The sequence below is a fragment of the Macaca nemestrina genome, chromosome 10 (assembly GCF_043159975.1).
Source record: "Macaca nemestrina isolate mMacNem1 chromosome 10, mMacNem.hap1, whole genome shotgun sequence".
Lineage (NCBI taxonomy): Eukaryota > Metazoa > Chordata > Mammalia > Primates > Cercopithecidae > Macaca > Macaca nemestrina.
The window spans coordinates 138,551,498-138,801,081 of record NC_092134.1 but is presented as its reverse complement, the minus strand read 5'-3'; the positions used below and the strand labels follow the sequence as shown (position 1 = coordinate 138,801,081).

General features: G+C 39.8%; 5 protein-coding genes and 2 pseudogenes across 35 annotated transcripts; 3 read left to right on the top strand and 4 right to left on the bottom strand.

The window, feature by feature from the left end:
• Positions 1-33,525: 33,525 nt before the first annotated feature.
• Positions 33,526-84,986, bottom strand: FERRY3 (FERRY endosomal RAB5 effector complex subunit 3). 4 transcript variants are annotated; one of them, XM_011745493.3, is made up of 14 exons: positions 84,733-84,908; positions 82,024-82,226; positions 80,171-80,316; positions 75,562-75,743; positions 70,554-70,653; positions 70,314-70,435; positions 64,031-64,137; positions 63,318-63,515; positions 62,349-62,456; positions 56,715-56,789; positions 51,521-51,723; positions 42,288-42,345; positions 41,637-41,704; positions 33,527-41,018 (listed from the first exon to the last, which is right to left on the bottom strand). In XM_011745493.3, the coding sequence occupies exons 2-14, from the start codon at positions 82,199-82,201 to the stop codon at positions 40,926-40,928; spliced, it is 1,638 nt and encodes a 545-aa protein (XP_011743795.1). In that variant the 5' UTR covers positions 82,202-82,226; positions 84,733-84,908; the 3' UTR covers positions 33,527-40,925. The 4 variants fall into 4 exon arrangements, with proteins under 4 accessions (XP_070928449.1, XP_011743795.1, XP_011743794.2 ...); XM_011745492.3 differs by having other exon boundaries at positions 33,528-41,018; positions 62,328-62,456; positions 84,733-84,886; XM_071072348.1 differs by lacking the exons at positions 82,024-82,226; positions 84,733-84,908 and having other exon boundaries at positions 33,526-41,018; positions 62,328-62,456; positions 80,224-80,316.
• Positions 84,987-85,122: 136 nt separating this feature from the next.
• Positions 85,123-107,557, top strand: LOC105484156 (RAD51 associated protein 1). 5 transcript variants are annotated; one of them, XM_071072350.1, is made up of 10 exons: positions 85,123-85,280; positions 88,238-88,287; positions 90,134-90,275; positions 92,424-92,474; positions 92,929-93,038; positions 95,211-95,297; positions 95,800-95,949; positions 100,081-100,187; positions 103,563-103,712; positions 106,069-107,556. In XM_071072350.1, the coding sequence occupies exons 1-10, from the start codon at positions 85,264-85,266 to the stop codon at positions 106,111-106,113; spliced, it is 909 nt and encodes a 302-aa protein (XP_070928451.1). In that variant the 5' UTR covers positions 85,123-85,263; the 3' UTR covers positions 106,114-107,556. The 5 variants fall into 5 exon arrangements, with proteins under 5 accessions (XP_070928451.1, XP_011743809.2, XP_011743810.2 ...); XM_011745507.3 differs by having other exon boundaries at positions 100,081-100,245; positions 106,069-107,555; XM_011745508.3 differs by lacking the exon at positions 92,424-92,474 and having other exon boundaries at positions 100,081-100,245; positions 106,069-107,554.
• Positions 107,558-109,441: 1,884 nt separating this feature from the next.
• LOC105484155 (dual specificity tyrosine phosphorylation regulated kinase 4) lies at positions 109,442-162,763 on the top strand. 20 transcript variants are annotated; one of them, XM_071072338.1, is made up of 17 exons: positions 109,442-109,551; positions 112,004-112,121; positions 115,572-115,665; positions 122,217-122,243; positions 137,070-137,150; positions 138,410-138,535; positions 139,238-139,376; positions 141,350-141,525; positions 144,499-144,635; positions 144,944-145,084; positions 147,401-147,539; positions 148,075-148,156; positions 153,552-153,724; positions 156,317-156,377; positions 159,124-159,253; positions 161,518-161,693; positions 162,399-162,763. In XM_071072338.1, exons 3-17 carry the CDS (start codon positions 115,579-115,581, stop codon positions 162,638-162,640), a joined length of 1,917 nt encoding a protein of 638 aa, XP_070928439.1. In that variant the 5' UTR covers positions 109,442-109,551; positions 112,004-112,121; positions 115,572-115,578; the 3' UTR covers positions 162,641-162,763. The 20 variants fall into 20 exon arrangements, with proteins under 20 accessions (XP_070928439.1, XP_070928445.1, XP_070928435.1 ...); XM_071072339.1 differs by lacking the exon at positions 109,442-109,551 and adding an exon at positions 110,676-110,795; XM_071072344.1 differs by lacking the exon at positions 122,217-122,243.
• On the bottom strand, positions 150,231-151,767 carry LOC105484154 (coiled-coil domain-containing protein 181 pseudogene; annotated as a pseudogene).
• Positions 162,764-164,403: 1,640 nt separating the features above from the next.
• Positions 164,404-205,044, bottom strand: LOC105484159 (A-kinase anchoring protein 3). Of its 4 annotated transcripts, XM_011745518.3 has the most exons (6): positions 204,826-205,044; positions 201,195-201,326; positions 198,022-198,125; positions 188,137-188,232; positions 176,005-178,326; positions 164,404-164,780 (listed from the first exon to the last, which is right to left on the bottom strand). In XM_011745518.3, the coding sequence occupies exons 4-6, from the start codon at positions 188,230-188,232 to the stop codon at positions 164,625-164,627; spliced, it is 2,574 nt and encodes an 857-aa protein (XP_011743820.2). In that variant the 5' UTR covers positions 198,022-198,125; positions 201,195-201,326; positions 204,826-205,044; the 3' UTR covers positions 164,404-164,624. The 4 variants fall into 4 exon arrangements, with proteins under 4 accessions (XP_011743820.2, XP_011743819.2, XP_011743825.2 ...); XM_011745517.3 differs by lacking the exon at positions 201,195-201,326; XM_011745523.3 differs by lacking the exon at positions 201,195-201,326 and having other exon boundaries at positions 204,894-205,044.
• LOC105484158 (ras-related protein Rab-5A pseudogene) lies at positions 184,381-186,425 on the bottom strand (annotated as a pseudogene).
• Positions 205,045-205,172: 128 nt separating the features above from the next.
• Positions 205,173-244,051, top strand: LOC105484157 (NADH:ubiquinone oxidoreductase subunit A9). Of its 2 annotated transcripts, XM_071072349.1 has the most exons (12): positions 205,291-205,506; positions 206,618-206,650; positions 210,433-210,603; positions 210,965-211,062; positions 213,870-213,961; positions 215,132-215,273; positions 218,626-218,728; positions 224,553-224,620; positions 225,831-225,907; positions 239,061-239,156; positions 242,092-242,158; positions 243,755-244,051. In XM_071072349.1, the coding sequence occupies exons 1-12, from the start codon at positions 205,470-205,472 to the stop codon at positions 243,923-243,925; spliced, it is 1,155 nt and encodes a 384-aa protein (XP_070928450.1). In that variant the 5' UTR covers positions 205,291-205,469; the 3' UTR covers positions 243,926-244,051. The 2 variants fall into 2 exon arrangements, with proteins under 2 accessions (XP_011743815.2, XP_070928450.1); XM_011745513.2 differs by lacking the exons at positions 205,291-205,506; positions 206,618-206,650 and adding an exon at positions 205,173-205,284.
• The last annotated feature ends 5,533 nt before the right edge of the window (positions 244,052-249,584 follow it).

The following is a 249,584-nucleotide window of genomic DNA, read 5'->3' as shown; positions in this document are numbered from 1 at the left end:
GCTTCATTATTTTGTCGTCTGCAAAATGAGATCATTGCTTCCTAAGGTTGTTACAATGACTAGCAATAATACATGCAACTGGCCCAGTGCAGAGCACGGTAGAGCTATTTCTCAGAAATTTTCCTGAAACACATCGAAAATCTCACCCAATTAAAGAGGACAAACCAAAGTGAGAAAGACCATCTCTTATCTCAGGGGGTGGGAGAGACACGTGGGCTTCCAGCTCTTCATTGCCATCCGCCGGAGCATATGTTGTGATGGCTGCTAACATATGCAGAAGCAGGCAGCCCAGATTCCTCAAATGTTCTGAAAACCAGTGAGTGCCTTGGTGTCGTCCCCTGTTAAATTTAAAACTTAAGTAATTCATGCTATTAAAAAGCCTGGGTCTTATTTTTATCGGGTGATGCGATGAGGCCCTGTTCTAAATGCACCTCCTCTGCCTGTCTCTATAGCAACTTTACTGTGCTTATATAGCCATATATTTTTCCTGAAGGCTAATTAAGTTGACAACTGCTAGGTCTTCTTGGCTTACCAGATTTGCACTTGACCCTTGTCTTGGGGCTTAGGGACCCCTGTGGATGTGAAGTGATAGAGAAAAGAGTAACAGGTGGAAGAGGCTTCCCTCCATGGACCCCTCTTGCAAATAGATGGCCAACAGCCTTTGGGGATTGTCAATCACTCTCGCTGGATGAGCCAAGGTCCAGTGGAGGTGAGTAGGAAAATATGTTCATGTCTGTCTCCTTCTACAACAGGGTCCTTGTTCCCAAGGGGGATGCCACAAAATACAGGTTTGTCAGATTTGGCAGTGCTTAGCCACACCAACCTTCTGCATCATCTGCATGGCAGAACGCCCTCCGTCACACCAGGTGGTTGCTCTTTGTGACTCCTGTGTGTTACATAATCAAGATCAAATGCCTGAGGGGTGACCAAAAGGAAAGCACGTAAAACCCAGATGCGCCTCATCCATGTAGATTGTGAAAAGCTGAGCTTACTTGTACTTTTTACATTCGGTTTTGAAAAACTAGCATTTGCCTCTTTCTATAGATAATTTGGAAAATATGGAAAACGATAAGGTGGAAAACAAAATAGCTGTTTGTGCTTAGCGTCTTTGTCTCTTTTGTCTCAAGGTCTGTCTTTGTGCGAGCTTGGCACGGCGGCCTGGAACCCTCCCTATATCTCCTCCCCATCTTGCTCAGACAGGCACCTCCCTGCTTTTTTTAGTGGTAGAGGTTGCTCACTGGATTTAATCCGCATGAGAAGGACACTTGTAGAGATGAGGATCTAGGAAGGATTCCTGCCCTAGGCCTGAGCAAACAGGGACATTTGCAGCTCATAAACTTGCTACAAGAGGGAGAATTGAAGAGAAACAATTTCAACTGATCAACGGTGTCCAGGTAGAACTTCTGCAAGGATGAGCCAGCTATTAGCTTGCTAGCGATTCCCTAGGGAAACCTAAACTTTGTACCTTCCTAGTGGAACTCAACTTTTCCCAGGCCTCATTAATAGTCATAATCCACATTTCCCTCGTTCTTCCTTCTTCCAACTCATGTGGAACTTCACCCCACTACAAATCACCCCCGAGAGATTTCTGCAGTTCCAGAGCGTGTCTCACACATGGCCACGAGCACAGTGTTCCTGGGCACACTGCCAGGCACCTGTGTGGCTCACGCTGTTCTCCAGCCCTTCCACCTCCTGCTGGGCAGCCCGGGCGTGTTCCCTTTCTCACTACAGCTCAGCACCTGAAGCCCTCAAGGAGCCAGAGCGGCTTTATGTTCTGTTTCAAAGCCAGGAAGAGTACCTTAGCCCCTGTCTTCATGTTATACCTGTGAAAGAAATACCTGGCCAGTACTACTCATGCCCTGGCGATCTGCTCATTTGAAGTTTTTTCAGACTCCCTGCCCTGCAAAGGACTCAGTCTTGTTATGGGTTGAGCTGATCAGGTGGTATTCCCATTTCCTTCCATGTGGATTATTTTTCTGGAGGCCCCTCAACCCCTCAGACAAATAGACTTCTGCTGGGGCCGGCCCATCTGCATTGTCCATATGTGTCTGAATCCTGGCTTGAGTTTAGACTGGAGACCCTGCCCCACTCCCAGAGACTCCTACGATGGGGAGGGAGGGAGCCCCTGAACGCGTGGCTTTGTGGTCTGGTTGGTCACCGAGTATTTGCAGAGTTTTCTGGGAGAAAGCATATGATTCTCCTCTTGACACCAGAAATCATCTTCTTGCGTTAAAGTGTTTCTTGATCTATCCCTTCAATCTGAGCCCCACTGTGGCTGTGTCTCTCAGCGTGACTTCCTGTCCCCTAGTGCTGTCTTTCTTCTCTGTCTCACTCACGCTCTCCCCTTCTCCCTCCTTACTATGCTCCAGCCATAGATGCAAGTCTAGAGGCTCAGCCAATTGCCGAGAAAGCAGCGCCTCAGGGCTGGCTGACCACCACTGCCACACATCTCAGCTGAATTTGCAAAGGGGCAGAGGAGTCGGATAACTTTCTGGAACCTTGGAACCTAAGGGATTTTGGCTCCGCTCAGAGTTTTGCGGTTTCTCAGATTTATCTCTCATGATCATCATCTAATAATACCTGCTGCGTGCTGAGGCGGGCATGCACCCTGCCAGCCACCATGCAAAGTTATGTAAAAGACTCAGCCCTTAGTGGCAGGCTCCCCAGTGTGACACAGAAGGCCCTCCCTGTCGTGACCTCTCCCGGCCTCTCCAGCTCCATCCCCTGCCTCTCCCTCTCTGGGAATTTTTGCTTCAGCAACCTCAAATGGCCTGTTGTTCCCAGGCATACTGTGTGCTGTTTCTGCCTCATGTTTTTGCTCAAACTGTCCTCTCTTTGCGTGGTGAGTTGCTTTCCTCTTTAAAGAGTCAGCTTAAGTGTCACCTCCAGAAGTAATCCTTGACAACCTTCCACCTGTCTCTAAACTGGATTCAGCAGCCTGTTCCCCTCCCCGCTTTCCCTGCCTCATTGGTATTTCGCACGATTATCTCTGTCACTGCCCTTACTGGGTTTTAACACTCTGACAAGGTGCTGACTTTGAGAGTGAAATCCTTAAGGCACCAGTGGCGTCTTACTGTCTCTGGATCTTCAGAACCGAGCACCGTGCCCGCCATGCGATACGGTTTATGAAATGTTTGAATAAATGTGGTTGAATTAAAGGCTTTACATCCATGGATTTCACTAGACGAGCTATTCTCCAACAAGGGCCAGCCCTCTGTAGAGGAGTGATCAGAATTTTGGTAGGAGTGGGATATTCATTTAAAAAAGCACTTTCAATATAATGCTTTGCATGTTGTCATTTAAAACACTTACATTGAAGACTTCTGCTTTCACTGTGATGGAGAAACCTATACTTGACTTGCGCTCCCATAATAAACAACGAGAAAACTGGGCAAATGAAACAGCAGTTTTTAAACATTGGATAACAGAAAGCGCAGGACTATGATCCCTGAAAAAAAGGAAACAAGTAAGATGGATCCCACGATCCCCTCTTCTTTCTGCCTGGAGGCACTCTCCAGACGTCAGTGCAGGAAAGGAGAACCCACGCAGAGTGCAGGGGTGACGGTGAGTGGAGGGTTCGGAGACTGAAGTTTGGTGAGGCTAAGGCAGTCACAATTTGCAGGACAGAAGCCAAAGCAGAGGAAGCGGCTTTAGAGAAAGAGCTGCAGAAACCGGTAGAGGTTTGCTCTTGTGTTTGTTGCTGAAAGCAAAGCCACATAAGCATGGATGAAACTCCGTGAAACTAGGAAAAGCGCTGCCAGAAAGCAGTACGGTGAGCCATCCTGAGCGCTCACACGGGGAAGCTTTGTTCAGACCAGCCAGGTGGAGAGAACTAGGTGTTCTCAGTGGAGAATATTCAGTAGAGACCCCAGAAGGGTCACGTCTTGGTAACAGGGATAAATAGGCTCTGCAGGGACTGGATTTATTCTCTTGCCGCAGATAACAAAAACATTGGAAAAATACATCAAAGAACAGTTTTCAAGACATTAGACATCAGGCAGCAAAGAACAGTGATTCTTGAGAAACGAGGAGCTGAGATGACTCCTACACGTCTACCAGCTTACTGATTTAATAGAGATTTCAGGCATGGCGCAGGGAGGAGAAACCTTGTTGGATCCTGGAAGACACCTTGAATTGAGGAGATGAAGCGAACTGAGAAAGACTAAGGCAAAGAGGGCTTTCAGGGAAGAGAACCAGAGAAGAGAGAGCTGCACAAAAAAAGAACGTAGAGATGCATTGAGGGACCCCCTCAAGTGGTCACAGAGTCCTGATTAGCACGTGTGTACAGTACCTGTGGCTGGAGAAGGAACTAGGGGAAAAGATTAGAGGGAGCAGTATCTGGAGCTCATACAAGACTGGAAACAGTACCTGTTCCCACCAGCCAGACTGGAAAATATCCTCATTCCTGGGGTGCTGGGTTGAGTCTTGCCTCACTAGTGGGGAATGATTATCCTCAGACCAAATGCTGCTCTGATCCCCCCTAACAAATATTACAAGCAAACACAAAAAGGATCAATCTCTTTCCAAGTACATTAAATGCACTCTAGGACAAATTTCAAGAATATTTATAGAACATCAGGCCACGTGTGGTGGCTCAGGCCTGTAATCCCAGCACTTTGGGAGGCTCAAGGCAGGCAGATCACGAGACCAGCCTGACCAACATGGTAAAACCCCGTCTCTACTAAAAATACAAAAATTAGTTGGGCGTGGTGGCGTGTGCCATAATCCCAGCTACTCAGGAGGCTGAGGCAGGAGAATCGCTTAAACCTAGGAGGTGGAGGTTGCAGTGATCTGAGATCGCGCCACTGCACTCCAGCCTGGGTGACAGAGCGAGACTCTATCTCAAGAAAAAAAGAAAAAGAAATAAAATACATCCAGCCCTGAACAGGGCAAAATTTGTATATTAAATCAACATATAGTAAAAAAGGCCAGTCATGCAGAGAGGTAGGATAATATGAGTCATAATGAGGAGAATAATAATAAAGTTGAAACCAACCTGGAATTAACACAGATGTTAGAATTAGCAGACAGAGGCATTAAAACAGTTATCATAACTGTATTTAATATGTTCCAAAAGTTAAAGAGAAGATTAAAAAACGTTAAGTAGAGACATGGAAGACGTAAAAAAAGATCTAAATCAAACTTCTGAAGATAAAAAGTACAATGCTTGAGATGAAAAATGCACTGGATGGGGTTAATGACAGGTTGGACATTACAGTAGAAAGCATTAGTGAAAGTGAAAACGTAACCATAGAAACTTTCAACATGAATCACAGAGAAAAAAATCTAAAACATGAACAGAACAGACGTCTGGGTTATGGTCTGGTATATAAGTAGCTTGAAAGTTGTCATTCCATCCTAACAACAAGGAAAAACCCAAACACACTAAAAAACAATCAACACTTTTTCTCAGATTTGTGAGAGAGATGGTGTCACAGGGCAAGCTGTTGCTTGAAAAACTAGAGAGACAGGCGCACACAAAGAATCACAACTTGCTAGAGCTGAAACCTCCGTGGAAACCAGAGCTGGAGCAGGGAAACGAGACCTGTAACTGATCGATTGTTGGAGGCTCAGTGAATAAGACGGAGTGATAAAAACTCCAGTGGAGGGTGGTGGGGGGTGGTACACTTTTGTGACTTTTGCCTCCAGAAGCTCTACCAGGTTCTCATGGTGAATATCGGAGAAATCTAGATCAAAAACACTGCAACAGAAATGAAGAATGCCTTTGATGGGCTCATTCGTAGACTGGACATGGCTGAGGAAAGAAGCTCTGAACTTGAGGATATGACAATTGCAACTTAAAAGCGAAGAGAAAAATGAAAAAAACAGAACAGAATATCCAAGAACTCAGGCGCTACAGACGATGTAACTAATATATGCACAATGGGATATCAGAAGGAGAAGGAAAAGAAAGAAATAGAACCAATATTTGCAGCAATAATGACTGAGAATTTCCCCAAATTAATGTCAGAAGTCAAACCACAGATACAAAAAGTTCAGAGAACACCAAACCAAATAAATGCCAGAAACTGCCTGTAGGAAATTATATTCAAATTTCAGAAAATTGAAGATTAAAAACAAATTCTTGAAAGGAGCCAGAGGAACAAACACCTGACTTACAGAGCAGTATTGGGGCACACCCTGAAGTATGGTGCCTTGGCATGCTGATTACTTGGAACTGAAGATTGGAAAGGTCTCAGAAGCAAGGTCTGTCTGACCTCCTTCTGCCTTCCTACCTCCTGCCCCTCCACAAAGTGAGTCATAGAAACCGAAAGAATCCAGCTGGGCAGGGTGGCTCATGCCTGTAATCCCAGCACTTCGGGAGGCCAAGGCAGGCAGATCAGCTGAGGTTGGGAGTTCAAGACCAGCCTGACCAATAAGGTGAAACGCTGTCTCTACTAAAAATACAAAAATTAGCCGGGCTGTGGTGGCGCACGCCTGTAATCCTGGCTACTCAGAAGGCTGAGACAGGAGGATCGCTTGAACCTGGGAGGTGGAGGTTGCAGCCGAGATCGTGCCCCTGCACTCCAGCCTGGGTGACAAAGGGAGACCCTATCCCGCCCGCTCCCACCCCCACCAGAAAAACGATTCCTGCTTCCCCAGGGTGAGTCATAGAAACTAGAACCCCTCTCCCCCAAAGCAAGCCATAAAAACAAGGAGGGTCACTCTCTCCCTTTTCCCTTCTCCCTTGAAGACCCTCATTCAGAGAGGTCCTGCTCCATTCCCAGGAAGAAGGAAGGCTACACAGAGAGGCCAAGAAAAATCTGAACAGACAGGCATTGCTGGGTTTCCCCTTTTCACTCTATTACCATTAGATCATACCTTTTAGTCCAATTCCATTTCTACATGGCTGTCCATTAAAGCACAAAAACAGAAAGTTTCCCCTGGGTCCTTGTGTCTTCATTTCTGAAGTCTCAATTTTTCTTTCATTTTTAAAGGATGATTTCACAGGGTACAGAATTCTAGTTTGGTGGATTTTTCTCTCAACACTTTAAATATTTCACTCCACTCTCATTTGCATGGTTTTTGAGGATGTCAGATATAATTCTTATCTTGGCTCCTGTGGGAATGAATAGATGTGATACTTTTCCTCACAAATCACAAGGTTCATGGCCAACGAGAAAAAAATGATAATAGCAATAAGGTATTCAATTATGTATGTTTATGTATGTATAATATAATTATGTATGCTTATGTAGAAATGAAATATACTATTATTACAATAAATGGGAGGGAAAATTAGAAATGTTTTATTATAAGGTACTTGCACTATCTGTGAAGTTGTATTGTGCTACTTAAAAGTGAACTTGGCCTGGCGTGGTGGCTCATGCCTGTAATCCCAGCACTTTGAGAGGCTGAGGTGGGCAGATCACTTAAGGTCAGGAGTTTGAGACCAGCCTGGCCAACGTGGTGAAACCCTGTCTCTACTAAAAATAACAAAAATTAGCCAGGTGTGGTGGTACATGCCTGAAATCCCAGCTACTCAGGAGGCTGAGGCAGGAGAATCGCTTGAACCTGGGAGTCAGAGGTTGCAGTGAGCTGAGATCGTGCCACTGCACTCCAGCATGGGTGACACAGTGAGATGCCGTCTCAAAACAAACAAACAAACAAACAAAAAGTGAACCTGAGGATAGGCATGATGACTCACACCTGTAATTCTAGCACTTTGGGAGGCTGAGGTAAGAGGATAGTTTGAGTCCAGGAGTTTGAAACCAGCCTGGTCAACATAGTGAAACCTCATCTCTATTAAAAAAAAAAAAGTTAAATAAACAAAAGCAAAAAGTAAAAGTGGGCTTGAATTTATTGTCAATGTATGTTGTAAACACTAGTGCAACCACTGGAAAAAAAGAAAAAATATATATAGTTGATATGGGAAGAAATGAGAGAAAAGAGAATTATATAAAATGTTCAACTAAAACTAAAAAAGGCATAAAAAGAGCAGGCAACAAAAATAGGAACAAATACCAAGGGCAATGAATAGAAATAAAGTAACAAATATGAAAGATATTAATTTGATGATACCAATAATCACTGTAAACACCAATAGTCTAAATAGACTAATTAAAAGACAGAGACTGTCAGCGTGCATCCAAAAACAAGACCCAACTCTCTGTTGTCTACAAGAAATCCACTTTAAATACAAAAACATATATAGATGAAAAGTTCAGGAGTGGAGAAAGAAATACTATGTTAACACTAATCAAAATAAAGTGGGAGTAGCTGTATTAATTTCAGACTGTGCAGACTTCAGAGCAAGAAAACTTATCAGGGATAAAGCAGGACATTATAAAATGATGAAGCTGTCAATACTCGAGGAAGACATAGCAATTCTTAATAAATGAATCCACTATTATAGGTAGAGACTTTAGCACCCCTCTATCAGAAATAGACAGTTCTAGCAGGCAGAAAATCAGTTACGGCATAGTTGAACTCAACAGCAACATCAATCATCTGAATATAATTTACATCTATAGACGACTCCATCTAACAACAGCAAATTTAACATTATTCTCAAACATGTATGGGATATTCAGGCCATAAAACACACCTGAAAAAATGTGAAAGCACGGAAATAACATAATGTCTGCTCTCAGACTGTAATGGAATTAAACTAGAAATCAATAACAGAAGTACAGATGGAAAATCCCCAAATACTTGGAGACTAAACAGTGTGCTTCTAAATAACACATGGGTCAAAGAAAAAATTTCAAGATAAATGTAAAAATACTTTTAACTAAATAAAAATGAAAATACAACTTACTGAAAATTGTGGGATTCAGTGAAAGCAGTGCTTTAGGGAAATTTACAGAATTGAATTCATGTATTTGAAAGGAAGAAATATCTAAAAATCAATAATCTAGCTTTCACCTTAGGAAACTAGAAAAAGAATAGAAAATAAAATCCAAATTAAGTGAAAAAAAAATTATAGTAGAAATTAATGAAATTGAAAAGAGAAAATCAATAGAGAAAATCAACAAAACCAAAAGCTGATTTTTGGAATGGATTGATAAAATATATAAGCCTTTTGCCAAGCTAACTAAGAAAAAAAAGAGAAAAGACACAAATTGCTAATATAAGAAATGAAAGAGGGCACATCACTACAAGTTCCAAGGACATTAAAAGGATAATAAAGGAAAATGATGAACAACTCTATGCTCACAAATTTGACAACTTAGGTAAAATTATTCAAGTCCTTAGAAGACACAATCTGCTAAAACAAAAACAAACCAACAAACAAAAATAGACAACCTAAATAGGCCTATCTTCACTAAAATAAATTGAATTAATAACTAATAATCTTCTAAAACAGAAAGCACTAGGCCCTTACAGATTTATCTGGTGAATTCTCCCAAACACTTAAGAAAGAAATTATACCAATTCACTGCAAACTCTTCCAGAAGATAAAAAGAGGGAATATTTTTTAATTCATTCTGTGAGGCCCACATTACTCTAAACCAAATCTAGGCAAGGACATTCAAGAAAAGAAAATCACATACTAACATCTCTCATGAAAGTCGATGCAAAAATTCTCAGTGAAATATTAGCAAATTGAATCCATTAATTTATAAAAAGAATTTTATACCAGAACCAAATGCAATTTACCTGAGGTATGCAAGTCTGTTTCAACATTCAAAAATCAATTAGTGTAATCAATCACATTAATAGGCTAACAAAGAAAAATCACATAATTATGTCATAAAATGCAGAAAAAGCATTTGACAAAATCCAACATCTACGCATAATAAAGAAAACTCTTAGTATACTAGGAATGGAGGAGAACTTTCTCAACTTAATAAAGAACATTTACAAATGCCCAAGAGTTAACATCATACTTAATGGTGAGAAACTAGATGCTTTCCCATTACCGTCAGAAATAAGGAAAGGACGTCTCCTCTAACCACTGCTTTTCAACTCATACTGGAAGTTCTAGCTCATGCGATGAAACAAGAAAGAAAAGGTATACAGATTGGGTAGGAAGAAAGAAAATCGTCTTCGTTTGCAGATAATATTATTGTCTATGGAGAAAAACTTTTAAAAAATCAACAAAGAACTCTCCTAGAACTAACAAGCAATAATAACAGGTTGCAGGATACAAGGTTAATGTACAAAAGTTCATCACTTTCCTATATGTCAGCAATGAACAAGCGGAATTTGAAATTAAAAACACATTATTGACTAGTGCAGTGGCTCACGCCTGTAATCCCAGCACTTTGGGAAGCCGAGGGGGGAGGATCATGAGGTCAGGAGTCCGAGACCAGTCTGGCCATCATGGCGAAACCCCGTCTCTACTAAAAATACAAAAAACTTAGCCAGGCATGGTGGCAGGCGCCTGTGATCCCAGCTACTTGGGATGCTGAGGTGGGAGAATCGCTTGAACCCAGGAGGCGGACGTTGCAGTGAGCCAAGGTTGCGCCATTGCACTCCATCCTGGGCAACAGAATGAGACTCTGTCTTGAAAAGAAAAAAAAATTTAAATTGGCACCCATAAAATGGAAATACTTAGGTATAAACATAACAAAGTATGTATAAGAGCTTTATAAGGAAAACTACAAAACTCTAATGAAAGATATCAAAAAATAACAAACGGAGAGACATTTTATGTTCATGGATAGGAAGACTCAATATTATCAAAATGTCCATTCTTCCCAACCTAATCTGTAGATTGAATGCAATATCGATTAAAATCCCAGTAAATTGTTTTATAGATATCAGCAAACTTATTCTAAAGTTTATATGGAAAAGCAAAAGACCCAGAATAGCCGACAAAATATTGAAGGAGAACTAAGTTGGAGAATAGACAGGACATCAAGACTCACTATAAAGCTATACTAATTGAGACGGTGCAGTATTGGTGAAAGAAGAGACAAAGAGATCAATGGAATAGAATAGAGAGCTCAAAAATAGACTGACATAAATATAGTCAGTTGCTTTTGACAAAGGAGCAAAGGCAATATAATGGAGAAAAGACAATTCTTTCAACAAATGGTGCTGGAATACTTGGACATCCATGTGGAGAAAAATGAATCTAAGCAAACCTTATACTTTTCACAAAAATTTACTCAAGATGGATCATAGATCTAAATGTAAAATGCAAAACTATGAAACTCCTAGAATATAACATAGGAGAAAGCCAATATGATTTTGGATATGGCAGTGACTGTTTAGATACAACAGGAAAGGCACAATCCATGAAAGAAAGAATTGACAGGCTAGACCTCATTAAATTAAAAACTTCAGCTCTGTGAAAGACAATGTCAAGAGAATGAGAAGACAAGCCACCGGCTGAAAATACTTGCAAAAGACACATCTAATAAAGGACCGTTATCCAAAGTACACAAAGAAATCTTAAAACCTAACAGTAAGAAAAGGAACAACCTGAATGAAAAATGTGCCAAAGACCTTAACAGATACCCCACCAAAGAAGATACACAGATGGCAAGTTAGTATATGAACGATGTTCAACATCACATGTCATTAGGGAATGTAAATTAAAGCAATGAGGTATCCCTACATATCCAATCACATATCTATTGGATATTAACATATCTATTGGATATGTAGGGATATCTATTAGATATTAACATATCTATTGGATATGTAGGGATATCTATTAGATATTAACATATCTATTGGATATGTAGGGATATCTATTAGAAGGGCATATCTATTAGAAGGGCAAAAATCCAAAATACCACACCAAGTGCCGGTGAATATGTGGAATAATAGCAACACTCATCCATTGCTGGTAGAAATGCAAAATGGTATAGCTACTTTGGAATATTGTTTGTAAGTTTATAAAAAGAACAAAACATAACTCTCATCAGCAATCACACTCCTTGGTATTAACCCAAATGAACTGAAAACTTAATGTCCCCACAAAACTTGCATACAAAAGTCCATACCAGCTTCATTCATAATTGTTAAGACTTGGAAGCAATCCATATGTTCTTTAATAGGTAAATAGGGCTGGGCGTGGTGGCTCACATGTGTAATCCCAGCACTTTGGGAGGCCGAGGTCGGGAGATCACGAGGTCAGGAGTTCAAGACCAGCCTGGCCAATACGGTGAAACCCCGTCTACACTAAAAATACAAAAATTAGCTGGGCTTGGTGGTGCGTGCCTGTAATCCCAGCTGCTCGGGACGCCGAGGCAGGAGAATTGCTTGAACTTGGGAGGTGGAGGTTGCAGTGAGCCGAGATCACTCCACTGCATTCCAGCCTGCGTGACAAAGCAAGACTCCATCTCAAAAAAACAAACAAACAAAAAAAAACAAAAACAAAAAAGAAAAAAAAGTAGATAAATAGACTATAGTACATCCAGACAATGGGATGTTAACTAAAACGAAAAGAAGAGAAAAAAGAAGAGCTATCAATCTATGAAAAGACACAGAGGAACCTTAAATGCGTATCACTGAGTGTAAAGGGCCCAATCTGAAAAGGACGCCCACTGTATGATTCCAACTCTATGACATTCTGGAAAAGGCCAAACTAGAAAGACAGTAAAAAGATTAGTAGTCACTAGGGGTTGTGGGGTGGGAAGGATGAATACGTAGAGAACACCGGAATTTTAGGGTGGTGAAACGATTTGGTATGATATGAAAATGGTGAGGCCGGGCGCGGTGGCTCACGCCTGTAATCCCAGCACTTTGGGAGGCCGAGGCGGATGGATCACGAGGTCAGGAGATCGAGACCATCCTGGCTAACATGGTGAAACCCCGTCTCTACTAAAAATACAAAAAACTAGCCGGGCGAGGTGGCAGGCGCCTGTAGTCTCAGCTACTTGGGAGGCTGAGGCGGGAGAATGGCGTGAACCCGGGAGGCGGAGCTTGCAGTGAGCCGAGATCAGGCCACTGCACTCCAGCCTGGGAGGCACAGCGAGATTCCGTCTCAAAAAAAAAAAAAAAAAAAAAAAAAAAAAGAAAATGGTGGATACGTGTCATTACACATTTTTCAAAACCCATAGAGCGTACACTACCGGGAGTGAACTCCTACGTAAGTTATGGACTTTGGATGATAATGACATGTAAGAGGAGGTTCCTCAATTGTAATAAAAGTACAGCTGTGGTGCAGGATGATGATAGGAGGGCTGTATGTGTGTGGGAGCAGGTGATATATGGGAACTGTACTTTCCGGTCAATTTTGCTGTGACCCTAAAACTGCTCTGAAAACAACTAACATTTCTGATGAACAGAGCATCATTTAAGCAACCTAATACATGTGTAATGGTAGTCTCGAATAGAGGGGAAGGGATGGAAAAAATATTTGAAGAAATAATGGCTCAAATTTTCCAAATCTGAGGAAAACTATAAAGTCACAGATCTAAGAAGCTCAAGTAGAAGAAGCATGAAGACATTTGTGAGGTGTGGGCCGTGTGCGGTGGCTCATGCCTGTGATCCCAGCACTTTGGGAGGCCGCGGTGGGCAGATCACGAGGTCAGGAGATCGAGACCATCCTGGCTAACACGGTGAAACCCCGTCTCTACTAAAAATACAAAAAACTAGCCGGGCGTGGTGGCGGCGCCTATGGTCCCAGCTACTCGGGAGGCTGAGGCAGGAGAATGGTGTGAACCCAGGAGGAGGAGCTTGCAGTGAGCCGGGATCGCACCATCGCACTGCAGCCTGGGCGACAGAGTGAGAGTCCACCTTAGAAAAAAAAAAAAGAAAAAAAGAAAACTATGAGGTGTGACATAATCAAATTGCTGAAAAACAGGGATAAAAATTCTTCTAAAAATTTCACTTTTCTGTATTTATTTTTACTTTGTCTATAATTGATACATAATAATTATATATGTTTATGGGGTACAATGTGGTGTTTCAGTAGACATATACATTGCATAATGATCAAGGCAGGTAGTTAGCATGTCTGTGGCCTCAAAGCTTTATCATTTCATTGTGGTGATAACTTTCAAGATCCTCTTTTCTAGCTATTTTGAAATTTAACTACATTGTTATTGGCTATATTACCACGCTATGTAATTGAACGTCCCAACTTGTTTTTCCTAGCTGTAGCTTTATACCCATTGACCAGCCTTTCCTTGTTTGCACTCTTTCTCCTAACCTCTAATAGCCACTATTCTATTCTGTACTTCTATGAGACCAACTCTTAGATTTCACATGTGAGTGAGATCATACTGCATTTGTCTTTCTGTGTCTGGCTTATTTCACTTGGTATGATGTCATCAGGTTCATCCATGTTGCTTCAAATGACAGGATTTCATTATTTTATATAGCTGAATAGTGTTCTATTGTATATATGTACAACATTTTCTTACAAAAAAATCTTAAAGCATTTGGGAGGCCAAGGCAGGCAGATCATGAGGTCAAGAGATCCAGACCATCCTGGCCAACATGGCGAAACCCTGTCTCTACTAAAAATACAAAAATTAGCTGGGCATGGTGGCACTTGCCTATAGTCCCAGCTACTTGGGAGGCTGAGGCAGAAGAATCACTTGAACCTGGGAGGTAGACATTGCAGTGAGCCGAGATGGTGCCACTGCACTCCAGCCTGGCGACAGAGCAAGACTCCATCTCAAAAAAAAAAAAAAAAAAAAAAAAAATCTTAAAGCAACCAAAGGAAAAAACAAAGTTGAGGATGACCATACATTTTTGTAGGATATATTGAAAGCAAGAAGACAGTGGACCAACATATTTAAAATACTGCAAGAAAACAGTCAATCTAGAATTCTATGCCTAACAAAATATATTTTAAAAAGGCAAAATGATGACTTTTTGGCCACTAAGAGTTAAATATTAAAGTAAGTCCTTTAGGGGGAAGAAAAATGATGCCAGATAGAAATGTGGACTACATAAAGGAATGAAAAGCACCCAGAATGGTAAATATGTTGGCAAATATATAATACGTTTTTTTAAAAAGTCATTTAAATATATTTAATAGATAATTGGTTAAACACAACAATGTAGCATAGAGTTTATAATATATGTAGAAATAGAATTTATGATAATAGCAGAAAGTTCAGGAAGAGACAAATGTTATAAAGTTCTTATGTTACACAGGAAATAAGATAATGACACTTGAAGGTAGAGTGTGATAAGTTAAAAATGTACTATAAATGATAAAGCAACTACTAAAAGAATAACAGACTTCCAGTTAATAAGTCAACAAAAATGGGATGTTTAAAAGTACTCAGTTAACTCAAAAGCAGACAAAGAAGAAAAAGGGAACAGAGATGAGACAAACAGAAAAATAGCAATGTTAGATTTAAACTCAGTCATACCAATAATCACATTAAATACAAAAAGTATAAATATGTCAATTAACAGCTGAGATTGGCATATTAGATAAAACAGAATGATGATGTATGCTGCCTAGAACAAAGACATTGTAAATATAAAGATACAAATATCTCGAAAATAAATCAAGAGAAAGCTTGAGTGTCTAAAAGCTGCAGTGCCAAAATAGATTTCAAAGCAAAGAATACTACAAACAACAAAGAAGGTGATTTCATAATGGAAAAGGAGTCAAATAATAGAAGTGAGCATACAATCATAACTATTTATGTACCTGATAGTAGAATTTTAGAAAACATGATGCAAAACTGATATAATTACAGAAAGAAATAGACAAATCCACAACTACAGTCAGAGATTTCAATACTGTGTCTCAGTAAGTCATAGAACACATAGACTGAAAATTAGTAGGGATAGAGGTTATCAACAAATCTTACCTAATATAAATTTCAAGAACTCTCCATCCAACAATAGCAGAATACTCATTATTTTGAAGGGCACATGGTACGTTTACCCAAGTAGATCATGGCTTCACTGGTAAATTTTACCAAACATTTAAGGAAGAAATAATATCTGTTCTACAAACTCTTCTATAGTGTTGATTAAACCAGCATATAATATTGATTAAACCAGCATTTTTACCATACCCAGATAAAAACGTTAGAATTAAAATAATAACATACTCAGATAAAAATGTTAGAATTAAAATAATAATAACAACAATTATAGACCGATATCCTTCATGAACATAGATGCAAACATTCTTCTTCCTTTTTTTTCTTCTTTCTTCTTCTTCTTTTTTTTTTTTTTTTTTTTTTTTTGAGACAGAGTCTTGCTCTGTTGCCAGGTTGGAGTGCAGTGGCGCGATCTCGGCTCACTGCAAGCTCCCGCCTCCCGGGTTCACGCCATTCTCCTGCCTCAGCTTCCCGAGTAGCTGGGACTACAGGTGCCCACCACCACCACGCCCAGCTAATTTTTTGTATTTTTAGTAGAGACGGGGTTTCACTGTTAGCCAGAATGGTCTCGATCTCCTGACCTTGTGATCTGCCCGCCTTGGCCTCCCAAAGTGCTAGGGTTACAGGCATGAGCCACCACGTCTGGCCAGATGCAAACATTCTTAATACAATTTTAGCAAATCAATTACAGCAATATATAAAAGGATAACATATCATAACTTCATGGGATTTTTCCCAAAAATGCAATCTTAGTTTAACAGTCAAAAATCAATCAATGTAATTCACCATTTAACAAACAAAAAAAAATTATAATAATCTCAATGTACACAGAAAGAGCATGTAACAGAATTAATATCCACTCCTAATGAAAACTCTCAGAAAATTAAGAAAAAACTGGAAATTCCTAAGCTTGGTAACGGGTATCTGTGAAAAACCTATGCTAACATTAAACTTAATGGTTTAAGATTAAGCACTTTCACCCTGATATTTGAAACAAGTCAAACATATTTGCTGTCATTACTTCTATTCGACATTATACTAAAGGTTCTAGCCAGTGCAGGTAGGCAAGAAAAAGAAGTAAAAGTCATCTCTATTGGAGAGAAAGAAGAAAAACTGTATTTGCAGAGAATATGATTCTTTAGAGAGAAAGTCCCAAGGAGTTAACAACAACAACAAAAATGTTGGTAGTATAATGAACAACCCACAAGTGAAATTAAGAAAATAATTCTATTCACAATAGCAGCAAAAAGAAGATAATACTCAGGAATAAATTTAGCCAAAGACATTCCAAACGTACACACTGAAAACCACAAAGGGTTACTGAGAGAAATGTTAAAAGATCTAAATAAATGCATAGTCATTTGTGATGGTGAATTTTATGTCAACTTTGTTGGGTTACGGTGCGCAGATATTAGGTCCAACATTATTCTGGCTGTTCCTGGGAGGCTGTTTTTAGATACGTTTAACATTGAAATGGGTCAACTTTGAATAAAGCATGTTCTCCTCCATAATGTGAAAGAGTCTCACCCGATCAGTGGAAGGCCAGAGTAGAACAAAAGGGCTGACCTCCCCTGAGCAAGAAGGGATTCTGCAGCAGGTCGTCTTTAGCTTAAACCTCTACCTCTACGTACACAAAACCAACGACGTATACAAGACCATATACAAAAATCAACTCAAAATGGATTAAAGACTTAAAACATAAAACCCAAAACTATGAAACTACTGTAAGAAAACATAGGGGAAGTACTTGACAACATTGGGTTGGATAAGGAGTTTTTAAATAAGACCTCAAAAGCACAGGTAACAAAAGCAAAAATGGAAAAATGAGATTATATCAAACTAAAAAGGTTTCCAAGGCAAAAACAAAAATAAAAAACAACAGAGTTAAGAGACAACCTACAGAATGAGAGAAGATATTTGCAAACTCTACATCTGTTGAAGGATTAATATCCAGAATAGATAAAGAATTCAAAGAACTCAACAGCAAAAAAACAAAACAAAAAACAAAACAAAGCAAAACAAACAAATGAACAAACAAACAAAAATGCCTGATTTAAAATGGGCAAAAGACCTTAACAGACATTTCTTAAAATAAGACACAGAAATGGCCAACAGGCATATGAAGAAATGCTCAACATCACTAATCATCAGCGAAATGCAAATCAAAACTACAATGAACCACTATCTCACTCCAGTTAGAATGGCTATGATAAAAAAGATGAAAGAAGGCAAGTGTTAGTGAGGATGTGGAGAAAAGGGAATACTTACACATTGTTGGTGGAATTGTAAACTAGTACAGCCATTATGAAAAACAGTATGGAGTTTCCTAAAAATATTAAAAATAGAACTACCATATTACCCAGCAATCCTACTACAAAGTGTAAGTCCAAAGGAAATGAAATCAGTATGCCAAAGAGATATCTGCTCTTTCATGTTTATTGCACCACTATTTACAATAGCCAAGATATGGAATCAACTTAAGTGTCCATCAACAGATAAATGGAGAAAGAAAATGTGTGTGTGTGTGTGTATACACATTTCATCATATATATATGATGAAATACTATTCAGCTATAAAAAGGATGCAATCCTGTCATTCACGACAATATGGATGGACGTGGAAGACACCATGTTAAGTGAAATAAGCCAGACATAGACAAATACTGCATTATCTCACTCATATATGGAATCTAAAAAAATAACAGTTGATATTATAGAAGCAGAGAGTAGAACAGTGGTTACCAGAGACAGGGAAGGGGAAGGGGAAGAAGCGGATGGGGAGGGCTTGATCAATGGGAGCAAAGTCACCATTGATGGGAAGAGTAAGTTCTGGTGTTCTATTGTATGGTAGGGTGATTATGGCTAATAGTAAAATACTGTATATTACAAAATGGCTAGAAGAGAGGCTTTTGAATGTTCTCACCACAAAGAAATGATAAATGCATGAGGTAATAGATGAGGTGTCATTAGAGAAATACAAATTAAAACTACAGTGAGATATCCTTTCACACCCACTAGAAAGGCTCTATAATAAAAAACACAGACAATAACGAGGGTTTGTGAGATTGTGGAAAAGGAAAAACTGAAACCCCCATGTACTGCTAGAGAGAAGGTAAAATGACACACCCTTGAAGAATAGCTTAGTGGCTCCTCAGAAAGCTAACTGTAAATTTACAGTATGATCCAGCATTTCCACTCCTAGATATCTTCCCAAAAGACATAAAAACATGTATCCACACAACGACTTATATAGGAATGGTCACAGCACCATTATTCATGGTAACCCCAAAAGTGGTAACAATAAAATGCCTGCTTAATGAAGGAACAAAATGTGGTCTATCCTTACGGGGAATACTATTTGGCAATAAATGGTACAAAATACGAATACATGCTATACAATGGAAAAACTTTAAAAGCTTTATGCTGAATTAAAGAAGCTGGGCCCCCAAAATCACATATTGTATGATTCTATTATATAAAATATCGCTAAAAGGCAAATCTATAGAGACAGAAAGTAAATTAGTGGTTGCCAGAGACTACAAGTGAAGAAGGGTGGTTACTCCAGATGAACATGAGGGATCTTTTGGAGTTGAAGAAATGTTTTAAAATTGAATTTTGGTGATGGTTGCACAAGTGCAAATTTACTGAAACTCTTGGAACTTTATATTTGAAACAAGTAAATTTTATAATATGCAAATTATACTTCAATAAAGCTGTCTAAAAACACAGGAGAACTTCTTATAGAAATTGACAATTTGACTCTAAAATGTATAGGAAGTGGCAATGTCCAAACATAGTAAAAACAATTCCGAAAAGGAAGAACAAAGTCGGACAACTTATGTGAAGATTTCTCTAAAGCTGCAGAAATCAAGAGGGTGTGATACTGTTGCAAGACAGATGTATAGATCAGTGCAGCTAAATAGAATCCAGGCAGATTCACATATGCATAGACAACTGCTTTCAGCAAAAACAAAAAGGTATTTCAATAAATGATGCTGGAACAATCCACAGGTGGGGTAGACAGAATGATGCTCAGCTATCCCCGCCCCAAGATGTCCATGTTCTAATCCCTAGACCATGAGGATGTTACCTTATACGGAAAAATAGGATGTCGCATGTGTGATCAAATGAAGGACTTTCAGATGGGGAGATTATCCTGGATTATTCAGGTGAGCCCAGCGTAAGTACGAGAGTCCTTAAACATGGAAGAAACAGGGAGGAAAGAGAGGAAGATGTGACTACAAGAGGAAGGCATAGAGTAACGCAGTGTTTCTGCCTCTGAAGATGGAGAGAAGAGGTCATGAGCAAAGGAGTAGAATATGGGTGGCATCTAGAAGCTGGAAAGGCAAAGAAATGGAGATTATCTTGTAGGGTATCCAGAAAAGAACATTTATGACTTTGGTTAGGAGGTAGTTTCTTAGGTACTATACTAAAAGCAGGATCTATAAAAGAAAATAATTTTAAATTAGATGTGTCTTTTGAAGACCAGAAGTTTTTTTTAAATTAATTAATTAATTATTTTTGGAGACAGAGTCTCACTCTGTTGCCCAGGCTGGAGTGCAGTGGCACCATCTCAGCTCACTGCAGCCTTCACCTCCCAGGTTCAAGCGATTCTCACGCCTCAGCCACCCCTGTAGCTGGGACTACAGGTGCGTGCCATCATGCCTAGCTAATTTTTTGTATTTTAGGTAGAGATGGAGTTTCACCATTTTGGCCAGGCTGGCCTTGAACTTATGGCCTCAAGTGATCCACCTACCTCAGCCTCCCAAAAGTAGTGGGATTACAGGCAGGAGCCACCATGCCCGGCCAGAAGTTTTTAATTTTGATAAAATTAATGTTGTTAAGAAAATAAAAAAACAAGCCACAACCCCAAGAAAATATTTGCAATATTTGCAAAATATCTCACATATATGTGAGAAAGGACTGATGTTCAGAATACATAAAGAAATCCTGCAGCTCAATAATATGATACAACTCAATTGGGCAAAAGGTTTGAGCAGACCCTCCATAAAAGAAATATACAAATGGTCAATTAGCACATGAAAAGAGGCTGAACATCATTTTTGCCTGGAAAAGGCAAATCGATACCCCAATAAGAGGCTATTTCATACCCACTAGGATAGCTAAAATTAAATGGTATGAGAATGCCACGTATGGATGAGGATGAGGAACAACTTGGAGCTCTCAAACACTGCTGGTGGGAATGTCAATGGTACAACCTCTTGGCAGTTCTTATAAAGCTTAAAGTGTACTTACTATACAGCTCAACAATTTCATGCTAGGCCTTTGCCCAAGAGACATTCATTTCATGCAAAAACTGTAAACTTGTACATGAAAATTAATAGCAGATATGTACATAATTGCTCTGAACTGGAAACAACTCACATGTACGTCAACCAGAGAATGATTGACAAAATGTGGTACATCCATACAATGGACAACTGCTGCACAATGACACTGTTAAACGCAGTAACATGTATGAATCTCAAAACCATTTGCTGAGCCCAAGCTACACAAGAGAGTTCAGACTTCATGATTCAATTTCTTAAGAAATAAAATACTAGAATAGGAAAAAACCCCCAAAACCCCAATACTGACAGAAGGCAGCTCAGTGGTGCGCTGAGCCAGGAGTGGTGGGAACTGAATGCAAAGGGGCATGTGGGAACATTTTGGGGTGATGGAAATAATCTGTGTCTTGACTGTTGTGATGCATGCACATTTTTCAAAATGTATTAAAATAGTATACTTAAATGACTATATTTTATTCTATGTATATTATATTTTTAAAACATTGATTCAAATATGATTTTGAAATTCCAAATAACAAAGGAAGGTCAGACAGTATTTATTCTATATAATTAGAAGCACTGACTGAAAATGTTTGAGAAATACAGGGGCACATAATCTCTAAGGTGACCTCGGCTCTGATACTCCATGACTTCATGAAAGAGGTTGAAAGCCTAGGAAAACAGGGTTAGGCTTGACATGAGGAAGAAATCCCAGCAATAAATATAGAATAATTGATTTTGGAGGAAGGTGCTTCGTGGTTATATTACGCAAACTTTTTATCCTATATAGGGATCCCTGTTACAGACTCTTTTATCAGGTTACCATAGATGATGGCGGAAGTGATGATGTGTGACTTCCGAAGCTTGTTGATTAAGGACATTGAAGCTTCTACTTGTTCTCTTGAATTGCTTCCCTGTGGGAAGCTAGCCACCATGTTGAGAGGATACTCAAGCAGCCTGTGGAGAGGCCCATGTGGAGAAGAACTGAGGCCTCTCACCATAGCCAGTCCCAGCTTGTCAGGCACATGAAGGAGGCCCTGCAGCTCAGCCAAGCCTGTAGATGACTGCAATCTGGCTGACCTCTGACTCTGCCTTATGAGAAACCATGAGCCAGGCCACCTGGCCAAGCCATTCTGAAATTCCTGACCCATAGAAACTATTAGAGATTATAAATATTTATTTTTAAGTCACCAATTTTGAGTAAAATTGTTACATAGAAATAGATTAATACAGGTAGCAAGTTCTTTTATCTTAGGACCCAACGTTTTATTCCTCAGTTCTTAGTCACAACTGCTTTCCTTACAATTACTCAAAGCCCTACTGAGGCTTTGCTAAATTTATCCAAAAAATTACTCACACTAGGATTTTTATCCTTTGTGTACCCAGGCCATAGATCCAGATGCGTCAGGTCGTCCCTGTTCTTAAAACAGCTATAGTATTCACCGCCTCTTCCTCTTCTTCCTTTCTGTCTCCATCCTTTCTGATTCTGCAGTTACTCTAACAGTTGCAAGATTTTTCAGAACTAGGTCCTTACAATCACTCAGAGCAGGAGTCAGAAAACTATGGTCCGTCAGCCAGGTTGGACCTTCTACCTGTTTTGGTAAATAAAGTTTTGTTGCACCATAGCCATGTTTCTTTGTTTACATATCGTCTATGTCTGCTTTTGCAGTACAATGGCAAAGTTGAGTGGTGGTAACAGAAATCATATGGCTCACAACACTTAAGTTTGCACCACCAGAGTTAGGTTTCTAATATTTCATATTGTGTACCAGCCTACCTGGGGCTTCTGCTGCAAAACTCCTGGGCAGAACTGGGCACAACATATCTTCGTGTGGCAGCATTCACCCTCACAATCTGGGGAGTCTGTCATTCCAGGGTCTCATTTTCCAGCCCGCAATAACCATTGGTATATCACAACTCACCCCACTTCAGTTTCCTGCTTTGTTCACGCTAGAGTTCTCACTCCACATGTGAAGCTGTGGGATGGGGGCATGGTTCTTTCTGTTCTCCCTTATTTCCTTTCTTTCCTCTCTCTTCCTTCCTTCTCCCCACAAAGGATGGGCAAGATGGCAGAATCATTTGAATTCATTACTTACGAATTGAGAAACAGTGCAAGGAGATGGGAAAATTTTGGCTGTGGGACACACACATGCACACACACACACACACACACACAAACACACACAAAACCAGAGCTGGGCGAGTTTGGCATGGAGATGCCATCCCCTGACACATAATCACAGAGCACTTCTCAGCTCTGACCCTTCAAAGAGGAAGAGGAACAAGGGTAATTCCAGCTATTACAGGTTCTTGGGCACCAAATGAAACACTCTGTTGTAAATTGCATATAATCAGAGAGGAAGACTTTTATTTCTCTGTGGTTATGAATGGGACTTTTCCTTCCTCTTGTCTAGGAGGAAAGGAACTGGTTTAGATCAGTCTGGGGGAGTTTCCTTTGACGGAGATGACCAGAACTCCCTCTGGATCCTAACAGGGTTCCTGTCCTATATTCAGAACATGTGTCATGGAAATTCTTATGTCTCTTTTATTATACCAAAATCTCCCTTCCCCTTGCCACACAATTTCTGTCCTTAGGACCAAGTACAAAAACTACAGGATGGTGGAAACTTTCAGATGGTTGGAAGTGATGGATACAGAATATGAGCTCCTGCTCATTCTATAATGTTTTCGCAACTCTACGCACATAGTCCGTGTCCTCTGGGAGCTTGCCGTTTTGTAGGGGAGACGAATTATTTGTAGGAAAATACAGAGTTCCAGAGGTCTGACCCTTAAGAAGCACAGAGGGAAATATATTTCAGATACTGCATATATGTTTTTTTTTCTGTGCCAAGGCAGGCTGGACAAGTTTCTGCTATTTTATGCTTTTAGAGAGGACCCTTCCAGGAGTGACTGGTGATGTTCTCCAGGTGATGACAGTGGGTATTTGGAGACTGTTGTGCCCCTACTCGTCCAACTTCTATACCAGGGCTGTCTCGCAACACATTTTCTCTTAGCCTCACACTGAGTAGGATACTAAGAGTGGAGTGGGAGATCCACTCTCACTGGGAACACAGTCTTCTGGAATAAAGACAAAGAATTGCATACACAAAACCATTAGACAACCAGACAGAAAAAAACAGATTTCTGAACCGTTCAGAACAGAGTGTTCCTAACTGAAGGAAGAGGACAACATGGTCTAGAAGTTGGAGAAGACAGAGCTGAGTTAGTGGGGGTGGGGTGGGCAGAGAGGAAGGGGCAGGGCTAGGACAGCAGTCTCCTCCATCCCACAGACTGAAGCCACTTAATCCCCCTGACCTAGTTCTTACCTCCACGCTCCATTTTGCCTTCCCATTATGACTTATTTCCATTTAGCATTTAACACTATTTTTTATATACCACTCTGAGCATGTCGTTTATCTACATTAGTTGATCTTTCAGTTTCATCAGCTTGTTTTTGCCACTATTTTCTATTTCTATTATATTTTCATTGTGTGATATATTTACTTCTCAATCTTGTTATTTCATATCTATTTTCCTATCTATTGTCTGTCAAATAATGTATTTCTCTACCCCTATTTATTATCATCTGTTTTTACTTTCCTGCCCTTTCTCTTTTATGTCTAAATGGTTATCCGCCTTACGTCTTTCATTCTAAGAAATTAAACTGTTTCCATTTGCAGATGACACAATCTCATATATAGAAAACCCTAAAAACTCCACCAAAAAGCTCAGGACTAACAAATGATTTAGTAAAGTTGTGGGACACAAAATCAAGATAAAAAAGCATAGCATTTTCTACACACTAATATACAAAAAGGGAATCAAGAAAACAATTTTATTTACAATAATATCAAAATATGTATAATGTAAAAAAAGGCATAAATTTAAACAGGTGAAAGATCTGTACACTGAAAACTATAAAATATTGACAAAAGAAATTTAAGAAGACATAAATAAATGAAAAGATATCCTGTGTTCATGGACTGGAAGAATTAATATTGTTAAAATGTTCATACTATCCATAGTGATCTGAGACTCAATGCAATCCCTATGAAAATTCCAGTGGCTTTCCCCATAGAAATGGCAAAAAAGAGTTCTAAAACTTATGGAAGCACAAAAGACCCTGAATAACCAAAGCAATTTTGTTTGAGCACAAGGAACAAAGATGGAGGCATCACACTACTTGATCTCAAAATAGACTATGAAGCCATAGTAATGAAAAATCCATGGTATTGCTACAAAGATAGACATTATAGACCCATGGAACAGAACAGAGAGCCCAGAAATAAATCCATGGATTTACAATGAGCAAATCTTCCACAAAGGTGCCAAGAACATACAACCCAGAAAGGACAGTCTATTCACAAAATGCTGTGGGGAAAACTAACATCCACATGCAAAAGAATGAAATTTAACCCCTGTCTCACACCATATATAAAAATCAACTTGAAATGGATTGAATGCTTAAATGTAAGACCCGAAAAGCTTCTTGATGTTGGTCTAGCAAAGATTTGATGGATATGACCCCAAAAGCACAGGCAACAGAAACAAAAATAGACAAGCGGGCTTTCATCAAACTAAAAGCTTATATGGCAGCATAGGAAACAATCAACAGAATAAAGAAAAAATCTACAGAATGGAAGAAAATATTTGGGGATCATATACCTGCTAGGGAGTATGCAAAATATGCAGTGAACTCAAACAACTAGAGAACAAGAACACAAGTAACCTCATTTAAAAAGGACTTGAGTAGCTTTTTCTAAAAGAAAAAAAAAAGACTTAAGACATATAAATGGCCGAGTATATGAAAAAAATGCTCAATATCAGTAATTATCAGGGAAATGCAAATTGAAATGACAATGAGATGACACCCGACACCTGTTAGGATGTCTATTATCTATCAAAAAGATAGGATAACAAATGTTGGTGAAGACGTGGAGAAAAGAGAATCCTTGCACACAATAAAATGCAAGGAATATAGGAATATATATTCCCATATTCACAATGGAATACTATTCAGCCTTAACATAGAATTGTGAGGAATATAGGAATATGTATTCCTGTATTCACCATGGAATACTATTTAGCCTTTAAAAAGACAGCAGTCCTTCTATTTGCAACAACATAGATGAAACTTGAAGACATTATGCTGAGTGAAATAAGCAAAGCACTGAAAGGCAAATACTGCATGATATCATTCATATGTGGAATCTTAACAGGTTGAACTCATAGAAGCGGAGAGTAGAATGGTGGTTACCAAGGGCTGGGTGAGGGGCAAGAATTAGGAAGATGTTGAAGAAATTAGGGGGAGAATTAGGCAGATGTTCAGTTAGACAGAAGAAATAAGTTCAGGAAGTCTACTGTACAACAGGGTGGCTACAGTTAATAAAAATATATTGCATACTTGACAATAGCTAACAGAGTCAATTTTAAATGTTCTTAAGACAAAAAAGTATATGAGGTAATGAATATGTTAATTAGCTTGATTGAGCATTTCCACCGTGTATACATCTATCAAAACATTTGCATACCATAAATAGTATAATTTTTGTCAATAAAAATTTTTAAAAGTCTTGCATCCTTAATATTCCCTCTATTTTTCAGGTTTTTCTTCTTCATTACTCATAAATCTTTTCCTACCCTTGTTTCCACCCAATAGTCCTCACAGGACAACACTCCACCACCCTGTGCCAATGATTTATTTTTCTCTCATTTATTAATAGTAACAAGCAAAGCCTTATATAGCTTTCCTTATCTGACAGGCAGTGTTATAAGTATTTCACATATGTGCATTAGTTTAGTCCTCAGAACAAGATCATTGATTCTCATTATCCCCATTTCAAGGAAACCCAGATAGAAGTTCAGTGACATGCCCAAGGTCAAGGCTCATTTCCAGGTGGTCAAGCACCAGAATCTGTTCTGTTAACCACTGTGACATACAACCAGCTTCGGGGAATCTCTGCTCTCTCAGCTTCAGCTTCCACTGCTCCCAAATAGTCCCCTTTCTCCCCTCCCCAAATGTAATCCTAACACTTAGTTCAGAATTCCTAAAACAGAAGTCAGGAAAGGATTTTAGCTTAGCTTCCAGTACTGCTTAGGCTAGGGAACACAAACGTCTGGCCATGCTCTTGGCATGAGGGAGGAAAAATACAAGGAGAAAAAAATACGGATTATTATTCCAGCGAATTATCCCACTATCATGGATGAGGTGAGAATATCATAGAAAGGAGGTGGCACTGTGACCTTTTCTGACTCGGGTTCCCAAGCCTCTGAGCCTGTTAGCTTCCTTCCATGTCCAATTCTATATCACACATAATCATTCCTGCTCTTGTAGCTAGGGTAATCTGCTTGAAAAACAATTTTATCCATGAACTCTCTGTTCAGAAATATTCAGAAAGATGTTATCTGTTCTGGAATTAGATCATGGTGATGGTTACATAACTTTGTGGCTATACTAAAAACCACTGAATTTTACACTTTAAAAGGATGGGTTTGATGGTGTGAATTAAAGCCTAATTTTGAAAAAGAGGAAAGGTATTTTATCATCTCCCCCTTTGGAGTTAAATTCTAGATCTTCAAGATCTTCCACAATATGATCCTTCATTATCTCTCCGGTCTAATTTCATCTCCCACTATTCAGCTGTCCTTTCCACTCTCCATACCCAGTCCTCCTCCACATCTCTGGTCATGTTATTTCTCTTAATTAAAATCCTTTTCTCCTTCCGTTCGTCTCTATCCCATAGTTTCCTCAAGCTCAGTTCAAGCCCTACATTTCTGAAAACTAGTCTTTGTTAATTTCTTTGGACTCTAAACCCTCTTTGATTTTATAGTATTCCTACTTTGGCATACATTTTAGTATGACAGCTCCTTGAATGGAGAGACCCTTCTTTTTCATCTCTGTAACTCAGCATCCTGCACAGAGCCTGGCACTGAGTATACACTTTGAAAAGTGAATGTATAAACTGCATTTTTACTAATTTCTAAATGGTTCATATGTGCTTGTCTTGATTCTTCAACTTGACTGTAAGGTCTTGCAGAAAGGGTCTACATCTGTATTGGAGATTTAGCACAAGTTCAGAACAGGACATCTGGTTGACCCCTGAGTGAGTTAGACCCTTCAGCTGCTTAATTACCTGATGGCTTGGCAGAGAGAGTTATGCCTTTGGCATTTTATTGGTGGTGCACTGACAAGGGAGGACACTGAACAGGCAGAGAGAGTCCCCAGGATGCCTGGCTGAATGGTGGTTGCTCCACCCTTAACCACAAATGGTTCATTGTCCACCACTTTTGGCATTTGCAACAGTATTTGGAAAGAGATGTAGCAATTTCCCCCTCAGGGCTTATTTTTAAAGTCAGTGGCTGAGAGTGCTTGTCGGAAGTGGGGTCAGACAGAGCTGAGGGCTCTGAGCTGCCTGGTGGATGGGACGGGTGCTGCCCAAGAAGAGATATAGTGGTTGGTCCTTAATTTTGGACCTACTGCCCTGGGAGAAAAGTCCAGGCCAAAGGAAAGGGATGACTTGCCCAAAACAGATCACAGCTTCCGTGGAGATACAACTACATAGTCAGGCAGTGTTTTGCCAACCCTAAAGTTTTAGGACTAGAGCTGGGTCAGCCAGAGGGCTAGTCGGCTTCTACTCACTCAATGGGAAATGTAAGCTTTATTGAGGGTTACATGTGCCTGGTAATAGTATTCTGCTAGGCACTAGAGATTAAAGTGTAGACATGGCAGTTTCTGCCCTTGAAAAGATTATAGACAAATAGGGAAAGCCAGACAAATGAACAGATAAATATATTAGCGTGGTAAGTGCAACAATGGTGGTAGAGGGATAAAGACTCTTTAGTTCCTTAAAGAAGTGGCATCCAAATTGAGGCCTGGTGGTGAATTGAAGGTAACCAGATCAAGGAGGGAGATATTGCAGATTGTGCAGTACTCAAGACATGAAAGAAAATGTCATCTACACAGATCTGTAGGTAGTTCAGTTGTCTAAAGCAGGTATCATCATGTAATAGCCCATAAGCCTAATCCAGCAAGCCATCTGTTTTTGTAATTAAAGTTTTATTTAAACACAGTCCCACTCATCCATTTGCATATTAGCTATGGCTGCTGTTGCACTACAACTACAGAGCTGAGTAACTGCAATGGACAACACATGGTCCTCTAATTCTAAAATAGTTACTATGCTGGTCTAGAGAATATTGTTTGGGGAAAGGAGTTGGAGAGTATCCAGAAATGAGGCTGGAGAGGTAAGCAGGAGACAGACCAACAAGTGCACTTTTTATTTTAAAAGCAACATAGGAGCAACTGACACGTTTGAAGCAGGAACACGGCATGATAATATTTGAATTTTAGATAATTATGGTGAGATTAAGAAAGAAGAAGAGGCAAAACTGGAGTTGGAAAAACCAGTTTGAAAGATGGCAGATAGGCAAGAAATAATGGCCTTAATTATGAAGGCAGCAATGGGATGGGAATAAATGAACAGATTTGAAAGATGAGGATTTGGTGATCAACTATGGGATTGTGTGAGAGGGATGGTACATCAGGCAAACTTTCCATTTGGAATTTTTCTAAGATGAGGAAGAAGCAGTAATGGCCCAATAGCTCATTGATACTATTAGACTTCTCTCATTTACATGAATGTTCCAGTCTTTCTTGTCTCACAATATTGTTTTTATTTCCCCCCAGTCTACTTAGACTCAATATTACCACTTCAGTGGAATGTAGAAACCTTGTCACCATATAGGTTTCCATTTATGTTCTAGTTGTTCTTTGCATAAATATGTTGAAAACCTCATTAGATAATGTTACAATTTTTGCTTTCAATAATCAAACATATTTTAAAGAACTCAAGAGGAAAATATTGTATTTACCCAGGCATTTACCATTTCTATTCCTCTTCCCTCATTCCTTATGTTCCAATTTTTATCCTGAAAATCATTTTCCTTTTATCTGAAGAACTTCTAGCAATACTTCCTTTAGCAGGTCTGCTGGCAACAAATTCTCTTAGTTTTTCTTTCTTGGAGAATGTCTTCATTTTCCCTTCATTCCTGAAGGATGTTTGTACTGGATATAGAATTCTGGATTGACAGTCTTTTAGCACTTTAAAATTCTTCCACCACCTTCTGGCTTCCACAAGTTTGGATGAGAAATCTGCAGTCATTCAAATTGGTGTTTCCTTATGAGTAAAGCATTGGGTTTCTCTGACTGCTTTCAAGATTATTTTATTTGTCTTTAGTTTTCAGTATTTTGATCATTCACTAAATTTGGAGAAATTTTGGTCAATATTTCTTCAAATATATGTTTTCTCAGCAATACATCTTTTCTCTTCTTTTGGGACTCCAATGTCATGAATTTAGAACTTTTTGTTTTTCCCATACAGCCCATGAGGCTCAGATCATTTTTTCATTTTTTTCCTCTGTGTATTCAACATGGAAGTTTTCTGTTGATCGATTTCCGAGTTCACTGGCCATTGACTCTTCTCTTTGTCGTCTTGATTGTGCTTCTGATCCTATCCAGTGAGTTTTTTTTTTTAATTTTGTAGATTGTATTTTTTATCTCTAAAATTTCCATTTGGCTCTTCTTTAGATCTATTTCTTTGCTAAGAGTTTCTATTGTTTTACACATTTCAAATAAGTTTTAAAAGGCCTTTTATAATGGCTGTTTTAAAGTCTTTGTGTTGTGATCCCAACATCTGCCATCTCAGAATTACTGTCTATTGATTGTGTTTTGAGAGTTGAGATTTTTTTCTGATTCTTTGTAAGGCAAGTAATTTTAGATTGTATCTGGGTCATTTTTACCATTGTTATGAGACTCTGGGTTTTCAATCCTATGGAGAATGTTGATATTTTTCTCTTAACAGACAATCAACCAGTCTGTTTCAGGCCACACATTCAGACTGACCTCTTGTGGGTTATGGTTTCAATGTCATTCCCATTTTCAAAGACTTTGCAGTGTTATTTGAATTTGTCTTGCATGTGTGTCACTCAGTGGACATCTAAAATCTGGGTGTAGTCTAAGCTCTCAGAAGCTTTGGTATGAAGTTTAGAATTAGTCATGCTGGCACATCTCTAGTGTAAGCCCAGGAGTTCATAAACAACCTTATAGGTTGGCTTACAAACTCTCCCTTTCTATAATTTTCCTTGTATTTACCTTGGGTCTCCCATTTTCCGCTTTCAAGACAGAAATCCAGGGCTTTAGTTTCCCACACTCATTTGTGTACATCCTGTAACTCCTGCTTTTTGGTTTCGTTTGTTTGTTGTTTTGTTTCCTCAGCCTGGGAAAGCATTTTCCTCTACTTTTTATCTGGCTAATTGCTACCGATTTTTCAGGTCTTAGTTTAAATATAATTTCCTCCTAAAAGCTTTGTCTTATTTGCATATCAATTATATTCCCCTTGTTACTTTCTCACAGGACCCATAATAATCTATAATTACATATATATTTGTTCATTGATTTTAATGTCTCTTCTACTAGACAGAGGATGAGATTATCTGTCTTATTCACTATTACACAATGCTTCCAGTATCTAAAACAAGGCATGGTACACAAAAGATGCTCAATAAATATTCATTTAATGCACAATTATATTCTTCCTTTCATCCATGCATCCATCTGTCCATGCTCTGCTTCATCCCAAAAAACCTATGAAGATTGTCACATTCAAATATGAACCTACTCTCAAGGATCAAAGTAAACTATATCTTTTTGTAACTTTATAATTTGTAAAGCGTTCCTTTTTTTTCCTGTGTGGTTTTATGAATTAGAGAGAGGAAAACATATTAATCATACTTTAGAGACAAATTAACTGAGATTCGAAGAGATAAAACAATTTGTCCGAGGTCACAGCTAGTAATGAAAGTGATGGGTAGGGCTTAAATGACAGATTAGTTGGTTATAAATTTTTTAATTGGCAGTTATTTTCTCTTAATGCTTATCATTTTCTGGTGCTTATTGTTGCTGTTGAAAATTTGTAGTCTTTAAAATTGTCATGCAAATCTCTATTTGATTCTTAAAAAGTCTTTTAGAGACTTTTAAGATTTACCTTTGTTTTAGGTGTTCTGCAATTTTACCACAAACAGTCTAGCTGTATATTTATTTTTCTTTTTCTGCTTAGATGTCAACCTGCTTCCTGAATCTGAAGATTCATGTTCATCAATTTTGGGAGATTTTTAGTCATGTTTCATTATTGTCTTCTCCCTATTTCTCTCTACACCCCTAATAAAATTGGATGCTTACCTCACAATATTCAAAAGATGGATTAAAGGTCCAAATAAGAAAAAGCAAAATGTTAAAACTCATAGGAGAAAACATATGAGTATTTAGCTATGATACTGGGGGTAAGAAACAATATCTCAAGTGAGATATAAGAAGTTTAAACTGTAAAGGAAAAGATTGATATGTCACAGCAAAATTTAAGACCTCTGTGAAAATAAAACATAATAAAAAGTAAAACAACAAACCATAGCCTGGGAAAAAAGAGGTTTTCAAGAATACCTAATAAAAGTTTAATATTTGGGGCCGGGCACGGTGGCTCACACCTGTAATCCTAGCACTTTGGGAGGCAGAGGCGGGTGGATCATGAGGTCAGGAGTTCAAGACCAGCCTGGCCAACATGGTGAACACCTGTATCTACTAAAAATACAAAAAATAGCTGGGTGTGGTGGTGGGTGCTCCCAGCTACTCAGGAGGCTGAGGCAGAGGAATCATTTGAAACCGGGAGGGGGAGGTTGCAGTGAGCCGAGATTGCACCATTGCTCTCCAGCCTGGGTAACAGGGCGAGATTCCATCTCAAAAAAAAAAAAAAAAAAAAAAAAAAGGGTTTAATATTTGGAATATAGAAAGAATGTCTGCAAATTCCATATGAAAAGGGAAAACAACTGAAGAGAAAAAAATGCACAAAGGATTCAAACAGATAACTCATGAAAAGGGAAATCCATTTGGGGAACAGTGGCTCACACCTGTAATCCCAGCACTTTCGGAGGCGAGGAGGGCAGATTACCTGAGGTCAGGAGTTCGAGACCAGCCTGGTCAACATGGTGAAACCCCATCTCTACTAAAAATACAAAAATTAGCTGGGCATGGTGTTGCACACCTGCAATCCCAGCTACTCGGGGGGCTGAGGCACGAGAATCACTTGAACCTAGGAGGCGGAGGTTGCAGCAAGCCAAGATTGTGCCATGACACTCCAGCCTGGGTGACAGAGCAAGACTCCATCAAAAAAAAAAAAAAAAAAAAAAAAAAAAAGAAGGAAGGAAGGAAGGAGAAAGAAAGGAACGAAGGAAGGAAGGAAGGAAGGAAGGAAGGGAAATCCAAATGGCCAACAAACGTGTCATGTTGCTCAACATCACCACTAACCAGAGAAATGCAAAATAAAACAGTAACGAGATACTATTTCATACTTATCAGAATGGTAAGAATTAAAATTTCCAAAAATTTCTGCCCAGTCTGTATGAAGGTATGGAGAAAAAGGAGTGTTCATACACTGCCATTAGAAGGAAAATTTGGTACAACTATGGAGTTAAATTTGGAATTTATTAAGTTTTAAGATGTCAATACTATAAAATCCAGAAACTCTTTTCAGAGATATAAACCATGGAAAAACTGTAACATATGTACACAGTGATACATGTACAAGAATGTGGTTGCTGTGGCACAGTATGAAATGACACAAAAGTGAAAGCAACCTCACTGTCTAAATAGGAGAATGAATAAACACATAAATTGGACTATAGGCATATAATTCAGAGTCTTCAAGTATACTGCAGCCAAAATTAATAAAGTAGCTATATGTATATTAGCATGATTAAATCCCAAAAGCATGATATCGGATTCTTAAAAACACAAATGTTGAATGATATGTAGCAGATAAAGCTTTCAGTACAATACTATATACATCTTATGGCTACACTCTATAGATATGCATTACAACTATAAATTAACCTATAAGAATGAATAACAACAAAGTCAAGATAGTGGTTACTGCCAAGGAGAGCGTATGACACATTGAAGACAAAAATACTCCCAATTCTTCCCCTCATCCTGTGTCCATGCTCTTTGCAATGTGACTTTTTAGCACTTCTCATCGAAATGAGGCGCCTATTACTCCCGCTCTTGAGTCTGGGAGGGCAGTGTGGCCAGATTTAATCAACAACAGAATGTGATGGAAGTGATGGTGTGTCAATTCTCTTTTCCAACTCTACTACCACTATGTAAACACGTCTGGGCTAGCCTCATGGAGGATGACTCGCGGTGAAGAGAAGTCCAGTTGTCCCAGCAGAGGTCATCTATTCCAGCCTACAGCCAGCCAACCCCCAAACATGTGAGAAAGCCTGGCCCAGATAATCAGAGTGGCCTACTCGACCAACCACTGACCAAAGACTCAAAAATGAGCCCAGGCGAGACCAGAACTGCTGAGGTGACCACCCGTAGAATCATAAAGAATAAATGCTTATTGTTTCAGTGACTAAGTTTTGGACTGGTTTGTTCCTCAGAAATGGCTGATACAAGGAGAGACTAGAGCTACAGGAGCAAAAGAGAACCTGCATCTGTGATCTTTATGTGATAAAAAAGAGAGCCCTAAAGCAAATGTGGCAAAATTTTAAGCTGGAACAAATGTAAGTAGTAGGCACATGGTTATTTGTTATAATTTCTCTAATTTCTTTTTTATTTTTGAAGTATTTCACGATAAAAGGAAATTCAGATAGCTGAGTCAATGTGCCGCACTAGCCAAGACAGCCAAGATGATTTTTTTAAAAAAAGTATTTATCCTAGTGCCCTTCCCCCATCCCCATCACCACACACATAAAATATACTAAATAGATTGGTGATTTCTGAGTTCTGATCGTCTTCTCTCATCCCAGGACATCTCCTCTATACCTTCCTAGCATCTAATCCTCTTGCCTTAGTTGCTCATCTGCAAGACAGCAAACATATGATCAAATTGCTGACAAGAGAGTCATAAGAGTTGAACCAGGAAAGGATTACAGGGCCAAGTTGTTCATTCAGCTGCTATGTGGGTAGGAGACTTTAAATTCCGTAAGTACTTCATACTATTGTTATTTCTAAAATCTAGATTCACTTCATATAAAAATATGATAGTCCTTCCTGCTCTACTCAAATACAGGGTTAGTCACCTACCCTGTGACTTCCTCCTGACATTCTAACTCGCCCTGTCCTTTGTATCTGAACTTGTTGCCATTGCTGGCACAGGTGGCATTCTGCCCATCTGCCAGGAGGATTTGTGCTTCACCTGTTGAGAATAATGAGGGTTCAGAGGATACTCACTCAGTGCCAGAGAAAGGCAGGGATAAGCAGTCCGCTCTCAAGGGGCTCAACATCTCTCTTGGCCCAATGTATTGCTAATGTTTCTATTTTGACTTCCATAGCACTCTGTGCATGCTTTTTTCTGCACTGACTGTATACCTCTAGCATATGCTGGCTGGTACTGTGGTTACTGTGTGTTCTCTTACCAACTCAATTGGGTTGTAAGCTTCTTGAGGACACGGTGTTTTAAGTGACTTAGCATCCCTTCTATCTAGTGAAAGGAAGAAAGGGAAGAAGGAGAAAGGCCAGACAGGAAGGAAGAAAGGAAGGAGGGGGAGACAGGAAGGAATGAAGGAAGGAAGGATAATAGCAGCAAATATTTATAGAATGACTATATGCCAGGTAATGTGCACTTCTTATGCAATCCTTCCAAACCACTCAATGAGGTAGATACTATTATTAATTTCCCTAGCTTACAGATGAGGAAACATGCTTAACGGGATTAGGTAATATGCCCAATGTAATAAGCCACAGCAAATAAACTGAAGAGTCAGCATTTGAATCAGGTTTAACTTTAGAGACTATGCTCCTGATCTCTGATGTTGCTCAGAGTAGAGACTTTTGAGCACAGATGAGCTGATGATAGGAAATGAGAATTTATTATAAAGAAAAGGAGAGAAGGCTAGAAAGTAGGGGAGAAAGAGAGATGCATCAATACATTCTCCTCCTGCAGATGTCACACCTAACGTATGGCAGACAGTACAGTTTCTGCTTAATTCCTGAACGTCTCCGGAAAGGATCTGTTTGCTTCTTCGGTAATGTGTTCCAGGTTTCATTCTCTGTGAACCAAAGATATCTACGAATAGCTCTTACACTCTCTTGCCAGTGACAGAAGACACATTCACTCGACTCTCACAGTTCACAGTAGTTATGTTCGACAAAGTTGCTGTGAACCCTGACTTAGTGAATACTAAATCATTGCTCCCAAGGGAGGTAGAGAGTTAAATTCCTGCAAGGCTCTGACCACAACCTTCTCATCAGCCCATCAAGATATCATCTTGTTTTATGTGTGCTACTGTTGAAAGACACCTTATTTAATACACATCACTGACTCATTATCATTGAACTTTCGACGAACAGCACTACATTGCATACCTGGACAGAGCTTATCTAGACATGTGCTGTCTTCATCAGGGACATCACAACCTTCTTGCACTTGGGAACACCAGATAGCACTTGACCACTATGCTTGGACCATTTTGAACAACAAAATGACCAACACAAGGCAATGGGAAAAAAACCCAAAAAACAACATGGTGCTTCTAAAGTATAGAAGAAACTCAGTAAACACTGACCCAAAAAACGAAAGGGACATTTATTTGCACTATGAAAGCTAAAATAAGGCGGCAGAGCATCACCTGCTGCATGTACGCTGGGAACATATGTGTTGCGCGACTCAAACATTTTGGTGCTCTGAACATGTCCACAGATAACCTGAAAGTGCTGCCACAGGCCCTGCTTTTTATTCTGTTGGCCAGTTACAACATCCACGTGACTTTGATGGGATGAATCTATTGTCTTTGTAAATGACTGGATGCTTTTGTAAATGTCTAACAATTTTGGAGTTACAAATAAATTTTAGTGAATAGGTGATTTCACAAATATGGTATCTTCAACTAATGAGGATTGACTGTATATAGTATGAAGTTCAGCCAGCCTTAGAATCGGATATATGAGAAAGCCTGATACGTCTTCCATTTGGACATATCCAGAACCGTTTTCCTGTAGGAACACAGGAAATGAACCACAAGACAGATCTGAAGTGTATGGTAATTTTATCCGTGTATCTTTAAATAGGACATTATAAGCACATATCGGTCCTGCAGGCAACCTCAGGAGGTTACTCCTCCTTTCCCCTGCTTTAGCTGAAATTTTATCTTAGTTATTAGAGATCATCAGCATCACAGATCACAGAAAAGCCTGCCAAGTCGTCTGTCTTTACAAGTCCCATTGCCTTTGTATAACCTAGAGGCTGAATCTTGCTTGCACTATGCCTTTGTGTATAGAAGAAACTCAGTAAACACTGGCTGTTTACTGAACGAGAGTCTCAGGGTCAATCTGCTATTTATGTTTTCTTGATCTCTGCTTTCCCTTTGTAACATACTCTCATGTAAATATTTCTGTCCAAGGTTGTGGTTCCCAGCTTGGGGTTCCTGGAATTAGTGATCCTTTAAGATGTTACTGAGCTATTTAAAGAATCTCTCAAAAAATAAATTTCACTTGGATTGATGTCCCACAGGTGAAGTCAAACACCAAGGCTTTGTTTTTGCAAGTTTGCGTGGGATCGCACAATGATAATTCTTGCATTTTATGTGGTAATACTACGCATGAGAATACACGATGATCACTGTAGGTGACAATACTATGTACCATTTGCTAATCAGAAGCTTCTCTCCAGACATCCTGTCTTTGATACAATAAAAAATATTGCTCAAATAATTCCAATTGTTTATGTTCTCAAAACATTTCGGGCAAAGATGGGATGGATAATGAAAGGTTCTTGAATAGTTAAAGGATAGAAAACCACTCATTTAAAAGGTTCTGACAACATGGTACTTTTTCCAAATAGGTGTTGTATTCTTTTTGTTTCACATTATTTTATACTTCTATTACTCCTACTGAGCAAATCAGTCCAACTTCATATAAATGGAAAAACTTAAGTCACAGAAAAGCAGCCATTTTCACCTAGAAACTGAAAAATAGAAAACAAAATAAAAGAAACTGGAAAATAGGCCTCAGGCTCCAGTCTCTAACTTTGGTGGGTCCTTTCTACAATTCTGTGAATTTTCCCTTAGAGCTTTTAGAAATGTTTCTGTGATTTATCTTTCTTTTGCGAAACATGTTTTCTTCTTGTGAGAATTAGCCAGGATCCAACGGAAGTGACACAAATGATGGTGTGTACTGTGCCAGTAAGAGATCTGCCAACTCCCAGGCAAGCTCAGTCTCTTCCCGCTGACATTCTTTCTCATGCATTTCTTCCATTCTGGTCCCAGTCATGCTGAGAAACAGCTGGCGCCACACTTCTAGATCAATGGCTTTGCTTGTGTGGTGCTTTGAGAGCAGAAATGGGGGAAGGGAGGGAAACAGCAGCACAGAATGGAGACCTCAGGTTCAGTGTCTCTGCCTGATTCCCAAAGCACACTCTTCAGGCCTTGAGGGCCATTTAGGAATATGTAACTGTTTATACAAATAGAAAACTTCTAACTCACAATCCTCACCAATGTCAATGTTTGTGCTCATCTCCCCATCCTCAAAGACTCTTGTGGTCAGCTCCTCTCAACTTATTGGCCATTCACCACGGCCTCCATTCTGTTTCTGCTCTTATCTGCGCCTTACTCAGTTGTCCGTTGGTATCCGCAGGAGACTGGTTCCAGACCCCCTGCCAATATCGACATCCCTGGATGCTCCAGTCTCTTATATAAAATGGTGTAGGAATTGCATATAACCTATACACAGCCTCCCATATACTTCATCTATACATTACTTATACCAAACATAAGGTAAATGCCACATAAACAGATGTTATATTGTATTTTTAAAATTTTTATTGTTGTATTATTGTCATTTTTCAGAATATTTTCCATCCACAGTTGGTTGAACAGAGAGCCACCTATACCTAGAATGCTGTCTCAGCCTAAGGTACCTTCTTCATATCATTCATGAAGTGCTTGAAACCACTCCCGTCCAAGAAGCCCTTTAGAACACTCAGAAAAAGATCCTTATCTCATAATTCTTGGTCCAAATACAGAACTCCAGACTCCTCAATTACTGCATCACTAAAATTCCCACCATTTAAGTGCATATAATTAGCTTTTAAAATTATATATTTATTATTAGCTTGGTGTTTGTGTGTTTCCATCAGTGGCAACACCATAAACATGATTTTTCCAATTTTAATACTTCTATAACACAGTTGCCTGTGAAAAACGGACATTGGATAAATTTATCCTGATTTCATATGCCAGATAGTACCTTTACACAGCCCTCAGTTAAAGCCACCAGTTTGTAAGTAACTTAGTAGAACAGCCTACCAGTGACAAAGGAAGAGTTGGGCAGCAGCATCCAACAAACATCCGTGAATGAAACTTCGCTCCTCCATTCTGATACCTCGGCTGCACTGATCTACCACTCTCCTGGTTTCTGCCTCTGTCTTCCCTGCTTTGCATCAGAATCAGTCTCAGTGGTAACAGTGGTGCCTGAAAGACAATTTCTCCAAGAGAACTGTATAGGCTCGAAGGGCGAAACACCTGCCTTCTTGGCAGAACCGCCAGGCTCCCTGACAAATAATCTGGAGAATTTCAGTGTCTAAGGGACATACTGCTGGAGTGGCTGTTCTCCTCAGGGTTGTCTTTAGTGTTGTTTCTTGGACACACCTTTCCCTTGGGTGGAAAATTAAGACACATTCTGTTACAGGAAAGCACTCTGCTCGCCAACAGTGTTTCTAGAATAGTTATTACATTGAGGCATATTAACGAAGGACGTTTTGTGTCTTGTCATCAAGACATGCCATCTTATGACACCAAATGCCCTCCATTTCATTCTTGTGGCCAGTTACAATATCCACACAACTTGGAATTGATGAAACTATTGCTTTTCTAAACACCCGTGTGCTTTTGTAAATGCCTTTGTTTAATGGAGTTGCCACTCATAGAAAATATGTTATAGATGGGACAAATATATGACATGCAACACCTGAGAAAGTCGTGCTATAAGGAAAAACAATGGAAAAGGAGGGGAAATAGAGAAGAGGCAGAAATGGGGATACATTTATCCGCAAAGAAATGCAAGAGGTAGAAGAGTGGTTAAGCAAGCTGAGAACACAGGGAGGACAGAAATATAAAAATGATCTTCCTTGTCTCTTTGTCACAATGTTGATGAGCACTAAAATACTGCCAGGGGCTGGTTTAATCTTGACACCAAGCTTGCAAAAAAGAACACTATTTCTCAGTCCATGAAATGTTATCAACATGCAAATGCAAGGTCACAGAGGGAGGATGAGAGAGACGGAAAAAATCCGAAACGTCTTCTGACTCTAACTTGTACATCCTTAGAAGGAGTAGATTAAAAGGAAGGTTCTGAAACAGGAGAGTTTAAAAGAATAAGCACATTTGTCTCATACATTTGTGTTTCTATAAAAAGATTTTCACAGGAAATTTGTACTTGCAATGTATATTTCAGTGCTTTTAAATTTTGTTTTGGCAAATAAAGTAAAAGGAAGATTTTATCTGCATGTTTAATTAAGGCTTGCACCTGATATGAGTCAAGCCTTCTGAAAAAGTCAAATGCCTCCATGTAAATATAATCAAGCTTCCTTTTGCAAGTATCCATGTGTGATAAATACAAAGTTTTAGATTACTAATATTCACAGGTAACATGGAGAAGAAAAAAAAAGAGAAATTCATAAAGAAACTTTAAGTGTTTAAGTTAGGGGTTGATCACTAGTTTGTGCAGTATATAAATTTTTGGAATGGTTTCACAGACATGTATCTTGATTTGTGGATTCAGTTGCAGGTTCTCTTTCTGGGCATCTTTTGCTTGACAGATTCCCAGCACAGCACAAGTTCCTGGAGAGTTGAACAATCATCTCCTGCCAGCATGTCAATCTATAAGGGTTTAGTGCTTGGATGTCAGAGTGAGTGTTGATGATACTCGGAAAATCTGGGGAAGCATGTTACTAAGTTGATAAAACATTTCTTCAGAAATACTCTGTAAGAGGAAAAAATAATAATTGCACTTGTCAAATCATTGATTTTTAAAATAATTTTAGAAGTATTTTAAAATATGGATCTAGTTCTACAAGGAATATGTGAGTGCAGTATGTGAAAATTATCTTTCATGACTGATATAACTGCATGGCTATGGACAAGGGCTGGTTTTCTGGCTCCATCTTCTGAGAACTTATGTCCTTTCTGTCAAATAGTAAGTTTGAGTAATAGAAAAACCTCTCTGTAACACTAGTGTAATCAGTAATATAAAACCACTGATTTTGCTAAGTTCTTCACAGAATACAGAATCATTATCGCTAATGTCCTTATTTAAGAACCCTTTATAATCTATATAATACGAATGTGGAGAAAAACAAAGGAATGATGAGTCAAGTTTTGTTTAGGGGTTAAACAACAAATCCCTTGAGTGGTAGATGCTGATATCTTTGACAATACACTAAGTGCCTTTATCACATCCAAATACTTCTCTCCTTAAAAAACAGAAAGTGACTCGTATTTTATGTTATATTTAGGATTTTAGGGCAGGGTGCCTAGCTCTATCTGTGAGAAATCTAATAAAAGAGATTAAATTGGGGTGAGATCTATTCAGATAACATACCTGTGGTACTAGAAACTGCACTGTCCTAGAAATTCCTCCATCCCATGAAGCCATTTCCATCATGAAACCTAAAATAGAAAAACAGATGTTGCTGCACTACAAGTTCCGGCCGTCAAACCTACCCGTCGCTTACTGAAATTAACTGAATTTTCACTGTGGGGCTTCATGGCTTGACTTTTTAGGGAGCCATTTGCCTGTAGGATAGGCTACGCCTAAAGGACAAACAAATGTTTGCAATCCCTAATTCTTTGTGCCAGAGAGGTTTAACAGTTTTGTCAACATGCTCTTATTTATGATTTCCCAAATCCAATTTAGTCTCCATACAATGAAGCCAAGACAGCTTATTAAAAGTTAATAAATATGTGGCTCTAGTTTTTTCTTTTTAAGAGAATAAAGGTAATAGCAAGCTAGCAGCAGAACAAAATCTAATTAATGTCCAAATAGCCTTGTATTTCAAAGGGGCTGGAGACTTATTTTGTGACTAGAAAAATAAAACTAAAAAAGCCTATTATGAAATATTTACTTGCTAAACTATCTAACGGAAGCAATAGATGACAGGGGTATCTTTCACTTCTTTCTTCTGGGTTGCTCAACTTTCCATATTTGGGAGGAAATACAGGTGGTGGCTGTCAGAGATAAGATCATGCTCACCTTTGACACACTTGAACACTAGTTCTGCTCTCCTTAAGCACCAGGGTATAGTCATTTCCTAAAAACAGAAATAAAACATAAGATATGTTTTTAATAGACCTTTGTATAAAAAATAAAGTCAGATCTTTATTTATCTATAATGTTGATCATCCACGTTGTGAACAGATTTAGGCAACTGTTTGCTAATCCCAACTGGATTTCCTCTAGTTTTTAGGCATGCAGCTTCTTCCGGCTGTAAGACTATACTTGTGGAATACAAACTAATTTAGTTAGCCCCATAAATACAATTAAAAAAAATCCTTAATTTTTCTGGATAATTCTAAAGACAAATATAAATGACATAGGAACTCTACCTACTAACCTCAATGTTAGCATGAATAATTATATTACATTGTATATTTGCATAAGCAATAAAATATTTTTACTGTATAATACATTATTGTAAATGAGTGGAAATAAACAAATGCCCCACCCCAGCCACCTAACAAAACAAATGCATTCATTTTTCTACGTTCCTTTCTAATCTTCAGTCAAATATGGATGTAAGTGTCACTGCCAGTCTATAACCAAAACATTGGTAATTTTCCATAGTATGATTAGCATGTATACCATTTAAAAATCTATTCCTCTTCACAAACACCAGAATTGTTTTTCCCTGTCTTCATAATTACAACTATAAAACATGTAGATTATTTCATTATTGTGATTATCAAACTTTGTGGGTCTCAGGATCTTTTGCGCTCTTAAATATTAGCCTGATGCAACGGTGCACATTTGAAGTCCCAGCCACTTGGGAGGTTGAAGCAGGAGGATTGCTTGAGCCCAAGGGTTCAAGTCCACCTGGGCAACATAGTGAGAACCCCGCTCTAAAATGATTTTTTTTTAAATTACTGAGGACACCAAAGAGTTTTTCTTTATGTACATTATATCTCTTGACATTTATTGCATTAGGAATTAAAACTAAGAAAACATGAATTTAAAAACAATAAACCCATTCATGTTAATATAAATAACATTTTAATGAAAAATAACTATTTTCCAAAACAAAAAATAAAATTTAGTAAGTGTAATAATGTTTTAAATTTCTGCAAATCTCATTAAAGCCTAGCCTATCAGAAGACATCTGAATTCTTATATCTGTCTCTGCATTCAATCTGTTATATTATCACACAGCAGGTAGCTTCTGAAAAACTCACTGGACACACGTGCAAGAATAAGAATAAAAAAGGCAAATGATGTCTTCCTTACCAACTACTCAGTCTTTCATCTTTTGTAAGCAGGCTTCCACCCCATCACTCAACTGGAAATTCTTTTTTTTTTTTTTTTTTTTTTGAGGCGGAGTCTCGCTGTGTCTCCCAGGCTGGAGTGCGGTGGCGCGATCTCGGCTCACTGCAAGCTCCGCCTCCCGGGTTCACACCATTCTCCTGCCTCAGCCTCCCGAGTAGCTGGGACTACAGGCGCCCGCCACCGCGCCCGGCTAATTTTTTTTTTATACTTTTAGTAGAGTCGGGGTTTCACCGTGTTAGCCAGGATTGTCTCGATCTCCTGACCTTGTGATCCGCCCGCCTTGGCCTCCCAAAGTGCTGGGATTACAGGCGTGAGCCACCGCGCCGGCTGGAAATTCTTTATGTTAGATCATCAATGATTATTAATTACCAAACCTTTTCTCAGTCTTCTTCTAATTGCTGTTTACTTATTGCTGTAATTCAAATACCTTGTGACCACTCCTTTTCTTCATGACATTTTCCCCCTCCTCTGCCCTGGGGCTGATGATCAAATTATTCCAGTTCTTCACCGATCTCTCAAGGTCTTTGTGACCTCATGGCTACTTACCGCTATGGCTTCCTATCTAGTGTCCTGAATTCTAGGGTTTCCCCTCTAAACCACTAATTTTGGCTATTTGAAGTACATTTCTGATCATATTATACTCCTGTTTTAAGAACTTACAATTGCTTCCTACTGTCTCACACATAATATGTAAGCCTTTCTTTTACTATTTAAGGCTACATACTTTAAAGCCAAAGCTACTTTAAGCTTCTGTGACTTTTAAATTTTTAAAAATGAAGGTTGCATTCAAGTATATCTGCTCACATTTGCCTAAACATGGTCTGCAGTGCCTGTCACCCACCTCCCTCCATTCTTCCTCAATCTGTTTCTTCTACCCACAATGCCCTTCTCAGTAATTCCATCTACTGAACCTGATCTTCATTCTTCAATGTTCAGCTTAATTGCCATCTCCTCCATACAGTATCTTATTTTCCCAGCTACAAATATGTCTCCGTTTCCTGAACTCCCAAAGTACTTTACTGTTCTTTTATCTCAATGCTCAAATTTTTATCCTGTCGTTTTTGGGGAGAAGGGCAGAAGGATGGGATTTATTCTTTCTCTTCTTTATTAAGTTGTGTGCTCTCTGAAGGTAGCAGCCACTTTTTATTCACCTTTATTACCCTTACAATGCCTTCTATAATAATGAGCAATACACATGCTCAAAAACATAGGTAGAGTGAATTAGCTTTTATCCACGGACATTTAAAAAGAATGTGACTTTCTCTGAGGCCAGAAATAGGGTTTAATAGGAAGCTACTTTTAAATTTGTGTCCAAGACACTTGGTTTTAAGATTGATTAACAAAAGAGGTGTAGTTTTTTGGTTGGCTAAAAAGTAAAGAATCCTCTTGGGTTAGGTCCTGGAAGCTTCTAAAAATTCACTAGAATTTTCTGATATTCAAGTTTAAGTTATAACACTTTGGCTTCAAAGTTCACAGAAAGAAGAGTATTTCCTTGTAACTGCAAAGGCTGCTGCAAAAGAGCTGCAGTGGTCTTATGGAGTACACACATGCATAGGGGGACAAGTGTTTGGTTTTTTTGTCTTACTTCCTCCTGGTGAAAAGATGACGTACAGAGAGAACAAGGTCACAGTGTCTACAGTTGGCTGGGCGCAGTGGCTCACACCTGTAATCCCAGCACTTTGGGAGGCCAAGGCAGGTGGATCATCTGAGGTTAGGAGTTCGAGACCAGCCTGGCCAACATGGTGAGACCCTGTCTTTACTAAAAATACAAAAATTAGCTGGGCGTGGTGGCACATGCCTGTAATGTCAGCTACTTGGGAGGCTGAGGCAGAAGAATTGCTTGAACCTGTAAGGCGGAGGTTGCAGTGAGCCGAGATCACGCCACTGTACTCCAGCCTGGGTGACAGAGTAAGACTCCATCTTAAATAAATAAATAAATAAATGTATGTATGTATGTCTGCAGCTACAGAGCAATGCTGATGGCTCTGAAAACTATAATAATAATGTCTTATGTTTACATGAAACTTTACAATATACATAATCTCACAAAAATAACCTTCATAAATTAAAAAAAAAAGATGCTCAGAGAAGTACAGTGAATTGCTCAAGGTCATGTGACAGCCTGAGGCTTGAATTTTCATTTTCTTAATAGCATCTTTTGATGACCTAAAGTTTTGAATTTTAAAATATAATTTATTACATTCTTTTTTTAATGGCTTATGCCTTTGTGGCCTAACAAATTTTAACCAGCTTAACCTGACGTCATCAGGATTTTATGTTTTCCTCTAGAAGCTTTATAATATTAGCTCTTTTGTTGAGGTCTGATCCATTTTAAATTAATTTTTATATATGATATAATGTAAGGGTTAAGACTGTTTTCTATATGAATATCCAGTTGTTTCAACAACACTGAAAAGATTATCCTTTCTCCCACTGCATTGCCTTGGCATCTTTGCTGGAAATCAAATGACCATATATGTATGGATTTTTGTCTGGATGCTTTATTCTGTTTTCTGATCCACAGTCTATTCTTTTGCCAATATCACATTGCATTGATTACTGTAACTTTATGGCAAGTTTTGAAATTAGTGTAAGTTCTTTAACTTTGTTATTTTTCAAAATTGTTTTGGCTGTTTCAGGTCCTGTGCATTTCCATATACCTTTTAGAATTAGCTTGTCAAAATCTCAAAATTACCTTGTAAGAATTCCAATTGGGATTTAAATCTATAGATCAATTTTAGAACTATTATCTTGACAATATTGAGTCTTCCAATCCATGAACACAGTATATATTTCCATTTATTTAGGTCTTTTAAAATTTCTCTCAGCATATTTTATAGTTGCCAGGTCACTTTTCATAAAATCTTTTTACTTGAAGGCATTTTAAGCTTGTTTTCAGTTCTTTAAACACAGTAATCAACTATTGTATGGTCTGTGTTTTATAATTCCAGTGCTAAAAGTCTTTGTGCATCTGTTTCTATGTTCAGTTGTTTCTGCTGATTCTCATTCATGGTATCTAATTTCATTAAGGACCTACGTATTCACTTATGTTAAACATTTTATTCAAGAACCCATATGTAGGAATAAATACTATTGTATAACTGAGTATTTGTATCATCTTAAAATATTACTCTAAAACCAATCATTTTTTGAAATACTATGATAGTAATCAGAATCAAGGAATTAGTACTATTTATACTGGTTTAATGAAGCACTCATTTTTAAATATAAAAAAGCATTTTCTGACAGTAACTTGTCTTATAATCTAGAATTTACTGACATCTATGATTAGCCTTGAATTATTTCAGGCTAAGGTCAAGTCTAAACACCACTAGTCACATGAGGACAACTAATGTGAACTCTAAGCATAGAGTTTATTGAAGGGCTAGTTTTGAACACCAACAAATAGAATACATATTATTCCAATGCATTAAAATCAGGATACTAATGGTAATAATGAAAGATTGTAACACAAGTTAAAACAGGGATGGGTTAAATGGTATGACCAAAAGTAGGTAGGGGAAAAGTAATCAAGTTCATTGTCCTACTTGTCCAAAGATCATCACATTTTCCTCATTAATACCCTGCTTTCTTGCTTTTTGTATATGTGGGGTTAATAGCATGGTCTAGAGCAAGTATTTGTGATACAAATTAAGAACTTCACACTTTTCAGAATGGTGTGAATTAATGACAGAGTTTTATCAATGCTATTTAGAGAATATACCAAAATACCAACCTGTGACAGGACCCCAGCAAATCTTTGAAGTGATGGACATATTTTAAAAATTTAATTCTCAGATGATATAAACTCCATATTCAGTATACTTGAACTTAATGACACTTAGCAGCGTATGACTCTAAGAGGAAACTAGACAGCTACCTGTATATGCATGTGCACGCACACACACCCAACCGCCCCCCAACACATGTCTGAGTTGCTTTCAATCTTCCAGGTCCCTCCATAGAGACTCCACCGTAAGTTTAAGATAGATGCTTGCAAGAGTTTTTTAATCCTGTCATTTTGTCTCTGACTAAAACCAGCACCAAAAAGAATGGTTTTGGGTACTTAGAAAAGGTAAACTGTAAGCTTTAGAATTCAATCACGTCATGACGAGAATGACTTATTGAATGTCATCATGAGATGTGGTCAGCAGTTTCACAAGGAGCTCACTTCTGGAAACAAATCTTAGTATATATGATACAGTAGATGGTATAGACAACATAGTGGGCCAGGTAACAGTACAGAAAGTTTTTGATCATAAGTTCTAAATAATGGAAAAGTGACTAAATCATAGTGACATGCCTGTGAGAATGCACTGTTAGAGAAATCCAATGAAGCTGGAAGGCTCATGTGAAACATTATAGACTTTATAACTGGCCACATATTGGGCCCTACTGTCACACTCTAGATGACAAGTGCACAGAAGAGATTCTACACCTACGAACATGAACTTAAAATCTCAGTTCTGACTACAACTGAGACAACGCCTTCTGTCTAAAGCTCACGGTTACTCAACTTGAATCCTCTCATTAGGGTAAGGCTGAACTGCAGAGTTAGCCAGTATGTTCTTTTAAGTCTTCACTGTATGTCTTGGAATTTAGATATAAGAATTATCATCTGAGTTTATGCACCAATGGGGAATATTCCACGATTATTCTTTACTTCTCGAGTATGTGCCTCTGAGGTACTTGAAACACCTGTGTTAATAAGTTTCACAACCCTTATCAGAAGATGAGAAATAGTTTGGCTTTATTCAATATAACAGCATAGGTATAACTACTTTGAAGAACTATTTGGCAGATCTACCAAAGTTAAACATAAATATACCCTGAGACCTAACAATTCTATCCCTAAGTATATTCTCAACAGTAGTGTCAAAAGATGTCTATTGGAATGTTCATAGCAATACTACTCATAATAATAAAAATCTGGAAAAACTACCCAATTGTCCATAAATAGAATGTATAAATAACTGTGGTCTAGTCACACAATGAAACAATAAAAAACAACAACAGTGAACAATCTATAACCATGCACAATATTATAGACAGATCTCACAAACATAATACTGAATGAAAGAAGCCAGATATAAGATAAACAGCAAAAGCAAGCCCAACTAATCCATAATTTTAGGGATGAAAACAGTGGCTACCCTTGAGGAGGGAGTGTGGTTTAAGTGACTGAAAGGGAGGTGGCTGCTGGGGTGCTGGTCATGTTCTGTTTCATCATCTGCATATTTGTTATATATGGGTGTTCAGTCTACGAAGAGTTGAGCTGTATACCTATGTGTACCTTTCTATATGTGTGTTATACTCCAATATAAAAGTTAAAAACAACAAAATCTTCATTAGTAACAACAGTTACAAAACTAAACAATTTGGTAAGCCCCAAATTATTCAACAGGTTAACAGCAAAAATAAAAGGAAGTTGAGAATTCAATATTCTTGCTTTGTAGCTTCATTCCATAAGACTGACTCCAATAAGACAGTATCTTGAGATCACAAAGATCTATTGAGATAAAACGGATAGTATGTCTTTCTTCTTGCTGATAGGTTATTTTTCCTTTATCCTTTTTAAACTGCAATTAATTTCTATAGCTCTTTTATCTGACATAGGACATGGGCTATTTCAGTCATCTTCATTTTCTGGCACACACTAAAATATGGTAACTGAGTGTCCATTTTCCTCTTCTAACAACTCTGTTAGAAGAGGAAAATGACACCTGAAAATGCTTTGGGATCCTTGCACCAAAGCAAAAACAAGTATTACCTCTATATCCTGTCTAGTGTCTGAGTTTATAAACTTCTTGACCTGAATGGATGTTTAAATACAACAAATGGGAGAATCATAGCTCAATATACTTTTGTGAATTAAATTGGACACTTTGGAAACAAACTTAATGTTCTGCAGCTGGCCTTCCCAATTTAAAACATGTAACTTTTGTAACATTGTGGGAGAGGGAATGCTAGTAGTATCAGATGTCTGGAAGTAAATCTGAACTTAGTGACTTTTGGAAACACTGTTTTTGAGGTTGTTTCCCACCTACATAAAACCATTTTTATAAACTGGTTAACCAGGAGTCCAGCTGCAGGAATGTTTGGATGAATTCCTTGTGGTAGGAATTCATCATAAACTTTGTTGCTCCCAAAGACCCTTTTATAGATAAACTAGTTAGTGATGATGATTTAACAATAGCTAAAAATTCCTGATGGAACTAAAACTTCATAAAGCTATGGTGGGGAAAAAAATGTTTGTCCATCTCTCTTGATACCATATTAGGTATGACTGAGGCTACAGAAGTGAATGGAATGAGAAATTAGTAAGTCTGATGAAGTTTTCGTAGGACAGTGCCAGGATTCTCCTAATCCAAACAACAAAGTGCCTGGTAGAAATATACCAGCATAGATTATAAATGGGAAGTCATTTAAAATCACCCTGTCTCGGAAGGACAAGAATTATTTTTTTGTGTTTATATAGAAGCAGACCCCAACCTTTCTGGCTCCAGGAACCAGTTTCACGGAAGCCAATTTTTCCACAGACTGGAGTTGCGGGTGAGGGTGGGGACAGCAGGGATGGTTTCAGGATGAAACTGATCCACCTCAGATCATCGGGCATTAGATTCTCACAAGGAGCACGCAACCTAGCTCCCTCGCACATGCAGTTCACAATAGGGTTCACATTCCTATGACAATGTAATGTGGCTGCTGATCTGACAGGAGTCAGAGGTCAGGCAGTGATGCTCGCCCTTGACGCTCACCTGCTGTGTGGCAGGTTCTTGGCCTGGCGGTTTGGGACCCCTGTTACACAGGATCCGAAATTTAAAATGAGGCCCCTGTAATATAATGAGTCTAAGTGAGGACTTAGTCTAAAAAGTAAAACATAAAATCTTTTATACTGTCCTTTACAACATATCATTTTTCTTTTGGTAAACAACTATACATAATCAATAATCAAACTTCCTTCCTGACAATCACCATCTCCACTTCCTAGTCAGCAATTTTTTTAAGAGATACAGTTTCACCATGTTGCTCAGGCTGGTCTTGAACTCTGGGCTAAAACAATCTTCCTGCCTCAGTCCTGGGAGTAGCTGGGACTACAGGTGCCAATTTTGCTTTTTAATAAATGCCTCCTCAAAACAAGCAGGCATAGATTGCTGATAGGAGTCCTTATCACCAAGTTGAACACTGGCTCTCCTATGACTTGTCTGGACCTGTTGGTTTGAGGCTCATTTGTTTCTCCAGACTATGTAAAGTTGAATTTTAGTCTTTGTATTATTTCTACAATGTACGCCTTCTAACCAGTTTCTATGTGGGTGAAGGAAGAAAGAGGAAAACCAGTCATGGGAAGAGACTGTTAAAAATTAAATTATAGTACACAACAAAATGGAAGAATGATTATGCTACATCTTAATTGCAGAACTGTATTATCTAAAAAGAACCTTTGAGAAAAATGTTAAACGAAGGCTGGTTTCTTCCTGTCATCTAGCATCTCTTTCCATTACCTATTAATGCACACTCAGAAAATGCAAACTAATTTTCATGGCAGCCTAAGCCAAATATATACGTGTATGCAAATCTAACACTACTTAAGGCAAAAAAGAAGAAAGGGGTAAGAAGAGGGGGAAGGGGAGAGGGAAGACAGGGAAGAGGAGGAAAAAAAAGGAGGAGAAAGAGGTGTAGAGGCACATATCTTATCCAAAGCTAAATATTATTTTGATTTTCTAGTCTATTTACTATAGGACAATGCTATAGCTCTCTGAACATAAATGATTAAGGATTACTCACCATTTTGTATTATATTTCACTCAATTCTACTAACCAGATAGAAGATGCAAAAATCCATTAGTTTAAAAAAACGTAAAGTGAATTATTATACAATATTGAGGGTTAAATCAATATTACAATTATGTTAATCATAAAATTCCAGGATTTTTCTATCTGCTTACCTCTGACATATCATGTACCAGCAAGAGAGGAATGCTTATTGTTGTGATGTCATGGGTACAGCAAACTTTGAGTATATTTCGGAGTCCCATAATGGCAGGATCACGAGCAGTGATGTTTCCCGATTTCACATGGTCATCCACACAAAGATGGAAAGCAACATGGATTTCTGAGAGATTCGAATGCCGTGTAATATAAAATTCCCCTATGAACAAGAAATACAATTATGATTATCAAATGCCTAAGTCACATTCATCAATGGGCTTTATAAATAAGTGTAATTGGCAATCAATGTGCTGAACTAGTGGAGTGTATCATGAACATTTACCGGATTCAGGAATCAACTGTGATTACTGCTCCTTAATTCTCAGAGAGAGGGTAATGAAAATAAGAGACAATAGCCAATTATGCAATAGGCTCATAAATTGGCATGAAGTGACCACCAAGTAGTAAATAAATCAAATAAGTGCTCATCTTTATTTTGATGTAAATGCCTAAAATGTCAAATTGATTAATTAATTAATGTATTTTGAGATGGAGTCTTACTCTGTCACCAGGCTGGAGTGCAGTGGCACAATCTCGGCTCACTGCAACCTCCGACTCCCTGGTTCAAGCAATTCTCCTGCCTCAGCCTCTTGAGTAGCTGGGATTACAGGCACGTGCCATCACACCCAGCTAATTTTTGTATTTGTTTGTAGAGACGGGGTTTCACCATGTTGTCCAGGATGGTCTCCATCTCCTGACCTCATGATCTGCCTGCCTCAGCCTGCCAAAGTGCTGGGATTACAGGCATGGGCCACCACGCCTGGCCTAAAATGTCAAATTTAACATGTAAGAAAGGTTACTTCTTGTGTCTATGCCCTAAATCTGCTCTTCCTCATCTCAACTTACGAGACCAATCTGTCCAGTTAGTTGCCCAGGACAGAAAGATAGGTGTCCCTAATTCCTGTGCTTTCCCTCAATGCCTAACCCCTCATCCACAATCCAACCTACCACTAACTATTTTCAGTTCTATCTCCAGAATAGCCCACATCTGAGTATTCCACTTTTATTGGTGTCACCCCAGTTCATGCTACTGTAATTTCTCACCTAGGTTTTTGTAATATTCTCTTAATTGATCTCCTTACTCCCTGCTTGTCCACCTACAAACCAACTCTTCATGCAGCTATGACTTAAATATATATCATATCCCTCCCCTACTTAAAATCCATACTCTTTATCATGGTCTAGAACAACGGTCCCCCATGGACTGGCACCGTCCATCACCTGGTAGGAACCGGGCTGCACAGCAGGAGGTGAGCGCCAGCAAGGGAGTGAAGCTTCATCTGTATTTACAGCCGCTCCTCACTGCTCACATTACAGCCTGAGCTCCACCTCGTGTCAGATCAGTGGCGGCATTAGATTCTCACCGGAGCGTGAACCCTACTGTGAACTGCGCATGTGAAGGATCTAGGTTAAGTGCTCCTTACAAGATTCTAATGCCTGATGATCTGTCATTGTCTCCCATCACCCCCAGATGGGATCATCCAGTTGCAGGAAAACAAGCTCAGGGGTCGCACGGATTCTACATTACAGTGACTTGTGTGATTATTTCATTATATATTGCAATGTAATAATAATAGAAATAAAGTACACAATAAATGTAATGCACTTCAATCATCCTCAAACCTCCCCAATCCCTGGTCTGTGGAAAAACTGTCTTCCATGAAACCGGTCCCCGGTGCCGGTGCCAAAAAGGCTGGGGACCACTAGTCTAGCAGGCCAAGATGACTTGGACCCTGCCTCTCTCTCCAGTATCTTCTTGTCTCACTCCTTCGTCACTCCAGTTACACAAGCTTTTGTTCCGTTCTGCAAACATGCAGAGCTTGTTCCCAATTCAGGGCTGCTGCCTGGAGGGCTTTTCTCCAAGATTCTCACAGGGCTGACTTCTTTTCATCAATCACATCTCAGATCAAAAGTCACCTCCTCAGAAAGGTCTTCCTTAACTATCCTATCTACTAGTGGTCTCCTCCATCCACCCTTTACTCTTTCACCTTATTCAGTTTTATCTTCTTCTTAGCACTGAAATTCTTTTGTATACATATTATTTTAAAGAGACCACTGTGTACGTGCCATAATTATAGGGGTTTTGTTTATCTTCTTCAGTGTTCTATCTGTAGCAAGTAGAACAGCACCTGGCACGTAGAAGATACTCAATAATTATTTATTGAATGAATATTTTAGGCTGAACGCTGGAGCAGTCTTTCTCAAACATTAAAATCCATGCTTCCTACCATCACTCTTTTTTCTGTGTAGTCCCACAAGCCAAGAAAAATCTCATCAGCTTGTATTTTCTGTAGTTCCTATCAATATAAAGAAATAAAATAGAAAACATAGGATATGTTCTTACCAATACATATACCTCAGTGGAAATTCTGATAAGTCCTTCTAGGAAAGGTCTGCATATCTCTACTCTCACACTCTTAACCTTTGCCCTCACAAATTCTACTCGCCCTTGCAGCAACGTCATTATCTCAGGATCTACTTAGAAACATACAGTACACTTAAAATACTTAATATACTTTAGCCCTATGGTTAACATTTCTAGTTACCCGTGTGCATCAGCTATATCCACAGATGCCTCCGACAGGTCCCAGGCAAAGGTCTTTTATTTATTTTAACTTGAACGAGATAAAGGAATTAGATAAACAGAGAATGAAATTAAAGAAAGGACAGCAAGAGATATATCACAATAAACTGGATAAAGAGAAAGTAAAAAAGAAAATTGGTGAGGAATAGTTTAGTTATAATTTTCTAGGAAGGCAACAAAAGACACAGACTGCTTATCAGAAATTCAGTGGACTATGTGATAAGACAATATCCTTCTGGCCCAGTACAGTGTATTACCTTCTAAACTGCTACTGATTATTCACAGGATGGAAGTCATAGCTTGAGATATGGGCCATGATCCAGGAGTGTGGCAGGATGACTTAGTGAAGAAGTCAGGTGCTCCTAATCCCCAAATTGGCACTGCTTTCTTTGACCTTAAATGACTTGTTTCTTGGCCTAATTTTACCCATTAATAAAATGGGGGCTGTGGGGCTGGCAGTAGTAATCAAATTAATATGCTATAGTAGAAAAAGGACTAGATTGGATGTTAAGAAGATCTGATTTCTAGCACATTGGCTGAGTGATCTTGGGCAAATCAATTCAACTTATTGATCCTCTGTTACTTAGTGTATGAGATGGGGAAAATGCTGCTGATTGCTTTCCTTACAAGGTTATGAGAATTAGATGATGTAAACTGGAAATATTTAGATCATTATTAAGTAAACTATAACTGGCTTACAAGTATATAAATAAAACTGTTTTTCTTTGCAATTTAAAAATTAAAATAAGTTTTGATTTAGATTTTTTTCATCTCCTGTAAACATCCTGGTTGTGTAGGTATACTTTAACTAAATGGAAATTAATATGCTATTCTCTCTAACTGAATACTTTAATATTCCTTTTCTGACTCAGACTTATGATATATCCTCCTGATTTGGTTGTAACACAGAGACAAAGTATACAAATAAGATAGTCCTTGTTATGTTCTGTGATACAAACACTACTAAGGGTCATCAGAGAGAATTCAATCAGAAAGAGGACTGAGAGACTGAATTGCCAGTTGTTCAACAACCTATAGGCTTTTTCCAGAAAAGACTAAGGAAGGAAATACGTACAGCAACAAACAGTTATGTTTAAAAAAACCAGACATCGGTTCTTCCAGAGTAGAAATAAGATTGGCACATTTTAAGAAAGCCACAAAATATGGATGATTTAAATTGTGGATCCATGAAGAGAAATACAATAGATCCTTCATTGAAGGTATTTTTAAACGAAGAGGAGGATGGTTTCCTGTTCCACACAGTGGAGGAAACAACATGTGGTGATTCTAACATTATCCACTAAGGTGGGATAACTGAAGGTGGGAGGAAATTTCGAGGCTGATGACCACAGGCTAACAGACAGGGCCCAACAAGATGAATACCAGAAATGGGTATAATATTTGCTTAGATTAAATGTAATGTATTCCAACTGAGTGACAGTGGTTTATATACATATACATATACATATATATACACACATATACATATGTAATGTGACCTACATGTCAAAGATCTGGGGAAAAAAATGTGATAAAATTACCTTAAAGGAGAATAAAAAACCATCACGAGATGGCTATTTCTGAAACTGTAAAATATACCACTTACTTAAAAAATTTTATAAAGTATACAAATAGTCCTTGTTATGCTCTGTGATATAAACACTAAGGGTTATCAGAGTGAATTCAATCAGAAACAGGATTGAGAGACTGAATTTTCAGTTGTTAAACAACATATTTAAGAATAATAAAGGAAATAAAATGGAAAACAGAAAAATGTAAGGGGAAATGAAAATAAAATTCTAAATAAGATGACCCATTTTCTTTATATTTAAGTTCAACTGTTTATATCTCTATGTACTATTGTTTATATTTCACTTGATCTTAGCTATAAGGCTGAGAAGTGTATAGTTAATATTTCAGAGTAAAACTTATTTTTTGGTTTATTTCTTAAGAAACTAAGAAATAATGTATAAGAGAAAATTTGCAATAAAAAACAATGATAAAACTTATGCAACTTCTTGAGCAATTTTTCTTTTATGGATCTAGAAAAAAGTGAGTACTAGTATGATATTAATAATTAAGTTTTGGGCCAGGCATGGTGGCTCACGCTTGTATTCCCAGCACTTTGGGAGGCTGAGGCAGGTGGATCACTTGAGGTCAGGAGTTCAAGACCAGCCCAGCCAACATGGTGAAACACCATCTCTACAAAAAACACAAAAAAACTAGCCGGGTGTGGTGGCGTGGGCCTGTAGTCCCAGCTACTCAGGAGGCTGAGGCAGGAGAATCGCTTGAACCCGGGTGGCAGAGGTTGCAGAGAGCTGAGATCGCACCACTGTGCTCCAGCCTGGGCAACAGAGCATGGCTTCTCTCAAAACAAACAAAAAAATAAGTTTAACATTGGAAAACATCTGTGAAAGTGTATTATAGAGGTACAAAGTGTTGTTTCAAAGTGATATAATGACATATACTAAAATCATAGATTTAAAACACAAATTCCTATGGTGTGCATTATAAAACATTTTTTTGGTATAAGAAGACAGTAATTTAAAATTAAAAAAAATACTTACCAGGTAAAACATTTAAATAGTTCCTCTCAGCATTCTTAGTCTTATCATCATTTCCTCCATTTTGGTTCCCAGAATCTATTCATAAGACAATGCAATATGAAAGAACATAACAACATATGAGAATATGTTACTATAACCACTCCCAAAAGAATCACAGCAACAGCAAAAATTCACTAAGGGCATTTATGTGCCAGGCGTTCTGCTACATGCTTTACATGGATGACGTCATTTAATTCTTACAAAACCTCTATAACCACAGCCCTGGGAGGTAAGTCCTACTACTATGTCCATTTTATGTATGAGGAGACAGAGGCTTGGATGGGTTAACTAACTTAACCAAGCATGCACAGGTAAGTGGTGGAGCCAGGTCTTGAATTCACATACTCAGATTCTAAGTCCTATGGTATTAACTATGCCAGTATCCTATTTTTCATCTGGGAGGTTCAGGGCACCAAGTTAACCACATATGAAATAACTTCATTAGGTAGTTGTGGTGTGGCCATCTTTATTTTTAGAATCTGAGTCACTGTTGTTGATATAACTTGTTCAGGGTTACAAACAAACGGCTAGGGGGACTAGGAATCACTGTATATTCACCCCATTCCTCAAATTTATTTCTTACCTGACGCTATATACAGTTATAACAGATAGGTGAAACTGTTTCAAATGGAACATTTTTTTTTTCAGATATTTAACAGTTTTTCTTCTTTTTTGAAGGCTTGCTATTTCTTAGAAGAATAAATGTTGGTAAAATAAACATTATGATTGAACATACATTATAAAGATGGAATGCAAATTATTTTACATATATATTTTAATAAAAGAGACATCTGAACTTTATAAGAATTCCATCAGAACTCACAAAGGCAAACTGAATATTAGCCTTCATATTAGCTGTCTTTAAGAGGTTGCATATTTATTCCAATTAAAAACTATTTTGGAATCTATTTGGGAATGGCTTTTAGCATCAGAAAATCACATGAAAACAGACCTTCAAATAAGTAAACAGCAAATATCAAAATATTATAATTTTAAAAGAGATCTGAATAAAAGTAACAATATTTTTATCTAGTGACTACTTTGATAAATTGATTTATAACACTGTACTTCGTAAATGCACACATTTTATAAATCAAGAGTCAGAGAGATAGAAGGCTCTGATGCTAGAATCCATATTTAATGAATTATCGTTTGTAATACAGAGCCATGTGATTGACAGGCTTTGAATAAATGTCTAATCGTAGCACAGATTATAAGGAACAATAAAGAAGGACTCTAATGTTGTTCACATGGAGTATGAACAAATAGAATCTCTGTTAAGTAAACAAGAGAGAACAGTTCATAGTCCATTTCCCTTTCCATATTTTCATGGCAATGCCTTGTTTAGTAATAGCAAGAAGATGGCCAGTTTTATTTTTTTTAAAACGTATATAAAATGTACATAAACATTTTTGGCTTTTTATCACGGACCACAGAAATACAAAGATGTTAATATAACAACCATAGTAAGAAAAATAATGGAATGTCTTAGAATAAACAATTGCATATCAGGATGTAAACGTGCAGAACAAATACGTAGGTGTGCACAGAAAAAGATGGAGAAGGTATTTTCACAAAGTTCTTCTGTAACAACATGCAGCTTTCTTTAAGAAAGTCTTTTATAAACCTACTTGCATCACTGACTCACTGAAACCACAAAGTAGTTGCTTGAACAAGAACAAAATAAAGTCATGATATACATGCACTGCCTTAGCCATATGTGGTTTAAAAACTTCCTGTCATTGACTGCACACTTTCTATCTCTCATAAATATACTTAGAATCCTCCTCCTCCTTCCACACCTGTCATGATCTCAATCTTCACGCTTTTAGTCACTACTAAGAATAATGTTAAAATGTTTCTGATCACATCATTGCTAGTTTGTATGAGAAGAAGGAAGCTATTTTTACGTAATATGGATATGAGTTCTTTTGGCGAGGGTTGATAAAAGTAATAACAATTGGTAGAAGAAGAAGAGGGTATACCAAGATATTCTGAAAGGTTTTGTTAGGATATACTTCTATAGGGATTTTCTAATACTCAGCTGGCTCTGTTATATATAACACATATTGCCACAGCAAACCCTCAACTGCCTTTAGTGGGAATATAAACTGGTAGAAATACTACACAGAGTAATTGCCAATGCTATGAAAATTATAAACTTTAACCTGGGAATTTATCTTTAGGAATCTCTTCTGTAGATATGCTTACTGCTCACACACATGCACATTTATTCATATGCAAGGTTATTTACCATTACTAGGCATCATTACTTATAATAACAAAAAATAAGGAATAGATCAAATGTCTATTAGTAGGGGACTGATTAATAACAGGATATCCTGCAATGGACCACTATGCAACAGCATAAAAGCATGAGGATGGTCTTTATGGACTGATACAAAATGATCTCCAAGATAAATTACTCAGTGAAAAAGGCAGAGTACAGAATAGTGTTACGTAGAAAGCTGCCATTTATGTAAAAAAGGAAAATAAACAAGTACACGCATACACTTGCTTATACATACATAAACATCTGTCTGCAAGGGACATGTGTGATAGCACTGGCTGCCTCTGAAGAGGGAAACTGGATGGCTGGGAACAGAGGGACACTTTCACTGTATGCTCTTTTGTATAGTTTGAATTGTGAATCTTCAGAATGTTTGACCTATTTAAAGAATGATTAAAAACATATAAACCATTCTTCTAAAGTTTATTGAATAGATAAAGACACTGTAGTGAACCCTAGTCAGGTTATGACTAGATAGCCACATTCTAGCTACAGGAGAAAGGAAAGAATTCTGTAATTTCTGGGAGAGAGGAAGATGGGAGGGGAACAAAGACCCTTCAGAAAGGTCTTCCTTATACCAAGCAAAGATACAACCTCTCTCTGCTACTGTACAACAAAAATACATGCACCTGAAATACTCTAATGGTTTCTTTTAAACACAGCAGGTGAAAACAAAGACAAGAAAGAAAGAAAAAAGCATTCAAAAGTACCAAACGCAGATTTAAAGGAGAAGACAGCCCCAATTTTAAAGCTTACCATGTTTTCTTTCCTGGGCACCAACATCAGGTTTTTATAAGAAATAATAATAATACTGGCCAGGTGCAGTGGTTCACACCTGTAATCCCAGCATTTTGGGAGGCCAAGGCGGGTGGATCACATGAGGCCAGGAGTTTGAGACCAGCCTGGCCAACATGGCAAAACCCCATCTCTATTAAAAATATAAAAATTAGCCAGGCATGGTGGTACACATCTGTAATCCCAGCTACTCAGGAGGCTGAGGCACGAGAATTGCTTGAGCCCAGGAGGCAAAGGTTGCGGGGACTGAGATCGCGCCACTGCACTCCAGCCTGGATGACAGAGTGAGACTTTGTCTCAAAAAAAAAAAAAAAAAAAAAAAAAAAAAAAAGGAGAAATAATAAAATACTGTGTATGCATTCAAGCCAGACAAGAGGATGTTTGTGATTTTATATCTGTGATATATGAAATAAAAGAAAAACACAACTTAAAACATATTTGAAATGACTATTACCCTAATATTTAGGTCCTAACTAAACAAACCAATGGTACCAATTTAATTTACAAAGAAACCACTCTTTAAACTTCCATTTTTCAATTAAAAAACAGCTAAATTACTCTGGGATTTGAGCCAGAGATTTTTCTTTTACCTCACTTCCCTTAACCCTCTTCCTATGTATAGATAGAAAGCTTCTGAAGAAAGATGCCATTAACTTTTCAATAGCTTTAAAAACCATTTCCAGGATGGAGGTTTCTTAAAAAAATTAAAAACAGAACTATCTTATGATCCAGCAACTCCACTTTAGGGTATATATCCAAAGGAAATGAAATTAGGATCTTAAAGAGTTATCTCCATTTTGGCATTAGTCGCAATAATCAAGATATTAAAAACACACCTAAATGTGCACACATACACAGACAGACACATAATGGAATATTATTCAGCCGTAAAAAAGAAAATCCTGCTATTTGCAACCACATGGATGGACCTGGAGGACACTAAGCATCCTGGAGGATGCTAAGTGAAATAAGCCAGACACAGAAAAACAAATATTCTATCATCTCACTTATACATGGAACCTAAAATAGTTGAACTCACATTGGTAGAGAGTAGAAGGTGGTTACCAGGGCTGGGGCGGGGGGAAATGGGGAGATTTTTGTCACGGGGTACAAAGTTTCAGCCGCACGGATGGATAAGTTCTGGCAATATAATGTATGACAATGTGATTATATTTAACAATATTCTAGTGTATACTTGAAATTCATTAAGAGGGCAGATCTTAAGTGTTCTCACCATGGACACAAAAAAGTGGCAACGATCTGAGGTAATAAATATGCTAATCCATTTGAAGTGATTATTTTACAATATCTGTGCACACTGAATCATCAAATTGTATACCTCAAATATATACAATATTGTTAAATATATCTCAATAAATTAAAAAAATTTTTCCTGTAAATTTCCTAAATACAAAGAATGTTATGTTATGGATAAATATAGAAAAAGCAGTCATTTGAGGATACAGAGTTTTTTTTTTTTTTAAGAACCAAAAATAATTCATTTAACTGACTTCATGCTACTTAAGCCAAAGATATAACATACAAAAAGTGTATATTTTGTGCTACCTTTTAGTCTACATTTCCAATCCCCTCTGTTGTAATAATTACGTCCACTTTGAAGATATAGAACTTGGATCAAAAGATCACCAACTTTCCACCGAGTGCCTACTTCAAGTATAACTATAGTACTGAAATTTAACAATAGTTTTCACTAAGAACCTTGAACAAAATCATTCCCTTAAAAAAGAAAATTAGTCACAGAGTTCAAGCTTCTGAAGATCTGGATTTATATCCAAAGGAATAGAAATCATTCTATATAAAGATACATGCACACGCATGTTCTTCACAGCACTATTCACAATAGCAAAGACATGGAATCAACCCTAATGTCCATTAATGATAGACTGGATAAAGAAAATGTGGGACACATACACCATGGAATACTGTGCAGGTATAAAAGGGAATGAGATCATATCCTTTGCAGGGACATGGATGGAGCTGGAAACTGTTATCCTCAGCAAACTAATGCAGGAACAGAAGACCAAACACCACATGTTCTCACTTATAAATGGGAGCTGAACGATCAGAACACATGGACGCATGGTGGGGAACAATACGCACTGGGGCCTACTGAGAGAAGGGAAGAACATCAGGAAGAACAGCTAATAGACAGTGGGCTTAATACCTAGGCGATGGGTTGATAGGTGCAGCAAACCACCATGCACACGTTTACCTATGTAACAAACCTGTGCATCCTGTACAGGTACCCTGGAACTTAAAATAAAAGTTGAAGGGAAAAAAAAAAAACCCAAAAACCAAAAATATATTTTGATGTTCTTTTTAAAGAAAAAAACTTAAAAAAATCTTAAATTTTGTTTTTAATTTCCCTCTATCTTCCACCAATACAATTTTCTATATGATCTTAATAATGATCCATATACTATTACAGTGGTTACAGACAGAATGTAATAAAAGTGAGTTTTACCCACCAACTGATTCTTTCAACTTACTCCTGCGCTGGGTTCTGGCATAAAGTACCACCTGTTGGACAACTTCTAATTGCTCTTCAATTCGGGGAAAATGGAAGTCAGTGCATTCTTGGCAAACTGTGGCAAAATCTAAAGGACCCAAAACATTTACAAACTTCTAAATGCAAATTATCAAATATTTAGTATTTACTTACAATGAGATTTAGTAGAAACAGAAAATAATACTTATTTTTCTTAAGATTTCTTATACTTGTCCTTTAAACAATTATGCCTTAAGTTAGGGCACAGTAATTTTGTTTTGATTAGAAACTTAACCTCTCACTCACTCAAAAGAGTATACAATTAAAAGACAAAGAAATGTTAATTCCAGGTCTTCTTTAAATAATACTTTGATCATAATCCACCCCAAAAGGTGCTATAAAAATACAAGAAGGTTCTTATATTTATGAGAGGAAATAAATTCTACTTAAGCTTCTTTCAAAAAACAGGTATACATTTCATATATTTTATATATTTTACATTTTATATATTTACAAATTTAGAAATAATCATAAAAAGTGAGTTGTACTAAGAGGGAAGGTAGAATTTTACCTAGCAAATTTAAGAGGTAGGTTATTTAAAAAATATACACACACACACACACACACACACACACACACACACACACACAAATGGATGAACTAAAAATCACCAAGCCAGGATTTGCTTCTAAACTGAAAACACGTGACTGCTCTTTTTGTTTTACCTTGTAATGAGAATTCTATAAAAACATTATTTATAATATAATAGCAAAGAAAAATAAACATCATGAAGCACTCGATCAATGCTACAGTTTGAAATAAAATAACTATGGTTGGGTATGTTTGTTTGGTCTACTTGAATGTCAAGGTGATTAAAATTTTTTTTCAGTTTCCCCATAATTCCTTTTTTTGTAAGAATAGTGTTACAGCGTGAGATTTAACAAAATAAACGTGTGTGATGTTAACTTACCTCTTTTAATACCACTATATGAATTAATTCGATTATCTACTAGTAAAACCAGGCCACAGAGAGATGTAGAATAAAGTGACAGAGCTGTTTGGAGCCGATGAAGTTTCACACCACTTCGATGATTTCTTTTATGCTTACAGAAGTCCAGCATATCTGCTCTCAGCAATCTCAAATTATGCATGGTCTTTAACTGGGCTCCTGGGGATAGGCAATAGTCCAGGAAAGATACTTAAGCAGCTGCAAAAAGTCCAGTATAACAGGATGCGAATCTCTACGGCAAGAATCCAGATAAATCTGTACTACAAAATAATTAAAAATGGGCCTTGCAACTTTCCATTTTAATGACTATTTCAATTTAATCTATCTGAAAAAAACATTATATAAATATACAAAACTTAAAGCCAACAAAATATAGTCTTTCTTAAAGCAAAACATAATTTGGAATTAAAAATAACATAGGTACACTCTACTCATGTTAGGGATTTTTCTCTTACAGCATATAAAAAAAGTTTCAGTGGCCAGGCACGGTGGCTCACGCCTGTAATCCTAGCACTTTGGGAGGCCAAGGTGGGTGGATTGCTTGAGCCCAGGAGTTCAAGACCAGCCTGGGCAACATGGCGGGACCTTGTCTCTATTATTTTAAAAAACTAATAATTAAAACAAAGTTTCAGAAGTTACAATAAAATATAACTGGAAAAAGTTAACACACTTACCTAAGTGAATGGTAAAACTTTCTTCTAACTTTCTCTGTTCCTCATAAATCCTTCCAATTGCTTCTACAGATTCTCTGAACTGACTTGGCTGAACTTTAATTTCCTCACTAAAAGTAATAAAATTATTGATATACTTTTATGTTTGTCAAAAACTTTTCTTAAAGGAAAGCTTTATAATGAGAGAAAACTGAACAGCTGTAAGTCTTGCTAATTTCTTCCTAAACTCATCCTTAATCCATGGTGACAAGTAAGACCATAAGCACCAATAGGTTCTAAATTCCCACTTGTTCTTCCATTTCCTCACAATAAATAAAGCAGATTATTACTTTCAATCATTATAATGTCAATTAATATACTGCCATTTAACATTTTTAGCAGCCTAAGAGAATGATTAAATGAAGCAATTAACTTTTACTTTAAAATCACATTATATTTTAAAATATATAATACATCCTATACCAGGGCTAGCTCTAGGCAAAATTAGAAAATAGACGAAGTGATAGCAATAAAAATTTAAAGTCAAATAAAATATATAATAAAAAAGATGAAGTTCATTTTGATGTATACACATCCTTTATTTTCACCATATCTTGTTTTTTTTTTCGGTCTGTCACCCAGGCTGGAGTGCAGTGGCCCGATCTCGGCTCACTGCAAGCTCCGCCTCCTGGGTTCACGCCATTCTCCTGCCTCAGCCTCCAGTTTGTTTTGTTTTTTACCTCCAACATTCTCCTCCTACTAAACTGCCTTTCTCTTTGCTCTCCTCTTTATAGTTCCTGAAAAGACTTCCACAAAAGAGCAATAACTATATCATTGTTCAATTCAAACAGTGGTATGCTGAAGATGACACAAGTCTGTACGAGTCATCCATTTCCCTAAATTTTTGGGGCTAATCCCAATAGCCCCATTAGACTCAATGACTGACTTCATTAGTAGATACGGTAAATTTAAACCTAGCCATACAATCTACAACGGGACCCCAATCCCCCCGTACTGGCCTGTTAGGAACCGGGCCGCTCAGCAGGAAGCAGCAGGTGAGTGAGCATGACCACCTGAGCTCCACCTCCCATCCAATCAGCGGCAGCATTAGGTTCTCATAGGAGCGTGAACTGTGTTGTGAACTGCACATGCAGGCAATCTAGGTCGTGTGCTCCTTGTGGAACAGTTTCATCCCCAAACCCTCCCTGCCTCTCCTGGAAAAAAACTGTCTTCCGTGAAACTGGTCCCTGGTGCTCAAAAGGCTGAGGCCTGCTGATCAACAAAATCACACCTTTCTGGAGTCCATCAGAGATGTGATAATAAGGCAACCTTGTAAACTGAATTCCACACCGGGACATATCCCTCCAAGGACCGACAGGACTTCTAAGGAGTTTCGTCTTTGTTAGAGCATAGCTGAAATAGGATGCTGTCATACAAGCGGGTAAAAAGAAAGCAGCTAAAATTTTAACAGATTCTTGAAGGCCAAGTGGGCTAGCATATCAAGCTAGAATAGGTTGGAGCCACAGACACAGGAACTTGCAAACTCTTTTCCATTGGCCTCCATCAGGTATTTCCAGAAAAGACTGAAGGCAGGAGACAAAAGAGCCTTCTCAAGGGCACAGGCAGAAATGCTGAGAATCAAGATACATGAGGCTTGACCAAACTAGGAGCTGACAAAGACAACAAAGAAGGAGAAGAGTTGAACAAAGTGATCTTCCTGACCCCCAACTATGAGCCTAGATTCAAGTAACAAGTCTGCTGCTGGGAGGCAGAGCAAAAGGATGGAGACAGACTCCGCTCTGCAGCTCTGGCATGCGAAGACTGCTGAAAGCAAGGGATGGAGCAGAGAGACAGCGAAAAATCCTCCTGGACCCCCAAGTGCCATTCTAAGCACAAAGTAGCACCAGTAGAAAATGAAGCCTGCGGTACATTGAAGGTCCTGACAGACACGAAACCAAACTGGGATAAAAGTGGGGTAAAAGACTACACATTGGGTACAGTGTACACTGCTTGGGTGATGGGTGCCCCAAAATCTCAGAAATCACCACTAAAGAACTTACTTGTGTAACCAAACACCACCTAAAGAACTTATTTGTGTAACCAAACACCACCTATTCCCCAAACACCTATTGAAATAAAAAAATTAGAAAAATTTTAAAAAGAAAGCCAGAAAGTCTAAACATTATATGAAAACAAGATCTCTAACAAACTTGCCAAGCATTTTCAGATTTCTCCAAGCATCATTCCAGTGAATAAGCTAATAAAGAAAGTCTAATGCTAAGGGAAAAAAAAAAGAAACCAAACTTACCTCAACTGCTAATAATAAGATGTGAACAACCTTCACATTAATACAGTTCATTCCTGGACGTAAATACTATTAACCTCAGTCTCTTCTAATACCCACAATATCCAGCATTCAGTTAAAAAAAAAAGAAAAGAAGAAAAATAGGCTGGGTGCGATGGCTCATGCCTGCAATCCCAGCACTTTGGGAGTCTGAGGTGGGCAGATCACGAGGTCAGGAGTTCAAGACCAGCCTGGCCAACACGGTGAAACACCGTCTCTACTAAAAATACAAAAATTAGCCAGGTGTGGGGGCGTGTGCCTGTAATCCCAGCTGCTTGGGAGGATGAGGCAGGAGAATGGCTTGAACGCAGGAGGTGGAGGTTGCAGTGAGCCGAGATCGCGGCGCTGTACTCCAGCCTGGGAGACAGAGAGAGACTGTCTTGGTGGGTGGGTGGCGGGGAGAAGGAAAATGAAGAGGAGACACCCAGAAAAGCAAGAAGACCCAACCCACTGTCGAGAGATAAAGCAATCAACAGAAATAGGTTTAGAAACGATCCAGATACGGGGACTAAAAGAAAGGGACTTTCAAAAACTATAACCAGCATGTTAAAAGATCTAGTGGAAAGGGAGACAACACACAAGCAATTTTAGCAAAGAGCAGAAACAAAGGGAGATACTAGAAAGCAAAACATGGTATCAGACTAGTGACCACAGATCAACTCATTTTATAACGCCACCATTAACCTGACACCGAAACCAAATTAAGATGTTATAAGAAACAAATAAACAAACTATAGACCAACATACATGCATAAATATATACGTTGGTGGATATATGTCATATACACACATATGTGTGAAACAATACATATCATGACCTGTATGTAAAAGCTAAAACAATAAAACTTCTAGAAGAAAAAATACAGGATAAAATATTTGTGATCTTCCATTAGGCAAAGATATCTTAGACAAGATAGAAACTATTTAAAAATAGATAAATTGACCAAGCACAGAGGATTTTTGAGTAACAAAACTACTCTGTGTGGTACTATAATGGCAGACACATGTCACTATACATTTGTCTAAACTGACAGAATATACAATGGCAAGAGTGAGCCCTAATGTAAACTATGGACTTTGAATGATTACGTCAATATACGTTCTCGATCACAACAAAGGTACCACCCTGCTGGGGGATGCTGATAATGGGAAAGACTATGCATTTGTAGGTCAGGGGATAAATCTTAGTACCTTCCTCTCAGTTTTGCTGTGAACCTAAAAATACTTTGAAGAAATAGTCTTTAATTGATAAACTGCACTTAACTAAAATGAAAAACTTAACTCTCTGACAGACACAATTAAGAAAATGAAAAGACAAGCCACAGAGTGGGAGAATATATTTGTAAAACACATTATTGGATGAGGGACTTGTATCCAGAATATATAAAGAACTCTCACAACTCAATAAGAAGACACATTTTTCCAGCACATGAAAAAATGTTAACATAATTAGGCATCAGGGAAATGCAAAGTAAAATTATAGACATCACTGCAAAACATACTAGAATGTCTAAACAGCAATATTGAGTGCTGATGAAGATATGGAACATTTAGAACCCTCATACATTGGTGGTGGGAATGCAAAATTGTACAGTCACTTTGGAAAATAGTCTGGCAGTTTCTTCTGAAGTTAAATGTACACTTACCATATGACCAAGCAATCCCATTGCTAGGGGAGAGGGATTACATATTTATGAAAGAGAAATCAAAACACATGTTTACACAAGACCTGTTCATGAATGTTTATAACAGCTTTATAATTGCTAAAATCTGGAAATACCCCACATGTCCATCACTGAGTAAATGGATAAACAAATGGATGATAGAGTATTACTGAGTAATAAAAAGAACCACTGATAAACACAACTCAAATGAGTCTCAAAAGTATTATGCCACCTGAAAGAAGCAAGATACAAATTGCTACACACAGTTTGATTCCATTTATGTGACATTCTAGAAAAATCAAACTACAATGAAGTAAAACTACAAAAAAGGGAAATTCTGTATCTTGATTGCGGTGATGATTTTATGACTAAGTTTGTCAAAATTCATCAAACTGTACACCTAAAACAGAAGAACTTTAACTTCATGTAATTTATTCCTCAACTGACCTGACTTTAAAGAAAACAAAGCAAAAATAAATTTAGAAATACTACTTTTATCAATCTCATATAGGAGTTCCACATATAGTTGTGTTGAAAACAGATCTCTCCTGCCCAAAGAAACATCTATCAAAAAGAAAAGCAAAGTAACAAAGTCACAATAAAAACATTATTTCCTAGGAATACCTGATTTTTAAAACCAGCAGCAGCTACAGGCCAATATTTATGCAATGAAATTGATTCTAAAGATTGAATTTCTGAAACTCTAGCAGCAAAGTAAGGGATAACTTTTTTTTTTTAAGAGACAGTTTCTCATTCTTGTTACCCAGGCTGGAGGGCAGTAGCATGATCATGAAGGGATAACTTTTACAGCAAAAAGGCTTTCACAGCTTCCTTAAGTCAGTGGCTTTCAATGTTTCTGACTACAATATACAGTATACATTTTACATTTTGGCTCAATACACACGTTCATTTTAGAAAGCTTCACGTATGATGCACTCTGATTTTTTTTCCCTATTCTATTGTTATTTTTAAAAGGCTGGTTGGAAAATAAGGGATGTAGAATGGTTCATAGCAGGCTGCAACAGACAGCCTGGGGAAAACGGTAAGGCAAATGAAAACCCGTAATATTTAGATAAGAGATGCTACAAATGTCAGATAAAGAGTTAATGATAACCTATCCATCTGTACATCCATTCATCCCATAAATTTTTACTGAGCATGTCTTATGTGCTAGTGTCAAGAGCTAAACACTTGGCAAGGGACTGGGTATATGACCAAAAGAAAAAAAAAAAAAAAAAGACATGAGACTGACATTACACAAATAAAATGCTATTTAAAAATACTTACAGCATACACTGGCATATGCTGGAAATAGGATTATTATAGTGTACTCAGTATATTTCCAACTGAATATACTTTAGGATTTGAAAAAAATTAATTCTCAAACATACAGATACGTAGCCAGGAAATAATATAGGCATGGCCAAGCTCTAAGGGAATATGTGAAACACAATTTATTTAGGCCATGAGATGCCACACAAGTTATAATTAATGAGAAATCCTCCATGCTATTTCTGTACCTCTACATGCTTCTGTTACTGCACATACCACTCTATACAGTATTATTTATTTATAGATCAGTCTCTGTTTCAAGAATATAAGCTCCATATAGGAAGGTTTTTTGTTTTGTTGTGTTTTGTTTTCCTGCTTAGAGAGTGTTTGGCATTCAACCAATGTTTACTGCATGGAATGGAAACTAAAGAAATAAAGATAGTATTTAAGTATTTAGGTGTATGTTTCTAGAACATAAAACTAAAGTTCTATTTCAAACTAATCAATAACCATTGCCCCCCAAATAATCCACATAAAGCCTATAATGCAAAAGGTGGTAAAAGAAGCATAAAATTATCTTGAACTTTCACTAGCAAATTAAAAGTACATGTAGATGGCCAGGCGCGGTGGCTCAAGCCTGTAATCCCAGCACTTTGGGAGGCCGAGACGGGCGGATCATGAGGTCCGGAGATCGAGACCATCCTGGCTAACATGGTGAAACCCCGTCTCTACTAAAAAATACAAAAAACTAGCCGGGCGAGGTGGCGGGCGCCTGTAGTCCCAGCTACTCGGGAGGCTGAGGCAGGAGAATGGCGTGAACCCGGGAGGCAGAGTTTGCAGTGAGCTGAGATCCGGCCACTGCACTCCAGCCTGGGCGACAGAGCGAGACTCCGTCTCAAAAAAAAATAAAAAAAATAAAAAAATAAAAATAAAAATACATACAGCTAAAAGGTTTAAGTTTGCAGTAAATATAAACCATTACTAACAATAGACCATTATACAAATAAGAACAACACATAGTAAATACCTAAGGGAGCTGTTGTTGGGGTTTTTTAGGTCTTGGTGAAGTTTTATTACCCATTCCTGATACTCTTGTTTTTGGATGGCAGTTGATTGTTTTAATTCATTCGACCATTTATTTTCTAGGTCCTAAAAGAAACAGTGTACCAACTGGTTAATTTTTTTACCGAAACAAAACGAAACGACAACAAAAAAACAACAAAAGAAAATGCAACTGCATACCTAAAAGTCACTGTATTTCACTTACTTGCTGGGATTCAAAATGCTGAGCAGCCAGTGAATTTACATCTTGATCTGTCAGTGATTTTCCCAACTCCTGCATTACTTTTTCCATTTCAATACCTTGTCTAAAACACAAATAAGCAAATCAGGGATATTCATCAAACTTTCAAGGTATATGATCCTTCAGATTCATCGAACACTCTCTATAAAGTGAAAATAAAAGATTTATTTTATAGAAATGTGTCCAGGAATGAGAATTATAACTCGAAAGTACTCAGAATCCTCAGAAATGGAGACTACCAAATTATGATGACAGTGTGTCATATAACATCAACATCATTTGTGCAGCTAAATTTTCATCTAAATTTATTGCATAGATTAATGCAGTCAAAATCTAAGTTATCTTTCAATTACCATGGCTAATGTTAAAAACTCTGGACCTTCTTTTCACCTGTAAATTTCCTCAAAGAAGAGACTCTGCAATTTTAGTTTAAATGGATTTTCTGGCCGGGCGCGGTGGCTCAAGCCTGTAATCCCAGCACTTTGGGAGGCCGAGGCGGGTGGATCACGAGGTCAGGAGATCGAGACTATCCTGGCTAACATGGTGAAACCCCGTCTCTACTAAAAAATACAAAAAACTAGCCGGGCGTGGTGGCGGGCGCCTGTAGTCTCAGCTACTTGGGAGGCTGAGGCAGGAGAATGGCGTGAACCCGGGAGGCGGAGCTTGCAGTGAGCCGAGATCACGCCACTGCACTCCAGCCTGGGAGACACAGCGAGACTCCGTCTCAAAAAAAAAAAAAAAAAAAAAAAAAAAAAAAAAAAATGGATTTTCTATTTGTATATGAACTAAAGTGACTTCAACCTCTGAAAGTTAGTTTACATTATATCCAGAAGCAGACAATTAGATCCTGAGTCAAATTATTATTAAGCCATAAAATTTACAGAGGGATGTAAAATACAGTCTGAAGATGTTATTCACACCTTCTGCATTTATCCAAGAAATAACGTGTAAAAATAAAAAATGGTTTTTCCTACAGGAAAAACTAACCAGTGGTGGTAGAAGTACAGATAATGGTTATTTATGAGGGAAAGGGTAAAGGACTAAAAGGGCATGAAAGAGGCCTACGTAATGCTGGAAATATTCTATTCATTGATCTGGGCAATGGTTACGTGGTCATGCTTTATTTGTGATAGTTTCCTGAGCTGTACACCCACAGTGTGTTGCCTTTTCTGTATGTATGTTATATTTTAATAAATAAGTTCACTTAAAACATTGAAATTAAAGATTATCTTCTAATACAAATGTATGCAAAAAGTTTGTTCTAAAACGAATTTCTAACAAACTAGGAAAGAACAAAGCACAGATATAAACTAAAAGAATTTTATCATCCTAGTTAATTCAAGTAAATTGCTCTTAAGAGTGAATTTCTGGCCGGGCATGATGGCTCACGCCTGTAATCCCAGCACTTTGGGAGGCCGAGGTGGGCAGATTACCTGAGGTCAGGAGTTCAAGACCAGCCTGGCCAACATGGTGAAACTCCATCTCTATTACAAATGCAAAAATTAGCTGGGCATGGTAGCGGGCGCCTGTAATCCAAGCTACTTGGGAGGCTGAGGTAGGAGAACTGCTTGAACTCAGGAGACGGAGGTTGCAGTGAGCTGAGATTGCGTCACTGTACTCTAGCCTGGGAGACAGAGGGAGACTCCTTCTCAAAAAAAAAAAGAAAAAAAAAAAAAGAGTGAATTTTTACTTATTTATAACACTGATTAAGATACTTATACATATGAGATAAATCAAATTCAAGCAAATTATACATATATACATTTCTATATATACCTTCTGGTAGTAAATATTCAATATCCCACTTAGTTCTAAAGCAGATGACTCCATTAATTTCTAATAACTACTACAGGTCAAGTGAAAATTATGCTTGCAAGTGAGATTCTTATTTAGAAACAGAAATAACTGCTAAACATTTATAAATACAAACTTAGATATAAATATATATTACTATTTTACATTACACATGTTCCCTCTAGTGGATAAAAGGTATCATTGCCATTTTTAAAGTTTAAAGAAATATCTAGAATCTGGTTTGCTTAAAAAAAAAAGTACATGTCTTGTGAAGGAAAAGACAGAAATTCAACAAATAAAATTTCATGAACATTTATTTCATCCCAAATATGTCCAAAAGGCAATTAGCTAATCATATAGCTGATGATACAACATATATTTTCTATGATTAAGATAGAAGAAAATTTTATTACACGATGAAATACTAAATATAGCCTGGCTCAGTATGTCAGATGTGACAACTCTTGTATCCTGTATATTATCTTTTTTTTTTTTTTTTTTTTTTGAGACGGAGTCTCGCTCTGTCACCCAGGCTGGAGTGCAGTGGCGCGATCTCGGCTCAGTGCAAGCTCCGCCTCCCAGGTTTACGCCATTCTCCTGCCTCAGTCTCCCGAGTAGCTGGGACTACAGGCGCCCGCCACCTCGCCCGGCTAGTTTTTCGTATTTTTTAGTAGAGACGGGGTTTCACTGTTAGCCAGGATAGTCTCGATCTCCTGACCTCGTGATCCGCCCATCTCGGCCTCCCAAAGTGCTGGGATTACAGGCTTGAACCACCGCGCCCGGCCCCTGTATATTATCTTGAAGATACTTAAAGAAAAAAGATCATTATAACTTGTACTATTGATGCTATGCCAAGAAACTGTCTTTTAAAGATGTACAATGGCATTAAAATGAAATAAGAAATAAGAAAATGTGTCATTTCTGCTCATGAACTGGATAAATAAATTAAGCACCAAAATGTCGGGTCAACCTCCACAGACACTAGTGAATTACAACTTACCTTAAGTCATACTGTTCACCTTTGCAATAAATAGTACCTACCAGAGGAATATAGCTTATTTTTTTTTTTCAAGCTAGCAGTTTGGACAGGTGAAAAATAAATTACAAAACTTTTAAAAATAGATGAATTCAAGCATTATTTATATGTTTAGAAAGAAAAAAGAAGGCCAAACCCCATCAAGAAATATGGCCAAAGATCATTGTAAACAATGAAGTAAACCCAAACAAACCTCTACTAAAAAACTATTCCATGAAAAAAAAAGTATGAATACCAGTAAATGCAGCTAATTAGTAAGTTAATTCAACTTCCCAAAAGATGAAGAATCATGTAGAACAGAAATCTTCTTCTGATTTAGAAAAAGGAACCATTATAGACTATTAATGGCTAGATATAGAGTTTTCTGGGGGGTACAGGCAGCGAACTGTGCTGCAAGTTAGAATCACTCAATAGACGAACTGAAGTACTAGGAATGGAAGTATAGGGAGCCAAAGTGGGAATTTATCAATATACCCAAAGAGGCAGAATGAGTATAGTCACAGAAGACCTGAGAGCTAGTAACAGATTCAGGATGACTTTAAGGTTATATTATTTGAAGGCCTAGGAGGAAAAATCAAACAAATGAAGTTCAACAGAAAGTAATTAATTAGTATTAGGTAATTCTATTTTTATGTATTTTTAAAAACCTAATTCTATATTTTGTTCTTCTTTTTAAACTATATTCACAATTTTACTGGTTACATAATAAAGAACTAGAAAAAAAATTTTGTCTTCCCCAGGGAAATATGTTTCAACTATATACCTAGTGGCAACCACTCACTACAGGTATCTCATCAAAAAGGAATAAACTGCCTCAACAGAGCTGGTCAACAAACCAAACCTATAAACAGTGACAAATATCTCAAAACATCATGTTCTTTTTGACAAAGAGATCATTCTAATATTTTACAAAGTATGAGCATAAATGGTCCAGAGGAGTACAATTGTTATGAAAATTTACAAATCTATGCCATATAAAAAAAAATGCTAATTTGGTACACAGAAGAGGGTATCCCTCAGGAACAATTATTAAATACATTTGCTTATTATTTTTCTGTACTTAAAATGTTCTTAACCATGACAACGTTCCAAAGATCATTCTCATCTTGCTAGCCTTACTGTTTTCTAATGGGAAGCTAATGAGAACCAGGAACAAACCAGCACATCTTTTTAAATTTACTCCTTTGGGACTATTAAATCAGTTACACTAAAAAAAAAAAAAAGTGATTTAGTACTTATGCACTCTCACAATCAAAGCAACACTAAAAATATTACCTTCATTGCATATACACCCAATGTCTTAAATAAGTGTTTTTAAGATAATGAATGTTATTAGATTCTGCTAAATTACAATGGATTACCTAGAAGGACACATCCTGAATTCCTATCACAATTTATCTAGTTATTAGAAAGCAGTCAGGGAGGCCACTTCTTATTTTAAAATACACAATGCTAGAAGTTTTTGACATACTCCGAAGAAAAAATAAATAATAAAAGCATTGTTTGTATACTGTGTTAAGTAATCTATACAGTAGGAATTCAAATCTAATTACAATGTCTTGGAACAATACTGGCGTTATTATTTTTTTCTAAGGTACTTGAGCATACAAAATGAACTGAAAGAGCCATGGACATAGTTAGAGCAGGGCAATGCAGAGGTTCTGAATAGGGAGACAGAATGGTACAGTGGTTAACAGTTCTGAAGTCAGATTTCCTGGTTTCAAATTCCAGCATGCCCTTGGACAAGTTACTTATTTAAGCAAAAACTTCTTCATCTGTAAAATGGAAATAATAGTAGGGTTATGGTAAAGATCAAATGAGACAGGGCATCCAAAGCACTTTGCACAGTGCCTGGAACAAAGCAAACCTTCTAAGGAAGTAATCTATTCCTCTTATTAGAGATAAGAATATACAAGGCCACCAGCATCATTTATTTAGGTAAACCACTTAGAAGGTGTATAAACCTATGAGGACCCTCCCAGTTGTAGTTACACATGTAAACATACAAGAAAATTAATTTCTAATATTGAAGTATTTTTTTCTATCTTATCCTTTTTGTAAAAAATAAAAACAAGTTGTTCTGCAGGCCATCTATTTGACAATGTAACATTTCATTCTGATAATGCAAGAAATTTGAAATACCTCTCTCGTAATTTTTTCAGTTCCACATCTCTCTCACCAATCAGTTCTGAGATACTAACAAAGTAATTATGTTCCAAATTTAAGAGCGTTTCAGAGGCAGGAGAATGAATTAGGTCATGGTACACATCTGCAAAATCTTCATCCCAGCTGGGTTCTTCAGGCCTCGCGTGCTCTAATGTGGTCTACAAGACAATATACAGACATTCTTAAATCATGACCTAGTATTTTTATTTAACAGACTACCAGAAAAGTACGTATATGATTCAATTTTTGTACATCAATGACAGAAAGACCCTCTTTTATATATATATGAATGTGTGTGTATTATATAGGATTATCTAAGTACAGAAAAAAAAATGTGGAGAGACACAGACTAAGTTCTTAACATAAGTTACCTGGAAGCAGAAATGAGAAAGAGGTACTAATGCAGAGGAAGGGATAGGAAGTGTCCATAATAAAAGCGTAGGCTATGACCTCATTTCTGTGAAATCACACACACACACACACACACGATCAACAAAACGCCAATGGTGGCTATTTCAGGACAGTGGGATTTCTGATAGCCTTTATTTATATTCTAACATACTGCATCCTGTATGGTAAAATAACTTGCATGCATTAGTTACATAATCAGAGAAAACTTTTCATTACTAAAAAAATACTGCTAAAATAGGTTACATATTTAGAAAATAAGGTGACCTATGTGGTCACCTGTGAATGAAAGCCAAATTCATGCATACCTATATCAAGATAAATGTGTAATTATGCTTTTAGTTTGACCTTTTCTAGTGTTACGTTTTCTTTTTAAAATATAAGCAGGCTTTTAAGTATATAAAAATGGTAGCTATTAAAATGATGAAGGGACTGAGTAAATGCTGATAGACAAGAAAAGCAGAAACAGGGAGAAACAAAATGGGAATGCCCTCAGCACACACAGATACATCCAGGCAGGTACAGATGCCTATTCCAAGGGCAGCCTCCTCAACTCGTCAGAGGAAACTGATAGCTGAGAAGGCCCTTGTCAAAGATCATATGATTTAATGGCATGAAGCAGCAACAAAACAAAGATTTTGATGTTTTTTCCATTATAGATCTTTGCAAAAGATACCTGTAAAAAAAAAAAACTAAACTAAATTCTTCCCTTTTCTTACCCATGAAAATATTAAAAACTGGAATTTATAATATGACTTAAAGAGTAATAATTTACCTTAAAACAATTGAACACATCACAGAAACAGGTATATTGAACTCAGTCAGTCAACAGGGAAACTTTTCTAATTTGTTCTCTTTCACTTCAACCAGCTGCTACATCAGAAGGCAGGAGACTAGCTGAACCTAGGAACTAGGATTTCATCTACTCTATGCCTCTGAAACTCCAACACTGTTCTGATAACTGTTCATCTTTAGAGGTGGTACTGCTGTAGGAATTATAACCAGCCCATGGGACTTAATTTCTGTTTAAAATTCACTTCAGGGCAAAGTTGAAATTTTGTAGGGAGGAACTACTGCAAGACTGTAGGGATGTGCTTGGCCACACGTAACACCAGATGTTCAGTAGCCCCACTACCAGATCATTCAACTACAATAATCTGCAGCATTAATTTTAAACTCAGTCTAGGGCAAGCCTTATGAATAGGTAGAAGATACCTACGTGAGAAGAACTAAGCATAGTTTTTTCCTTGATCTAATTTATGCCACTCCCTCAGGACAGATGCTACTAGAAAGGGGACTGTGACAGCTGAGAGGAATGGGGCACTAAGGAAGTGGCTGCACAGAGAAAGCTATTCAATGTCCAGGCCATTATTTCTCCACCTCCACTTCCAGGCATAACATCTGACTTCTCTGAGGTTCAAACCATTCAGCACCCCTTATCTTTCATGGCCATTATTATCTAACAACCTACCTGTCCGTCACTCACCCTCATTCCTGTAAAGCTTTGGCACCAAGTTCAAAGACTTCCTCTCTGCCCCACATCCTGCAACCTGGGTTACCTGGATATCCATGTGGATACCCATCCAAGGCCCTGCCTTCTTACTTTCCTGAACTCTACAGTCTTTACTGTGGAGTCCCAGTTAGGGCAAAGGAGTCAGGCTGGAAGGACCAGGGGAAAGCAAAAAGAAAAAGCAGAGAAGCTATAAGTCTGGCTTTCTTCATGGCCAGACCAAGCTTGTCCAACCTGTGGCACAGGATGGCTTTGAATGCCGCCCAACACAACAAATTCATAAATTGCCATATATTTTTTTTTTTTTTTTTTTTTTTTAGCTCATCAGCTATCCTTCACGTTAGTGTATTTTATGTGTGGCCCAAGACAATTCTTCTTCTTCCAGTGTGGCCCAGGGAAGCCAAAAGATTGGACACCCCGGTCCAGGCCATGTAGCCCTCCTGCGCCCAACTTTCACCAGACACCTGCAAGATAGCTGCAAGACTGCAGCTCACTGCAATCTTGGGGTTATCAGTACTGTACGCAGCACTCTACAGCATACAGCATAAATGTTGTCCTATAAAATCTCCAGCAAGCCTTTGTTTCCTTGAAGTCAGCTTCTCTTCTGCTGGCCTGCCTATTGCCTCCTCGCAATGTATTTTCCTGCTTTCTCTAATAAATCCACCTTTCTTTATCTACAACTGTCTTGGTAAATTCTTTTACCCCTGTACCACCAGCCCAGATAGTCATTGTTCACATGCAAAATTTACTAGTTCTCCACACCACCTCAGCCAACCATTTAGTATCCTCACCAGAAACTCAGTCAGTCAGTATTCAAACATTCTAGTCTCTGACTATAACCTCCACCCAAGATTTCTCACTCAATAATTCCCAGGTAATTGATATTTAACCTCATTAGGACCTCCACTTTATAAGTTTCTCAATGTTTTCATTTTTTTATCAGCCATCAACTGCCACCTAGCTTCACTTCCTTCCCTATGTAGCTTACGTTTTGTGATCTAGCATTCAACCACTGTCTTGCCGATATCCTCAACTCCCTTGACTGATGTACCTTATCTTACCTACCTAACAAAACCCGAATCTTACTCCTCTTCTCTATGCCCGCAGTCAGGCTTTAGAGAGCTGCAGCAGAAAAATCACAAAACTCTATAAAGTTTACAGTGACAAACTGGTGCCACTCTTAATCTTGGCCTCAATGATGCCTGGCAATCCTATCATTGCCTGCTCAGTTTTCTCCTTAAATATCCAACAATCTTACTATACCTACGGCCTCATCTAAACAAATAACCTGTCTTTCCTTAAAGTTGAAACAATCAGAAGAGAATATTCTCAACTTCCTGCTACCAAATTAATAAAATTATCTAGATTTATATCCAACCTTTCCTGCTTCTCTTTGGCTATAACTGGAGAAGTATCTGTCTTCCCAGTTATGATTAATTCTCCATTTGAGTTCTGGATTCTATCCCTTCTAGTCCTAAACTCTGCCATCTTAAAAAACAAACCTTTGACCTTGTGTTCCCATTTAGCCAGTGCCCCATCCTTCACCTCTTTATATTCAAACTTCTTCAGTTAGTATACTAATTCTTCCTATTTCCACACTCTCACATTCTTAAAGTCAACGAAATCTAGTTTCCACCACCACCAACTTACTGAAACTGATCTTGCCACAGGCAAGATTACTTGATAAATGCAATGGATATTTTTGAGTCTTTTCTTTGCCTCTTATACTTGAGGTCATCTTGGCATTCTCTCATAGTTTAATTTGCAGTGCTCTTTCTTAGTACCTAAAATCATTTGTGGTACACCTAACGGCACCTTAGACTTTATGAAACGGTATATTATTTAAATAGAAAATGATATTATGTGACTACACAACAATAATGAAGGTAAGTTTATAAAAGTAAACCAAAGGTTAAACGAATTACTATTGCTGGTTTAGGGCTGCCAGATAAAACACAGAACATTCACTTAAATTAGAATTTCAGATAGTGAAAAATTTTTTAGTATAAATATGTTCCATGTAATGTGTTGACATACTAAAAAAAATTCATTTATCTGGAATTCTAACTTAACTGGGTGCCCTATATATATATTTTTTTTTTTTTTTTTTTTTTGAGACGGAGTCTCGCTCTGTCACCCAGGCTGGAGTGCAGTGGCCGGATCTCAGCTCACTGCAAGCTCCGCCTCCCGGGTTCACGCCATTCTCCTGCCTCAGCCTCCCGAGTAGCTGGGACTACAGGCGCCCGCCACCTCGCCCGGCTAGTTTTTTGTATTTTTTAGTAGAGACGGGGTTTCACCGTGTTAACCAGGATGGTCTCGATCTCCCGACCTCGTGATCCGCCCGTCTCGGCCTCCCAAAGTGCTGGGATTACAGGCTTGAGCCACCGCGCCCGGCCATATATTTTTAATTACTAAATCTGGTGACCCTATGCTGGTGAGATATACACAAGTAGCCTCTTGTTTTACGAAGGTATTACATAGAAAGCACTTTGTCTTACGTGCTCACCCTGATACAGGAAGCACAGAAGCAGCAACATATTTATTATAGAATGTTGGTATGTGGAGAAAAGGGATCTTACAACTATTTCAGGATTACCATAGCATTTTACAAATTTTCACCCAAATCCAGAATATCCCTGAAATTTACGATCTGACCTATTTTCTTACCTCCGCATAAGCTTTGGCCCACGTACTCGCCAGCTGATGTAAATCCACCTCACCTGATTTCACAGCTTCCAGGGATGCTTCAGCATCTCTATCATAATCTCTGAGGGATTCTTCTTCTATAAATTGAGTCAGAGCTTCTTTTAAGTCTGTTACAGGGACATCAAACACCATCATCAGCAAAATCCAGGGATAAATAGGGAACATTTTACCTGGCTGAGAATTCCAACCTGAAATCTTATTTTTAAATTTTTATTGATTTATTTAGAGATGGGTTCTCTCTCTGTTACACAGGCTGGAGTGCAGTGGCATGATTGCAGCTCACAGCAGCCCTGAATTCCTGGACTCCAGTGATCCTCTCACCTCAGCCTCCCGAGTAGCTGGGACCACAGGTGCATGCCACCATGCATGGCTAATTTTTGTATTTTTGGTAGAGATGGGTCTCGCCATGTTGCCCAGGGTGGTCTCAAACTCTTGAGCTCAAGTGATCCACCTGCCTTAGCCTCCCAAAGTGCGGGGATTACGGGTGCGAGCCACCTTGCCTGGACATGAAATTTTATTTTATCAAGCTGATACTCTTAATAGAATCTCCAACTAAAATGAAATCAGCTTAGGGGGTCATTTAACTAATTTCATGATTATTTTCCTTTACTATGACAGGCTGTCGCATAGACAAAGGTCAAAAGTCTTAACTCTTATGTATTCCCTTGATACTAATAAAGTAATGTTACTTTCTTAAGCCTGATATTTCAGTTTGAAGCCACGGGGGTATGAGGACATAAAGAAAATGCTATAGATTTTGAGGGTCTGAACATTACTGCATTTAGATTAAAAAGAGTTTTCCATGTAACTTTAAAGGGTACATTGTTACATCCTTTGAAAGAGAAGTTGAATGACTAGCTTATTAAAACATTTAACTCAGATGACTGACCGATTTCAGTTTTACAGACACCACTTAGAGAGTGACATAATGGAAGAGCACTGTGAGAAAAGCTAGGACACCCGTGTTCTGGCTCTGGCTCTATCATTATCACTATGTTTGCGACTTTAGACAGTGGTTCCCAATCTTAAGTGTGCATTAGAATCCCCTGGAGGCCTTATTTAAACAGACTGCCGCATGCTACCCCAGTTTCCGATTCAGCAGGAATGGGATGGAGCCTGAGAATTTGCATGTCTACCAAGCTCTCAGGTGATGCTGTTGCTGCTAAATGATTAGAAACCATATTTCAACAACCACTGTCTTGGGTAAATAATTTAACCTCTTTATGTCCCAGTTTCCTTGTTTGTACGATGTGATTGGGCTATAAAGTTTCTAGGTTCTCTTATAACTCTAACTGATGATCTAACATATTCTGAATTTAAAATTTTTCCTAGACTGTGAGATAGAACACAGACCTTTAAAAATGGTTTAATACATATAACTTTATAAAACTAATGTAGGTAAGCAAAGACTATTCAAAAATTAGTACACTTTCTGTTCTATGGCATCTCAGAAATTAATAACCAGATTATTAAAAGGGCAACCAATTTACCACTATAATGCTATTACCACTATAATGCTAAACTGCCTTATAACTTCACCCAACTAAATTCAGAAGAGCTCCTGTAATTCCAAACTTGGTAGCTAATTTTTCATTATAAAATCCAATTTTTATACTTTATAAACAACTACCACTTATAGAAAAAAACACTTAATAAAGCTCTGGGGAAATGTTTTTATTCTTGGAATCAGTTCCTATTTTATGGCTGTTCCTATTTTAAAGCTTCTTAGGTTTATGCTTTCTAATATGAAACTTCTAATGACAGACTATTGAAACTACTAAAACGATGTTACTTTAAAAAAAATCAGTCCTCACCTTTTTCTATAAAGCACGGTAAACTGTGCAGCAGCATCAGACGTCCATGTAAATGACTGGCATTCTCTTGAACAGGAAATCTGAGTGGCACTCTCAGTTCTAAGCACTGGCTTCCTACTTTAAATTTATATACAAATTCTCTCTCTCTATTGCAGAATCTTTCTCTGTTTTTCTTCATGTTCTTTGACAGGATTTCTAAAGAACTAACAAAAAAGCAGAAGGTTATAAGTCCATAAAGAAATTTATTTCATTATTGTTGTCCTACTTCTAAGAAAACATTCCACCATTCAAGCGATTTTATATGTGTGACTCTGAGCCAATTATTCTAGTTTTTCCCAAGTGTTTATCCCTGTACTTCCATGGAGAAAACAAAGTGCTTCTTAAAAACAAACAAACAAACAAACACTTTGTTTTAAACTTGATTTAAGAAAAAAAAAATTATGGCCATAAAGTACTTTATATTCCAAGGCAGGGTTCTCAATAATAGGGAAGGACCATGAAGAGATGAGCAGAGAGAATTCTTAGGGAGAGTTCATGGGTGGGGAAATACAAAGCTTATGAAACCGCTGGTAAAAAGAAAGTCAAAGAAGCAAATCAGGGACCAAGCAGTGATTCCGGAGAACTTAGAGGTTGTGGTCATGAGATGTGACTGGGGGAAGGGGAGTAAGAAAGTGTTAGAAAGATTTCCATGTGGGAAGAAGATACACAGAAAATAGAGCGTACAGAACCTCCACTTCTGGCCCACACCCAAAGGCAACCTAGACACTACTAAGAAAGAAGAAAATCTAGTTAAAGGAAGTAAGAATCAACATCAATTAAAGATTTATTTATTCATTAGCCTTGTAACTGGACTTCCTATGGCTAGGCTTTCTCCCATCAAATCAGTTCTCACATTATTTTCTACACTGAAGTTATAGTACCCTTTCTTTTAAAGAAAGGAATATACTTATCTGATCATGTTGTTCATCCGTTTAAAAACTTTCTATGACATTCCATTGCTCTTGGGATAAAATGTAAACTCCTTATCCCAGTTTACAACACCCCTGCTTATATTTCCACTCTTTTCTCAGAAACTGCACCTCTCCTTGCTAACACACAAATTCACAAATTTTATTTCCCAGCCATTCTGAACTTCTGTCAATACCAAACTTCTCTTTCCATGCCGAATCTTTTTGAATGCCTTTTCCTTGGCCTAGACCACTCTTACTGATTTTAATTCCGTTGGATAACAATTGCTAATTCTTCAGGTCTCAGTTTAGCCTCTAGGAAGACTTATTCAACTTCCCAAAACTGGACTGGGTCCCGACAGGCTCTCATATTAGCCTGGACTTATTTGAATCATGGCACTAACCACGCTCTCTTTTTTTTTTTTTTTTTTTTTTGAGACGGAGTCTTGCTCTGTCGCCCAGGCTGGAGTGCAGTGGCGCTATCTCGGCTCACTGCAAGCTCCGCCTCCCGGGTTTACGCCATTCTCCTGCCTCAGCCTCCCGAGTAGCTGGGACTACAGGCGCCCGCCACCTCGCCCGGCTAATTTTTTTTTGTATTTTTAGTAGAGACGGGGTTTCATTGTGTTAGCCAGGATGGTCTCGATCTCCTGACCTCGTGATCCGCCCGTCTCGGCCTCCCAAAGTGCTGGGATTACAGGCTTGAGCCACCGCGCCCGGCCTCTATTTCTTACTCTTGCTAGAAAACAGTCTTCTTGAAGTGGGAGGAATACTGTCTTGTATTCCATGTATTAAGCAGGATGTTGGGAATGGCAAAAACTAATAAATAATTGTTGGATTGTGTGGCGTTTTTATTTTATGGTGCTCACGGGAAAAATAAAGAAAAGCAATTATTCATATGGTTCTTTAAAAAGATATCACCTGAAATATATATTAAAAAAAAAACTCAAAGGACTTTTGTACGTGTGGTGGGGGGGCGGGGCTGGTAAGTTGAATTATCCAGACTATATTTTCAAATCTGTATGTAGGCTATACACAAAAATCTCCGTCTATTTCACCATAATGCAAATAGACAGGGCATTTGTTTTACTCAGGAAGAATTAACATTAAACGTAAAGCAATAAAAATTTTTATAAAGTTAGAAAACTACCGAAACTACATAAAGGTCTATTTTATGTAGAAATTTCACTCCTAAGTATATATCCAAATACACACACACGCATACGTTCGCTGAAGTATACAGGGAAGAATGCCCATACAAGTTTTATTTATAATAGCCCCAAACTGGCAACAACCAAAATGCGTAATAGTAGAATAGTAAACTTGTTTATTTTATGAGATAAGTACTACACAGCAATAAAAAAGAACCAACCGCTAATAAATGCAAAAAAATGAATGAATCAGGAACGTTGGAAAAAAAAAAAAAAGAGAGAGAGAAGGCAGACACAAAAGCTCTGGTTCAACATTCAGATTTGTGTTTCAAGAAACTGGTAGCTTTAGTTCTTTCTCCCCTCACTCTTTTTTTAGACTAATGGTCTATCCTGAAGCCTTGGCTCAGTTTTAGCAACCGTGATCCAGGGAAGTTTCCCAGAAGAAAACGGGATGGGAGGAGGGCTGGACCGAACACACACAGCCAACAGAGCGGAGGCTCTGAGGCTCACATTAGGCAAAAGGAAGGCAGAGAAACTTCAACCGGGTGAGGGGACTAATCCCTCTGCAACGGGTGTCAGTCTGAAAGGGCGTCGTCACTCGGTTCTGAGCTCACCTCGCCTAGTTCCGAAGTCCTGAGCAGTCCGCTCACTCGAGCTGTCAGCGCGTCCTGCACTGGGAAACCAGCTGACTTGCCCACTTACACTTTCCAGCCCGCGGACCCGCGACCGCAGATTCGCCACAACCATTTCTATTTCTTGGCATCTTGTAGAAAATTTCTCAGTCCAAGTGCCCGTAGGTCCCAACCTGTTGCAATTTAACCATTTGAAAAGGGCAATAAGGTGTATTTCTACTGTTATTCTGTATTTCAGAGACAGTGCAAACCCGCCCTTGTGACGAAAGTGCAGAGACAAAGCACACACTCGGCTCTGGTGGACCGGATACGGAAAAGTGGTGCCTTGGGAGGGGCGGGAGCAAATGCGCTTTCCCCACAGCGCGTGCGCCGCCGCAAGCATGGCTGGTGATGATTGGACGACTGGTAACAGGGGGCGGAGGGCGCCGAAGTCTGGTTTTGGGCGCGAATTGAAACCGCCGCTGAAGCCAACAAGAATTTGAGAACTGTAAATATCAAGCCTTGAAAGGGACCATGGTGCGACCCGTGAGGTGCGTAGTTCCTGACATTCGGCAGGGGTGGGAGGAAAACTAAGGGGAAAGACATTCGACTAAGGGGAAAGGATCGAGTAAGACCGGAGGGCAGCGATGGTGCGGTTAGAATGCACAGTTATCGAGAACCCAGTCTCCAGTGAGAGCCACCCGTTGCTCAGAAGTATCCTAGCATCGTAGCTTTTCCCTTCTCTTTGCCTCCCTTCACAGCCGTTGCCGTTTCTTTTACCAAGACCTTGTTATGTTAGCGTTTGAACAGAGCTTTACATTTCACCGAGCGCCCATTATGTGTAATTTTATTTGTTCATCACTGTAGTTATTGGATATAGAAAGAGCAAGCATTCCTGTTTTATTGATTTAACATTTCTACGTATAAAGGGTAAATTACCTGAGTCATACAGCCCGGTAAGTGACAGGGCAATACTCAAACCTAAGTCATCTCACTCCGGATCCTCTGTGCTTTCCATTATGCGTTAGAAACGATTCTTCTATTTACACAGTTGAGTGCCATGGAAGCCTACGGTTAGCCATTCATTTAGTAAAATTATTGAATATATTCACTTCTTTAATGTATGAGGTGCTGGAGGTTACATTCTAGTGGGAGGTGAGGTTAGGGGGCCGAAAATAAGCCTCGAAATATGATAGAGTGCGAAGGAAGAAAGCACTACTTTAAATATAATAGTTAATATATGACTTTGAGACGATATTACGTGCACTGAGTCATGAATCAGGGTAGAGGAAATAGGAGCCAAGGCCCCATACTTGACCATATTTTAGGGACAGTCTAAAGCTGTAGGATTAACAAACAGTGGGGAGAATCGTAGGGGATTAGGCCAGAGAAATAGGCAGGTGCCAGAACAGATAGGGTCTTGTAAGTCTTAGAGAGGAGTTTAGGTTTTGTTTTAAGTCAATGGGAAGTCACTGGAGGGTTTTAAGTAGGAGAGAGAAATCTAAGTTTGCTTTTGTAAAGGTCACTGGCTGCTGGTGGAGAATAAATGATGGATGGGGTGACCAGAATGGCAGCAGGGAAATCAGGCTATTATATCATTGGAGAGTGGTTTGGGATAGGCTATTATCGCTGGGCATGGAATGGAACAGATGAATTTGGGATGTATTTTGGAGGCACTGCAGACAGAACTTGCTGATGAAGTAGATGTACAGGTAAGGGAAAGAAAGAATCAGATGTCTCCACAATAGTTTTGGTCTGAGCTACAGAATGGATGATCTTTGTATTAAGATAGGGAAGACTAGGAAAAGGAAGGTCAGGAGGTGTGAGGGATCAAGATTTCTGTTTCGAACATGCTGAATTTGAAATGGGTTTTAAGCATCCAGGCAGTGAAGTCATAATCCCTTTGTATGGAACAGTTGTTAGAGTATGGTCTGCAGATCTCTGGGGGTCCCTGGAAACTTCTCTAGAGGTCTCTGAGGTCAAAACTCTTTTAATAACAATAGTAAGACATGATTTGCCTTTTTCGCTGCTTTGTCGTTTGCACTGCAGTGACGATAAAACTGCTGGCACCTCAGAACAATTAAGGCAGTGGCACTAAATTGTACTACTAGTCTTTGCATTGTTTACTGCCATACTCTCAAGAGTAAAAAAAATATATAAAATTAATTTCAGTTAGGGATATGCTTGATGAAGTAGTGGAAATTATTATAGTCATCATAGCTTAACCCTTAAGTTTTCTTTTGAAAAATAGGCTATTGATTTTATTTTACTGTTATTCAAGTTCAGAATTTCTAAAGGAGTTTTCACATTTTATTCAGCTCTAAATTCTTTAACTCTGAAGAGTAAGAGAGTGATATGAGTGCACTTTTTAATATTTTGTGTGAGGAAATGGGAAGTACACATAAAGCACTTCTACATACTGATGTATGATAGTTATCCCAAGGAAAAGCACTTGTGAGATTGTCTGAGTTGTGAGCTGAGCTTACCTCTTTTTCATAGAACATTATTTTCACTTGAAAGAACAGCCAACTGACAAATTAGGTTATTCACATTTGGCCATTTGTCAAAATATAGAAATAAAAACTAGAAAAACATTTTATTTAGTGCCTAGAGGAGGGAGAAAAAAATTTATTTTTTTTTCACTTCGATTATCATTTTCTTCTAATGCCCTCTAAAGTAGTACAAGTTGAGCATCCCAAATTTGAAATGCTCCAAAATTTGAAGCTTTTGCAGTACCTACAACACTCAAAGGAGATGTTCATCGGAGCACTTTAGATTTTAGATTTTCAGATTTGGGATGCTCAGCTGGTAAGTATATAATACAAATATTCCAAAATCTGAAAAAATCCAAAATTCAAAACTTTTCTGGTTCCAAGCATTTCAGATAAGGGATACTCAGCCTGTATAAAGATTCATCTCAGGTGGCAGGAACAAGGTCACTCACCATTTTTGGTGTCCATTGCATAAAAACATTATTTGCTATTGTGGAGAGACTGAAAAAAAAGAAAGTAGCTTTTAGTGTCAAGAAATTTATATTCTAGTAAGGAAGATAGAATGCACACACAAAACAGAAGAATACATACAGTGGGAACTTACAGATGCCAACAGCAATTAAACAGTATAGAAATTATAAATGTTAATTATATAGATTATTCTTTGTAAGTTATCTGAATTTTTTTCCTTTATCATATAATTGAAAAGCCAACAATACCCAGGTATACCAGGTATAGTTGTAATTCTTTTAGCTAATGATAAGTGCCTGCAGTAAAATGCAAATCATATTTTAGATTTAAATGTTCTTACGAGAACCCAAACACATTTTCATTCATTCAAACACATTTCATTTATTTAACACATTTTTATTTATTTCACTTATCTATTCATTATTTATTATTAAAAAATGAATAATATTAAAATAAATATTAAATAATATTCATTAATAGCCTTAAGTAATAGAGGTGAGAAATTGACATTTGTGTTAATGAAAAAAATTCTGTTTTGATTATAGACATAAGAAACCAGTCAATTACTCACAGTTTGACCACTCTGACAGTGATGGTAAGTAAAGCTTCTTATTTTTGCTCTAAAGATTTGGAAACTCATTTCCTCAGAATTTATATGACATATATAGCTCAAATACTGACTACATTGCCCAACTGCCCATATGAGGTAGGTCTCGAAAGATAGTTTTCTAATCATTTGGGATAATTATGCTGATAATTATACTGATAAAAATTATGTTATTAGGTGATAAATGAACAGGGGCAGGTGAAAAGTCTTTTTAGATCTAAACTACTCTAAGTCCATAGTTCTCACATAGAGGTTTGTTTCCTATCCCATCCCCGAAGAAGGAAAACGTTGTCTTTTTGAGATACAAAGATGTTAGAGAATATTATATAAAATCCCCATTAATTGTAATATAAAACACGACCTTGAAGAAAGGTTAGGCTTATGTTATGCCTTTTAAGCATTAGTCATATATTCACTTGACTCTGCTATGATTGAAGAGTTTGAGGAACATTGCATTAGATTATGCTGAAGTGGATTTAATATTTCTTTCTCAGACCACTAGAGTTTTCTGTAAGTCAAATGTTTCATAAGTCTTTGGTTTGAAGGAGTCTGTTTTTGCCTTGAGCCCAGCCTTAACTGTATCTACCACTTGGGAAAAACAGTATAGACTATAACATCTAGATTTTTTTTTTTTTTTTTTACTGTCGTCAGTCTATCACCAGATACTTATAAATTGTCAGGTGTGTAGTAGGTGGGGGGTGGCAGTAGGTGGGGGGAGTCATAAGTTAACTTATTTTTACATGGGGAAGCATATAAGAGACAACGAGTATTCGTGCTTGCTGAGTATGTGATTAAGACTACATAGACCCTGAAAGTGTGTATATATGTGTTGTATACATGTTGAAAAGCCACAGTAGTAGTTTTACATTGACAGTCAAGAGTAGAACTACAACAGTTCTGAGGATTGGTAAGACAGAAAAACCTGTGAGAAACTGTAATGGACTGGAAAAGAACATCCTTTTGTCAGAAAATAAGAAGTTACTCTGGTAGGATCATAGGAAGATCATTAAGGTAATGGAAAGAGAAAATACTACTATTGTAAAAATCCTCAAATAGGAGCTACTTTCTCTTCCCCCATAATGCTGCTTATTTTCTCTAGCATGGTTAATGTACTAGGAATAGGTAATGGACTTTTCTTTTTTCTCTTTTTGAGATGGAGTCTTACTCTTGCACCTAGGCTAGAGTGCAATGGTGCGATCTTGGCTCACCGCAACCTCTGCCTCCCGGGTTCAAGTGATTCTCCTGCCTCAGCCTCCTGAGTAGCTGAGATTACAGGCGTCCGCCACCATGCCCAGCTAATTTTTGTATTTTTTAGTAGAGACAGGGTTTCACTATGATGGCCAGGCTGGTCTTGAACTCATGACTTCAGGTAATCTACCCGCCTTGGCCTCCCAAAGTGCTGGGATTATAAGCGTGAGCCACTGTGCCTGGCCCAGGTAATGGGCTTTGAAAAAAGATATTTGGCTACATTGTGAAGTTCCAATAAAAATAATTTATTTCCACTTTTCAATGTGATTACATTCTACAATTTTTCTAATGGTTTTACAGGTTTTTAATCATTTTGTCTTTGACATTTATATGCTGTCTTAATTGCTTTTGCAGTTTTTAGTGAATTGGTTTTTGATAGACTGATGTTTTTAAATATAAAGGACATAAAAACAAAAGTTGAAATAGATGAATGAGAATAAAGATAAACAAAATACTAACAATGATTTTTAAGTTGTGGAAATTAAACAATTTGCCTAGCCTATAAAAACTTGAACACACATTGTAATGATTTTCATTTACTAAGAAAATAATCTTTTTCTTTTGGTTTTAATTCACACATGAATAGATGATTTTGTTTCTGCAACTGTACCTTTGAACAAGAAATCCAGAACAACACCAAAGGAGTTAAAACAAGATCAACCAAAACCTAACTTGAGCAATCTCCAGAAAGAAGAAATCCCAGTACAAGAGAAAACCCCTAAAAAAAGGTGAGAGGTAAGACATGCAGTAAATATATGACATTAGATGTGTTAATTTTAAAGAGACACAGATTCAAACCCTTGGTTTAAATTAGAACTTGAGCAGAGTCATAGGTCTTATTTTACTAGGTGCATGTCAGAAAACAGGATGTACTATTTTTTTCTGGCTTTCTGACTTAAAGAAATTCACAGTCGGCCGGGTGCGGTGGCTCATACCTGTAATGCCAGCATTTTGGGAGACCGAGGCGGGCGGATCACGAGGTCAGGAGATCGAGACCATCCTGGCTAACATGGTGAAACCCCGTCTCTGCTAAAAAATACAAAAAAATTGTAATAATAGCAACTGTGGTCCCAGCTACTCGGGAGGCTGAGGCAGGAGAATGGCGTGAACCCAGGAGGCAGAACTTGCAGTTAGCAGAGATCGTGCCACTGCACTCCAGCCTGGGCAACAGAGCAAGACTCCGTCTCAAAGAAAAAAAAGAAATTCACAAGCATATAAGAAAATATCATTAAATATTAAAACAATAACGATTGTGGAATTTAGAAGTTATGACTGGTTTTGACAGAACCCAGCACTTGCCTCTGAAGTCCTCAAATCATACTACTTTGCTAAAAATGACGTTAGATGACTTAAGATGATTAAGACATAAGATAACTTAATGTGAGGACAGTCTTTAAAATATAAAACTATGTATTTTTTGGCAGAAAAAGATGTCTTCTCCCCATATTGTTAAGATTTATCCAGCAGTGATAAGTTCCCATAGTTTCTAGACTAACCATTGGAATTCCATTAGATAGTACCAAGAGGGAGAAAGGAGTGAAGGAAGTCCTTAGAGACCCAAAACTTGCAGTATGGAGAAGAAATGGATGGAAGAGGAATATCAACAAATGGAACATGGCATACATAATATTTTACTACTACAAGTTTCTCTATGAAAGGTTAGCATGGAGAAACTTACCTCATGTCATGCTCTTTTTTTTTTTTTTTTTTTTTGGTTTTTGTTTGTGAGTTTCTTGTATTACATTTTAAATATATTGAAAAAGGAACCCACACGTGGGAGAAAATATTTGTAAATCAGATAACTGATAAGGGACTGTATCCAGAGTATACACAGAACTCATAAAACTCAACAGTAAAAAGACTAACCACACAATTTAAAATGTGCAAAAGATTTGAATAGACTCTCCAGAGAAGATACACAAATAACCGATAAACACATGATGATACTCAACATCATTAGCTGTGAGGGCAATGCAAATCAAAATCAAAATGAGATAATACTTCACATCCACTAGATGACTTAATAAAAAAGACAAGGATGTGGAGAAATTTGAACCCTCCTATATTGCTGGTGGGAAAGTAAAATAGTGCAGCCAAATTGGAAAATGGTTTAGCAGTTCCTCAAAATGTTAAACATAGAGTTATATGACCCAGCCTATGTGTGTATCCAAGAGAGATGCAAACATGCCCACACAACCTGTACATGAATGTTCTTAGCAACATTATTCATAATAGCTAAAAAAAAAAATGGAGGCTATCTAAATGTCTATCTGCTAATGAATGGATAAGTGAAATGTGGTATCCACAAAATGGAATATTTTTCAGCTATAGAAAGAAATGACTACTGATAACTGATATATACTGTAATATGGATGAACCTTGAAAACATCATTCTGAGTGAAAGAAGCCAGATATACAGGTCACATATTATACAATTTCATTTGCATGAAATGTCCAGAATAGGCAAATCCATAGAAACCGAAAGTAGATTCATGGCTGCTAGGAGCTGGGAGAGAGGTAAACAGGAAGGGAATGCTCATGGGTATGGTGTTTCTTTTTGGAGTAGTAAAGATGTTCTGAAATTAGGTAGTGATGGTAGTTTTACAACTCTGCGAATGTACTAAAAACTGCTGAATTGTTTACTTTAAAACTTTATGATCTGTGAATTATATCTTAAGAAAACTGTTCTAAAAAAATAAATTGTTTAAGGTACGTCTCAGTGCTGCTTCTTTTATGGAACTTTTCCTTCTTTGATATTTTTTTTCCTCTTACACTCCATAGCACTTTTGACCAACTTGAATAGGACTTTATGATCTGCCTTTTGTAGTATAATTATTAGCCTGTCTTATTTCCCCACCCTCCTCCTTTAATTGCAGACTCCCTGAAGGTACTTTTAGTATTCCAGCTAGTGCAGTGCCTTGTACAAAGTAAGTGCTTGGTAAAATACTTGTTAAAGTCTGGATTGGGAAGAATAGATGTAAAAAAGTGATAATAATTTTAATTTAATGTGAGAGCTATAATATCTGCTAAAGGGGAGTGGGTGAGGTCAAGGAAGAGTTTTAAGCGGAAGTGATGTTTGAACCAAGTCTGTTTTGGGTTGAGTAGGTGTTTCCCACCTGGACACAGCTGGTAGGTGACACAACAGTCATTACAAAGAGGCACATGCTCCTCCTATTTCAAACATCTTATTCTGTATATAACGTGATACTGTGACATTTTAAGAGTCCCATCATCAAATATCTATTAATGATGATGATTGTTTAAAAACATTTTTGTGAGGTTAGCAACTCTTGGATAGTAATTTAGGGAAATCTCAAGCTTTGCTCTTTAGTTGCGACTGATGTTTTGAAGAACTCATTATTACTTGTGTGTCTATTTTAGGATGGCTTTAGATGACAAGCTCTACCAGAGAGACTTAGAAGTTGCACTAGCTTTATCAGTGAAGGAACTTCCAACAGTCACCACTAATGTGCAGAAGTCTCAAGATAAAAGTAACTTTATTTTCTGTATATTTAGCTTTAAAACCTTCTTAATGCTTTTGTAAGTATTTCTTTGGGTGGGCCTTCACAGAGGAAAGAGGAAAACGTGAATACTTTGTACTATAAATAGACCCATTTGCAGAGGATACAACTGGATTTAGTTCTTAATTCAGCTGCCTAAATCTCACACAAACAGATATACGTCTCTGCTTCATACCCAGAGTACGCTTGAGGGTGTGGACTGTGAGCCTCATTGTTCACATCGCATGTTGTTGTACAGTGAACATTTAATTTCTTCATCAGATGGATTGATCTGTACAGTCCTAACAGTCCATCTCCTTTTTTTCCAGATCAGTTGAACATGCCCTAATTATGGTAATTTTTATTTCTTACAAAGGTCAAAGGTATTAATTTGGTTAGGAAGCTCAGTAGACTTAGAAGAATGGCTTCTGGATTTCTCTGTTGATTTTCTCGTTTGATTTTTCTGGCAACTATGCAGCAGATGCTATATTAATATTCTAGAGGGGCAGAAATCATTATTCCTGAAAAAGATACTCTACTGCTAAAATGCTTTTTGGCTTAAAGTTTTTATGTGGGGGATATTTTAGCTTATTATCTTATTCAGGGGTATACATGGGCTCTGTTTTCTTTGTTTTCTAGATGAGTACTCCTCCTTATTTAATTATTTGAGACAGGGTCTCGCTCTGTCATCCAGGCAGGAATACACTTTCTTTTTTTTTTTTTTTTTTTTTTTTGAGATGGAGTCTCGCTCTGTCGCCCAGGCTGGAGTGCAGTGGCGCGATCTTGGCTCACTGCAAGCTCTGCCGCCTCCCGGGTTAACCCCATTCTCCTGCCTCAGCTTCCCTAGAAGCTGGGACTACAGGCGCCTGTCACCACGCCGGGCTAATTTTTTTTTTTGTTTGTATTTTCAGTAGAGATGGGGTTTCACCATGTTCGCCAGCATGGTCTCGATCTCCTGACCTCGTGATCTGCCCGCCTCGGCCTCCCAAAATGCAGGGATTACAGGCATGAGCCACCACGCCCGGCCAGAATACAGTTTCTTGATCATGGCTTAATACAGTCTTGACCTCCTGGGCTCAAGCAATCCTCCTGCCTCAGCCTCCTGAGTAGCTGGGACTACAGGCATGTGCCGCCATGTCTGGGTAATTTTTTTATTTTATCAAGAGGGGTCTCACTTTGTTGCCCATGCTGGCCTCAAACTCCCAGCCTCAAGCAATCCTCCTGCCTCAGCCTCCCAAAGTGCTGGGATTATAGGCAAGAGCCATCTTACCTGGCCACCTCCTCTTTAAAAAGAAATGAAAGTGACAGAAGCTACATTTCTTTGAATATACTTTTTTCTTGTAAATTTGACTTTGAAACCATGTAAATATTTCCCACAATCATAAAGCAAAAATAAAATTTTAAATTCCTAAAAGAAGAAGAAGAAAAAAAAAGAAACGAAAGTTTGATTAGGAAGACTTTTAGTAACCAAGAATCAAAGAAACACCAAAAGAGAATTGTCATAAATTACATTTAAAATGGAGGCACTGAAATTCATCTCTCTCTTTTAAGACATTGTAGGATGTATAAGGGGACTTCCTTAGAAGTATTAATATTATACGACTTCTTATTAAATAATGCGCCTTGTGGCACTGGAATTTAATAGTACCACTATTAAGTCTTAAAGTCCTCTTAGAATGCTTTGGATCATCTTAAGCTTATTATAACGATTGAAGAGTTCTTATGTTACTAAAAACATGGATTTGCCTACACAGAATTGATAGTTAAAATTTATTGACTATTTCCTGTGCATGTCACAATAATAAGCAATTCCCATGTAAGATCCACGTTTGGTCTTCTGTAATACCACTTGGCAAGACACTGTTTTTATCTCCACGTTATAGATGAGGAAATTAAGTCTTAGGATAAGCAACTTGGCCATGGTCATATACCCATACCCAGTTTACATGGTACAGCCTGAATTTAAACATAAGTATGTTAAATTTCAGAGCCCAGACTTCTAACCATATGTTACCCTCTCTGAATAAAATTATTGTGCTAGTTTGAGTTTGGGATCATTTATCTATATCTAAATGCTATTACATTTTAGTACTAATTTTCCTATTTCTAGACATTATTTGATTAAGATGTATCTGAATTTTCTTTCTTATTCTTTATATTTAGGCATTGAAAAACATGGCAGTAGTAAAATAGAAACAATGAATAAGTCTCCTCATATCTCTAATTGCAGTGTAGCCAGTGATTATTTAGGTAAGTTTTTTATATTAATTTTTTTCATCAACAATGCTGTTTTTCTGACTTTTGTTTAAATTGCTGAAATTGTGGCTAGAAGCAAATTCTTTAAATTTGTCAAGACTCTCTTGATGTCATGGCCTTTATTTCTTTGTGTTTTAGTCTCATTCTGTCTTACTGCAGACACACATTCTTCCCTGAAGGCTCATAACTACCCATGGCTTCTAGGTGGAGCAACTGACCTTTGAAGAAAGGGGCTGCATATTCCCAATTCTAGTTTGAAAATTTGGGGGGAAAGATTATCTCTGTTTGGGTCTTGGATTTATTCCCAAAACTAGAGGTGTGCCCAGGGCCCTGATGTACCATGGTTGACCCAGATTGGGCTAGTAAATAGAAGCAGGGGAGGGATGAACCTGGGCAAATAAAAACAGTAGCTGTGATAGAGTCTGCTCTGCAGTTCTGGAAATAAATATCAGCTGTCACAGAAAGTTTTCCATTGATTTTTACGCTTCTCCTGAAGATTTGGATAAGATCACTGTGGAAGATGACGGTGGTGGTGTTCAAAGGAAAAGAAAAGCAGCATCTAAAGCTGCAGTACAGCAGAGGAAGATTCTTCTGGAAGGCAGTGATGGTGATAGTGCTAATGACACTGAGCCAGACTTTGCACCTGGTAGGTTTTATCCTACTTCGAAATTAATTCTATGGGAATTTAGTCAAAAAAGTTCTTGGAAGCCATTAATTGTGCAAAGCACTGTGTTAAACCTTTGGGGTGTGCAAACTTCAGGGACACACAGAACAGTTCAATTCAGTGATAGCATTTGGGGGAAAAGCTTTTTCTACAAGTTAACCTTTAAGCTACGCCTTGAAAAGTGAGTAGCGTTTCAACAAACTAAAGGTGTGAAGTAGCATTTCTGACTGATAGAAAGGCATTACCCGTGGAATAAACAGATGCTCTATTTGTCTCTAAGTGAGGCTTGCTGGCATGAACATGGAAGAGGCTCTAGAGGGAGGCCGGTACTAATCATGAAGGGTCTCAGACCCACTTGAAGAAGTGTAGGCTTTTTTTTCCTGTAGGTAGTAGAAATCCATGAATTATTCTGAGGCAGAAGTGATATGAAATCTGTATTTTATTGTGATGGTTTTTAGACTCATTTAGAAATTGGGCAAATGGAAAGTGTAGTGACCTTGACAGAACATTATAACATATTATTTAAAAATTTATATTCATAAGTTGATAAATTTAGGCCAAATCAAGATACCATATTTTAGATTTTGATATACTATCAACAAATAACAGATTTGCTCATCATCACCTATTCTACTAATATTTGAATGCTTTTTATGTGCATGATAGTCTAGATACTAGGGATACAACAGTGAACAAAACAAACAGCTCCTGTCCTTGTGGAAAAAATGAAATACATGAAAAAAGACTGTTTTGCATTTATTTTACTTTGGGAGAACCTGGGAGACAGGAAAATGCAAAGACACTTTTTGAGCGCCAATGTGATGCTCAAAGGAAATACTCATTTGAGCATTTTGGATTTCTGGAATTGGAATGCCCAACTGGTTATAATGCAAATGTTCTAAAATCCAAAAAAAATCTGAACCCTGAAACACGTCTGGTCCCAAGCACTTCAAATAAGGGATACTCAGCCTATACTATATGATCTAGCAATCCACTTCTGAGTATATATCCAAAACGATTGGAAGCAAGATCTCAGAGAGATATTTGCATACCCGTGTTCATAGCAGCATTATTCATAATAGCCAAGGAGTAGAAGCAGCCCCAAAGTGACATTTCAGTTTTTCCCCTGCATTTGCTTGCCCTGGATGAGAATAGAAAGGACCATGTGTGACCTTCATTAGGGAAAGAAAAGAGAAAATTGCAGAGAAGATAAGTCTTTTCTCTGACAAAATCCATAACTGAAGTGTTTGGGCCTTCCAGATTTTCCTCTATGGGGTACGAATGACTTGGAATTTTGTGAACTCCAACTCCCCATCTCAAATTTTATTTAAATTGCTTTCTCAGTTGGCTGAGGAAAATTAGTTGGACCCCATTTCTGAACAAGCTTGTTAAACAGAAATGTAGCCAGCTCCTACTGATTATCCTCTTAAGCCAAGAAGAGAATCCTTAAGACTTCTACTGAACACAAGCAGGATCAGAGCTATTGGATATACAGAAAGTTTTGTTCTAGATTATATATTCTGAAAGTTTGGAGAAACTTCCTTCGTTACTTGCCCTCTTTGAACTGAGAGGCTCTTGGGATTACTTGAATTTGCAGGCTGAATTTCCAGCAGCCTTCATGTGATCTGCTGGCCTTTTTTGGGCTAATTCTATATAGCACAGTAGCCATTATGTGAATTTGTGAGTTGATTATTTTAAAATTTTGTGTGGGAACAATGATAGAGTAAGGAGATTGCAATTTGGAGATCATAATTACATTGTTTTTTGTTTTTGTTTTGTCTTGTTTTTTGAGACGGAGTCTCATTCTGTCGCCCAGGCAGGAGTGTAGTGGCACGATCTCGGCTGACTGCAGCCTCCACCTCCCAGCTTCAAGCAATTCTCATGTCTCAGCCTCCCAAGTAGCTGGGATTACAGGCGTGCGCCACCATGCCTGACTAATTTTTGTATTTTTAGGAGAGATGGGGTTTCACTATGTTGGCCAGGGTGGTCTCGAACTCCCGACCTCATGTGATCCACCTGCTTTGGCCTACCAAAGTGTTGGGATTACAGGGGTGAACCACTGTACCCAGCCCATAAATGACATTGTTGATTTAGGTAAAGGTCATCAATGGAAGGTTGATAATGATCTTTGCAATGATGAATTCAGGCTGGCATCACCTGAACCACCTAAGAGAGGGACAACCACACATTATATGATTTCTGATGTGATGTAATATGAAGTACAGAGAATATACCTATGAAGTATATTCTTGCTCTCCCCCTTCCCCCCCAAAAAAAAGTGAGCCTGAATCCAATCAAGCCTTGAGAGCAGAATTCCAGTTCACATAAAATGCAAGAATATGGCTGGGCACGGTGACTCACACCTGTAATCCCAGCACTTTGGGAGGCTGAGGTGGGCGGATCAGTTGAGGTCAGGAGTTCGAGACCAGCCTGGCCAACATGGTGAAACTCCTTCTCTACTAAAATACAAAAATTAGCTGGGCGTGGTGTTGTGAACCGGTAATCCCAGCTACTTGGGAGGCTGAGGCAGGAGTATCGCTTGAACCTGGGAGGCAGAGGTTGCAGTGAGTCAGGATTGTGTCACTGCACTCCAGCCTGGGCGACAGAGTAAGGCTCCATCTCAAAAAAAAAAAAAAAAAAAAGCAAGATTAAGTTAAATGACACCATGAGCTAGAAAACAGACAAATCCAGAATTTTGGACATTCTACAGGACAATTGACTCAACTGCTTCAGCAAGTCAGACACAAGGGAGGACAGGGAGAAAATACTGCTCTATATTAAAAGAGATTAATATAGACTGAATAGAAGATGATACCAAGAAACTAGCGTTGGTATTGCTAGATGTAATAATGGCATTGTTGTGTAACAAAATGCTCATGTTTTTTAGAGATACATTCTGAAGTATGTAGGAATGTAATGATGTGATGCGTTGGTTTTATTTTAATATATTACAAAAAGGGAAGAGAAGAGAAGAAGAAAAGCGAGATAGATGAAACAAATGGAGCAAAATGTTGATAATTGTTGAATCTGGGTCGTGGTTTATTACTGTCTATTGTGGTATAAGTTTGAAAATTTTATGTGATTTTTATTTTACATAAAATATTTCATATAGATAGGTAGATATTAGTATGTGGGGATAATAGTGGTTATCTCTGAGTGGCGAGATTACATAGTATATTTTCTTTAATAAATTTTTATATGGACTGTATTTTCTACAATAAGCATGTACTGTTTATTTTTCATTTTATTTGTACATTTTTTGATTTAAGCATTTTCTGCAATAAGCATGTTCATATTAAAAATGTAAAAAATGTTTTATATGAATATAGGACTAACCCTATTTACAATTAGTTTTCAGAGTTTATCTACAAGGCATGGTTTTCTGATCCTAACCCCCTCAGAAAATAGAAAGATCATTGCTTAACTGTCAAGTTAGGACATGCTTTTTCCCAGAGCAGCTGTAGCACTTTCATCACTGGCTTATATTTTCCCATGAAGTGCAGAAAAGCATTTTTGAGAAATAAAGGTTTGTCCCAAATGAAATCAGCTCTAGGATTAGCTGCTAAGATTGTTGTGTATGGTTATCTCAATTCTCATTTGGTCTCTTCCAGAGTGTTGAAGTTTATGTGGTTAAGGGAAGGCTCACTGTTACCATAAATGTCACTGTTTTGAAAGACTAGCTATTGTCAAAGCCTACCATTCTTTTCGAAAGTTACTGAGGTAAAATGGTAAAATCTGAAGTAAAGATTACTGGTGGGAAATTTATAGTGATGGTGGTAATAGCAAACAATGATATTTTGCTCGGTATATGCCAGATGTTATTCTAAATGCATTATATATGTTAACTCATTTAATCCACGCAACAACCCTTTGATGGAGGTTTATGGTTATCCCCATTTTCTAGGTGAGGAAACTGAGGCTCAGTGAAGTTAGTGACCTGTCGAAGGATTCAAACCCAGGCACTCACAATGTCAACCACTGCAGTGTTCTGCTACTGGAAACAGTGCAGGACAAAGGTGCATAAGAATCTGCTGCCAAAACTGTGGATAAAGTTAAGGCAACAGAATCCTCACTTTTTAGAGCAAAGATGAACTATGTAATCTTCTGTTTTAGGTGAAGATTCTGAGGATGATTCTGATTTTTGTGAGAGTGAGGATAATGATGAAGACTTCTCTATGAGAAAAAGTAAAGTTAAAGAAATTAAAAAGAAAGAAGTGAAGGTAAAATCCCCAGTAGAAAAGAAAGAGAAGAAATCTAAATCCAAATGTAATGCTTTGGGTAAGCTTGGTCCAAAACATTTAATTTTATAAAGGAAATGTGTGTGGTTTGTTTGCTGTATTTTTCTTATTTTTGCCTTTGTTCTCTTTAACATTTTCCTAATGTCCATTTCTCGTTAAAATATGTAAAGGAAGGTAGGGGTGGGGAAGGGAGAAAAGCAGACAAGAATGCTGACTCCACTGCCTATGCTAGCACTTAGTATATATGACCTTGCTTTGCACTAATGGCTGCCCTCTGCGGTAGCTGTTGTCACCTGCATTCTACAGTGAAAAACTGAGTGTCAGAGAGGTTAAATAATTTGTTGGAAATCTTACATCTACTAGATGAAGGGCTAGAATTTGAACCCATGTTTGTCCATTCAGAGTCTAAGCTGTATCTTGGACCATATTTTCTCCAGGCAGAAGTTTGCATGATTCTAATTTTTTGCTTTTGGGCTTTACTTAGTCTGATTTGAAAGGTCTTTTGCCACATGTTTAGGGCTTTTTTTTTTCCCCCAAAACAAATTCCATTAGAAACTACTTTTATGATAAAACGTTTAAAATTTATGATGACTCGAACATGGAATACTTGTTTCTTGTGTAAAAGAAGTTAGGATATTTTTGAGTTCACAGTATATGATAGGTTATTGCAAAAATATAACTGTTATTAACTGAATTTGTTTTATTTCTTGATAGTCATTTTTATGTCTTGGTTGACTTAATATATATGCTATTGATATTAAAAGTTCCATTATTTAGTCTTTCCATTTATTCATAGGAACTGCTGTCACCTTAAATAGCCTGTTGCTGAGTACTTACTGAGAATTAAATGAGAACTAAGTGCTGATTGAGTTATATGCTTTTCTCTCCTGCATTTTGAATTAATGAGATTTTTTAATTAGAGTGTTTTTTTTTAATTGATGACTTCATCTGGGTTCCAGAAATTAGATTTTAAATACAAGGGCTTTTAGAGCTAAAACAGTATATTAGTTTCCTATTACTGTTACAACAAATTACCATAAATGTAGTGTCTGTCTTAAAACAACACATACTTGTTATTTTACAGTTCTGAGTATCAGTTCAAAGTGGTTCTCACTGGGCTAAAATCAAGCGGTCAGCAGAACTGCGCTCCTTTGTGGAGGCTCTAGGAGACAATCCACATTCTTGCCTTTTCTAGCTCCTTGAGGGTGCATTTCTTGGCTTGTGGCCCCTTCCACCTTCAGAGAGCGATGGCAGGGACTTTCTCACATCGTGTCACTCGACTCTGACTTTCTTCCTCCTCACATTCACTTATAAGGACCCGTGTGATTACATTGGGCCCCTCCAGATAATTCAGTGTGATTTCCCCATCTAAGATCCTGAACTTCATTACATCTGCGAAGTCTGTTTGCCACGTGAGGTAACATATTCACATGTTCTGGCGATGAGGATGTAGACATCTGAGGAGCCAGTATTCTGCCTACCACAAGCTATAATGGGAACAAGTTATTAGCACCATGAATATATTTTGTATTTTCTTTACATGTTTATGCTTCTTCAACAAGACACACTAATAACTAAAAATAAAATTTCAGTTCCCAAGTTGGAATTTACCATTTAAAATCTTTTCTCTATCCCTTAGAGCAAATTGCTTCATAACTGAGATTAATATATACTATTAGAAATGAAATTTAACCATTAAGTGATAGGATTAGGAATTAGGAAAAATGGATTATATTTTTAGTCCTACTAGTAATGTATTGGGTAAACTTTGAGAATTGTGTCTAGCACACGTTATAATTTTCCCTTGATAGAAAAAATGTTGAGAACTGTGCTGTCCAATATGGTAACCTCTAGCCATGTGTGGTTATATTACATTTGAATTAATTAAATTAAGTAAAATTTAAAAATCAGTTCCTCAGGTTTTGCAAGTCACATTTCAAGTGCACAGTAACTATAGATGGCTAGCGGCTACCGTATTGGACAGCACAAAACAGAACACATCTATAATCACAGAAAGTTCCATCAGACAGTGCTGATCTAGAGGATGCAGATGTTAACATTAGGAAGAGTGTATGGTGAAAATGTTCATACTTATATGCCTTTAAATACCCCTAGGTATCTCAAAACAAGCACTATCTGAAAGTGAACTTGTATGCCACCCCTCCTCCCTCCCCACCACCAAAAATAAATAAATAAATAAGAACCAAAGCATACTTCCAGTCTTGTGTTCATTCTCTAGGTAAATGGCACCATCAAACAGTGTGCCCATGACAGGAACTTGCAAGTCATGGATTCTTTCTTCATCTCCATTGCTGCCTCCCACCTATTTTTGCCAAAACATATCTAATGTGCTGTTTTCCTTCTATTCTCCACTTTAGGAGGCCCCCATTTCCTCTTACCTCATTACCATAACCTTCTAAGTGGCCTATTTCTCCTACACTACCACCAGAAGGATGTTTTTAAAATACAAATCACTCCTGAGAAAAATGTGTGCATGATTGTGACTAGCTAGACTTTTACATGGTCTGCAAAGCTCTTCGTAAGTGATCTACACCCTGTTTCTGTCTCTCACCTTTCCTACCCTTGAGATTTCTGCTCCAGCCATAGACTGAACCAGTCAGCACTGCTGGTCCTGGAACTTGGTGCATCCTCCATCTTTGCACACCATACTCCCTCTGCCTGGAAAGCTTCCTTCAATTCACCTTTACTCTTCAATCTTGATTTGGTTCAGACCATCCTCACTCACCTCCCTCTAACTTCAAAACACATACCCCCAGACTGTAGTTTCCTTTCCTACTTGGCATACCTCTAGAGTCTGCCATGTCCCTTACTACACCACATTTTACACATCTTTACTTTCCTGTTCTTCCCACTAGAGTCTAGTGACTAGACCTTAAAGTCCTTGGGAGCAGGAGCCATGAATGATACTGTTTCTAATCCTAGAGCCTGACACATAATCTCACTGACACATGCTCATGAGACACTATTGTGTAATGGTTAGTTACCAGGATGGGATTTTGGAGGAAAATCTGGTTTCTAAGCTTAGATGCTTACTAGCTGTCAGACTACAGGCAGATTGCTTAACGTCTCTGTTTCCTTCTCTGAGAGTGGGGATAGTAATGTCTGTATTGGAGTTGCTGTAAAGAGTTAAAGGTAACGTGTGTGATACGCCTGCCACACTACCTGGCATGTTAATGCTCATAAAAGGTGGCTATTCTTAGGCTCTCAATAAATGTTTGTTGATTAATAAGTTTATTTTTTATATGATTATGTAGCTTTACAATTTTTACACATACATGCTAGACTTACTTTTTCTTCCTGCATGACAAACTTTTTTACATATATTTTTAAAATAAGCGACTTCGATGGACTCTGCTCCAGCTGCCGTCAAATCAGAATCTCAGTCCTCGCCAAAAAAGGTTTCTCTTTCTTCAGATGCCACTAGGAAACCATTACAAATACACAGTCCTTCAGCTGAAAGCAAGAGACCTAAATGGGTCCCACCAGGTATGGCATTTTTATCATCAAGGGTAGGAGCTTGGAAAATTATTACTGGTAAATTTTTTTCCTATCCTAGTTACAAATGCCATGTGTGAGCATTTCCCCATATTATTACATAATCTTCAAAACCAAAGTCTCTGGTTGTTGCATATATTTATCATTTGGCCATTCCTTATGATTGGACATCCAGGTTTATGATTTTTTCCGTGCTATAAATAAGATTGCAGTAAGCACAAAGGTCCTTATTTTAGAAATCTCTGAGCATATTACTGATTATTTTCCTAGGATAAAATTTCTAGTAGGAGAATTACCGTGCTAAATGGTGTAAACATTTGAGATTCCTGATGTATGTATTTCTGGCAGCACATCTTTTGCTCAGTACCTGCTGACCTCCACAGTCTGACTGAAGCCTTGGGATCTATACGTAGCAATTCTAGCATTTAACAAATGCCCTAGCAAACTCAACCTCTTGCTTTTAAAAATCAGATTTCACTTCTCTTTGTTTTCTTTTGCTCCACAGCCAAGTCTCATGGATCCTTCAAGAATTCTTTGACTGTCACCCTTCTTGACATTACTAAAACCCTATTCCAGGCCCAAATTGTTGCTGCCTTCCTAACCAGTCCTGTCTTTACTTTCTCTCATCCACCTACATGAACCCTCTACTTCAGTGAAATTGAACACTTTTTGTCTCTCAAACATGTTGTATGTATTCCTCTCTCAGGGCCTGTCTTTATCCTCCTCTGCCTGGTATGTCTTTCCTCATGTGTCCCCTCTCTTTGCCTGAGCCTTTCCAATTCTACTCCTGTTTTTCTTTTTGAGTGGCCTCTCTTAATTGGTCCACAGTGCTCACTTCCCTGCTGACTACTGTTCATAGATTTAGGCCTGAGCTGTGAGGCTGCGTGATTACTTAACTTACAGAGTCTTCATTTCATCATATGAAATACTGGGAACAAATATAATCTTTAAAGTCCATTCTGATGTACAACTTCTAAGATTTTTAATGAAGACTTGAAAACTTTTTGGAGAAGGAGAGGAGGGAAGATTAATTACGGAAATAATGATGTCATATTGTTCAAAGAGTAATACTTAGTATATTTCTAAAAATAATTAGTGCTTCCCCAATGAAGGAAATTTAAAAGAAATGATATGACTATAGAAATTTAAAAGTAGCATAATCAAAAAGATACAAGGAAACAGTAGAATGATGGATAAAGAGTTAATGTTTTAAAGCATAAAGTGCTTATAAAATCAGCATGTGACAGTCAGGCAAGTGATGTAAATGAGTGAATCGGGCCCATGCTGTAGACTTGTGTGAGTAGCAATGTTGTTGGACTCAGGAGCGGGTACCCTTTTGAAGGAAGCAGCTGCTGCTCAGCTCCATCTTATTGTTTCCATGCAAGATTATGGGCCTGGTATTTCTAGATCTGATTGTTGTTTTCAAGAGAAGCCAGAAATCCAGATTTTAATATGAAATCTGCTAATTTTTGTAAGTTGTCTTTTTTTTTTTTTTTTTTTTTTTTAGCACCATGTGAACCAAAACTATATCTGAGAGCTAGATTTGGCTCTCAGATTGCCAGTGTGTTACCTATCTTATACAACTGGAGAAGACCACCAAGATCCCAAAAGCAAAATTAGCCAGGGGCATAAATATACCAGTGTCCTCAAGAACTATTAATAGAACTAGAAAATATGAAGAGTTTCAGTCTCACTGGTGATTAAGGAAATGTAAATTAAAATAAAATACTATTTTATACCTCTCAAACTAGAAAATAAAGCAGCATAGTCTGAGTTATAGGGTAGCAGGTATAATGATTTATTTTAAATTTATGGCGAGCAACTACATCATCATCAACTGTGAACATTAATGTGGATAATTTTGAAATAGATGGAAATAATTGCTACATTAGGGTAATAATATAAATGAAACTAGTATAAATAAAAACAATATTTACTATTTTTAAAGGTATTTAATAATTGAAAAATAGACTCTTCAAGGACTACTTGTAAAAATCGCAGGACCTTAAAAATGCATTTGCTTTTTCTATTACTTTAGAAATTATAATTGTATGCATTTTTTTATGCCTTTATAACTAGTGTTATTTGTTCCCAGCCTTCCTTTTTCAGCTTTCATGGTGAGGTTTTAGAGTCATTACCTTGACTTCTGGGACGTTTGGAAATAGGGAATACTGCATTATTTCTGCTCTTTAGAACATTCTATTCTTTTGATGTAGTTTATTGCTTGATAGACCCTGGAAAGCGGAATAATGCTTAACTACCTTTTTTTTTGCTGCTTGTTTTATAAATTAATCTTTGTTAAGAGATTTCTGACATCATCAGCATCACATCATATGTTTCCTTTCAGCGGCATCTGGAGGTAGCAGAAATAGCAGCAGCCCACTGGCGGTAGTGTCTGTGAAGTCTCCAAATCAGAGTCTCCGCCTTGGCTTGTCCAGATTAGCACGAGTTAAACCTTTGCATCCAAATGCCACTAGCAGCTGAGTGTGGTACCAGAGGAATGTTTGGTTGAGAGAATCACAGCTTTACAAGGGTGTTTATATTTGATTTGTGTTTATAGGCGAGGCAGGTATTGTAATATAAAGGAATCTATTACCATGTCCTATAAATGACCTCTAGCCATTTTATGATTATGTTCTCTGTAAAACTCTTCAAGACTTCAATGAGAAGTTTGTTCATAAGAATTCTCTTCTCATGCCTTTCCTTGTGAAGAGTGTATTCTGTTTTTCTATCAGTTCGACATAGAGGAAGTCCACATCCCATGCTGTTCTTTTCTAGTTACGTGATATGCCTTTCTAGCTTTGTCTAGTTTATAGCACCTTGACTTTAACAGTTCAGTTTCGTCTGGCAGAGGGAAGCATTCTCATTTCTCTCCGAAGACATTTCTGAAATCTTATAAGCTGCTTAAGCTACATTATCAGTTTTATTGCAAAGATGTTTTGTATTTTAGCCAAATCTTTTTATAGTACAAACTTGGAATTATTTTACACACTAAAATGGTTGCAGTTTTATGGCATGTGTCTCCTGGTTAGATGATTATTCTCTAGAAAATAGAACTTAAAGACATTTTATGAAATCTTAATTGTCAAAACCTTTAATGGAAATATTTTGAAATGCTCTTTTTCTTGATACCACTCATCCACCTGTTCCTGATTGTCCACATTTCATGATAAAATGAGAGCTCTGCAGAGAATGTTAGCCTTTTTGTTGTAAATATAATATTCAAGTAGTCACTTTTTGTTAAGTTCTTTAGAAAGTAGTTGTCAAGTACTTAGTCATCCCTGTTATGATATTAGATAATACTGCTCTTCAGGAAGCTTAGATCTGAATTTACTTTGAAAAACAATTGTAATGAATAGCTTATATTTACATTGAGAATTTCAACTAGCTTCTGATCAATTTTTAATAAAAAATTTTCAAATCATGTTAACTGTTAAAAAATGTATAATACTTAACTCAGTTTTCCTTGGTTTATGGAAATATCTGTTAATGTGAAAATAATTAATTTAGAATTGTGATTAAAGTGAGCATTTGTCTGTTGCTGTTGTACACTTTTTATATCTAATGTATATTTTTATAGTGTCATATACCAGCCCCCTAACCTGCCCCACCTGTCCCCTTTTTAAAAACATATTTTTCAGTTACATAGCATTGATGTTCTCTACTTGGTATAGATCAACAATAAACATAAGAGCCTACTCTATATTGGGTACTGATATAATTGATTAGTCATCTGGCACCAGCTTAACAATCTGTTTTTGCCATGTTCTTTATAGTTTATCGGGGGGGGGTTGAAAATTACCTCAAAGTATGTTAAAACCAGCCTGGCTGAAAGCACCGATACCTTTAGTTGCCAAACCCAGCGCACCATTTCCTCACCTAACCTTACATACCCTGTTCATTATACTCTGATGCAAACCCAGTGTACCATTTCCTCACCTAACCTTACATACCCTGTTCATTATACTCTGATGAAAACATTCGATTTCCTTGGCTCAGGTGACACATTTCTTTGTCATTTTCTTCCCATCTCCATGCCTACTCTTCATTCTTTTGCAGATTTCTAATCTGTTGTGTCATCTATACCTACTTGTCTTACCAGTTTCATGTTCTATGCAAACTCCAGTGGTCACTTATGTGACAGTAACTGCCAAGTCAGGATCTTTACCCTACACCTTGCTCTTGACACAAAACCTGTGGATGGTCCACTGACAATTTGATGTAGCAGATCCGTTATTAAATTCAAGTTCTCCTTCTACCCCTGACATCTTCTCTCCTGCGTTTTCTGTTGGTGAGTGGCGCCACCATCACTGCAGGTGCCAGAGGTGTAATCCGGGGATGGAGTCTTCTCTCGACTTTCACATCCAGTCACCGAGTCTTACTCCATTTCCTAAATTTCTCAAAACTCCTCTTCCATGTGCTCTCCCTGACTCTGAAACATCATCACTATTTCTAACAGGCATCCTTGCCTTGATTCTTCACCTGCTCGGGCTTACCTCCCGCTGTTACTGCCACAGAGGGTTTTCTAAAATAAAGTCAGCATGAACACTCCTCTGCAGCCCGCACACAGCAGCCTCACCCTGGTCGAGTTCATAGGCTGCTTCATGTCTGGCTGGCCCCTTCCTGCTGCTTCAATCTTGTCTCTGCCCACGTGCACCTTTGACCCCTGCCCCCCAAACTGGGTGCTGGTGCAACGGTACCAAGCTTTTCCATGGCTCTGGCCTTCAGACTAGGACTTGCTTCCTTTACGTAGACAACTGCTTCCTGCCCTTGAAGACTCAAATTCAACCCAGCTCTTTCAGAAAGCTTCATTTGAATGTCTTTTCTGCCTGGACCAGACTGTGTGCTCCTCCAGGTCAACCTACTGTCATTCAATTACAAACTTCCCTTACTTTTCATGCTTTCCTACAATCTGGTGCAGAGTAAGCACTCAAAAAGTGTTTAGCTGATAAATGGATTTTGCCCAGAACTTTTGCTATGTACTTTTTTCTTTCCTTTTTTTTTTTTTTTTTTTTTTTTTTTTGAGACAGAGTCTCGCTCTGTCGCCAGGCTGGAGTGCAGTGGCGTAATCTTGGCTCACTGCAACCTCAGCCTCCCGGGTTCAAGCGATTCTCCTGCCTCAGCCTCCCAAGTAGCTGGGACTACAGGCGCGCACCACCACACCCCGCTACTTTTTGTATTTTTAGTAGAGACGGGGTTTCGCAATGTTGACCAGGATGGTCTTGATCTCTTGACCTCGTGATCCACCCGCCTCGGCCTCTCAAAGTGCTGGGATTATAGAAAAAATGTCTAAATAGAGACGGGGTGGGGGAGAGGGGGGTCTCACTACGTTGAGCAGTTTGGTCTCGAACTCCAGACCTCACGTGGTCTGCCTGGGCCTCCCAAAGTGCTGGGATTGCAGGTGTAAAACCACCGCGCCCTGCCAGAACTTTTGTGATGTAATTCTGATAACCACATGCTGTGCTTGAAGAAGGGGAGAGGAGGGAGAATTTCACGTGTCTGATCTGGGCAACCACCTTTAAGCTCTTTATGCTGAGATTTTGTTCAATTCTTGCCCTATGCTTTAAAGAACTGGGGCAAGAGAATGTGAGTGGGAGGACGAGAAGTATGTTCTTGAGGCTGCTACTCTGCAAGGTGGTTTGGGACCATAGCCCGAGTAAGCCCTTTCAGCTCCAGAGTCACAAAAAGGGCGGAAGCCGTTTCTATAGCGACGGGAGGAGGGCGTGGCCGTCCCTTGCACTCGGCCCGGCTCTCCCAGCCTCCCGCAGCGGCGGGCGGTCGGCGCCATCCTCATGCAGCTCCTCCCGCCGCCTACCCGCACCGGAACAAAGTAAGGGCTGCGGAGGCTGGTACTTCGCGTGCAGTCCGGCGCGAGTACGAGCCAGCTAGGGCCGACTGCGCTCTTTTAGGCCCCTCGAAGCTTCTGGTCGACGGGGTCGTGGGGGAGAATGAAAAGCGTGCGGAATGCAAGAGTAGACTGGGGAGTGTGGGTCAGAGAAAGAGAGAGAGAGGCGGGGGGTGGTGCACAGACAAGGAAAATACAGTTGTAGGTTTTGCGACGACTGCATCCCCGGAATCCAACATCGGTATACTTTTCTGTTAAGATGCTGTTGCATCGCCGACTCCAGCTGAGTGCAGGACAGGGAGCGAGGGGTTCTGAGGAACTCATCAGACCTACCTTGGAACTGTGCTCCCAGCCCTCACTGGGACGCGAGACTTTCTTCCTCCCTTTCTTTCTCTTCTTTGCTGCATGTCCTCTTGTCAGTCATAAGTGGGTCCACGACCACACGCCTCGCGTTGGTGAGGCTCTGGCAGGTATTACCCATGTTCCCACCTAGCCCATATGCCTGGGCACCTTTGTGCTCAACCACAGCCCAGCCCCTGACACAAAAGCACGCTAAGGTGTATGTAGATCACACACCCAGAGCTGCCGCTCTGAGGAAATTCCCAATATTAGCAAATCTTTCCTTAAAAAAATGATGAACAGGTCGGGCGCGGTGGCTCAAGGCTGTAATCCCAGCACTTTGGGAGGCCGAGACGGGCGGATCACGAGGTCAGGAGATCGAGACCATCCTGGCTAACACGGTGAAACCCCGTCTCTACTAAAAAAATACAAAAAACTAGCCGGGCGAGGTGGCGGGCGCCTGTAGTCCCAGCTACTCGGAGGCTGAGGCAGGAGAATGGCATGAGCCGGGAGGCGGAGCTTGCAGTGAGCTGAGATCCATCCGGCCACTGCACTCCAGCCTGGGCGACAGAGGGAGACTCCGTCTCAAAAAAAAAAAAAAAAAAGTGATGAACGATGCACAGTTTGAGGGATTTTAAAGGCTGTTCTGTGACATTTGCTGCATTGGAAATGTCCAGCAGTCCCTCAGAGTTTAGGAAAATTGTGACGCCTCTGACATGTCTTAAGCAACCGACAGCATCATCAATATTAATTCAGGCTTCACTGTCCAGGCTTAAGTGGAGACTTGGCAAAAGCAGGAGGCCGTTTAGTGGATAAGTTCAAACGGTGGAAACAGCAAATGGAAATGTCCTTTGTCCTGCTTGAGCGATTTAATCACCTACATGTGGTCGGTATGTAAAACCTAGGAGTTCTAAGAAATTCTTCAAACATGGACTCTACCTGATTGGTTCCGTTACTTAAATCTGTTGTTTCTCTTGTTTGTTTTGGTCCTTATGGAGAAAGCAGAGGTAAACCGGAAGGGACTCTCTAGCAGTCTGTCAGCCACTCTCCCCTGACTTTGCCCTCTCCAATTCCACATATTGTTGCCTACAATTTGACTAGAATGCCTAGTTCTCAAGCGTGTGGAGGACCCAGTTCTGGGAGTCAGTGGTTTTAGCTGGCTCTGAGCCCATCGTGAGTGTGTTGTGATGGCTCCCAAAAGAGCAAATGCTGGTGGAGGCTGCATTAATAGAAAGGCAATGAGCACATCAAAGGACATGGTCTTGCTGCCTGACTTAGCAACAAGTAGAACATAATCCGGACTCTAGAAACTGTAGCTACTTTGAGATCATAAAAAACTAGAAAATAGGAACAACCACAAGGCAGGCGCTCTCTGTCAGGCCTGGATGTGCCATCACATGAAGACAGGTTTGAAAAAACTTCACAGAATGCCTGGAGATGAGGAGGTGCAGGGGAGAGAAAGCTTTTCTCTACTCAGCTTTTGAACATTCAAGAACTCTTGGGTAGACAAGAGACAGATTTGTTCCTTAGTACTCTGCAGAGGATACCAAGGATCAGTGGAGGAAATTTTGCTCAATATAGTTTATTCTTCCAAGAAATACCAAGCACCAACCATCTGTAAATTAACAGTTGAGTGTGAAATGGGTTGCCTAGAAAAACAGTGCACTCGGTCATAGAAATATTCAAGTATAGACAGAGTGATTGTCAGGAATACCATAGAAAGAGGATTCTTTCCATGGGTGGGAAAATGGATGAAATGGTCTCCAAAACCTCTTCTAGCTCTTTAGAGTCTGGGAGTCCGTGAACCCTCAAAAGTTTCAGGGATATATGCAGAGGGTCCAAGGAATTCTCTTTGGCAGAAATGAGTGTGGCTTAAAATAGAGTCAGATCAAAGAAATAAGACCTAGTGTTCAATAAATCAGTAGAATGAAAATAGTAAACAATAATCTATTGTATATTTCAAAACAGCTAGTAGTGAATAATTTGAAGCCCTGACTTGATTATATATTATATAAATATAAATATATACATCTATTATGTATCAATTAAAAAATGAATGTAACTTAAGTTCATTAAAAACATTATCACCTGTTCACAGAATGCAAACGGAATCCCTGCAAACCCTACACTGCCACACTTTCTGCCCCAAAGACAGCCCCCAGGGCGTAAAGATCAAGCAACTGGCAATTGCAGTAGAAATACTAAAATCGTAACAGGTAAATGTCAAAAGACTTGTTTCCTTTCTGGATATTGAAGTACTCTACACATAGATAATGTATGTGTATTAATATAAAATACTATGCAGTGCAGTAAGGCTGGCACCTCTGTGGATCTGTCTTGCCCTTGAGACTTTGAACTCCTTGAAAACAAGGATTCTGTTTTATTTCTGTCTGAATCCTCCATGCTTAGCACAGTAGCTGGCACGCAGTTGATGCTCTGGAATTTTTTGATGAATTAATCTATTTTAGATTTCTCTTCCTTCAGCAAATTTGTACCAAGTGTTCAATAGACAAGTCACTGTCCTTACCCCAAAAGGAATTTTTAAAAAATGCAGGCTCACCATCTGTGTCCCCGAAAGATTAATAATCAATATGAGACAAAAAATATATACACCTAAGATAATTAAGTTACGCGAAAGCTCTTGACCAAGTAAAAAAAATGAACTTCTAGGCAAACGCACCACTGAATGCTCAAGGAAAGAGAGGAAGGGGAAGGGGAACTCTGATCCGCATGTAAGATGGAAATGAGGATGGCCAAACTTTTGGTTTCAGTTCTCAAAGGAACATTCACTCTAGTTCTGAGCTGAGTTTACTGGTTATCTTCAATCCTTCGTGTAACAAGATACAAACGAAATATAAAAAGCATTTTAATTCTTTTCCACATAGTTCACCACATATTTTGAGGATAAAAAGGTAGCATTTGCAAAGGTTTGAGCAAGGGTTAAGTTGTACTGTTGGAAGCCAGAGTTCATGCATAAAATAAGAAAGGCATAAATTAGTCTTTAATAATCACAGAATTATCTAAGGGATGGCAAAGTTGGAATAAGTCACAACAGATTTTTTTTTTTTTTTTTTAGTCTGTCAGTATTTTTGTAGAATTAAAGAAATTTAGACCCTAAAGGGACTTTAGAAGTCATCTGGTCCAGTCTCATCATTTTGCAGGTGAGGAAACTGAGCACAGAGAGGACAAACGGCTCATTCAAAATCATGGCACTGTGTGTAAGGTGGCATTGAGACAAGACTCCACGATTCCTCAGCATTTCCTTCAGTGTTTGCTCCTCCTCTACCTCCAGAGCTGTCAGAGCTGAACAGAGGAAAGGGCTCCAGTTGTTTGGAAGATTTCACATTTACCTTTTTTTTTTTAAGATGGAGTTTTGCTCTGTTGCCCAGGCTGGAGTGCAGTGGCGCGATCTCGGCTCACTGCAACCTCTGCCTCCTGAGTTCAAGAGATTCTCCTGCCTCAGCCTCCCAAGTAGCTGGGATTATAGGCATGAGCCACCACACACAGCTAACTTCTTTTGTATTTTTAGTAGAGACGGAGTTTCACCGTGTTGGCCAGGCTGATCTCGAATTCCTGACCTCAGATGATCCACCTGCCACGGCCTCCCAAAGTGCTGGGATTACAGGCGTGAGCCACCATACCTATCCCACATGTACTTTCATAGTCACCTGCATCTCTGTGAAGTAAAGGAAGGCAACACTCGATGCAGAGTCTTGGCAGGAAAAATTGTTGTATTCGTTTTTGCCCAAAGTTGAGATTTTACAAATTCTATGTCCAGTTGGTGGCCAAAATTTCACCTGCTCTGTCTCCCAGGTCTTTCCCAAGTTCATACTTCTATCCTCACTGTCATTGCCTTGGTTGAGACTCTCATTCCCTCTTACCTAGACACCCAAAATGCCTTCCTAGCTCCTCCAAATCGTGCTTCATGATATTGCCAGAGAGATGGTACCAGAGTACACATCTGATCTGCAGCCCAGGCTTAGCATAGCCACGTAGGTTCCAAGACTCCAACTTGGGCTATGGGACCCTTTACAACCTCATCTACCTCCCTGGCCCTCCACCAGCAATGTCCAAGGACAGTGCTCAAAATTTCTGGAAAAGACAATGTTCTTTCGCATTTATGTTATTTGTGTGTCCTCCTCCATCTGCCCTTGACACTCCTGCCTGCCCTGCTCATTCTTCAGAGATGGTTCTACCCTGCTCAAGCGTGAAGGCTTCCTCAGCTCCCCCAGCCGACTTAGTCAACACCTGCAAGCATGCTCTGGGAGCTGGTTGCACAAGCCTGTATTAATACATTGATCACATGCATTGTCATGATCTGCTTTCTTCTGTGTACCTCCTTTCCTGGATAAGGAGTTCTCTTTGAGGGCAGAGACCATGTCTGGTTTATCAGCAAATGTTTATAGAAAGAAAGGAGAGAAGGAAGAAGTGAAACTCTGATCATAAGCAGAGAAGTTACTGGTAATTTTTGTTTGCTTTTGTGCAGAATTTTTTCATATTGTATGTATGTGTGTGTATATTATAGTTAATGTTCCCACTTACCTCCCCCAGCCCTACTTCTTAGAGGTCACTATTACAGTTCACTTCTTCCAGATCTTTCAATACGCCTGTATAAAGACATGCAAGCATTTTGTTTTTTGTTAAATAAATATAGGATTATATCACACACATGTTCTACTGTTTTTGCTCAATACATTATGGGCACATATAAAGATCTACCTTATTTTTTAAATGACTGCATTATAGTTCATAAAACATATGTGTGCCATGAGTTTTTAACTTCCCTTTATGGACGAGTTCTGATTTTTTAATAGTTATGCCACAATACCTGGTAGCATGACTTTTCTTTAATCCTCTGAACAACTTCCAGAGTTGTGGTGCCATCATCATTTATGTGGCGTCCGCAAGAGCCTGCCAGGGGAGTGATTTGCAGAAGCTGTGATAACATTTGCTTTGGTTCCTGTTCTGCCCCTGTTTCGTGTATTCTCCATTCCCTCGGCTCTTGGCTAAGGTTAGAAGCTGAAAAGGGACTTGCAGAGGACACAGAGCGAGCAGTTTCAGCAGGTGCTCTGCTAATGTAACAGGGAATGTGTGTGTCCTGAGACCCCTCTAAGACTCACCTTCCACTTGTAGAAATTATTGCTTACACTAGATTCCATGAATGTGTGCAAGGTTTTTTCTGTTTTGCAGCAAGTTAATTATTAACAGAACTGTGCTCTGAATGAAAAAGATGCAAACATGGCCAAATGAGAGTTAGAGGAAGTGTTTCTACCAATTGTCCCCCTTTTCTTTTTCTATAGGCATTAAACTGTCTAAGTAGCCCACGAATATGCCCATCTTGTAGGGGGATATTGTGTTTGTGGCAGAAGCATGAAGTTTACTTTCCAGTGAAGTAGGGGAAATGGTTTTTTCCGGCTTGGTTGTCTAAACTGCTAATCACCGGATTATCTCTTCCTCCTTCCCTGGCTTCTGTCTCTTGCTCTGACCTCCTGACCTCACATGACCATCAGAAGGAAGCAAGGGAGAAAGAGGGACCCTGCCCCTGCTTTTAAGCCTGTTGCCTTCTCTTCTTCAAACCTGCCTGCTTTCTTCTGTCCCTGAGTGTGTGGGCCATTACTTAGATTTGACTCCTCCTGCCAATTTCTTTTTTACTTTCCCTCTTGCAGGACTCAAATGGATGCTAAAAAGCCAAGGAAATGCGATTTGACTCCCTTCCTGGTTTTGAAAGCAAGAAAGAAACAAAAGCTCACCTCTGTGAAGGTAAAGATCCTTGAATTTTCACTGGGGAAGAGAGGTATCATCGTGAGGACCTAGGGACTCAGGGCCCGGTGCTGATGGGTGTGCCCCAAGCGCCTCTGGGGAGAGCGCAAAGGGAAAGGTGTGGAGGATCACGCTGATTGGCAGGGCCAAATCTGGGTGGGTGTGGAGGGAAAATCAGCAGACGGGCAAGGCCTTCATCTAACAGGTGAGCTGTATTCGAGAAGACCCTAGGTGAGTGCATACATGGTATCTTTCATTCCGCTCTATATATGTGGGATCCTACTGGAAGTGTCCTGGAATAGTTCAAGAACACTTCCAGAAAAGATCTGCTTTTTTCTTTTTTTTTTCCCCTTGGAGACGGAGTTTCACTCTTGTTGCCCAAGCTGGAGTGAAATGGTATGATCTCGGCTCACTGCAACCTCCGCCTCCTGGGTTCAAGCGATTCTCCTGCCTCAGCCTCCCAAGTAGCTGGGATTACAAGCGTGCGCCATCACGCTGAAGGGGTGGCCTGCCCCTCCACACCTGTGGGTGTTTCTTGTTAGGTGGAACGAGAGATTTAAGAAAAGAAATGAGACACAGAGACAAAGTATAGAGAAAGAAAAAGTGGGCCCAGGGGACCGCCGCTCAGCATACCAAGGACCCACGCCGGCACCGGTCTCTGAGTTCCCTTAGTATTTATTGATAATTATCTTTACCATCTTAGAAATAAGGGAAGTAGCAGGATAATAGGATCATCGTAGGGAGAAGGTCAGCAGTAAGACATATGAATAAAGATCTCTGTGACATAAGTTTAAGGAAAAGTGCTGTGCCTTGATATGCATATGCAAACATCTTCATAAACCTTTTTAGTGCATAAAGAGCAGCATTGCGCTAGCAAGTCCCACCTTTCGCTCTAAGGCGGTTTTCTCCTTTCTCAGTAAACAGAACATACAATTGGGTTTTACACCGAGATGTTCTATTGCCCGGGGACGGGCAGGAGACAGATGCTTTTCTCTATCTCAACTGCCAACAACCGCCAAAAGGCCTTCTTTCCTCTTGTACTAGTCGTCCTCAGCACAGACCTTTCACGGGTGTCAGGCTGGGGGGCGATCAGGTCTTTCCCTTCCCACGAGGCCATATTTCAGACCATCACATGGGGAGAAACCTTGGACAATACCTAGCTTTCCTAGGCAGAGGTCCCTGCGACCTTTGGCAATGTACGTGTCCCTGGGTACTTGAGATTAAGAGAATGGTGATAACTTTTCACAAGCATACTGCCTTCAGGCACTTGTTTAACAAAGCACACCCTGCACAGCTCAAAATCCTTTAAACCTTGAGTCACCACAGCACATGTCTCTTGCAAGGACGAGGTTGGGGTAGGATCACAGATTAACAGCATCTCAAATACAGAACAAAATGGAGTCTGTTATGTCTACCACTTTCTATATAGACACAGTAACAGTCTGATCTTTCTTTCTTTTCCCCACAACGCCTGGCTACTTTTTGTATTTTTAGTAGAGACAGGGTTTCTTCATGTTGTTCAGGCTGGTCTCAAACTCCTGACCTCAAGTGATCCACCTGCCTCGGCCTCCCAAAGTGCTGGGATTACAGGCGTGAGCCAACGTGCCGGGCCAAGATCTGCTTTTTTTCTAATACAGACATGGTGTCTTTCCTTTCACTCTGCCTCAAAAACTAGTAAAATGCCACTGCACTGAAGTTAAAATTGTGATGGGATGACTTTGTCATAACCATCTATGGGATCAACTTCTAAATCAGGTGTATTTTAAAAATCTAACACCACTCAGTTTGCATTTCTTAGTGTGTTCAAAAGATCATATTGTTTGGGGTCTTTGTCCTGAAAGTTTGCGGCAAACTTCAGCCCAAAGCATTCAGGTTTGACTTCTGAATCCTGCCTACATCATTGATTGGGAGAACTGGAGTTCAGCAGCCTAACCCAAGGCCTAGCAAAAATGGTCCTCCTGTAAATCACATACACTTCCTTAAAATTATGACTTTAGGTTTCCTCTTCCAAGCGCTGTTCCTGATTTAACTCTAGTGTTGTCCCCCTTGGGATTATAACTCATACAAATGGGCCCTAATGCAGAGTCCTTTGCTCCACCCCGCTACCCGTGCCATTAACACATATAACAAAACACGTTTATTTTGCAATTTATAGGTGCAATTTTTAATACCTAAAACAAATTTATTTTGATAAAATAAAAATTACTGTAAAATATTTGAAATAATAAATCTCCAGCAAAACATGGTAATATAATAAAGATGGCATTCTTTTCAAATGTTAAAATATGATGCAAACAGAACAATCTTGGTTATGATTTTATTTTAGCAAAATCATCATGAGGTTTGCAACTTGCACATTTATTTATTTATTTATTTATTTATTTAGAGACAGAGCCTCGCTCTGTCGCCCAGGCTGGAGTGCAGTGGCATGACCTTGGCTCACTGCAAGCTCCGCCTCCCACGTTCACGCCATTCTCCTGCCTCAGCCTCCCGAGTAGCTGGGACTACAGGCGCCCGCCACCACGCCCGGCTAATTTTTTGTTTTTTTTTATTAGAGATGGGGTTTCACCATGTTAGCCAGGATGGTCTCGATCTCCTGACCTCGTGATCCGCCCGTCTCGGCCTCCCAAAGTGCTGGGATTATAGGCGTGAGCCACCACGCCCCGCCGCAACGTGCACGTTTTTAAGCTGCTTGAGCGCACATTTATTGAGTGCTGAGGTGACTCACACGTGCCTTAGCAGCAAGTGCTATTTTATCCCCAATTTTACAGAGGGGAAAATTGATATACAAGCAAGGCCAATTAGCCCACGGTCATAATGCCAGTGAGTGGAGGACAGAATTCAAACCCATATTCTTTTTAAATTGTTATTTAAAAATTTTTTGAAAGTAGAGTCAGGGTCTCGCTATGTTACCCAGGCTGGTTTCAAATTCCTGGGCTCAAGCCATCCTCCCACTTCAGCCTCTCGAACTGCTGGGATTACAGGTGTGAGTCGCCACACCCGACCAAATCCCTATTCTTAACCACTCTCTTCCATGCCTCTCTGTTGCATACTGATAGCTCTGTTAAATGTTGTCCTGTAAAGTTCCTTACACATTTCAATGAAGTTTAAAGAAAGCAAACTCTGTTGCAGTTACAATGACAGGAATTGTCAAAAATAAAATAAGTTTGGGGCGATGATTCACACCTGTAATCTTAGCACGTGGGAGGCTGAGGTAGGAGGATCACTTGAGCCTGGGAGTTTGAGACCAGCCTGGGTAACATAGCAAGACCCGGTCTCTACAAGTAATAATAATGATGATAATAAATTAGCTGGGTGTGGTAGTGCATGCCTGTAGTCCCAGCCGCTTGGGAGCCTGAGGTAGTAGGATCGCTTGAGCCCAGGAGGTTGAGGCTGCAGTGAGCCGTGCTTGCACCAGCCACTGCATCGGCCTGGGCAACAGAAGAAAACCCTGTCTCAAAATAAACAAAATAAGGGCCGGGCGCGGTGGCTCACGCCTGTAATCCCAGCACTTTGGGACGCCGAGACGGGCAGATCACGAGGTCAGGAGATCGAGACCATCCTGGCTAACACGGTGAAACCCCGTCTCTACTAAAAATACAAAAAAATTAGCCGGGCGTGGTGGCGGCGCCTGTAGTTCCAGCTACTCGGGAGGCTGAGGCAGGAGAATGGCATAAACCCGGGAGGCGGAGCTTGCAGTGAGCTGAGATCCGGCCACTGCACTCCAGCCTGGGCGACAGAGTGAGACTCCATCTCAAAAAAAATAAATAAATAAATAAAATAGGATAAAAAAAGTCACATTCAAAATCGATTTGATTATGTTGTATTTTACAATAATTACTGGCAAATTCACAATGTCATTTAAAAATACTCTTGAAACTTAAAACTACTGTCTTTGTATTGCTAGTTGTTCTGATGGGGCTTAAATAAATGTCTTTTCAACATCTATTGGTTTTCCTCAACGGACTTCTCATCCAGTTGAATTTAATAGGTTTTAGGAAGGAAATGCAAACAATTCAGTAACTGGCTTCTGCACGTGAAGTCTTGGGATTCAGTGGACAGTTATGATACTAATTGGAGAAAGAAAATGAATTGTATGAATTATAATCCCTTCATCTAAAAAAAAACACTGAAGAAGAGAGAGCTGTGGATCTCACGATGCCTACTGCCCCAAGCAGGTGTTGAGAGGGCAACTTAAATATTTAAATAAATTAATCATAATTTATGTTTTTCACAACATTTAAAATTATAGATTATAAGTATAATATTTATAATAATCAAGTATTCACATATTTTAATATGGGTCCTGGTAACATTTCAGCCAAGGGAAATTTTAAAATGTGACTTCACCTGACTTTAAGACAATAGTGTGGATCTCTCTCTCTCTAGTAATCTGGAGTTCTTTTCAGATGCCCTATTCATTGGACTAACACGGGGTAGAACCTTGATGCCAGTGGAGGGCCCCTATCCTTTCTGCTCAGCTGGCAAGGATGAAAGAACTCTCAGGAAAATGCTCCGTGTTGCATTTCTCGGAACTGCCGGCAGGGGGAAAAGAGGCCCTTTGGTCCTCAGTCATCTCACCCAGTAGGCTGGAGGACATCCGGCTTTTCTGCATCTCAGCGTTGCCTCAGCTGGTTTCTGGGACTCAAGGAGCTAGCTGAGCTCCAGGATCACAGGTTAGGCTATACCAGGAAGAGAACCTGGGAGAGAGTCCTAGGGATGGAAGTTGGTAATTTAGGATATTACATTACGATCTCCCCGACAGCCACAAGATGCTACAAAGCACATTCAGAATTATACTGAAGACACATTTCTAGTTTCAGCACCGAAAGCACAGGTACTTTTTCTCTGTTAATTTCTTAGAGCCTTTCAATCATTCCCTTGCTGAATATCACCTCCTGAGAGAGGCTTTCCTTCCCCTCCCTTTCTAATGACAAATCTGTTTGCTTACTCGTTTGTTGTCTCTCCTGCCCTCCAGAACTGCGCCGTCCGATATGGTGGCCCTTGGCACATGGCCCCTGGCATGTGTCCTACTGGGGGTGTGCTGTGAGTGTCAGATATGCACCAGATTCCAAACACTTGGTGTGAAAACAATAAATGTCAAATGATGTATTAGTAATTTTTGTAGTTGGGTTTATATTTTGTCATATTGTATCGTATTTTATTTATATCATATTGATATAAATATACATTTTATCGTATGCCCTTTAATGCGTCAATACAGTTGTAAAATAATTTTATATTGTTTATGTGTTAAAATAGTATTTTGAATATAACGTGTTAAATAAAACACATTATTAAAATTAATTTCATCTGTTTCTTTTTATCTCTTTAATGTGGCTACCAGAAAATTTAAAACGATACTCATGACTCACATGATGTTTCTATTGGATAGTGCTGGTCTAGAATGGAGACTGCACAATGGCAAAGGTTTATTGGACTGGCTCAGTGCCAGCTCCCTAGAACTTAGGTCAGTGCCTCTCACAGACTAGCACTTGATGTGTCCTTGTGGAATAAAAACTAGGAGTGTGTTTATTCATTTGTTTCCTCTACAAATATTTACTGTCGACTCGTTTCAGACATTGTTCTAGGGGCTAGCGATGCAGTGGAGAATAAAACAGGCCACAAAACTCTCATAAAGCTTAAAATTGGGCTTCTTTGTAGGAAGATCAGATGTTTTGATTAAATGCTGAGAATGGTAATGACTCACCTTCATTTTCCCTGGCAGTTAAAGAGTTGGAACTGAATAGACCAGTGGTTCTTAGCCTTGTTTGTATATTGGGAACACCCGGGGAAGTTTTAAACACTACTGAAATCAGAATCTTTAGGGGTCATGGACATTTTTTAAAAAGTTCTTTTCTATCGTGTGGGGACAGGTGTCCATTTCATCACCAGCTGTGAGACCTCAGTTAGGACATTTTGCTGTTTGTGAACCTGGAATAATTGTTCCTATATCCCCTGATTGCAGTGGTATTAAACGAGGTAAGAGAACGTGAGCTCTCCGGCTGGCAAATGTTGGAAGCCCAATAAATACTGGTTGCTTTTATCTTCCGTCTCTCCATTTAACAGAAAGGGGCTTCCTGTAAGAGACGGGCTTATCAATGAGTGTCACACAGTGGAAGAGGATATCCGAGGGTCATTCAGTCTCGTTTCCGTGTCTCATCAGCACTTCCTATACCAAAAGCAGGAACAAAACCAAACCCTGATCTGACCATTTGGTGTTGGGCAAAGGAATGGAAATCAGTCCAAACTGAAGAGCGAGCAAGCAGCAGAGATGTTAATTGCTAGTTCTGTCTGGGTTTTCAGGGTGGCACAGTATTATTTACGGTAATGCATTCACCTGTTAAATACAAATGGAAGACCTAAACTAGAAGAACTTGTAATGATCATTGCAAGTTAACATTAAAACGTTTAAAATGTAACCATAAGCAGCCAATCTAGAATCAGTGGCTCAATGAAGATAGGCATTTACTTCTATATAATATCTACATTTGGAATGGATTTGGGGCCCTGAAGGAGAGTTTTACATACTTTCCCCCATTCTTTCCTAGGGCCCCACTCTTTCTGAGATCTACATGGTAAGTACCAGTTCCTTTGTTCTGCGTGTTCATTGGTGCTTTAATTTCTAATAAAAGAAAGGAGAACAAAGATTTGAAATTACCTTTGGTTTCTGGCAAAGGAATGTGAAGTGAGCAGGAATTGGCGGATGGGGGACATGTCTCTGAGTACAAGAATTAATCAGAGCAATAGATAGTTTTATTGAAAGCTTCTTCAGGCCATGACAAATAGAGTATCAGTTTGACGTTGGAGGTGGGGATAAGGAGATGTTGGGAATGCAATCCCCGCTGTCCCGGTGTGTGTTATAGCTGTGTTTATTTGCTTCTTTCAACAATGTTGAGGGGGTCATCACCTCCATTTTACGGAGGAGGAAACTGAGATCTAAAGAGATTTATATAGCAAGGCACCTGAAGTCATTCTGGGAATAAAAGCTGAAATCAGGATTCAGATTTCATTCTGTAATTCATGAATGCTTTTCAAGAAACACCTTTTATTATTAATTGTTGAGTATATATAAAATAATATTAAAGAAATATGTGTAAAGTATAAAGAATGATACTACAATACAATGATCACCCTTGTGTGTACCCAACACAAGGTTTTAAGAAAGCAGTCCCAGTCCCAGGCCCGATGTGGTGGCTCACGCCTGTAATCCCAGCACTTTGAGAGGCCAAGGCAGGTGGATCATGAGGTCAGGAGATGGAGACCATCCTGACTAACACAGTGAAACCCTGTCTCTAGTAAAAATACAAAAAATTAGCCGTGTGTGGTGGCACGTGCCTTTAGTCCCAGCTACTCGGGAAGCTGAGGCAGGAGAATGGCGTGAACCCGGGAGGCGGAGGTTGCAGTGAACCGAGATTGCACCACCGCACTTGGCCTGGGCGACAGAGCGAGACTCCATCTAAAAACAAAAAAAAAAAAAAAAAAAAAAGAAAGCAGTCCCATGTGTGTCCCTCCCCATTGCATCTTGTCCTGTTCATTGTTCCCTCTGAGATAACTACTCTCGAGTTTTGCATCTATTATTCCACTAATTTTCTTTATCTGTTTCTAAACCTTCTAAACTATGTATTGGCTCATTTTGCGTGTTTTTTTTTAAACATACATGGAATCATACTGTTGAGTGTTCTTCTGCAACTTGCTTTTTATGCTCAGTGCTAAGCCAGCGTACACTGGTATAACATTTGGCTGGCTTTCACGGGATTGATTAGGCCTCTTCTGATTGATCATTACCTGTGCCCCGAGTCTTCAAATACTATGAATATCACCTTTGTTCTAGGAACACTGGTTATCAATTAATTTAACTGCCATGTTTTGTTATACAGGAACACCACATTTTTTTAAATCAGTTTTACAATTAACGGACATTTTGTTTTTTCTTGTGTGTTTGCTATTTATTTATTTTTTATTGAAATTTTTTTCTTTTTTTTTAGACACAGTCTTGCTTCGTCACCCAGGCTGGAGTGCAGTGGCGCGATCTCGGCTCACTGCAGCCTCCGCCTCCAGGGTTCAAGTGATTCTTGTGCCTCAGTCTCCCCAGTAGCTGGGATTACAGGTGCATGCCACCATGCCCAACTAATTTTTATATTTTTAGTAGAAACGGGGTTTCACCAGGTTGGCCAGGCTGGTCTCTCAAACTCCTGACCTCGAGTGATCCACCAGCCTCGGCATCCCAAAGTGCTGGGAATATAGGCGTGAGCCACTGTGCCTGGCCATGTTTGCTATTGAAAATGATGCTGCTATGGGCATTCTTGTGCATATTTCTCAGTGCGTCTGTATAAGGGCATTTCTAAGGTATCTTCCCAGGAGGGGAACTGCTGGGTAACAGGATATGTGAATGCGTAACTTTACCAGGTAATGACAGTTTTCCAAAACATTGGTGCAAATGTACCTTGTCACCAGCAGTGTGCACTCATTTCAGTCATTCCACATCCTTTTTATTACCTGATATGTGTGACTTTTTAGTTTGCCAATTTGCTAACAATAATTTTTTTTTTTTTTTTGAGATGGACTCTTGCTCTGTCACCCAGGCTGGAATGCAGTGGCATGATCTTGGCTCACCTCACAGGATAGTTTCACTGACCTAAAAATACCCCACTGTCCATCTAGTCATCCCTTCCCCCCACAACAAAACCCCTGGCAACCACTCTTTTCACTGTTGCCTTAGTTTTGCCTTTTCTAGAATATTGTATCGTTGGAATAATGCAGTGTGTTGCCTTTTCAGACTGGCTTTTTTTCATTTAGCAATAATGTCCTCCATGTCTTTTCGTGGCTTGATAGCTTATTTCCCTTTATCAGTGAGTAATACCGCACTGCACGGGTGTAACCATCAGTGAGTAATACCGCACTGCACGGGTGTAACCATCAGTGAGTAATACCGCACTGCACGGGTGTAACCATCAGTGAGTAATACCGCACGGCACGGGTGTAACCATCAGTGAGTAATACCGCACGGCACGGGTGTAACCATCAGTGAGTAATACCGCACGGCACGGGTGTAACCATCAGTGAGTAATACCGCACGGCACGGGTGTAACCATCAGTGAGTAATACCGCACGGCACGGGTGTAACCATCAGTGAGTAATACCGCACGGCACGGGTGTAACCATCAGTGAGTAATACCGCACGGCACGGGTGTAACCATCAGTGAGTAATACCGCACGGCACGGGTGTAACCATCAGTGAGTAATACCGCACTGTACGGGTGTAACCATCAGTGAGTAATACCGCACTGTACGGGTGTAACCATCAGTGAGTAATACCGCACTGTACGGGTGTAACTATCAGTGAGTAATACTGCACTGTACGGGTGTAACTATCAGTGAGTAATACTGCACTGTACGGGTGTACCAGTTTGTTTATCCATTCACTGACTGAAGGACAATTTGGTTGCTTCCAATTTTTTAGCAGTTATAAATACGTCTGCTATAAGCATTCATGTGCAGGTTTTTATGTGGACACACATTTTTTAGTTCATTTGGGTGAACCAAGGAGCATGATTGCTGGATTGTATGTTAAGGCTACATTTAGCTTCATAAGAAACTACACTGCCTTCCAAACAAGCTGTACCATTCTGCCTTCTCACCAACAATGAATAAGAATCCTTGTTATGCCACCTCCTTGCCAGCATTTGGTGTGTCAAAGTGTGGTTTTGGACATTCTAGTAGGTGTGTAGTGGCATCTCATTGTTTTAATTTGCAATTGCCTAACAACATAATATTGAGCATCTTTTCATATGCATATTTAACATCGATATATCTTATTTGGAGAGCTGGTGTTTATTCAGATATTTTGCTAATTTTTAATTGGATTGCTTTCTTATTGTTGAATTTTAAGAGTTCTTTGTATACTTAGGCACAATCCCTTCTCAGGTATGTGTTTTGCACATATTTTCTACCAGTCCGTGGTTTCTCTTTTCGTTTTCTTAACAAAGTCTTTTGCAAAGAAGTTTTAATTTTAATGAAGCCCAGTGTACCCATTTTTTTTTCCGTCATGATCGTGCTTTTTTATTGTGGCTTAAAAGTCATTACTGAACTGAAGGTCACCTAGATTTTCTTCTATGTCATCTTCTAGAAGTTTTATAGTTTCGTGATTTCTTTTTAGGTCTATGAACCATTTTGAGTTAATCTTTGTGGAAGGTATAAGGTCTGTGTCTAGATTAATTTTTTTTACATGGATGTCCAATTGTGCCAGCACTGTTTTTGTTTGTTTGTTTGTGATAGGTCTTGCTATTTTCCCAGGCAGGTCTCAAACTCATGACCTCACGTGATCCTCTGGCCTCAGCCTCCTTGAGTAATTGGGACTACAGGTGTGCGCCACCATGCTGGGCTTAGTACTATTTGTGGAAGAGATGCCTTTCTCCATTGAATTGATTTTGCTCCTTTGTCAATGATCAGTTGACTATGTTTGAGTGGGTCTATTTATGGGGCCTCTATTTGTTCCATTGAACTATTTGTCTATTCTTTCTTCAGTGCCACACTGACTTGATTGCTTTAGCTTTATTAGTAAGTCTTGAGGTTGGGCCATCCGTCCTCTAACTTTAGTGTTCTTCAGTTTTGTGTTGGCTATTCTAGGTCTTTTCTTTTTCCATATGAATTTTAGAATCAGTTTGTTGATGTCCATAAAATAACTTGCTGGGATTCTGATTGGGATTGTGTTGAATCTACAGATTAAGTTGGGAAGAACTAATATCTTAATGATATTTAGTGTTCCTATCATGAACATGGAAAATATCTCAATTTATATAGATCCTCTTTGATTTCTTCAGTCAGAGTTTTGTAGTTTTTCTCAGATGGATCTCATACATATTTTATCATACTTATAGTTAAGTATTTCAATTTCTCGGGAGTGTTAATGTAAATGGTATTGCACTTTTAATTTTAAATTCCAATGGTTCATTTCTGGTATATAAGAGAGCAACTGACTTTTGTATATTAATGTCTTCTATCCTGCAGCTTTTATATAATCTTGGGTTTTCTGTTTACTTGCTTTATGTTGTTTTTAGATAAACAGAAGTAATTAATTAAAGGCAGGTAAACTTATGGTATGCACTTTTTGTCTTAATAAATCATTCCCTACTCTGGGTTATACAGGTATTGCCTTCTACAAGTTTCATAATTTTCCTTTCATCAGTTCTGAAAAATTATTCTAGCCATTTTGTCATTATCTCTTTCGGATTCTTTCTCTTCTTCTGAAACTCTAAATGTATGTTAAACCTTGTTTTATCCTCTGTGTCTATCATCTCTGACCAGATTTTTTATCTCTTTGTCTTTTTGTGCTGTTTGCTGCTTAATTTCTTCAAACCTGTCTTTTCCAGTTCATTCATGCTCTCTTTGGCTGTGTATAATATGTTATGAAGCCCATTCATTTGGTTTTTAATTTCAACTGTTATAGTTTTTAGTTTTGAAAGTTCTAATTTGTTCATTTTTAAATCTGTTGTGTTATTTGCATGGAGTCTTACACTTTACTCACATTTTTAGGCTCTTTAGTTTCTTTAAGCAAGTTATGCATAATTTATAAGTTGTACTGGATAATTCCAATATTTGGATATTATATTTGGAAATACAAGTATTTGGAAATATTGGGGGGGATCTGATTCTGGTGTTTATAGTTTTTGCTAATTCTCACCCACAGCACCGTGTTGTCTTGCACCTTTTAACTTTTTACTAGGCGTGTTTTGTGGAAAAGGCAGCTCTACCTGAGAGAGTATGAATGGTTTGCCAAGGCCACACAGCCAGCAAGCAGCAGAGGAGGAATGCCAGTCAAAATCTGTCCGACTCTGAAGTCTGTGTCCTTTTCTCTATTCCTGTGGGGCCTAATGACCCTTGACGGATGGACTTTTATGAATCATCCCATATGTGATTACTGAGAACCAAGCATTGCTTTTGGTGCTGGGATACAAAAATAAACAATGCACATCTCCTTCTTTCAGAATATGCACAATCTAATGGGAGCATAAACCACAAATGCGCCAGGCGCGGTGGCTCACGCCTGTAATCCCAACACTTTGGGAGGCCGAGGTGGGTGGATCCCGAGGTCAAGAGATCGAGACCATCCTGGCCAACATGGTGAAACCCCATCTCTACTAAAAATACAAAAATTAGCTGAGCGTGGTGGGTGCACCCTGTAGTCCCAGCTACTCAAGAGACTGAGGCAGGAGAATCACTTGAACCCATGAGGCGGAGGTTGCAGTAAGCCGAGATCGCGCCATTGCACTCCAGCCTGGCGACAGAGCGAGATTCCTTCTCAAAATGATAATAATAATCATGATAATAATAATGATAAATAAAAATAAAAAATAAAACACACAATGGCCAAGTGACACTGAGGCATGGGAGTGCTCTGATGCAGGTAAAAGCAGTTCTCTGGGAGCCTAGACAAAGTTTTCTTAAGCCATTGGCTGATGCCCAGTGTACCATCTCATGCTTCACTGACATGCCAGTCACTTTGGTACTGTCGCATGGCATGAGTTACAGGGTTCTTTATTCATATTTTCGTCTAAATGAATCATTCCCCCTGGAGTTATGCAAGGAGGCTGCATGTGGACTGGAGGGAGGGCATTTCAGGCAGAAGAAATAACATATACAAAAGCATGCAAAGGCATGCTATCTAAATCGATAGAAATAGAGCCTTAGAAATTATCTGTTCAAACCCTCCTACATGATGCATAAATCCACTTTATATTATAGGGAATTTAGTGCCTAATTTATAGAATAAGTGCTTGCTTTCTGAATGTCTCCACTGTCAACTGAATTCAGGCACTATCAGAATAAAAGCATGATCTTATTGTTAATTAGAGACCTTTGGCGGGGAAGTACTTTATAATCCCTTGTCACCTGGTTTCCTGGCAGAACACAAAGAGGTCAGAGGAGATCACTGGGTGGCAGCATGAGACAGTAAAACGACGCTAGAGGGCTTACGTTCTAGACGAGCTTGCTGCTGTTAATTGTGTTATCTTGGACAAGTCACTTGGATAACCTTTGCCTCTCTTTCTCCATTTGTAAATTGAGGGCATTATACTACACATGCCCTAAGGTCACATTCAGCAACATGATTTCCCAAGGTGCATTTAACAGAAGTGCAGAAAACAAAGCATCTCCCCAAGGCCCTGCACTGAATGCAGCAGAAATTGACTCCAGCTGTCTCGACCTCCAGGCTCTTGCCCTTCCTCAAGGATGGCAGGGCCTCGTCTTTCCACCTCTGGCAGGGACAGAGCTGGTGGGTAGGACCCCAGGGAGGCTACTACATGAGTGAGAAGAAAATCTGGTCCTCCCAAGAGGCCGGCCACATTCATCCCCCTAATGAGTCTCAGGGGTGCAGCTGTAGCTGTCGGTGTGATCTGGAGGTGGCTCCTCCCTATCTAGGCATCCTGGGCTTCCTTATGCACAGCAAAGGGGCTTTAAGGGCAAACTCTAAGCTTCAAATGGCAACAGGAGAGATGCTGTGATTTGTTCGAGGTCTGTAGCAGCCAGGGTAGCTGAATCCCTTAGTTGGGGACCCTTAGGAGCCCAGCCACCTCCCTCCCTCCCTCCTTCCCTCCCAGTTCTTTGTGATGCTCTGCTGAGCCTGATTGTCTTAACTAGTTGCATTCTGCAGAAAATCCCCAGAGTTTCTTTCTCTCTCCTGTCCGCCCCCTGCTTCCCGGCGTGAATGCATTTATTTTTAACTCCGTAGTTCTGGCCTCTGGGAAGGGATGACAGAGCCTGTAAAGGAGAAGCTGTGAGCTGATATCACAGAAGTTGAGCTTCATTTGCCCATCAAACCGCCAGGCACTTGGGGATTTTTTTTTTTTTAATGGGAAAGAGGAAGAGACAAGGAGGAGTCAGCTGAGAAAACAGGAAAATCGCCTGTGAAGTATGACTGAGGTGGGATGATGTGATGGAGGTGTGACTTTCTGAAAAGGCTGGGTGGCCTGAGGCTTGCAGAGAGTCCAGTCGCTATCTTCCCTGAACTGTCCAGATGAGGAGATCCAGCATTCGGTCCAAGGTAATAAGATAAGCCAGTGCCTCTGGAGTTCCGCTGTAATTAGCTCTAAATAGGGACCAGTCCTATTATCCTTTGGGTCTTGGCGTGAAAGGGCAGGACATATACTCCCCTGCGGTCCTTGGGTAAACGGAGCTTTATACCCAAGGTGAGAGAGGCTGTGCTTGCTGGGAGTCAGGGCCTGACGTGATGACAAGGCAGAATAGAGGGGAAGGCAGAGCACCTAGGGACAAGACACTGAAGTGGGACATGGGACTGGGAATTCCACCCTTCAGGGGACCTCTTTCATCCACTCTGACACGGAGATTACACGGTCAGGTCAGTGCGATTTGTAATGGGAACAGGCTTCTGCCAGACAGGTTCTTCTTTCCTACCATGAACCATCTCTTGTCTCCTTTGAGTAGCGATGCATTTATTTGGAACAAAGCACTTCCTTTTCCAGGTATTCTCTTGGAAATTGCGGTTGCCTTTGAGAGGGGGCATGAGCGGAGAAGATTCTCTGGTGTGAATTCGCTAATTAGAGACTTTTCTTCCAAAAGAAGGGCGGGGGAGCAGGGCAGCACGGTTTCCTGGTGGGAACAGAAGCCACTAGGAGCAAGGAATGAGGCTAGAACAGGGCAAGGGTGGACTGGCCACCAGGAGGGGGAAGGACTGAATTCAAAGCTCAGCTGTCTCCCTGGGCAGCCTAGAGTCGTCTTGGATCTTTCAGGACAAGTGCTAGGTCCTCAAACTTCCTGCTCCCTCTCTCTCTCCCTCCTTTCCTTCCCTCTCACCTTCTTTTCCTCCGCCTTTAGCAGATATTTAATTGCCTACTACGGGTTGAGTATCTCTCATCCGAAATGCTTGGGACCAAAAGTGTTTTGAGTTTCAGACTTTTTCAGATTTAAGAATATTTGCATATACATAATGAGATACTTTGGGGATGGGACCCAACTCTAAACACAGAATTCATCTATGTTTCACATACACTTTATGCACATGGCCTGAAGGCAACTTTATACAATATTTTGAGTAATTTTGTGCATGAAACAAAGTTTGTGCACATGAATGGTGTCATTGTCGGCACTCAAAAGTGGAGCATTTCAGGCTAGGGATGCTCAATCTGTAATGCAAGATATCACCTTAGGCTTTGAGGTAAGACCCAAGTCTTTTATTAAAGAGTCTTGGCTGGGCACAGTGGCTCGCGCCTGTAATCCCAGCACTTTGGGAGGCTGAGGCGGGAGATTCCCCTGAGGTCAGCAGTTCGAGACCAGACTGACCAACATGGAGAAACCCCATCTCTACTAAAAACACAAAATTAGTCAGGAGTGGTGGCGGGTGCCTGTAATCCCAGCTACTCAGGAGGCAGATGCTGGAGAATCACTTGAACCTGGGAGGTGGAGGTTGCAGTGAGCCGAGATGGCGCCATTGCACTCCAGCAACAAGAGCGAAACTCCGTCTCAAATAAAATAAAATAAAATGAAATAATAAAATAAAATAAAATAGAGTCTTATAGACCAGAAGAAGAAACCAGTAAAACCACCTTGTCTAACCAGCCTTTGCAGGTGCCGTGATAGAAGTACAGAGCACGGGGTAGCGAGTGGCTTACACATATTAATACCAGAGGAAATGGTCACAGAGGCTTCCTGGAGAAAGTGCTGCTATGGCTGGGGCCCAAATGCGGGTGAACGATGGGGACATGGACTGGGTCACATGGCGGTGGGGTGAGTGATGGGAGAACATTCCAAGCAGAAGCAGACCAAGGGCAAAAGTGCTGAGATATGGAACAGTGCCGTGTTGGAAAATGGCAAGACTTGCAATGGCAGGGGCCAAAAGGCAGGGGTGGGGCCATGACAAGGGGTGAGGCTGGGGGCGTTTTGCGAGCCGGGACTTCTGCTCCCTGGGAAGTTGCTAGGAGATGTAGGCAACTTACTAATGTGATCAGATGCTCATGTTTCATTTCTGAGGCCACTCAGGAGGAAGGTAGATGATGGGGTAGACTGGGGAGAGGCAGGAAATCTCCTTAGGAGACCATTGCAATAGGTGCTTGAACTAGGGATGTGGTGGGCCAAGAATGGTGAAGGGGTATCTTTATTCTTGCATAATCATGCCACTCACAGTGAGAAATCGTGACAATCTGAAGTTTGAAAAAGCGTTCTGACTCTTACTTTTTTTTTTTTTTTTTGAGACGGAGTCTTTCTCCATGGTGGAGGCTGGAGTGCAGTGGCACGATCTCAGCTCACTGCAACCTCCACCTCCCAGGTTCAAGCAATTCTCATTCCTCAATTGCTACTCCTGCCTTTTGGCTCCTGCCATTGCAAGTCTTGCCATTTTCAAACCGGCATTGTTCTACATCTCAGCACTTTCACTCCTGCTCTGTTTCTCCTTGGAATGTTCTCCCATCACCCACTCCAACGCCATGTGACCCAGTCCACGTCCCCATCGTTCACCCACATTTGGGCCCCAGCCATAGCAGCACTTTCTCCAGGAAGCCTCTGTGACCATTTCCTCTGGTATTAATATGTGTAACCCACTCGCTACCCCGTGCTCTGTACTTCTATCACAGCACCTTTGCTGGGACTACAGGCGCCTGCCACCACGCCCGACTAATTTTTGTATTTTTAGTAGAGATGGGGTTTCACCACGTTGGCCAGGCTGGTCTCCAACTCCCAACCTCAGGTGATCCACCTGCCTCGGCCTCCCAAAGTGCTGGGATTACAGGCGTCAGTGTGCGCCCGGCCGGCCCTGACTCTCACTTTTGAAAGTGAGTTGGTTGTCAGCTTGTGTTCATTAATACGAATTTGCAATTGAGGCACTTCCCTGTGACATCATACAAAGAAGCAGTGTCGGGGAAGATGACACTCAGTGAAATCCTGCTCCCTCCTGAGACATGCAACAAATCCACGGTTGGCTCTGGAGCTGGTCCCAGCTCACTTCAGGTTCTTGTAATGATGGTGTGGACACTGACACACAGGGTAGGTTCTGTGGGAACCCCCCCACCTCCGATGACCTAGCCAGAGGGACTGGTCTTGAAGTTCCAGGGCTGGCACATCATGGAAAGCCTAATGTTTGCTGCCGTGGAATTTCCTGGGGGAAGATGAGAAGAATTTGTAAAAAGTTAAAAAGGATACATAAACATCAATGACAGAAAGAAAAAGTTCAGAGGTAGGAGAGACCAGTTCCAAAGGAGGGGATTGTATTAGAATGTGACCCCCAAATCTGCCAGCCCAGAACTCACTTGGGGAAGCTTGAAATACAGGTTTCTGGGTTCTACTGCTAGGGAGCCTGGGCTGTGTGATCTGTGCTTAGCACACTGCCCGGTAGGCACATAGACATGTTCAGTAAATGCGTTAAGAATGAATGCATCTCCAAGGTCCGTCGCAACTCAGTGATTCTGTGCATCCTTCTGGCTTGGGGAGGCAGGAGGGAGGTGTTGCTGGAAGAATCTTTGAGGCAAGAAGAAGAGCAGGATCACAGGACTGAGTAACTGGAAGGAAGAGTTTGGCACCTTTGCAGTTATTTTGCATACATGCCAGGTGCAGAGTAGGGGGCGGGGTGAGTAAGCTGGTTTCAACTTTCCCCCTTCCTTTTCGAATCAGCTTTTAAGCTGAACTCAGTTTCTATTGGAGAAGGGTGAGCTAGTTGAAACATGAGGATGGAATTTGCTTTTTTTTTTCTTCTGAGAAAACGAAGTGTGAGAACCCAAGTGCTTAGCTAGCTCACAAAACAGACTCACAAGAGGACAGAGGAGGGGCCCTGGGTCAGGACTTGAGACTGGAGCAGCCCTCACCTGCCATCGGCCCTCCTGTGGCATGCCAACGCAGTGTTGAGCTCCTATGGGTTTATCTCCTAGTGATGGCAAGCACAGCTGGAGACCCCAGGGAATCTCAAGGCTCCAATGTGGCCCTATGTGTGGGAGAATCTTAATGGCCTCAGCCTACTTGTGAGCCCGGCATCTCCTGTCCCTTCTCTTGATTCCCACAATTGCTGTTTCCATAGACTGAGACTCTCCCAGCGTAGTTTCCTTGATGCCTCCTTCTAGAGCTTGTTCCACTCTCTCCAGGTTCTCATGGAGAGAGGGCTGCTGCATTTATCACTGCCTTCTCCTCCCTTGCATTGCATGGAACCATTTATAGTTATCTGCTATAATATCTTTTGCTTTTAAACAATGGTATTTTTACTGATAAAAGCAGTACACATTCATACAAAAAGTTTGGCAGATAAAGAAACTTCACAGTTTCATTCTGGCTGTTTAGAAGGCTTCTGAGAGGTGTGATGGTCACAAAAAGGAGAACTGAAAAGAGCTTTAGCTGGGGGCATGATGGTTCCCGCCTGTAATCCCAACACTGTAAGGCCAAGGCAGGAGGATTGCTTGAGCTCAGGAGTTCGAGACCAGCCTGGGCAAATAGCAAGATCCTGTCTCCACCAAAAGTAAAAATAAAAATTAGCTGGGCTTGGTGGCATGTAGTTGTAGTCCCAGCTACTTGGGAGGCTGAGGTGGGAGGGTCGCTTGAGGTTGGGAGGTTGAGGCAGCAACTTGGGTGACAGGGCAAAGACACCATCTCTAGACACAAGAAAAGAGCCTCATTGGGTTTTTCTGATGCCCTTTCTTCTTATCTGCTGTCCCCTCCAGAGGACAGGAGATAAGAATGTTCTGTCCCCACCCAGCCATTCTCCAGTGCCCAGGTCTTGGACTGCACAGGAAGCACCCCCTATGCTCTGTACCCCTGTGAATAAAACCTTTTTTACATAGGAGATTCCAGATTTAGATACAGAACTCAGGACTATTAAGGAGATTCCTGTTTTATTGGCTTAGCAATAACAATGTCATGAAAGCTTCACTTTCTACAAGAAAAATCCTGTCTTGCAACTATGATTATGGGAGAGCACACCACTTCCTCTTGCCTCTGTGGGATCCCTTGATAGAATTAAGTGTTATTATGGGGCATTGTGCACCTCTTCAGAAAGCCGCTGAAAGACAGCCAACAATCAGCAAGTTCATAATCTCGTGTGTCCCATGGGTATCTGAGAATGGAGTACAAGTGTGCAGAGACGTAGAAGCCACCAGTCCTCAGGGTCACTTGGTCACCTGGGGCTGCTGAACTCCTGGGCTGCGCGCGCACACATACACACACATACACACACACACACACACACACCTGGGGCTGCTAAACTCCTGGGCTGTGCGCACGCACACACACACACACACACACACCTTTGCTCTGTCAGCTAAGCTCTGAGTCCATGGTTTTCTTGGTCCTGGGAAATGAGCAAAAAGATGGCTCTCTCCATTTTGCAAGTAAGGAAAATGAACTCAAGGAGACAACTTTAGCATATGCAAAGCACTTTACACATATTAACTCCCTTAATCCTCACGATGTTTTGAGGTTGGTGCTAATATTATCCCCACATGACATGAGGACAGGCTAATAACTTGCCCAGGTTCAAACAACTGATGAGTAGTGGAGCCGGGAATCAAAAGGGAAGAGTGTGATTTTGGAGTCCATACCCATGAGCACTATTTTATCGCGTTGCTGCTAATGGGGTCTTTCTGAAATACTGCTTTGCACATGTAACTCCCAGCTATGCAAGTTGTCAGTGGTTCACTGTTGCCCACAGGATAAAGACCAAGCGTCTTAGTCTTTCAGTGCTTTCCATGGCCCGCTGTCAACCCCCCGTTCCTGCTTACCCAGCATGAGCGGTGAGGAGCCCTGGGGCATGCCTGGATGATGGTGTTCCACTGAACAAGCGTGCTTCCTACCCGTCCTCTCGGTTAAAGCCCAGACCAAGCCTCACCCATTCAGAAATGCACCACCTCTACCACCGTCCTCCTGGTCTGACTGTGTTCACGGTGATCTTTTCCTTCTTTGTTGGTACTCACTGTCCGTGCCCTTTGTTCCGTATTTAGTTTGGGTTGTATTCTGTTCATGTACCTTTCACGTATCTGTCCAGTCTCCCTGCCGCATCCTCAATGTCAGCCGTTATTGACGACGCTAATGAATATTCATCCCCACACACCTACTTGATGAGAAATTGAGACTCTGAGATTTGCAATTGCAATATTTGCTCAGATATCATTTTCCATTCAATAGTGGTATCCTAAATATAGCACATTAGCGAATTAACGTGGTCTGAGACCCTGTCTCATGCTCTATGCAACCCTCTCTCCCTCAGACTACCTCCCTATTCCAGGAGGTCAAGATTGACTGTCCCAAAAAGTCCTCATCATTACTGTGCTGTGCGGGACTTAGCTGTGCTGGATGATATTAATTGTTGTACCCAGTTGTTATTTCAGTGCGGCCAGATTTTTACAGAAGTGGGTCTGCTACCAGCTGTGTGTCAGCTTTGGATAAACATCCTTCAATTCCATAGGGGAGGTCTGGAAGAAGGAGAACTCCTGTTTTGGCTTCAAAGACCAGAACTTCGATTCAAGCTGTGGCCTGTTGTTTGCTAAGCTTCAGTCATTTGAGTGCCAGCTTCACAGTTTTTGCCACACCTACATAGTCCGCACACTCTGTTTTATTATTATTTTTTTTGTAGAGGCAAGGTCTCTCTCTGTTGCTCAGGCTGGAGTGCAGTGGCACGATCATAGCTCACCATAACCTGGAAATCTTGGCCTCAAGCGATCGTCCCACCTCAGCCTCTCAAAGCACTGGGATTACAGGTGTGAGACACCATGCCTGGCCTTATTTTTTTTAACTTAAATTTTAATCTCATCCTAAATAATAACAACTACAACGTTACAGGTTCAATGTGCTCATTACAGTTTTTCAAATGGATTTTACAGTAAATCCACACCTATTAGGTAACGCTTTATCTGTGTACTACACATATTACGTCCCCTTCCTCTGTGGTGTGCTTGCCACCCTCTGGGACACACTGCTCTAGTATTTTGGTCTTCTCCTCCTCACCCTTTCTAGATGTGAAGTCTCTTCTGATCGGGTCACAGGCTGGGTGCCTGTGTTCCACTGGGCGGATTCCGCTATGCCACCTTCAGAGCCACATTCAGGGTGAAAAGACTTCCAGGCAAGGCAATGGCCATTTTCTTTTCTAAAGAGCAAGAGCAGCTCAGCTATTACTCCTTACCGTATCCAGGGTCTCTAGTTAAGGTTTTATTGGAAGAAAAGGCCATATTGATTTTTTTAAAGCATGAAAACCATAGGCCAAGCCCATCCAGGATGAACACTTTGGGAAAGGTCATTTGTTTGGATAATCATCCACTCATACATTCATTGAGTACCTATTGGAGCCTCTCTTGGCTCTTCCTAGCTTAGGGGTCAGGAGAGCTGGCCTCAAGCATAGTTTGTTTACTGTAATGAAACAACAATATGCAGTGTGGGATGAGGCCATGCCAAGCACTGTTCCTATTTTCTTCCACTTGATCCAGGTTGGAAGTAAACCTTCAGTTCAAGTCCAGAAGCCACCTTCCAACACCAAGAACTCCAGAATGACCCAAGTCTTTCATAAGGTAGGGAGTGATGTTCAGCTCCTTTTCTCTAGGAGAGAATGAGGAGAGGCGGGTGGCCAGGGTAGCTTCGAACAGGCAGTTTTGGCCAGTTCATCATGACATGTATCATAACATGATGACAGCACTCTGTCCACATCACCATTGCCATGTGATTTTTTAAAAATGTTTTAATTTTAATTTTTGTGGGTACATAGTAAGTGTGTATATTGATGGGACACATGAGATGTTTTGATAGAGATATGCAATGTGTAATAATCACATCATGGAAAATGGGTTATTCGTCCCCTCAAGCATTTATCCTTTGTGTTACATACAATAAAATACAATTAAATTACTATTGATTATAGTCACCCTGTTGTGCTATCAAACACGAGGTCTTATTCAATCTATGTTTTTGTACTTATTAACCATCCCCACCTCTCCCGCAACCATTACCCTTCACAGCCTCTAATAACCATCCTTTTAATCTCTTTCTCCCTTAATCCAATTGTTTTGATTTTTAGATCCACAAATAAGTGAGAACATGTGATATTTCTCTTTCTGTGCCTGGCTTATTTCACTTAGCCTAATGATCTCTAGTTCTATCCATATTGTTGCAAATGACAGGATCTCATTCTTTATTTATGACTGAATAGTATTGCATTGTGTTTAAGTATCACATTTTCTTTATTCATCCATCTGTTGATGGACACTTAACGTTGCTTCCAAATTTTAGCTATTTTGACCTCTCTCCTGATTAATTAGTCAATCAGTGGAGGAGGGCAGGGATCCAAGTGAGTAGGTCAAGTCAATAATGTAGTCATAGAGGAAATGGAAGCTTATGTTGCACTGAGCAAGATCTGCGTGATATAACAGGAAGAACTTCCCTGCGTTGGGGTGGTAAGATATTGGAGTAATAATAATAATGGCCAGCACTTACAGTCTATATACTGACTCATTTACCTCACAAAAGCCTTATGAGGTAGGCCCCATTTTTGTTCCCATGGTAGTGATGAAATAATTGAGGTTTCGAGGAAGAGTCAGTGTGAGCTGTTGAAAGTCTACAGCTAGTAAGCGGTAGAGCAGGAACTCAAACCCAGAGCCCATGTGCTTGTTGACTCTGCTGCTCTGGAATCTGCATTTCTTGCCAAGAACGTTAACAATAGGTTTATGTCCGGATTGGAGTTAGACTCATCTTTCGTTGGGGGGTTGGGAAGGGGGGCTAGAAGAAATGATGCCTGGAGACGTTTTCTTGCCTAAGGTTTTTGTAATGTATGCAGTTTCTCCTTCCACAGAACTCCAGTGTTACTTCACTCCCCTTTGTGGACGCCAAGGGGAAGAAGAATATGGTAAGCTTCCCACGCATTAGCAAGAAAGTCCTGCTGAAGTCATCCCTGCTGTATCAGGTGGGTGCAGACGGACGGGACCCTGAGAAGGTTTTAGTCCAAAGTTTTAGAAAGGCCCAGGATGGTGGGGAAAAGCACAGTATCTGCTGAAGAGTTGGGTTCTGGTCCTGTTCCCATTCTTTACAATGATTATAAGCTTGAGCAAATAAGTCCTTAACCTTTTCTTAGCTACGAAATGGTCCCTCTGTAGAGTTGTCAGGAGGATTCACTGAGGAAAGGAAAAATGAAGTGCTGTGCATGAAAGGTGGAACCATACAAAATATTCGTTTCCTCCCATGTCCTCCTACTTCTTTTGTGTAGGGACCAAATGAGATAATAGGTGAGAAGGTGCCAACTGAAAGAGGTGTCACACACACATAAGTTCACGTGCTCCTGGGCAAGTCACTTTGTCTAGCTGGGAACTCACCTCCTTAAGAGCAGCAGTGAAAAACTGTCCCCATCTCTTCCCACAGTGAGATGTTGCTGGGGTTGTCAACAGCATACTGTAAGGTACAGGGGTCTCCCTAGGAACAGTGTGAGTCAGACAGATACTTCCTTTGGGAGAGAGATAGGGAGAACCTACTGTCTCTTAATTGCTGTTTTCTCCCTGGAGAGGTAGGTAAATAGCCTGGCTGAAGGTGGGTGTCTTTGGTTAAAGAAACGGTTATGTCCCCCAGGAGAGTCTTAAGTAGTTATTTATTGCAAACCTCTTTTCCTGGACAGGAGAATCAAGCTCACAATCAGATGCCGGCCTCAGAGCTCAAGGCTTCAGAAATACCTTTGCACCCTAGCATTAAAACCCAGGATCCCAAGGCAGGGGAGAAGTCACCAAAGAAGCACAAGGTGCCTCTGACAGCGGCAGGTATGCGTTTGGGGCAGTAGCAGGATTTGGAGGTGGTTATGGAAGGTCAGGGTGTCAAGAGCTCAGCTGCGCTGGACTGAGCTAAGCTGCCAGGTGTCAGCGTCATCAGTGAAGGCAGCAAACCACGAGGAAAGTAGAAGTTAAGCGTTGAACCTCTGACTGTGGTAGTATAAGCAAGAGGCTGAATAGGAGGCTGAATGTTCCCCCATGGAGTGACTCTGGGCAAGGGCGGGATGTACCCGTGCAGACAGAAGGAAGTGTCTCATTTGCTTAAGGAGCCAGACAGAAGGCTCCTGTCATTTTATGGACCCAGGGGCCAGGCGGAGGGCACTGAGAGAGTGGAAGAGCTAGGGGTGGAAAGGTACTGAATACAGAGAGCAGAGCAAAGGGTGTTGAAGCTCCTTCCTCTTGGTAAGGAGGTGTTGGGGAGGAGCCTCTGGGCGGGGGGGATATTGGTTAGAAATGCAGATATGTAGAAGAGCATGGCCAGCCAGGGGTCTCCGTCCTTGGCTGTAGCTTCCTCCAGAGACTGCAGTGCACCGGCTGTGGCGCAGGGCGGCATCTTTACCCGTGAGGCTTGCCAGGTGAAGCCTTTGTGGACTGCCTTGTGGTCAGGCCTGAAAGATTGCACATGGGTTTTTGGCCAGTGGCTAGACTTCTAACGGGGTTCGGAGACTCATAACCTATTAGGACACAAAGGAAGACCACACAAACCCACCAAGCATCCACTATAGGTGCCATCATCGGATGCTTTACAGCTCTTCCTCCACAACTTAGAAAGTGAAAGTGGTGCTTGTTGTTCTTAAACAACTCCGGGAACTATGCACGAAGAGGTCATTTCAGTCCTGAGCTCGTTCTGCCTTTACAGAGCTGCCGTCTGCCCCCTGCTATCTTATGCCTTGGCTCTGTCCTCTGGGCAAAGAACATGCCTTGTTCAGTGTATACATGACTGCCCTTCACTTATATGAAAACAGAAGTCTTGTCCCCTGTAAGTCTTTTTCTTTTTCCTTGCAGTTCCCTCTCCAACACTTCAGCAGTCTGTCAAATAATATGGTGTCCCCGTCCTGATCCTAGTTTCTTTTCTCTGAGAATGCTGTAGTTTATCAATTACTGTGAATTTTACCCCGACCACGCACCAGAGCGCCGATGTGATCTGGCCAGTGTAGAAAAGTCCTAACTCATAATCTCTCCTTGCAATCTGAGGTCCTTCCTGATTCAGCTGCAGATTTGAGCGTGAAGCCTCCTGGGCCTTTAATGTTGCCTTTATGTTACCTGTCTGGCCCTGCAGACATTACAGTCTTCAAAGCCTCTCAACTAATGATAGCTTCATTCCACATTAACTTGGGCAACTTGCCACCTAAATGATATACTATTGTTGACACTAATTTTTTTTTTTTTTTGAGACGGAGTCTGGCCCTGTCGCCCAGGCTGGAGTGCAGTGGCCGGATCTCAGCTCACTGCAAGCTCTGTCTCCCGGGTTCACACCATTCTCCTGCCTCAGCCTCCCGAGTAGCTGGGACTACAGGCGCCCGCCACCGCGCCCGGCTAGTTTTTTGTATTTTTTAGTAGAGATGGGGTTTCACCGTGTTAGCCAGGATGGTCTTGATCTCCTGACCTCGTGATCCGCCCGCCTCGGCCTCCCAAAGTGCTGGGATTACAGGCGTGAGCCACTACGCCCGGCGTTGACACTAATTTTACTCCTGGAATTTTTACCCACACTGCTCTAACCCCCAGGTGTATGGGGACTGAGCTCTCCCTTTCCCTGTCCTTGTGTTCTTTTCTTGATTTGTTGAAATAAGTGCAAGACCTTGACATTTATCTTTGTCATACTTCCATCTTGTGAGATGCCAGATGCATGGTCCTCAGTGAGCCACCCAGCTGGGAAACAGGCTGATGGCTCGTGACCTGGAAGGATGCCATCGTCTGCATCCTGGGCAAATCCTATGCTGCCTCAACTTAACTCACAATTGTAGTGTTTTTCACAGAGGCCCTAAAGCTTTTTAAGAATCAGCTGTCTCCATATGAGCAAAGTGAAATCCTGGGCTACACGGAGCTGTGGTTCCTGGGGCTTGAAGCCAAGAAGCTCGACCTGGCTCCTGAGAAATTTAGCAAGACAAGTTTTGATGATGAGCAAGGCTCCTATCTGAAGGTGATTGGGGGTGGGGGCCATGGGAACCTCCAGGTAGTCTAGAAAGGAAAAAAGCAGGGGTATTTTTTAGTATTTAGTGCTGATATGTTGGAGACTAGATGTCCTGAAGTATTCTGGTAGTGCCAAGCCAAAGAAATACCATGCTTGAAAATGGGGAAACATGCAATTTAGTATGCAAAATACTCTACTAATGGAAGACTGACTTTCCCCCAAGCGTACTTGGGGTAGCCGGTTTGCATCCTGGGTGAGCTCCCACAGGCTCCTTCCCTGCATAGCCCACTGGAAAAGGCCAGACTGAAATAAGGAGCAGTTTCCCCAACATTTCCTTTTTTGTCTCCTCAATACAAGTCCATACATGGACTCTTATTTTATAATAGATGTCAATTCCCCCACAGACAAAAAAGCTTTTGTCACTGTAGTCCCTGGTGCATAGAGCTTAATTTCATTCTGCTTTTAAAAAATTGATCCCAACAGCTCCTCTTCCTCCTCCTCTTCTGACTGTAGCCCTTGGCTTCCCCAGGGCAGTGCCTCTTCCCAGCCGGAAGGTGAAAGCTGAGCAGTGATTCCCAGGGCTGAGCATGTTGGGATGTGTGACGCTTAGTGCACTAGACTGTGGGCTGTCAGGAATTTCCTCTTCAGAACATTTCATTACCACTTGGATTTAAGAGACAAGATGAGCCTGATGGCTCATAGAAGAGGCAGATCTTATTAATAGCATTGAGGGCCATGTTTGTCTAGCATTACTATGAACACAAACCACTTGCAGGATCTTGTTAAAATGCAAGTTCTTTCCAGCCTGTCTGGGGCTAGGGCCTGAGCTTCCAGGTGATGCCTGTGCTGCTGATCCTTGGACCACACTTTGAGATTCAAGGATTTCGTTTCTGTCACACAGTGCCTTCTAGAGCCTGGCTTTTCAATATTTTCAGTCAAGAACCCCTTTGGGAGCCTGATAAAAGCTATAGGTCCTCATCCCAGAAAAGACAACCTGCACATACATAAAATTATAGGGGGTTAGTGGATCCTTGGTTAGGAATCTCCAATAAGTATATATATATATTTTTTTGAGATGGAGTTGCCCAGGTTGGAGTGCAGTGGTGTGAACGGCTCACTGCAACCTCCACCTCCTGGGTTCAGGCGATTCTCTTGCTTCAGCCTCCAGGGTAGCAGGGATTACAGGTGCCCGCCACCATGCCTGACTGATTTTTGTATTTTTAGTAGAGGCAGGATTTCACTGTGTTGGTCAGGCTGGTTTCAAACTCCTGACCTCAGGTGATCCGTCTGTCTTGGCCTCCCAAAGGGCTGGGATTACAGGTGTGAGCCACTGTGCCCAGCTGGGAATCTCCAGTATAAATCTTAACTCTGATTCAGAGGTTGAGACCTCCTCAACCCCTCCCTCCCTGCTCCCTCCTCTGCTCCACCCTACCTGAGCCTAGGGTCTCTAGGGAATTCCCTAAGGGTGTCAGTACTACTTTTAAATTAATTCATTGGAACTCAGTTCTTCAGTCTCAAATCTTAGAAAAGGCTTTTTTTTTTTTTTTTTTTTTTGGTGTGGGAGGGCGTTGTAGGGAAGAAAGGGATAATGTGTGTTCTCTGTAAGCTAAAAATCACCATCCTTATTGCATTCCAGTACACACACAAATACATACTGCACATAGCCAAATTCCTAAGCAAGCAACACAGCTGCATTCTCACTTTATTTTGTCAACAAATGTTAATTGAATGCCTATGTATTGATAATCTATCATAAACTTGGGCATCTACTAGACTCTGAAAATATAAAGGAAGCTATCACAAATGAATACAAAATGGTTCTTGCTTTCAGGTAACCATAATCAATGTCAAAGTTGACATGCGAATGAACAATTATGACACTAAGTGGTAGTATGCAGAAGGCAAGCACAAATGCTAAGAAAACACATATGCAATTTTATAGCCACGTGTGTGGATCCTGTCCCTGTCCTTTTCCCATACATTCTCATGACAGACCCTTACAAGTAGACTAACCTACATCCATAGATCAGGAAAGTTGTACGTGTTCAAATTCACTCTAGATTCCTCCCATATGAACCGACCCCCAGCGCACATTCTCAAACACATCCTGAGGACTTGTACACAAACACTTAATCCTTCACCTCTCCCAGACTCATGAGTGTAACACTAGAAATCAGAGACCCACAGAGCTTGAGGACCTTAGAGATAATCTTATCCAGCATCTTCAGTTTACAGACAACAGCACTGCAGCTCAGAATGGATAAATTGCTTGTCTGAAGCTGAAGTCTTTTTAGTAGAACATTTCCTGTGGTTTTGATTAACCCCCTGCTCTCTAGTTTCCAGCATAGGGAGAGACATGCGTGATTCTGGCTCTTGAAATATTTCTCTTCACCAAGAAAGGTCCAAGTTCTGTACTGCTAACTCCAGGATAGGATTAAATCCCAGTGAGCCCAAAGGAGAATCAAATTTGGCCAGGAAGAGGCAGAGCAGACCTAACGCCTTCTCTGATAGATAGAGACACATCAGGGGTCAGAAACAAAACTTTCTCCAAACCAGGGATGCTGCTTAACTTCAAGACTCATAAAATGTCCAAACTGAAAGGGACTTTCAGGGCCACTTTGTCCAACCCTCTTACTTTATAGGTCCTGAAACATGCAGAAAACTGGAGGACTAGAACTGGAACTACAATACTGGGACTAGATCCCAAGTTTCCTAAAACCATCCAGTGTTCTTTGTGCTGCTTGACATGGATCAAGCCTGTGGGACTTCCCCTGGCACCACATGGGTGGCCCAGAATCCAGCCAGCAAGCTCCCCATTGCAGTCGCGATGAGATGAGAGCGAGAGTCCCACAAGTGCCCCGTGCAGTTAGAAAATTCCTCTAGGAGTGAGCCGTAGTCTGGGGGTGGGAATGCCAGGGCCCCATGCCAGGAAGGCCCGGGAGCCCATGGCTTTGCTCTTCACCACCAGCCTGGCTTCCACAGGTCCTGCATGATCACATTGCCTACCGCTATGAGGTTCTGGAGATGATCGGGAAGGGGTCCTTTGGACAGGTGGCCAAGTGCTTGGATCACAAAAACAATGAGCTGGTGGCCCTGAAAATCATCAGGAACAAGAAGAGGTGTGGCTTGGGGGATGACATAGGCCACAGAAGAGGGACTGTGTGACTCTGGCCCCTGCAGAATGCCAGCCCTTCCTGACTCTGCCTCTGCCTCCGATCTTCCCTTTTGTTTTCCCTTTTCTCTTTCTACCTGTCTGATTCCATGAGGGGGCAAAGAGGAGGCGAGAGTATGGTGTTTCTAGTGCTTCCTGCCACTAGACAGTCTTGCTGGGGTCATGGGGAGGGGCTGACTGACTGCTGCAGTGGCATCTGACACTGATGTTTCTGTCCCCATTTCCCACCCTGCCTGCCACTCCCCATCCCCTCAGGTTTCACCAGCAGGCCCTGGTGGAGCTGAAGATCCTGGAAGCTCTCAGAAAGAAGGACAAAGACAACACCTCCAATGTGGTGCATATGAAGGACTTTTTCTACTTCCGCAACCACTTCTGCATCACCTTTGAGCTCCTGGGGTCAGCCGCCTTTTCTTCTTAACTCATTTCCTCTGGAAAACTTACCTAAGTGATAGTGTTTGAGGTCAGAGCACTAGATTTTTCTGGATGTGAATATTTAATAACTAGAATGTCCATGACAGTCACTTAGTTATCCAGAAGGCCCAGGAGCAAGGAGGCTGGGATGAAAGCAGACAATCTTGGTATGCCTGTCACCTGCCAGCCTCCCCGTGATGTACTTCCCTGGGGTGGGTACTGAGCCAGGTGACATGACCAAAACAAGGCCTCTTTCCTCAAGAGCTAAACCAAAATAGTCAAAAAGGACTTTTCTTGGTTTGCTATCATCTTCCCCACTCGTGGGCTTTCTGGCCTGATCGTGCAGAGGCGGACACCTAAAGGGATAGGGAGCTGGCTGCTTAGAGTGTGAAAAGGGTTTTGATTTTGAGTAAATAAGGACAAGAGCAGATATTTTTGGTAAGAGAGCAGAGCCTGACTTAAATAGATTGGCATGGCCTGGCTGAATATTGGAGCTGACGAGGCATGCCAATTGCAAAGGCATGCTAATTTGATGATTATTCTCTCTGGGAAGACCATCTGATGCAATTTATATAACACTAGAAACCCAGAATGCATTTAGCAAAGGAGAACAAGCAGGGCTGAGCTCTCAGAGTGTTACTGGATTCAGCAAGCTGGTAGCTCAGGGCTCCCGGGACACCACTGCTGATGGTGAAACTCTAGGAACCAGCTACATTTGAATTAGCAGGTAAGGTGACACTCTCCTCACCATTTCCGGTTATTCCAAAGCGTGGTCGAGTCTCTGATATGCAGAGGTAAATTATCTTCTCTGTGGCCAAATGGACAGCTCGGTCTACCTTTCTTGGCCATGAATCCCAGTGCACAGTTAGGATGTCATTGTGCTTAAAAGAGCTCTGGGAGGTCAGAGGGCCAGGGTGTGCAGGGGGATCCAAAGCTCAGAGAGATGAGGGAGTTGCCCAGGTGACTAGTCAGGATGGGGCCAGAGCCAAGTCTCACATCTCCATTGCAGCCCTCAAGAATGAATGGTGGCCAGTGTGATGGCTCACGCCTATATCCCAGCACTTTGGGAGGCTGAGGCGGGTGGATCACTTGAGGTCAGGAGTTCGAGACCAGCCTGGCCAACAGGGTGAAACCCCATCTCTACTAAAAACACGTCTCTACTAAAAACCCCATCTCTACTAAAAATAGCTGGGCGTAGTGGTGTGTGATTGTAATCCCAGCTACTCGGAAGGCAGAGGCAGGAGAATCGCTTGAACGTAGGAGGCAGAGGTGGCAGTGAGCTGAGATTGTACCACTGCACTCCAGCCTGGGCAACAGTGCAAGACTCTGTCAAAAAAAAAAAAAAAAAAAAAAAATGAATGGCTCTGGCTGGGTGTGGTGACTCTCACCTGTAATCTCAGCATCTTGGGAGGCCAAGTTGGGAGGTCACTTGAGTCCAAAAGTTTGAGACCATCGTGGACAACATAGCAAGACCCCATCTCTAAGAAAACATTAAGAATGAGTGACTTGCTAAATACTACCAAAGCTAGATGATCTTAGGAATGGAAGATGAGGAGGGACCAGCAGAAGGTTGCTGAAAACCATTTTGGGGTCATGCTCTTTCCCTTCCCTCCCCATCTCACAGCTTGCACAGAGGTTTCATCTGGCAGCTCACAAATAAATGTTTCTTCTTCAAATGCATTGTATTAATATTAGTTTCTAACATTCGTAAGTCTATAGATGTCATATCATACAGTAGGCTTCTGTCACCCTAGAGAATTTCAGATTCTCTGGCAAGAGCAAGCTTGCACTTCTCAAGGGAACAGTTAGGTGAGACCAAACAGCCACACTTTGGGAGGAGCAGGGGCTCCCTCTGGCCTCAGCCCCCATCTGCCCACTCTCTTGTTCCTTACTTGTCAGGAACCTGATGTCCTTAGACAGCCCTTATTAGGCCTGGGCAGCAGTAGCTGCTTGTTTGAGTGACCGGTGGGTTTCCTGGGTCCCTCCCAAGGGCCTGAGGAACTATGACTGTTTCAGAAGTTTGGGCCAACCTTTTAACCCACCTGCATAACAAAGTGCTTCAGTGGCCTTGTCACATGAGAAACGAGGGGACATCTGAAAGTCTGACACGGTTTCACCCTGGGCCCACCATGATTCAGCGGGAAAGCTGAGTCTATAAGGGCATGAAAGCCCTGCCTCCTGGTCTGAGGCTTGCCTGCTACTAGAGGGAAACCAGGTGATACAAGATTGTTTGCAGGTTCAAATTCAGCCTTCTATATTTTTTTACACCCATAGGCTTCACTTTTCCCCTCTCTTTTCCAGAATCAACTTGTATGAGTTGATGAAGAATAACAACTTTCAAGGCTTCAGTCTGTCGATAGTTCGGCGTTTCACTCTCTCTGTTTTGAAGTGCTTGCAAATGCTTTCTGTAGAGAAAATCATTCACTGCGATCTCAAGCCCGTGAGTACCACCTCCATCCTGCCACGGAAACACTCTGGAAATACCCATTCTATTCCCTAGGCTGCGTAAGAATCACAAACTCCAATCAAAGCATTGCCTTTGACCTTTTTTTGTGTGTGTGTGCTCTATTGTCATGGCAGTATGTATGTCAAGGGCGGCATTTAATGCGAATGTCAAACAAATTCAGTCAATGGCATTTCTAAGGCCATGCAAGCGAGGCCTAGAACCAGGTGCCAAAGAAGATAAAAACAAAGTCACAATCTTCAGGAGTTACAGAATCAATAGGGGGAAAGTGACAAAATATATGCAAAAGAAACTCTGCAAAGCACTGACTACGAGGTCCAAAAGAGAAATATCGACCACAAATCAACTGGGAAGTCAGAGGGGAGGATGATGGGATTTTGGAGAGGATGTGGGAGGAGGCCCATGGAGGTGGTCATATTTGAACTGGGCCCTGAAGGATGGGGAGCATTAAGGTAAGCAGAGGGCCTAGGGCAGCATTACTGTAGCTTGACATGTCTTTTCTTCTCTCTAGGAAAATATAGTGCTGTACCAAAAGGGCCAAGTCTCTGTTAAAGTCATTGACTTTGGATCAAGCTGTTATGAACACCAGAAAGGTAGGCCCCATGCCAGTCCCGTCATCTGAGTTTTCCTATTGCAATTTCTCTCCCTTCACATACAAGGTCACACGGCTTCTAGCCTGGGCTCAGCTATCACCACTACCAGTCTGATTCTGAACAAGGTGCTTCACTTCTCTGAGCCCAAGTTTCCTCATCTATAAAATGAGAAAGTTGTATCCAAGTACTAAAAGGGTGCTTTCAAGCTCTCATATTCTGTGGATATGGAATTATCCAAGAACAGTGAGTCCCAAAACTAACTAAATGTGTATCTGAATTGCTTTGGGGCTCTGAAAAATGATAGTTTCCAGGGCCTCACACCGCAAGTTCCTAATCCAAATTTCTGGGAAGTAGCTAGGAGTCTGCACTTCAGAAACCATAGTCATTCTGAAGCTTGGAATTCGCTGCCCCAGATCCTTTAGGTTTTATACTTTTTCAAGCTAGGATTCAAAAAGTAGCTCTGGAGTACATTTTCACAGCGTTTACTGAACTTGATTCAATATTGTGTTCTTTTGGCTTCTATCAAGTTCGCTATAGACAACATGTACCCTTTAACAGACATTTATGATCTGTTTTGTGTCAGTCACTGTCCTGGGTACCAGGAACAAAAAATGAACATTCCCTGTCCTCAGGTTGCTTACAATCTAATGGAAGAGACAGAAAGATAAAAATAATATGGTGAATACAACGATTAGAGATGTACACAGGCTGTGTTAAAGATACACAACAGAGGGACTTTGGGACCAGCCTTTAAGGTGACAAGGGCTGTCAGAGGAAGCTTCCTAAGGCTGAAGAAAGGATTACTAGATGGATGTTCCCAAATGTTAGGCAGATCAATTTTTTTTTCAGGAAAAAACACTTACAAGTTTATTAATAAAGAATATGATAAAAGACACAGATGAGAGATACACAAGGCAAAATATTTGGAAGGGGTGTGAAGCTTCCATGCCCTCTTGGGGGCACGCCGCCCTCCCAACACCACATTTCCCATACCCTGGAAGCTCTCTGAATCCTGCAGCTCGGGGATTTTTATGAAGGCTTCATCACATAGTCATTGAGATTATTAACTCAATTTCTAGCCCTTTCCCCCTTCCTCCAACAAAGGAGTTAGAACTGAAAGTTCCAAGCTTCTAATCATGGCTTAGTCTTTCTGGCAAGCAGCCCCTATTCAGGAGTCCACCAAGCGTCATCTCATTAGAACAAAGAGAGTCCTATCACCTCAGAAGTTCCAAAGGATTAGGAGCTCTATGTCAGAAGCCAGGACAAAAGGTCAATTATTAGAACAGGAGATACATGTAGAATCCCTATCACTCAAGAAATTAAAAAGGTTTTAGGAGCTCTGTGCCAAAACCTAGGGGTAGAGTCCTATATCTATTTCTTATTATTTCTCACACGTGCTCATATACAAGCAGGTATATTATTAATTTGAAGAAAAAAATAAGTTGATGCACCACATGCAGTGTTAGCTATTCACTCTCACACATTGTTGGAGGAACTATAAATTCATATTACCTTTTGGGAGGTTACTTTTGCATCTTTAACCAAACATTTCACTCTAAACCTTTAAAAATTATAAATTCCCCTCTGAAGAACCTGTCCTACAGATTACAGATGTTCCCATAGAATGTACATCTTCACTAATGCACTGTTAAGTAGCGCAACATTGGAACCAACCTAAACATCTACAAATGAAGAATGGTTTAATAAATTAACACTGTTATACCACGCAGCTATTTGAAAAGAGAGATTTAAATATAATGGCCTAGAAAGATCTCCATGATGAAGTAAGTGAAAAAAACTGAATAATGAAACTTTTGACATGTAAATATATAAATAAGATAGAAAAGGATTTGCACCACACTGTTACAAGTGGTTATCACTGGAGATGAGCTTAGAAGAGCTTAGGGTTGAATTTTCAACTTTTACTTTACATATATATCTTTTTTTTTAGTAAGGATATGGATGATTTTTAAAATTTTCTCTTGGATTTTCAATTTTTAAATTTTTTTTAAATTAAATAATTTGGTGTCTTTAATTTGCTAAAGATTTACATAAGATTTCTATATGTCTAGTCTTAAGTGAGACCAGTCCATAGGGTTTTTTTCCGCGCGTGTGTGTATCTTTGTCCTGTTTGAATACCAAAGTTACGTCTTTAAAAAAATGAATTGACCTTTTCTATTTTCTGTTCCACCAAAGTCTGAAGAGAATGGGAATCATTTTCTTTTCACAAGGCCTCTTAGAACCTGCTTGGAAAGTCATCTGCATGTTGCATCTTTTGCAAGGGTAGTTCTTGAACCACTTTTCTACTTCTTTCATAGGCTGTTAGTCTGATATCCAGACTCCCTTCTGTAAATAAGTTCAGCTTTCGTATCTGTATGATCTTATTTTTCAGAGTTTTGCTTACTCTACTGTTCATGTCTTCAATGTGCTTTGCTTGCTGAATTCTCCTCATTTCTAAGACCTGCTCTCTTTTCTTTTGCAACCATGCTTTAAATACCATGTTGTTCTCCCTCTTTTTTTTTTTTTCTTTCTCTTCTTCTATTTTCTGTTGCTCTTCCTTTCTTTTCAGCTTTTCTGTCTGTTGTTCTAGTTGTTTTTGTCGTTCTTTCTGTCAAGGGGAAAGACAGTATGTTGAGGTCACTGGTGAGATATGTGCAGACTCTGTCCTGATTAGATTTCCCATTCCCTTTACTTCGATCTGAGTTAGACAAGTCTTGCAGTTGAGTGGTGGCTGAGGGATTTAAGCCAGCGGCTCTTCTGTTGATGAGTGAGTGACAGCATCAATCTTTCCTGCAGAATCTTCTTTCTTGATGCCACTGACACAGGAGATGGAAGATCTGGGTAACAACTGCTGAGGGTCATTTTCTGTACTGTTTCCATTATTATTGGGAGGCAAAAACCCCAGACTCTCAATGTCTTGTAAACTCAGAAGTTCAAATTTTCCATCTCTCTCCACCAGTATTGTCCTATCCTTGTTTATTTCACAGCTTCCATTAGTAAGTGACAGGAGCACATTTACTTGTCCCAAATTTTTGGAAATACATAACTGTGACAGTTTCCCAAACATAATCCTTTCATTTTCAAAATAATTTTTGTAAGTATTAGTGTCTTTTAGTGGAGAAACTTCCAGATCAACTAATTTGTCCTTGAGCTTAAGTTTTTGCTCCCTCTTATCATTCACAGGTTCTTGATTCTGTAGAAGCTTGTTAGCTTGTACAACTTTCTCCACAATACATCTCCTTACTTTCTCATCCTCTTCCTCCTCCAAGTCTTTCTGCTTTCTAGTTTGGATTCCTGGAAAGAGTTTTCACTATCTGAATCTGATATGGGATCCAAAGGTTGAACGCTTGGAACAGAAATCAAGTCATTTCTTCTCGGTGGGACCTCAGCCTGCAAAGATTTGTCAGGATCAGAAAGCTGTTTGGTGTGTTCTATTACTGTTTCATTCTCTTTGAAGTCTTAGTTAATATTCTCTTCCTTCTCACAAGCCATCTCTATTATGCTGGCATCACTTTTTTCATTTTCATTAGTTAACCACTCCAGGTCCTTTTCAGAGTCACCTTTGTATTCTTTTCACTTTCTTTTGAATCAGTATCTTTATTTTCATTCATTTTGCTCTCTCCCACCATTAATATTTCCACTCCACATTGTCCTTCCCTTCTCTCCCTCTGTCTCCCTCCTGGCTGTGTAAAATGCGGTGGCTGGGGCCACGGAGATGGCCGGGGAGTTCTGCTCTCCTCCTCTTTCTTTTTTTTTTTTTTGAGACGGAGTCTGGCTCTGTCGCCCAGGCTGGAGTGCAGTGGCCGGATCTCAGCTCACTGCAAGCTCCGCCTCCCGGGTTCACGCCATTCTCCTGCCTCAGCCTCCCGAGTAGCTGGGACTACAGGTGCCGCCACCATGCCCGGCTAGTTTTTTGTATTTCTTAATAGAGACGGGGTTTCACCGTGTCAGCCAGGATGGTCTCGATCTCCTGACCTCGTGATCCGCCCGTCTCGGCCTCCCAAAGTGCTGGGATTACAGGCTTGAGCCACCGCGCCCGGCCTCTCCTCCTCTTTCTAAGCTCTTCACATTGAGGCAAGGGAGACCCTGGCACTTGCCTCGGCAGCAGCCAGGACCACGCTGCCATGGCAACAGCATGCCACTGTGTCCTCCATCCAGGCCTCTCTCTGGCAGATCAATTTTTGAGGACATAAGACCTTTATGTGTCTTATGTATGAATCCTATGAGAAATTCCAGCTAAAAAATAAAGCTTCCTACAAAGAACTTGTATGTTTTCTCTTCTCAGATGTTGAAAGTTGTGTAACTTATCAGTTGTCATTTATCTTGGCTGCCAAGATGCTCAGAGCTGAATTTGTAATTATTTTATCCTTGATTTCTAGCAGTCATTTCCCCCTTTGCATATTTTCTGACTTCTTTTTTTATCTTTATTTTAACTGTGAGGCAGTATCTAGTATTGATACTAGAACTGGACTGCCTACTCTCAAATCCCAGCTCTGTCAGTTATAGCTGAGTAACCTTGACATTTTAACCTCTGTATGCCTCAGTTTTCTCTTCTTTAAATTGGAGGCAATAATACTACTTGCTTCACAGAATTAATGTAAGAGTTGAAAGGGCTTATCTATAAAAGTACTTGGAATTGTGCCTGGTACATACTAAACATAATGTAGTAAATACCATTAAATCCGTGTTCTAAAATACTCTGTGCATATGTACTTTGCAAAGTACCACAAATACATTTGGGAAGCAGGCAGGATATAAACATTATTTTTATTAAATCTCTATTTTGTTTCAAATCACAGAATTATGTTCTGACAATAACCAATTTAAACAACAGAAAAGTGGTTACAGAATCCCTGCTCCTCCCCAGGTAACCAGCAACCCCAGTGATGTGGAAATAACTACCGTGTTCCATTTCTTCGACTTCAGTCTGTTCATCCTCATCCGTTGAGATTTTTCTTTCTCTACAACAAGTGCACATACTATATTGAATATACACTTTGCACGCTCCCTTTCTAACTTGATATGCCTCTTCCCTTGCCAAGTCACAAGGCTCAGAAGCCGTCTACCCCAAATTAATCTGACAGTTTGAAAACTTAGTCTTATGTTTTGTTTGTTTGTCATAAACTTGGCTGACTGAAATTCACTTTCCTACAACAATGCCTAATAATGTTGGAGTTCGTTATCAATAAAGCAGGGACAGTAACACCTCCTTGAGAATCAGATTGCTGTGGGATTTGATGCTGTTATGTGTAATGAGAGTTCTGAGTGCTGGCCAGCTGCACTTCCCTTTCCCCGCCAGCGGGGGCGCAGTCGAACTGAGAAGGTGTCCTGGGGGAGAACATTCTGGAGAGTAGGAAGGTTTTGCCATCTGGTTTTTCTCACTTTGCCTCCGCAGTATACACGTACATCCAAAGCCGGTTCTACCGATCCCCAGAAGTGATCCTGGGCCACCCGTACGACATGGCCATTGACATGTGGAGCCTGGGCTGCATCATGGCAGAGTTGTACACGGGCTACCCCCTGTTCCCCGGGGAGAATGAGGTGGAGCAGCTGGCCTGCATCATGGAGGTACGGGGAGGGCTGGCGGTCGGCTCCCACGGAGACCATGGGCTTGGCCCTCAGGCACTGGGCTGCATCAGACTCTCCCAGGGCCATGGCCTGCATCCTTTGTGTTGTGGGTACTTCCTAAAAGTAGTTTTGACATTGTGTACTCCCTTGTACTTGTCAAGTCGACATCTAACATTTTTATCATAACTTTAAATAGTTGCAGAGGATGTCATTTCCATCATATTGTAAATAGTGACGTTTTAAAATAAAACTGTTACACCACTCTTTCAAAAATATCGAAAAGAATACAAAGCCAGGCTGACATGACACCCATTAAAATCCCTCTGAAAGGATGTGAACAAGTTCTCAAGAGTTGTGCATTTGTTTTACTTTGTTCTTTTTTGCTTTTTGTTTCTACTCTTTCTTCTACTTCCTCCACGGAATTTTATTCTCATTTAATATACGTTTATGTTTAGAAACTTCTGTCAATCATTATAGCTTTAAACGTTTCCTGATACCATAAGCTTCATGTGTAAAAATTTCTTTTTGGTAAGTTACCATTAAAATATATCTGGTGTGCAAATTTTGATAATGATTGAAAATAAAATATGAAATCTTATTGGGTGTACAGCTCTTAGAAAAATGAATAGAGCTGGTTTTTTTTTTTTTTTTTGAGACGGAGTCTTGCTCTGTCGGCCAAGCTGGAGTGCGGTGGCGCGATCCTGGCTCACTGCAAGCTCCGCCTCCTGGGTTCACGCCATTCTCCTGCCCCAGCCTCCCGAGTAGCTGGGACTACAGGCGCCCACCACCTCGCCCGGCTCATTTTTTGTATTTTTAGTAGAGACAGGGTTTCACCGTGGTCTCGATCTCCTGACCTTGTGATTCGCCTGCCTCGGCCTCCCAAAGTGCTGGGATTACAGGCGTGAGCCACCGCACCCGGCTGAAAGAAAAAAATTTCTTTCAGAAGAAAAAAAATTTCTTTTTCCAGTTAATGCCTATACCCATGGGTGAATAATGCTTCTTGCTAGAATGCCAGGGCTCAGGATTAATGTGATTCCAATTGCTTGGTGGTGTAGATGTGAACCCAGTGAGGAAGCCTGTTCTAATTAATGTCGTCTAATTCGGTGACTCCTTTTGAGTTCTATGTAAGACTCAAATGGTGATCTGTCGTCTAAAATTATGTTTACCAACCTGTCAGCTGACACCCCGATTAAAATGTTGAAAACAAGAATTGGAAATTATTTGACTTCAAAATATGTGTATTGTTCAGGCATTAGTCATTCATTATGGGAAATGACAGTTTTCTGGGAAGACTATCTCCCTGTAGCAAGGCTTTACCAAGACTCTTTATATGATTATTAATTATATCTATTATGCTTTCACTTGAAAGTCATCTTGTTATGGAACTAAATTAGACAAAATAGAAAAATAACCTTAAAAATTTAAAATTTTACATTTAAGGATTTTCCCAGTGAACAAAGATATTTTGTGTGCAAACACCACGCTAGCTGGCTGGTTGGCTGGCTGGCTATCTGTCTATATGTATGTATGTATGTATGTATGTATGTATGTCTGTCTATCTATCTATCTATCTATCTATCTATCTATCTATCTATCTATGTATCTATCTGTATCTTTGCCAAATTTCTGTTTTCCAGATTGTCTCAAAGTTACAGATAGAGAAACACACATAGCCTTGAGAATGACTAAACATAGATAATTTCATTTCATGATTGAAACTAATAATAAAATATTAAAATAACTTAGGTAAAAATAGCTGCGGTGGAATGAAAACTGGCCTGCGAGTCATTAAACCTGGGGTCTTAGTCCTGGCTCTGTCTTTTTGCCTAGTCATTTCCCGGCTCTGGACTATAAAATGAGGGGAGCAGAGTAGATGGCTTCTAAGGTTGATAATGTATGATTTTATAAAGCATTCCCAGGCCGCTCCTGCTTCCATTACCAAAGAGAATGGGGCCTATGTTTCAACTTTCTTACAGCCCCAGAACTGACTCGGCTTCCTCTTGACCTCAGTGTCAAAGGGTCTGAGGAACAGAAGAGCAGGATAATGCATGGATTATGACTGGGAACCGAGCCGCAAGGGTAGGTGACCCACACTGTAATTTCCTCATCTCTGTGTGCCCCTGCAAGTTGCAGTAGGAAAAGATGAACAAGTAGGTGCTACACTTTTCTTTTCAAGAAGGTATTTTGTCCTGTAATTGTCTGATGCTCATCCGGTGATTTTCATCTTCTTTTCTTCTCCCTTTCCAGTGCTCCGTGGTGGGATATATCATTCTTTAATTCCGACATGGCAGCACGTATACTAGTTTATTTGACATCTGGCTGCTATCAAGAGTGATGGCTCACCCCTAGTTGATGCTGATGTTTGTGTAGAATAACATGGCCAGTGTTGATTCTTAGGATATGAAACCAGCCCTGGATCAGGAGTTAAGAGGCTCAGGCTCTGGGTTTGCTCTGCTACTGACCTGATGTTATTACTTAATGCTTTGGATCTTTATCTGTAGAAGGCAAAGCTTGGCCAAAGTACGCCCCACCCCTCAGCCTTTGAATCTGTGATCCCACAAAGAGTGAACCAATTCAATTATCCTTATTAAGGTGCTGGGTCTGCCGCCAGCCGGCTTCATTGAGACGGCCTCCAGGAGACAGACGTTCTTTGGTAAGTGTGTCTAGTGTGTCTAATGAGGTGTCACAGGCCTTGAAGACACCTACTGTACCTTAAGGCTCATTTCATTCTTTTCCCCTGGCCACATACCAAAGGGCTGTGATTAAGAGCTTCTTTCAGAGAAGTAAAAGATAATGAGCAGGGAAACCGGATAGCATGATGGAGATGGGATGGGGCAGTCACAGTGCGAATGGGGTCTTGACAGTAAAAATGTTCAGGAGCAGGAGAATGGCCAGGTCCCTGCTCAGAAGAGCTATCAGCAAATACTGCAACCTCAAAATATTGTAACTGCATCCTCTCCTGGAGGTTCTCCCCACTCTCCCAAGCAACTTGCCCTCTCACACTATGCACTGTGCAGGGAAATCAAAGAGCAGAAGCCTCATTTCCAGAATAGTGGAAAATTCCATTGCTGCAATCTTGTTTCCCCTGCTAGAATTCTTCTTATCCTCCAGACCCTACTGTGCCAGGTTCATTGCAACAGTTAAGCAAGGACTTAGTTTTGCTTTGATGCGTTGTGGCTGGTAGTTATGTATGTGTCATCTGTCTGATTGTTGGGAGTAAACTTCGTCCACAGTCCTGGCTGCCCCTCTCCTCATAATTTCCAGAATTTTGGATTTTTATGATCCTCTGCCTTTCTATTTAAGTGGTCCTATACAAGATGGAAGGATGGGTCCACAAGGCATCAACTGAGGCAGGGCTTTCAATGCACATGCACCAAAAAGATGCAGCAAGTCCCAGACCTAAAATCCCTTTAAAGAACCACAGGAAGCTCAGAGTCCCAGATAGAAACAGCCAGAGTGGCCTGAAGGTCAGCAAAGTGGAGCAAAGCCAAAGAGAAGGAAAAGGGAACTCCATAGACAGGGACTCCATGCTACCTGGAGTGACATTTCTCACCAGCCATGGTTATCAGGTCGGTTCATGGACTCCCTCTGACTATACAATCCCAGACATTCCTGGCCCTCCCACCTCCGATTTTCAACTGCGAGCAACCTCTGAATGTGTATGCAAATTTCTGTTCACAACTTGCCCCATCAGTAGGAAGGTCCAGAACACTGTCGTGGGGAGATCCTTTAGGATAAAAGGATTTGGGTCATGCTGGCCAGTATGAACTGATTCAGCCATGTGGGGGTTGTAATTTGTCTATTTCTGTACCATTTGGTAAAAAGCCACATGGTACAGAGCCCTGCCACAACTGCAGGCTCCCTGGCCCTCTCCCAGGACTCCTTAAACTCTCCATGATCCAAAAACCTAACAGCTGAAGGCCAAGCAAGCAGAGGTGCTCTATGATCCTACTCCAGTGCCAGGGCTGTCTTCCATTCTGATTAGTCGGTTCCATGCCATTGATTCCAATGGTTAATTCTTTGAAACATCACCTTGTATCATGGCTGGAGCTTTGGAGACCTTGCCTCTGAGCAGGGCAGTGTCCTGGTTGCCATAGAATGGTGCCCACACATTAAAACAAGCAATCTGGCGGTCGGCCGAGGATCTGGCTGGCTCCCCAGTATAACTTACACATGGACCAAGGGAACTGGTCTTTGGATCCCAAATATACTTTTTCTACCCACAACTTAATAATTCAGCCTTTCAGATTAGGCAGAGTCATTGTGGGAAGATACATCTTGAGCCTGGAACACTGAATTCATGAGATAGCATCCAGGTAGGGACTAGCAGGAGGGGAACATAGAGCGCCTTCGTAGGAACGTGCTAAAGACATAGGCACGCCCACTTCATAGCGTTCCTTATTTCAACCACTAGCACTAGGCGCTAGGATGGTGACAGGATTTTGGCAGCAACATCCATGTCTTCGCTTCCTGTGAAAGAAGGAATGTTGCTGAGAACTGCATCTCCGTCAGTGTTTTCCAAACTCTATCCAAATGTAAGAATCATGTGGGGACTTGGCAGAAAAGCCAATTCCTATGATTCTCTTCTATAAGCTATGGGAAGATTGAGATAGGACCCAGGATTCGACGTTTTTAATGACAGCTCCTTGTGATTCTCATGACAAGATGAATTTGGGAAACACTGTTGTTCAGTCCTTGACTCCCTTTCCCAGGTTTGGGCTGCCAACAGCTCCTCAGCCCCTGGCAACTCCTAGTTAATTAGCAGCAAAATGGTGTTGTCTCAAGGTTGGTAAGATAATATACTTAGGTGGCCTAGGTGGCTCAGGCAGTAGGAAGGGAATGGAGGGAATGATTAATGAGGGCCAGAGTGAGAAAAGCTTGTACAAGAAAACACTTACATGATCATGACTTTAGGAGCTTTGTTATTTATAAGACTGTGAGCTTGATTCTTCTTTGGTCATTGGTAAAAAGGCAAGGTAGGATGAAGTGGGAGGGCTGAGGCCATGATCCAAAAGGAAATGGATCTTTGTACAATTTCACAGGACCTTGTCACTTAAGATTTACTTTACCATTGTTATTATCAGTAGCATTATTATTTTATCTTGGTGTTAAACCATTTAAATTATTTCTTTGCTTTGGAGAGGAAGTAGTGGGAAGGAAGTTCAGAACATACTGAATAGTAGGAAAAAATCAATTATTAAAGTAAATTGTATTCCTTGGGTAATTCTACACATGGTTATTTCAAACTGTGTGTGTGTGTGTGTTTATTGGGGTGTGGCATGAGGCGAGTGTGTAAGACAGAGAGCAAAAGAGCTACAGAGGCCACTCTAAGAAGCAGCATGATGTGACCAGTAAATATTTACACCTGAAACTAAAGACAGAATGTTGTATCTCTACAGATTCCAAAGGTTTTCCTAAAAATATAACCAACAACAGGGGGAAGAAAAGATACCCAGACTCCAAGGACCTCACGATGGTGCTGAAAACCTATGACACCAGCTTCCTGGACTTTCTCAGAAGGTGTTTGGTGTGAGTTTGTTGGGATCTCTCTGCCTCTGGGTTTCCTCTAAAATGCTGTACTTTGACACACGTTCGCTGCTGAAAGTCTAAGGCTGGGAGATAGTTATGAAAGTAACGAGAAATGCTAACAATAGAGCTTTAAAGTCTACAAATTGCTTCCACATCTGTTGTCTCATCAGACATCTCTCTCTCCCCACTGTGTGGTTGTCAGGGCGGATGATTTGTTCTGTTTTACATGTATGGAGGTTGGGATTCAAAGAGATTAAGAGGCCTGCCCAGGAATACACAGTGGATGGTAGAGTTCGTCATCTTCCTGGCCTCACACTGCCTGACAGTGAGGTGGTAGGCCAGTCCTAAATTTCTTCTGCTCTGTGAGCTGAAGCCAGCCTGCTGAGTGCTTGTTGTAATGATTTGCATACACATCCAGTTTAAACTGGTTTCAGGGCCTGTCCCCATCCCCTATGATTTAGTACCCAAATCCTCTTATATTAGGGAATTAGGGGAAGGGTGAGCTGTAAACCATTTATTATGTACAACTTTTTACAATCTATATGCATATTTTGAATCTTAGAAATTAGGTCTGCACTTAAGTCATAGTACCCAGTACAGTGCCCAGTTTAAAAGGTGTTTAGAAAACGTTAGCTATTCTTATTATTTTACGACTATTAAAGAGGTAAATCTAGTTCCACAGAGTGGCGAGTAGATTATCCATGTGATACTTGGCAAGTCATCACTTTTGTCTGGGCCTCAGTGTTCTTTCCTATACAATAGGGTATTCCTAAGCTCCCTTCCAGTTCCATCAGTCCTATAATTTAGTATTTTTAGAAGACCATATCATTACAGTCTCTTATTCTTCCAGATGGATGGAGTAGTGTTAACAAAATACTCTTCTGGCATCTGTGCACTCTGGAATTTCGGTAGTAGCTCAGAGGGTGAACCATGAGGTAGTGATGAAAGCATTCCCTTCGTAGGGGGTCATGCTATTCGCTCATCAGAATAATCAAGGTAGAGAAGGATCCTGTACCCCATCTTTACCCCTACCTTAACAAATCCCAGAAACCAACTGCTGAGACAGATGCGTTATCTAGAAACCTCGACCATCCAGAACACAGCTTAGCACCAAGGAAGACATTATTTTCTCTTTAGTGCAAAGGACGGATTACTCATAACTTGCAAGAGGCAGTCGGGCTGATGGGGACTGTTAACTTATATATATATTGCTAATCAGCAAATCTTTGGAATGAGAGACTACAAGTTTTGAGCCAAGTTCAATAGGCATAAATGTAAAGCCCTGTGTCTAGACGTTGTAGGCTAACTCCAAAAGTCCAGGAAAGGAGAGATGTTGTTTAACAGCAGTTCATTTGACACAGAAATGAGAGTTTGAGCTGTTTTAGGATCTTGATGAGTCTAGAATGCTAATACTGTCTTCCCTGCAGTTACAGAAGCTATTCCCACCATGATGGACACCAGTTAGACAACTGCTAAAATGTCCTTATTTCAGGAAGGTGGCCAGATGGTGAAAACCGTGTCATATGATTATCAGTTAGTAGCAATGTAAATATTTTCAGATGGTTGAAGGACTGAACCATAAAAGGATTAGTTATTTTGTATGATGGTAATGGGTTGATGAATTAGGACCTAGGTAAAAGTTACTGGGAAGCAAACCAGTTTTGGCACAATAAAAATCAAGAACTTTTAAAGAATCAGAGTTTTTCAAAATTGGAATAGATGGTTCTGTGAGTTAATGTCTTGTCACTGAAATTACTCAAGAAATTGCGGGGTGATTCCATGATGGTAATTCGGTCAATGTATTCTGCTACTGAATTACAAGTTTGATTGGATTATATCCAAGTCCTTGCAAATCTTAATATTCTAGAATTCTGTAAATCTCCTTGCGATATTTTTGAAGCCCCAGTTCTGTAGTCTGGAAATTCAAATCTCCGTTTTTAATATTGTTAGCTTAGTAAACCCTAAATCCTATTGATTAAGCTTTTGTAAAATAATATTTCTTATAAGGAAATTTCTAGGAATGCTGGAAGACTTGGACTGTAATATATATTCCCTGGCTTGTTATACACATCTTCTAGAAAGATTATTTCCAATAGTTGTTTCCAGGTACTTTTAAGTTATATGCCATAATCTCTGTTCTGTGATGATATATCTTTGAGATAACAACATAGCTTAAATAAAAATCTTTATTGGGTTTAAAAAATGTTTTAATATATTAAAAGGAAGTAAAATAATAACCCATGCGGGGCTTTGTTGGGGTGCAGATGGGAACCTTCTCTTCGCATGACCCCGGACCAGGCCCTCAAGCATGCTTGGATTCATCAGTCTCGGAACCTCAAGCCACAGCCCAAGCCCCAGACCCTGAGGAAATCCAGTTCCTTTTTCCCTTCTGAGACAAGGAAGGACAAGGTTCAAGGCTGTCATCACTCGAGCAAAAGAGGTACAGCCTGTCAACCGGTCCTATTCCCACGGTCCAGGAAGCCAAGCATTTCTGAAGGATTTGCATGTCAATTTCTGTAACCTCACCCTGGGGTAATTCTTGTGGCTACGTCATGACTATCCTGCTATTTCTTACCTTTGGGATTTTCCTTTTCCGGGAAATTTGGCATTAGCCTGGAGCTTTTTTGCCCCTCGTTAGGATTTTCCATTTTTCTCCTATAATCAATTTCCTTTCTTCTATAATCAATTTCCTTTCTCCTCCTCCCCTTTTCATTAAATGCGTCCACCCCTTTATGCCCTATAATTACCTTTAGAAATTCTGTCAGTGCCAGATTATGGCATTATGCAAATTTTTATATGCAATATAGTCTAGTGGTTAGCTAGATGGTCCTAAGAGTCAGGTTACCTGGGGATTAAATTCTGGTTCTACCACTTACCAGGTGTGGACTTAACCTCTCTGTAGCTCAGTATCTCCATTTATGAGAATGAGAATCATGCCTATTCTCCAGGGTTGCTGAAATGATCAGATGAATTAGTGAACGTACAGTGCTTAGAATAATGTCTGGAACGTTGAATGTGCTTTGCAAATGAACTGGTTTTGTATCGTCACAGTCATGGTTTCCGCTAAGTGATGTACAACCTAAAGGACAATTAACATATAACCCACACTTGAATCTTGTTCCCTTCTGTCTTCTCTCTCCTTTAGCAGATGAGATCACCAATGAGACTACTGAGAAAACAAAAGATGGCTCCACGAAGCATGTTCAGCCTTCAGGGGATCAGCAGGACTCTCTCCAGCACAGAGCTGACACTGTTCAGCTGCCTCAACTGGTAGAAGCTCCCAAGAAGTCAGACGCACCTGTTGGGGCAGAGGTGTCCACGACCTCCCCGGGACAGAGCAAAAACTTCTCCCTCAAGAACACAAACATTTTACCCCCTATTGTATGACCTTTGCTGAGGGTATGTCCTGCTCCTTTCCACCAGTGATTTGTATTAAGACAGCACTTATATTGTACAATACTTCAGACTGTTTTTTTTAAATACATAAAAGTTTATTTTTAAAAAACTCTATTAATATGGCCAATTGGCATGATTCCTCTTATGAGGGATGGGGAAGGATGTCCTTGCACTTAAATTCATTCCGTATGTGTTTGTGTGTGTATAGGGGGCAGGTAGTTTTTAACTCTCAATGTTGTAGCATCATTAAGGGAACTCTTACACAAAAGAAAATTTTTTTTCTTCTTGCCCATGACTGCCAACCTATGTCAAGATTTTTGTTTGAAAAATGATAGAAGCTGAATTCAGAAGTAGTTTAAACAGCCGAAGACATTTATTGACTTATATAACTGGGGAATCAGAAAGGGTAGATGTAGTTTCAGTCACAGCAGGAGTCAGGAATTCAGATGAGGTTGTAGGGCTCAGACTCCCTCTTCATCTATTAGCCTTGTTTCTCTCTATGGTTAACTTCATCCTGATGACAGGCCCTGCTCAGAAGTTAACCACCAATATCCAGTCAAAAGATACCGGCTTCGTTGCTAAGAGGGAGTCTCCAAAATGATTGTGACACAGAAACTGTGACTGGGAGACCGGGATGCTTGGCCAGTCTGGGTCCCAAGCCCACAGTGATGGTGAAGGCGCTGTGACTGATGCTTCTTTAGACTAGAGCAAGGGATGGAAGGTTTCCCAAAGGAAGGGAAGCTGGGTAAACAAGCAGGACATGTTCACTCATCTATCATATGCCACCTCTAAGTATGTCTTCTTACTTCCCTTTCTAATCCTCATCTACACAAATACATGATTTTTTTATGTGGTTATCATAGGACAGATAGAATTTTACATGAAACTTAAGATCATAACATCAGAAACATAGAATATATAAAAATAATTTTTTTACTTGGCATTTGGAATAACCTCCCCCAATATAGTTTTCATTTTAATAGTTGCATAATATTTTATGAAGGGGGACACCAGATCATTGAAGCAATGGGTTTTGATGTAATCTCCCAGGGAAGATCTTGAGTTAGAATAGCAGAGGGTTGAGAGAAAATCCTAGGAAAGATAAATATATAAGGAGTTGCCAGAGTTGAGGAGGTCCCCCAAGAGACCCAGAGATATAGAAAGAAAATTAGAAGCCAATGGAGAAGTTTCTAAATGGAAAGAAGAGTCAAGAATAGAAAATTTCCACAGAAAATTCAGGAAAAGAATAGAAAATATTCCTTAAGTGGGGCGATATGGACATTAAGTCAGAGCAGTGTTAGAACAGGTAACTTATCCCAGTTTCTATAGCCAGAAAACCACAAAACCAGCGATAGAACTCAGATCCTTGGGAGCATTCTTGACACGATCTTCAACTATGGATGAAGTTGGAGGTGGACATTTGTTCTGCAGCTCTGCAGAGAATTAGAAGCCAAGTCTTCAACATTGTAATCAGGATGATTTTGATTGAATATTAGAAAGTATCTTCTGATTTTCATGGTTATAAAAGGTTAAAATGAATTCTTGATAAACTGTGGCTTATTTTAAGAGAATAGTCTAAATATGGAAGCTGCAAATTGTGACACAGACAGGGGACAGGCTGAGTTACCTTCAGCAGGGCCTCTCAGTCCAGCTCTGTTGTACCTTTACCATTCATCTGGTTATTTTTTTCACTCCTCGGATTTCTTTACCTGATTGTACCATTGGATCCCAAGGAAATAAAACATGTGGAGCCCTTTAATTGTAATTTTTTAATTTTATGTCCTTGCTCGCATGGACAGGAAAATCTGCAAAATTCAGTGACTAGCATAAGGTGACATGACTTTGATGAGAGTGGTATGAAGATAATGTTAGGGCTCTGTGAGGATGTAGAGGGGGAGATGTGGAAGTGAGAAAGAAGGGCGGGGATAAGGGCCGGGCCCACTGCCGGAAGAGGGGAAAGCAGTGGGGTTGCCGATCACAGGTTCACCATCAGCCAGTCCAGCAGCTGCAGGGGTGTGACATTCCCCACCGCCTCATTCAGCTGGCGCTCCTTCTCATAGCGCAGCACCGACTGCAGAACCTCGCCCACGCTGCATCCTTTGTCCACAGCAGCAGCTGAGAGCTGAAGTAGCTGTGAAAGGAAAGAAAACACTAGTGGCGAGGCACGGCATCTCATGGCAGGCCAGATGGAGCCTGCCAAGGCTAGAGCAGAGAGGCCAGGCAGACCTCAGGAAACTGCAACACACACGTTAAAGTTTGTTGGCCTGTTTAACAGAAGGAGGTTGGTGACATCATTCTTAGTTTAGAGAAGAGATGTTAACATCCACCTGCCCATGATCTTGTTCTCTAAGAATTCTAAGGTTCTAAGCTCACCCTAATATCATAAAAGTCTCCATCATTGTCCTAAGACCAAAAGGGCAGATGGAAAATACCCAGTGGACAAACGTGGATGCTGCTTTCCATGCCCCATAGACCACAGAATCCTAAAATGTTAGAGCAAAAAGGCACCTCAGAGAACAATTCAACCCTCACGAAAATGTTTCCCAGAGAAGTACAGAGATTTGTCAGAATTAACTGCTAGTAATTAGCAGAACCAAAATTCATTGCAGGTATTGGATCCTATCTTTAGCTCTTTTTTCAAGTACAAAATGAGAAAAGTTAGTTAAGCAACCATTCTAATATAAATACAATGCTGTCATTTATCTGGAATCCTAAGGGCAACAAACTTTCAAGTAATAAGATTTTTATTTTGTTCATTTTGCTCTTGACTTTTTACGACAAAGGGCAGGCAAATAAACAGACCAAATATTGAGAGCATCTTCAGAAAGATAAATATCCATGTGAGAAACTGAAATAGAAGAACCAAATGGAAATTTTAGAACTAAAATTTACCTACAAAATATAAAATAAAAATGTATCAGGTGGGCTAAATAGCAGAATGTAAATGAGAGAGGAAAGTCAGTAAACTTGAAGGTAGATCAATAGAAATTATCCATGCTGAACAACGTACAAGATTGATTAAGCTTATTTCAAAAAACATTTAAAAAATAAACAGAGCCCAAGGACTTGTGGGCAATACCAAAAGCTTTAACATTTATGTTATTAGAATACCAAAGGAGAAGAGAAAAGTGATGATGCAAAACATATTTGAAGAAATAATGGATGAAAGTATTCCTAATTTGCCAAAAAGTTTTAAACCTATACATTCAAAAAGCTCAGGGTACCTAAAATAAAACAAACCCAAACCCAAAGAAATTAACTCCAAGACCTACCATAACTAAATCACTGAAAATTAAAGAAAAAGAAAAAAATCTTAAAAGCATCCAGGGAAAACCATTTATAGGGGAACTGCAAGTCAAATGACAGCCAATTTCTCATCAGAAACCATAGAGGACAGAAGAAAATGGCACGTCTTTTAACTGCTAAGAGAAAATAACTTGCCAAATTAGAATTCTATATCTAGCAGAAATTATAACTCAAGAATGAAAGTCAACTAAAGACATTGCCAGATTAAATAAAACTGAGAGAATTCATTGCCAGAAAATGTGTTCTGAAAGAATTGCTAAAGGAAGTTCTTCAGAGAGAAGGACAATGATACCAGAAGGAAACTGGGAATATTAAGAATGAATGAAGAGCGAGCTTTCAGTATAAATAGTAGGCTATCCTCTTCAGTTCTTTAAAATATGTTTTAAGGGTCAGGAGCAGTGGCTCATGCCTGTAATCCCAGCACTTTGGGAGGCTGAGGCAGGAGGATCACTTGAGGTCAGGAGTTTGAGACCAGCCTGGCCAACATGGCAAAAATCTGTCTCTACTAAAAATATAAAAATAGCTGGGCATTATGGCATGTGCCTGTAATCCAGCTACTCGGGAGGCTGAGGCAAGAGAATTGCTTGAACTCAGGAGGCGGACGTTGCAGTGAGCCGAGATCAGGCCACTGCACTCCAGCCTGGGCAACAGAGTGAGATTCTGTCTTAAAAAAAAATATTTTAAGGTTGGAAGCAAAAGTAACTGAGGGTTTTTTCAAAGTATGTAGATTAAATACATAAAGCAACTCAACTATAAAGGGAGAAGGATAAAGGAAACTTATATGGTAGTAATATTTCTACATTCCAGCTTAAGTGATAAACTATTGATGCTACATGGATTCTGAGAAGTTGGTATGTATATTATAATCCCTAGATTAACCACTAAAAAAACTACACAAAAAGATATAGTCAAATATGCAATAGATAAATTAAAATGGAATACTAAAACATGTTCAAATAGTCCAAGAGAAGGCAGCAAAGGGAAAACAAGGAGAAAAAAGAGAGAAGCAACAAATAACAAAATGGTAAACTTAAATCCAAACATATCCATAAATTGGGCTAAATGTAAATGGTCTAAACATATCAAATGTCAGAATGGACAAAAAATATAACCCAAGTGTATGCTGCCTACAAAAACCTTACTTCATATATAATAAGTTAAAATTATAGGAAAAGATGTACCATGAAAATGCCAATCAAAAGAAGACTCGAATCTAACATTAATGGTCAATAGGATTTTTCAACAAAGGAGATGGATAATTCAGAGGGGCCAGATACCCAGTGGTCTTTTCAACAAATGGTGCCAAGATAACCTTCATATCTATATGCAAAATATTGAATTTGGACTCCTACCTCACAAAAATTAACTCAAAGTAGATCATAGACCTAAATATAAGAGCTAAAATTATCAAACAAGTAGACAAAAGGAGAAAATCTTCATGGCCTTGCATAGGTCAAGGTTACTAGCTCTCAGCACTCCTGGCCTTCCGGGTTTGTTGTGGGGCTATTTTGCTCATTGCATGTGGTTTAGCAGTATCCTTGGCCTCTACCTGTTAGACTCCAGTGGTAATCCCTTTCTCTGTTGTGACAACCAAATACGTCTCCAGACATTGCCAAATGTCCCCTGGGGGGCAAAATTGCTCCTGGTTGAGAACCACTGGGTAGGCAAAAATTTGTTAGGACACTAAAATCACAAGACATAAAAGTAAAAAATGATAAATTGGATGTCATCTAATTAGACTTCATTTTGCTCTTCAAAAGACTCCATTAAATAAAAAGTTAAGCCACAAACTGGGAGAAAATATTTGCAAAAATATATCAGATACAGGACTTGTATCCGGCATATATAAAAGAGCTCTTATAATTCTAATCAAGAAGAAAACAATCCAACCAAATTATGGGTGAAAGAATTGCACAGATATCTCACTAAAAGAATATATATGAATGGCTAATGAGCACACAGTAGAATAACGTGCTCAATATTTTTCATTTTAATGTATGTTTGCCGAACGAAATCCACAATGAGATACCACTATAATTATTACAATAAATGAAAGAATAATACTGACCAGCATGTGGAGAAACTGAAACCTGTGTAAATTACTGGTGAAAATGTAAAATGCTACAGCCACTTCAGGAAATAGTTTGGCAATTTCTTAAGAAATTACACTTAACCGGTCGGGTGTGGTGGCTCATGCCTGTTTTCCTGGCACTTTGGGAGGCCGAGGTGTTCAGATCACTTGAGCCCTGGAGTTCCAGACCAGCCTGGGCAACATGACAAGACCCTGTCTCTACAAAAAAGTACAACAATTAACTGGGTGTGGTGGGGGGTGCCTGTAGTCCCAGCTACTCGGGAGGCTGAGGTGGGAGGATCACTTAAGCCTAGGGAGTTGGAGGCTGCAGTGACTATGATTATGCCACCGCACTCCAGCCTAGGCAAGAGAGGGGGGAAAGGCCGGGCGCGGTGGCTCAAGCCTGTAATCCCAGCACTTAGGGAGACTGAGACGGGCGGATCACGAGGTCAGGAGATCGAGACCATCCTGGCTAACACGGTGAAACCCTGTCTCTACTAAAAAATACAAAAAAACTAGCCAGGCGAGGTGGCGGGCGCCTGTAGTCCCAGCTACTCGGAGGCTGAGGCAGGAGAATGGCGGGAACCTGGGAGGCGGAGCTTGCAGTGAGCTAAGATCACGCCACTGCACTCCAGCCTGGGCGACAGAACGAAATAAATTACATTTATTGAATGACACTTACTGTAACATGCTGCAATTCCACACCTCATTATCTGCCCAAGAGAAATGAAAACATAACCACACAGGCTTGTATGTGCATGCTCATAGTGGCCTTACACATAATAGCAAAAATGGAAACCATCTAAATATCTATTAACTGATAGACGGACAAACCAAATGCAGTATATCTACATAATGAAGTACTCTTCAGCAATAAAAAGAAATAAACTACTGATACATGCTACAACACAGATGAACCACAAAAACCTTACACTAAGTGTAAGGAGCCTGATGTAAAAGACCACACACTTTATGGCTCCATTACATAAAATGTCAAGGAAAGGCAAATTTATAATGATGGAAAGGTTAATGGTTGCACATGGATGGGGGATGAAAACTGGGAAATGTAAACAAGAATAGCCTAGAAAATTCTGAGGCAGAGAAATAAAGAGTCTCCAGTCCTATCGGATATTAAATATTATAGAATTACAGTAATTAAAACAGGATGCCATTGGTACAAGAGTAGATGGACAATTCAATGGCATAGAGTAGAAAGTTTAGAAAAAGAATAGGAAAAAAATAAGAGATTATGGCCAGACGCGGTACCTCACGCCTGTAATCCCAGCACTTTGGGAGGCTGAGGCAGGTGGATCATGAGGTCAGGAGCTCAAGACCAGCCTGGCCAAGATGGCAAAACCCTATCTCTACTAAAAGTACACAAATTACAGCGTGCCTGTAATCCCAGCTACTCCGGAGGCCGAGGCAGGAGAATCGCTTGAACCTGGGGGATGGAGGTTGCAGTGAGCCGAGATCACGCCACTGCACTCCAGCTTGGGTGACAAAGCGAGACTCTGTCTTTAAAAAAAAAAAAAAAAAGGGATTGTAACCTTACTTCATACTTTATATATAAATGAATTCAAAATGTATTAGAGTCTTAAATATATTTTAAAAATCATAAAAGTACAGTCACGCACTGCATAATGATGTTTCAGTCAACCACAGACTGTACATATGATGGTGGTTCCATATGCTTATAATGGACCTGAAAAACTCCTATTTTCCAGTGATATCATAGTTACAGTAACATAGCACAACACATTACTCACTTGTTGGGGGTGATGCTGCTATAAACAAACCTACCATGCTGCCAGTTATATAGAAGTCTAGCACACACTATTACATATAGTGGATGGTACTTCATAATGAAAATAAATGACTACGTTACTGATTTCTGTATTCACTATACTATACTTTTAGTGTTATTTTAGTCTACTCCTTCTACTTCTTAAAAAAATTAATTGTAAAACAGCCTCAGGCAGGTCCTTCAGGACAAAGGCATCGTCATCATAGGACATAATAGCTCCATGAGTGTTACTTACCCTGAAGACCTTCTAGTGGGAGAACATGCAGAAGTGGAAGGCAATGATATTGATGATCCTGACCTGTGTGGGCCTAGGTCAATGTGTGTGTTTGTATCTTCATTTTTAATAAAAAGTAAAAAAAAAATGAAATAGAAAAAAACTCATAAAAAAGAATATAAAGAAAGAAAATATTTTTGTGTAACTGTACAATGTGTGTTTTAAGCTAAGTGTTATTACAAGAGAGTCAAAAAGTTAAAAATATTAAAAGTTTGTAACATAAAAATGTTATAGTAAGCTGTTAATTTATTATTGAAGAAAGAAAAACATTTAAAAATATATTTATTGTAGCCTAAATGTACAGTGTTTATGAAGTCTACAGTAGTGAATGGTAATGTCCTAGGCCTTCACATTCACGCACCACTCAGTCACTCACTCATCCAGAGCAACTTCCGGTCCTGTGAGCTCCATTCATGGTAAGTGACCTGCACAGATGCACCACTTATCTTTCAAACCATATTTTTACTGTACCTTTTCTATATTTAGATATGTTTAGATCCACACATACCGTGGTGTTACAATTGCTTACAGTATTCAGTACAGTAACATGCTGTATATAGGTGTGTAGCCTAGGAGCCACAGGCTATACAATATAAGCTAGATATGCAGTAGGCTATACCAGCTAGGTTTGTGTAAGTACAGTCTGTTATGTTCACACAACGAGGAAATCGCTTAATGACACAGTTCTCAGAACATATCCCCAGCAGGCTATACAATATAAGCTAGATATGCAGTAGGCTATACCAACTGGGTTTGTGTAAGTACAGTCTATTATGCTCACACAATGAAGAAATCGCTTAAAGACACATTTCTCAGAACATATCCCCATGACTAAGCGATGCATGACTGTATTAGAAAAAAAAACGAGAAAGTTTTGCTAATATCATAAAGCAGAGAATGTTTTCCAAAATATAACATAAAACCCAGCAAAAAGAAAAATGTCTCATATTTGATGACATTTGTATGGCAGAAACAAACAACAACAACAACAACAACAACAACAAAACACCAATCCAAAGACCAATGGCAAAGGAAACATTTGTATTTAGTATCATAAAGGTTGATTTCTTGTAATATATAAAACTCTTTTTTTTTTTTTTTTGAGATGGAGTCTCGCTCTGTCACCCAGGCTGGAGTGCAGTGGCGCGATCTCGGCTCACTGCAAGCTCTGTCTCCCAGGTTCACGCCATTCTCCTGCCTCAGCCTCCTGAGTAGCTGGGACTACAGGCGCCCGCCACAGCACCCGGCTAATTTTTTGTATTTTTAGTAGAGACGGGGTTTCACTGTGTTAGCCAGGATGGTCTCGATCTCCTGACCTCGTGATCCGCCTGCCTCGGCCTCCCAAAGTGCTGGGATTACAGGCGTGAGCCACCGCGCCTGGCAATATATAAAACTCTTATAGATCAATAAGAAAAAGGCCTACAATGCAATAAAAAGTTGGGGAGAACATAAAAAGAATACCTAGGAATACAGCTAACCAGGGAGGTGAAAATCTCTACAATGAGAATTACAAGACACTGCTCAAAGAAATCAGAAATGACACAAACAAATAGAAAAATATTCCATGCACATGGACAGGAAAAGTCAGTATTGTTAAAATGGTCATACTGCCCAAAGCAACTTAAACGTTCAAGGCTATTCCTATTAAACTACCAGTGAAATTCTTCATAGAACTAGAAAAAACTATTTTCAAATTCATATGGAACCAAAAAAGAGCCTGCCAATAACCAAGGCAATCCTAGGCGAAAAGAACAAAGCTAGCGGCATCACATTACTCAACTTCAAATTTTACTACGGGGTCACAGTAACCAAAACAGCACGGTACTGGTACAAAAACAGACATACAGACCAACGGAACAGAATAGAGAGCCCAAAAATAAGGCCACATAACTACAACCATCTGATCTTTGACAAAGCTGACCAAAACAAGCAATGGGGACGGACTCCCTATTCAATAGGTGCTGGGATAGCTGGCTAGCCATATACAGAAGATTGAAACTGGACCCCTTCCTTACACCATGTACAAAACTCAACTCAAGATGGATTAAAGACTTAAATGGAAGACTAAAAACTGTAAAAACCCTAGAAGACAACCTAGGCAATACCATTCTGGACACAGGAACTGGCAAAGATTTCATGATGATGAATACACCAAAAGCAACGGCAACAAGGGCAAAAATCGACAAATGGGATCTAATTAAATTTTAACAGCTTCTGCACAGCAATTGAAACTATTAATAGAGTAAACAGACGACCTACATAATGGAAGGAAATATTTGCAAACTATGCATCTGACAAAGGTCTAATGTTCAGCATCTATAAGGAACTGAAACAAATTTACAAGAAAAAAACAACCCCATTAAAAAGTGGGCAAAGGACACAAACAGACTCTTTTTAAAAGAAGAAATATGTGTGGCCAACAAGCATATAAAAACAAGCTCAATATCACTGGTCACTAGATAAATGCAAATCAAAACCATAATGAGATACTATCTCACACCAGTTAGAATGGCTATTATTAAAAGTAATGGCAAGGTTGTGGAGAAAAGGCAACGCATACACACTGTTGGTGGGAGTGTAAATTAGTTTAACCATTGTGGAAAGCAGTGTGGCGATTCCTCAAAGAGCTAAAAACAGAACTACCATTCAACCCAGCAATCCCATTACTGGGTGTATACCCAAAGGAATACAAATTGTTTTACCATAAAGACACATGCACATGAATGTTCATTGCAACACTGTATTCACAATAACAAAGACATGGAGTTAACCTAAATGCCCATTAATGGCAGATGGGATAAAGAACATGTGGTACATATACACCATGGAATATTATGCAGCCATAAAAAAGAGCACGGCCATCTCCTTTGAAGGAACATGGATGCAGCTGGAGGCCATTACCATTGCCAAATTAACTCAGGAACAGAAAACGAAATACAGCATGTTATCAGAAGTGGGAGTTAAATGATGAGAACACACGGACACAAAGAGAGGAACAACAGACACTTGAGGGTGGAGGGTGGGAGCAAGAAGACAATCAGAAAAAAATAACTATTGGGTCGGTACTAGGATTAGTACCTGGGTGACAAAACAATCTGTACAACAAACCCCTGTGACACGAGTTTACCTGTATAACAAACAAGCACATATACCCCTGAACCTAACGTAAAAGTTAAAAAAAGAAAAATGGGCAGAAGTTATGACCAATTTATCCACAGAAGAGGAAATTCAAATGGTCTTAAATATATGCAAAGATACTCACCCTCATTCCTAATAAGACAAAAAGTAAAGCAACTTAGCAAATTAAAATTTTAGCATGCACTGTTGGTTTAAGTGTGAGGAAATAGTCCTCTTACACTGTTTTAACAGGTGTGTAAATTGGTACAAGCTCTATGGAAGGCAATTTGGAAACATGTATCAAATTACACAAATAATATTCTCAGTGACCTTGAAATTCCTTTCCTAGGTGTATAGCACATGTGAATACATTTGAATCTGTGCAAAATTATGTATATTCAAGGATATTCAGTGTAGCATTGCTTACAGTGCAAAATAGTGGCAACTGAAATATCCATACATAGGGGAGTGGTAACATATATAAAACATATATAAAACATATATAAAACATATATATGAAATGGTTTCATATATTATAAAATACATAAAACCATTAAAAAGAATGTGGCAGCTCTATATGTTGCAGAAGAGGATATATATATAAAAAAATAATTTGCGACTTTACGTGTATGTATGTGTGTGTGTGTGTTTCTGGAAGGATAAATAAGAAACTGATCCAAACGGCAATAGGATGGAGCACACAAGTGAGAAAACCCTTAATTTTCACTGTGTATCCTTTTGTACTTTTGAATTTTGAACTACGCACACATATTATTTATTCAAAAATAAATACAAGTGTATTTAAAGACTTTAGGTTCACAGACATCCCAGTGACAGCAGGTTCAATCACCTGAATCAGTATAAGAATATTTGCATACATTAATCTCTTTTCAAAAAGTCATTTTTAGGCAGTTTCCTTGGTGTCTATGTCATCCCTGTTCGTAAAAATACACTAATATTCAGTGCATCTATTTATTAGTTGAAGTTTGAACATGCTGCTTCTCGTTCCTTCTACTCTTAGAGGGAGTCAACAAAATAGATGACTGTCCTTATCTTTAGAGTAGACAAAGGGGTGTGTGTGTGTGGGGGGAGGTGTGTATAAAAGTGGGGGACTGCAAGTCTACTGTCCTATTTTAGAGACATGTTTCAATTTAAAATAATCTAAAACAATACATTCCAATTCAAAAAAAGTCTAAAGCCAGAATGTATTATGTATGTTATATATGATGGGTTTGATTTCAAAGATGGCTACAAAAGGCTTTCTGACACATTATACACCTGAAGGCTATGCTTATTTTTAGATTTTTTCATCAGTTTAAATTCTCTTCAGAATATAGCCTCCCACTCCCCACCTCTGCTAATTGCTATATACTATAAAGTAGTTGTCTGTTTTACAGATTGGAAACCCTGCATGGAGACAGAGCTTGCCAAGGACCCTTAGGAATAGATCTAATATTGGAAGTTCACATTGTCTTCTAGCCTAACTTGAATGTGCACACAACTCACCTGGGTATTTTGCTAAAATGAAGATTCTGATTCAGTAGGTCTGGAGGGATGTGTGAGATTCTGCCCTTCTAAAAAGCTTCCAGGTGATGCCAATGTTGTAGGTCCACAGACTACACTTTGAGTAGCAAGTGTAGTCTTGCTAAGACCAAAGTCAAAGACCATACAGTTTCTTGTTTAGGCTTGATATAGCCTAATCTGGATGCTCTGTAATCGTGTGTCTTTCCAGTCATCAGATAAACGTAGCGACCCAGTTGCAAGCGTTGCTAATACCATGTAAATACCACTGAATTAAGCAGAGAAAGCCTTTTTTTCTATATCTTTTGATTTCTATGATGATGAATTTTTCTAAATAATCCTAGCCTCTTGTACCACCCTTTGCCACTGAATGATTAACAGCAGGTGTTCCACTTTTCTCAATCAAGAGGAGACAATGAAAAGCACTGAGGAAGAGAAAATGAGACAGAGAGAGAGAGAGAGAGAGAGAGAGAGAGCGAGAGCGAGCGAGAAGGCAGAGAAGACAGAGAAGAGAAGGTTGTGGGGATGGTCTTTTTACTTCCCCCACTTCAGTATGAAGCAGCAGCATCTTGGGTAAGTGTGCGTGTTCTCCAGACTCAAGCCCTCCCTTTGGCGAGCAGTTCTGATGCTTATTGGGCACCTTGCATGGAGAACAAGAACTTATCAGGCACGTTTACCTTTATCAGTAATAACAGTGATAAGTTGATTTCCCATCTGCCTTATGCTTTAGTCTTACTTGTCAACTGATTCAGAACTTAGGGTAGGGGGAAGAGGGGTGTTATCGACTGAATCCTTTCAAATCCCCAACACCACCTAGACAACCAGCTAAGACAGTAACGGCACGTTTGAAAAGGTCATAAATTCAGACTCTGCCTCTTCCCTAACACATCCTAGGGCTACTTTCCAGCTTCATCTCATCCTTTGAGCAATGCTGTCCTATCCAAAGCTCAGCCTAGAGCCCAGACCTTAATCTGATTCTTTCGCCAGGTCTCTTGGAGGTTCCTCATCTGTACACTCCTACTCCTAAATGCAGAAAACAGAAAAACATCATTTATCCCCCCTTTCCCCTTTGATATGCCTTGTATTGGGCAAAATCTAAGTTTTCTTTATCCATTATCTCTGCCAAGAGGCATGATCTTCAAATCCTACTGTTTCCATTTTACCTTCCCTGTGGCTATCTTCCCATTCAGAAAGAAACCAGAACTTAAAGCCCTAGTTAACTCTTAATAAAGCTTCCAAATTCCTCTGCCTTTGTTTCTTACCTTCTCCTGGATCCCTTCATCATCACCAGCAAAGTACAAAATAGGGACATTGAGCTCAGAGGCAGCTACCCATTGAAGGACGGCTTGGAGTTGCTTGTTCTGAACTGTATCCGTTAGGTTGTGGTTGCTGACAATCACCTTGGGTGCTGCACACCCTTCAGGAGGCTGACCTGATATACCTCTCATTTCATTATGGATAGCTTGATAGGCATTCTGCAGGAGAGCTTCTGCTGACCCTGTGCCCTTGACTGGCAAACACTCATATAAACTATCTGGGAAGGCCGAAGTTAGCCTACTGGCATCTCCAGACTTGTCATCTCCCAACTTGTCATCTCCCAGCTCTGCCAAAGAAGAATCACAGGACTTAGCAATGATGACACATAGCTTCATCACTGAGTTCATCAGATGTTCTACCATCTGCCCACTCATGTGGCCATCTATCTGGCTGACAACCATCTTGGTCAGCCCAGAAAGGGCACCAGGGGTCTCATCATCTTCACATAGTTTAGGGGGAGACGGGGCTAAAGGTCTGTCACACAACTTCCTATCTTCCTTAACTGGCTGTTCCGGCACCTTGGGTTCAGAGCTTTGGTCACGCTTGAAAATGGTCTCACTAAGTAAGTTCCGGATGAAATTGAAGAAAACACTCCTTAGGTCCTTCTTTTCTGCTTGTTCTTGGTCACCTACAATGGGAGCAGACTTCAGGCAGGATTCATCAGGAACTACAGGAGGCTCATTGGCAGGAAAGTTGGTGGTGCCAGCAGCTTCAAGGAAGCTCTGTGCATCCCTTCTTCCTCCCTGGGCCAGGTGATATTGAATCAGAAGTAGGGCAGATACGATCAGGTCCTTGGCCCAGGAGTCTGAATCACATATAAAATTCTCAGGTTTCTCTGGGGGATATGGAGGAGGGCTGAGGTTGCAAATATCTTCAGGGTACTCAAAGGAAATGTCTGGTGAAGGCTTACACTGTGTGTTGGGAGCTTCACATGCTGCATGCTGGAAACCTAGAGATTTACATTCTTTCTGTTGACTTTTATGCCACAAGGTCAGCCCCTCTTTGATAATGTGTTCACCCAGAGTTTTGGCGCAAGTCTCCTCCTCTGATTTGGGTTCAGAATACATTTGTTCTCTCAATTTAGTTTCAGATTTCATGGCAAAGTTCACATTTCGGTGTTTAGGATCACCCATTCCTTTCATGGAGATGAGGGAATAACTCTCAGCCGTGTCTTGGGCTTTCCTGACATGCTCAGGGACTTTCTTGACAAACATGACATTGTACAGCTTCCTTAGCATGGCATCCATGATATCTGCGGCCTTTTGGCTTCCGTGAGTGAAGACAGTTCTTTTCACAGCCGAGACAAACTGTGTGTCAGTCATGAGGGTCCCTGTGATGCTGTGGAGGTTCCTCATGAAGGAGTCGATGAGATCCGAGACCACATCTTTTGCATGCTTGAGCAGAACCTTCTTCAGTAGGATGGTGGCAAGGGTTGTGTCTTTCACTTGGATCTTCAGTGTCTTCATGATGGAGACCATCATATCAGATACCACACTGTTAGCATAGGTCATGATCCCTTCACTAACAGAAGCTGTAAAGTCATCAGGCCTTTCCTGCCCTCGAAACCTCTTTCTCTCCCGAGGAAAGAACCTTCCACTCTCTCTGGCATAATCTCCATTACGAGATTCAAACACTTCCTTATAGAAGAAAGACTTCTTAGAAGCAGGCTTGTCCTCTGGACCCTGTCTTTCTTTGGCGCGCTCCTCGATCTTCAAAGTGGACTTGTATTTCAAATTTGGGGGACTTTGTGATGATCCTGAGGCTCTGTCTCCAGAGCCAGGAGCCTTGTCTGGGGCAGCATTCCTGGAACAGGCAGAGACGGTCTCATTCACAAGCTCTGATGCTATCTTACTGAGGCTTTTGGTGGGTGGGGGTTCATTCCCCATGTACAATGACTGATGGACACATTTGTTTTCAGAGCCATCGATCTTCTCATTGATCTCTTTGCGGGCCATGGCTATGACTAGATTCGTGAGGCGGTTAGCATAGAAGGAAACTTCATCTACTGAACTCCCATTGCCAAGTTGGGCCCTGGGGCCCTGGCAAGGATTCTCTTTGTGAGTCATCTCAAAATGCAATCTTTCCGGAGTGCCCTTGGTGGTGTTGTAATAGTCTACAGAGAAACCTTTGTGTGGGTCTCCTGAGTTGGACGTTTCCCCACCAAATGATTCTCCGGGTTTGAACCTAACATCTTGGAACTCTGCTGTACTTTTCTCCAGGTCTCTGCGGAGCCAGCTGAGCACTCTGACAGGATCCGTGGACGTGTCCTTAAAAATAGACAAGGATTCATCTGACTATAACCAAGTAAAGGTATGGGATATTCAAGACAACCTCAAAGTTCAGTTACAAATGTCGTCAGCCCTCTCAAGATTGCTCCATCTTGGCAATAAAAGTAACCATTTATGGAGTACTCACTGTGTATCAGACGTTGTTCCAAGTATTTTAAGACTATTATCTCATTTAATTAGTTTCATAATAAACCTGAGATTTAGCTCTCTTATTATCCTCATTTTACAGAGGAGGAAATTGAAGAACTGAGAGGTTAAGTTTGTAACTTATTTGAAATAATACAGCTAACCATTGATGGAGCAGAAATTCCAGCCCTGGCAGTCTGACTCCACAGCCCATGCGCTCAGCTAGTGTATTATATTGCTTCTAATGACATAAATCTTTAAGATCTGATAGTCTGCTATCAGACCTCCAGCTCCATCCATGTCCCTGTAAAGGACATGATATCATTCTTTTTTAATGGCTGCATAGTATTCCATGGTGTATACGTACCACATTTTCTTTATCCAGTTGATCATTGATGGGCATTTAGGTTGATTCATGAACAGAAAACCAAATACCACATGTTGATACTTATAAGTGGGAGCTAAATGATGAGAACACATGGACACATAGAGGGGAACAACACCCACTGGGGCCTTTTGGAGAGTAGAGGTAGGGAGGACGGAGAGGACAGGGAAAAATAAGTAATGGGTACTAGGCTTAATACCTGGGTGATGAAATAATCTGTACAACTACCCCCATGACACAAGTTTACCTATGCAACATACGTGCACGTGTACTCCTGAACTTAAAAATTGAAAAACAGATCTGACAGTCATCAGCTAGACAGAAGAGTTAGCATATGAACGGAATCAGATTTTTTCCTGTTTTAATATTAATTGCTATTTTCTATGGTTTACCTGTTTTTATTTAGATCTTATTACAAGTATAGTTTCCAAAAAATGAGAAAATTCAGGGAAAATTGTGCATAATTAATCACTTTGCCAGGCTGCACAAACACTATCTGGATATGCAAAGGGCTTCCAATGGACTGACATCATTTAAGTTAACAATCTGATTTATAATTCAGGAGTTAATATGTATGGGCAATTTATTCGTTTTGTGTGAATACAGATTCTTTGATGGACACTAGCTGTGATAAGCATATGAACACTTTTACATGTTTATAAATTGTACCATCTGCATGTGGGAAAAACTCTGAAACATAAAATAGCATAATATATATGAAAGTGTCCTATTTATTATTAAATGTAAAGAATCACTGTAATTATTGGAGTTCATATATCTATCTGAGAATGACCACAAATATTGCCCACCTTTAAAGAACAATTTGGTATTTTTATTACCAAGTGTCATATAGTTACTAGTTACTATTTGTGAAGTACTTGTAATGTTTGCCAGGCACTGTGCTAAATGCTTTACATGCACTATTTTGTTTAATCCTCATATTCGCCTAGTAAGATAGGTTTTATTCTTCCAATTTCACGGGTAAGAAAACAGAGACTTAGAGAAGTTAAATAGTTTGCCGGGCATCTCACAGCATGGTGGGGTTTCATATTCAGATCCAATTCTGATTCTAAAATCTGGGCTCTCCACCTCTACAATATCCTGCTGTGCTTTGATTACTTGGAAAGAAAGGAAAAGCAGTTGTGCTAGTTGTCTGCAGGACTGGTTTAAGTGGCTTGTTACCATGTCGGAGTTAAGGTCCATTGTGCTTGGTTCAAAATGCTCCCAGTGGTTCTCCTAATTAGAATAATAGCTACTATATGGGGTATTTTGAGCTTTAGCGGAAAACCACACATCGTCTATAGCACACCCTTCCAGATTATCTGATTCTCATTCTCTTGGAGCTATTTTACAACTCTATTAACTGTGGATAACTGACATCAATGCAATATAATTCTTGTCTAGACACCTATAAGGGGAGGGTCCACTGACTGCCTCTCCCACTGCAGAGAAGGTCAGTTTTGCCTCCAATGGCACACGCACTTCAATATCTCCAAGCTATATGTGTCTTTTGAACCTCACCAGTTCCTTGTTAATGAGTTAAATAAAATCTTTAACACATATTCATTTTTGTATATGTATGGGAGTCATTATTTTACCCTTCTTTGAGAATTATCTTTTAACGGTTTTGGAAGTCTTGTGCCAAGATGCCCAATAGATCCACCTAATGGAGATAAACGTCCTCAAGAGACAGGTGCACCAGGTGCGTCTTTTCTCAGCCCCCAGAGTGGCAATAGAAGTTTGCAGACATTCGGTTTTTCTAGTTCTAATTTTCCTCTCTACTAATTTTGGTTTGGTTCTCATTTCAGTTTGTTTCTGGCCAATTGGTGGCAGCAATGATTGGAAATTTGATTTTATTGTCTGACCATTTGGTAATCTCTTTTGTGGATTCATGATTTATAGAGTTATATCCTCTGTTGGGTGCGAGGCAACAGAAAATTTGTTTTGACAGTATTTTTTGTCCACCTTAAGTTCATCAGTTAAGACATTTGTGCTCACTTGGAAGGAGAAGTGCTCTTTGATATCTGGACAGGTGAGTTTTATGTTTCTGGTTTATTTTTGACACAAAGTATGGCTGAAAGTTTAGAATTGAAGCTATAAACTGTCTCTATCAGTGTCTGTATTGCTATGTGTCCGTAATTCAGAAAATGTGTCTGTAATTCAGAAAATGTTAGGTGTAAGCAGCAATGTCTTCCTCCAGAGAGTATTCATGTGTTATACTATGAAGTCTCTTAAAGGATGTTTATTCTGACTGGTGCATGCTCACACACACACACACACACACACACACAAACATACACTTATGTAAATTACATATTCTTGATATCCCTCAAAAATGAGGAAATCAAGCTCTTAATATTTAAAATATTCAAGGGGAATGCGAAGAAAAAAAAGTATTTTTACAGAACCTACCTCAGAAACATTTTAGAAACCCAAGTTCACATAAGTTAGGTAAATCTTTGGCAAATAATACTAGTTGAATAATTTTAGTTTAATAAAAACAGCTATGTCTTTTCTTATTTATCAATGTTAAAGATTATATAATTGTATGCTTTTATTTTACTTTGATATGCTTTTCATAAACTTATACAGGTTTACAGATCCAAAAATGCCAGCATTACTTCTATTTAATGTTTAAGATTATGAAAAATGTAAATTTGCATTTAAGAAAGTTCAATAATCATTCTGACAAACTTTATTTCAACAGTTATTATGTTTTGTAGTATGTCAGCCTAATGATAAGTTTCCAACATCTTTATATAACTTAAAACACTGGATGGTATTACATTGAGTTAATGCGTATTCATTGGATATGTAGATCATTTCTAAGTAAGATGGAACACTGAGACATTGATGGCCAAGCATAAAGTTTATATGCTTTTGCTTATTTTTTTAATCGCTTATAGAGAGGTTATATCTTTAAGTCTGTTAATGAGTCTGTTCATCTTCTCCGCTTAGGTAGTATAAGGGGTGTATGTGACTGGAGGAATCGTCTTCCTCTGCAGTCACGAGTTCTACTCATCTGCATTTCAGCTGGTGTGTGATGTTCCCAATTATATACTCCTCACCCCTAGTTTTTTTGTGATATAGAAAGAGGGTATATTCTTTCATCATCATAACTGTTAACTTTGGGTTAGCAGTTATAATTAATATTAGTGGTTTAGACTATTTCAGAGAAGTCGAAATGTATACCTGCTTGTTTTCCTAGGGACTGCAGGTGAAACCTGGTGGAGAGCATTTCTTAGGCTTGACCTCCTAATCTCAGGACAGTAAACAATACAGGGCTTTTTTTTTTGAGACGGAGTCTGGCTCTGTCACCCAGGTTGGAGTGCAGTGGCGCGATCTCGGCTCACTGCAAGCTCCGCCTCCCGGGTTCACGTCATTCTCCTGCCTCAGCCTCCCGAGTAGCTGAGACTACAGGTGCCGCCACCACACCCAGCTAATTTTTTTGTGTTTTTAGTAGAGACGGGGTTTCACCGCGTTAGCCTGGATGGTCTTGATCTCCTGACCTCGTGATCCGCCCGTCTCGGCCTCCCAAAGTGCTGGCGCTACAGGCGTGAGCCACCGCGCCCGGCCAATAGAGGGCTTTAAAAATCCAATCTGAGATTCCTTATGAGAACTTCCGGTAAAGCATACTTAGGCCTATCCAGTTGCTGCACCTATGTAAATAACCAGGCCAAATCTAATGAGACTAGCCTCATTTTGTGGTCAAGAATAATCTTACCTTGAGATTATTTTAATTTTTATCAAAATGGGGAAGCCTACAGGGAAAAAAGTTGTGCTTCAATAGGAAACTAAGCATTGTCTACAGCCTACAGACTAAGTATTGTCTTCAGTCTTCCACATTACCTGATTCTCAGTCTGTGGGAGCTATTTTACAGTTCTGCAAGCTGTAGATAATTGATAGCAATGCAAAACAACTCTTGTCTATAGTTGGGAAAATTCCGTCTAGTGGAAGTCTGGTTGATTTCCCTTCCCCATTGTGGAGCAGGTCAGTTTTACTTTTGTTTGCACATTTATTTCAATATTCCTGATCTATAAGTGTATCTTTAAAGAATTCTCCTTTGAACTGGTGGTAATACCTAACTGATTTCCTCACTACTGAGGTGGATACAATCTTTCATATGTATTCATTTTTGTCTCTGTATCGAAGTGATAATTTTACCCTTTTTTTGAAAATGGTAACTATTTACGAACAAGCACATCAACTTGCAAATAGGTGTGTTTCCATAATCGGGCTGTAACAGTACAGGAAAGCCTTACTAGAGTGAAGCTGTGGGGTTTATTCTTTTGCCCTTTTCAATTTTTTTAAAAAAACAACAAACCCAAACTGATTGGGGGTAGTGGCTCACGCCTGCAGTCCCATCACCTTGGGAGGCCAAGGTGGGCAGATCTCGCTTGAGTTCAGGAGTTTGAGACCAGCCTGGGCAACATGGCGAAAACCCATCTCTACAAAGAATATATTTTAAAAGATAAATAAAATTAAAAAAAAATAAAAATAAAAAACCAAATCTACAGCATAGTATAGAGCTTTACAATGGAGTCCACAGAATTGTGTTAAGTTGCTGTGTTTATGGGTTTTTGATGTCTATATATTTTTAAACCTAAAATGTGTATACCGTATGTTTATTATTCCCCTCTATCCACAAGGATTTTGCAAAAGGTGTTAATCAAACTGTAGTGACTGAAAACTAAGTACCCACATTTCCTTTCTTATCAATGCAGTCCATGACCAAACATCCATCTCTCCAAACCCCTTTATCCTCTTGCAACCTTCCTCTTCTTACGCAATAGTATTCTGAGCAGTTAGGGAAGTTAGATGCCAAATTATCTCAGTATTTCTGAATCCTGAGGCAAATTTTCATGTCCATGAAGGATAATATAAAAAGAATTAATGGGTTTTATTTTCTCTGCTCACCATCTTTTGCTTCAGTAGTTTTAAGTCAGCTATCTACCTCCCTGTCCTATTTCTCTTCTCCACCTTTGTCTCAATTAAACATACTTTATAAAATTTTCTCTGACCACCTCCCATTTTGAAATGATCAATTCTTTAAACACGTACAGCATTTATTGTCTAGAAAATACATTCGACAAATAATCATGAACTGCTTTTCATTAGTCCAACAGTTATTCAGCACTTTCAAGTGACATTTCTATATTCTTTTTTTTTTTTTTTTTTGCTTTTTATACCACTTTATTCAAACCTGAGAACCTCAATATAAAACTAAACGCTGGTGACCCATTTTCCTAATTCTGCATTATTGTAAATGTACAAGTTCTCCTAACAGTCCAACACTTACATAGATTAAATCGTCTCTGACACATGGTAGTTCTCATATAAGGAAAATACCGAAAATAATTAGTGCAATATACTGAACTGATCCAAATAAAATGAAGGTTGGAAAACAAGGCTGCAAGATTGTTACTAACATATTGCAATACTTTATGTTACAAATTATGGGTACATTGTTCGTTATGGTTCTAGTCATGGAGGAACAACTGAAGCCCCTTCCTGTCAAAGGGGGAGAGAGAAACAATTGGCTGTTTTAGTAACTGTACATTTTGTATACTTTTAAGCAACTCTTAAACATTACAGAAAAGTGATACATATATGGAGACTATACTGCAGTACGCTATTGACAGTACAGCTGAAGATGGAATTTAAAATAATGAAGTTTAAATATACATAATTGTTAGTGCATTGACTACATTGTGTCACAAGCGAACGAAAGTCCCCTCCCTGCATCAAACAACAAAACCTATGTCATGGCCAGCAGTGATTAATTAGAAATCACAGACACCTGGCTTATTTCATTTTTGTTAAAGAACTCACATGTTTGAAAGAAACACTATCCATTAAGATGCATTTATTAGTTCTCAAATTCCTAAAACAAGATGGGGTTGCATTTGATTTTTTTTTACCGCATTAAGAAAAAAACCCCAAAAAACAGGACTGGCTATAATTTAGATGCCATTAACACTCTTTCCACCTACCCCCCACCTTGTATATGTGGCATAATTTATTAAAATATGTAATGTTCATTTTAAATACTGATACCAGGAGAAAATGAACATTTGCCCGAATACTACGGCTAAGCATAAATAACTTTAGAATCTCCTTCTACAAAAAGAATGTTTTTGAAAAGCCCAAATTAGTAAATTCTAAATTTTTTTCACAGGTGACTACTGTATCAGTGTGGAGAAATGGGCTGGTTAACTGTGGGTCCAGATAGTCATTTGCCTATATTCCTAGTGATGAGAAATTATTCCCCCAACCTTCCAATGAAACCAAATGTACACATAGTCCTCGTTTTTCCTTATTGCTGTAACATTAGCAAGAGGGACCCATGCATGTTATTAAAAATTAAGTTCAAAACACGTAAAATAATTCTGTATTAGAAACTTGACTCTATTAAAGTCTCTTCTTTTGGAAGTCACACTGGGCTGGTTAAATGGTCCAATTGCATTGTTACTAACATTTAAGAAGCAGAAGACTATTCCAGCTAGTTCCAACTGGAGGTTTAATTACTACACACTGACTCCTGGTTGGTTGTGTGGGTTCAGTAAGGGCTACTCCTCTTCCCCTGGCAGTTTGCTCCTGCATTTCGTGGTTCATTCTTTGGCAATTTTTTAGCTATTGCCATGAACATTTCATTTACATTCATTGATGTTTTAGCTAATGTCTTCATGAATAATAAACTATTGTCATCTGCATAGGGCTGTGCTTCCTGGAAATCTACTGCTCTTTTATTTGCTAGGTCAGCCTTGTTTCCTGATAAAGCTATTACAATGTCAGGACATGCTTGCCTCTGAAGTTCTTCAGCCCAATTTTTCGCACTTGCAAAGGACTCCTCATTTGTGATATCGTATACAACGATGGCTGTTTGTGCTCCTCTGCAGTACATTGGTGCTAGGCTGCGGTATTGTTCTTGACCAGCTGTATCCCATATTTCAAACTATACCTTAGTGTCATCAAGACACACAGTTTGGGTTAGAAAATCAGCTGAATCTGTGAAACCACTTTAATTTATCCAAAATGTCTATTTTCTGGCTAAGAACCATCATCACTCTTAGATCTCTTCATTTTCTCTTCACTTCCATCACCAGCACTAGCAGTTGGTTTTCTTTTTGGGCCCATATTTCACAAAGAAACAGCTTTCACCACTTCGAGAGTTAACCCAATGGTACTCTCTTGAAATTCATGAAATTGGCCTTTCACAAAACGAAGCACTAGGCTTGGTTTGCCAAGAGCAGACTCTCCCAGAAGTACTCGTTTGAACTGGCATATTTTATGTCCAGTATTTGGGCCGTTGGGTCTTCTTGTGCCTCGATTAGCCACGTTCAAATTTGAAATAAGTCCCTAATTTCAGACTCTTCAATGAACTTCCAGAATTCAATGGGTCAATTTTGTTCTTTCTGGAGGTAAAGAAACCTGAGACACGGCAAGCGGAGCCGCGGGCTGAAGCCCCAGGTGCGGCCCAGAGGACGAGAGCGAGTCTATGGCAGTGGTGGTAGTGGAGGCCGTGGCATCTGCTCTCGGGGCCGGAGCCGCTACCCTCACCGACATTTCTACTTTCATATGCGTATTTTTTATTTTCCAAAATGAATGATAAGGTTCAGAGGGGCAGTAATTGTTATATTCTTTCTTGTTTCTCACTTAGTGAAAAATCACTAAGTTCATTTGATTTAACATTGAAACTGATCTGCCTTTTGTTTCTCCAAATGAAAGGGCAGAAATAAACAAAGATCTAGTAGAAGCAGTTTTGGTTGGCCCTCACTCTGTAGTAATTGAATATTTATTATCTTTATGTCTTAATGTCTTATGTAGATTTGTTAGCATTTTCTCTTTAAAACTTTCGATAGATCGGCCAGATTTGGACAAATAGAAGAAGACGGGTCATTTGCATTTGATTACATGCAAATAAATGTTTGATAAATGTTAACTTTTTTTTTTTTTGAGACAGGGTCTCACTGTTGCCCAGGCTGGAGCACAGTGGCATGGTCATAGCTCACTGCGACCTCAAACTTCTGGGCTCAAGTGATTCTCCTGCCTCAGCCTCTCAAGTTGCTGGAACTACAGGGGCGTGCCTCCACTCTGGCTAATTCTTTTTTAAGTAAAGACAGAGTTTCACCATGTTGCCCAGGCTGGTCTCCAACTCCTGGGCTCAAACAGTCTTCCTGCCTTGGCCCCGCAAAGAGTTGGGATTTCAGGTGTGAGCCACTGTGCCCAGTCTGATAAATGTTGTAATAGTACAAAGAGTCTATTAATAATAGTGATTCCATTAGATTATGAGATCCTTAAAAGGAGAGGATTCTAGTTTATTTTTATATCTCTGACCCTGACAGTCAGTACAGTCTCTGTGCCAGTTATTGATTTATTGTCTCTCACTCCAAATCCACCTTTCTTTGCCTTGCTTTGTGACACCACAGCTGAACCCTAAACATTTCTCCTTTGCAGTTGGCTTTGTCGACAGAGGGTACTGGGGGACACTGCGTGGTCAGAGCAGGAGGAAAGGGCTTCCCTCTGGCAAGTTTCCTGTGGCAGCCACATTCTCTCCAAAGAGATGGGAAGCAGCTCTGGTTGAAGGAGAAGGAGCTCTTGTGAGTATTACTTAGTTTCTTCCCTGTTTATGTAATCTCAGCCTGGGGGTAGTAGCTGCTTTCTGCATTTGTTATTTCTGAGATTCCTAGAGTCCTCTTTTATGCCTTTTAGTAGTTAACTATGTTTTATTAGTAAATAATTTTTAAATGTTAAGTTACTGGTATGGTTTCTATCTTCTAACTAGACCCTGACTAATACATTGCCTTATACTAAGTAAGCATTTAATAAATGTTCGTTGAATGATGAAGGCAGGATGACAATGTTACTTAGATGACAGTTTATAGTTCTGAGAATTTTAAGGCATCCTACATTTTAGAAAATATTCTCTATAAGCCTTGGAGACATTTATCTCCAATTCCTCTCTGTTTGAAAATTAAAATTTTATAGCTGTAATATACAGCTGACATATACATATTTATATATACATATATGATATATGGCTCATGTGTACATATATGTTTCATTAGTTATAGCATATTAAATACCATAGGATGGGAATTTTTTCCAGAAAACTATAAATCGGAATGTTTTGTTCTATAGGGGCTGATTTCCCACCTGCCTCAAGAATCCCACCTTGAAAAATAAGAGGTTGGGGGTATGGTGGAGAGAATAAGGCCACTCTTAATGACCACCCCCATATTCTTAACCTAGTGTTTATTAAGAGGTTGACTCTTACCATTTTCCAGTCCTGGGCTTGGTTGTCTCCAGGAGAATAGACATCAACTTTGCATACTCCATTTTGGCTTTGTAACCAGTCAACCTTATCTGCCATCTGGAAGTAGGAAAAAAAAATGAGAAAGGGTCGTCAGAAGGGCAGATTTTATGAAAGTAAGAAGAAATGTGGTGAAGGGCTAAGGTGTGGGAAATACGAACAATGCCTTCAGTAGAAACCTTCCCCAACAGCCACTTCAGACCCACTCCACTCTGAATATCTTCATCCTCAGCTCTCAATGGAAGGAAGATTCCTTAAACATATTTGTACCTCTAAGGAAGAAGCTAGTGCCTGGTATCTGCTACAGGTGCTTAACACATCTTTGTTAAATGAATGAACCTAGGCAGACATGTCCTGCCCTTTTATGTCCTTGGTTGACGACCCTCCCCCTGCACCCATTGGATTTTCAGTACACACTCAAAACTCAAGGTGACCAAAATAGAATTAATTTACTGCTCCCTTGTCTGTTCTTGCCCCACCAATTTAGCTTTTAAGTAATTGTTTTATTTTTAACTAATTTTTTGATTATACTTTAAGTTCTAGGGAACATGTGCACAACGTGCAGGTTTGTTACCTCTGTATACATGTGCCATTTTGGTGTGCTACACCCATTAACTTGTCATTTACATTAGGTATATCTCCTAATGCTATCCCTCCCCGCTACCTCCACCCCATGACAGGCCCCAGGGTGTGATGTTCCCCTTCTTGTGTCCAAGTGTTCTCATTGTTCAATTCCCACCTATGAATGAGAATATGCAGTGTTTGGTTTTTTTATCCTTATGATAGTTTGCTGAGAATGATGGTTTGCAGCTTCATCCATGTCCCTACAAAGGACATGAACTCATCCTTATAGTATTCCATGGTGTATATGTGCCACATTTTCTTAATCCAGTCTATCATTGATGGACATTTGGGCTGGTTCCAAGTTTTTGCTACTGTGAATAGTGCCACAATAAACATACATGTGCATGTGCCTTTATAGCAGCATGATTTATAATCCTTTGGGTATATAGCCAGTAATGAGATGGCTGGGTCAAATGGTATTTCTAGTTCTAGATCCTTGAGGAATCACCACAAGTCTTCCACAGTGGTTGAACTAGTTTACAGTCCCACCAAAGTGTAAAAGTGTTCCTATTTCTCCACATCCTCTCCAGCACCTGTTGTTTCCTGACTTTTTAATGATCGCCATTCTAACTGTTGTGAGATGGTATCTCATTGTGGTTTTGATTTGCATTTCTCTGATGGCCAGTGATGATGAGCATTTTTTCATGTGTCTGTTGGCTGCATAAATGTCTTCTTTTGAGAAGTGTCTGTTCATAGCCTTTGCCCACTTTTGGATGGGGTTGTTTTCTTCTTGTAAGTTTGTTTGAGTTCTTTATAGATTCTGGATATTAGCCCTTTGTCAGATGAGTAGATTGCAAAAATTTTCTCCCATTCTGCAGGTTGCCTGTTCAGTCTGATGGTAGTTTATTTTGCTGTGCAGAAGCTCTTTAGTTTAATTATATCCCATTTGTCAATTTTGGCTTTTGTTGCCATTGCTTTTGGTGTTTTAGACATGAAGTCCTTGCCCATGCCTATGTCCTGAATGGTATAATAGCCTAGGTCTTCTTCTAGGGTTTTTATGGTTTTATGTCTAACATTTAAGTCTTTAATCCATCTTGAATTAATTTTTGTATAAGGTGTAAGGAAGAGATCCAGTTTCAGCTTTCTATATATGGCTAGCCAGTTTTCCCAGTACCATTTATTAAATAGGGAATCCTTTCCCTATTTCTTGTTTTTTTCAGGTTTGTCAAAGATCAGATGGTTATAGATGTGTGGAATTATTTCCTAGGGCTCTGTTCTGTTCCGTTGGTCTATATACCTGTTTTGGTACCAGTACCATGCAGTTTTGGTTACTGTAGCCTTGTAGTATAGTTTGAAGTCAGGTAGCATGATGCCTCCAGCTTTGTTCTTTTGGTTTAGGATTGTCTTGGCAATGCGGGCTCTTTTTTTTGGTTCCATGTGAACTTTAAAGTAGTTTTTCCAATTCTGTGAAGAAAGTCATTGGTAGGTTGATGGGGATGGCACTGAATCTATAAATTACCTTGGGCAGTATGGCCATTCTCACAATATCGATTCTTCCTATCCATGAGCATGGAATGTTCCTCTATTTGTTTGTGTCCTTTTATTTTGTTGAGCAGTGGTTTGTAGTTCTCCTTGAAGAGGTCCTTCACATCCCTTGCAAGTTGGATTCCTAAGTATTTTATTCTCTTTGAAGCAATTGTAATGGTAGTTCACTCATGACTTGGCTCTCTGTTTGTCTGTTATTGGTGTATAAGAATGTTTGTGATTTTTGCACATTGGTTTTGTATCCTGAGACTTTGCTGAAGTTGCTTATCAGCTTAAGGAGATTTTGGGCTGAAGGGTTTTCTAAATATACAATCATGTCATCTGCAAACAGGGGCAATTCGACTTCCTCTTTTCCTAATTGAATACCCTTTATTTATTTCTCCTGCCTGATTGCCCTGGCCAGAACTTCCAACACTATGTTGAATAGGAGTGGTGAGAGAGGGCATCCCTGTCTTGTGCCAGTTTTCAAAGGGAATGCTTCCAGTTTTTGCCCATTCAGTATGATATTGGCTGTGGGTTTGTCATAAATAGCTCTTATTATTTTGAGATACATCCCATCAATACCTAATTTATTGAGAGTTTTTAGCATGAAGGGCTGTTGAATTTTGTCAAAGGACTTTTCTGCAACTTTTGAGATAATCATGTGGTTTTTATCTTTTGTTCTGTTTATATGATGGATTACATTTATTGATTTGCATATGTTGAACCAGCCTTGCATCCCAGGGATGAAGTCCACTTGATCATGGTGGATAAGCTTTTTGATGTGCTGCTGGATTTGGTTTGCCAATATTTTATTGAGGATTTTTGCATCGATGTTCATCAGGGATATTGGTCTAAAATTCTTTTTTGTTGTGTTTCTGCCAGGCTTTGGTATCAGGATGATATTGGCCTCATAAAATGAATTAGGGAGGATTCCCTCGTCTTCTATTGATTGGAATAGTTTCAGAAGAAATGGTACCAGCTCCTCCTTGTACCTCTGGTAGAATTTGGCTGTGAATCCATCTGGTCCTGGACTTTTTTTGGTTGGTAGGCTGTTAATTATTGCCTCAATTTCAGAGCCCGTTATTGGTCTATTCAGGGATTCAACTTCTTCCTGGTTTAGTCTTGGGAGGGTGTATGTGTCGAGGAATTTATCCATTTCTTCTAGATTTTCTAGTTTATTTGCATAGAGGTATTTATAGTATTCTCTGATGGTAGTTTGTATTTCTGTGGGATTGGTGGTGATATCCCCTTTATCATTTTTTATTGCGTCTATTTGATTCTTCTCTCTTTTCTCCTTTATTAGTCTTGCTAGTGGTCTATCAATTTTGTTGATCTTTTCAAAAGAGCACCTCCTGGATTTATTGATTTTTTGAAGGATTTTTTGTGTCTCTATCTCCTTCAGTTCTGCTCTGATCTTAGTTTTCTTCTTGCCTTCTGCTAGCTTTTGAATGTGTTTGCTCTTGCTTCTCTAGTTCTTTTAATTGTGATGTTAGGGTGTCAATTTTAGATCTTTCCTGCTTTCTCTTGTGGGCATTTAGTGCTATAAATTTCCCTCTACACACTGCTTTAAATGTGTCCCAGACATTCTGGCATGTTTTGTCTTTGTTCTCAGTGGTTTCAAAGAGCATCTTTATTTCTGCCTTCATTTCGTTATGTACCCAGTAATCATTCAGGAGCAGGTTGTTCAGTTTCCATGTAGTTGAGCAGTTTTGAGTGAGTTTCTTAATCCTGAGTTCTAGTTTGATTGCACTGTGGTCTGAGAGACAGTTTGTTATAATTTATGTTCTTTTACATTTGCTGAGGAGTGCTTTACTTCCAACTATGTGGTCAGTTTTGGAGTGTGATGTGGTGCTGAGAAGAATGTATATTCTGTTGATTTGGGGTGGAGAGTTCTATAGATGTCTATTAGGTCTGCTTGGTGCAGAGTTGAGTTCAATTCCTGGATATCCTTTTTAATTTTGTCTCATTGATCTATCTAATGTTGACAGTGGGGTGTTAAAGTATCCCATTATTATTGTGTGGGAGTCTCAGTCTCTTTGTAGGTCTCCAAGGACTTGCTTTATGAATCTGGGTGCTCCTGTATTGGGTGCATATATATTTAGGATAGTTAGCTCTTCTTGTTGAATTGATTCCTTTACCATTATGTAATGGCCTTCTTTGTCTCTTTTGATCTTTGTTGGTTTAAAGTCTGTTTTATCAGAGACTAGGATTGCAACCCTTGCCGTTTTTTTTGTTTTCCATTTGCTTGGTAGATCTTCCTTCATCCCTTTATTTTGAGCCTATGTGTGTCTCTGCACATAAGATGGGTCTCCTGAATACAGCACACTGATGGGTCTTGACTCTTTATCCAATTTGCCAGTCTGTGTCTTTTAGTTGGAGCATTTAGCCCATTTACATTTAAGGTTAATATTATTATGTGTGAATTTGATTCTGTCGTTATGATGTTAGCTGGTTATTTTGCTCGTTAGTTGATGCGGTTTCTTCCTAGCATTGATGGTCTTTACAATTTGGCATGTTTTTGCTGTGGCTGGTAGCAGTTGTTCCTTTCCATGTTTAGTGCTTCCTTCAGCAGCTCTTGTACGGCAGGCCTGGTGGTGACAAAATCTCTCAGTTGTAAAGGATTTCATTTCTCCTTCGCTTATGAAACTTAGTTTGGCTGGATATGAAACTCTGGGTTGAAAATTCTTTTCTTTAAGAATGTTGAATATTGACCCCCACTCTCTTCTGGCTTGGAGAGTTTCTGCTGAGAGCTCTGCTGTTAGTCTGATGGGCTTCCCTTTGTGTGTAACCCAACCTTTCTCTCTGGCTGCCCTTAACATTTTTTCCTTCATTTCAACTTTGGTGAATCTGACAATTATGTGTCTTGGAGTTGCTCTTCTCAAGGAGTACCTTTGTGGGGTTCTCCATATTTCCTGAATTTGAATGTTGGCCTGCCTTGCTAGGTTGGGGAAGTTCCTGCAGAGTGTTTTCCAACTTGGTTCCATTCTCTGTGTCACTTTCAGGTACACCAATCAGACGTAGAATTACATAGTCCCATATTTCTTGGAAGCTTTGCTAGTTTCTTTTTACTCTTTTGTTCTCTAAACTTTTCTTCTCACTTCATTTCATTCATTTGATCTTCAATCACTGATACCCTTTCTTCCAGTTGATCGAGTCGGCTACTGAAGCTTGTGCATTCGTCACATAGTTCTTGTGCCATGGTTTTCAGCTGCATCAGGTCATTTAAGGACTTCTCTACAGTGGTTATTCTAGTTCGCCATTTGTCTGATCTTTTTTCAAGGTTTTAGCTTCTTTGCAATGGGTTCGAACTTCCTCCTTTAGCTCGGAGAAGTTTGATCGTCTGAAGACTTCTTCTCTCAACTCGTCAAAGTCATTCTCCGTCCAGCTTTGTTCCATTGCTGGCGAGGAGCTGTGTTCCTTTGGAGGGGGAGAGGCGTTCTGATTTTTAGAATTTTCAGCTTTTCTGCTCTGTTTTTTTCCCCATCTTTGTGGTTTTATCTACCTTTGGTCTTTGATGATGGTAATATACAGATGGGGTTTTGGTGTGGATGTCCTTTCTGTTTGTTAGTTTTCCTTCTAACAGTTAGGACCCTCAGCTGCAGGTGTGTTGGAGTTTGCTGGAGGTCCACTCCAGACTCTGTTTGCCTGGGTATCAGCAGCGGAGGCTGCAGAACAGCGAATACTGCTGAACAGCAGATGTTGCTGCCTGATCGTTCCTCTGGAAGCTTTGTCTCAGAGGGGTACCTGGCTGTGTGGGGTGTCAATATGCCCCTACTGGGGAGTGCCTCCCAGTTAGGCTACTTGGGGGACAGGGACCCACTTGAGGAGGCAGTCTGTCCATTCTCAGATCTCCAACTCTGTGCTGAGAGAACCACTACTCTCTTCAAAGTTGTCAGACCAGGACATTTAAGTCTGCAGTGGTTTCTGCTGCCTTTTGTTTGGCTATGCCCTGTCCCAAGAGGTGGAGTCTACAGAGGCAGGCAGGCCTCCTTGAGCTGCGGTGGGCTCCTCCCAGTTCAGGTTTCCAGGCCGCTTTGTTTACCTACTCAAGCCTCAGCAATGGCGGGCGCCCCTCCCCCAGCCTCCCTGCCGCCTTGCAGATCTCAGACTGCTGGGCTAGCAATGAGCGAGGCTCTGTGGGCGTGGGACCCTCCGAGCCAGGCGTGGGATATAATCTCCTGGTGTGCCATTTGCTGAGACCATTGGAAAAGCGCAGTATTCGGGTGGGAGTGACCCGATTTTCCAGGTGCCATCTGTCACAGCTTCCCTTGGCTAGGAAAGGGAATTCCCTGACCCCTTCCACTTCCCAGGTGAGGCGATGCCTTGCCCTGCTTCAGCTCATGCTTGGTGGCTGCACCCACTGTCCTGCACCCACTGTCTGACAAGTCCCAGTGAAATGAACCCGGTACCTCAGTTGGAAATGCAGAAATCACCTGTCTTCTGTGTTGTTCACGCTGGGAGCTGTAGATTGGAGCTGTTCCTGTTTGGACATCTTGGAACCACTGTATCCACCTATTTTTAATTCATTTCTAAAGCTGTAACTTACTCATACTAGCAGTAAGTCTGGTACTTCTTTCTTAAGACCCATCTCTTCTAATTAGCCAAGGATCCTGGGGGAATTCTCAGCCTCTATGGTTCAGCCCAATTTCTGAATATCAGTCAAGACAAAAGAGATGTCATGTGCGCCATTCAAAGGACCTTTGTCCATGGATGCAGTGATTCCCTTGCTGATCTGAATTCGTTCACAACCTCCTAAATACTTTGGTATATTCCCTAATCTCAGTAATGGCACCACCATTTACCTGGTCTTCTAAGCCAGAAAACTGAGATTCACTTTAATTGTCTTATTCCACCCCAAGTTTCCCTCTAGCTACTATTTCTCTCTTTTTCCATTTGCAGTCATTTTTCTTAAACAAATTGCTTATACCTGCGGCTTTCATTGATTCCCCTCACAACTGAGTATCATAGTACTTATTCTATGTACTCCTTTGGGCTTTGGCCTTAGTGTCACACACTTTCCACAACATTGAATCTTACTTGGTAGTCTTTGAAAACACGGCCAACTCTCATGATGACTTAGAGTTATCCACTGATCATCTAAAAGTATGAGAACCTTCTCTTTGCCCTCTTTTTCTATGCCAGACTTCCATTCCCAGGCTTCCACACTGAAGTTTCCCTTCTTATATTCTCTGCTTAGCTCACCCCTCCTTCCCTGTTCATCACCTAGGCTCAGTTGGCATTAAAAAAAATTTTTTTGGAGGGGGTGCAGTAACATTTTATTTTATTTTCTTTTTTCTTTTTTTTCTTTTATAAAATTATACTTTAAGTTCTAGGGTACAAACAACGTGCAGGTTTGTTACATATGTATACGTGTGCCGTGTTGGTTTGCTGCACCCATTAACTCATCATTTACATTACATATTTCTCCTAATGCTATCCCTCCCTCATCTCCCCACCCCATGACAGGCCCCAGTTTGTGATGTTCCCTGCCCTGTGTCCAAGTGTTCTCATTGTTCAGTTCCCACCTATGAATGAGAACATGCGGTGTTTGGTTTTCTGTCCTTGTGATAGTTTGCTGAGAATGATGGTTTCCAGCTTCATCTATGTCCCTACAAAGGACATGAACTCATCCTTTTTTATGGCTGCATAGTATTCTATGGTGTATATGTGCCACATTTTCTTAATCCAGTCTATCATTGATGGACATTTGGGTTGGTGGTGTTAAAAAATGTAAAAGCAAAAAAACTCTGCTCAGATCTTTACTTCTCAATTATCAAAGTGGAATAAGATAGCCCAAGTCTCCTCCCCAATGCCTCAAACATCTATATGAAATAGAATATCTCTGTGCTTTGATTCCAACAAATACTGGTTTAAAATACTGTTATAACGAAATCCAACAACTTATCCTAATTTTTTATAGTGAAATTGTGTTTTATGAAGAATTGCTTGAAATAAGTAAAGCAGTATTAAGGCATGAACATCTGGTTAACTGGAAATATTTGTTTTAAAGGACTTTGGACTACGGTGAGGGTGAGATGTCCTCCCTCAAAATAAAACCAACACAGATCAAAGAAAGATTAAATACATCATTGAAACTTATATAAGTGGATATGTCATTTTTGTTATACAGGGTGTTTTAGATAATCGTTACAAAGAAAATACAAGATCTCTTAAGAGATACTTATTCTTTGCTCCCACAAGGATTTGTACTCATTTTCACACAGAAGTCACTCACTCAGATTACTGAGCTAAGGAAGCAGTTTATTTTAATCTTCCAGGCACTCAAATACAATGGATTCCTTCGGTAAACAGTGGGTTCTCCACCCTAATTAGACAGGAGCATCACCAAGAGAACTGTGTAAAGATACTGAATCCAAGTTACCACCCCCCGAAAAGCTTATTTTAATGGTTTTTGGTTGGGGAAACTTAGGCATTCTTAAAATTCTTTTTTTTTTTTTTTTTGAGACGGAGTCTCGCTGTGTCACCCAGGCTGGAGTGCAGTGGCGCGATCTTGGCTCAGTGCACGCTCCGCCTCCCGGGTTCACGCCATTCTCCCGCCTCAGCCTCCAAGTAGCTGGGACTACAGGCGCCCGCCACCACGCCCGGCTAGTTTATTGTATTTTTAGTAGAGACGGGGTTTCACCATGTTAGCCAGGATGGTCTCGATCTCCTTACCTCGTGATCCACCCGCCTCGGCCTCCCAAAGTGCTGGGATTACAGGCTTGAGCCACCACGCCCGGCCGCTTAAAATTCTTAAATGCTCCCTGAGTGATTGATTCTAAAACACATCAAGAATTAAGAATTCCTAGACCAGGGCTTATCTGGAGAGACTCTGTGAGAAAAACAGGGTAGGTCCAGAAAGATAATTATTTACCCATTTCTTTAAAAATTTTCTCTGAGACAGATTTTCTAACTTTCTTTCTTTTTTCAGGGGAGGGAGGGACAAAGTCTCACTCTGTCGGCCAGGTTGGAGTGTACTGGCGTGATTTCGGATCACTGCAACATCTGCCTCCCAGGATGCTCACTGCAACCTCTGCTTCCCAAGGGAATATCTAATTCCTTTAGATATTCCAGCCCTGCTAACATCCTGGAAGCTGTCAAATTTTCCCATGGCCAATAGAAGGATTGGATTAAAATGTTCCTCAAAAATGTTAATGTGATGATTACCTGCCTCAGCCTCCCAAGTAGCTGGGACTACACCAGGCACACAACATCTGACTAATTTTTGTATTTTTAGTAGGGACAGGGTTTCACCATGTTGGCCAGGCTGGTCTCGAACTTCTGACCTCAAGCGATCCACCAGCCTTGGCCTCCCAGAGTGCTGGGATTGCAGGTGTGGGCCACCGCACCCGGCCAGATTTCCTAGTTTTCTTCGGTATCTTATTTTAATGTTTTGTTATCTTAACAAAGAAGTTGCTAATGTCTATGAAGTTAAACTCTGTAATGTCCTCTTCATAAACATACATACATATAAATATTATTATGCTTGCATCATTACTATAAAGAAAATAATGAATGCTATTACTATTTGGCCAAAGAATTGGAAGACTCAGAAGCAGGTTGTCCTAGATTATTGATAGTAAAAGTGAGAGCCAGAAACACAATCTCTTAATCTTCAGTTTATATTTCATCCAAATGAGTTACTTCTAATAGAAAATTGTGACAAAATCAATAGGATCTATTGCCTTATTTCAGTTATATATAATCAAAATGCTGATAATTATGTACAAAAAGTACAGAAACTATGTGACCACTTACTCTTACTGAGGATAGGTTCTGAGATATGAGGAAAGCTCTTGATTAATTTATTGTTGTCTCCTGTATCCCCGTTTATCCCCCTCCTGCCATGTAATATAAGGAATCTGCAATGGAAAGACACAGATAAAAATGAGTAATTTTACAGATGAAACTCATTGTTCTTATTCAAAATAATGATTTTGACTTATTTATTGTTTATCACATGTGCATTTAAGTAATGAGCTCAAAATGACATTCACATTTCATGAGTGCACATCTTATTCTTGATGCAGTCTGGCAGTTCCCACATGACAAAAAAGGTACCACTTTTGGACCAATGATTTCTTAAATGACGACTGTTACTCCTCACTTTGAAATCATTGGTATACAGTCTTTTTAAACGACGAAGACCCTAAAAATTTTTAGCTTAATTTTAAACTTGCTCGAATAGGAAGCTGGAAGAAAAATAGCTGGAATGAAGAATAAGCACCCTGAATTTATGGAACTCAAAACACTTTGCATGCATCTTTGAGGACTTGAAAGAAATACACACCTTCAAGTTATAAAGGAAGTTCACAGATATCTTCCAGATTAATTAACTTCCTTGTTCTGGTTCTACTCAGACATTTCAGCGGAAGACATTAGAGCACTGTACTCTCTTCTTGAATATCCACCCAGCCCCCCAGTAATCGCTCTCTAAATTCTACCCTTACTTATTAGCCCAGGTCAAGGGATACCCCATCCATGAAATATTTTCTAGGTACCTAATGAATGTGATTGCTCCCTCGTTGAGGTTTCCATCACATTTTGTTTCAACATGTACATTCTATCTGGTATTTTAATTGCTCCCCTATATTCATGTTCTTTATTGGGTGACTTCATAAGTGGAGAGGCATTTTCCTATTCATCTTGGTATCCCTCATAGTAGCTAGTATCTTAAAATTGGAGCTCAATAATTATCTGCTGGAAGAATGAACATGCAGTCTGCCCATTTTTAGATAGCTCATTTTTTCTTTTGGATTGGAGAATCCAAGGACAAAAAAGAGATGGCTTGCTCAAATTTACTATGGTGGTAATCCACATATTCAAGACTTCTTGAAGCTTGACTCCTTTGGGAGATACAGTCACCCCACAGACTTAGTCAATGATTTACTAACAGACCTTCCTATTCCACTAGTGCATATAAATCAACATCTTAAAAGTGCTTTTGTATTTTTTTTTCATAGAAAGCGTAACTACTAGTCAAAAATATTCAGCAAACACTTCACCTACATATGTTCTAATGTTTTAATTCTATTTTCTAGGTCCTATGTGTGGGTTTATCTGCATCATGAAGCTTGTTTTGGACTTTTACAACTTCCTAATTGTCCTAGATGATAGCATCTATAAAGAGGGACTTTAATACTTACTAATGATTACAACATTCAGATTTCTAAATCAATGTTTCTTATAATGAAGTGGAAAAGAAGATGGAAGATCTAAAGAGTTTAATGAAGTCAGTGAATGGATTCATAAATTACTATAAGTTCAAAAGTTGGTAAACAATATCCTGGAGTTAGGGTAGAAAACAAAAGAGAAAATGATACTTTGTGCTATCTATTAAAGATAAATAGACCTTAGAAACCATGTTTTCTAATACTCTCAGCTTATAGATTAGGATATTGAGGCTCAGAAAAGAAATACTAGAATCAGCGGATATATTCCTTTAGATATTCCAGCCCTGCCAACATTCTGGCAGCTGTGAAATTTTCCCATGGCCAATAGAAGGACTGGACTAAAATGTTCCCCAAAGATGTCAATGTGATGATGACTTCAAGTTGAGGAGTGCAAATCTGAATGCCAGTCATGAAGGGCATAAGCAACACAGGGGCTTGGTTATGGTGGTTGTATCCTAGACTACAGCTCTATCTCAAGGCAGTTTTCTCCTGTATCCATTTTAAGTGAGAGGCTCCTGTTTACCCAAGGTTCCTGAACTCATGTAAAAACTCAGATTGCAGAAAGCATAAGTAAAGCTCTTGCAGGGTTGCTAAGTAGTTGATCAAGTTTTGAGGTTTATTCAACCAGGTTTTATTACTAGCTTTGAGAGGGAAGAATATGTTTCTTGTATCCATTCTCTTTTACTGCCTTCCTTTCTGTAAGTGCCTGCTACATTGTAGAATCTCGATAAACTTGGTTGCTGATTAAATCAGAGTTTCAATCGATTTTGTTTAAATAAAGGTGTGTGTGTGTGTGTGTGTGTGTGTGTATGTGTGTCTCAATGGCACTATTCATTGTTAAGCTTTCCGGTGGAACGTCTTTATTTTTACCTTCCCTAAGTAATAGCTTCTTCTTCTAATCACTGTTAGTACAGATACTTTCACTACATAGCTGTATAGATACTGCCCTTTCCCAGTTCTGTTGTCTAACCAAGGCTTCAGAAATAACAGTGAGAGGATAAAAGTGCATGAGAATTGGACTCAGGGTATACCAGTTCTATTTTGCTCCTGGGGCACTGGAAAGAAAATAAATTTAGGAATGACCACACAATGAATAGGAAAAGTCAGTAGGGAGCCAAGCGTCTACTCTATCAAATGGGGAAGCAGGAAGTAAGACCCTTCATGTCTCCAAAAGGATGGCTGAGGAGATCTTGTCAAATCTGTAACACAATCACAATGTCAGCAGCAAAGATGGCAGGTTTGACTTTAATGCTGCTGAAGGAGAGGTTCATTTATTTCCAGAGGACTCAGAGGTAAGATTAAAATTGGCTGAGCAGGCTGGGTGCGGTGGATCACACCTGTAATCCCAGCACTTCGGGAGGCCGAAGCGGGGGGAATCACTTGAGGTCAGGAGTTTGAGACCAGCCTGGCCAACATGGTGAAACCCTGTCTCTACTAAAAATACAAAAAATTAGCAGGTGAGGTGGTGGATGCCTATAATCTCAGCTACTCGGGAGTCTGAGGCAGAAGAATCACTTGAACCCAGGAGGTGGAGGTTGCAGCAAGCCGAGATTGCAGCACTGTACTCCAGCTGGGCAACAGAGTGAGACTCCATCTCAAAAAAAAAAAAAAAAAAAAAAAAAAAAAAAATTTGGCTGGACGGAAGAACAATGCTAGGTTGAATATAAAAAGCTTCCTATCGCTTGTCACTGAATTCTCCCTTCCAACCACAGAGGATCAGAAAATGGGCTGTTTTATCAGTCCAGTAAGATTTCCTACCTCTGTAGCACTGGAACAGTGAACCACAGAAGACTCCAGAACACACTTTTAAAGTCAACGAAGATGCTGGGATGTTCTGGCTCAGCTCAAGATCTTGTTTCTTCCTGCGGCCTTCCATGTACCTCCCCCTTGCTGAGACCAGAGAGTGACATCAGAATCACAATTGGTGACATCACTGTCTCTATAGCAACAGTAGTGAGGCTACCAGAAAATGAATGGTCAAAAGGACAAAGAGGAGGGGTGAAGATATACTCCAAGGCGCTGATGTTTAGTTTGGAAGGACTGGGCTTTATTCTGAGTAATTCTCTCTTTAGAGCAGTGATCCCCAAACTTTTTCAAACCAGGGACCAGTTTTGTGGAAGACAATTTTTCCATGGATGGGAGTGGGGTGGGAGTATGGTTTCTGGATGATTCAAGCACATTACATTTGTTGTGCACTTTATTTCTACTATTATGCCATCATATAGAATCAGTGGGAGCCCTGTTTTCCTGCAACTAGATGGTCTCATCTGGGGGTGATGGGAGACCGTGACAGATCATCAGGCACTAGATTCTCAAAAGGAGCGCACAACCTACACTTTTCACAATAGGGTTCAAGCTCCTGTGAGAATCTAATGCCACCACTGATCTGACAGGAGGTGGAGCTCAGCTTTGTCACTTGCCCACCATTCACCTGCTGTGTGTCCAGGTTCTAACAGACCATGGACTGGTACCAGTCCATGGCCTGGGGGTTGGGGACCCCTGCTTTAGAGTGTTTAACATAGGCGGGGGAATACAGGAGGGGGACATTTTGCCAGTGGATTCCACTTAAAGCAGCAGAGTAAGTATTATGTATTAACAAATCTAGAGGGCTGCAGAGGAGGATAAGAAATAAAAAACCTGAGGGTCTAAATTTTATGCAAATCCCATGGAATCACTTCATTTTGTCGGATCCAGCCAGGACTCTTCTTATTTATACACATCTTGCCTTTTGTAAAAAAATTATTTTTAGGATATTTTGCCTAAACTGACCATCTCTGGGTTATAATTTGTCTTAGATGCTCAGAGATACAATGACCCTAATTTATCTTTTGCAATGCCTGACCCGAGAAACTGTAGTGGGAAAAATCATACCAACAGGCATTTGGTTAGCTACTCTTTCTATGCTTTATTACTACATTCTCTGTGAAAATGTTCCCTCAGCTACTCTGTAATTAATGATTAAATATAGGACTAATATATAGTTTCCATGAAGCAAAAAGAACTTCCAAGCATGACCACGAGATAGTGATGAAAATTGCAATAGATTCAAAAGTGACGGGTTTATCACAGAGTTCCTTCAAAAAAGTTATTTATTGCTGGGTGCAGTGGCTCACATCTGTAATCCCAGCACTTTGGGGGGCTGAGGCAGGTGGATCACTAGAGGTCAGGAGTTCAGGACCAGCCTGGCCAACATGGCAGAACCCTGTCTCTACTAAAAATACAAAAAATTAGCCAGGCATGGTGGTACATGCTTGTAATCCCAGCTACTCGGGAGACTGAGGCAGGAGAATCACTTAAACAAAGTGAGACTCAAAAAAAAAAAAAGTTATCCATTGATGATCTTTTATATTGTTTCAAAAGAGCTTTTGTATTCTTTTCACAGAAAGTACACCTACTAGTCAAACATATTTGTCAATATATCTCAGTTTCTGTTTTTCTTTTTTTTGAGATGGAGTCTCAACTCTGTTGCCCAGGCTGGAGTACAGTGGCACAATCTCGGCTCACTGCAACCTCCGTTTCCCAGGTTCGAGTGATTCTTGTGCCTCAGCCTCCCGAGTAGCTAGGATCACAGGTGCATGCCACCACACCCGGTTAATTTTTGTATTTTTAGTAGAGGCTGGGTTTCACTATGTTGGCCAAGCTGGTCTTGAACTCCTGACCTCAAGTGATCTGCCTGCCTTGACCTCCTAAAGTGCTGGGATTATAGGCATGAGCCACCACTCCCGACCTCTTCCTCTTTAAAATAATGGGGCTTGCTGAGCTCCTGAAATCTCTTCCAGCTCTAACATTCTAAGATTTTGATACTTCGGTGGTATTTGAATAGTACTGCATGGAACTACATATAGCACTTTGCAGGTGACAAAGCATCTTTGCATCCATTACGTCACCCAATTCTCATAATAATCTTTAGAGGTACCAGGGTAGGTTTTATTTACCCTGTTAGACAGGTATAGAAGCTTGTCCAGGTCACAACTAATGACTGATAAAACTGGGAATGGGATCTAGTATTCTAGGTGTTAAAAACCAGTGTTCTTTCAGCCGGGCACAGTGACTCATGCCTGTAATCCCAGCACTTTTGGAGGCCAAGGTGAGAGGAGGTCTTGAGGCCAGGAATTTGAGACAAGCTTGGGCAATATAGTAAGACCCCGTCACTGAAAAAAAAAAAAAAAGTCAGTGTTGTTTTACTTAAACCATGCAACCTTGAAACTAGAACTGAGAACATGAGGCAGTGTTTAACTTAGAGATTTTAAATTATATAATTGGCAGTGTTATACAGGAGTTAGCAGGTTGCTGATGACAGTCAGGATCTGTTGATCTGAATAAGGAAAGTATGTTAGTATCTATATTGGTCCCAGAATCAAGTATTAGCAAATTGTGTTAAGTGAACATAGGATGAGGCCAAGAAATATGACAGTGTAGTATTACTACTAAGCTTCTCTGATGAAATTCAAGGGTTTTTTCTCTCTTCCAATTCAATTTGGTAGGCAACACTTTAGTAAACAGTAGGGGTAGGATACAGTGGAAACAGCCAAGATTTCAAGCCTAGTAATAAGCAACTCCTACATCCCTACTCATCACAGGCCTTTTTGTCTATCCCAGAAACACATACTTTTCCCGAAAAAACAAAGCAATGGAAGGATTACCAAGCCTAGAAGAACCCGCCCTCCCCAAACTAGGTAGTTTTCTGATAAGCCTACGGTATATTTCACAGGATCACTGGTTGCTGTCTCCTACCCAGGAATCTGGAGAGGTTGACCAGAATAAAGTATTTTAAAATCCAAGTGCTTAGTCTAACCTGGAATTTCCTCAGTTTCTAGATGGCTCTTTGTAGAACAATGCGGATTCTCAAAGCAGTCCATAGTTAAAGAAAAAATTACAAACCATTGCGCTAGAGACAGCCATCTGCAGTCTCCCCTTAGACAGATGTTCAGATGGCACACATGACCATTAAATTTTACATAATATTTCAGGAAGTTCACAGATTTCCTGAAGCCCACTCATGAATCAAACTTCTGGTTAAGAACTCCTAGATTCATATGCCAGGTGGTGATAAGTGCTTTGGTATATAAACTTAAACCAAAAATTGGTGGAATAATTACCACCTTGGATACGATGGTCAGAGAAGTTTTATCCGAAGAGGTCACTTTTGAGCAGAGACTTGAGCTGGTGCAGACACCTGAGTGAGCATTCCAGGAAAGGCGAACAGCAGGCGCAAGTGTCCCTAGGGGAGAATGTGCTTGGCGGGCTCGACGTACATTTACTTGGGACACACCCTATTTCGGTTTCTCTTCTCCACTTTTCCCCTCGTCCTTGTCCCCCATTTTCTCTCTCCTGGGCCCTGGACCTCCTGAACGCGGAGGGCTACGCCTCCTTTTTCTCCCGGACTCACCAGGGCTGCCCTAGCTGACATTTTCAGGGAACAGGAAACTGAGAGTCAGGAAAGGTGAGCTCTTCTACCTCGGGTCTTGCCATTCTGCATGTCCTGAGTCAGTCACTGGTTAACTCTGAACTTCGGGTTCCTCGGCAATTAGAGATTATAAACAAAGAGATCATCTATACAGCCTATTCCAGATCTGAGAGTCCAACAGCCAAGGTCTTTTCACTTCCTTTCTTCCCCCTCTCCTTCACTGTCCCTCCCTTCCCGTCTCCTTTCTTCTCCCAGCTTTCTTAACCAACTAGCTACCCGAAACCATCCGTTCCTGGTTAGCGCCTGCGCAGACAGGCGAGGAAAATAAGTTTTGACCCAGCTTAGCAGTCGTAGTCAGCCGGGAGCGCTGGCGTGGGGGATTGTGGGAAAAGATGGCGGCTGCCGCACAATCCCGGGTTGTCCGGGTCCTGCCAATGTCACGTAAGTGTCACCCGGAACGGCGGCCCCTGATCGGGATTCCGGGACGGGGATCTAAGGTTTTGGGAGTGGCACCGTGCTGCAGCGGTCACGCCGACTTCCTAGGCACTCTGGTTTTTCTGGGTTTGGAGCTGCCTCCGTCTGGTTTCTCCTTTTGCTTTCCGCTTCCCCAGCTTACATACTCAATTATGCACCTTGGGAGGGGACAAAAGATCTTAAGTAGCTGTAAGCGAAGAGGAGAATGCGGGGGACACGTTAGAGATCGAGAGAATCAGAATTCTGTTATGGTTGTAAGGGTTTAGGGTTATGAGAAATATTTGTATGGGGCGGGGGGAGAAATGTGTAAGGGAGCGGAAAAAACCGGCTAGTGGCGAGAGGTTTTCTTGGATTGATTTTATGACTTTGTGCAAACCCTTAATGGGTCTCAATTCATATGAGCACAATGGAAATGATAATATTACAGTACCAAGGAGTCTCTGATAAGATTAAATGAACTAATATTTATGAAAGCATCCTTTTACCCAAAAGCATCTCTACGGATGTAGAATGTGTTGGGCCTAGTGCGTTGGGATCTGGGGGAGAGAGTGATGTTTGAGGAGAGAAGAATCAGGAGCTTGGTGGAAAGGAAAGTGAAGAAGAATGAAGGCTATGTTAGAATTTGGTAGCATTATTTAGTTTCCCCTCTGTTCTGATTGGATCTGCCCCACTCCTCAAATTGAAAACATACGTTTGTCCTTCCATTCACTAAAAAGCAAGGAAATTAGAAATACGGTTACACTTCATCGTTATTCTTTCACCCTCTACTCTTCCACAAACATATTCCAATCAAACCCCCAAAGTTGTTTTTTTTTCTTAGTGTGTTTTAGTCGTTACAGAATATCATTTGCTTTCAAAATTGGTCATGGCAATTACTCGTAAAGCTTTATAAAAATTAGAAATGAGGACTGGTTGTAGAGCTATTGAGTCAGAATTTGTGAGATTAGCTCCTTGCACCTTAAATTTTTAAAAGCACCAGAGATAGGTTTGATGTTCAGCCTAAGGCAAGAATTAGGAGTGTTTAGATCTTTTTTGTTTGTTTGTTTTCCATCTTGGGTAGAACTCCTGCATACCACTGGGAAGGTGGTGGTGCACATCACTTATAGTGGATGGTTTTGTAGTCACAATGTCTTTGCAAAGGCATTTGCTGGTTCTTGTTAAACAGTTACATTTGTACGACGTAATGTAGATTGTGAATGATAATCACTATTTATGGAGTACCTGCTATCTACAATCTCCAGTGCTAGGTATTTTTATTAATTTTCTCTTTTAACTTACTTTCCTCTGACTGACACCATAGCTTGTGTTCTTAACCACTCTGTGTTATTATCTGGTAAGTTAAGTTTTTGAGTAAATTCTGGAGAGGCAAGTCTAGTATGTAACATAATCCACACACTATAGGACAGAACTGTGTAAGACAACTGTATATAGTTAAGTGTGGCAAGACTATTAAGTATCACAGGAAATCATAAAAGGGAAAGATTAGTATCATTTGAGGTACTGAGGGGTGATTGGAAGACCAGTGGAGAATTGTAGTGCTCCCACTGTTCTCTTTAGGGCTATTATGATCTGGAAAGTCCTCTGGCAAAGACAAGTGGATGAGAATGGAGTCATGAGGTATTCAAGAGGCAGTAAAATGACTACCTGTGTATCTGGGATAGTGGAGAAGGAGGTTGAATGTGTTAGATGGGATCAGACAATGGAGACCTTTGAAAGCCAAGCAGAGTTTAGACCAGTAGTCTCCAAAGGGAGTTGTGCAAGAGGACCTAATAAGTTATGGAAATACAATATTAGAACTCCTAAAAACTGTTTTCTATAGTAATAATAGCCAACACTTACGTAGTTTAAACTGTATGCCAGACACTATTCTAAGTAATATATGATTTATAATGTGTATATCATATTGGTACTACATAGAACATGCCTATAATTTTTTAAATAAATACTTAAAAAATGCAGTAGGCAAGCAAATATGTCTGGACTATTGGTTTGGATATTGCAGTAGGAAACTAATGTAGTATTTTAAGCAGAGAAATATAATGAATATATAATTAATAAAGAATATTGTTCTTCTAATAGTACTCATTATAAATGGAAGAAAGTGGAGAGGCTGGAACCAAAGAGAGTAATAATTTATATTTATTGAGCACCTACTATTTGCAAGGCATTGTGACAGATGCTTGCTCATATGTTATTAAATATCTCATCATCTTGCCCATATGTTATGAATTCTCATCAACCCTTTATACTGTAAGCTTCATGAAGCCAGGGTTTTGTATTTTACTATGAGTCACAGTTTCTAGAATAATGCTTGGCCCATAATTATTAAAAAAACAAATAGCTGTGTGAGGTTAGTGTGACATTACCTTCAGAGAAATTTGAAAGTAATAAAAGCAACTATTATTCATTGAATGCTTAATGTGCTCTAGGTAATGTGCTACATGGTTTATGTATGTTTACTCTAATCCTCTTAACAGTCCTTTGAGGTATTGATTCCTTAACTCAATTAATTCTTCCCAGTTCATTAACTCTGCCATCTTTTCCCTGTCTTATCCTATGTTCTCACTTCCTTACTCATCACTCTTATCATTCCCTTTAATGCATTCTCAACTCCCCAGCCCAACTCCCGTTGTTGTGAAAAACATTGACCCTGATTAAACAAAACTTTCCACATAATTTGCTGCCTGCCACTAAGCAGTGGAGAACGGGGCTAGGGAAAACTCCAAACTAACTGGCCTTATTTTAAATTCATGAATACAAATCTCAGGTAGATTTTCAGTGCCACATTTTTCTAGGAAATTTGGTTTCCTTGTCTCCATAATCATTACTTAACATAGCCAGTTTCCTAATACCTCTAATATGTGCTTTGTCTCATTCTCAGTTTTATAGAGAAATCAAAGGAATCAGATGAGAACAGTCATTTTCCCATCATAAACTCTAATAGTTGATATGTGATAATTCTTTGCCTTTTCTCTTGTTACAGTGGGTGAGCTCCTTCTGTTCCAATCTGTGGCCAGTTCCTTCACTTTGCATTCAGTCTCATCCTCTCTCAACTATTCAATCCCTTTCCTGAATCAGGAATTTTCTCCCTCTACCATGGAAATCATGTCATTTCCATCAGCACATAAATGTTAACTCATATTTCAAACAAACAAACAAACAAACAAACCTGTCCCTGTCCTTGTGTTTCTCTAATCCCATTTCTCTTTCCTCAGAAGGATTATCTCTCTCCTCATCTACTTCCTTGCCTCACAGCCTCTCTTGTTTGCTCCAGTCTGGCTTTCAGTCCCACTAATCCAACAGCATTGCTCTTAGTTATACCACCTACAGCCACATCCTCCAGATTCTGTGGTCCTCCGTCCTCTTCCTACTTTACTTTCAGCATTTGATAAAGTTAACTCTTCTCTCCTTGAAACAGTTTCTTTTTTTGATTTTCAGATTCTGTTTCCTTCTGGGTTTTCTCCTACCTCAGGGGCCTGCTTTTTAATCTCCTTTACTAGCGTTTTGGGCCAGTCACTAACCTTATCTATAAAGTGATGATAAAGATAGCATTAAAAAAGATAATACCTGTGCAGCACTTAGAATAATGCTGGACACCTGCCAAGAGCTCTGCAAAGTTAGCTGTTAATATGATGTTATTATTTTGTTATATGATGTGTGTGTATGGCCCATGATGTTTACTTTTAATTTCTGTCATTATCAGTGAGCTAGGCCATTTCTCCGATTCCATACTTTTGGATAGGGAAGAACAATGGCCTTTGGGGAGATTGCCACCTGTAAGTATACCTAGAAAACAAACACAGATTTTGTAAACAAAGTCCTATTTGTGTCTTTCACCTCTCCCAAGTGTACAAAGCACGAATGCTAAGCTCCAAAGTTTATTGGAGCAGAAGTGCGTTAGCACTTTAAACCTTTTTGTTTCTACTTACGTGAAAGTTGAGCAGCTAACTCTAAAATTCTACTCGAAGGATTTAGAAGTAACTTGAAAACTGGAGTATATCCAAAAGAGATTTGCATTCCTGCCTTACGAAGAATACTTGACAGGACAGGGGATGTTTAACCTGGAGAAGAAAATATTCAGCGGGGATATAATTGCTACACTTCATTGTAGAAGAGGGATTAGACTTGTTCTTTGTCATTCTGGAGGAACGCGGGGATAAAAAGTTCTGGGAAGCAGTCACTGATTCCCTTTGTGGTAGAACTTTCTTTCTGTTAGAATGGCTCAAAGCAGAATGGGCCGCGACAGAAAGTAGTGAGTTTCCCAACTCCACAGGTGTTCATGCAAAAGCCAGATGATTTCTTTGCACACATGCTATAGAGAAGATGTAAGCATTGGTGCATGAACTTTGAGGGTTCATTGTAGTATCAAGAACCTCAGTCGCTGAAAAAGAAGTGATGGAATGTTTGACAAATCTCTTGCTGTTAAGCTTTCTAAAAGTCAGAACATCTTTTCTCAAGCCCTTCACTCCTTTTATCATTATTTGTGAAGTTCTTCAGTGGTTTTATAGTAAGTCTGAACTATTGAGCTGCATTCCTTTTTTTTTTTTTAATGTTCTGTACTAATAATCCTCTGCTCCCAACTAATATCCTCAACTTTCTTTTTCGTTAGTCACCAGTTTCAGATTCTGTTCCAGGAGAGTCTTTGGCTGTTGCCCTGTGCTAGGCTTATTCATTCTACCTCTGCATTGTGATATGTTTCTCATGGGATTCTATCGTTTCTTTTTTTTCCTCTTTAAGACCTTTCTCGAAACATGTTATCCAGGAATCCTTCCTCATGATAACGTGACTTATTGCCCCTTTATTACATATTCTCAGTTCCTTTTACCATATAGGCTTATACTCTCCTACTTTGTGACTGTTTAATGTGTTTTTTTTAAAAATGTGACTTATCTTCTTAGGTAAGTTACATTGTATAGGGTAGGGAATATATTTCCTCATGTCCTGTGGATTCTATGTTGTAGTAATTTGTGTTTATTATTGCCCTTGATACTTCAATTACTAAAGTACTGATTGCAAAATAATGTTACAAGTTTTTTGGGAAAGGAGCTATTTGTGTTCACAGTTTTAAAAATAATAATATTTGCCATGTTTGTATACTTTGGGGTTTTGTTTAAGGTTCTGCCATTACTGCAATAGCCACATCAGTGTGTCATGGCCCGCCCTGTCGCCAGCTTCATCATGCCGTCATACCTCATGGGAAAGGTGGACGTTCCTCATTCAGTGGGATCGTGGCCACTGTGTTTGGAGCAACAGGATTCCTGGGGCGATACGTTGTCAACCACCTTGGTAAGTAAAGTTGTTGAGTTCATATGCTGCGTTGCCATTGATCAGGATTGCCTGATGAGAAGCATGAGCTGTGATTCTCTTTGTTTTAATGGTATTATGAATTACTCCTATCTTGGATGTCTGTAATCTTTATTTGTTGTGACATTAAGAGCACACTCATGTTCCTCTATAGGAATTATTAAGATAGAAACAAGGGACTCTGAAAAGCTATGGCATCTTTAGTATGGCAAAATATTCTTTTTGTCAAATATAATATCAATTCACATACCATACTAGAATTTAAATATTTACCAAGTCACAGTTGTATAATATATCAACATTATGTTAATGTTGATCCTTTTTTCAATCCATTCTCTTTTAGGACGCATAGGGTCACAGGTAATCATACCCCATCGGTGTGATATATATGACACCATGCACCTTCGTCCCATGGGTGACCTGGGCCAGCTTCTGTTTCTGGTAAGGGCCTTTATGATTGATTGAAGTTGACAAATATAAATTACTAAGATCATTTTTGGGAGTGAGAGGCAGTATAATAAAGCAGTTAATTTCTTCCCAGAATGGACCAAAGGCATCCTGTATTCCCAGGTCATTCTTTCAGCTAGGTTCTGGCATCTTCTTTGTCATGCAAGCTCTAGATTGGCAGTTGGCAAACGTTTTCTGTGAAGGGCCAGATAGTAAATCTATCTGGCTTTGCAGGTCATAGAGTGTTTGTCATAATTACTCAGCTCTGCCTTTGTACCTGGAAGTAGCCACAGACAATATGTGCACAAATGGGCATGGCTGCATTTCATACAATTTTATTTACAAAATGAGGCTGCAGGCTGAATTTGGCCTGTGGACTATAGTTTGTCAATCTGCTGTAGACCTGTGCTGTCCAGTGTGGTAGCCACTGGCCACATGTGGCTACTGAGCCTGTGAAATGTGGCTAGTCTGAATTGAGATATGCTGTACATATAAAATATACACCAGATTTCAAAGACTCAGTATGAAGAAAAGAATATACAATTCATCATTAATAATTTTTTATATTTGTTACATATTAAAATAATATTTTGGACATATTAGGTTAAATAAAATGTATTATTAAAATGAATTTTACTTGTTTCTTTTTTGCTTATGTGCCTCATGTTATACTTCTATTGGATAGTGCGCTATAAACATAAAAAATTCACAAATAGGGTGTATTGTAACTTGATGATTTAGTATAGATTTAACTTAGAACAGTCCTTTCTGAGCATTCCCTTTGTCATTCTTTAATCTACAGGTTCTTCCTTTAGGCCAGTAGTTGCCAACAGGGTGAGGCAGGGGAAAGAGGGTAAAGGAGGGCCATTAAGGGAGGGACTAATGGATCTCTTTAGTTGTCACAGTGATTGGAGAGCCGTCCTGGTTATTAGGTACAGGCCAGGGATGTTAAATATCCTACAGAACACAGGACAGCCCCTTTCCACAAAAAGTTGTGCTGCCCCAAATGTCTGCAGCCAAGCTATTGATTGCTATACTGTCTGGGCCTTGATGCTTCAATCTACTGATCTTTTAGCTGACTTCCTACTTGTATTGTCCTGTAAGGAATGGAGTTATACATTTTCCCTTTTAAAAAATATGTGCTAAACATCCTTACTATCTCTTGTAATATTCATACAGATTATTTGTAATCCATTCAAATTTTGATTTATTTTCATTTCATTTTCACATTTTCATTTATTCTTGACTCATTGTTCACAAGCTAAGTATAATACTTATATCAGAAATTTCTTATTTCCAAAATGTTTTTCTTCTCCAAAATCTTACTATTAAATATCTTCTTGGTATTAAAGTTACAGAGGCTTAGCTTATTCCTAGTTCTTCATGCCTTAAGTTTGTTGGTCACCTTGTCAGAGCCTCACAATTGAAGTATTTAAAAAGTGATAGGTGAAAACTTTCGAACCATTGGAATTAAACCAAATAACACCTATTCCATTATCTCTGCAGAGGTTTATTTCCTGAGTGTCTAGCATCGACCTGTGCTCTGAGCATGTTTGGATGAGCAAGACCACAGGGAACTCAGAGGCTTATATGTTTAGAGTTTATGTGTTTATTTTAGAGAAGGACTATTTGGGGTGTCTTTAGTCTTTGTTTGCAACTGCTGTCTGAATGGCCACTTGGTTTACCCACCTGACTGTGTGCCCTTGGGCCTTATCCCTGAAAATTTGGTTTTCTTTTATTACATCACTCACTGCTATAGATTTTATGTGTATTTCACTTAATCGTCATAGTAACCTCATTAGGTAAGATGTGTTTTCCAGTTTTACATGGGGCTTGAAGAGATAATTTGTACCAAGTTAGTACATGGCAAACTGGGATTTGCGTTTCTGTCTGTTTGATTCCAAGCCACTTTTCTAGACTGTGTCTTTTAACCTACTTTCTAACATCAGTCCTAACTGGTTCTTCCTGCTGGGGCTTCATCTTTTTGTTGTTGAATCTGATTTTATAGTTTGTTTTTTCTAAATTAAACAGACATTTTAGTTCTCTCTCTCTCTCTCTCTTTCATCCCCGCTTTCTTTCTCTTTTCCCTTCTTGCTGTGTCTCCTTCCCATTGCACTGACCCATGCACGTGCACTTATTTGATGCTAAGAAATTCTTGTTACTTGTTATCTTCCATTGAAATGCTTATAAAAACCTGCCCTTGACTCACCCTGAAGTTTTAGGTAGTTCCCTTTGACTCTTGTTTTTATGTTGTTAATGTAGGAATTACTAGATCTGGGGTTATAAAAGAGGAAAGAATTAAAAGGAAATAAGTAAGAAAATAGTCATGAATCTCCCCAACTAACACTGATCTTTAAAAGACACTCTTCCTATCTTCAGTCTGTAAGTGGTTGCTGTCAAGAAGGGAAAGTCTCTTGTCTCCCAAATGATCCTTGCTTCTTTGGCTGTATTTCAGAATTGGAGACTTGGTTTACTGGGTTTCTTTTCAAACTTAGTAAGGAGTAGTTGGGTGGACAAAAACAAATATGCTCCATTAAAAATCAATAGCCTCCTTTTTAGCTCTGGCATTTGATTACCTGAGTAAAGTGTACTTTTACCTGTTTGTCTCCAAAAGAGTAAGGGAATCAGCAGGGAGTTTGAGACATCATTTCTCTTGTAATAAGTGGAGCTTGTATGAAATGGCACCATATTATGACTACAGCAGATGGCCCACTTTGAAACTTGCGTTGAGGAGGCTGCAGAAGTGTTGAATGCTGAGGTATACCCGTATGTTTTCATCCGATTGCTTTCTGCTATTACAGGAATGGGACGCGAGAGATAAAGATTCTATCCGACGAGCAGTGGAACACAGCAATGTGGTCATCAATCTTATTGGACGAGACTGGGAAACCAAGTAAGTCTTTGACTCTCGTTTCTTCTTTGCTTTAGTCTTTCTTAGGGTTTAATAGACCTTCATTGGACACCTTCTATGTGCCAGCTACCACGGTGACATTTTCAATTAGTGAATAAGGGTTGGTTGAACAATCACTTGCATACCCAGTGACACCCGTCTGGTATAAGACAGCAGTGTGATATACTGCCCATAAAAAGCCAGTAGGTGGTATTGGTATGGCTGGTGTTGGTCCTGTGCTTGGATCAGTCCCTTTGAGATGGGGTTAGGAAATAGGATTTTGCCTGTTTCGCTGTTTAGCAAGCTGAACGTTGGTTGTTCTTGTGTAGACAGTGTTCTAGATGTCTTTTCTGTGTTGTTAATTGAAGATGACGCGAGGACTAATTTGAACAGTTCTTTGTGTGGATTGTTTGTTAACAAATAATGTTTTAATCCTATAATCCACAACACTTTGTTTACACCTCTTTTTTTAGCATTAAAGTTTGACTTAGTTTTTTAATATATGTCTTTCTCATCAAATATTTTGTAAGTTCTTTGATGCATTGGGGGTCTTATTCAACTTTTTGTCCCCCCTATTGATTAACATAGTATATCGTACAGAGTAAACAATTAGTTAATATTAATGAAATTGTTGACTGACCTTTTTTAGTTTCTTTTTTTTCCCTTGTGGGAAACAAAGTCCCAGGGGTAAGAAGTGATTCCTAACACTTCAGCAACCAGTACAGTCAGGTTTCTTTAAAGGGCCTCAGCCTCAGAATTCCTTGATAATACAGAACATGATGTATACTGGATTTCTAACTTAGAGTAGGCCTTAAATGGTATAGAGTAATGACAGTGCGCAGAGCTGTCAACTTTTTTTAAAAAATAATTTTGGCTTAAAAAAATTAAAAAAATATTTTTCTTTAGAAATAGAGAAAGGGTTTTACAGTTTTGCCCAGGCTGGTCTAGAACTCCTGGGCTGCAGTGATGCACCCACCTTGGCCTCCCAAAGCGCTGGGATTACAGGCATGAGCCACCACACCTGGCCAAATTTAGCTTTAAGTTAAATCATTGCTGTTTAAAAGTTTAAGTAATAGGAATTTCAATACTGTTATGAAAACCAACTTATCACATAAAGCTTTGAGATCCTGTGTCTGGAGTTCTTAACCAATTCTTTTATTTTTCTTCTTCCAGAAACTTCGATTTTGATGATGTTTATGTGAAGATTCCCCAGGCGATTGCTCAAGTGTCCAAGGAAGCTGGAGTTGAAAAATTCATTCATGTTTCCCATCTGAATGCGAATATTAAAAGCTCTTCTAGATATTTGAGAAATAAGGTAAGTAACAACTTGATTTGGGAAGTGGTTCACAGAGCCAGAGTTTCTTGGCCCATTTGAAACATGATTTCAGTGAGAAGGGTTTATCATCAACATATCTAGAATTAAAAGGTTTTCTGATTACCTGTATCCAGAACTAGGGGTGTGTGTGTGTGTGATATTTTGACATTTTGATTGATTGCCTTCTGTTTGCAGGGAACCGTGTTAAGGGGTTTCAGAGTTGGCTAGACTACGTTACTATTGGCATTCAGATACTTAAAGTTTCTTTGGGGCATCACTGAATTATACAGAAGCCATCACAGATTTCTGCCAAAGGAATCATACCTGTGTCATCTACCATGGTTAAAGGACCATGTTTCTTTCTCACCCCTTGCATTGTAGTGGTTTTATGCCAGTCTTAAAGAGGCAATGTGAAGGCTCAGAATGACAGGGATTAATATTTGCCAGGGAAGATGCCTATTCACATAGTACTTATGCTCCTTTTACTCCCAGAAATGCCATACCTAGAGACTGACCACTGTCGTTTGGTGTCAGTCTGTAACCTAAGTGAAACACGTTCATTGTTAGGGACACAGAAGGGCTATCCGCGTCTGACAGTATGCTTAACATTTGGATTCTGCCATATGGGAGACTGTTTTGAGTCAAACTGATAAGGACCACAGAGTTCCTTGATAATGGTTCCACATTTTTGACTCGCCACATTAATTTACTGGATAAACTATTCATTAAGCACCTACTATGTATCACATGTTGTGTTAAGCACTGTGGCTACAGTAGTAAATGGAGAGAAAATAAGAGAATACTTGTGCCTGCCTCTGCCCAAACATTCATAAAATCATCAGAATTTCATGACTGTTTGGAAGGAAATGGGAGGTGTCAATGGGGAGGAAGAGAGAGGAGTCAAAGATGTCCAGCCCTCTGGCTGGAGCCACTGGGTAGACGATAGTACTGTTGAATAAGATGGGAAATACTTGAGAGGAACTAGGCTCTAGGGCAGTGACGCTTAGCCTTAGTTGCACATTAAAGCCACTGAGGGAGCTTTTACAAATTCTGATGCCTAGGCTGTGCCGCAGACCAATTAAAACAATTTCTGGGGTTGCAGCTTCAGCACCAGTATTTTCTAACTCTCTAGGTGATTCCAAGGGCAGCAAAGATTGAGGAGCACTATTTGACTTGAGAGAATGGAAGATGATTGAGTTTTGGACTCATGTTTCAGGTGCATTTCAGATGTGTGTCAATCTTCCGGGTAACTGGTATGTAGGGTCAGAAGAGAGGTCAGAAGAGAGGTCTGGGTTGGAGACAGAAATGTGGGAGTTACCAGCATTTCTTGTTAGTTGAAGTAATGAGAGGGGTTAAGATGGCTGAAGATTGAGAAGGGAGTTTCAGATTGGGCCCAGAACATACCAATGGTTAGTAATCTGGTAGAGAAGGAAGCACCTGCAGAAACCCTAACCAATCAAACAGAAAGACTAAGCAGGACATCATAAGGCAGAAGGGAAACCAGGAGAGCACAGTGCTGGGGAAGCCATGGCAAGACAGTCTCACAGGAGGAAGTGAATCCTTATGAATGCCATTGAGAAGTCAAGCAAGATGACAACTGTAAAGTCACCTTGGATCTACTGACTTGGAGGTCATTGATGATCTTATCAAGAATAGATTCAGTGCAAAGGTTGGAGCAGAATCCAGAATGCGGGTGAGTGAAGGGTGAGTTGGAACTGAGGAAGTGGGAATGGTAAGGGTAGGTACGTTTTCAGGTAGCTTGACTGGCAAGAGGAAGATGAAAGACTGAGAGGATAGAAGCTGGAGGGGGCTGTGGAGTTGGTATTTTTTTTTTTTTAAGGTAGAGGATCTACATTGTTTAAATGCCGATAGGGAGATGCTGGTAAAAGGAGTGAAGCTGAAGGTGTGGAAGAGACAGTAAATTGCACAGGTTCCTGAGAAAGTGAGAGGACGTGAGCTGTAAAGCATTGGAAGTGACACTGTTGCTCCCATCAGGTAAGACAGAAGGAGAAAATTGTGCTTTATATACCAGAGTTTGTAGATTTAGTGGTGAGAGCTTGAGGTGATTTTTCCTCTACTGTCTTATATTTTGTTTTTTATTAGAAGGCAAAGTCATTAACTGGAAGGAAAAGAAAAGAAAGGGATGTCTGAAATTTGAATAGAATAGAACATGTTTCAGATTGTCTCATGGGAAAGTAAATTAATTAGAGGAAAACACAATTTTTGGGAAATGTTGAGGGCCCGGTTAAAATTGGAGGTGTGAATTTATAGTGGTACCAATTCATGATTTTTATTGATTTATTTTCCTGCCAGCTGCTGAAGGCAGTGGAAGTGCATGGCCCAAGGGAGGCAAATGGAGTTCTTCTAGAATTAGAATTTTGCCTGGGATGGCTAGAGTAAAGGACAAAGGATGGTTTACAATATTGGCAAGAGAGTGATGAGAAGATGGCCTATGGGACCTAATCTGGAATTCAGAGGGGAGGACAGGAACAGTCGGAAGAGCTGATACAGGGGAAGCAGATTCAATGTACTAGAGTTCTGGAGAAGGTTGAGAAACAGGTATCCTGGGAGCAGATGAACAAAGAACAAGCAGGCTGGAAATTGTAGGAAATGGACATCCAAGAGTAGGATGTCTTCATGTAATACCTCAGAAGAGGAGCAATTCCAGATGTTGATATGGTAGTGGTGAAACTGAGTTAAGAATGGTAGAGGTGGAAGGAAGAGGAGGTCATTGGAGTTGAGCAGCTCAAGAACCTGAGAAGTCCAAGCCCACTTGGACATTGATGTCCCCCCAGTGGTGATGGAAGTAGAAAGGAAGACTGAATTAGGTGCTGATGTCTTCATCGAACAAGAAGGCTTGCCTAGGAGGCTAGGAGATGATAATAAATAAGGATGGTACAGCAATTGAGATCAGGAAGATTAGTGACTCTATCTCCACCTCCTTTGGATATGTAGGTACTGCTGACACTTCCATTATTGTAGCCCACTGCCACCATTCTGTCCTTTTCCTAGCAGGCTGCTAGATGGTTGACACAAACTAGAGAATCTGTAAATCGAAGGAAAAATGGAGGCTGAAAAAATTCTACTTTGATTTTTCTCCTTCTTCAATGTAAGCTTCCCTTAAAATAAAAAAATAGGGAGAGACCCAACCAAAGCTGTAAGGTGCAGGACATTTTTGTGGATTATATGTTTTAAAAGTTCTGTGTAACTGAGTTTTATGAATTACACAATTACCTTTATCTGGAGGAAAATATCACCTTTGAAATACAAGTCATGTCTTAATAGTGGAAAGAGTGGATGCTTTATTCACTTGTCTCAAAACTCAAAACAAGTTTGTCTGATTGTCGTTTAGGCTGTTGGAGAGAAAGCAGTGAGAGATGCATTTCCAGAAGCCATTATCATAAAGCCGTCAGACATCTTTGGAAGAGAGGATAGATTCCTTAATTCTTTTGCACGTACGTATTCTTTCTTAATGGTAGAAGAGAGGGATACTGATTAACCAAGTTGAAGTTGCTCAAGCTAACAGTTTTCTCTGATTGACAGACTAAGGATATATTTTTTCTTTCCTAGTTGCCTTTTTCTCCCCTAAGTTTGTATTTTCGTAGTCAGTGTAGTCTTTGTTATATTCCATATCAAAAGAAGCAACTTAGATTAATAGAAAGAGCATGAACTTGGGAGTCAGAGACTTGAGTTTAAGTCTTGGCCCAGCTAACTCTGTGACTTGGCAGATATTCGAATATCACATGGAATAGTTTCTTTATCCTAAAATCCCCTCCCTATGTTATATGTATTGATTCTTACCCTCCTACCTACCCCCAACCCCAGACAACCACTGATCTTTTTATTGTCTGTATAGTTTTGCCTTTTCCAGGATATTAGAATCATGCAGTATGTAGCCTTTTTAGGTGGACTTCTTTCACTTAGCAGTATGCATTTAAGATTCTTTCATTTCTTTTCATAGCTTGATAACTCATTTCTTTATATAGCTGAATAGTATTCCATAGTGTGGATTCCATTGTACTGGATATTGGTTTAACCAATTTAGGTGTTTCTATCTTGTTTTTCCCCCTGTTGCTTATGTCCACCTAACATCTGTAATAATTTCTACTTAAAAAATTTGTGGTAAAATATATGTAGTATAAAATTTCCCATCTGCTATGGGCTAAATTATGCCCCCTCAAAATTCGTATGTTGAAGCCTTAACACCATTGTGAATTTATTTAGAGTTAGGACGTTGGAGGTAATTATGGTTAAATGAGGCCATAAGGGTGAGGTCATAATTCAGTAGGATTGGTGGCCTTATAAGAAGAGGCAGAAAGAGAGGTCTGTGTCTCCCTGTGTGCACATACTGAGGAGAAGCCATATGTGAGGACACAGCAAGAAGTCTGCTGTCTACAAGCCAGAAGGAGAGCCCTCACCAGGAACCAAACTGGCTGGCACTTTGATCTTGAATTTGCCAGCCTCCAGAACTGTGAGAAAATACATTTTTATTGTACAAGCCACCCAGTCGATGGTATTTTGTTATGGTAGCCTGAGCAGACCAAAGTAGATTTTCATACCAAGAAGCGGGGTGCTGCTGTAGCAAATACCTAAAAATATGAACGTGCCTTTGCAACTAGGTAAAGGTAGAGGCTAGGAGAGTTTTGAGGTACCTGGTAGAAATATGGACGTTAAGGGTGATTTTTGTAAGGTCTCAGATGAAAATGAATAATATGTCATTGGAACTGGAGGAAAGGTGACCCATATTATAAAATGGCAAAGAAATTGTCTGACCTGTATGTGTTCTAGTAGAAGGTAGAACTTGTGAGTGATGAAATTGTTTATTCAGCTGAGAAGATTTCTAAGTACAAAGTATTGAAGAAATGCCTTGGTTCCTCCCGACTGCTTATAATAAAATACAAAAAGAGAGAAAGATGAAATGAAGAAGGACTTGCTAAGCAAAAAGGAACCAGAACCTGAAGATTTGGAAAATTCTCAGCTTATCCATATTGCAAAAAATGAGGAAGCTTGTTTTGAAGAGAACACTAGGAGTGCGGCTGAACAACCGTTTGATGAAGAGCCTGTGGATGCGACTCAGAAACTGATAAACTGTCTCAGCAGAAGCCAGGAATAGAGATGAGATTACATCAGCAAAGTCACCACCAGTTTGAACTAGAAGGGGCAGAATGAAAGAAGCCTGTCAGACTTCTGATATCCTACAGGACCAGACCATAGAGCTATTTGGCTGTGAATTTGAGCTATTCTTCAAGAAAAGGGAAGAATGACGCCAAAAGTGGTTCAGAGATGTTTAGAACTACCTCTTTGGTTTCAAAGGATGGAGCCATTGCCTCACTTTCAACAGACCATATGGTCTGTGTCAGAGGCCTGGGAGGTGGGACCACCCAGAGTCTTGGAGGTACAGCTGCCTGGTCGTTGGGACTGTAGCCGTCTGGAACCTTTGAGGTGTGACCCTCTGCCCAGCAGAGCTACTGGGGTGGGACTACTGCCCCAATAGGTCCTGGAAGTTAGAACTACCGCTTCAGTGGGTCCTGAAGGTGAGACTACCACCTCTGTGAATCTAGAAGGCAATGCATCTAGGCAGAGAAGATTATTCTTGATTTTTATAGCCACCCTAATGGTTGTAAGGTGGTATTTCATTGTGTGTGTTTTTGATTAGATTCTAAAATCTAATAGAATTTACCTTGCTAAATTTTGGACTTGCTTGGGACTTGTCACCCTTTCTTCTTTCTTACGTCTTCCTTTTAGAATAGGAATGTCTATCTTAGGCCTGTCTCACCGCAGTATTTTGGAAGCACATAACTTGTCTGGTTTCACATGTTCATAGTTAGGAATTTTGCCTCAGGATGACCCATACCTTGAGTCTTATCTATATCTGATTTAGATATTATTTGGATGAGACTTTGGAGTTTAGAGTCTTAAGACTAAGACAGGATTAAGACCCTTTTAACTATTTATAAGAATACAGTTCAGTAGAATTAAGTTATTTACATTGTTGTACAACCAATCCCCAGAACTTTTTCTTCTTGTAAAACTGAAATTCTGTACCCCTTAAACAACTCCCTGTTTCCTCCTTCCCCCCAGACCCTGGCAACTACCATTCTGCTTTTGGTTTCTATGAATTTGACCACCTCATATAAGTGCAATCATCCAGTATTTGTCTTTTTGTAGCTAGCTTATTTGACTTAGCCTAATATGCTCAAGGTTCATCCATGTTGTACTGTGTGATGTGATTTCCTTCCTGCTGAAGACTGAATAATATTCTGTTGTGTGTGTTTACCACATTCTGTTTAATAAGCCGTCCATCAGTGGATACTTGGGTTGCTTCCCACTTTTGGCTATTGTGAATGCTGCTGCATGGTCAATGTGACCATGTGACCATGGATGTACGAAATTTCCCTGATTCAGTTATTTGTTGTATGTACTGAGAAGTGGAATTCTGTATCATATGGTTTATCTGTTTTTACTTTTTCGACAAGCTACCATAGTGTGTTCCATAGTGGCTGTACCATTTTACATTGCCACCAATAGTGCACAAGGTTTCGTTTCTCCAGGTCTTTGTCAACATTTGTTATTTTCTGTTTTTTTTGATAATAGCCATCCTAATGGTTGAAAGGTGGTATTTCATTGTGTGTGTGTGTTTTTTTTTGTTTTTGTTTTTGAGATTGGGTCTTGCTCTGTCACCTAGGCAGTCGCAGCTCATACAGTCACAGTGATACAGTCGCAACTCACTGCAGCCTTGAACTGCTGGGCTCAGGGGATTCTCTTGCCTCAGTTTCCTACATAGGTGGGACTACAGGTGTGTACCACCACACCTGGCTAAAAATATATAAATATCTTTGTAGAGACAGGTCTTGCTCTCTTGCCCGGGCTGGACTCGAACTCCTGGCCTCAAGCAGTCTTTTTGCCCCAGCCTCCCAAAGTGCTGGGATTGTAGGCATGGGCCACCATGCCTGGCCACAATGTGGTTTTGATTTATGTTTTCCTAATGATTAGTGATGTTGAGCATCTTTTCATGTGCTTTTCGGCTACTTTATTATTTGGAGAAATGTCTATTCATGTCCTTGGCTAATTTTTAAAATTGGGTTGTTTATTTTTTGTTATCGAGTTGTAGGAGTTTATTTATTCAGAACGTTAAATGCTTTTCAGGCATGTGATTTGTAAAGTTTTCTCTCATTTTTTAGTTTGCCTCTTCACTCTGTTAGTTGTGTTCTTTGCGGCACAGAAGTTTTTAATTTTGATGTAGTCAGGTTTATCTGTTTTTACTTTTGTTGCCCGTGCTTTTAGTATTGTGTCTAAGGAGTCATTGCCAAGTCCAATGCCATGAAGCTTTCTCCTTTTTGTCTAAGAGTTTTAGTTTTAGCTCTTAGGTTTAGGTCTTTGATCCATTTTGACTTAGTTTGGGTGTATGGTATGAGGTAAGGGTCCAATTTTATTCTTTTGCATGTGGATATCCAGTATGTTGAAAAGATTATCTTTCCCTGTTGATTGGTCTTGGTGCTTTTGTTGGAAATCATTTGACCATATATGCAAGAGTTATTTTTCTCTATTCCATTGCTCTGTATCTTTGTCTTTATGCCACTGTTTTGATCACTACACTGTTTTGATTGCTGTGCCTTTGTAATAAGTTTTGAAATCAGAAAGTGTGAGACTTCCAAAAATTTGTTCTTTTTCAAGATTGTTTTGGTTGTTTAAAGGAATCCCTTTAAAGTCCATATGAATTTTAAGATGCAGTTTTCTATATTTCTGCAAAAATAAAAAGCCATTGGGATTTTGATAGGGATTGCATTAAATCTGAGATTGCTTTGGGTAGAATTGACATGTGTCTTAGTCCATTTTGTGGTGCAACAAACGTTGAGTAATTTATAAAGAAGAGAAATTTATTTCTAACAGTTCAGGAGGCTGGGAATCTCAAGATCCAGGTGCTGTCATCTGGTGAGGGCCGTCTTGCTGTGTGCTTACATGGTAGAAGGTGGAAGGGTAAAAGGGACAAATGCTATGTCCCCACATGGCAGAAGAGGAGAAGAGCAAGCTAGCTGAATGCTGCATGAAGCCTCCTTTATGAGGTCCTTAATCCCTGAGGGAGCACCCTCATGACCTAATTATCTGTTAGTTCCTGTCACATTGGCAACGTCTGAACTTTGGAGGGAACATATTTAAAACATAGCAACATCCTGACACTATTAAGTCTTCCATTCCATGAACTTGGGATGCCTTTCCATTTAATTGTGCCTTTAATTTCTTTCAGCAATGTTTTGTGATTTTCAGCATGTGTCTTTTGCCACTTTGATAAAGTTTATTTTTAAGTATTTTATTCTTTATTGTATTATTGTGAATAATTTCTACGCTTTTTTTGAGACGGAGTCTCACTCTGTCACCCAGGCTGGAGTGCAGCGGCACAATCTTGGCTTACTGCAACCTCTGCCTCCCGGGTTCAAGCGATTCTCCGGCCTCAGCCTCCCAAGTAGCTGGGACTACAGGTGTGTGCCAACACGCCCAGCTAATTTTTGTATTTTTAGTAGAGATGGAGTTTCACCATATTGGCCAGTCTAGTCTCAAACTCCTGACCTTGTGATCCACCCATCTTGGCCTCCCAAAGTGCTGGAATTGCAGGCATGAGCCACTGTACCCGGCCTAATTTCTACTCTTAAATGCTTTAATAAAAAAAAAAAATTAAAAAAATAAAAATCTTTTTTAACCTAACATTTAAACTACTTGGGATTTGTTTTAGTTTATGGTGAGAACTAAAACATTATCTCACGTTTTTTTCAAATAGCAGAATAATTGTGCCAGCACCATATATCAACTAATATTTCCATCAGGCCCTTTTTCTGGGTTATCTGTGCTGTGTCACTCATCTGTTGATACAGCAGCAGAACGCATCTAGATATTGACTAGATAGACAGCTCATCTGTTCTGTTGCCGTATCAACAGATAAGTATGATAAGGAGGAAGAGTTCTGGGTTTCTCTTTAGAATGGGTGCAGCTAGAGTCCAGTATTGGGCATGGCGATGCTTTAGCATTGCAGAGCAGACTAGTTGTCAAGCCATTTGACCTCTATTCTTTGTTCGTCATGGTTTTAAACGTTTGGCCTTTTTATTTTCCGTGTTTGTTATCTGGAAAGCTAATGACTGCCTTTTGTAAGTGCATTTACTTCCTCAGAGTCAGCTACATTCATTATATTATTTCTATTATGCACAATAATTATGTTAATCTTAAGATTGTTGGGTCTTAGAGCAACTTAAACCTTCTCAGTGTAGTTCTCATTCTTTCTTCCACTAGATCTGCGTCAGTTTGTTCTTATACCCCTTGGATCTTTGAGCTGGACGACAGTTAAACAACCAGTATATGTAAGTACTTGGATGAAGGGGATCAGAAAGGGATTTTTGATGAATTCAGATTTGGGTGATCAGGTTTCTGGTTTTGTCCTAATTTAGTAACTCTGTCATTTTCTTTGTCACCTTGTGTCAGCTAGCTCCCTCTCAGTTTACTTCAGAGGTACATGCCTTCTCTCTGTGTTCACTTGTTCATTCATTTAAGAAAAAATTATTGAACTCCTAATGTGCTAGACACATCATACATGTCACATATCATTAGGGAAATAAAGATATTAACTAGATACACACAAATTGCTATTCTCAAATTGCTTTCAGTCTGAGGCAGATAAGTAAAGCAGTTATTGTACAATGTGATGAGTGCTATGATAAGGAGAGGGTTTTATGTAATTACATCAGAAGGGCACCTAATCTAGACTTGGGCATCTCAGAAGGAAGGGCGTTTAGGGTAAAACCTTAAAGATGACTAAAGGTAAGCCTGATGAAGGGAGTTGGGGAAGAGTATTACATGCGGAGGGAACGGTATATACAGGGGCCCAGAGGTGAAAGAGCATGTTGGATTCCATGTTAGATTGAACCAAGTTTTCTCAGTAGTGGCACTATTGACATTTTGAGCCAGATAATTCTTCGTTATGGGGGTTGTTGAAGGATTTTTAGCAGCATTCGTGCCCTCTAGCCACTAGATGCCAGTCACACCATCCTTCAGATGTGACAACTGAAAATGACTCCAGACAGTTGTCAACTGTCCCCTGGGGGCCAAAATCACTATTACTATTTTTGAAAATCAAAATGGTAGAATATTAGCAATTCCATATGGTTCAGCCTAATAGTTTGTGATGCTTAATAAGAGAGTTGGGAGTGGTAAGAGATGAGCTTGGCAAGTTGTGGGCAAAAGCAAATCAGAAAGGCCTTAAGCTATCTGAGGGTAAGTGCATTCCTACTACAGAAAATACTTGGATGAGCCTTGGATTATACGTACTTGGAAAATACTTGGATAGCAGGGATTATTTGAGCTCTAGGGAAGACTCATTCTTTTAAGAAGCTTTCTGGGAATAGATAATGCCATTATTTTAACTTCACATTTTCTTTGTTGAGATCAGTGTGGCCTTCTTCCTTTCTCCTTCCTTCCCTCCTTTTTCCCTTCTTTCCTTTCTTTCTATCTCTCCATCTCCCATTATCTCTCTTTTTCAACAATTACTTAAACATATATTATAATTTCTTATAGGTCGTAGATGTGTCCAAAGGAATTGTTAACATAGTTAAGGATCCCGATGCCAGCGGGAAAACCTTTGCTTTCGTTGGGTAAGTGCTTAGAGTTTGAATTTTAAAATGTGCTATTATAATGAAGGAATCAATATCTACATTAGTTACTAACAGATTTATTTGTTGCACTTTTACAATATCAGAATCTCCTCATTGCTTGCATTAAATCAGAATTTGAGGGAACCTGGAATCTACTTTAATGAATGATTCTCCTGTTACCAAAGTCTGAGAACCACTGCCCTAGACTATTACATATACTTAGTCCCGTGACCCTTAGCGATGGTTTTGTACTACTCCAGTGGTGTTTTTAAATATAAAAGGATATTGCTGTAAATTCTAAAACACAAACAAAACACTTTCAGGGAGTGAGTATGGTTATAAAACCTCATTAATTTTGATGGAGTATCACAATGACCCCAGATACTGAAAATGGGTGGTTGATAGCACAATTACTAGTGCTATGCAAGATTGATTATTTCTTTTATGCTCTTTGCTAAAATTTGCTCTCAGAAAAAAATGGGTATAGTTAAGCTATGTGACTTACCTGAAATTACTAAATCATGTCACAGCTAAGCTTAGGACTTTTTTTGCTGAATTAACTAAACGTCAAAAACTAAGACTTCATTTGCCAAGTTGAGAGGTATCAAATTCACCTAGTAAGTGGTTCAGAACACTGTGATTCTGTGAAGCAAACTAGTGACAGTTGGCATCTGTGAAAGTGAAGGATCTGGCTCAGTAATTAAGGGATAGCCTAATTCCTAAGAAATATTTGCCTCTAGAGGAAAATGACACTTTTCTCTTTAAGCCAAGAGGCATAGAATATATTCCCAGAATTCTGAATCTATACATTGTTCTGTTCCACTATTATTATTTAACAAACAATTTTTTTCAGTGTGAAAAGCTCTTGGTTTTCCATGTCAACTAGCAGCTGCGAAACATATTTCTCCTTTTCAGTTCCCAGTTTGGTACATTAGCATGCAATCAGTTATATAGTCTAGGGGAAGAATTATAATTCGGTATATTCAATACAGGTTTCATAAAATACTAAACACAAAAGACATTAGTTCTAGTGAAGAGGTACATGGACTAGGATTTCAGGGAATAAATGAGCAGAAATGGCTTTGTGAACTTTACTTGCTCCAGCTCTGGATGAGTTGCACGTTTTCCTTTTTACCTTTGCCCAGCCACTATCCTCTCGTCTGGGCTCCACTAAGTCATTCTTGTCTGGCGTAATGATGGGAAAAATAATACTAGACATTGCCGTGTAGATATTTTTCCTCTTGAAATTGTAGATACGCATCTACACATTTCTTGTCTCTTCAACCCCAGGAAAAAATCTTTGCTTTTTTCTCTGATATTTTGAGGCTAAGGCAGTGGCATAAGGCTGTAATTTAACTCCTAGGTTTTTTGTGGTTATGAATTACATTATGTTGGTCCATTCTATTTGCCATTCATTCATAAAATACCTATTGATACACACTCATACATACACACAGCTGTGATGATGAATAAACACATTCAGCAAAATCACGATGTATAAGATCAGCATAGAAAAATCAATATATACTAGTAAATGAACAATCTGAAAATAAAATTAAGAAAAGAATTTTATTCACAGCAGCATCAAAAATAATAGAATATTTAAGTATAAGTTTAACAATTTAATTTGTTGTATTATACCTAATAAGCAACAAGACATCCCATGTTCATGGATTGGATGAGTCAGTATGATTAAAATGATAAGTTCCTTCAAACTGATCAACAAATTCAACTTAATTTTATCAAAATTCCAACAGACTTTTTTGCAGAAGTTGATAAATTGATTCTAAATTTATATAGTAATGCAAAGACCCACAATAGACAAAACCATTAAGTTTCATAATTTTGAAACTTAACGGCTATAATTATCAAGATAGTGTGGTACTGACATAAAAATTGACATATAGATGAATTAACCAGAATTGATAGTTCAGAAATAAATCTTTATGGACAACTGATTTTTGAAAAAGGTGGTATGGCATTTCAAAGGGGAAAGGATAGTCTTTTTTTATTATTATTGTTATTATTATTATTATTATACTTTAAGTTCTAGGGTACATGTGCATAACGTGCAGGTTTGTTACATGTGTATACTTGTGCCATGTTGCTGTGCTGCACCCATCAACTTGTCAGCACCCATCAACTCGTCATTTACATCAGGTATAACTCCCAGTGCAATCCCTCCCCCCTCCCCCCTCCTCATGATAGGCCCCGGTGTGTGATGTTCCCCTTCCTGAGTCCAAGTGATCTTATTGTTCAGTTCCCACCTATGAGTGAGAACATGCGGTGTTTGGTTTTCTGTTCTTGTGATAGTTTGCTAAGAATGATGGTTTCCAGCTGCATCCATGTCCCTACAAAGGACACAAACTCATCCTTTTTGATGGCTGCATAGTATTCCATGGTGTATATGTGCCACATTTTCTTAATCCAGTCTGTCACTGATGGACATTTGGGTTGATTCCAAGTCTTTGCTATTGTGAATAGTGCCGCAATAAACATACGTGTACATGTGTCTTTATAGCAGCATGATTTATAATCCTTTGGGTATATACCCAGTAGTGGGATGGCTGGGTCATATGGTACATCTAGTTCTAGATCCTTGAAGAATCGCCATACTGTTTTCCATAATGGTTGAACTAGTTTACAATCCCACCAACAGTGTAAAAGTGTTCCTATTTCTCCATATCCTCTCCAGCACCTGTTGTTTCCTGACTTTTTAATGATCACCATTCTAACTGGTGTGAGATGGTATCTCATTGTGGTTTTGATTTGCATTTCTCTGATGGCCAGTGATGATGAGCATTTTTTCATGTGTCTGTTGGCTGTATGAATGTCTTTTTTTGAGAAATGTCTGTTCATAAAGGATAGTCTTTTCAAGAAATGGTTTTGGGATATCCACATTAAAAAAAGATGAACTTAGACTGCTACCTCACACTGTACATGAAAAAATTGAAATAATTCTGACACTTCAGTGTAAAAGTTATAAAACAAGGATTGCTGACCAGATGGCCGAATAGGAACACCTCCAGTCTGCAGCTCCCAGTGAGATTGACGCAGAAGGCGAGTGATTTCTGCATTTCCGACTCAGGTACCTGGTTCATCTCATTGGGACTGGTTGGACAGTGGGTGCAGCCCAAGGAGGGTGAGCCAAAACAGGGTGGGGTGTTGTCTCACCTGGGAAGCTTAAGGGATCGGGGAACTCCCTCTCCTATCCAAGGGAAGCCATTAGGGACTGTACCATGCGCTGTGGCCCAGATACTGCGCTTTTCCTACTGTCTTTGCAACCCACAGACCAGGAGATTCACTCTGGTGCCCACACCTCCGGGGCCCTGGGTTTCGAGCACAAAATGGCAACTGTTTGGGCAGACACTGAGCTAGCCACAGGAGTTTTTTTCCATACCCCAGTGGCACCTGGAACGCCAGTGAGACAGAACCTTTCACTCACCTGGAAAGTGGGCTGAAGCCAGGGAACCAAGTGGTCTGGCTTGGTGGGTCCCACCCCCACAGAGGCCAGCAAGCTAAGATCCACTGGCTTGAAATTCTTGCTGCTAGTACAGCAGTCTGAGCTCGACCTGGGACGTATGAGCTTGGGAGGGAGGGGCGTCTGCATTGCTGAGGCTTGAGTAGGTGGTTTTACCCTGACAGTGTAAACAGAGCTTCCAGGAAGTTCAAGCTGGGCAGAGCCCACTGCAGCTCAGTAAGACCATGGTGGCCAGACCGCCTCTCCAGATTCCCTCCTCTCTGGGCAGGACATCTCTGAAAAAAAGGCAGCAGCCCCAGTCAGGGACTTATAGATAAAACTCCACCATCCTGGGACAGAGCACCTGGGGGAAGGGGCAGTTGGGGGTGCAGCTTCAGCAGACTTAAACGTCCCTGCCTGGCAGCTCTGAAGAAAGCAGCGGATCTCCCAGCACAGCATTTGAGCTCTGATAAGGGACAGACTGCCTCCTCAAGTGGGTCCCTGACCCACATGTGTCCTGACTGGGAGATACGTCCCTGTAGGGGCCAACAGACACCTCATACAGGGGAAATCTGTTTGGCATCTGGCAGGTGCCCTCTGGGATGAAGCTTCCAGAGGAAGGAACAGGCAACAATCTTTGCTGTTCTGCAACCTCTGCCAGTGATACCCTAGCAAACAGGGTCTGGAGTGGACCTCTAGCAGACCTGCAGCAGAGGGGCCTGTTAGAAGGAAAACTAACAAACAGAAAAGAATAGGATCAACATCAACAAAAAGAACATTCACTCAGAGACCCCAGCCAAAGGTCACCGACTTCAAAGACCAAAGGTAGATAAATCCATGAAGATGGGGAGAAACCAGTCAGAAAGTCTGAAAATTCCAAAAACCAGAAAGCCTCTTCTCCTCCAAAGGATTACAACTCCCTGCCAGCAAGGAAACAAAACTGGATGGAGAATGAGTTTGATGATTTGACAGAAGTAGACATGTTCTAACCCAATGCAAGGAAGCTAAGAACCTTGAGAAAAGGTTAGATGAATTGCTAACTAGAATAACCAGTTTAGAGAGGAACATAAATGACCTGATGGAGCTGAAAACCACAGCATGGGAACTTTGTGAAGCATACACAAGTATCAATAGCCGGATTGATCAAGTGGAAGAAAGGATATCAGAGATTGAAGATCAACTCAATGAAATAAAGCAAAAAGACTAGAGATAAAAGAGTGAAAAGAAACGAACAGAACCTTCAAGAAATATAGGCCTATGTGAAAATACCAAATCTACATTTGGTTGGTGTACCTGAAAGTGATGGGGAGAATGGAACCAGGAACCAATTTGGAAAACTCCAGGAGAACTTCCCCAACCTAGCAAGGCAGGCCAACATTCAAATTCAGGAAATACAGAGAACACCACAAAGATACTCCTCGAGAAGAGCAACCACAAGACACTTAATTGTCAGATTCACCACGGCCGAAATGAAGGAAAAAATATTAAGGGCAGCCAGAGAAAAAGGTCAGGTTACCCACAAAGGGTATGTTACCCATGAGACTAACAGTGGATCTCTCAGCAGAAACCCTCCAAGCCAGAAGAGAATGGGGGCCAATATTCAACATTCTTAAAGAAAAGAATTTTCAACCCAGGATTTCGTATCCAGCCAAACTAAGTTTCATAAGCAAAGGAGAAGTGAAATCCTTTACAGACAAGCAAATGCTGAGAGATTTTGCCACCACCAGGCCTGCCTTACAAGAGCTCCTGAGGGAAGCACTAAACATGGAAAAGATCAACCAATACCAGCCACTACAAAAACAAACCAAATTCTTAAGACCATTGACACTATGAAGAAACTGCATCAATTCATGGGCAAAATAACCAGCTAGCATCATAATGACAGGATCAAATTCATACATAACAATATTAACCTTAAATGGAAACGGGCTAAATGGCCCAATTAAAAGACACAGACTGACAAATTGGAGAAAGGGTCAAGACTCATCAATTTGCTGTATTCAGGAGACCCATTTCATGTGCAAAGACACACATAGGCTCAAAACAAAGGGATGGAGGAATATTTACCAAACAAATGGAAAGCAAAAAAAAAAAAAAAAAAAAAAAAAAAAAAAGCAAGAGTTGCAATCCTAGTCTGATAAAACAGACTTTAAACCAACAAAGATCAAAAGAGACAACGGCATTACGTAATGGTAAAGGGATCAATGCAACAAGAAGAGCTAACTATCCTGAATATATATGCACCCAATACAGGGCACCCAGATTCAAAAATTAGGTTCTTAGAGACCTACAAAGAGACTTAGACTCCCACACAATAAAAGTGGGAGACTTTAACACCCCACTGTCAATATTAGAAAGATCAATGAGACAGAAAATTAGCAAGGATATCCAGGACTTGAACTCAGCTCTGGAGCAAGCAGATCTAATAGACATCTACAGAACTCTTTACCCCAAATCAACAGAATATAATTTATTCTCAGCACCACATCACACTTATTCTAAAATTGGCCACATAGTTGGAAGTAAAATACTCCTCAGCAAATGCAAAAGAACAGAAATGACAGTCTCTCAGACCACAGTGCAATCAAATTAGAACTCAGGATTAAGAAACTCACTCAAAACTGCACAACTACATGGAAACTGAACAACCTGCTCCTGAATGACTGCTGGGTAAATAACGAAATGAAGGCAGAAATAAAGATGTTCTTTGAAACCAATGAGAACAATGACACAATGTTCCAGAGTCTCTGGGACACATTTAAAACAGTGTGTAGAGGGAAATTTATTGCACTAAATGCCCACAAGAGAAAGCAGGAAAGATCTCAAATCAATACCCTAACATCACATTTAAAAACTAGAGAAGCAGGAACAAACAAATTTAAAAAGCTAGCAGAAGGCAAGAAATAGCTAAGATCAGAGCAGAACCGAAGGAGATAGAGACACGAAAAACCCTTCAAAAAATCAATGAATCCAGGAGCTGTTTTTTTTTGTTTTTTTGTTTGTTTGTTTTTCTAAACAACATAGATAGACTGCTAGCCAGACTAATAAAGAAGAAAAAGAAAAGAATCAAATAGATGCAATAAAAAATGATAAAGGGGATATCACCACCGATCCCACAGAAATACAAAGTACTATCAGAGGATACTATAAACACCTCTATGCAAATAAACTAGAAAGTCTAGAAGAAATGGATAAGTTCCTGGACACATATACCCTCCCAAGACTAAACCAGGAAGAAGTTGAATCCCTTAATAGACCTATAACAAGTTCTGAAATTGAGGTAGCAATTAATAGCTTACCAACAGGACCAGATGGATTCACAGCTGAATTATTCCAGAGGTGCAAAGAGGAGCTGGTACCATTCCTTCTGAAACTATTCCAATCAATAGAAAAAGAGGGAATCCTCCCTAACTCATTTTTTGAGGCCAGCATCATCCTAATACCAAAACCTGGCAGAGACATAACAAAAAAAGAAAATTTCAGGCCAATATCCCTGAAGAACACTGATGCGAAAATCTTCAATAAAATACTGGCAAACCGAATCCAGCAGCACACCAAAAAGTTTATCCAGCGTGATCAAGTCGGCTTCATCCGGGGATAAAAGGCTGGCTCAACATACGCAAATCAATAAATGTAATCCATCACGTAAACAGAACCAATGACAAAAACCATATGAATATCTCAATAGATGCAGAAAAGGCCTTCAACAAAATTCAGCAGCCCTTCATGCTAAAAACCCTCAATAAACCAGGTATTGATGGACCATATCTCAAAATAATAAGAGCTATTTATGACAAACCCACAGCCAGTATCATACTGAATGGGCAAAAACTGGAAGCATTCCCTTTAAAAATCGGCACAAGACAAGGATGCCCTCTCTCGCCACTCGTATTCAACGTAGTATTGGAAGTTCTGGCCAGGACAATTAGGCAAGATAAAGAAATAAAGGGTATTCAATTAGGAAAAGAGGAAGTCAAATTGTCTCTGTTTCCAGATGACATGATGGTATATTTAGAAAACCGCATCCTCTCAGCCCCAAATCTCCTTAAGCTGATAAGCAACTTCAGCAAAGTCTTGGGATACAAACTCAATGTGCAAAAATCACAAACATTCCCATACACCAATAACAGACAAACCATGAGTGAACCAAATCATGAGTGAACTCCCATTCACAATTGCTACAAAGAATAAAATATCTAGGAATCCAACTTACAAGGGACGTGAAGGACCTCTTCAAGGAGAACTACCAACCACTGCTCAACAAAATAAAAGAGGACACAAACAAACAGAAAAACATTCCATGCTTGTGGATAGGAAGAATCAATATCATGAAAATGGCCATACTGCCCAAAGTAATTTATAGATTCAGTGCTATCGCCATCAAACTTCCATTGACTTTCTTCACAGAATTGGAAAAAAACTACTTTAAAGTTCATATGGAACCAAAAAAGAGCCCACATAGCCAAGACAGTCCTAAGCCAAAAGAACAAAGCTAGAGGCATCATACTAACTACCTGACTTCAAACTGTACTGCAAGGCTACAGTAACCAAAACAGCATGTTACTGGTACCAAAACAGGTATATAGAGCAATGGAACAGAACAGAGGCCTCAGAAATAATGCCTACATCCATCTGTAGATCCATCATCTACAACCATCTGATCTTTGACAAATCTGACAAAAACAAGCAATGAGGAAATGATTCTCCATTTAATAAATGATGTTGGGAAAACTGGGTAGCCGTATGCAGAAAGCTGAAACTGGATCCCTTCCTTACATCTGATACAAAAATTAACTCAAGATGGATTAAAGACTTAAACATAAGACCTAAAACCATAAAAACCCTTGAAGAAAAGCTAGGCGATACCATTCAGGACATGGGCATTGGCAAAGACTTCATGACTGAAACACGAAAAGCAATGGCAACAAAAGCCAAAATAGACAAATGGGATCTAATTAAATTAAAGGGCTTCTGCACAGTGAACAGGCAACCTACAGAATGGGAGAAAATTTTTGCAATCTATCCCTCTGAAAAAGGGCTAATATCCAGAATCTACAGAGAACTTAAACAGATTTACAAGAAAAATCTCCATCAAAAAGTGGGCGAAGGATATGAACAGACACTTCTCAAAAGAAGACATTTATGCAGTTCAATAAACGTATGAAAAAAGCTCATCGTCACTGGTCTTTAGAGAAATGCAAATCAAAACCACAGTGAAATACCATCTCACATCAGTTAGGATGGCGATCATTAAAAAGTCAGGAAACAACAGATGCTAGAGAGGATGTGGAGAAATAGTGATGCTTTTACACTGTTGGTGGAAGTGTAAATTATTTAGTTCAACCATTGTGGAAGACAGTGTGGCAATTCCTCAAGGATCTCAAAGTAGAAATACCATTTGACCCAGCAATCCCATTACTGAGTATATATACCCAAAGGATTATAAATCATTCTACTATAAAGACACATGTATGTTTATTGCAGCACCATTCACAATAGCAAAGACTTGGAACCAACCCAAATGTCCATCAATGATAGACTGGATAAAAGAAACTGTGGCGCATATACACCATGGAATACTATGCAGCCAGTATACAGAAAAGGATGAGTTCATGTCCTTTGCAGGGACATGGATGAAGCTGGAAACCATCATTTTAAGCAAACTCACACAAGAACAGAAAACCAAACACCGTATGTTCTCACTCATAAATGGGAGTTGAACAATAAGAACACATGGACACAGGGAGTTGAACGTCACACACCGGGGCCTGCCAGGAGTGGGGGGCTAGAGGAGGGATAGCATTAGGAGAAATACCTAATGTAGATGACAGGTTGATGGGTGCAGCAAACCATCATGGCACATGTATACCTATGTAACAAACCTATACGTTCTGCACGTGTACCCCAGAAGTTAAAGTAAAATTTAAAAAAAATTTCAATTGGTAAAAATGTAAAAAAAAAAAATTAAAGAGTTATAAAACTATAATAATTTTGGAAGGAAAATAGAAAATCTTCTAGACCTTGGGTTCTAGAAGATTTTTAGCTATGGCATCAAAAGCGTATTTCATAAAATAAAAAATAATTGGATACCTTAGACTTCACCAAAATTAAAACTCTTGTGTTTCAAAAGACACCATTAAGAAAATGAAAAAACAAGTCACAGATTGGGGGAAAATATTTGTTAATTACATATCTGATAATATCCAGAATATACAAAGAACTCTTAGAACTCAATGAGAAGACGATCCATTTTTTAATATGAGCAAAAGACGTGAATAGGCATATCAGCACAGCAGATGTACTTAATTGCTAAAAAGCACATGAAAAGATGCTCCATATCATTAGTCATTACGGAAAATGCAAATCAAAACCATTACGAGATACCAGTTCACAGAGAGAATAACAAATGTTGATGAAGACATGGAGTAATAGGAACCTTCATACATTGCTGGTAGGGGTGTAAAATTGTATAGCCACTTTAGAAAACAGTTTGGCATCTTCTTAAAAAGTTAGCATACATTTTCTGTATGGCCTATGGGTTTTACTCCTAGGTGTTTACCCAAAAGAAATGAAAATGTGCCTACACAAAGATTAGCGCTTAGATTTTCATAGCAACATTATCATAAATGCTAAAAATTGGAAACATCTCACATACTCATCAACTGATGAAAGGAAAAATAAAACATAGTAGCATTCCCATATAATAGACGTTCAACAATAAAAGGAATGAAATATTGACATGTTACATGTATGAACCTCAAAAACATAGTAAATGAAAGAAGCTAGATGCAGAAGATCACATGTTCACATTCCATTTATATGAAGTATCTGTAAAAGGCAAATATAAGTAGATTAGTGATTGCCTGAGCCTAGGAGTAAAATCCAGGATTAAATGGCTGTGGAGGATCTTACTAGAGTAAGAAAAATATTCTAAAACTGGATTATGGTAATGATTGTATAACTTGGTAAATGTATGAAAAATCATTGAATTATATGCTTAAAATGGATGAATTCTAATGTGCGTAAATTATGCCACAATAGTGAATAGCATGGGTAAGATTTCTGCCTTTGTGGAGCTTATAGATTAGTGATGAGATGCATAAGTAATAAGCAAAATAATTAAAATAAATGACCAAAAAGGAAAGTCCAGTGAATTGGAAAGAAAACCAGAAGGAGGGAGTTGGTAACTATATTGGGCGCTGCCAGAGATGGATTGAGTGACAGTACAGAGATTCATGGTCATCTTAATGACCTCATTTGAACATTGGGCAAAGGGCAGATTGGATTGCAGTGAGATTTGAATGGCAGGATAGGAACTGGAGGCAACAGTTAGGTAACTATTGGGAGAAGTTTCCCTGTAAAAGGGAGCAAAGGAAAGCGGTAAAGAGAAGGCTGTGAAACATGAATGTCTTGTCAAGGGAGGTACCACCCTGGATTTGGAAGATTGTACATCTTGTTTATAAATTGGTAAGAATGGTCCAGGAAAGAGATATCGCTTGATGACTCAGGAGATGGGGCCGACAAAAAAGGAGCAAAGTCCTTCAGGAATTGAGAGGAGTTGGATACAGAGTGCAAATGAGGGTTTGACCTTTGTAAAAGGCAAACATTTCTTCAATTTTAACGAGGAAAAGAATTCAAGGATATATGCAGATGCAGGTAGATTTGGCTGTGGGAATTTAAGGAGTATCTTTTCTTGTTGGAATGTGAGGTTAGCTAAAAGGCAGGATGGAGTGGGTCAGAAAAGTGTGTGGAAAATTTGAGGACAGAGAATATAGAAAGGATGCCCTGGGAGAATAGGAAAGAGCATTTCCTAGGAGAACATGTGGGATTGCCAAGCAGAACTGAGTGTTCCATTTGAAATTACTGATAAAATAATAAGGTGAAGTCAATCAGCCCAATTGTATTTTGTCTACAGTTTTGTCCCTCTGGGGTTTCAGGCTCAGAGAAGGCAGATGTTTGGATCAACCAGAGTGAGAGTTTTGCTTAGCAAGTATAATGGGTACGGGCCTGGGAGACAAGTTTTACTGAGGATATTTGCAGAGGGATAACTGTAGTGCTGAGCCTTGAAATCTAAGCTGGGAGGGACGCGGGCTTCAGTGTACCTTTGGCTGTGAGCAAGGGCACTTAAACTAGTGTTCCAGTTGTACTTAATGGAACACAAAGTGCTTCAGAACAGCTGAAGAGGAAACTTATTATGTAGAATTAGTTTACCCATGATACAGTTTTGTTTGTCATCATAAACATTCAAGTTGTTCTTGGCATAGCATGTATTATGTATCCTGTAATGATCCTTACAAATCCTTCTGGAATTTGAAGAACCCTACTTTAAGGCCTTTTATGTTTCTCCTAGCTGATAGTTTCATGTATTTTAGTAAAGTATGTCAGGATAATGAGGTTCTCACTGAATTACCTTCACTCAGCTCTTGGTTGTCACAGATTTACTGTCATGAAACATGCAAATGAATTAGGAAATGGGTAAAGAAATATTAAAATGTATTATAAGCACTGATACTTATTAATGCTAGGTTAAAATCATACAGAACTATTCAGATTAATGGAATAGAGCAGAAAGTTCAGAAACAGTCCCATTATATGTAAGGATATAGTATGTGATAAAGGTGACATTTCAGTATAGGGAAAGAAGCAGTATAGTAAAGATTCTGTAAATAACATTGAAGCAATTGGCTTACATCTTGGGAAAAATGTAATTACATGTTTGCCTTATATCATGTGCAAAAATATGTCACAGAAGTAACTTTATAGTAAAAAAAAAAATCTTTTTTTATAAGCTTTAGACAAAATGTGGACATTTATGTCACTGCAGAGGAATTTTCTAACTATGAATCCAAGCCATAAAGAAAATCAGTAGTTTTGGTTAAACAGTTAAAATTTTATGTGCACAAAACACTGTTATAGACGGGGACTCCAGGAGGAAAGAAAAGATAAACGTATAAATAACCAAAAAGTCATGAAGAAATAATCTCTTATATTAAAGACATAATTAAAACATGAGATGCCTTTTTTTTTTTTTTAACCTAGCAGATTGGCAAAAAAAAAATTTTTTTTATGACAACTCATTTTGGGTGGAGGGGGCATTCTTATTAACATTTTATATAAATTAATAGAACCATTTTGAAAAGCAGTTTAGAAGTATTCAATAAAAGCCTTAAAATTTCAAAGTCTACGTTGACCCAGTTCCACTTCTACAAATATATTCACAATGCATAATCATGGATAAGTACAAATATTTATTATAAGAATGTTCATTAAAACATTATTTTATAAAAGAAAAAGATTTTTAATAGCTTAAATATCTCGAAACTGGCAATTGATAAAATACTTGTGATTACATGTAGCGTAATATGTGCAGTCATGAAACATGCAATAAAATATTTAACGACGTGGAAAGACAATTATGATATAATGTTAAATGAAAAAGACATTACAGAATAGAATGGATTGTGTATTTATTAAAACCAAAATAATGTGTATATGTAAGGGGATGAGAAGGATATATTTCAATTATATTAACTATCTTTCATAATGGGATTATGGGTGATTTTTCTTTGTGCTAGTCTGTATCTACTACAGTCCATATATGTTTCCTTTTTTATAAGAAAAATGTTATTTTGTTATAAAGGAAAGTTTGTGAGAAGCATGTACTTGAAAGAACTGTGTATTGTCTTTTTATAGTCCAAATAGGTACCTCCTCTTTCACCTGGTGAAGTACGTCTTTGCTGTGGCTCACAGATTGTTCCTCCCATTACCCTTGCCACTTTTTGTCTATCGGTAAGTAGAGTGCTCCTTTTGCGTGACTTGTGAAAAAGCTAACTCCACACACTTGTTCCTAATGATCTCCCTTAGGGTTATAGGGTGTGTGAAGGGCTAGTCTCCAGATCTCCTAGTATTATGACATTAGCCATAGGGAAGAAGCAAAAATAGATTCGTGTCGGAAAAAAAAATGTGTTGGGAGATTAAATCTGCAGTTTTTCACTTTCTCCAATTTAAATCCATTGAGTTTAATTTTGGAGAAATATCTTGCTGGGCACATACATAAGGGGCAGTCAGGTTCCCCTGTGTTTCATGTCGCTCATTATTAAATCAACTTGATCATGCTATTGGGAAAGGAGTCAGGCTAATTCAGACTTGGATTTGTGGTTGCCTTCTCTTCTTCTCCCACTTCTTAGTTCACTTTTCTTTGTCGGTTAAGTATCTTTGACTTGGCTGGGAGTGGTGGCTCATGCCTATAATCCCAGCACTTTGGGAGGCCAAGGTGGATGGATTGCTTGAGCCCAGGGGTTCGAGACCAGCCTGGGCAATATGGTGAAACCCCATCTCTACAAAAAATACCAAATTAGCTGGATGTGGTGGCATCTGCCTGTAGTCCCACCTACTGGGGTGGAGGTGGGGTGATGCAAGAGAATTGCTTGAGCTTGGGAGTTCGAGGCTGCAGTGAGCTGAGATTGTGCCACTGCACCCCGGCCTAGGTGACTGCTAGTGCCCACAGTGGTGTTACACCTATAGTCCCAGCTACTTGGGAGGCTGATGTGGGAGGATCACTTGAGCCCAGGAGTTTGAATCCAGCCTGGACAACATAGTGAGACCCTGTCTCTGGGAAAAAAAAAAAAAAGGCAAAGAAAAGAAAAGAAAAACCCACTGCCCTGAGGTAACTGTTGATGGGAGCTCCTTTCTCGTCCTGGGTTTTATATTGTTGTCCTGATTTGAACCAAATAAAATAAAATCTTGGACTTACCATGCCACACCCTAGTGGTCTGGTTAAGGAGACTGTCACATCCATTGGCCACAAATTGATCTTCATTTGGGTTTTCATTCATTCTTTCAACAAATATTTATTGAATGCCTACTATGTCTTAGATAATGTACTAGGTACTCAGAATATTACAATAAACACTTAAAAATCTTATGGTCTAACAGGGGTACCAGAAAAATAGACCACTAGAATGCAGCATGATAACAATATTTATTGAGTGTTGTACCTTTCAGGCTATTTACTTTATCTCCTTTAATATCACAGCTATCTATAAAGTAAGTAAGGAGAGTATATGGAGTGAGTAGAAGAGGAGGCCACAGAGTAAGAGAAACTTATAAGAAGGCCAAAAAGAAGTGATCAGATATTTAAGTGGGAAACGAGAGTTTGGAATTCTAGATACCAAAGGGAATGGAGTGTTTTAAGGAGGGAATCGATGTTTTAAGAAGCGGAACGTTGCTGTTCATTCACATGTATCTCAAGCCCCTAGAACAATGCCTGGTACACAGTAGGCACTCTGTTGATATTGGTAGAATGAAGTCTTACAGAAGAGTCAAATAAGATAAAGGACCAAAAAAATGTCTACAAATGACCATTTGTGTCTATGGCTTCAGTGCCGTGAAAGGCATATAAGCCAGATTGAAGTGAGGGGCTTTCATGGTTGTACATAAAATTGAGTTAGAGTTGGCTTATGTATGTCCATGACGTGGTCCACTGAGGACACTAGAATATTTGAATATTTGAGGTTTAGGTTGGATAGAGACCTGAAGTGATCTGTTAGCATAGAATGAGGGCACAGAGAGTTAGAGGTTTGTAATGAGTGTTTTTATTAAGCTGTGTTAGCCCAATAAATTATTTTTTTCTGCCATTGAGGAATCTGAGGCTTTATATGTTGCTGGAGAAATTCTAACCAGCTTCCTTTTTCATGTATTTATACTATGCATTAGAATGTTGTTTTTCAAGCCTTTAAACAGCTGTGGAATCCTGTGTTCACTGAAGTTTTACATCAAGTCCTGCTGGGTAAATCCAATAAAAGAGCTGGTCTGGTTGCAGTGATGGATGATACTCAACACATGCACTCCCAAACCCTTGGCCCCCCAGGACTCCGTGGGTCCCCAGCAAATTCCTAGTGTTCCTCAGATGCTAGTTGAAAACCCACTGCTACTGGGCACAGTGGTGCACACCTGTAGTCCCAGCTACTTGGGAGGCTGAGGTGGGAGGATCACTTGAGCCCAGGAGTTTGAATCCAGCCTGGACAACATGGTGAGACCCTGTCTCTGGAACAAAAAAAAAGGAGAGAACAAAAAAAAGGAAAGAAAAGAAAAAGCCACTGCCCTGAGGTAACCAATGATGGGAGCTCAAGTGGCATGGCAGGAGCCCTTCAGTTTTCATTAGTAGTGAAGAGATGGCAGTAATGAAGATAGGTGGCCTTTCTCGTTTTGGGTTTTATATTGTTGTCCTGATTTGAACCATAGATTTTAGCCTTCTCCTTGCTTTTGGATTTTTTTTCCCCTCAAGGGCCCCAGCTTTTAGGGATTACGTTTTATATTTTACACACCATTCAGCTTGCCCTGTGTTCGTAAAGGCAGCATATTTGAATATCTGAGGTTTAGATTAGATCGAATTTCACAGATGTGATTGAATATTGGAGTTTTTCTGTTTGCTTTGTTGTTTGTTGGTTTTATTTCTTTTTAGTTTAAGATCTGTTATTTCTTTGGAGAACAAAGTGTACCAGCAGTTACAGCAGCCAACTGGGTTGGCTTGAGAGGAGATGGACCAAAAAGCAGAGGTAGCCTCACAGGTCGAGGTGCCAAGATGTTGGTTATTTTCTTTAAAAAAAAAAAATCAGTTCAGACTGCTCTACAGCAGTCTGTCTTCCTGTAGTTCTTATAGGCCAGCTTACATCTTGGACAGAGAGATGCTTATCACATGTGCTATATATATTTCTTTTTCCAGATGGGTAGCAAGAGTCTTTGAAATAAACCCATTTCAGCCCTTGATAACAAGGGATAAAGTGGAGCGGGTGAGTATATGTGTGGAAAGCATCTGCCTGGGCAGATGATGGGAAGTTAGACTTACTTTGGTTTGCTTGCTTGCTTGTCTCCCGGCTGTTGTCTGTTTGCTGTTCTTGCTGTCTGCAGTCAGCCCTTCTACTAGCACTGAAACTCATCCACCTGCGCTGCTCCAGGGGGCGGCTCCTCCATACCTGCTGTCCGTCATTATCAGTGTTTCTTTCTCTGCGTGATCATTCCTGTCAACACACAAAATTACCTAATAGCTCCCCTGCCAAAGCCTCTCTTCCTCCCACCACTCTTCTAGCTACTTTCCTGTTGTGTCCGTTCACATCCTAACTCCTCCTGACTTCCTCCTAACATCCTGAAGAAACCATTGACAGTTTCTTCATTCTTTCTTTAACCTACTCCAGTCAGGCTTTTATTCCCATTTCTCCCCTAAAATTGCTCTTTTCAAGGTTCCCCACAATCTCCTTGCTGCCACATCCAATAGTCAGTTCTCAGACCTCATGTCATGTGCCTGTGCGTTTGCTTCCAGGGAGGATGCAAAATAAAATAAAAATACTATACCAATACCACGTCTACCTTTGATGACCTATGGACCATATATTGACAAGAAGCAGCCACATTGTCCCCTGAATGCTACCTAAAACCTAAAGTGTAGAGAAGATGAGAAAATAGTGCTTAGGGAACGTGAGAAAGTGGGCAGCTCGCGTACTTTCTTCAGACATTGTTTATGAAAGATCAGGCAGGAGAACTGGTTGTCAGACGCTTCAGTTTATCTTACACTAAAGTGTCTCTTACATTTATAATTGAGAAAGTGTTGACACAGTGGCCTGAGTGGGTTTTGGCTTTGGTTTGCAGACTGGCTTACAGCCCTCTGGTAAAAGGATTGCAGACTTTCAGGTGGGTAGGATGAGGGATTGATGCTGCTCCAGGTGCAAATGGATTCTATTCATGTGGTATGGAACAATCTGGGATCTTTGCAAACTTGACAGTTCATTGTCTTTCCCTATAAACAAGATGGGTTTGGTTTTCTAGCTCTACAGTGAGCGTTAGTCAACCAGGTTGAGCATAGCTGGAGCCAAAAAGTTAATTTTTTTTTTTTAATGGACAAGGAACAAATGCTGTGTTATCTCCTAAATTCAAAGTTAAAATTGAGTCAGAATGCCCATGCTCAGAAAACAGGGGCATGCGAGAACTGAGGAATGGACTGGTTCTGCTTTAGCCCTGATTTGATTCCTAAACCCTCCTGTGAAGCCTCCCCTGGCATGTGTGATGACTTGTGCTTCCCTGCCCTAGATTTATTTCTGTTGAAATCTGTATATAGAATGGCTCATGTACCGCCAACATCCTGTGCTCGTGGCTCCCACCGGGGACCTCGATCTGAGACTTAGTGATCTTGCCCTTTTGGTGTCTTAAGTCCTCTTTGTGTGTTCTACTTTTATAGTGATTTGCATGAATCGAAAATTGCCACATATTCTTTGAAAGCAATTAAGTCTCAATACTAGGACTCGTGCCAGCTTGAATGTTTAAATGCTTGCTAGGATAGCACTTCGTTCTCGGCCAGTTTTCAGCATTGTCTGCGGTCCTTTGTTTATTCAAAGATGCACATCACAGACATGAAATTGCCTCACCTGCCTGGCTTAGAAGACGTTGGCATTCAGGCAACGCCACTGGAACTCAAGGCCATCGAGGTGCTGCGCCGTCACCGCGCCTACCGCTGGCTGTCTGCCGAAATTGAGGATGTGAAGCCGGCCAAGACTGTCGACTTTTAGTGCCTCCTGAGCAGCTCTTGGTTTTGGTGTCTTCGGGGTCAGCCCGTGTGGTTTGAGCACCCAGCCAGATCGTCTCTTTAGAGGATCCTGTACACAGTTCCACTATTAAAAACATTTGAGGTTGAATTCTGCAGTATTTTCTTTCTTGATTTACAAAATGAGAAATGCAGTCATTTAGAACTTGAGCATAATTTTTGTTAAACGTACATATTTAATAATGACATATATACTGTTTATTCTCTGAAATGCCAGAGAGTTTGAATTTTCCTATGACACACCACTTCTAGCATACGTTCTAGAAGACAAGGACCCTTTTTAATGTCAGAATATTGTAAAGACCCCAAGTGATATGTGATTGTTTTTAATCTCCATTAAATGAGAGAGCATACAGTATCCCCTAACCCAAATGTGTTTACACTGAAGGTGTTTTAAAAATTCGTTTTAATAATGTCCATATGCCTTTTAAAAATAGTAGTACATACATAGAAAACCATTGTCCATAGATTCTCAAACCCCTTGCAGTAATTCCACAGTCTTCTTGGATCTGAGCTATCTGAGGCCCGCCCCATGCCCTTAGTACCAAATCTGAGCCCTTAGTACCAAATCTGGATTATTTCAGACACGTAAGTGTAGATAGATTCTCTTCCCATGCAAAGGAGATGCTTCAGCTTCTATGCCAGCAGTGCCAGCACTTAGGAATTAGGACCTTCTAATGAAGTTCTTAAAATTGCAGCCAAGATCCAGATGAACAATTGGTTTAGTGTTGGCAGATCCCCCAGTACAGTATGATTTAAAACTCCGACAATTTGTGGTGAAGCCAACATATCATTGTCCTGGGTGACCCAGGGTTGGTCATTGTGTTTCACTGGACTTCAGCCTCCTGATCTATGTTTGGGACAGGGATGTCAGTAAAAACCCTGTTTGATTATGGTAATCCCATCTCCTCCTTACAGAGACAAAGGTATATCAGTGTTGAAGGCAAGTTCTCCACCTGCCCTTTTTGCCTGCATCAGAATCTTTTTGTCTCAAAACGGGCAACAGTGAGCTACTCCAAGTGTGATCCGTAGATCACCAGCATTGGGATCATCTTGGGGCTTGTCAGAAATGCAGAATCCAGGCTGGGCACAGTGGCTTACACCTGTAATCCCAACGCTTTTGAGTTGCCGTGGTAGGACGGTCACTTGAGGCCAGGAGTTTGAGACCAGCCTAGGCAATATGGCAAGACCTTGTCTCTATAAAAGAATTTCAAAAAGTTAGTAGGGCATGGTGGCATGCACCTGTAGTCTCAGTTATTCGGGAGGCTAAGGTATGAGGATTGCTTGAGCATGGGAGTTCAAGGTTACAGTGAGCTATGATAGTGCCACTGCACTTCAGCCTTGGGCAACAGAGTGAGAGCCTGTCTCAAAAAAAAAAAAACAAAAAAAAGGCAGAATCCTAGATTTTGTTCTGTCCCAGGCCTGTTGAATCAGAATCTGCATTTTAGCAAGGTCTCCAGGAGATGTGTGTGCACATTAGAGTATGAGCAGCACTGCCATACAGAAGAGCTGTATCAGAGTGATTCCTGTTAGTAATCCAGGTTGCTGACCCCCACCCCAGACCTGCTGAACCACAGTCTCAGGAAGGAATTTTAGTTTTGTTAAACATTCCGGTTTATTCTCCTGTACACAAGTATGTCAGAATCAGCGTACTAGGGAAAGGAACACATACCCAACTTCACATTTTTTCTTCAGATACTACCTGTTATTTTGGATGACACCCCTGCTGGCCATGAGCCAGCCAGTAGGCCAGAGATGGGTGGATTTAATTTGAAAAGGAACTATAATTCTATAATGCACAGTGTCCTCTCTTAGAATATCTACACTTTCTTTCCTTTTTTTGATTCTTTAAAAATATTTTTTTATTGATACATAATAGATGTAAATATTGTCAGGGTATATGTGGTAGTTTGACATATTCATGTAATCAAATCAGTGTAATTGGGATATCCATCACCTTAAATATTTATCTTTAGGCTAGTAACATTCAAATTACTCTCTTCTAGTTATTTTGAAATACACAGTAGATTAGTATTAACTCTAGTTACCCTACTGATCTATTGAACACCAGGTCTTATTTCTTCTGTCTTAACTGTAATTATCTTCATTTTCTAGCAGCGCTATTTCTCATCTCTAACTTGTATCATAACTCAGGATGTGATATACTTCTAAAGCTATAATTCAACCAGGATAGTTTTCCCTTCCTGTCACACCCAGTGCCTCCTTTTGTAACAGATGGTTGGTAATGCACGTTCTATTATCCTGATATGGAAGTCGTAGTTACTCTAGCCTGTCTATATATGTAACCAAAATATAATCAGTGCCTTACATAAACAAGAAGTGAAAGGAAAGTAGTACACAGTAAGATATATAGAGAGCACACCAGCACTGAAGACATGAGGAAATAGTCCGTTGCTTGCGTCCATGTGGGCAGTCACCACGGATGCGGTAACAAATGCAGACTGGTCTGATGCAGGGGTGGGCTGTAGTCTCCATTTAAATGCCATCAGCAGCATTGCTGTGATGTCAACTTTTGAAATAGTGAATGACTTCTAGTAAAGTTCAGAACAGCATAGAATAGAATAGAATCCTCTCAAAATTTACATGGTACTTGCATTCTTAGAACACTCAACACATATTAAACCCATACCAAAGATCCTTTATATCTGTAAAACAGATTCTAAGTTCAGATGACTCTAAGTAGGTTTTCGAAAGTCATGCGATGTGTGTTTAATTCTTCATTTTTGTGTTCTGACACCATGGTATGCCTATTCCTGGTATGCCTATTCCTCTACATGTCCACAGTGCTCTTTAATCATTGTTTTACCACAAAGAAGTGATAAATACCTGAGGTGATGAATATGCTAATTATACTGATTTGATTACTATACAGTGTATACATGTATTGAAACATCACATTGTATCCCGTAAATATACAATTATTGTGTGTCAGAAATAAAACTTTAAAAATGCTAAATTCTTAAATATGGCATTCTTTAAATACCAATATGCAGAGATTATTTCCAAATTTAACACAAAATATTAATAAGCATTTGAATCTCTACATTCTCTATACTTAATTTTAAGTCTTTCAGAGCTTGGAGACCTTTACTAACTGGATTGGTTCATACCTCCTGTTTTAACAAAATACCTTAGACTGGGTAATTTGAAAATAGTAGAAATATATTTCTCACGGTTTTGGAGGCTGGGAAGTTCAAGATCAAGGCACCAGCAGATTTGGTGTCTGGTCAGGGCTGCTCTTTCTGCTTCAAAGACGGTTCCTTCTGTCTGTGTCCTCACACGGTGGACATGGGTAGAAGGGCAAAAAGGGACTAGGGCGCTCTCTTCAACCTCTTTTATAAGAGCACTAGTCCCATATATGAAAGCAGAGCTCTCATGACCTAATCATCTCCTAAAGGCCCTCCCCCACCCCCACCAATACGATTGCACTAGTGACTAAATTCAGCATTGATTTTGGAGTGACACAAACATTGAAGCCGTAGCACTGACTAAAGAAACAATTTTACCATCCTAAGCTAGTGGGTATCACCCTCTCAGTGTATGGAGATTGCATATGACCAGGAAGTGGGAGCTGGGCATAGGATCTAGGACCCTCATATCCAGAGTGATTCTTTTCATAAGGAGGGATGGACTGAGTCTCCATTGATAAGGGCTGTCCCCATAGAGACTTTAAGCCACACCCTTCTTGGGATTCAGGTTGCACATTACCTGATTCTCACAGTTGATTTGAGCCTGCAAGACTAAACCCATCCCATTATCATGTTTTCACTCCTCATTTACCTACATTTATCATTAAACCTTTGTGATTCAGCAAATCTATTTACCTTATGATTCTACTTTAAATTCCTTTCATGTTCTTCCTTGGCCCTCCTGTGTATTTCCCACAGCTTTGCTAGGCTTTAAGATCATCTCACATTCTTCATCCTAATGATAAAAATAAGTTCTGTGGGCCAGGTGTGGTGGCTCTTGCCTGTAATCCCAGCACTTTGGGAGGCCGAGGGGGGTGGATCATGAGGTTAGGAGTTCAAGACCAGCCTGGCCAATATGGTGAAACCCCGTCTCTACTAAAATATATAAAAAATTAGCCAAGTGTTTTGGTGCCCACCTGTAGTCCCAACCCAGGAGGGAGACTGAGGCAGGAGAATTGCTGGAACCCAGGAGGCAGAGCTGAGATCACGCCACTGCACTCCAGCCTGGGAGATGGAGTGAGACTCTGTCTAAAATAATAATAATATAATAATAATAATAATAAAGTTATATGATGGAAGCATATATGGGAATATATGCAAAGATCTGTGAGAAGATAAGGGTCTCTGGAAGGATCAGGAAAAACTCCATAGAAAATGTACTTTTAAAGCTGCATCTTGATGTTAACCTGCTGAAATGCGTGTGTTGGACTGGGATGAGGAGGAAGCAGTCATTCATGCTGTGAAGAGAACAGCATGAGCAATTGCAGTGGGGCATAAGTGAGTGGGTGGTTATGAGTGGGAGGCAGAATCAGTGAGTCGGGAGGGGCACAAGCGAATTTAACCTTCACCTTGGAGGCGATGCAGAACAGGTGAGTTCCATACAAATTTGGCTTCCAATAGGAGTTTTACTACTTCTCAATTGTGATATTGGACGAGTCACTTGACCTCTGTTTGCCAGCCTCAGTTTTCTTGTTTATAAAGTGGGGGTGATAGTAATAACTACGTGATGGGATTGTGATAAGGAATTAAATGAGATCATGCATGTAAAATGCTGAGCCCTGCACGTAATAAGAACTAAGTAAATGTGAGCCATTATCATTTAAGTAGGGAATATCGTGCCCATCTGAGTCCATACATTTGTTTCCTGACTTAATGAAATAGCTGCCATTCCTGAGACGGAGGGATTCCTATTTCCTAAATGATGGAAACAGGGACTTACGGAAGATAAATTGCCCCATTAGTAAGTAGCTGAATTGGTTTTCCAACCTGGATCTATCTGGCTACAAAACTGACGCCTTGTTTCAGGAAGGATTTAAGGATGCTCAGGAGGAAGACATTCCCAGAGTTACACTCTAGAAGGTCATGGAGTGAATGGGAGGTGTAGTGGAATGGAGGGCATCTTTGAAGAAACCTTTCCTGTGAAGGAAAATCCAAGAGAGAATGAAGTAAGGAGAGACTTCAACTTGAAAAGATTTGGTGAGAGAAGGAAAGGGGCTATTTACAATACAGAAGAGACTAGAAGAAAGCCTGAACTCAACTCCGTGGAAGCAGAGGGTGGTGGGGTCGAGAGCTGGGTGAGAGTGTAAAAGTACTGGGAGCAATAAGCCATCTGGACCCTGTAAGGGCCAGGGTGAGGGGGGGTCATGGGTCATCTGTGTTTGCTGATTGGCTTTATCCACAGGAAGAGTAAACATCTCATCCTCATGCCAGGAAGTAGTCCTGCAGCTTGGAGCAAGGTGCCCACCAAAGTTAGGCACATCCCACAGAAAGTGGGAGAAAGGGGTGCTGTCTCCTTTTGTGATTACATTTCAGAGAATGGTTCCCATGGGTCCTTGAGAAAGACATTCCTGGGAAGTAAAACTGGCAAGAGGCTGAGGGAAGATGTTTGTCTCAAAGGGGAACAGAAATAATTTA

Excerpts from the sequence above, each read along its gene's own strand:
- FERRY3 (XM_011745492.3), bottom strand. The coding sequence starts at position 82,201 with ATGAAGAAAAACAGAGAAAGATTCTGCAATAGAGAGAGAGAATTTGTA. Across the intron at positions 70,654-75,561 it reads CTGAAAAAATTACGAGAGAG|ACAAGGTATTGAAATGGAAA; the intron begins GTATTTCAAATT and ends TTTGTGTTTTAG. Across the intron at positions 62,457-63,317 it reads ATATAGTGGTATTAAAAGAG|ATTTTGCCACAGTTTGCCAA; the intron begins GTAAGTTAACAT and ends TGGGTCCTTTAG.
- LOC105484156 (XM_011745507.3), top strand. Across the intron at positions 95,950-100,080 it reads TGAGCCAGACTTTGCACCTG|GTGAAGATTCTGAGGATGAT; the intron begins GTAGGTTTTATC and ends CTTCTGTTTTAG. Across the intron at positions 100,246-103,562 it reads ATCCAAATGTAATGCTTTGG|CGACTTCGATGGACTCTGCT; the intron begins GTAAGCTTGGTC and ends TTTTAAAATAAG.
- LOC105484155 (XM_071072332.1), top strand. The coding sequence starts at position 109,514 with ATGCAGCTCCTCCCGCCGCCTACCCGCACCGGAACAAA. Across the intron at positions 145,085-147,400 it reads ATCACCTTTGAGCTCCTGGG|AATCAACTTGTATGAGTTGA; the intron begins GTCAGCCGCCTT and ends TCTCTTTTCCAG. Across the intron at positions 156,378-159,123 it reads CAGGAGACAGACGTTCTTTG|ATTCCAAAGGTTTTCCTAAA; the intron begins GTAAGTGTGTCT and ends GTATCTCTACAG.
- LOC105484159 (XM_011745518.3), bottom strand. The coding sequence starts at position 188,232 with ATGGCAGATAAGGTTGACTGGTTACAAAGCCAAAATGGAGTATGCAAA. Across the intron at positions 178,327-188,136 it reads AAGCCCAGGACTGGAAAATG|GACACGTCCACGGATCCTGT; the intron begins GTAAGAGTCAAC and ends TCTATTTTTAAG. Across the intron at positions 164,781-176,004 it reads ATGAAGGGATCCAGGAGAAG|CTACTTCAGCTCTCAGCTGC; the intron begins GTAAGAAACAAA and ends TTCCTTTCACAG.
- LOC105484157 (XM_071072349.1), top strand. The coding sequence starts at position 205,470 with ATGCACCTTGGGAGGGGACAAAAGATCTTAAGTAGCT. Across the intron at positions 213,962-215,131 it reads GGACGAGACTGGGAAACCAA|AAACTTCGATTTTGATGATG; the intron begins GTAAGTCTTTGA and ends TTCTTCTTCCAG. Across the intron at positions 218,729-224,552 it reads ATTCCTTAATTCTTTTGCAC|ATCTGCGTCAGTTTGTTCTT; the intron begins GTACGTATTCTT and ends TTCTTCCACTAG.